This window comes from Ranitomeya variabilis, chromosome 8 (assembly GCF_051348905.1).
Source record: "Ranitomeya variabilis isolate aRanVar5 chromosome 8, aRanVar5.hap1, whole genome shotgun sequence".
NCBI lineage: Eukaryota > Metazoa > Chordata > Amphibia > Anura > Dendrobatidae > Ranitomeya > Ranitomeya variabilis.
In genome coordinates, this window is record NC_135239.1 from 171735225 (window position 1) to 172019135 (window position 283911).

Genomic DNA, 283911 nt, shown 5'->3' on the forward strand with positions numbered 1-283911 from the left:
AGGTTCTGGCGATCCTTTTGTAGTAGGATGGGCATTGATTTGTCGTTTTCGTCTGCTTTCCATCCTCAGACTAATGGTCAGACGGAGCGAACCAATCAGACCTTGGAGGCTTATTTGAGGTGTTTTGTCTCTGCTGATCAGGACGATTGGGTGACATTCTTGCCGTTGGCTGAGTTTGCCCTTAATAATCGGGCTAGTTCCGCCACCTTGGTTTCGCCTTTTTTCTGCAACTCTGGTTTCCATCCTCGCTTTTCTTCGGGTCATGTGGAGCCTTCTGACTGTCCTGGGGGGGATTCTGTGGTGGATAGGTTGCAGCAGATCTGGAATCATGTGGTGGACAACTTGAAGTTGTCACAGGAGAAGGCTCAGCGCTTTGCCAACCGCCGCCGCGGTGTGGGTCCCCGACTACGCGTTGGGGATTTGGTATGGCTTTCTTCTCGCTTTGTTCCTATGAAGGTCTCCTCTCCCAAATTTAAACCTCGTTTTATTGGGCCTTACAAGATATTGGAAATCCTTAATCCTGTATCTTTTCGTCTGGATCTTCCTGTGTCGTTTGCTATTCACAATGTATTTCATAGGTCCTTGTTGCGGCGGTACATTGTGCCTGTAGTTCCTTCTGCTGAGCCTCCTGCTCCGGTGTTGGTTGAGGGCGAGTTGGAGTACGTGGTGGAGAAGATCTTGGATTCTCGCCTCTCCAGGCGGAGGCTTCAGTACCTGGTCAAGTGGAAGGGCTATGGTCAGGAGGATAATTCCTGGGTGGTCGCCTCTGATGTTCATGCGGCCGATTTAGTTCGTGCCTTTCATGCCGCTCATCCTGATCGCCCTGGTGGTCGTGGTGAGGGTTCGGTGACCCCTCACTAAGGGGGGGGTACTGTTGTGAATTTGCTTTTTGCTCCCTCTAGTGGTTACTAGTTTTTTGACTCTGGTTTTTCTGTCATTCCTTTTATCCGCACCTGGGTCGTTAGTTAGGGGTGTTGCTATATAAGCTCCCTGGACCTTCAGTTCAATGCCTGGCAACGTAGTTATCAGAGCTAGTCTGCTGTGCTCTTGTCTACTGATCCTGGTTCCAGTTATATCAGCTAAGTCTGCCTTTTGCTTTTTGCTATTTGTTTTGGTTTTGTATTTTTGTCCAGCTTGTTCCAAATCTATATCCTGACCTTTGCTGGAAGCTCTAGGGGACTGGTGTTCTCCCCCCGGACCGTTAGACGGTTCGGGGGTTCTTGAATTTCCAGTGTGGATTTTGATAGGGTTTTTGTTGACCATATAAGTTACCTTTCTTTATTCTGCTATCAGTAAGCGGGCCTCTCTGTGCTAAACCTGGTCCATTTCTGTGTTTGTCATTTCCTCTTACCTCACCGTCATTATTTGTGGGGGGCTTCTATCCAGCTTTGGGGTCCCCTTCTCTGGAGGCAAGAAAGGTCTTTGTTTTCCTCTACTAGGGGTAGCTAGATTCTCCGGCTGGCGCGTGTCATCTAGAATCAACGTAGGAATGATCCCCGGCTACTTCTAGTGTTGGCGTTAGGAGTAGATATATGGTCAACCCAGTTACCACTGCCCTATGAGCTGGATTTTTGTATTCTGCAGACTTCCACGTTCCTCTGAGACCCTCGCCATTGGGGTCATAACACATGCCCAGGCATTGTAGGGAGGTCATACAGGAACGTGGAGGCCACACACACACAACAGGACATCATTTCCTTGTCTTGAGGCATTTCCACTGAAGTTGGATGAGCCTGTAATTTTGGTTTTCCACTTTCATTTTGAGTATCATTCCAACTCCAGACCGCCATGGGATATTAATTTTGATTTATAATGATCATTTTTATGTTTTACTGTTCTCAACACATTCCACTATGTAATGAATAAAGATTTTCAACTGAAATATTTAATTCATTGATATCTAGGATGTGGTATTTTAGTGTTCCCTTTATTTTTTTGAGCAGTGTATATTAATAAATTAATAACAAAGGTGTTGTTTCATCACAGATATTTAGGACATATCCACAGAATAAGTAAAAGACTCAGGTTCCACCTCTGGAACATGTACCTCTCCTCAAAACTGTAATCCCTCGTGGGTTCCCGGCAATAAGGGGTGAGGCATCCACAGCTCGCTACATTCAATTCAAGAGTTCTAATAAGAGTAGAACTAGTGCTCTTGGCTCCCATTCCGGAGATAGGAGCTGGTCACAGAGACCCTATTAGACATTTATGCAGGGCCAGACTGGCCATCGGGCACTTCTGGCAAATGCCAGAAAGGCCGGTGCCAGTCGTGGGCCGCTCGATCTGCCTTCCCCCGCCCCCGCCGACTCCCCCCCTCGCTGTCGCATTCAACTATACCGGCGTATAGACGCCGGTAGAGTGGAATGCAATGATGGAGGAGAGAGCGTCTACAGACGCTCCCTCTCCCATCATTCCCCGCTCTGCCTCTGACACTGCGGGTGCTCGATGACATCATATCATCGCGCACCTGCTGTGTCCCGGGCAGACTGCAGCTGCTGAGACAGGAGCAGGAACCAGGAAGCAACGCGGGGCACGAGGAGAGGTGAGGAGAGTGTTTTTTGTTTTTTTTTACTGGACAGTGGGCCATTCTCGGGTGGGGGGGAGGAGGAGAGATGCGGGCTGTGCTCTGTGCTGTATACTACTGTGTGGGCTGTGCTATATATAGTACTCTGTGGGCTGTGCTGTATATAGTGCTCTATGGGCTGTGCTGTATATAGTACTCTGTGGGCTGTGCTGTATATAGTGCTCTGTGGGCTGTGCTGTATATAGTACTCTGTGGGCTGTGCTGTATATAGTACTCTGGGCTGTGCTATATATATTACTCTGTGGGCTGTGCTGTATATAGTACTCTGTGGGCTGTGCTGTATATAGTACTCTGTGGGCTGTGCTGTATATAGTGCTCTGTGGGCTGTGCTGTATATAGTACTCTGTGGGCTGTGCTGTATATAGTACTCTGGGCTGTGCTATATATAGTACTCTGTGGGCTGTGCTGTATATATTGCTCTGTGGGCTGTGCTGTATATAGTACTCTGTGGGCTGTGCTGTATATAGTACTCTGGGCTGTGCTTTATATATTACTCTGTGGGCTGTGCTGTATATAGTACTCTGGGCTGTGCTGTATATATTACTCTGTGGGCTGTGCTGTATATATTGCTCTGTGGGCTGTGCTGTATATAGTACTCTGGGCTGTGCTGTATATAGTACTCTGTGGGCTGTGCTGTATATATTGCTCTGTGGGCTGTGCTGTATATAGTACTCTGGGCTGTGCTGTATATAGTACTCTGTGGGCTGTGCTGTATATAGTACTCTGGGCTGTGCTGTATATATTGCTCTGTGGGCTGTGCTGTATATATTACTCTGTGGGCTGTGCTGTATATATTACTCTGTGGGCTGTGCTTTATATATTGCTCTGTGGGCTGTGCTGTATATATTGCTCTGTGGGCTGTGCTGTATTTAGTGCTCTGTGGGCTGTGCTGTATTTAGTGCTCTGTGGGCTGTGCTGTATATAGTACTCTGTGGGCTGTGCTGTATATAGTACTCTGGGCTGTGCTGTATATATTACTCTGTGGGCTGTGCTGTGTATATTGCTCTGTGGGCTGTGCTATATATAGTGCTCTGTGGGCTGTGCTGTATTTAGTGCCCTGTGGGCTGTGCTATATATATTACTCTGTGGGCTGTGCTGTATATAGTACTCTGTGGGCTGTGCTGTATATATTGCTCTGTGGGCTGTGCTGTATATAGTGCTCTGTCGGCTGTGCTGTATTTAGTGCTCTGTGGGCTGTGCTGTATATAGTACTCTGTGGGCTGTGCTGTATATATTGCTCTGTGGGCTGTGCTATATATAGTACTCTGTGGGCTGTGCTGTATATAGTACTCTGTGGGCTGTGCTATATATAGTACTCTGTGGGCTGTGCTGTATATAGTGCTCTGTGGGCTGTGCTGTATATATTGCTCTGTGGGCTGTGCTGTATATAGTACTCTGTGGGCTGTGCTGTATATAGTACTCTGTGGGCTGTGCTATATATAGTACTCTGTGGGCTGTGCTGTATATAGTGCTCTGTGGGCTGTGCTGTATATAGTACTCTGTGGGCTGTGCTATATATATTGCTCTGTGGGCTGTGCTGTATATAGTACTCTGTGGGCTGTGCTGTATATAGTACTCTGTGGGCTGTGCTATATATAGTACTCTGTGGGCTGTGCTATATATAGTACTCTGTGGGCTGTGGTGTATATATTGCTCTGTGGGCTGTGCTGTATATAGTACTCTGGGCTGTGCTATATATAGTACTCTGTGGGCTGTGCTATATATAGTACTCTGTGGGCAGTGCTGTATATATTGCTCTGTGGGCTGTGCTGTATATAGTACTCTGGGCTGTGCTATATATAGTACTCTGTGGGCTGTGCTGTGTATATTGCTCTGTGGGCTGTGCTGTATATAGTACTCTGTGGGCTGTGCTGTATATATTGCTCTGTGGCTCTGTGGGCTGTGCTGTATATAGTACTCTGGGCTGTGCTATACATAGTACTCTGTGGGCTGTGCTGTATATATTGCTCTGTGGGCTGTGCTGTATATAGTGCTCTGTGGGCTGTGCTGTATATAGTACTCTGTGGGCTGTGCTGTATATAGTACTCTGTGGGCTGTGCTGTATACTACTGTTTGGTCTGTGCTCTATACTTCTACGTGGGCTGTGCTGTATACTACTGCGTGGTCTGTGCTGTATACTACTGCGTGGGTTGTGCTGTATACTGCTGTGTGGGCTGTGTTATCTACTACACATGTTGTGCTATATTATGCAGGCTGTGCTATATACTATACGGTTTGTGCTATATACTATGCGGGCTTTGCTATATACTATGGGGAGTATATTATATTCTATGGGGGAGGCCATGTTATGTACTATGTGGCTGTGTTATATACTATTGTGGGGTATATTATATTCTATGGGGGGGCTGTGTTATATACTATGGGGGAGGCTGTGTTATATACTATGGGGACTGCATTATATTCTATGGGGGCTACATTATATATTATGGGGAGGTGGGCTATATTATATTCTATGGGGGGTTACATTATACTCTGTGGGGTGGCTGCATTATACTCTGGGGTGGCTGCATTATACTATATGTGGGCTGCATTATACTGTATCGAGGACTATGAGGAATACGTTATACTATATGAAGAACTATGGGGTGCATTATACTATGGGAAGTGAATTGTAGTACATGGATGACTTATGGCGGTGCATTATACTATATGGAGCACTATGAGGAATGTATTATACTATGTGGAGGACTGAGCAGTGTATTTTAATATGGAGGACTATAGGAAGTGTATTATACTATATGGAGGACTGTGGAGCACATTATAATATATGGAGGACTATGGGGTGTATTTTACTAAACAAGTAAAATGCTGCATATTCAGATTGTTTTTGCTGGAACAAAAATCATTGTTCTCAGCAGCACATCGCGGGTGTAAACTGTAGATGTGCTGCTTATAACATGATACTGTATGGTGATCTGTTAGTGATCTATTAGTGATCGTTCTGTCCCATCATTATTCCTCAGTTGGTGGAAAGAGGCCGGGAAACAAGCGTTGAACAACTTCCGTATTGTCGATCAAACTCATTTAGCGGCCTGAACTCAGCACACGTAAATACAACAGAAATGCTTTTGTGTGATGTGCAATATGTTAGCATTTGGGGCCCCATTTTAAACTTTACCTAGGGCCCCACTTTGCCTAAAACCGGCCCTGCCTACAAGTGTACAAAGAGATATTATACAGTCACCATGTGACAAGTGAGCCTGTGTGACTTCAAATGCCAGGGCTGAATTTTAGTCCCAGTCCGGCCCTGCATTTATGGTACAATTTCCTTGCAATTAGCCATAGTTTAAGATGTTTCCAATATAAAAAACTGACTGTCACTTCCAAACAGAAAACGTGTGAATAGGTGCATACTAAGAGTAGCCATAACTGTATATAACTTTGGCCGCTGGGTACACATGGATTGGCCAATTAATGTGGCTAGAATCTTCGTTTTTTTCTATTTTCCTGAGCAGTAATGCAATTGCAATTTCATAAACAGTATTTCATGTTTGCGTGCTAGAGCGTTACAGAGTGCATTTTTGTTAGTTACTAATTAAAGAGATTGTCCACTACTAGGACAACCCATTCTCAATCTGAGTGTTTTACCCCAATAAAATAAAAACACTTACCGGTATATTCACCTTCTATTCCGGTGCTGTTCTAGCTGTGTCGGCACTCCTGGGGATCACGTGAGGTTGTTATGTCAACCATGGGGAATGAGAAGAGGTTTTCCTAGTAGTGGACAACTCCTTTAACCAGACAGCCAGCAAGTGTCAAATTCCCCTGCTGAACCACCACAGGGGACATACAGCATAACATGGTACACACTGAAATAAACTGAACAAAGCTGCAACATTTGAAAGAAAAGCATACATGGCTGGGATCATTGTTGTGAACTCTATTTTTAGGCTCCCTCTAGTGGTCATAAGCGGTACTGTGTAGTGTTGTCTTTCTGCAGGTTGGCAGCATCAGCTGGTTCGTTATCCTTGGTTGGTTTCCTATTTAGCTCACCTGGATACTCAGTTCCTTGCCTGCTATCAATGTAATCAGTGCTCTTCAGATTCCTTGTGACTACCTTGCTCCCAGTCTCTCCAAGACAAGCTAAGTTTTTGTTTGTTTATTTTTTAATCATCAGCATTCACCATGTTTCTTGTCCAGCTTGCTAAAATGTGATTTCCTCGCTTGCTGGTTGCTCTAGGGGACTGAGTTTCTCCCCCCGCACCGTTAGTTGGTGCGGGGGTTCTTGAAATCTCAGTGTGGATATTTTGTAAGGGTTTTTTACTGACCGCACAGACCCCTTTACTATTTTCTGCTATCTAGTATTAGTGGGCCTCATTTGCTGAATCTGCTTTCACCCCTGTGTATGTGCCTTCCTCTTACCTCACCGTTATTATTCGTTGGGGGCTTCTATATCTTTGGGGATTATTTCTCTGGAGGCAAGAGAGGTCTTTCTTTCTCTCTAGGGGTAGTTAGTTCCTCAGGCTGGCTCGAGACGTCTAGGATTTTTAGGCACGTTCACCGGCTACTTCTAGTGTGTTTGGATAGGTTCAGATTTGCGGTCAGTCCAGTTTGCCACCTCCCTAGAGCTTGTCCTATGTTTGTTACTTAGCTGGAGTAATTTGTGATCCTCAACCACTAAGGATCATAACAGTATAGCAGGCCCGAAAGTGTTTAATGCATCGCAGAAGTGGGATAAAAAGAAGACCTGAGTACATTTTTTTTTCCCCTCCCGCTTTTCCTTTGCTGCAGTCTGTTTAGCTTCTTTCATCCCCTTGAACTCTGGGTGGTTTTGAGCTCAGCTGCAGACATGAATGTTCAGACTCTGATTTCCAGTGTGGATCATCTTACTGCACGGGTGCAAAGTATTCAGGATTTTGTTATTCATAGCCCTATGTCAGAACCAAAGATACCCATTCCTGAGTTGTTTTCTGGAGATAGATCTAGGTTTCTAAATTTTAAGAATAATTGTAAGTTATTTCTATCTCTGAGACCTCGTTCCTCTGGTGATTCTGCCCAGCAAGTTAAAATTGTTATCTCCTTGTTGCGTGGCGACCCTCAAGATTGGGCTTTCTCTCTGGCACCAGGAGATCCTGCATTGCTTAATGTAGATGCATTTTTTCTGGCTCTTGGACTGCTTTATGAGGAGCCTAATCTTGAGAATCAGGCAGAAAAAGCATTGCTGGCTATCTCTCAAGGTCAGGATGAAGCAGAAGTGTATTGTCAAAAATTTCGGAAATGGTCGGTGCTTACTCAATGGAATGAGTGTGCCCTGGCTGCAAATTTCAGAGAAGGTCTTTCTGAGGCCGTTAAGAATGTTATGGTGGGGTTTCCCACCCCTACAAGTCTGAGTGATTCTATGGCTTTAGCCATTCAGGTTGATCGGCGTTTGCGGGAGCGCAAATCTGCTCATCCTTTGGCGGTATTTTCTGGACAGAGACCTGAGTCTATGCAATGTGACCGAACTCTGACCAGAATTGAGCGACAAAGTCATAGACGTCAAAATGGGTTGTGCTTTTACTGTGGTAATTCTACTCATGTTATCTCAGCATGCTCTAAACGCTTAAGAAAAATCGCTAAACCTGTCACCATTGGTACTATACAGCCTAAATTTATTTTGTCTTTTACTTTGATTTGTTCTTTGTCGTCCTACCCGGTTATGGCTTTTGTGGATTCAGGTGCTGCCCTGAATCTGATGGATTTGTCGTTTGCCAGGCGCTGTGGTTTTGTCCTGGAGCCTTTGGAATTTCCTATTCCTCTGAGGGGAATTGATGCTACGCCATTGGCTGAGAATAAGCCTCAGTATTGGACGCAAATGACCATGTGCATGACTCCCGTACATCAGGAGGTGATTCGCTTTCTTGTTCTGCATAATTTACATGATGTTGTCGTTTTGGGTCTGCCATGGCTGCAAGCTCATATTCCAGTTTTAGATTGGAAAGCTATGTCTGTGTCAAGTTGGGGTTGTCAGGGAATTCATGGCGATAATCCGTTGGTGTCTATTGCTTCTTCCACTCCTTCTGAGGTCCCTGAGTTTTTGTCTGACTACCAGGATGTATTTGATGAGCCCAGGTCCAGTGCCCTGCCCCCTCATAGGGATTGTGACTGTGCTATAAATTTAATTCCTGGTAGTAAATTCCCTAAGGGACGACTTTTTAATTTGTCTGTACCAGAGCATGCCGCGATGCGGAGTTATATAAAGGAGTCTTTGGAGAAGGGACATATTCACCCATCCTCTTCCCCTCTTGGTGCAGGATTTTTTTTTGTGGCCAAGAAGGACGGTTCTTTGAGACCTTGTATAGATTATCGTCTTCTGAATAAAATCACAGTCAAATTTCAGTATCCTTTGCCACTATTGTCTGATTTGTTTGCTCGGATTAAGGGTGCCAGTTGGTTCACCAAGATAGATCTCCGTGGTGCGTATAACCTTGTGCGCATTAAGCAGGGAGATGAATGGAAAACAGCATTTAATACGCCCGAAGGCCATTTTGAGTACTTGGTGATGCCTTTTGGACTCTCTAATGCTTCTTCTGTGTTTCAGTCCTTCATGCATGACATCTTCCGAGAATATCTGGATAAATTTATGATTGTTTATCTGGATGACATTTTGGTCTTTCCTGATGATTGGGAGTCCCATGTGAAGCAGGTCAGGATGGTGTTTCAGGTCCTGCGTGCTAATGCTTTATTTGTGAAGGGCTCAAAATGCCTCTTTGGAGTACAGAAGGTCTCCTTTTTGGGTTTTATTTTTTCTCCTTCTACTGTGGAGATGGACCCAGTCAAGGTCCAGGCTATTCATGACTGGACTCAGCCCACGTCTGTTAAGAGTCTTCAGAAGTTCTTGGGTTTTGCTAATTTTTACCGTCGTTTCATCGCTAATTTTTCTAGCGTGGTTAGGCCTTTGACGGATTTGACCAAGAAGGGTTCTGATGTGACTAATTGGTCTCCTGCGGCCGTGGAGGCCTTTCGGGAGCTGAAGCACCGGTTTTCTTCATCTCCAGTCTTATGTCAGCCAGATGTCTCTCTCCCCTTCCAGGTCGAGGTTGATGCTTCTGAGATTGGAGCAGGGGCTGTTTTGTCGCAGAGAAGCTCTGATGGCTCTGTGATGAAGCCATGTGCTTTCTTTTCAAGAAAGTTTTCGCCTGCCGAGCGGAATTATGATGTTGGTAATCGGGAGCTGTTGGCTATGAAGTGGGCATTTGAGGAGTGGCGACATTGGCTCGAAGGAGCTAAACATCGTGTGGTGGTCTTGACTGATCACAAAAATCTGATTTACCTTGAATCTGCCAAGCGCCTGAATCCTAGACAGGCTCGTTGGTCGTTGTTTTTCTCCCATTTCAACTTCGTGGTCTCATACCTGCCTGGTTCGAAGAACGAGAAAGCTGATGCACTTTCTAGGAGTTTTGTGCCTGACTCTCCGGGAGTTTCTGAGCCGGCTGGTATTCTCAGAGAGGGAGTGATTTTGTCTGCCATTTCCCCAGATTTGCGACGAGTGCTGCAGAAATTTCAGGCGGATAGACCTGACCGTTGTCCACCAGAGAGACTGTTTGTCCCGGATAGATGGACCAGCAGAGTTATTTCCGAGGTTCATTCTTCGGTGTTGGCGGGTCATCCTGGGATTTTTGGTACCAGAGATTTGGTGGCTAGGTCCTTCTGGTGGCCTTCCTTGTCGCGGGATGTGCGTTCCTTTGTGCAGTCTTGTGGGATTTGTGCTCGGGCTAAGCCTTGCTGTTCTCGTGCCAGCGGTTTGCTTTTGCCTTTGCCTGTCCCGAAAAGGCCTTGGACGCACATTTCCATGGATTTTATTTCGGATCTTCCAATATCTCAGAAAATGTCTGTCATCTGGGTGGTGTGTGATCGTTTTTCCAAGATGGTCCATTTGGTGCCCTTGCCTAAGTTGCCTTCCTCCTCCGATTTGGTTCCTCTATTTTTTCAGAATGTGGTTTGCTTGCACGGCATTCCTGAAAATATTGTGTCTGATAGAGGATCCCAGTTTGTGTCCAGGTTTTGGCGGACTTTTTGTGCTAAGATGGGCATTGATTTATCTTTTTCGTCGGCCTTCCATCCTCAGACTAATGGCCAAACCGAGCGAACTAATCAGACGTTGGAAACTTATTTGAGATATTTTGTTTCTGCTGATCAGGATGATTGGGTGACTTTTTTGCCATTGGCCGAGTTTGCCCTTAATAATCGGGCTAGTTCTGCTACTTTGGTTTCGCCTTTTTTCTGCAATTCTGGTTTCCATCCTCGTTTTTCCTCGGGTCAGGTTGAGTCTTCTGACTGTCCTGGGGTGGATTCTGTGGTGGATAGTTTGCAGCAGATTTGGAACCATTTGGTGGACAATTTGAGGTAGTCACAGGAGAAGGCTCAGCGCTTTGCCAACCGCCGCCGCGGTGTGGGTCCCCGACTTCGTGTTGGGGATTTGGTGTGGCTGCCTTCTCGGTATGTTCCTATGAAGGTCTCCTCTCCTAAATTCAAGCCTCGCTTCATCGGTCCTTATAAGATCTTGGAAATCCTTAACCCGGTGTCTTTTCGTTTGGATCTCCCAGCATCGTTTGCCATTCATAATGTGTTCCATAGGTCTTTGTTGCGGAGGTATGTGGTACCTGTGGTTCCTTCTGTTGAGCCTCCTGCTCCGGTGCTGGTCGAGGGAGAATTGGAGTACGTGGTGGAGAAGATTTTGGATTCTCGTATCTCTAGACGGAGGCTTCAGTATTTGGTTAAGTGGAAGGGCTATGGTCAGGAGGATAATTCCTGGGTTGTCGCCTCTGATGTTCATGCGACTGATTTGGTTCGTGCCTTCCACGCGGCTCATCCTGATCACCCTGGGGGTCTTGATGAGGGTTCGGTGACCCCTCCTCAAGGGGGGGGGTACTGTTGTGAACTCTATTTTTAGGCTCCCTCTAGTGGTCACAAGCGGTACTGTGTAGTGTTGTCTTTCTGCAGGTTGGCAGCATCAGCTGGTTCGTTATCCTTGGTTGGTTTCCTATTTAGCTCACCTGGATACTCAGTTCCTTGCCTGCTATCAATGTAATCAGTGCTCTTCAGATTCCTTGTGACTACCTTTCTCCCAGTCTCTCCAAGACAAGCTAAGTTTTTGTTTGTTTATTTTTTGATCATCAGCATTCATCATGTTTCTTGTCCAGCTTGCTAAAATGTGATTTCCTCGCTTGCTGGTTGCTCTAGGGGACTGAGTTTCTCCCCCCGCACCGTTAGTTGGTGCGGGGATTCTTGAAATCTCAGTGTGGATATTTTGTAAGGGTTTTTTACTGACCACACAGACCCCTTTACTATTTTCTGCTATCTAGTATTAGTGGGCCTCATTTGCTGAATCTGCTTTCACCCCTGTGTATGTGCCTTCCTCTTACCTCACCGTTATTATTCGTTGGGGGCTTCTATATCTTTGGGGATTATTTCTCTGGAGGCAAGAGAGGTCTTTCTTTCTCTCTAGGGGTAGTTAGTTCCTCAGGCTGGCTCGAGACGTCTAGGATTTTTAGGCACGTTCACCGGCTACTTCTAGTGTGTTTGGATAGGTTCAGATTTGCGGTCAGTCCAGTTTGCCACCTCCCTAGAGCTTGTCCTATGTTTGTTACTTAGCTGGAGTAATTTGTGATCCTCAACCACTAAGGATCATAACAGATCATACAGTCAGTACAGTCAGTGGCTGATACATTCTGCCCACGGTCCGGGCAGCATATGTCAGCTGACAGATTCCCATTAACGAACCTTCTCATGATGTTCCAAGTCCGTGCATCCTGCTAGCAGATCAATACAAAGGATTGACACAAAACAACACTTTCTGTGCCTCGCCTAGGTGAACATGTTTCTGAGTTACGATTCAATGTTAAGGTATGTGAACACAACATCTTTTCTGACGTCTCTTCTGTTGTTTTTTTGCGGCTTTTTATTTTAGGCCGGCGTCACACTAGCGAGTTTTACGGACGTATGAGAGGCGCAGAAAATACGGATTGCATACGGTACAATGATTCTCTATGGCCCAGCTCCTATCTGCTGTATTTTATGGATCCATATTATACGATCTTGTACGGCTGTAGAAAATCGCAGCATGCTGCGTTTGTCAGCGTATTGCGCAAAACTACGCCAATGAAAGTCTATGGGGGCGAGAAAATTACGGATTACACACGGACCATCAGTATGACTTGCGAGAGATACGCAGCGGTGTTCTCTAGAAAAGTCGGCAATTCAGTGCGGTGTACAGTAAAATCACACTGACAGAATAGAATAGGTAGAATAAATGTGTACACATAGAATGGGTATATATATATATATATGTCAGTGAGACACAAATATATATATATATATATATTTATTTATATTTAATTCAGCGCTAGATAGCAGAAAAGCCGGTAATTCAATTGCCGGCTTTTCCTCTCTCCTTCACAAACCCGACAGGATATGAGACATGGTTTACATACAGTAAACCATCTCATATCCCTTTTTTTATTACATGTTCCTCTTTACTTAGCCTCTCTCTTCCCACTCCCCTGTAGCGGTGGGATATGGGGTAATAAAGGGTTAATGTCACCTTGCTATTGTAAGGTGACATTAAGCCAGGTTAATAATGGAGAGGCGTCAATTATGACACCTATCCAATATTAATCCAATAGTACTAAATGGTTAATAAAACACACACACATTATTAAAAAGTTTTTTAATGAAATAAAGACACATTGTGTTTTAATATTTTATTATACTCTTAATCCACCTGAAGACCCTTGTCACGTGAAATTAAGTTAAACAAAACAAACAACAATATCCCATACCTTCCGTCGTTCAGTCTTGTCCCACGCTGTAAATCCATCTGAAGGGGTTAAATCATTTTACACCCAGGAGCTTTGCTAATGCACCTGTGCTCCTGTCTGTAAAACTTGGTGAATGAATGGAGTGCAGGGGAATGTGCTGTAGTTACCTCAAGTCGCGGTGATGCACCCTCTGCTGGATGAACTCATATGAACTCGAGCCTGGGAACTTTTCAGAATATTTTCATTGGAGGTCGGGGGTCACATGCTCAGATACTGCAGCAACTCCCATTGGTCCTCTAGGAAGGTCCTGAAGTTGCTCAGGTACTGTAGCAGCTCCCATTGGTTCTCTAGGAAGGTCCTGAAGTTGCTCCAGCTATAAAAGGAGCATGGCCGTGCGGCCATGCGCTAGTATCAAACCAATGTCTATGAGCTCAGCGCCAGTGTGGTCATGTCTGGCGGTTAGGGTTTGGCTGAAATAAGCCCCTAGAATACCGGCACCTCCGGTGAGGAGTTTGTATGAGTGTATTCAGGGCATTGGTTGAAATAAGCCGCTAGAATACCAGCACCTCCGGTGAGGAGTTGTTTGTCTGATTTCTCTGACTGCATGACCACTGTTTGCTCTGGTTGGTAGCTGTGTACCTCTGTGAGGTTAACAGGGCACAGCATCTTGTTCCTAGCGACTCTGCGGAGTTAACAGAGTTCGCTTATACCGCCATATAGCGCCCCCTTTTGCCAGCAGCAGGTTCCTCTCCTGCACAGTGGACCCCGGGTTGCGAACACACCTAATAATACATATATTTTTATACTCGGCGCATTCCTCCAACCCTAAGGGTACTGTCACACAGTGCAATTTTGATCGCTACGACGGTACGATTCGTGACGTTCTAGCGATATCGTTACGATATCGCAGTGTCTGACACGCTACTGCGATCAGACATCACGCTGAGAATCGTACGTCGTAGCAGATCGTTTGGAACTTTCTTTAGTCGCTTGATCACCCACTGACATCGCTGGATCGTTGTGTGTGACAGCGATCCAGCGATGTGTTTGCTTGTAACCAGGGTAAACATCGGGTAACTAAGCGCAGGGCCGCGCTTAGTAACCCGATGTTTACCCTGGTTACCAGCGTAAACGTTAAAAAAACAAACAGTACATACTTACATTCTGGTGTCTGTCCTCCGGCGTCTCAGCTTCTCTGCACTGTGTGAGCGCCTGCCGGCCGGAAAGCAAGCACAGCGGTGACGCGGTGACGTCACCGCTCTGCTTTCCGGCTATGGTGCTTACACAGTGGAGAGAAGCTGAGACGCCGGGGACAGACACCGGAATGTAAGTATGTACTGTTTGTTTTTTTAACGTTTACGATGGTAACCAGGGTAAACATCGGGTTACTAAGCGCGGCCCTGCGCTTAGTTACCCGATGTTTACCCTGGTTACCCGGGGACTTCGGCATCGCTCCAGCGCCGTGATTGCAAAGTGTGACCGCAGTCTACGACGCTGGAGCGATAATCATACGACGCTGCGACGTCACGGATCGTGCCGTCGTAGCGACGAAAATTGCACTGTGTGACAGTACCCTTACACTAGGTTACAGAAGCAGTTGCAGTATGCTTTTTTTTTCTTTTCTAAACAAATGACTTCTAAGAGTTTTTTTGTATTGAAAACTACAGCTGCCCTACTCAATGTATACTAGGGTGTGACCTATCCTTTGCAATATTTAATTATTTTAAAAACTGTATTTGGAAGACCGTTCTCAGAAAAATCTTTTATTCTTGCTCTGATGTCACTACAAAAGTTTGCATCTAAAGTTTCACTAAGAAGTCTGTTTTTGCGTATTAGTGCTATCTGGAAATCACATGTCCAATTTTGATCTGAGGGCCAGATCAAAATTGAGAACGCAAGTCAATGGGTCCCTAAAAGAATCAGACTGCACTCAAATGACATCCAAATGCGGTCCAATTTTCCTATTTTCTCAGACTGCCAGAATGGAGAACATTGAGAATTTTTTTTTTTTTAAAGTTTCTACACATACGAAAAAAATCAGATGACATTCTGTCCACACTGATTAAACTCCGATTAGAGTCTGATCAGAATAATTGGTCCGTTTTTCTCATACATGGAAAAATCACATGTCTGAATGAGCCCTAACACATAAAGCACATAATGGAAAAGATTGAATATCTTCCCTTTCTTGACTCCACTCCTGAAAACCAAAAATTATTTAATAAAAGACAGTTTTTGAGAGAGTGATCATGAACCTGTGAGTGACTGTCACTTGCTGTTGTGAGCAATGTAGAATGGTGCGCACTCTGTGTGTAGAGTTCCGAGATGCCGGTGAAGTGGGATGAGGATCCCCATAGACAAGTAGTGTATATAATCACCGCACATTCAGATGAATTTATTGCAGCAACTTTATTTCACATACAGTGAACGAGAAAGTAGTAATATATGGTGAAGGTACATGAACTACTTACACTTGGCAAGCGACAAGATAATGTTTCGACCCTGACAGGGTCTTATTCATATAGTCATTTGTGGTGCATATGAAATTCGGCACTTCCGCGCCTTCACTCTGTGCTGCAACAGGTGTTGGAGTTGGGCACAGGTAGGGGATGAGGCTAACAGAGTGAAAACAACAACAATGGCCATTTATCTGCCATTTCAACAACCTAAAGTACTTCAGCAAACAGAGCTTCACTGGCTGGTCAGGTTCAGTCATATCTAGACTGTGTCCTTTCATCACATTGGACCCGTAGGAAGACATGACCCAGTTTGCTATCGATGTACTATCATATCCAGCCTCCAGTGTAATGTGAAAAAAGATATTTTGCATGGCGGCTGCCTTTGCCATAATCAAATAAACTAGGTTATCTTCCACAAGAGTGCGAAACCTTTTATTTTGTTAAAATGAATCACTCATGGACCAATTCTGACTTTTATTCATCTGCCTGCCCGACTGTCCATTGTCTGTCTTTTACACCATTCTTCCAATGGACCACGCTCAGCCAGGCATCTAATCCCACTCCATCTTAGGCTATGTGCACACTTTGCGGATTTTGCTGCGGATCCGCAGCGGATTTGACCGCTGCGGATCCGCAGCAGTTTTCCATGAGTTTACAGTACAATGTAAACCTATGGGAAACAAAAAACGCTGTGCACATGCTGTGGAAAAAAACACGCGGAAACGCAGCGGATTACATTCCGCAGCATGTCACTTCTTTACTGCGGATTTTCACCTGCTCCAATAGGAAAATGCAGATGAAAAACCGCAGAAGAATCCGCAGTAAAAACCGCGATAAATCCGCAGTAAAAACCGCGACGGGTTTTCACTGCGGATTTTGGAATTCCGCTGCGGAAAAATCCGCAGTGGAATCCGCAAAGTGTGCACATAGCCTTAGGATAAAACCAAAATGAGTAAATACCCTGAAGCAAATAAATACGCTGACGATAAAGGGCAACAATGTTTTGAACTTTGACTTTCAAGCTCTATATCTCACCATTCACATTCAGGTTCTAATGTGAGACTACCATCATTTTATAGACAATCATCTTGGCTATGTATTACATAAATTTGACTTGCAACTATTTAGCATATGATATTTATGCAGATTCTATTTGTCAGTGTATTGTTGCTGTTTTTGTCCTAAAAATCTAAAATAGAATTTTTATTATTATTTTTTTTTATTATTTTGTTAGTATTTTGTAAATCCACCTACGATATCACCGCGTTTATTCTTAATTATGCTAGACATATTATTTCGCTAGGCCTTGGGACATGAGCTATTGTTCGTAGGAGCCTGAACCTTGATTCTTGTTGTAGGTTGAATTGATATTGCTGATTTGTTGAATGTCTGCTGATTACCTATTGTATGAGCCCCTACAGCTTATTCTTCTGCTGTCCTTTTGGGGAAAAGGCACAGCTTAATTAAACAATAAATGATTGTGAATTTGCTGAATGCCGGCTGAATACCTATTGTATCAGTCCATGAAGCTTGTTCTTCTGCAAACATTGAAGGACAAACTATGCAGGTTAATTGAACACAGGAACAATGAGAGATGACTTCTTCCTACCTTCCCCCAAGCCTGTCGATAATGTCCTGAAGGACAGTTGTGGGCATAAAAGTGGGGATCTGCCTCTGTTTTTGGAGATTCTAGAGGACATCAGCCCAGGCACCATGGCTCCAACCGTAGAAATACAGATTTGATCTACTGCCCATCACTGAACCTATAGAAACTTTTGGAGGAAGAAGGCACACAAGCTGAAACGCGCGTAGGGGCTGTGGCACCGCAGGTCTGATGTAATTAACTTTCATCATTTTGGTCCTTTTGCCAATAGATCTCTTCACTACCTTTTGGTGAGTCACACTGGTGGCTTTACTCTTTTGTATTGAACTGGCATTTACCTGTTATCTATATGAACATGTTATTAAAAATAGGCATCTTGAACTTACTGCTGTTCCTCGGACCTGCGGTTCTACTTGCTTGGTAGCAGTCATTGCCTGATCATCTCATTTGAATTCTTGTTATATACTCTTTTTAATACAATGTTTTGAATAAAAGTATTATATTTTAACCCCTTCATGACCCGGGGTATTTTCATTTTTTCGGTTTCGTTTTTCGCTCCCCTCTTTCTCAGAGCCATAACTTTTTTTATTTTTCCGTCAATATGGCCATGTGAGGGCTTATTTTTTGTGGGACGAGTTGTACTTTTGAACAGCATCATTGGTTTTAGCATGTCATGTACTAGAAAACGGTAAAAAAATTCCAAGTGCAGTGAAATAGCAAAAAAAGTGCAATCCCACACTTGTTTTTTGCTTGGCTTTTTTGCTAGGTTCACTAAATGCTAAAACTGACCTGCCATGTTGATTCTCCAGGTCATTAAGAGTTCATAGACACCTAACATGTCTGGGTTATTTTTTTATCTAAGTGGTGAAAAAAAAATTCCAAACTTTGCTTAAAAAAATTGCACCATTTTCCAATACATGTAGCGTCTCCATTTTTTGTGATCTGGGGTCGGGTGAGGGCTTATTTTTTGTGTGCCAAGGTGACGTTTCTAATGATAGCATTTTGGTGCAGATACATTCTTTTGATCACCCGTTATTGCATTTTAATGCCATGTCGCAGCAACCAAAGAAACGTAATTCTGGCATTTTGAATTTTTTTCTCGCTACGCCATTTAGCGATCAGGTTAATCCTTTTTTTATTGATAGATCGGGCGATTCTGAATGCGGTGATACCAAATATGTGTATATTTGATTTTTTTATTGTTTTATTTTGAATGGGGCGAAGGGGGGTGATTTAAACTTTTATATATTTTTTTATTTTTTTATATTTTTTTTTTTATTTTTTTTTACTTTTGCCATGCTTCAATAGCCTCCATGGGAGGCTAGAAGCTGGCACAACTCAATCGCCCTTGCTACATAGGAGTGAAGCTCAGATCGCTCCTATGTAGCTGAATTGCAGACTTGCTATGAGCACCGACCACAGGGTGGCGCTCATAGCAATCCGGCATTAACAACCATAGAGGTCTCAAGGAGATCTCTGGTTGTCATGCCGATGCATCGCTGACCCCTGATCATGTGACGGGGGTCAGCAATGCGCTCATTTCCAGATGGATGGCCAGAAGCGCTAGTTAAATGCCGCTGTCAGCGTTTGACAGCGGCATTTAACTAGTTAATAGTGGCGGGTGAATTGCGATTCCGCCCTTCGCTATTGCGGGCACATGTCAGCTGTTCAAAACAACTGACATGTCACGGCTTTGAAGCGGGCTCACCGCCGGAGCCCGCATCAAAGCAGGGGATCTGACCTCGGAAGTACTATCCTGTCCGAGGTCAGAAAGGGGTTAATAAATTTTCATTCATTCATGTGCAATGTTTCTCCATATGTTCTATACATTCCAATGCACAGAATCCTGCTCTATTCAATCTCCCCAAGTGGGAACAGGTGTTTATAGTTTATCCAACACTGTGTATTGTTGTCTATATCTGATTTAAATTAGTTTGTCTTGCAGGATACTCACATATTGCTCAGCATTGAGACCACCCTCAATTCTGGTCAAATATCCAACGTCTTTGGCTGTGAAACAACCCCATATCATCAAGTTTCTTCCACCAAACTTAACAGTTCCTTCAGTTTCTCAATCAGTTTGCCCGTTTTCCCTATTTCTTCCAGACCTATTTGTGCCCATCAGAGCCTAGTCTATTGACTTTTGACTAATCGCTTCAAATCATCCGTTTACAATATTCTACTGTCCACTTTTCAGACTTTTTTGCAAACTCGAGCCAACACTTATTATGATGATATTGAAGTTCAGGCTTCTTCGCCTTTTTTCGGACCACCATTGCAGACTTGTGCAACGTGTGTCACACAGTGCTTGCATGGACATCTGTGATTTCACTATTACTAAGCATATGAGCCACCTTCACTGATGTATTTGTTGCGCCAGAACTGATAGACCTTGTATTAGCCAGCTTGTTGACTCCTATATTTTGCCTGAACGTCCACCTCTTGTCTTTTGAAAGGATGGCCGGACTTCATTTCATATTCTTCCAATTGTCATGGCGCTCACATGATGCAATTTGACAATTTCCTTGGCCGAGAGGTCAATATCGATGAGCTGGATGAAGCTGTTTATTTTTTCTAGGGAAATCTTCTTCATGGCTGCTCCTCGATTCAAACAAGTGACCTTTCATTTGGGAATCAACCTAATAACAGACTGAGCTGTTAGGGAATGTGATTAAGGTTATAATTTGTAGCATACAGAAAGAAAAAGATTTTTTCCATCACAGGAGCAAAACAGGAACAATGACATGAATCTGCATAACTAATCATTTATCTAAATAGTTGCAAGTCAAATTTATGTATAAGATCGCCAAGATGATTGTCTATAAAATAATAGTAGTCTCACGTTAGTGGTGAGATATGGAGCCTGAACGACAAAAGTTCAAAACATTGTTACCGTTTTGCTCCCCAGTATAATTAATAGGAGTACATGTAGATAACATAGCGTACTTAGTTGACACTATTTTGATCAAAAGAACATAAAAGCCTTCCCACTGCTACTATAAGGAGGTGGAGGAGAACCCCATTGCTTCCACTCTCTCCTATGTGTTCTTCACTGTATTCTGTGTGGTACCCAGATTGAATACCTATGAACATAATACATGTACTGCTGTATTACACTGTGTTATGTACTAGTATGCTCTGTTTGCAATGTCATGTGCAATGTTCTTGTATTCCCCCATTGTATGTACTGTTGTAGAGTTAGGGATATCAGGGGTTAACTTTGTGGGCTGAGCCAGCAGCCTCTAGGCAGCAAAAAGCTCCTGCTTCCTGTTCAGAGCATGGGCACGTTTTGTCCAGGACAGAATAGAATCTGTTGCCCCAGACTTAAGGACAGCAACATGGGCCCAGGACTACGTAAGAGCCCCGCAGAAGGGACTTCAAGCGTCCAGATTCCAGCATAAGGACTACCGCCTCTTTTGGCTGCCATGGCCGTTGTGGGTATGGCCGTGAACTAAGCTAGAAAAAGAGCAGGATGCCAGTTTTTGTGCTTTATTCATTTCTTTTTATTAAATCGTTTTCCTGTTGGACTGCAGCTGTGTCTGGAATGCGCTTGACCTGCCTATTTCTGTACAAGATATCGAGGTGTATACTGATTTTAGCTGAGTTGACTTGGCTGGGACTACCACCCCAGGCCACCTTGTTACACTTGTCATATACGGCAGGATGGACCTCCGCAGCCTCAAAATTGCAGGATCGCAAGCAAGGACTTTTGGAACTTATGGATCAGAGACTATGGTAAAGGGAACAAAGATGGTGCTGACCGCTACCGAGAAGATGGTGGCCATTGGCGTGAAAATGAGAGATGTTGCCGCCTCTTGTGGGCATCATGGAGAAGATTTGGTGCTAAAAGGCATAAGGTTGCACCTCCCTGTGCAAAAAGCTCATCCTAAATGGGTGTGGGCGAAGAAGACGTCTCCACCCATGCAGCCAAACCCAAGGAAATGGGTGGAACAGACAAGTGTGACCCTGTCCATGAATGGGTGGAACCGAGCAGTGCAAGCCGGCATATCCGGAAGAGAGATGCCATTGTCGAGTGAGTTACCTGTCCATGTGCAGCAGCTGGTGAGGAAGATCATCGGGAGCTGGAACGCCGTGGATGTGGAGGACCCTGAGCCAGAAGAAGCAGTCGAGAAAGCAGAAGCGGTGGAAAGAGGGACTATCGCAGCCAGATGCAGTCACAGTGAGTGTGATGCTTACCCTCACCTGTTTTTGCCCCGAGGACGATAAGTGCTCTCTAGCATCAAGGAGAGACAGGCGCGGGAGGTGCGTGAAGCGTGGTATTATGTGCGGCCGCCTGCATTGGTCGCTACCCCCGCAGTAAGCCAGAGGGAAGAGGCACCCTCAAAGAAATTGGTAGCACAGTCGGGTTATGGGAGCAGGAGGCTCCAAGTTTGCAGAGCCGGCCGCTGCTGGAGGAAAGAAGCCAGAAGCTCTGGAGACCCTGGACTCACCGGTGAGGAGTGTGAAAAACAGAAGGAACAGCAGGGAATCCTGTTCCAGTGAATCTTCGGGCCACATGTACATAGTGGTGCAGGGTCTGAATGCAACACATTATGCTGCTCAGATGTCTGGTATCAAAGGATGTGGTCCTGTTCAAAAAGGAAAATTTTTGTGTTGAGCCACTTGCACAAGAGGAAAAGTACCTGGGACTGTTCTGCTTTCCTGAGAGGGCAGGGAGCCCTGTATGGTGCCAAAGGACTGAGGCGTCAGTGGTGGCCGATGCATTCACAATGGACAAAAAAAGTCTTCTCCCAGTTTTCAGTTGTGCCTGTTGCGCCTTTCCTGTGGGACCACAGGGCTGTAACACTATGAGGGTTGACTATGGTGAACTGTGTGGGTGGCTGCTAAAAAGAAAAAAAACTGAACTGTGTTGCCCTTGGACTTTGCCTCATTTCTGCTCTTGGACTGGCCCCCTGTTGTATGCAGCCTACCACCATGTAAAAAGCCCGTGGTCCACTCAAAGAAGGGAGGGGGAAAGCTGCCGGGCCTGGATTGGACATACTGGTGTTAAAGGGCCATCGGGCCACTTTAAGAGACTGCAATACGCTCTTATGTTTTTTAAACTGTATGTTTTTAAAGGGCTAGGTTGCGTTTTTTTAGGCCCTGACGGTCGAGGACAACCGTGGTTTTAGAAGGGAGGGGTGTAAGGAGGTGGCAGAGAACCCCATTGCTTCCCCTCTCTCCTATATGCACTTCACTGTATTCTGTGTGGTACCCAGATGGAGTACCTATAAACATAATACATGTACTGTTGTATTGCATTACTTTGTGGGCTGAGCCAGCAGCCTATAGGGAGCAGGAAGCTCCTGCTTCTTGTTCAGAGCCTGGGCATGTATTGCCCAGGGCAGAATCTCAGCAACAGCCGGGGCATTGCCAGACCCCAGGATGGGATAGAATCTGTTTCACCAGACTTAAGGACAGCAACATGGGCCCCAGGACTACGTAGGGGCCCTGCCAAAGGTACTTCGTCCAAATTCCGGCGTAAGGACTACTGCCTCTTTTGGCCGCCGTGGCTGTTGTGGGTACGGCCGTGGACAAACTTAAGGAGAGAGCAGGAAGCCAGTGTTTGTACTTTATTCATTTCCTTTTATTAAATTGTTTCCGTGTTGGACTGCAGCTGTGTCTGGAATGCGTTTGTCCTGCCTATTTCTGTTCAAGGTACTGTGGCTTAGTTCAGTCGGCTGGGACTACCACCTCGGCCACCTTGTTACATTACAAAAGGTACGCAATCAAGATGGATATTAACTTTTGTAGTTCACTCTATTTGTCAGCAGACCCCAAAATAGAAAGGGCAAAGTAGGACCCAGATCTGACTTTTTTGCACCTGCCTGTGGAAAGCTACAAAAACAAGATGCACTGCCCAAAAAGGGGGAGCCACTTATTTACTTCAGGTTATTTGCTCATTTTGTCAAAAGGATAATTTTTTTCACGACTAGTTGAGAAGCTACCACTTCTTCATTTTGAAAAGTGCATAGCATACCTGTTTTTGCTCCATGAATGAAGGGATAACTTTTGAATGCCTTGTAAGAATGCTTTTATGTTTTCATTTAGCAAATACAAAAGCTATTGAAATTCCCCAAAGAGGGATAATTTTTGAACCATCCTATGTTAAACAGCCATTCATACTTCTGGCTAAAAAAAGAAATACAATTTTTGGGCCGCTTCTACAACTAAGGCCAGTCTCACACGTCCAGATAATTCCGGTACCGGAAAAATCGGTACCGGAGTTATCCGTGTGTGTGTGTCCGTGTGCTCATGTGGCACATCAGTGTGGCACACGTGCGGCAGCCATGTGCCGCCTGTGTGCCGACTGGGTACCACACGGACCGTGCAGGAGACAGCGCTAGAGATAAGCGCTGTCCCCTGCATCTGGTGCTGAAGCTGCCATTCATTTCTTCTCTCCAGCAGCGTTCGCTGGAAAGAAGATATGAAAAATCTTTTTTTTTTTTTCCATGTTTCAAATAAAGATCCCTGTCACCACCCCCCTCCCACCCCCTGTGCGCCTGCCCGCTGGAAATAAAATACTCACCCGGCTCCCTCGCTGCTTCCTCTCAGCGCCGCAGCTTCTTCCTGTATGAGCGGTCACGTGGTACCGCACATTACAGTGATGAATATGCGGCTCCACCCCTATGGGAGGTGGAACCGCATATTCATCACTGTAATGAGCGGCACCACGTGACCGCTCATACAGGACAAGCTGCGGCGCTGAGAGGAAGCAGCGAGGGAGCACTGATCACAGCTTCCTACAATAAACATGCACAAATCATAGCTATCAATACAGCTTTCTATGAAGTGGACAATTGGAGATTATGGCACTGAGACATACATTTTCCTTTTTGAACAGAGATAGCTTTTACGATGACTTTCACTATAAATATTGTGTATTATCATCGTTCCACATAAACAAGCTTTTTAATGAACACATATTAAACAAGAATACCAGTGGAGTGAGAAGCCCACTGGGAATGTCAGTTGAAGGTCATTACGCAACTGGAGCTTGCGAAGAATCCACTGGAATTAGAAATAACCTTTTGCTGACATGACCTTAATATATTGAACACTCATTGCACTGTATGATCAACATGATACAACCTGATTAAAAAATCTATGCCAGCAACTTACAAGTCTCTTTCTGCAAGAATCTAGGAAATAAAGGATGTGTACTGGAGCCTCTGTATTTTTTAATTGATTTTTTTACAGGAAAGACTGTATATGGTTTCCATTGACAAATCAATGTTGAACCAAACCTCATAACATCTTATATGATGGATTACATGTAGTTGGCTTTAACCCTGTTTACTATGCTAATATTAACCTATGTAAACATTATGCCCCGATTATAGATGTATAAGCTGTGTACTATAAAGTGTTGACTGTTGTTCTATCAGGATTAGAAAATTGTAATTGAAGGGAATCTGTCAGTTGGGTTTTGCTATGTAATCTGAAGACAGCAGGAGATAGGGGCTGAAACAGATGATGCCAAGAGAGATAAGAAACCAGTCTATTGAATTTCAGTGGTTGTACTTTTTGTCTACTCTGGAAATAAGCCACTGGTAGTGACTAGAGATGGGCGGATAGCTGGATGTTTGGGTCTGACAGATTCGCCAGAACAGATACAAAAATTTTAGGTTTGAGTACCAGAAGAGTACCACTATTCACTTGAATGGGGAGCCCGGACATCCAATGTTTGCCATGTTGTCATGTGCATGACAGCACGGCAAACAATGCTTCTCATTGGCGGTAGACAGCCGTGGTTCCCGAGCATGCAGATATTAACGGAGGTATAAAGTTTATCTCCGGTTACTGGTGTCAGGTGGTGGGACTACTCCTGCTCTGTAAATAAATAATTTAAAAAAATGGCATGGGTTCCCATAAGCAGCCAGAAAAAACCCACAACTGGGGGCTGCAACCCTCAGCTGTTAGCTTCAGCAAGGCTGGTTATCAAGAATAGAGGGGTACCCACACCATAATTTTCAATTATTTAAATAATTTAAAAAACGGTGTGGGGTTGCCATCATTTTTGACAACCAGCCTTGCTAAAGCAGTCAGATGGGGACTGGTATTCTCAGGCTGGTAAGGGGCCATGGATATTGCCCCCAAGCCTAAAAATAGCAACCCGCAGCCACCCATTAAAGTCTCATGGTGCAGAGGCGAGTTGTTAAATATTAATTATTAATTGAATTATTCTTATTCTCAATTCTGTACTGAACACATTGCCTCTCGCTGACATTACAAAAGCTATTTATGTATATACTAGATGGTGGCCCGATTCTAACGCATCGGGTATTCTAGAACATGCATGTCCACGTAGTATATTGCACAGCCCACGTAGTATATTGCCCAGCCACGCAGTATGTTGCCCAACCACGCAGTATATTGCCCAGCCACGTAGTATATTGCCCAGCCATGTAGTATATTGCCCAGCCACGTAGTATATTGCCCAGCCACGTAGTATATTGCCCAGCAACATAGTATATTGCCCAGCAACATAGCATATTGTCCAGCCACATAGTATATTGCCCAGCCACGCAGTATATTGCCCAACCACGTAGTATATTGCCCAGCCACGTAGTATAATGCCCAGTCACATAGTATACAGCACAGAGCCACGTAGTATACAGCAGACACGTAGTATACTGCTCAGTCACGTAGTATATTGCCCAACTATGTAGTATATTGCTCAGCCATGTAGTATATTGCCTAGTCACGTAGTATATTGCCCAGCCACATAGTATATTGCCCAGCCACATAGTATATTGCCCAGCCACATAGTATTTTGCCCAGCCACATAGTATATTGCCCAGCCACATAGTATATTGCCCAGCCACATAGTATATTGCCCAGCCACATAGTATATTGCCCAGGGACGTAGTATATAGCACAGAGCCACGTAGTATACAGCACAGAGCCATGTAGTATACAGCACAGACACGTAGTATACAGCACAGAGCCATGTAGTATACAGCACAGACACATAGTATACTGCCCAGTCACATAGTATATTGGCCAGTCACGTAGTATGCACCATATCCCTGTTAAAAAAAGAATTACAATAAAAAATAGCTACATACTCACCCTCCGTTGGCCCCCGGGTCGAAGCGTCCGGCTACTGATGCTCCTTGTGCGCTCCGATCTGAAGAGTGCATTGCGGTCTCGCGAGATGACTGCATGACATCATCTCGCGAGACCGCAATGCATGGAGCGGTCAGCAGGGCGTCGCGAGGAGCATCGGTAACCGGCCGCTTCGATCCAGGGGCCAACGGAGGGTGAGTATGTAACTATTTTTTATTTTTTAATTATTTTTAACATTAGATCTTTTTACTATTCATGCTGCATAGGCAGCATGAATAGTAAAAATTTGGTCACACAGGGTTAATAGCAGCGTTAACCAAGTGCGTTACACCGCGGTCAACGCTGCCATTAACCCTGTGTGAGCGCTGACTGGAGGGGAGTACGGAGCGGGCACTGACTGCGGGGAGGAAGGAGCGGCCATTTTTCCGCCGGACTTTGCCCGTCGCTGATTGGTCGTGGCTGTTTTGCCACGACCAATCAGCGACTTGGATTTCCATGACAGACAGAGGCCGCGACCAATGAATATCCGTGACAGACAGACAGAAAGACAGACAGACAAACAGACGGAAGTGACCCTTAGACAATTATATAGTAGACTAGACTGTGGCCCGATTCTAATGCATCGGGTATTCTAGAATATGCATGTCCCCGTAGTATATGGACAATGATGATTCCAGAATTCGCGGCAGACTGTGCCCGTCGCTGATTGGTCGAGGCAACCTTTATGACATCATCGTCGCCATGGCAACCATTATGACATCTACGTCGATACTGTGCCCGTCGCTGATTGGTCGAGGCGAATTCGCGGCAGATTGTGCCCGTCGCTGATTGGTCGAGGCAACCTTTATGACATCATCGTCGCCATGCTGTGCCCGTCGCTGATTGGTCGAGGCCTGGCGGCCTTCGACCTATCAGAGACGCGGGATTTCCAGGACAGACAGACAGACAGAAAAACCCTTAGACAATTATATATATACTAGACTGTGGCCCGATTCTAATGCATCGGGTATTCTAGAATATGCATGTCCCCGTAGTATGTGATTCGCGGCAGACTGTGCCCGTCGCTGATTGGTCGAGGCAACCTTTATGACATCATCGTCGCCATGGCAACCATTATGACATCTACGTCGATACTGTGCCCGTCGCTGATTGGTCGATTGATTTCCATTATGACATCATCGTCGCCATGCTGTGCCCGTCTCTGATTGGTCGAGGCCTGGCGGCCTCGACCAATCAGAGACGCGGGATTTCCAGGACAGACAGACAGACAGACAGACAGACAGACAGACAGAAAGACAGACAGACAGACAGACAGACAGACAGACAGACAGACGGAAAAACCCTTAGACAATTATATATATAGATAGCTCAGAGTATAAGTTAACACCATATAGAGGGGACACGTGGTCTGTGGGATATATGTATTACGTCTCTTAGGAGGGAGGGAGCTGTGCCCGCCTGATCGCCGGCGGGATCTCGGCTCGACTGTTTAAACCCCTAAATGCCACAATCAATAGCGATTGCTGCATTTAAAAGGCTGAGAAAGGGAGTGGGCTTGCTCTTCCTTCTGATCAGCACTAGTGATGGTCTCTGAGTATTTGTTAGTGCTCGGAGATCTAGTTTTCGTTGCCGCAGCTGCATGATTTACAGCTGCTAGACACGCTGAATACATGTGAGGAATGCCTGTTTGTTAGGGAATTCCCACATGTATTCAGGATGTCCAGCAGCCATAAATCATGCAGCTGATGCAAAGAAAAGTAAATCTCCGAGCACTGACAAATACTCGAAGATCACTCGAGCGTGCTCGGAAAAACCCGAGCAACGAGTATACTCGCTCATTACTAATCAGCGCCCATGCAACGTCATTGCGAGGGTCCGATGGTATTCATGGCCACTCAAGGTCGTCATGATGACTTCTGGGAATGCTAGCTACAGTAAACTGTTTAGATGATGCCATGAGCACCTTCTATGGGGCGATCTGTCAGTGTAATACTAACATGTATAATGCGTTGTAATGCTGGTACATTGCAGTGCATTATACCAGTGATCAGAATAATAAAAGAAAGTCCCATAAAGGGACTAAGTAAAGGTTAAAAAAAAGTAATTTTTATTTAAATATAAAATAAATATCAAATTAACTAAAAAAAGGAAAAAAATACACCAATAAATACACATACAGTACAGACCAAAAGTTTGGACACACCATCTCATTTAAAGATTTTTCTGTATTTTCATGACTATGAAAATTGTACATCCGCACTGAAGGCATCAAAACTATGAATTAACATATGTGGAATTATATACTTAACAAAAAAGTGTGAAACAACTGAAATTATGTCATATTCTAGGTTCTTCAAAGTAGCCACCTTTTGCTTTGATGACTGCTTTGCACACTCTTGGCATTCTCTTGATGAGCTTCAAGAGGTAGTCACCAAGAATGGTTTTCACTTCACAGGTGTGCCCTGTCAGGTTTAATAAGTGGGATTTCTTGCCTTATAAATGGGTTTGGGACCATCAGTTGTGTTGTGCAGAATTCTGGTGGATGCACAGCTGATAGTCCTACTGAATAGACTGTTAGAATTTGTATTATGGCAAGAAAAAAGCAGCTAAGTAAAGAAAAATGAGTGGCCATCATTACTTTAAGAAATGAAGGTCAGTCTGAAAAATTGGGAAAACTTTGAAAGTGTCCCCAAGTGCATTGGCAAAAACCATCAAGCGCTACAAAGAAACTCTCATGAGGACCACCCCAGGAAAGGAAGACCAAGAGTCACCTCTGCTTCTGAGGATAAGTTTATCCGAGTCACCAGCCTCAGAAATTGCAGGTGAACAGCAGCTCAGATTTGAGACCAGGTCAATGCCACACAGAGTTCTAGCAGCAGACACATCTCTACAACAACTGTTAAGAGGAGACTTTGTGCAGCAGGCCTTCATGGTAAAATAGCTGCTAAGAAACCACTGCTAAGGGCAGGCAACAAGCAGAAGAGACTTGTTTGGGCTAAAGAACACAAGGAATCTACATTAGACCAGTGGAAATCTGTGCTTTGATCTGATGAGTCCAAATTTGAGATCTTTGGTGACAACCACCGTGTCTTTGTGCGACGCAGAAAAGGTGAACGGATGGACTCCCACCGTGAAGCATGGAGGGGGAGGTGTGATGGCATGGGGGTGCTTTGCTGGTGACACTGTTGGGGATTTATTCAAGATTGAAGGCATATTGAATCAGCATGGCTACCACAGCATCTTGCAGTGGCATGCTATTCCATCCGGATTGCGTTTAGTTGGACCATCATTTATTTTTCAACAGGACAATGACCCCAAACACACCTCCAGGCTGTGTAAGGGCTATTTGACCAAGAAGGAGAGTGATGGATTGCTACGCCAGATGAGCGTGCCTCCACAGTCACAAGACCTGAACCCAATCGAGATGGTTTGGGGTGAGCTGGACCGCAGAGTGAAGGCAAAAGGGCCAACAAGTGCTAAGCATCTCTGGGAACTCCTTCAAGATTGTTGGAAGACCATTTCCGGTGACTACCTCTTGAAGCTCATCAAGAGAATGCCAAGAGTGTGCAAAACAGTCATCAAAGCAAAAGGTGGCTACTTTGAAGAACCTAGAATATAAGACATAATTTCAGTTGTTTCACACTTTTTTGTTAAGTATATAATTCCACATATGTTAATTCATAGTTTTGATGCCTTTCAGTGTGAATGTACAATTTTCATAGTCATGAAAATACAGAAAAATCTTTAAATGAGAAGGTGTGTCCAAAATTTTGGTCTGTACTGTATTTATGTAAAAACAAAAATAAACAAAAGAAGTGCATATATTTTATATAACTGAGCCCAGAATGAACTGATAAATGAACCATAAATCTGGAATCACTGTGATTGCACCAACTCAAAGAAGAAAGTCATCTAATCACTTATACCACTTATGATAATGGCTTACCACCAAGGAAAACCCAAAAGTCATTATCTCAGTAAATCAGAACACTTTATAACATCAGCTTGAAAATGTATTTTAATTCCGAAATGTTGGCTGACTGAAATATATTTTCAGTAAATGCACTCAATACTTGGTCGGGGCTCCTTTTGCATCAATTACTGCATCAATGCGGCGTGGCATGGAGGCAATCAGCCTGTGGCACTTTTGAAGTGTTATGGAAGCCCAGGTTGCTTTGATAGCAGCCTTCAGCTCGTCTGCATTGTTGGGTCTGGTGTCTCTCATCCTCCTCTTGACAATACCCCATTATGAGGTTAAGATTAGGCGAGTTTGCTGGGCAATCAAACAACATCAGTGATACTGTTGTTGTTAAACCAGGTATTGGTACTATTGGCAGTGTGGACAGTTGCCAAGTCCTGCTGAAGAATTAAATTTCCATCTCCAAAAAGCTTGTCGGCAGAGGGAAGCATGTAGGGCTTTAAAATTACCTGGTAGATGGCTGTGCTGACTTTGGTCTTGATAAAACACAATGGACCTACACCAGCAGATGACATGGCTCCCCAAACCATCACTGATTGTGGAAACTTCACAGTAGACCTCAAGCAGCTTGGACTGTGTGCCTGGCGCCTTGTGCCTTGTGTGGATTTGAGTTCCAAATAAAATGCTAAATTTACTTTCATCTGAAAACACCTTGGACCACTGAACAACAGTCCAATTCTTTTTCTTCTTGGCCCAGGTAAGACGCTTCTGGCGTCGCCTATTGGTCATGGGTGGCTTGACACAAGGAATGCGACACTTGTAGCCCATGTCCAGGATATGTCTGTGTGTGGTGGCTTTTGAAGCAATGACTCCAGCAGCAGTCCACTCCTTGTAAATCCCCCCCAATTTTTAAATGGCCTTTTTTAACAATTCTATCAAGGCTGCGGTTATCCCGGTTCTTGTGCACCTTTTGCTACCACACTTTTTCCTTCCACTCAACTTTCCAGTAATATGCTTGGATACAGTACTCTGTGAACAGCCAGCTTCACTACCAATGACCTTTTGTGGCTTTCCTTCCTTGTGGAGTGTGTCAATGACACCTTCTGGACATCTCTCAAGTCAGCAGTCTTCCCCATGATTGTGAAGCCTACTGAAACAGACTAAGGGACCCTTTTTAAGGGTTAGGAAGCCTTTGCAGTTGTTTTTTGTTAGTTATTCTAATTTACTGACATAATGACTTTTGGGTTTTTATTGGCTGTAAGCCATAATCATCAAAATTAACAGAAATAAACACTTGAAATAGATCACTCTGTCTGTAATGACTCTATATAATATGAGTTTCACTTTTTGTATTGAAAAACTGAAATAAATTAACTTTTTGGTGATATTCTAATTTTGTGAGCAGCACCTGGATCCTTAAATTTATGTATCGAGTCTCTGTGAAATATCAAACAACTGTCTTAATGACAATCCTTTTTTTTTGCTAATTTTTTCCACATATTTGCGAAGAATTCCAATTGTTTAAGTCTACGTTCACATTAGCGTTCGGCGCCGCAGCGTCGACGCATGCGTCATGCGCCCCTATATTTAACATGGGGGCGCATGGACATGCGTTGTGCTGCGTTTTGCGACGCATGCGTTTTTTTGGCCGCAAGCGTTGGGCGCAGAGAACACAGCAAGTTGCATTTTTTTTGCGTCCAACTTTCGGCGAAAAAGGACGCATGCGTCGCAAAATGCAGCGTTTTAGCGTGCGTTTTGTTGCGTTTTTGTTTGCGTTGTGCATTGCGTCGCCGACGCAGCGGCTCACAACGCAAATGTGAACGTAGCATTAACGATATCCAGTTGAGTCATAGTTGTTATGTACAGAAGTGACCCCACTGCCTGTCTATATTTCTCATTGTTAGGTAACAGATATTCTCCTTCCAACTTTAAGTAGAATGGTTCCATTGGGGTTGATACACTTTTGGCTTCTGACATTCCAAACTGATTCAGAATTGAATTGATTTTTGCACCTTGGTTCAGAAGAAAATTTATATTTTTTCTTTTCACTCGAATTCCTAGATAATATGTCACACTTCCAAGGACTTTATTTTCAATATGCTGGATCAGAATTTTAGTCGTCTTTGCAATTTCTGTTTCCTCTTGATAAACCATAATCACGTCGTCCTCATAAAAGAGAATATACATCCACTTTCCATCGGTACATTTTATGTATAAACGCGGATCTGCTTGACTTCTTTTAAATCCTTCTTCCAATAAGACTTTGTTCATTTTGATGTTCCACGCTCTTGCTGATTGCATAGTAGCATAGAGACATTTTTGCAGTTTTGATGCCCAAAATCCTGAATGTGGTCTGCTTAGCAACTGGAGAAAATGTGTCATTATAATCTTTATCATATTTCTGAAAATATCCTTTTACGACTTATCTTTCTTTAAGTATGTGAACCTTGCCTTTAGAGTCATACTTGGTCTTAAAAACCCATTTACATCTGATTGCTTTCTTACCTTGTGGTAGTTTGGTGAGTTTCCAAGTCTGGAGTTGATGAAGGGACTTAATTTCCTCAGCAGCAGCATTAATCCACTTTACTTTTTCGTGGACAGGTATTTGTTGCATCTCATCACATGACTGTGGCTCTGACTCAGGTAGTGTTTTGTTAAAATAGCATAGACGCTTAGCTGGTATACTCTTGTTTGATCTCAACGATATCCTGCCTTCAGGTTCACCTGATTTGTCTGTTGCTTCTTCAAAGGTTGAAGAACCTAATCAAACTTCTATATCCTTTTATGTTGTTATTTTGAAATTGTGACTGAGATTTTTGTTGCTTTAGGTGGACTACTGGCATGAAACTTGAGGAAAACAAAGTTCTCATCAAGCATTACATCTCTGCTTATAGTGAATTTGTTCTTTTCTGTGTGCAAGATTCTGTACCCTTTCTGGGTTTCACTGTAGCCAACCAGGATACCCTCTTTTTCATGAGATTCCCACTTGGTACATTTTTCTTTGGGAATATGTACAAATACTTTCCTTCCGATTATTCTTATGTGTTGTAGTTCAGGATTCTTGCTGTTCCATTGCTCAATAAAAGCTGATAAAATGATGAAAGCTGCATATTTCTTGCTCAACCCTGCATTGCCTGAAAAGACTGTGACTTTTCAGAGCTTTTACATCAATATTTTGGAATAAAAGCTTTGATGAATTGCCTCCATGGTGCTAAGGGGAAAACACTGTATAATTGTGAATCTGGCTTTACTTTTGTTACGCTAAAACAAAAGCTGCCTTGGCCACATTTTTTAATGAAACCCTTTAATGATAATTTTCCCCTTTCTGCCCTTCTCTTGTCTCTTCTTCTCCTCTCATTGTGCCAGGGAAGTAGCACTTGGGCAACTAATGTGTATCTTTTCTGTTACAGCCTTCAGGCCACAACTCTGCAGTGAAAATCTTTTTCAAGATTGTCCTGGATTATTCACACTGCCCTGATGTCCCTTTGTCCCATCCAGTAGGAATGGACTTTTCTAAAATGTCTCTGGGGCTGGGATGTTCTTCATTAAAATTTAATCTAAATAATTAAAAAAAAAGACTCTTGACCGTAGTTTTACTGCAAATAAACTGAAAATGTGTCGCATTGCATAGTGCAGCTACGTGACTTCCATGTTATCTCTTTCCTTGTTTGTGTCACATTATAGTATAAATATAATGTGACGGTCACTGTCTCGAAACGATGTAATCTTTTCATGCAATGCCTCTAACAATCACCAGGGGTCCTACAAGACAAGCAAATATTGTGTTTTTGCTTGCCTGAGCATCAGAGATGCAGTTTTGCATTTATCTCTCACATATAGCGTTTGCTAGGGAATATCTGTCTGCCAGCTGCAAATCACACCCAGCAGACGTGTATGTGTACAGGAATTAACTGATGTAATTTGCATAAAAGGAATTTAATATCATGTGTCCTTACTGCAGCATCCCTGGAGACTATGTGCATCTCATTCTATATGTGTCCCCAAGGATGGAACAGGACAAGAAAATGCTGCAGCATGGATATTTTATTAGAAAAAAAAAAATCTACTGCAGATCAGTTTCTATTGAAGAAAAAAAAAATTGATCTGCAATTTCTTTTTCCAGAAAGTTTTGTGTGCCCTGATATCCAGTGTGTGGAGGGGTGGGGAATGGGCATGGGTGGATGGATAGTGGTCTACGAAAGATGGTACGGCAAAAGCCGAATATTTTCTATGGTGGGCAAAGTTGTCGTCAAGCAATAATTTTCTGGATCGCAATCAGTGAAAATTACACATTATGGTATAGTTTACATCTGGCTGAAAATATAAGAATATGTTCTGTTTTTGACCATCCACCATGTTGTTGTGGTTTTCTGGCTGCTGGTCTTTTTCCCCTGGTGCTGGGTTGTCTTTGGTCAGGTGATTGATTGTATCACCCTTTATTACCCAGCACCTGCCTCCCAGTCCTTGCTGGACAACAGTGTTAATCCGCTAGAGTCCTGGCTAGGTGCTTTGATGGCTTTCTGTGTTGGATTTTATGCAGTTCTGGGACCTCTGGTTCTGCTATCCTTAGTTTCTGTTTTCAGTTGGTATCTGCAGCCTTCTCTGTGTTTCTCTTCTCTGCGTTCTCTGTCGACAGCAGGGAACCGATGCAACTTGGGGCGATGTCCTCTCGTTCCCAGGAGAGGGAGAAGAGGTTTTCTGAAGGGCTATGCTTCTATTGTGGTAAGGTTGACCATTTTATTAAGCAATGTGAAGTTCGCATAAGGAAAGAAAAAAAAAAGGTCAGTAGGAGTAACACTCCAGTTCGTATTGCGTTTTTACGGTCCGCAGGAGTTTTTTTTTTTGGTAATACCACATATCATGGTCATTCCATTGATTTTCAGGTAATGGTGGATTGTGGTTCTGCACCTAATTTGATTGATCAACAATTCCTAGACAAATATAAGTTTGATTCTGAACCATTGTCATCTCCTATTCCTGTTGTGGCTATTAATAACACTCCTGTGGAACATGGGTGTATTTCTCGAAAGATTACCGCGTTCCCACTTATTGTGAATATGGAACATCAGGAGTGTATAGACTTGTTTGTCCTTGCTAAATTACCTTGCCCAGTCTTCCTGGGTTTACCCTGGTTAAAAATGCACAATCCTTTGCTGGACTGGTCTTCTAGTACTATAAGGTCCTGGGGTCAGGGGTGTTAGGGCTCATTTCCACATGCGAGGCACTCGTCCGTATCTCGCATGTGGAAACCAAGCTGTGGAGCCGGCACTTCAGAGCGGAGCGTGCGGCTGCATAGAAACACATGGAGCTGCACAGCTCCGCTCCAAAGTGCCGGCGCCAGAGCTTGGTTTCCACATGCGAGATACGGACGTGTGCCTTGCATGTGGAAATGAGCCCTTATGGTAATTGTTGTAATGTTCACATTGCTGCTGTTGTGGCGAAGGAGCTACCTGAAGCCATTCAGGATTTCTGGAGGGTATTTTCGGAGGTTGAGTCACAAGCTCAACCACCCCATAGAGATTACGACTTGACTATTGAGTTCATCCCAGGTGCCACACTTCCTAAAGGCTGAGTCACACATAACGATATCGTTGCAACGTCACGCTTTTGGTGACGTAAGCAACGATCCCGCTAACGATCTCGTTATGTGTGACAGTGACCAACGATCAGGCCCCTGCTGGGAGATCGTTGTTAGATGGGAATGATCAGGACCTTCTTTTGGTCGCTGATCACCCGCTGTCATCGCTGGATCGGCGTGTGTGACGCCGATCCAGCGATGTGTTCACTTGTAACCAGGGTAAATATCGGGTTACTAAGTGCAGGGCCGCGCTTAGTAACCCGATATTTACCCTGGTTACCATTGTAAAAGTTAAAAAAAAAAAAACACTACATACTCACATTCTGATGTCTGTCACGTCCCCCGGCGTCCACAGGGTTGACTGTCAGTGCCGGCCGTAAAGCAGAGCACAGCGGTGACGTCACCGCTGTTACTGCCGGCGCTGACACATTCAGTGCAGGGAAGCTCTCGGCAGCAGCGCGTGTATATTAGCAGCGCTCCTGCCAAAAGCAGTTTTAACCCTGTGGACGCCGGGGGACGTGACAGACATCAGAATGTGAGTATGTAGTGTTTTTTTTTTTTTAACTTTTACAATGGTAACTAGGGTAAATATCGGGTTACTAAGTGCGGCCCTGCACTTAGTAACCCGATGTTTACCCTGGTTACCCGGGTGCTGCAGGGGGACTTCGGCATCGTTGAAGACAGTTTCAACGATGCCGAAGTCGTTCCCCTGATCGTTGGTCGCTGGAGAGAGCTGTCTGTGTGACAGCTCCCCAGCGACCACACAACGACTTACCAACGATCACGGCCAGGTCGTATCACTGGTCGTGATCGTTGGTAAGTCGTTTAGTGTAACGGTACCTTAAGAGTCGTTTATTTAATCTGATGATTCCCGAGAGGGAGGCCTTAAAGGAATACCTACAGACTAGTTTAGCTGCAGGTCATATAAGACCCTCTAAGTCCCTTGTGGCTGTAGGATTCTTTTTTGTCAAAAAGAAGGATGTGGGCCTTAGGCCGTGTCTGGATTTTCGGGAGATCAATAAGATCACTTTGCGCAATCCTTACCCATTGCAGCTAATTTCGAATTTGTTTAACCAACTAACCGGAGCGAAGTGGTTCTCGAAGATTGACCTTCGTGGGGCATATAATTTGCTGCGGATGAAGGAGGACGATGAATGGAAGACAGCCTTTAATACCCCGGAAGGTCATTTGGAGTGTCTGGTGATGCCTATTGGCCTTACTAATGCGCCTGCGTTTTTTCAAAATTTCTTTAATGACATTCTGAGGTCATTGATCGGTAGAAGTGTTATTGTTTATTTGGATGATATTTTGATCTATTCACCTGATCTGGGGTCGCATTGGCAGAGAGTCTGCGAAGTTCTACAGATTTTGAGTGAAAACTCACTGTTTGCTAAATTGGAGAAGTGCGAGTTTGCAGTACAGAAAATGAGTTTTTTGGGGTACCTTGTCTCCAGTGATGGGTTTGAGTTGGACCTGGTGACGGTTCAGGCAGTACTGGAGTGGTCTAGGCCTGAATGTTTGAATTCAGTTCAAAGATTTTTAGGGTTTGCTAATTATTACAGAAAATTCATAGTTAATTTTTCTGTGATCGCTAAACCTATAACTGTTCTCACCAAGAAGGGTTCTAATACTGTCCAATGATCCTCTGAGGCTGTTAAGGCTGTAGAGCATCTCAAGGAGAGGTTTAGCTCTATTCCTGTTTTGATCCAGACAGATGAGACCAAGCCATTTCTGGTAGAGGTTGATGCCTCCTCAGTAGGGGTGGGGTCAGTTCTGTCCCAGGAGGGAGAGGATGGGGTGCATCCCTGTGCTTTCTTTTCTAAAAGATTTTCGGAGACTGAGCTCAACTATGATGTTGGGAACAGAGAGTTGCTGGCTATTAAACTTACGTTTGAGCATTGGCAACATTTTTTGGAGGGGGCTAGACATCCGATATAGGTTTTTACTGATCATAAGAATCTGGTATATCTGGATGCTGCTAAACGTTTGAATGCCCGTCAAGCTAGGTGGGCACTGTTTTTTGCCCGGTTTCATTTCTCCATAACATATATCCTTGGGACAAAGAATGTTAAAGTGCATGCTTTGTCTCGTAGGTTCTCTCCAGCAGTTATTGATTTCATAAAAATAGTAAATCTCTAGTCTATAAAACTGTACCACTTTTGGTTAAAGTTTATCTATACTTTTCCAAGTTTTTTATAAGCTGTTGGGACTTAAACATACAGCAGAACGGTACCGATCTGGGTCTAAGAACCTCGATTGATTGTTCTTGTAACTGTTCGGAAGCGTTCACTTCACCAAGTAGAAGCACTAAGTTCAGGACATGGATGTGCTGAATTCAGACCCATAGATGTTCTATTGAGCCCTTAAACAACTTTGTGCAATCACTCATTCCGGAGCACCGCTCCTCCGCCTTTTGAGTTTAGCAACTTTTCTTGCTGAGGTGAACACTTCTAAACAGTCATTTGAGCAATCGGTTCGGGTTTCAATACCCCCATCTGCAGAAAGCTTAAAGGGAATCTGTCATTAGGTTATTGCTATGTTATTTGAGAGCAGCATGATGTAGGAGTGAGTCGCCCACCAGGACCGTGGGGTACTCGGTACCGGGTCTGATGTTCACAGGGGGATGTCACGGTGGCTGCGACCCGGTCCGTGGCCCTGGGCGCCCATGTAAAAGGGAAAGGTCTTTAAAGGGAATAAAGTTTGTGTTCGTGACGCCACCTGTGGTGTTCGGTCAGTGGGGACCGAAGCTGCTTTAAGGGGTCTGCTGGGGTGATGTTATGGCAGCTAGATGGTATAACTTCCCACAGGTGAAGTATGTCCCCAGGGCTTCCCAGTGTGTAGATGATAGGATGGTGAGAGGTGCAGTAAGGAACGAGGACACAGGTTTGCAGTCTCTTTACCTCGTTTACTGAAGACTTCAGCGGCCACAGTCCAGGGCACTGGATCACGGGGCAGGTAGGGTCCGGCCGGTTTGGAGGCAAGTCCAGAGTCCCCTTATCTAGGTGGAGAATAGAAGCATTCCTTTGCACTGTAGTGGTGTAGTCCCTTACTGCTAGAAGCTTCACATAAGGTCCTCACAGATCTTATCTCTTTCTCTCTGTCCCCCGGATAGGATAGAACAAAACCAGTATGACTGGTGACTTGAGCCTGTTTATAGGGTCTCTTAGATGACCCGGCTTTGAAGGGTGTCACCGTGCCTCCTGGGTGTTGGGTCGGACAAGGAACTTGCAGTTCAGGTGTCCTGCTGGTCTCTGATGTAAGGTGTGGAGGTCCTTACAACCTCGGTGTTCTGGCTACCGGATTTCTGCGCCTCAGAAGGAGGCAGCCTGCTCGGGGCTGGTCCCCTTCTGGTATCCTCTCCTGTGCTTTCTCTCCTGCACACTCACTGCAATCAATTCTGCTTTCTAAATGTCTCTTTTCAGGAGCTGCAGCTGTTGTGAATTCCGCTCTTGGGCTCCCTCCGGTGGTTGTTGGTGGTAGTGCAGTTGTCTTGGGGTTGTAATCCGGGCAGGTGTTTCTGCTGATTGCAGCTCTATTAGGTATTTAGGTGTGCAGGATCCATGAGTCTGTGCCAGTTGTCCATTGTACTTGGAGGGATTGCATCTCTCTCTGGCTCCTCATGCCTTGCTGCCAAATTCAGCTAAGATAAGTGTCTGGTTTTTGTCTCTGTGCACACATGCAGTGTGCTTTGCAATTCAGTACAATTTATTGTGTTTTTGTCCAGCTTAGACTTTGTTTGGATTTTTCAGTCATGCTGGATTCTCAGGAGATGCAGATATACTTTCTATGTCTTTAGTTAGATGTGGAATATTTGTATTATCTGCTGTGGATATTTTTAGGATTTTAATACTGACCGCTTAGAATTCTGTCCTATACTTTCCTATTTAGCTAGAAGTGCCTCTTTTGCTAAATCCTGTTTTTCTGCCTCCGTGTGTCTTTCCTCGTATACTCACAGTCAATATTTGTGGGGGGCTGCCTATCCTTTGGGGTTCTGCTCTGAGGCAAGATAGAATTCCCAATTCCATCTATAGGGGTATTTAGTCCTCCGGCTGTGTCGAGATGTCTAGGACGTGTTAGGTACATCCCACGGCTACTTCTAGTTGCGGTGTTAGTTTAGGGTTTGCGGTCAGTACAGGTACCACCTCTCCTGAGAAAGTGTCTCATGCGGCTCCAAGGTTACCAGATCATAACATGCAGCTCAGTGGCATGCACAGCCCCGTAAACCCTCTATCCTCCTCAGACTGATGTCTGGAACTGACCAACTTTCCCTACAGACTACCAGTTATTTATATATTGGGAGTCACCTAGTAAATAGGATCATTTACTGGGCTGCTTGCTGAAGTTTTGATAAAATCACAGTTTTCTCTGCTGCAGTTCTACCAGTTTTCTGCTTTTTGTGTACACTGTGCATAGGCAGAAAACTGCCAATCAGTGTTGGGGGCATGGTTGGACCACATAACAAAAGTGTTTACTAGTCCTCTAGTGATAGTCTCCTTCTGATAATGCAGTAATTTTATGAAGACTACAGAAAGCAGCCCAGTAAGTGACACATCGGTGTATTCGGGGTCTCATCCTACATTACCCTGCTCTCACAGGTTGTAAAATCTTAGTGACTGATTTAAGCTTTCACAACATATAAAAACTTGTGAAAGTATATGTACGTTTTAAAGTGTACGTATGTTGATGGCCAGACAGGTCACGCAGAGTCCAGGAGGACACTCCAGTGGATTTAAAATATAAAGGCCTCTATCCACCTATATTTAAGTAGTCTGAACCTGATGATTTTGGTAGGACCAGTCGACCATCAAATATGTTTGAAAACCATCCAACTTCCTTTCAACAAAATGCCTGATTCTTCTCTCCCCTGATATCATCTGTCATGTAAGGGAAGAATTCGGTCAGTTTGAATTCAGATACCACTTGGTGAATCTGTCAGCAGCTTACTGAACGCACTCATGAACAAGCTGAGAATTTTTATAAATGGAGGGAGTAGGGAAATGTAGCTGTTTGGCAGATAACTGTCTATGGTGTTTGTCCACACAATACTAGAGAAAAAAGCAGAGATGTTTACCTGCTGAAGCCTCCAACCAAATGTAATAGCAGGGTGCATCAGACACGATTAATGATGGCAAACACACAGGTGCAAAAAATACTGATGAAACAACCATTTTCAATCCAGTGTTGGCTGTTTGGTATGAGCGCACAAAAAGATAAGAGATAATATTCTGCAGGGACGGAACTACCGCGGTCGCAGGGGACGCAGCTGCGACTGGGCCCAGAGTGCTTAGGGGCCCGCCCAGTCCAGCAAAGACTGGGTGGGCCCATAAGGACTGAGCTACAAAATTGTCCGCCGGCCCTTTAAATCAGGGGGTGGCTTTTCATGCGGCCCGCAGGCAGGCCGCAATGCTCCGGCGGCAGCCTGCTGTATCGTGCCAGCTGCCGACCCGTTAACTCCCGAGTGCAGGGTAAGCAGCATTCATTACAGAACGTTGCCTGTCCTGCACAGGAATTATGTCATCGGGATGGGTGGGGGTTACCGGGTGGGCGGAGTTACCACCCAATGCTCTCCTGTCCCAAAATAGGAGCTGCTGCCCGACACAGAGACTCCAGAGCGATCTCTGTGCTGGCAGCTTTGTGCCTCTCTGCAGGTGATCTGTGCCCCTCAGCTCTGTGCCCCCCTCCACTGTTAGCCCCAATATGATCTCTGCCACCGCTGTGTGCCTCAATATGATCTCTGTGCCCCCAATATGATCTCTGCCCCCCGCTGTGTGCCCCAATATGATCTCTGCCCCCACGCTGTGTGCCCCAATATGATCTCTGCCCCCTATGCTTTGTGCCCCAATATGATCTCTGCCCCCCACGCTGTGTGCCCCAATATTATCTCTGCCCCCTATGCTGTGTGCCCCAATATGATCTCTGCCCCTACGCTTTGTGCCCCAATATGATCTCTGTGCCCCAATATGATCTCTGTGCCCCCCGCTGTGTGCCCCAGTATGATCTCTGTGCCCCAATATGATCTCTGTGCCTCCGGCTGTGTGCCCCAATATGATCTCTGTGCCCCATGTGATCTCCTTGCCCCCCAACTATAAGCCCCCTGTGATCTCTGTACCTCTCAGCTATGTGATCTCTGTGCCCCCCAGCTATGTGCCTCCTGTGATCTCTGTTCCCCCATGATCTCTGTACCTCTCAGCTATGTGATCTCTGTGCCCTTTGTGAGCGCGGCCCTCATTCGTGCTTGCGTGCGTCTGCAGCCCTGGTCAGTGCGGGCAAACAGGAGAGCGTGTGCACACCAGGGCCTGTGCAGAAGTGAGAAAAGGCCACACAGACGCCTGAGCCTCATCTGAACAGCGCTCTCCTCACCAATCTCCGGCCGGCATCCGCTCCAAGTCCTCAACACCTCCGACGCTGGCTGGACAGTGGATCCTCCTCATCCTCCTCCATCTCAGGTGAGTACCAGGATGAAAGCTTTTTACGTATATGCAGCATTTGCAGCCTGACCTGTATACTGTGTATAGACTGCTGTATGTACAATATATAGGTGACACTGCTGTATATAATCACCGTATCACCTATATAATGTATGTTCAGCAGTCTATATTCATTATATAGGTGACACTGTGACTAATGTGTATATACGTGATACTGCTGGGTATATATACAGTATATACTGTGACTATACACTGCAATCACAGTATCACCTATATAATGTATGTACAGCAGTCTAAATACATTGTATAGGTGAAACTGCGACATGTCCGTTATATAGGTTATACCACTGTGTGTAATATACTGTGCCCGCTGTGTATAGCTCATATAGGCCAGCCGCAGTGTGTATATGTGTGTATATAACACACACACTGCACTGGCCTATATGAGCTATACACAGCGGGCACAGTATATTACACACAGTGGTATAACCTATAAAACGGACATACCGCAGTCGCAGTTTCACCTATATAATGTATGTGTGTGTGTGTGTGTCTGTCTATATATATATATATATATATATATATATATATATATATATATATATATATATATATATATATATATATATATATATATATATATATTTACACACACTCAGCACTCTGATTGATTGTGATAAAAGTGTCGGACTCTTTATTGGCCCATGTGGCAACGTTTCAGATCAATAACTGAACAATTCTCTGATATGAAACTGAAATGTTGCCACATGGGCTAATAAAGAGTCCACTGTTTAAAGGGATTGTCTCCCACTAGGACAACCTCTTCTTAAACTGAATGTTCGGTCCCAATAAATTAATAAAGCCTATACTCACCTCCTGTGCCTGTGCTTTTCCCACAGTGGCTGTTATGACCCCCTCGGGGCTGTGATGTGCTGTTGTGATGCCCGGCACCAATCAGCGCTGGTGTCACTGTCTCCATCTTCGGACAAACTGAACGTGAAGAGGAAGTCCAGGACGAGGGTGTGAGTTTGGATCAGGATACCCTCCACGAGGCTGGAGGTTGTGGTCTGTATACAGACTGTGAGCTTCCCTCTTGTGAACACAGCCTACAACTAATTCTGTAATGGTGCATGTATACTAGCAGATCGTGTTCGTTCGTGTCGCCATTTCTAATTCACCTATATATTTTGGCATGGGTGGGAGCCCCATTTGAAAGTTCGCACCGGGGCCCATAACTTTGTAGTTACGCCACTGATATTCTGTATGTGGCATTGTTCACACAGGTAATGCAGAGCATCTGGTTTACAGCCTATTAATAACCCACATACTGGCGGGCTGCCCAGTGCTACAAAATGCATGCTGTGTGAATAGAGGCCAACAGTTTACAGAGCCATCTTGGTCCGACTGCACCCTGCAAGATAAAGTGCAAAAAAAACACATATCAATGTATGTAAGGTATTAGTTTATATTGGGGCCTCAATACGTAAGCTGGCAACCCGCGTCAAGGGTCCTTACATTTTGCCAGTCCTAACGCTAAACATAGAATAAAAGCTCACCGACACAAAAAGAGGACTTAGAAATCGTCCAAAAAATTGAAAAAAGTCACAGAGAAAAATGCAGAGATGTTTACCTGCTGAAGCATCCAACCAAATGCACTAGCAGGGCGCATCGGACCCGATTAATGATGGCAAAAACACAGGTGCAAAAAATACAGATGAAACAATCACTTTCAATCCAGTGTTGGCTGTTTGGCATTAGTGCACAAAAAGATAAGAGATAATATTCTGTATGTGGCATTATTCACACAGGCAATGCAGAGCATCTGGTTTACGGCCTATTGCTAATGCACATGCAGGCGGGCCGCCCAGTGCTACAAAATGCTCTGCATTACCTGTGTGAACAATGCCACATACAGACTATTATCGCTTATCTTTTTGTGCACTAATACCAAACAGCCAACACTGGATTGAAAGTGGTTGTTTCATCAGTATTTTTTGCACCTGTGTTGTTGCCATCATTAATCTGGTCCGCTGCACCCTGCTAGTGCATTTGGTTGGAGGCTTCAGCAGGTAAACATCTCTGCTTTTTTCTCTGTGACTTATTTCAATTTTTTGGAGGATTTCTAAGTCCTCTTTTTGTGTCAGTGATCTTTTTTACCACACAATAATAGGCCCTAATAGGTACTAAAAGGTTCCAGGCAAGATACGCATATTTGGAAAAAACATTGGAGCCAAACACTTCAACATTTTTTTTTATTATACCTTATTGATAAAACTAGCTATCTAAGACCATGAGGTGCAGTTCGAAGTGGAGGAAGATGTTGATGTAGCGGTATGGTTGGAAGAGGCAAAGGAGGAGTAATCCAACACTGTTTCTTTTTTTCTTTTTTAGGGAACTTACCTTAAAGAGCATAGAATGAACCCAAAATAAACTAACAAGCTACAACCAGGGGGAGGAAGTCCAACTGGAGGAGGAGGTGGAGGGAGTGGACGTGGTGGTGTAGGTGGAAGAAGTGGAGGAGATAGCAACACAGTTTTTTGTGTTTTTAATTTTGGGGCCGAGGCACCCAGATTAAACCAATGGCAAAAAGAGTTGAGCACTGGCTGGGTGCGGCTGTTATAGTTGTGCAGTCATCCAAAGGCATGGTCAAGTCCTGTGTGATCCACTCCTGGTTCATTTTAAGGAATGTTAGGTTCCCCATGTTGGATGTGGGCAGGTGGATGCGCCTGTCTGTGATCACATCCCTTGCAGACCTACACACACGTTCTGACAGTACACTTGCCGCAGGGCAGGCCAGCACCACCAAGACATAAAGCGCAAGCTTAGGCCATTCGTCCAATTTGGAGACCCAGAAGTTAAATGCAGCAGACCCATCTATTAGTACATGGAGACGTGTGGACACATACTCTTCCACCATGTTGTTGTAACATTAGCTCCTTCTAATTTAGACCCTATGACATGGTGGTGCTGTATGCTGTGGCATGCTCAAAGTTTTGCCACATTTTGGCCATGCTAACCCTGCCTACTGAGGTGCTGGTGGTGCCCCAGCTAATTTAGCTACATCCTCCTCCGCCTCTGCCTTGTTGTTCCACTGAGCCCTCGTTGTTAGGTGGGAAAGCCAATAGTAGTTTTTCTTCCAGCGTGTGCTTGTATTCAGGCATTTTGCGATCCCTCTCCAGGGATAGAAGAAAGTATGGTACATTGTCCTTGTAGCGGGGGATCCAACAGAGTGGCCACCTAGTAATCTGCACTGGTAACAATACGGGCAACTCGGCGGTCGTTGTGCAGGCATTGCAGCATGAATTGGCTTATGTGTGCCAAGCTGCCCAGAAGCAATGACAAGCTGTCTTCAGTGGGAGGTACAGTATATAGTCTGGATACTCTGTATTCCTCTAGCCACATTCCCGTGATGCCCATGAGTTGATCTGAGTGCCACACTGATGTGGCTGTACAGTTGTGTACCTGGACGACGTTCGAGCAGTAACGCACCCTCTGAGCTATGTATGGACAGCAGGCTTAATAACTGTGTGAATTGGGTCTGCTCCTCCTCCTGTTCCTCTTTTTCCTGTGCCACTGTAACATCCCTGCCGGCATCACTGCATGGCTTCCCATCTCCCCTCTTACTCACCACTCCAAGCCATGCTGTGAGTTCTGTCCTCTGCCAGCTCCATGCTCTGGGCCTTATGTCCTTCCTTGCTGCATACTTTCTGGCTGTATGCTTAGGGCGGCGGCCCCAGCACTTCCTGTTTCTTATAGAGACTGTGTGTACCTTCCTAAGGTGTCCCCTGCCAATTGCCAAGAGGCATCGGGTACTTAAGGCATTCCCACCCCTAGGGGAAGGCCACAGCGACTTCCTTCCTCAGTTAGTGTCTTGCTGCTGAGGTGCTAGGTCTTGTCTTGCTTTTTCTCTTGTGTCAGCCACCCAGAGGGGCTTCGTACCCTGGCCTGTACCTGTGTCCTGTATCTCTCTTGTTTCCGCCACCCAGAGGGGCTATGTACCTTGAGTCCTTGTTTCTGTGCCTTGCCCCGTTCCTGACCCTGTCTGAACCCAGTCCTATACCTGTGTCCGTTTGTATCCCTGTCTGTAGCGTTTCCTATTCCGCTGTGTATTTCCTTGTGTTCACTCCTTCTGCTTTTTGCTCTGCCTCCTTTGGCTCTGCTCTTTGCTCTGCCTCATGCAGGTCTGCTCTTTGCTCTGCCTCCTGTGGTTCTGCTCTTTGCTCCGCCAGCTGCGGATCTGCTATTTGCTCTGCCTCCAGCGGCTCTGCGCTTTGCTCTGCCTCCTACGGTTCTGCTTTTTGCTCTGCCTCCTGCGGTTCTGCTCTTTGCTCCGCCTCCTGCAGTTCTGCTCTTTGCTCCGCCTCCTGTGGTACTGCTCTTTGCTCTGCCTCCTTTGGCTCTGCTCTTTACGCCACCTTCTGCTGTTCTGTTCTTTGCTCCACCTCCTGTGGTTCTGCTATTTGCTCCACCTCATGCGGTTCTGCTCTGCTCCGCATCCTGCAGTTCTTCTCTGTTGCGCCTCCTGCGGTTCTGCTTTGCTCTGCCTCCTGCGGTTCTGCTCCACTCCCGTCTCGCCTCCTGAGGCTTTGTCTTGCCCTCCGCATCGTGTGGCTTTGCTCTGCTCCCATTCTGCACCCTGTGTGTCCTTGACTCTCCTGTCTAGGCCTTCCCTGTTCCTTTATGCCTCTAGTCTGAACTGGTCCTTACCTGTTCCCTTATCCCACACATACCTGCCTATGTTCCTGTCCTTCTCGAACCAGTTCCAGTCCTGCTAGCCTTGACTGCCTGCCTAGAGTGCCAGCCGTGCCTGCCTGCCTAGAGTGCCAGCCGTGCCTGCCTGCCTAGAGTGCCAGCCGTGCCTGCCTGCCAGAGTGCCAGCCATGCCTGTCTGCCAGAGTGCCAGTTGTGCCCACCAGAGTACCAGTCGTGCTCAACCATACCTGCTCCCACCTGTTAATAGTGTTCAGTCCCTCAGTGGGATCAGCTGACACAGCCAAACACCACCCTGGAGTGGTACCTGGCAGCGATCTGCCGCACAAGTCTGACCTCGCCATCAGAGGCTCCAGCGAACACCAAAAAGTAGCTGCTCAGTCACGCCGCTTCCAGGGTAGTCTGGTTTGTGGCGCATTGGGGCCACATCCCCCTCGCTCACGCCACCCAGCATGGGTGTAACAGCCACCACCTCATTTATCTTAGCCTGAATTGTTTTTTATCAGCAGACATATAAGTGGTATAATAACGCTGATGATGGCATTATCAGCACTGGCCATATTGGTGGAATATTCAAAGCAGCGCAACACGGCACACATGTACCACATAGAGATCCACTCATTGGTGATAAAGTGATGTTGTTATGCAGAGAAGCTTGTGCAGCAGAAACTCCACTATTGCCTGGGGTAGCTCCTGTTTCTATAGAAAATTTGAGGGATGGAAAGCTGGACACTTCCATGGGATAGTATGGAGATGTTCGCTGACACTGGTGGGGGTGATGCTGTCACATCCTCTCTTTGCGGAATGGCAGGTGGCCCTGTTGATCATGAGCTAGAGGAAGAGATCGAGACTGCAGCAGAAGAGAGAGCAGGAGGAGGCTTAGATCTGTCATACTTTTTAACGTGTGTACTCCACTGCACCTCAGGCTTCGAATTCAGATGTCTTGCCATACAGGTGGTGCTCAGGTTGAGAACATTTATGCCTCAATTCAGGGTCTGATGGCACAGAGTGCAAACCATCCATCGCTTGTCGGCAGCACATTGCTTGAAGAAATGCACCACCAGGGAGATCTTTTGAGATGTCTTTGGTGTACTAATTTCAGTAGTGCAGTGAGCAGTAGCAGCCAATGTACTGGCTAGGGGCCGCCCACTGTGCCTTTGCACCCTGCTGCTGGATGACCATGGTCCTCAGGTGCCATCTGTGCACTTTCTGTAGTGGACCAGGTAGAATGTAATGAGAAAGAACTGGACCCACTATTAGCCATCCAATCTAAAACCTTTTCAACATCTTGTAGCCTCACCATTCGTGCAGCTATGAAACGATGCATAACGTCCTGTCACCTACTGTGGCTGTTTAGTTCTGACCCAAAGTTAGATACAGTATGTCGGATATGTGTGTACTCTGCATCCCGCGCCAGTGGGAGTACTGTCCTTTAATCCGCTGTGTTTTCTAGTACTCTGAGAAATAAATATTTGAACTATTTCGTTGCCATTTAATATAAAATCCTTGAATCAGAGACTATAAGGCTATGACAATGTAAAAACAAATTCTAGCAAAAGAAGGTAAAACGTTAACCCTTCTATATCACACCTATGTGCACCAGAAGAAGGTGTTGTAGATGGGCACATAGCAGCTGCAAAATGACCACGTCCTCTACCTGTATCAGTTACACCACCGCCATCAACAACTACACCAGCGCCACCACAGCCACATCCCCTATTGGATGTGGTCTTCATTTTTGGAAGTGGTTTTTGTAAACACTACTCTCAAAGAGATGGCCGAAGAGTAGATTTATTTGAAACAGAACTAGGAAACACACAGAACTCATTAAAAAAAAAATTGTCTAGAATTGGCAATGAGACGGTTAATGTCAATTATTTATTTCCCAGACTACTACAAAGCACACACTAGTCCTGAAAAATTATTTTTGGAGCCTAGACATGGCAACTAGACAGCTGATGCGAATTATTTAATTCTCAGACTACTTAAAAACACACACTAGTCCAGAAAAGTAATTTTTGGGACCTAGAAATGGCAACGAAATGATGGATGTCAAATACTTATTTCTCAGAGTACTAGAAAACACAACGGCTCAAAGGACAGTACTCCAACAGACGGGGGTGAAGAGTACACACAGTGGCTATTAGCAAAGTAGCAGCTCAGTACTACCACAGACATGGGTTGCATAGCACACACAGCATTCTTTTGCAGAGTGCGCAATCAGAATCTGTCCCTCACTGCCCCCCAGCTGCATCGTATCCTTGCACTAATGATAGCATATACAGGCCGGGTCACGTGCTACGTCTGCCTATCACAGCCTTGCCAACTCCTATCATGGCTGTGATGGCTCCAGAAGTGCCCACAGTCTAAAAGGATGTTGATTGGCTGCGCTCCAACCTTTCAACAAGCTTTTTTAGACTGGTGAACCCAAACAGGAAACCAGAAATATAGTAAAAAGCCCGTTTGAGTTTGCTCATCTTTATGAATTAGATCAAATATAATGCACAGTATGTGCACTGTACGCTGAGACTTCATTAAGATATGTTGTTAGTCATTACATGAGAAGTAAGAGAAGGAAGGAGCTCACTAGGTAGACAGGCAGAGAAGGCAGGCTTTGAGGATGTAATTAGAAAATGTGTGTTTAGCTAATGCATAATGAGTCACCAGCATAAATATAATCTGTGGTGCAGCAAGCACGTGATCACCAGATCAGTCTATCTCCTGAGAGCACAGCCTGTTGTAGCATAACTGAGGCTTAAATAGAAACTGTACTTTCAACAAACCTTTCATATAAAAATAGTGCAGGTGAATCTAAGAAACCTTCTAATATATCTTATCAGAGCAATCTGCTTCCTTCCCCACTTACGAGACACTTCTTCCCCTCCACCCTCACACTCCACACCCGCACCCCTGACTCCTGAACTTGTCATCCACTCTGTAAAAACATCAAAAATCCGTCTTGCTCAGACAAGACAGTCTGCCAGCATTATGTGTGGTCATATGATTATACTACACTCTATTGAGAGAGGAGGGAGTGGAGGAAGGAAAAGTGAAGAAATAAGTAGAGGGTGATGCAGATAGATGGTGCTGAGATTTCTAAAAAGTCTTTTACCTCACTCCAGTGCAGGATTTACATCAACACTGATCAGTATTGCTCTATAATGTCCTCCATGCTGCTGCTGCTTCCTTAGGTGTGCTAAAAAGGAAAGGACCAGAAATCCCTCTCTGTGTCCTGTGTTGTGTATGGGAGATGTCACGGCATCTAGTCTCATATAACTAGCTCACAGTGAATTGAAAAGTAGAGAGAGATGCAGGTAGATGGTGCTGACTTTTCTGACAAGTCTTTTACCTCACTCCAGTGCAGAATTCACATCTGCTATGATCATTATTGTTCTATAATTTCCTTCATGCTGCTGCTGCTTTTCTACATGTGCAAAAAAAGAAAAAAAACAGATATCTCTCTTAGAGTGCTGTGTTGTGTACGGAAGACGTCACAGCAACTAGGTGTTTTGCGTCTGGGTTTGAACCCTTGAGCCTGTGCTTTGTTGTCCATTTCTCTGTCCACCGAGCCATTTAAAATGCACCTTTTTTCCTTCCTGGAGTTTAGTTTATGTTATCCTTGCTTCTGTCTTTTTAGGGTAACAGGTGTTTTCATTTATTCATTTGTCTGCCCTATCACCTTTCGGGTGTGGCTTTATATACTTTCCCCCTGCTGGTATTTCCTGCTGGTGATAGTCTCCATTGGAGGTCCAGCCATACTGCTGTAGTTTAAGCCAGTTAGTGAAAAACCATCTAGGGTTTATCTCTCTGCTGTTTATGTTCTTCGCCCTGCACCTATCTTCTGTAGGCGACATATTTTGTAACACTACGTACTTAATCCCTTATTTTGTATTTTGTGGTTTGTTTTACTCACAAAAATTCTGAAATTCATAAAAAAAAGTTCTCGTGTCGCCATTTTCCGAGGCCTGTTACGATATGCACCAATTCCTCTGGCAGCAAAGCAGACCTAATAGAGTCACCCCGGTGCTTCATGATTGGGATGATGTTCTTTGGCATGCAAGTCTCCCCTTTCTTCCTCCATACATCATGGTGGCTATGTTGAAGTAACTTGCCATTTTTCTGCTCATTTTGGAGCAGTGGCTTTTTCCATGCTCATTGTATTTTCAGGTCATGTGTTTATATTGATTCTTTTGTACGTTTGCCTCTTCGCAAGAACCTTGGATTGTTTTGTATTTTTCGCACCAATGTACATACAATTTTAGGAGATAGACTCTGTTGTTCTTAAGCAGTCCGCACTTTTGGCTTTGCCACGTCTATTGCTTCCTGCCTTTATTTTTCCACCTGTCATCCTGCTTTTCCAGCTGTATTGGTTCTCGCCGTTCAACATTCTGTTAGACAACTTCTGATCTGCTGTATCATCACATCCGGTCTGTGATGCTCACACGGACCTACAGCTTAGAGAAACCATCTCACCAGTAGAGCCTATAGCAAAATGTTAATGAATACCCATATGCATCATGTTCAAGGATCATTAAAATAAACCATTTGGCTGAAGGTTTTATTGTAAATCACCTGTATCAAAGTCTGGAATAGTAATAAAATACTGTGTGAACTATAGGTTCTCTATAATAAGGTAATCAGAGAAAGACTTCTGCCATAATGGCTCTACAGACATGATATTGACCTGGGAATAAAGCAAGTATCTTTGGGTTGAAGATCTGTAATATACAGGAGTGAGACCAGAGGTTCATGCTCCTATTTATTAGGTTATATTACAAAAATTCCATAATGATGCAAAGATTTCCTAAACAGTAAAGGAATTTATAGATTTTCACTGTTATAAAGATTTGATGTTTTAAAGGGAATCTCCTGTCACATTGGATATCACTATTAACCTGGCGATATAGGGACAATCTGCTGGTTATTAGAGTTAGAAAGGTGCCTGGCTGGTGTACTGACAGTGCAACACCTGGGAGAAAATAAACTTTATTCTTCCCAGGAGCTGCTGGCTTTCAGTCATAAAAGCATGCTACTGACTGACAGCCGGCTCTGCGGTGCATCAGTGCCAGATTTGGCTGGATCTTTAAAATACATTTTCTCTGAAATGCCTCAATGTTTTTATCATCTCCAAAAAAAAAGTTGTGCAGCCAACCAAAAAGTAGTTAGAGGGTATTGCACACCTTGGTGATTTTCCATCTGTATTTGCAAGTAGAAGATTTGCAGCAGCAAAATGTTTGAGATGTTATAAAATGCTTTCCACGAGCTGCGAGAAAAAAAAATAGCTGCAGGGTATGGCCGGGTTCTATGTGCGCAGCGTACGATCCGCATCGATCCGCATGCGTCATGCGTACATATCTTTAACATTGTGTGCGCAGTGACATGTTTTTGCATGCGCTCTCTTGCGGATGCGTATGCATGCGTCGTTTTGAGGTGTACGGAGGGGTCCAGCAAACGCAGCATGTTGCATTTTTTGAGGCGTCAAATATTGCGCAATCGTCCACATGTGGACGATTGCGTCAAAAAATGAATTAGTGTCTATGGGAATGCAATGGTACGCAATGACATGTGTACGAATGCGTTCGATACGCATGCGTACTTTAGACTGCGCATGTGCAGAAAATTATGTCACCATGCGCATAAAAAAATGCAAACGCATGCTAAAACACATTTAAACGCAGGCACAAGCAGCGTTTTTGTTTGCGTCCTGAGCAAGATGATGCGCAGGGTAAGCATGCTTTTGTATGTGTTTTTGCATGCGTTTGCGCATGCAGACGATACGTTGAGGACACATACGCAAATGTGAACTTAGCCTAAATTAACATGGGGCGCAGATTTTGACTCCACATCATATCAATGTATACAAATGTATTACAATTTTTTACTGTATTTTTTATTACAAAGGGTAAAATCTGAGGCCAATTTTCATCATTACCCAATGAAATGGGCACAAGTACTGATTTGTTTTAGAATTTACCCCTGTGGATTTCTCTGCAAATCCAAAAAATATCAGTCTCTTGTCACTGTTCCCATGCAGAATGACATTATGTGACTCTGAATACAATTTTTTGACAGACTATATTTTGTTGAAGCAGATAAATATTTTGTGGCGCATACGAAAAATGACAAATTGTATTTCATTTTTCTTTTATTTTTCTTTTATTTTTATCTTAGAGATGATAAGAAAATATTTATTTCTTTTTTTAACAACCCCAAATTAAATAGCATAAATCTGGGTGTCATTGCTTCCTTAAAAAATAATTTGTTTCTCCATAGGTATAGTAATGGTTCACACTTTTCTTGTCTTCTACCATCTTATCAAGTCAAAAAAATGAGTAACATGCCAAAAGATCCTGCTTGAAACATTGTGAGAATAGAAGAACATCTGCTTTTAGAGAACTTGTGGTTTGCAGAAAAAAGGAACTTGTAGGGTGGGTGGGGTTGAAACAGATATATAGAGATGAGAGGGTTTAAAAGAAGAGTAGGCAGATTTGGGTATTAAAACATTACCTTTATAGAACTTCAAAAAAGGAATAAACAGGAAGCAGCAACCGGACCAGAGCACTACTTTCCTGGATCACAACTGAATGATTTGTGTGTAGCTTAGGTGATGGCGAGGCAGGGTTAGGAAGTGTGACATCAACAAGCCGAGCGATAACCACAATCTCTGTCCTCTTCCTGTTAGTAGGATCCTATTCTGTCACCATCTCGTGTGTACACAGACTCTGTGACGGGACCAGACTCAAAGTCACTGCAGTATGTTATGGTGGAGGACGTAGGACATAGGGTGGCTTGGCTTTTATATTGTGCAAGCAGACAGCAGAAGGAGAATAAAGTCAGAAGTGATCTTAGACAATTTGACGGATCGCTCATTACTATGCGAAAAATTAGAGAAGATATTTAATGATGAAAAGCAAAAACACAGACATAACAGGTCAAAAGATCAAAAGAGATAGAACTGGAATTAAGGCAAGACTGGATGGAGAATCAGTAATAACCAGATAGTAGTAATTAGGAGTCTTGGTGCAAAGCGTAAAAAATAGTGTATTAAATGGGGAGCAGAGACACAGCAAGATACCTAATGCCATCATCAGGGTCACCTACAAAAGAAAGAGGGGTCCAGCTTTTAATGGAAGACCATGAAAATGGTGAGTACCCTTTTCTTTTACTACTACAGGAAAGGACTTGTCATTTTTATGTTTGTTATGCTTTGGTTTCTCGGCATCTACATTATCACGTGAATTACTAAGATTACTGGAGGCACAGTAAACACTAGATGGACAGAAGAATTGGGACATTTACACTTTACACCTACAAGAGCTGTTGTCACGTCCCATCCTAAATTCATAGGAATTAATACAGAGTGGTTTCCCCCTTTGCAGCTATAACAGCTGTCACAGTTCTTGGAAAACTTTCTACAAGATTTTGGAGGTGTCTGTGGGAATTTTTGACCATTAATCCAGTAGAGTTTATGGGGTCTTATGTTGGAGGGGAGAGTCTGGTTTGCAATCTCTGTTCTAGTTCATCTCAAAGGCGTAGGATGGGGTTGAGGTGAGGGATTGAGGTGGATTGCCAGATCGTGAAGTGTGATCCGTCACTCCACAGAACACTTTTCTACCTCTTCAGATTCCAGCGCTAGCTGCTTTACACCACTCCATCCGACACTCGTATAGTGCTTGGTGATGTAAGGCTTGTATGCAGCTGTGATGGAAATACATGCCATAAAGCTCCTGGTGCACAGTTGTTGTGATAATGATAAGACCAGAGGAGGTTTGGACTCTGCAGCTATGGTGTCAGTAGAGTGTTGGTGACTTTTATGCTTTCTGCTCCTCAGCACTTAACGACCCTGCCCTGTAACTTACATGGTCTGATACATTGTGGATGACCTGCTGCTTTTCCTTCTACTTTTCAGTACCAGCACTCACAGGTGATGGTAGAATAGATAGGCAGGAATACATTTAGCAAACTGACTTGTTACAATTGTGGCCTCCAATAACAGGACCAGTGAGCTCTCTACCATGAGCCATTCTTTCATAGGTGTTATTAAATGCAGACTGCATGGTGAAGGGCCAGATGTTATACTCCTGTGGCAATCAAACTGGATGAAAAAATATAATTCAATTATTAAGATATTAGTCCTGATACTGTTGTCCATATAGTGCATCTTAAAACTGCATAATTCCTTATGAGTAGCTACAGATGGGGACATATATGAAAACAGGATGCAAATGTTAGGCTACCAATCATCTACGCCCAGGGGTTGGATTCAAATTTTTAACAACAGGTCCTCTAAGTCGCGGCGGCCGGATTTTTGGCCACGCCCATTTTCAATAACCCCGCCCATACTAATAAGCCACGCCCAGTGGCACGATTCATATTTTTGGAAGCATGCGAGCAGGTCTGAGAGTGCTGGAGCGCATACCTGCGCTCCTGTTACAGAGCCCGCCCCGACCGCAGGTGTCCTAAACGGGACTCAGAGAGGCAGCGCGATGCTGCCTCTTTGAGTCCCGTTCAGGACACTTACGGTCGACTCCGGGCTTTGAACAGGAGCGCAGGTATGCGCTCCCTCCAGCACTCTCAGACCCGCTCGCAGGGCAGGTTTGACAGCCGCTTTGCTGCGATTATACGCACCGTATAATCGCAGCAAAATCGTCCGTGTGCGCCTGCCCTTAGGTAAACCTGCATTCGCAGGGGGTTGGACCCGATGGCCCTTGAGGTCCCTTCCAACTCTACAATTTTATAATTCTAAGAATGCTAGCACCAAAGAACAGGGCGCTGATACTGTATATGGGAGAGGGGTGTTATACGGGTTGTGTACTACAGCTCTGCATTTCTCTATACATTATTCAAGGACCAAACAAACCTTGAGGAGTCTTCCATGATGTCAACGTGGCATCCACTGTGTTTCTAGCCAGCAGCTTCAGCTGGTAGCTAAAAATAAGAGAGAAAGTGTTAGGGGCACTGTGATGTCTATATGAACACGATCGTGTCATATACACATCAGCTTCTCCCTCCTATATAGTCCATGACTGGCTGCCACATCCAACAGGGCCCAGGGAAGGCTAGAGGGCTGCAGGGCAAAGGAGGAGGCTAGTGGGGACTGGGTGCTGCAGGGCCCAGGAGGGAGGCTACAGAGTCCAGCGGGAGGCTAGTGGGACTGGGGGCTGCAGGGCCCAGGGGGGAGGCTACAGAGTCCAGCGGGAGGCTAGTGGGACTGGGGGCTGCAGGGCCCAGGGGGAGGCTAGTGGGGACTTGGGGCTGCAGGGCCCAGGGGGAGGCTAGAGGGCTGCAGGGCCCAGGGGGAGGCTGGTGGGGACTTGGGGCTGCAGGGCCCAGAGGGAGGCTACAGGGCTGCAGGGCCCAGGGGGAGGCTAGTGGGGACTTGGGGCTGCAGGGCCCAGGGGGAGGCTAGAGGGCTGCAGGGCCCAGGGGGAGGCTGGTGGGGACTTGGGGCTGCAGGGCCCAGGGGGAGGCTACAGGGCTGCAGGGCCCAGGGGGAGGCTAGTGGGGACTTGGGGCTGCAGGGCCCAGGGGGAGGCTAGAGGGCTGCAGGGCCCAGGGGGAGGCTGGTGGGGACTTGGGGCTGCAGGGCCCAGGGGGAGGCTACAGGGCGCCCCCCCCCTCTATAATACTATCTACAAGGCACAAATACCGCCACACCATGACCAGATGACATATTACCACCACAGTGATCGAATAATATCAAATACAAGGAACAAATACGAAAACATCATGACCAGACCACATATTACCACCACATAGTGACTGAATACTATAGTACTGATCAATAATAAAAAAAAACCCACAATACTATCACCATAAGTGCCATTATACACAGGAGATCTGTACTTAGTATGCAGTGTCAGTGTACAGGTAATCCAGTGATCACCAGTGACATTATACACAGGAGCTCTGTATATAGTGTATGGGTAATACAGTGATCACCAGTGACATTATACACAGGACCTCTGTATATAGTATACAGTGTATAGTGTCAGTGTATAGGTAACACACTGACTCACCAGTGACGTCTCTAGGTGAAGTCCTTCATCTTTCATCCCGCACAGACCGCCATCACTTCATCCAGCCAGGACTCGTCTCTGCAGGAAATAACACAGTTATCTCGAGTTCCACTTGCAGAACACATTACTTAATTTTCCCAACTTTTACATTACACCACACGAAGAAGGCGACATAGTGTCACTGTACACAGTAATAGGACCGCCCCTCCATTTAAAACAGTGTACTCAAAAAATAAAATAAATACATCACTGCAGTAATAATATCCCTTAATTAGCCCCCTATGGTAATAATATTCGCCATCCTAGCCCCTGTGTGTCTCATTCCTGGCGTCAGCCATATGTTCTCCCATCCTGCCCTAATGAGTATCCATCCTGCCCCATATGATCTTCCCATCCTGCCCCATCTGTCTCCATCGTATCCATCCTGCCCCATGATCCTGCCCCATCTGTCTCCAATCCTGCCTCCAGTGTCTCCAGTCATGCCGCCATGTCTGTCATCCTGCCCCCTGTGTCTCCAATCATGCCCCGTTTCTCCATTCTGCCCCAGCGTCCATCGTTCTGCCCCAGCGTCCAGCTTTCTGACCCCCTGTGTCCAGCTTTCTGACCCCCTGTTTCCAGCTTTCTGCCCCCGTGTCCAGCTTTCTGCCCCAGCGTCCAGCTTTCAGCCCCAGCGTCCAGCGTTCTGCCCCAGCGTCCAGCGTTCTGCCCCAGCGTCCAGCTTTCTGACCCCCTGTGTCCAGCTTTCTGACCCCCTGTGTCCAGCTTTCTGCCCCCCTGTGTCCAGCTTTCTGCCCCAGTGTCCAGCTTTCTGCCCCCGTGTCCAGCTTTCTGCCCCAGCGTCCAGCTTTCAGCCCCAGCGTCCAGCGTTCTGCCCCAGCGTCCATCGTTCTGCCCCAGCGTCCAGCTTTCTGACCCCCTGTGTCCAGCTTTCTGACCCCCTGTTTCCAGCTTTCTGCCCCCCTGTGTCCAGCTTTCTGCCCCAGTGTCCAGCTTTCTGCCCCCGTGTCCAGCTTTCTGCCCCTGTGTCCAGCTTTCTGCCCCCCTGTATCCAGCTTTCTGCCCCAGTGTCCAGCTTTCTGCCCCCGTGTCCAGCTTTCTGCCCCTGTGTCCAGCTTTCTGCCCCCCTGTATCCAGCTTTCTGCCCCAGTGTCCAGCTTTCTGCCCCTGTGTCCAGCTTTCTGCCCCCCTGTATCCAGCTTTCTGCCCCAGTGTCCAGCTTTCTGCCCCCGTGTCCAGCTTTCTGCCCCAGCATCCAGCTTTCAGCCCCAGCGTCCAGCGTTCTGCCCCAGCGTCCATCGTTCTGCCCCAGCATCCAGCTTTCTGACCCCAGTGTCCAGCTTTCTGCCCCCGTGTCCAGCTTTCTGCCCCAGCGTCCAGCTTTCAGCCCCAGCGTCCAGCGTTCTGCCCCAGCGTCCATCGTTCTGCCCCAGCGTCCAGCTTTCTGACCCCCTGTGTCCAGCTTTCTGACCCCCTGTTTCCAGCTTTCTGCCCCAGTGTCCAGCTTTCTGCCCCAGTGTCCAGCTTTCTGCCCCAGTGTCCAGCTTTCTGCCCCCGTGTCCAGCTTTCTGCCCCAGCGTCCAGCTTTCAGCCCCAGTGTCCATCGTTCTGCCCCAGCGTCCAGCGTTCTGCCCCAGCGTCCATCGTTCTGCCCCAGCGTCCATCGTTCTGCCCCAGCGTCCAGCTTTCTGACCCCAGTGTCCAGCTTTCTGCCCGTGTCCAGCTTTCTGCCCCCCTGTGTCCAGCTTTCTGCCCCAGTGTCCAGCTTTCTGCCCCCGTGTCCAGCTTTCTGCCCCAGCGTCCAGCTTTCAGCCCCAGCATCCAGCGTTCTGCCCCAGCGTCCATCGTTCTGCCCCAGCGTCCAGCTTTCTGACCCCCTGTGTCCAGCTTTCTGACCCCGTTTCCAGCTTTCTGCCCCCCTGTGTCCAGCTTTCTGCCCCAGTGTCCAGCTTTCTGCCCGTGTCCAGCTTTCTGCCCCAGCGTCCAGCTTTCAGCCCCAGCGTCCAGCGTTCTGCCCCAGCGTCCAGCGTTCTGCCCCAGCGTCCATCGTTCTGCCCCAGCGTCCAGCTTTCTGACCCTGTGTCCAGCTTTCTGCCCCCGTGTCCAGCTTTCTGCCCCAGTGTCCAGCTTTCTGCCCCCGTGTCCAGCTTTCTGCCCCAGCGTCCAGCTTTCAGCCCCAGCGTCCATCGTTCTGCCCCAGCGTCCAGCGTTCTGCCCCAGCGTCCATCGTTCTGCCCCAGCGTCCAGCTTTCTGACCCCAGTGTCCAGCTTTCTGCCCGTGTCCAGCTTTCTGCCCCCCTGTGTCCAGCTTTCTGCCCCAGTGTCCAGCTTTCTGCCCCCGCGTCCAGCTTTCTGCCCCAGCGTCCAGCTTTCAGCCCCAGCATCCAGCGTTCTGCCCCAGCGTCCATCGTTCTGCCCCAGCGTCCAGCTTTCTGACCCCCTGTGTCCAGCTTTCTGACCCCGTTTCCAGCTTTCTGCCCCCCTGTGTCCAGCTTTCTGCCCCAGTGTCCAGCTTTCTGCCCGTGTCCAGCTTTCTGCCCCAGCGTCCAGCTTTCAGCCCCAGCGTCCAGCGTTCTGCCCCAGCGTCCAGCGTTCTGCCCCAGCGTCCAGCTTTCTGACCCCAGTGTCCAGCTTTCTGCCCCTGTGTCCAGCTTTCTGCCCCCGTGTCCAGCTTTCTGCCCCAGTGTCCAGCTTTCTGCCCCCGTGTCCAGCTTTCTGCCCCCGTGTCCAGCTTTCTGCCCCAGTGTCCAGCTTTCAGCCCCAGCGTCCAGCGTTCTGCCCCAGCGTCCATCGTTCTGCCCCAGCGTCCAGCTTTCTGACCCCCTGTGTCCAGCTTTCTGACCCCCTGTTTCCAGCTTTCTGCCCCCCTGTGTCCAGCTTTCTGCCCTGGGCCCCCCCGATCGCCGCTCTCAATTAAAAAAAAAAAAAAAAAGTTCTGCTTACCTGACCGCGATCCTGCTCTCTCTGGTTATCGGTGTGGGCGGCCATCTTCCTGAGGCCGCGCGTGCGCAGGTGGAGTGCTCTGCTGACCGGGGCTTCAGGAAAATGGCCGCGGGATGCCGCGCATGCGCAGATGGAGATCGCGGCGGCCATTTTTCTGAAGCCGAGATGCGAGCAGGTAAATTCTGCGCCGCCGGCGACCCGCCCCCCGTATTGTGCCGCCCCCCGCATTGTGCCGCCCGGGGCGGCCCGCCCCCCCCCGCTTCCTACGCCACTGCCAGTGGTAACCATTTTGAAAATTTCTATCTGCCAGCGTTCCGGTAATTGAAAATGGCATTTTCAATTACCGGAACGCTGGCAGATAGAAATTTTAGTAAACGGCTGCCCCGTACCGGGTCGTACCGGCTGAATCCCACCCCTGTCTACGCCCTGCCCAGTGCCTGCAGGGAGCCAAGAAGGTATGAGACATTGTGTTTGATCACAGGTATGTACATTTGAGTTGACTAGAATCCTATTAGGGGATTGTTTTTTAAGCAATTTTCATATACACTGGGGAAAAAAGTATATAGTCAGCCACCAATTGTGTAAGTTCTCCCACTTAAAAAGATGAGAGAGGCCTGTAATTTACATCATAGGTAGACCACGACTATGAGAGTCAAAATGAGAAAATAAATACAGAAAATCACCTTGTCTGATTTGGTAAGATTTATTTTGCAAATTATGGTGGAAAATAAGTATTTGGTGATTAACAAAAGTTAATCTCAATATTTTGTTATATATCCTTTGTTGGCAATGACAGAGGTCAAACGTTTTCTGTAAGTCTTCACAAGGTTGCCACACACTGTTGTTGGTATGTTGGCCCATTCCTCCATGCAGATCTCCTCTAGAGCAGTGATGTTTTGGGCCTGTCGCTGGGCAACACGGACTTTCAACTCCCTCCAAAGGTTTTCTATGGGGTTGAGATCTGGAGACTGGCTAGGCCACTCCAGGACCTTCATATGCTTCTTATGAAGCCACTCCTTTGTTGCCCTTGCGGTATGCTTGGGGTCATTATCATGCTGAAAGACCCATCCACATTTCATCTTCAATGCCCTTGCCGATGGAGGGAGGTTTGCACTCAAAATCTCACGATACATGGCCCCATTCATTATTTCATGTACACGGGTCAGTCATCCTGGTACCTTTGCAGTGAAACAGCCCCAAAGCATGATGTTGCCACCCCCATGCTTCACAGTAGGTTTAGTGTTCTTTTTATGCAAATCAGCAGTCTGTCTCCTCCAAACATGACGAGTTTTGTTTCTACCAAACAGTTCTACTTTGGTTTCATCAGACCATATGACATTCTCCCAATACTCTTCTGGATAATCCAAATGCTCTCTAGAAAACTTCAGACAGGCCAAGACATGTACTGGCTTAAGCAGGGGGACACGTCTGGCATTGCATGATCTGAGTCCCTGGTGGTGTAGTGTGTTACTGATGGTAGCCTTTGTTACAGTGATCCCAGGTCTATGCAGATCATTCACTAGGTCCCCCCGTGTGGTTCTGGAATTTTTGCTCACCATTCTTATGATCATTTTGACCCCACGGGGTGAGATCTTGCGTGGAGCCCCAGATCGAGGGAGAGTATCAGTGGTCTTCTATGTCTTCCATTTTCTTTTTATTGCTCCCACAGTTGATTTCATCACACCAAGCTGCTTGCCTATTGCAGACTTAGTCTTCCCAGCCTGGTGCATGGCTACAATATTGTTTCTGGTGTCCTTCAACAACTGTTTGGTCTTCATCATAGTGGAGTTTGGAGTGTGACTGTTTGAGGGTGTGCCCAGGTGTCTTGTATACTGATAGCAGGTTCAAACAGGTGCCATTACTACAGGTAATGAGTGGAGGACAGAGGAGCCTCATAAAGAAGAAGTTACAGGTCTGTGAGAGCCAGAAACCTTGCATGTTTTTAGGTGACCAAATTCTTATTTTCCACCATAATTTGCTAAATAAATCTTGCCAAATCAGACAAGGTGATTTTTTGGATTTGTTTTCTCATTTTGACTGTCATAGTTGGGGTCTACCTATGATGTAAATGACAGGCCTCTCTCATCTTTTTAAGTGGGAGAACTTGCACAATTGGTGGCTGACTAAATTCTATTTTTCCCCACTGTATACTGAATAGTGGCTCCAGCGCGGATTCTTGCCCACACTGCCAACCATAAAATGTTGCAAGTTCCTTGCTTTGAGATTTATTACATTTTCTGCTTTGTGGTTATATGCACATTACACAATATTCCATGATTTTTATTTTATATGATCCCTTACCAGGGTTTGGAAGCAGGTAATGTTAAAAGTTCCTGGGACTCAGGGTTGATAGATGCATTGACAATTAGTTAGGATACGGCTCCACAGTGATTCTCACATTATATCCTAGTTTAAAATTGCATATGATGTTTGCATAATATTACATACAAATTTGCGGTCTACTCATTGCAAAAAAAAGATCAATGGGATAGTAAAAGAACCACTGATTGGCTGCAGGGTTTGCTTGACATAACTATGTCACGCAAGCCTTGGAAGAGAATAGTTGGAACGACGCTGGCACTGGAGGTGAGTATAAGTTGTTTTTATTTTATTAAGGGGTATTGTTGTGAATTCTGTTGTGGGTTCTGCTCTTGGGCTCCCTCCGGTGGTTGTAAGTGGTAGTGCTGCTGTTTGTCCACAGCAGTCATCAGCTGCTTCCACTTTGGACGGGGCTATTTAGTCTGGCTCCTTCCTTTAGTGAGTGCCAGTTGTCCATTGTTTTCTAGGGATCCACATCTCTGCTTGGTTTCTCCTGCTGGATAAGTCCTGGCTTTGTTTTTGCAGTCCACATGCGGTGGACTTATAGTTCAGTGAATTGCTATGTTTTTTCATGTCCAGCTTTGTCTGTGTAAGGATTTATTCAGCCAAGTTGGAAGCTCTGGAGTCAGAGAGTTACCCTCCATGCCTTTAGTTAGGTGTGGAGATTTTGTATCCTCTGTGGTGGATTTTTGTAGAATTTTAATACTGACCGCACAGTACTCTGTCCTGTCTTTTCTTTCTAGGTAGCGTGGCCTCCTTTGCTAAATTCTGTTTTTCAGTCTGCGTTTGTAATTTCCCTCTCCTCTCACAGTCAATATTTGTGGGGGGCTGTCTTTTCTTTGGGGATTTTCTCTAAGGCAAGATAGTATTCCTGTTTCTTTCTTAAGGTGTAATTAGTTCTCCGGCCGTGACGAGGTGTCTAGGGAGTGACAGGAACATCCCACGGCTACTTCTAGTTGCGGTGTTAAGTTCAGGGTCTGCGGTCAGTATAGAGGCCACCTACTCCAGAGCTCGTCCATGCTGCTCCTAGGCCACCAGTTCATAACAGTACAACTGGCCAACAATGAGTTAACCGCATCTCAAAAGAAGGGAAAGAAAGTGCTGAGCCATTTTTTTTTCTGTACTCTGTTGTGTTTTTTTTTCCCTCTTCACTTCTGGGTGGCTCAGGAGTTAGGCGTTGACATGGATGTTCAGGGACTTGCTTCTCGGGTGGATCAACTTGCTGCTAGAGTACAGGGTATTTCTGATTATATCGTGCAGATTCCTGTTTTGGAGCCTAGAATTCCTATCCCCGATCTGTTTTTTGGGGACAGGTCAAAATTTCTGAGCTTTAAAAATAACTGTAAACTGTTTTTTGCTCTGAAGCCCTGTTCCTCTGGTGATCCCATCCAGCAGGTTAAAATTGTTATATCTCTGCTGCGTGGTGACCCCCAGGACTGGGCATTTGTCCTGGAATCTGGGAATCCGGCGTTGTTTAATGTAGACACCTTTTCTCAGGAGCTTGGGTTATTGTATGATGAACCTAACTCTGTAGAGCATGCTGAGAAAACACATTTGGACCTGTGTCAGGGTCAAGAAGCGGCAGAATCATATTGCCAGAAATTCAGAAAATGGTCTGTGCTTACTAAGTGGAATGAGGATGCTTTGGCGGCAATTTTCAGAAAGGGTCTTTCTGAATCTGTTAAAGATGTTATGGTGGGGTTCCCCACGCCTGCAGGTCTGAGTGATTCTATGTCTCTGGCCATTCAAATTGATCGGCGCCTGCGTGAGCGCAGAGTTGTGCACACTATGGCATTGTCTTCCGAGCGGAGTCCTGAGCCTATGCAGTGTGATAGGATTGTGTCTAGAGCGGAACGCCAAGGATTCAGACGTCAGAATAGGTTGTGCTTTTACTGCGGCGATTCTGCTCATGTTATTTCTGATTGCCCTAAGCGTGCCAAGGGAATCGCTAACTCCGTTACCATCAGTACTGTACAACCTAAATTTCTGTTATCTGTGACCCTGATCTGCTCATTATCGTCATTCTCTGTCATGGCATTTGTGGATTCAGGCGCCGCTTTAAATTTAATGGACTTAGAATTTGCCAGACGTTGTGGTTTTCCCTTACAGCCTTTGCGGAGTCCTATCCCTTTGAGGGGTATTGATGCTACACCATTGGCTAAAAATAAACCTCAGTTTTGGACACAGATAACCATGTGCATGGCGCCAGCCCATCAGGAAGATTGTCGCTTCCTGGTGTTACATAATTTGCATGATGCTATTGTGCTGGGGTTTCCATGGTTACAGGTACATAATCCGGTGCTGGATTGGAAATCTATGTCTGTGACTAGTTGGGGTTGTCAGGGGGTTCATGATGACGTTCCTCTGATGTCAATTTCCTCCTCCCCCTCTTCTGAAATTCCTGAGTTTCTGTCAGATTTCCAGGATGTTTTCGATGAGCCCAAGTCCAGTTCCCTTCCACCGCATAGGGACTGCGATTGTGCTATTGACTTGATTCCAGGCTGTAAGTTTCCTAAGGGCCGACTTTTCAATCTGTCTGTGCCTGAACATGCCGCCATGCGGAGCTATGTAAAGGAGTCTTTGGAGAAGGGGCATATTCGGCCATCTTCTTCTCCATTAGGAGCAGGTTTTTTTTTGTTGCCAAGAAGGATGGCTCCTTGAGACCCTGTATTGATTATCGCCTCCTGAATAAGATCACGGTCAAATTCCAATACCCTTTGCCTTTGCTTTCTGATTTGTTTGCCAGAATTAAGGGGGCTAGTTGGTTTACTAAGATTGACCTTCGAGGGGCATATAATCTGGTTCGTATTAAGCAGGGTGACGAATGGAAAACTGCGTTTAATACGCCCGAGGGCCATTTTGAATATCTTGTGATGCCATTCGGACTCTCTAATGCCCCATCTGTGTTTCAGTCCTTCATGCATGATATTTTTCGGAATTATCTTGATAAATTCATGATTGTATATTTGGATGATATTTTGATTTTTTCAGATGATTGGGAGTCTCATGTGAAACAAGTCAGGATGGTATTTCAGGTCCTTCGTGATAATGCCTTGTTTGTGAAGGGGTCTAAGTGCCTCTTTGGAGTACAGAAGGTTTCTTTTTTGGGCTTCATTTTTTCTCCATCATCTATAGAAATGGATCCGGCTAAGGTTTAGGCCATTCATGATTGGATCCAGCCCACATCCGTGAAGAGCCTTCAGAAATTTTTGGGCTTTGCTAATTTGTATCGCCGGTTCATTGCCAACATCTCCAATGTGGTTAAACCCCTGACCGATTTGACGAGGAAGGGCGCTGATGTAGCTAATTGGTCCTCTGAGGCTGTTTCTGCCTTTCAGGAGCTTAAGCGCCGATTTACTTCTGCCCCTGTGTTGCATCAGCCGGATGTTTCTCTTCCTTTTCAGGTTGAGGTTGACGCTTCTGAGATTGGGGCAGGGGCCGTTTTGTCTCAGAGGAATTCTGATGGTTCCTTGATGAAACCGTGTGCCTTCTTTTCTCGAAAGTTTTCGCCTGCGGAACGCAATTATGATTTCGGCAATTGTGAGTTGTTGGCTATGAAGTGGGCATTTGAGGAGTGGTGACATTGGCTTGAGGGGGCCAAGCACCGTATTGTGGTCTTGACCGATCATAAGAATCTGATTTACCTTGAGTCTGCCAAACGGCTGAATCCTAGACAGGCCCGATGGTCCCTGTTTTTCTCCCGTTTTGATTTTGTGGTCTCGTATCTTCCGGGTTCTAAGAATGTTAAGGCTGATGCCCTCTCTAGGAGTTTTTTGCCTGATTCCCCTGGGGTTCTTGAGCCGGTTGGTATTCGTAAGGAGGGGGTGATTCTTTCTGCCATCTCCCCTGATTTGCGATGGGTTCTTCAGGAGTTTCAGGCTGATAAACCTGATCGCTGTCCAGCGGGGAAACTGTTTGTTCCTGACAGATGGACTAGTAAAGTTATTTCTGAGGTTCACTGTTCTGTGTTGGCTGGCCATCCTGGGATTTTTGGTACCAGAGATTTGGTTAGTAGGTCCTTTTGGTGGCCTTCTTTGTCTTTGGATGTGCGTTCTTTTGTGCAGTCCTGTGGGACTTTTGCGCGGGCCAAACCTTGCTGCTCCCATGCCAATGGGTTGCTTTTGCCTTTGCCGGTCCCTGAGAGGCCTTGGACGCATATTTCTATGGATTTTATTTCGGATCTTCCTGTTTCCCAGAGGATGTCTGTTATCTGGGTGGTCTGTGACCGGTTTTCTAAGATGGTTCATTTGGTACCTTTGCCTAAGTTGCCTTCCTCTTCTGAGTTGGTTCCTTTGTTTTTTCAGCATGTGGTTCATTTGCATGGTATTCCGGAGAATATTGTGTCCGATAGAGGTTCCCAGTTTGTTTCTAGGTTTTGGCGGTCCTTTTGTGCTAAGCTGGGCATTGATTTGTCTTTTTCTTCCGCATTTCATCCTCAGACAAACGGCCAAACCGAGCGAACTAACCAGACTTTGGAAACTTATTTGAGATGCTTTGTGTCTGCCGATCAGGATGATTGGGTGGCTTTCTTGCCATTGGCCGAGTTTGCCCTTAATAATCGGGCTAGTTCTGCTACCATGGTTTCACCATTCTTTTGTAATTCTGGGTTTCATCCTTGTTTTTCTTCAGGGCAGGTTGAGTCTTCTGATTGTCCTGGGGTGGACTCTGTGGTTGACAGGTTGCAGCAGATTTGGGCTCATGTTGTGGACAATTTGGTGTTGTCTCAGGAGGAGGCTCAGCGTTTTGCCAACCGTCGTCGGTGTGTGGGTTCCCGGCTTCGGGTTGGGGATTTGGTCTGGTTGTCTTCTCGTCATGTTCCTAAGAAGGTTTCTTCCCCGAAGTTCAAGCCTCGGTTTATTGGTCCTTATAGGATTTCTGACATTATCAATCCAGTGTCTTTTCGTTTGGCCCTTCCAGCCTCTTTTTCCATCCATAATGTTTTCCATAGATCTTTGTTGCGGAAATATGTGGTGCCCGTGGTTCCCTCTGTTGATCCTCCTGCCCCGGTGTTGATTGATGGGGAGTTGGAGTATGTTGTGGAGAAGATCTTGGATTCTCGTTTTTCTAGACGGAGGCTTCAGTATCTTGTCAAGTGGAAGGGTTATGGCCAGGAGGATAATTCTTGGGTTGTTGCCTCCGATGTTCATGCTGACGATTTGGTTTGTGCCTTCCATTTGGCTCGTCCGAATCGGCCTGGGGGCTCTGGTGAGGGTTTGGTGACCCCTCCTCAAGGGGGGGGGGGTACTGTTGTGAATTCTGTTGTGGGTTCTGCTCTTGGGCTCCCTCCGGTGGTTGTAAGTGGTAGTGCTGCTGTTTGTCCTTCACAGCAGTCATCAGCTGCTTCCACTTTGGACGGGGCTATTTAGTCTGGCTCCTTCCTTTAGTGAGTGCCAGTTGTCCATTGTTTTCTAGGGATCCACATCTCTGCTTGGTTTCTCCTGCTGGATTGTCCAAATCATCAAAGATAAGTCCTGGCTCTGTTTTTGCAGTCCACATGCGGTGGACTTATAGTTCAGTGAATTGCTATGTTTTTCTTGTCCAGCTTTGTCTGTGTAAGGATTTATTCAGCCAAGTTGGAAGCTCTGGAGTCACAGAGTTACCCTCCATGCCTTTAGTTAGGTGTGGAGATTTTGTATCCTCTGTGGTGGATTTTTGTAGAATTTTAATACTGACCGCACAGTACTCTGTCCTGTCTTTTCTTTCTAGGTAGCGTGGCCTCCTTTGCTAAATTCTGTTTTTCAGTCTGCGTTTGTAATTTCCCTCTCCTCTCACAGTCAATATTTGTGGGGGGCTGTCTTTTCTTTGGGAATTTTCTCTGAGGCAAGATAGTATTCCTGTTTCTTTCTTTAGGGGTAATTAGTCCTCCGGCCGTGACGAGGTGTCTAGGGAGTGACAGGAACATCCCATGGCTACTTCTAGTTGCGGTGTTAAGTTCAGGGTCTGCGGTCAGTATAGAGGCCACCTACTCCAGAGCTCGTCCATGCTGCTCCTAGGCCACCAGTTCATAACAGGGTATATAGTGAGTAGTATATAAACCCTTTAAAGAGTATGTAGACCTTTGCTTTTTTGTATTGTGTCAGTGCATCTAAAAAAGCAATGGAGATATTTTAAAACTAGTTTAAAAAAAAAAAAATTGTCCTATAATTTTGCTGATGCAAATCCAATGGACACCTATGTGTTTTTCAAGTTTACTTGTTCAAACGTACCATAGTAAATAGTAGAGGTTGTTTCAAAGATGTTCCAAAAATGGGCGATAAGGGTACAATCCCAAGGGGCATTTCCATATCTGACCTCCTGCATCTGAAATGAGGCAGAAAAATCTACAGCAGTAAATGCTATTGTGGATATTATTGCAAAAAATAGTGTGGTTAAGCCTCACATCACCCTTTTCAGCACCATCTTCACTATAAATTGATAATTTGAGGACTTTAAATTCACAATCCCCGTCAATTGATGCTCAACAGCATGTATATGAAATGTTGTAAAATCTTATACACATCGCTTAGTTTCCAGACATAAAATCTCTTGTTTTGGAACAAATTGAGAGAGTACCCTTGAAGACATCACCTACTGTAGACATCCCAATAGAGATTCCAGTGTCTTCACTTCCATTTCTTTCACATATTTGTGTTCTTGGAACTGTTTCCTTTATTAGCATCAGTGCCAGGAAAGGACCCAATTCCCTGCACTTTTGAACAGATGCGGTGATAGAAACTTACAATGTAAAATGTGGCAAAATTAAGATTAGATTTATCAAGTTTAGAGACTTTTTGCAACAAATTTTGACTTTATATGAAAAACATGTGCCCCATAAACTTAACTTCCCCAATGTAGAAAAATACACAGACACATATAAAACTTCTTCATGGATGGAGTCGGCCGCAGCTTTATTAAGATACATTTACCCAAATTGCTATCATTATTTTATTTTTTTAACTATCGTAGAGCCGAAACTGCATGCAGCAGCGGACTCCTGATGGGCAAGTCCATCGTCAGTCCGTGTAAAGCTCAAAAAAATATAATTTTATCACCAGCTGTGACTTGATACAATAGAAACAGTATTAAATATCATTAAAAAACATATATATATATACAGTATATATATAAATATATATTTTGTCCATAGATGTAGGCTGGTGGCCCAAAAGTGGCATCTACAGTAGAGTAGGACCCATCAGAGGGAGGTCACCTTGCCGTGGTTGATTGACATACATGAATTGGCCAATTTATGTGCTAAGAACCTTCATTTTCATCTATTACTGTAAGTTTTATGAAAAACATTTTTTGGAAAAAAATTGTGAAAAAATATTTTTGAGAAGTATAATCTATATTGGCTGTTTGTTTGTGTTTTCACATGGCCTAAATTCATGTACATGTGCTGCTGTGTTCTTTTTTGTCTATATATACTGTGTATATATATATATATATATATATATATATATATATATATATATATATATATATATATATATATATATATATATATATATATATATCAACTAAAGGGAGGGAGACTCTCTTAAAGCAGGTACCGGAAGAGAGTGAGAAAAGACCGGGAAAGGGGTATTATTGTTGCAGAGCACGTTTACTAACACAAAAACTGGGGGGAAAAGGGGCAGTGCGATAAGAGAAGAGGTAGTAAGCTACAAATGAAGACAGACCCTGACACAAAAAAAAAAGAGATCACCTAAAAGACACGGCCGGGATTGACCCGGAACGGGTCAAACATGACTAACTGGCAAATCGTAAAGAAAAGAAGGGGGTGGGAAAAGAAGCCAAACTGGGAAAAGGACCAGTCCAGATCCCCTACCCTATAAGGATTGTGGTCCTCTATTTTTGCCATTTGGTTTCATTTAGATACAAAATATTGGTATAAAGTAAGTAAGAAGTGGAGCAAGTTAGATAAAAATGTCAAGCAAGCAAATGGTGCGTTGATCCAGGGAGCTAGTCTGATTGCCGAATGTGGAGTTGGGAAGGAATTCTTCCTCTGGATCAATATGTTAGGTTATAGGTCGAATGTGATGGGCTTAGGTCTACCTTCAATGTTCAAAACTATGATACTCTGAATCAACAACGCAATTCAAGTGAAACTGCCCAAAACAAATGTGGGGAGAGTCACTCTATTCATAAGAAAAAAAACCTGGCTTCCATAAACTTCTATAAAGTTTTGTTCTCGTCTGTGTCTGCTAATTAATGCCAAAGTTGGATAATATGTGAGTACGATGAACACTAGTGGCGCACAGTGGACCCCCAATAACTATAATGGTGCATGTCAGATTTTTATTAATTATGGTTTCCAACAGTTTAGGGATCAAAATAAATGTTGCTGATATCTTGTTTGGTATTTTTGGCCAGATTCGCAACGTATTTCCTTGCACGGTAGTAGAAGTGACGGCAACATATGGTAGAATTGTTGCTCACTGTTGATCAGTATTGTCCTAAGCATTGTTCTCTGAATAGTTCCAAGTCACTTGGGACAAATAAAAATTGTTGAATTCTTTTTATAGCAAAAAGGACCAAACGCTTCCTTCTTTTGCAATGAACATGTCAGTGGATCATGCAGGCAAGTGAATTTTTACTTTAGATATCGTTTGTAATATTCCATTGGTTGGAACTAATCAAGGTTCTGAAATCTGCTGTCAACAGCAGTAATATGCGGAAGTGAAAATGTCCTCTTGCAGGGAAGTCTGCAGTTTTAGGATAGTGTAAATTAAATTGAATCTATTCAGAGAACAGGTTTTTTGCTCATAGGGAACTTTAGGGCAAGTAAAGATCTTGTCTGTTGAGGATAAAACTGCTTATTACAGATAGAGATGTGTTAACGGCACATTTAGACGGCCGTATAAATCAGATGGAGATCGAAACGCAGTGCATGGACTGGCTGGCGGCACTCCAAACCCAAGCATGACAGCTTCAGATATTTTTATGCAGCTGTCATGCTCAGGTCAGGAGTAGGGATGAGCAGACCAGTGGATGATAAGATTCGGTGGGTTCAACGAAGCTACAGTTAAAAGTCAATGAGGACCTTTGGTGCTGTAAAATGGTTCTAAAATGGTCGTAGTAGGGGCTAGGGAGCTGGAAAAGAATGCAAAATAGGGGTAAGGGCTGGACAATTGCCCGTCAAACAAATGTGGATAGAAAAATGAGTTAAATCCCTTTACATTAGTCACTAAACATTGAGTTAATCAGTTTACCCAACAGGCTGGATAGAATAGATAGAATGGTGTGATGCTAGACAATAAACAGTTAGAAAACAATGTAAGTCAATGTAGACCATTCTTATCAATGTCATGTGTGAATTTTATTCTAGGAAGGGGACAACATCCATAAAGGTTCCCAGCTTATTAATACCAGCTCACAGCTGTCTGCATAACCTTTACTGTTTATTAAAAAAGGGGAACACAAAAAGTACTGTTTGGTTCCCCCTATTTTTTAATAACCAGCTCAGGGAAAGCAGACAGCTGGGAGCTGGTGTTATTACTCTGAGAAGGGACCAATATCCATAAAGGTTCACAGCTTATTAATATCAGCTCACAGCTGTCTGTTTAGCTATCACTGAGTATAAAAAAGAGAGACCCCCCAAAAAATTAAGTGTGGTCCCCTGTTGTGAATTCCGCTCTTGGGCTCCCTCCGGTGATTGTAAGTAGCACTTTTGTGAATTCTGCTCTTGGGCTCCCTCCTGTGGTTTTGAGTGGTATGGCTGCTTTTTGGATTTAGCATCAGCAGCTGCTTCCACTGACCGTCTTTCTGGCTCGGCTATTTTAGTCTGGCCTTATCCCTCAATCAATGCCAGTTGTCAATTGTTCCTGCTTGGAGTCACTGCTCTTTTGGATTTCCCTGACACTCTGACCCGTTCAGCAAAGATAAGTCCTCACTTGTCCTTTGGCAGTCCACTTGTTGTGGACTTTATTGTTCAGCACATTCTATGTTTTGCTCATTTGTCCAGCTTATCAGTATGGATCTATTCAGCTAAGCTGGAAGCTCTAGGCAGCAGATTTTGCCCTCCACACCTTTAGTCAGGTGTGGAGATTTTTGCATTTCTCTGCGGTGGACTTTTTCTAGTTTTTATTACTGACCGCAGTGTTCTATCCTGTACTATCTATCTAGCTAGAAGTGGCCTCCTTTGCTAAATCTTGTTTCATACTACGTATGTCATTTCCTTCTCCTCTCACAGTCATTATTTGTGGGGGGCTGTCCTATCCTTTGGGGATTTTCTCTGAGGCAAGATAGCTTTCCTGTTTCTACCTTTAGGGGTAGTTAGTTCTCCGGCTGTGATGAGGTGTCCAGGGAGTGACAGGAACATCCCACGGCTACTGCTAGTGTTGTGTTAAGATCAGGAACTGCGGTCTGTATAGTTACCACCTGCTCAGAGCTAGTCGCATGTCACTCCTAAATCACCAGTCCATAACAGTACAACTGGCAAGAAATGAGTTGAATGCATCTCAAAAGAAGGAAAAGAAAAAGAGTTCTGAGCCATTTTTTTTCTTTAGTCTGTTTTGTCTTTTTCCTTCCTCTTAATCTCTGGGTGGTTCAGGATTTGGCCGCGGACATGGATGTTCAGGGGTTGTTTTCTCGTGTGGATCAGCTTGCTGCAAGAGTACAGAGTATTCAAGATTATGTTGTTCAGACTCCGGCCTTAGAGCCTAGAATTCCTACTCTGGATTTGTTTTACAGGGATAGATCTAAGTTTTTGAACTTTAAAAATAACTGCAAATTATTTTTTGCTCTGAAACCCCGTTCCTCTGGTGACCCCATTCAGCAAGTTAAAATAGTTATTTCTCTGCTGCGTGGTGACCCTCGGGACTGGGCATTCTCCCTTGAGTTAGGGGATCCGGCATTGCTTAATGTAGATGCATTTTTTCAATCGCTCGGATTATTGTATGACGAACCTAACTCTGTGGATCATGCGGAAAAAACCTTGTTGGCCCTGTGTCAGGGTCAGGAAGCGGCAGAATTGTACTGCCAGAAATTTAGAAAATGGTCTGTGCTCACTAAATGGAATGAGGACGCTCTGGCAGCAATTTTCAGAAAGGGTCTTTCGGAAGCCCTTAAAGATGTTATGGTGGGGTTCCCCACACCTGTTGGTTTGAGCGAATCTATGTCTCTAGCCATTCAGATTGATCGGCGCCTGCGCGAGTGCAAAGTGGTGCACCATATGGCAGTGTCCTCTGAGCAGAGTCCTGAGCCTATGCAATGTGATAGGATTTTGACTAGAGCGGAACAGAGGGGATACAGACATCAGAATGGGCTGTGTTTTTACTGTGGTGATTCTGCTCATGCTATTTCTGATTGCCCTAAGCGTATTAAGAGGGTCGTTAGATCTGTTACCATTAGTACTGTACAGCCTAAGTTTCTCCTGTCTGTGACCCTGATTTGCTCATTGTCATCTTTTTCTGTCATGGCATTTGTGGATTCAGGCGCTGCTCTGAACTTAATGGACTTAGAATTCGCCAGGGCTGTGGTTTTTCTTTGCAGCCTTTGCAGAGCCCTATTCCTTTGAGGGGTATTGATGCTACACCGTTGGCCAAGAATAAACCTCAGTATTGGACTCAGCTGACTATGTGCATGGCTCCAGGACATCAGGAAGATTGCCGTTTTCTGGTGTTGCATAATTTACATGATGTTGTTGTATTGGGTTTTCCATGGTTACAAGTACACAATCCAGTGCTGGATTGGAAATTGATGTCTGTGACTAGTTGGGGTTGTCAAGGGGTACATAGTGACGTTCCTTTGATGTCAATTTCCTCTTCCCCCTCTTCTGATGTTCCTGAATTTTTGTCAGATTTCCAGGATGTATTTGATGAGCCCAAGTCCAGTTCCCTTCCTCCACATAGGGACTGTGATTGTGCTATTGACTTGATTCCTGGCTGTAAGTTCCCTAAGGGCCGACTTTTCAATCTGTCTGTGCCAGAGCATGCTGCTATGCGGAGCTATGTTAAGGAGTCTCTAGAGAAGGGGCATATTCGGCCGTCTTCGTCACCATTGGGAGCGGGATTCTTTTTTGTTGCCAAGAAGGATGGCTCCTTGAGACCCTGTATTGATTATCGCCTTCTTAATAAGATCACGGTCAAATTCCAATACCCTTTACCTTTGCTCTCTGATTTGTTTGCTCGGATTAAAGGGGCTAGTTGGTTTACCAAGATTGACCTTCGAGGGGCATATAATCTTGTTTGTATTAAACAGGGTGACGAATGGAAAACTGCATTTAATACGCCCGAAGGCCATTTTGAATACCTGGTGATGCCTTTCGGGCTTTCTAATGCTCCTTCTGTATTTCAGTCCTTCATGCATGATATTTTCCGCAATTATCTTGATAAATTCTTGATTGTGTATTTGGATGATATTTTGATTTTTTCCAATGATTGGGAGTCTCATGTGAAGCAGGTCAGGATGGTATTCCAGATTCTTCGTGATAATGCTCTATTTGTGAAGGGGTCTAAGTGCCTATTTGGAGTTCAGAAGGTCTCTTTTTTGGGGTTTATTTTTTCTCCTTCGTCTATAGAAATGGATCCTGTTAAGGTCCAAGCCATTCATGACTGGATTCAACCCACATCTGTGAAGAGCCTTCAGAAATTTTTGGGCTTTGCTAATTTTTATCGCCGTTTCATTGCCAACTTCTCTAGTGTGGTTAAACCCCTGACCGATTTGACGAAGAAAGGCGCTGATGTGACAAATTGGTCCTCTGAGGCTGTCTCTGCCTTTCAGGAGCTTAAACGCCGATTTACTTCTGCCCCTGTCTTGCGTCAGCCGGATGTTTCTCTTCCTTTTCAGGTTGAGGTTGATGCTTCTGAGATTGGGGCAGGGGCCATTTTGTCACAGAGGAATTCTGATGGTTCCTTGATGAAACCGTGTGCCTTCTTTTCCCGAAAGTTTTCACCTGCGGAATGCAATTATGATGTCGGCAATCGGGAGTTGTTGGCTATGAAGTGGGCATTTGAGGAGTGGCGTCATTGGCTTGAGGGAGCCAAGCACCACGTTGTGGTCTTGACCGATCATAAGAATCTGATTTACCTTGAGTCGGCCAAGCGGTTGAACCCTAGACAGGCTCGGTGGTCCCTGTTTTTCTCCCGTTTCGATTTTGTGGTCTCATATCTTCCGGGATCTAAGAATGTTAAAGCGGATGCCCTCTCTAGGAGTTTTTTGCCTGATTCTCCTGGAGTTCTTGAGCCGGTTAGCATTCTGAGGGAAGGGGTGATTCTTTCTGCCATCTCCCCTGATTTACGGCGGGTGCTTCAAGAATTTCAGGCTGATAAACCTGACCGCTGTCCTGTGGGGAAGCTGTTTGTTCCTGATAGATGGACAAGTAAGGTAATTTCTGAGGTCCATTGTTCGGTGTTGGCCGGTCATCCTGGGATTTTTGGTACCAGAGATTTGGTTGCTAGGTCCTTTTGGTGGCCTTCCTTGTTGCGGGATGTGCGTTCTTTTGTGCAGTCCTGTGGGACTTGTGCCCGGGCTAAGCCTTGCTGTTCCCGCGCTAGTGGGTTGCTTTTGCCTTTGCCTGTCCCTGAGAGGCCCTGGATGCATAATTCTATGGATTTTATTTCATTTGGTTCCATTGTTTTTTCAGCATGTGGTTCGTTTGCATGGCATTCCGGAGAATATTGTGTCTGACAGAGGTTCCCAGTTTGTTTCCAGGTTTTGGCGGGCCTTTTGTGCTAGGATGGGCATTAATTTGTCTTTTTCTTCGGCGTTCCATCCTCAAACAAATGGCCAAACTGAGCGAACTAATCAAACCTTGGAAACCTATTTGAGATGCTTTGTGTCTGCTGATCAGGATGATTGGGTGGCTTTCTTGCCGTTGGCCGAGTTTGCCCTTAATAATCGGGCCAGTTCGGCTACTTTGGTTTCGCCTTTCTTTTGTAATTTTGGTTTCCATCCTCGTTTTTCTTCAGGGCAGGTTGAGCCTTCTGATTGTCCTGGTGTAGATTCTGTGATGGACAGGTTACAGCAGATTTGGACTCATGTGGTAGACAATTTGACGTTGTCTCAGGAAAAGGCTCAGCGTTTTGCTAACTGCCGTCGGTGTGTTGGTCCTCGGCTTCGTGTGGGGGATTTAGTCTGGTTATCTTCTCATCATGTTCCTATGAAGGTTTCTTCCCCTAAGTTCAAGCCTCAGTTTATTGGTCCTTATCAGATTTCTGAGATTATCAATCCAGTTTCTTTTCGTTTGGCCCTTCCAGCCTCTTTTGCCATCCACAATGTTTTCCATAGATCCTTGGTGTGGAGATATGTGGTACCTGTTGTTCCCTCTGTTGATCCTCCTGCCCCGGTGTTGATTGAGGGGGAGCTGGAATATGTGGCTGAGAAAATTTTGGATTCTCGTTTTTCGAGGCGGAGGCTTCAGTATCTTGTCAAGTGGAAGGGTTATGGCCAGGATAATTCTTGGGTGGTTGCCTCCGATGTCCATGCCGCCGATTTGGTTTGTGCTTTTCACTTGGCTCGTCCTGATCGGCCTGGGGGCTCTGGTGAGGGTTCGGTGACCCCTCCTCAAGGGGGGGGGTACTGTTGTGAATTCCGCTCTTGGGCTCCCTCCGGTGATTGTAAGTAGCACTTTTGTGAATTCTGCTCTTGGGCTCCCTCCTGTGGTTTTGAGTGGTATGGCTGCTTTTTGGATTTAGCATCAGCAGCTGCTTCCACTGATCGTCTTTCTGGCTCGGCTATTTTAGTCTGGCCTTATCCCTCAATCAATGCCAGTTGTCAATTGTTCCTGCTTGGAGTCACTGCTCTTTTGGATTTCCCTGACACTCTGACCCGTTCAGCAAAGATAAGTCCTTGCTTGTCCTTTGGCAGTCCACTTGTTGTGGACTTTATTGTTCAGCACATTCTATGTTTTGCTCATTTGTCCAGCTTATCAGTATGGATCTATTCAGCTAAGCTGGAAGCTCTGGGCAGCAGATTTTGCCCTCCACACCTTTAGTCAGGTGTGGAGATTTTTGAATTTCTCTGCGGTGGACTTTTTCTAGTTTTTATTACTGACCGCACAGTGTTCTATCCTGTACTATCTATCTAGCTAGAAGTGGCCTCCTTTGCTAAATCTTGTTTCATACTACATATGTAATTTCCTTCTCCTCTCACATTCATTATTTGTGGGGGGCTGTCCTATCCTTTGGGGATTTTCTCTGAGGCAAGATAGCTTTCCTGTTTCTACCTTTAGGGGTAGTTAGTTCTCCGGCTGTGACGAGGTGTCCAGGGAGTGACAGGAACATCCCACGGCTACTGCTAGTGTTGTGTTAAGATCAGGAACTGCGGTCTGTATAGTTACCACCTGCTCAGAGCTAGTCGCATGTCGCTCCTAAATCACCAGTCCATAACAGTCCCCCTTATTTTTAATAACCGGCAAAGTCTAAACAGACAGCTGCAAGCTGATCTTCATAGATTGGGAAGGGGCAATGGCTATTGACCCTTCCAAGACTAATAACACCAGCCCTCAGCCGCCCCAGAAATGGCGCATCCTTTAAATGCATCAGTTCTGGCACTTAGCCTCAGCTCTTCCTGATTACCCTGGTGCGTTGGCAAGCGGGGTAATAGTTTATGGGTTGATGTCAGCTTTGTAATGTCAGCTGACATCAAGCCTAGAGGTTAGTAATGTCTATCTGACACCCCCATTACTAACCCAGTTAAAAGAAAAAAATACACACAGTGAGGAAAAAAACATTTTATTTGAATAAAGACTCCCCCACACATTCCCTGGTTTACACATTCTCTGGTTTTCACATTCCAACAATGTTCAATTAGGTCTCTTGTCGTCCACCGATTTTCTAACTATGCCTGGGAGATATTACCCCTTCTAACTTTTGCAGTCTCGCTCTTGCGATCCTGGATCTCAGTTGTGATGCAATGTTTTTTCCTGTGTGTGTGTATTTTTGTCTTTCAATTTACTGGGTTATTAATGGGGGTGTCTGATAGACACAATTGATGAGCGAGTATGCTCGTTACTCGAGTTTCTCCGAGCATGCACGGGTGGTCTCCGAGTATTTCAGCGTGCTCGGAGATTTAGTTTGTCGACGCAGCTGCATGATTTGCGCCTGCTAGACAGCTTGAATACATGTGGGGATTACCTAACAAACAGGCAATCCCCACATGTATTCAATCTGCGTCGACATTATTATTATTATTATTATTATTCATTTTTATAGCGCCATTTATTCCATGGCGCTTTACATGTGAAGTACGGGGCAAATATAGACAAACACATTAAGAGGGTACAGCTGGTTGTGCGGCGGTTCAGTAGGTTCAGGATTACTGCAGGCTGTAGGCTTGTCGGAAGAGGTGAGTCTTCAGGCTCTTTTTGAAAGTTTCTATGGTAGGCGAGAGTCTGATGTGCTGGGGTAGAGAGTTCCAGAGTATGGGGGAAGCACGGGAGAAGTCTTGGATGCGGTTGTGGGAAGAAGAGATGAGGGGGGAGTAGAGAAGGAGGTCTTGAGAGGATCGGAGGTTGCGTGTTGGTAGGTACCGGGAGATCATGTCACAGATGTATGGAGGAGATAGGTTGTGGATGGCTTTGTAGGTCATTGTGAGGGTTTTGAACTGGAGTCTCTGGGCGATAGGAAGCCAGTGAAGGGCTTGGCATAGGGGAGAGGCTGGGGAATAGCGGGGAGACAGGTAGATTAGTCGAGCAGCAGAGTGTAGGATGGATTGGAGTGGTGCCAGAGTGCTAGAGGGGAGTCCAGAGAGTAGGAGGTTGCAGTAGTCGAGGCGGGAGATGATAAGTGTTGTGAATTTGCTTTTTGCTCCCTCTAGTGGTTACTAGTTTTTTGACTCTGGTTTTTCTGTCATTCCTTTTATCCGCACCTGGGTCGTTAGTTAGGGGTGTTGCTATATAAGCTCCCTGGACCTTCAGTTCTATGCCTGGCAACGTAGTTATCAGAGCTAGTCTGCTGTGCTCTTGTCTACTGATCCTGGTTCCAGTTATTTCAGCTAAGTCTGCCTTTTGCTTTTTGCTATTTGTTTTGGTTTTGTATTTTTGTCCAGCTTGTTCCAAATCTATTTCCTGACCTTTGCTGGAAGCTCTAGGGGGCTGGTGTTCTCCCCCCGGACCGTTAGACGGTTCGGGGGTTCTTGAATTTCCAGTGTGGATTTTGATAGGGTTTTTGTTGACCATATAAGTTACCTTTCTTTATTCTGCTATCAGTAAGCGGGCCTCTCTGTGCTAAACCTGGTTCATTTCTGTGTTTGTCATTTCCTCTTACCTCACCGTCATTATTTGTGGGGGGCTTCTATCCAGCTTTGGGGTCCCCTTCTCTGGAGGCAAGAAAGGTCTTTGTTTTCCTCTACTAGGGGTAGCTAGATTCTCCGGCTGGCGCGTGTCATCTAGAATCAAAGTAGGAATGATCCCCGGCTACTTCTAGTGTTGGCGTTAGGAGTAGATATATGGTCAACCCAGTTACCACTGCCCTATGAGCTGGATTTTTGTATTCTGCAGACTTCCACGTTCCTCTGAGACCCTCGCCATTGGGGTCATAACAGTTTGCCAGGCCAGTATTAAATGTTTAATGCATTGCAGAAGAGGGATTATAAGAAAGAAGATTCTGAGTTTTTTTTTTCTTTTTCCCCTTTACCTCAGAGTGGCTATGCTTGCTGCAGACATGAATGTCCAGACCTTGATTTCAAGTGTGGACCAGCTGGCTACTCGTGTGCAGGGCATACAAGACTATGTTATCAGAAATCCTAGGTCAGAACCTAAAATACCGATTCCTGAACTGTTTTCCGGAGACAGGTTTAAGTTTAGGAATTTCGTGAATAATTGTAAATTGTTTTTGTCCCTGAGACCCTGTTCATCTGGAGATTCTGCTCAGCAAGTAAAAATTGTTATTTCGTTCTTACGGGGCGACCCTCAGGATTGGGCTTTTTCGCTGGCGCCAGGAGATCCGGCATTGGCTGATCTTGATGCGTTTTTTCTGGCGCTCGGTTTACTTTATGAGGAACCCAATCTTGAGATTCAGGCAGAAAAGGCCTTGCTGGCTATGTCTCAGGGGCAGGACGAGGCTGAAGTGTATTGCCAAAAATTTCGGAAATGGTCCGTGCTGACACATTGGAACGAGTGTGCACTGGCCGCTAATTTTAGAAATGGCCTTTCTGAAGCCATTAAGAATGTTATGGTGGGTTTTCCCATTCCCACAGGTCTGAATGATACTATGGCACTGGCTATTCAAATTGACCGGCGGTTGCGGGAGCGCAAAACCGCAAATTCCCTCATGGTGTTGTCTGAACAGACACCTAATTCGGTGCAATGTGATAGAAAAACCGCAAATTCCCTCATGGTGTTGTCTGAACAGACACCTGATTTAATGCAATGTGATAGAATCCTGACTAGAAATGAGCGGAAAATTCATAGACGCCGGAATGGCTTATGCTACTACTGTGGTGATTCTACACATGTTATCTCAGCATGCTCTAAACGTATAGCTAAGGTTGTTAGTCCTGTCACCGTTGGTAATTTGCAACCTAAATTTATTCTGTCTGTAACCTTGATTTGCTCACTGTCATCTTATCCTGTCATGGCGTTTGTAGATTCAGGTGCTGCCCTGAGTCTCATGGATCTCTCATTTGCTAAGCGCTGTGGTTTTACTCTTGAACCATTAGAAAATCCTATTCCTCTTAGGGGTATTGATGCTACACCATTGGCAGCAAATAAACCGCAGTATTGGACACAGGTTATCATGTGCATGACTCCTGAACACCGCGAGGTGATACGTTTCCTGGTTTTACATAAAATGCATGATTTGGTTGTTTTGGGGCTGCCATGGTTACAGACCCATAATCCAGTCCTGGACTGGAAGGCTATGTCAGTCTCAAGTTGGGGCTGTCGTGGTATTCATGGGGATTCCCTGCCTGTGTCTATTGCTTCTTCTACGCCTTCGGAAGTTCCGGAGTATTTGTCTGATTATCAGGATGTCTTCAGTGAGTCTGAGTCCAGTGCACTGCCTCCTCATAGGGACTGTGACTGTGCTATAGATTTGATCCCAGGCAGTAAATTTCCTAAGGGAAGACTGTTTAATCTGTCGGTACCTGAACATACCGCTATGCGTTCATATATCAAGGAGTCTCTGGAGAAAGGACATATTCGTCCGTCTTCTTCACCTCTTGGTGCGGGATTCTTTTTTGTGGCAAAAAAGGACGGATCTTTGAGACCTTGTATTGATTATCGGCTTTTAAATAAGATCACTGTCAAGTTTCAGTATCCTTTACCGCTGTTGTCTGACTTGTTTGCCCGGATTAAGGGTGCCAAGTGGTTCACCAAGATAGACCTTCGTGGTGCGTACAACCTTGTGCGCATTAAGCAAGGTGATGAATGGAAAACCGCATTCAATACGCCCGAAGGTCATTTTGAGTACTTGGTGATGCCTTTTGGGCTCTCCAATGCGCCTTCAGTTTTTCAGTCCTTTATGCATGACATTTTCCGGAAGTATCTGGATAAATTTTTGATTGTTTACCTGGATGATATTTTGGTTTTTTCTGATAATTGGGATTCGCATGTGGAGCAGGTCAGGTTGGTCTTTAAAATTTTGCGTGAAAATTCTTTGTTTGTCAAGGGCTCAAAGTGTCTCTTTGGTGTACAGAAGGTTCCCTTTTTGGGGTTCATTTTTTCCCCTTCTGCTGTGGAGATGGACCCAGTCAAGGTCCGAGCTATTCTTGATTGGACTCAGCCCTCGTCAGTTAAGAGTCTTCAGAAGTTCTTGGGCTTCGCTAACTTCTACCGTCGTTTTATCGCTAATTTTTCTAGCATTGTGAAACCTTTGACGGATATGACCAAGAAGGGCTCCGATGTAGCTAACTGGGCTCCTGCTGCCGTGGAGGCTTTCCAGGAGTTGAAACGCCGGTTTACTTCGGCGCCTGTTTTGTGCCAGCCTGACGTCTCACTTCCCTTTCAGGTTGAGGTGGATGCTTCGGAGATTGGGGCAGGGGCCGTTTTGTCGCAGAGAGGCCCTGGTTGCTCTGTTATGAAACCTTGTGCCTTTTTCTCTAGGAAGTTTTCGCCTGCCGAGCGAAATTATGATGTGGGCAATCGGGAGTTGTTGGCCATGAAATGGGCATTTGAGGAGTGGCGTCATTGGCTCGAGGGTGCTAAGCATCGTGTGGTGGTCTTGACTGATCACAAAAATCTGATGTATCTCGAGTCTGCTAAACGCCTTAATCCGAGACAGGCCCGCTGGTCATTGTTTTTCTCCCGCTTTGATTTTGTTGTCTCGTATTTACCAGGTTCAAAGAATGTGAAGGCCGATGCTCTTTCTAGGAGCTTTGTGCCTGATGCTCCTGGAGTCGCTGATCCTGTTGGTATTCTTAAAGATGGAGTTATCTTGTCAGCTATTTCTCCGGACCTGCGACGTGTGTTGCAGAGATTTCAGGCTGATAGGCCTGAGTCTTGTCCACCTGACAGACTGTTTGTCCCGGATAAGTGGACCAGCAGAGTCATTTCCGAGGTTCATTCCTCGGTGTTGGCAGGTCACCCGGGAATTTTTGGCACCAGAGATCTGGTGGCCAGGTCCTTTTGGTGGCCTTCCTTGTCAAGGGATGTGCGGTCATTTGTGCAGTCCTGTGGGACTTGTGCTCGAGCTAAGCCTTGCTGTTCTCGTGCCAGCGGTTTGCTCTTGCCCTTGCCTGTCCCGAAGAGACCTTGGACACATATCTCCATGGATTTCATTTCTGATCTTCCGCTATCTCAGGGCATGTCCGTTATCTGGGTGATATGTGATCGCTTTTCCAAGATGGTCCATTTGGTTCCTTTGCCTAAGCTGCCTTCCTCTTCCGATCTGGTTCCTGTGTTTTTCCAGAACGTGGTTCGTTTGCACAGCATCCCTGAGAATATTGTGTCAGACAGAGGATCCCAGTTCGTTTCCAGGTTCTGGCGATCCTTTTGTAGTAGGATGGGCATTGATTTGTCGTTTTCGTCTGCTTTCCATCCTCAGACTAATGGACAGACGGAGCGAACTAATCAGACTTTGGAGGCTTATTTGAGGTGTTTTGTCTCTGCTGATCAGGACGATTGGGTGACATTCTTGCCGTTGGCTGAGTTTGCCCTTAATAATCGGGCTAGTTCCGCCACCTTGGTTTCGCCTTTTTTCTGCAACTCTGGTTTCCATCCTCGTTTTTCTTCGGGTCATGTGGAGCCTTCTGACTGTCCTGGGGTGGATTCTGTGGTGGATAGGTTGCAGCAGATCTGGAATCATGTGGTGGACAACTTGAAGTTGTCACAGGAGAAGGCTCAGCGCTTTGCCAACCGCCGCCGCGGTGTGGGTCCCCGACTACGCGTTGGGGATTTGGTATGGCTTTCTTCCCGCTTTGTTCCTATGAACGTCTCCTCTCCCAAATTTAAACCTCGTTTTATTGGGCCTTACAAGATATTGGAAATCCTTAATCCTGTATCTTTTCGTCTGGATCTTCCTGTGTCGTTTGCTATTCACAATGTATTTCATAGGTCCTTGTTGCGGCGGTACATTGTGCCTGTAGTTCCTTCTGCTGAGCCTCCTGCTCCGGTGTTGGTTGAGGGCGAGTTGGAGTACGTGGTGGAGAAGATCTTGGATTCTCGCCTCTCCAGGCGGAGGCTTCAGTACCTGGTCAAGTGGAAGGGCTATGGTCAGGAGGATAATTCCTGGGTGGTCGCCTCTGATGTTCATGCGGCCGATTTAGTTCGTGCCTTTCATGCCGCTCATCCTGATCGCCCTGGTGGTCATGGTGAGGGTTCGGTGACCCCTCTCTAAGGGGGGGGTACTGTTGTGAATTTGCTTTTTGCTCCCTCTAGTGGTTACTAGTTTTTTGACTCTGGTTTTTCTGTCATTCCTTTTATCCGCACCTGGGTCGTTAGTTAGGGGTGTTGCTATATAAGCTCCCTGGACCTTCAGTTCTATGCCTGGCAACGTAGTTATCAGAGCTAGTCTGCTGTGCTCTTGTCTACTGATCCTGGTTCCAGTTATTTCAGCTAAGTCTGCCTTTTGCTTTTTGCTATTTGTTTTGGTTTTGTATTTTTGTCCAGCTTGTTCCAAATCTATTTCCTGACCTTTGCTGGAAGCTCTAGGGGGCTGGTGTTCTCCCCCCGGACCGTTAGACGGTTCGGGGGTTCTTGAATTTCCAGTGTGGATTTTGATAGGGTTTTTGTTGACCATATAAGTTACCTTTCTTTATTCTGCTATCAGTAAGCGGGCCTCTCTGTGCTAAACCTGGTTCATTTCTGTGTTTGTCATTTCCTCTTACCTCACCGTCATTATTTGTGGGGGGCTTCTATCCAGCTTTGGGGTCCCCTTCTCTGGAGGCAAGAAAGGTCTTTGTTTTCCTCTACTAGGGGTAGCTAGATTCTCCGGCTGGCGCGTGTCATCTAGAATCAACGTAGGAATGATCCCCGGCTACTTCTAGTGTTGGCGTTAGGAGTAGATATATGGTCAACCCAGTTACCACTGCCCTATGAGCTGGATTTTTGTATTCTGCAGACTTCCACGTTCCTCTGAGACCCTCGCCATTGGGGTCATAACAGATAAGGGCATGCACTAGTGTTTTTGCGGTGTCGCGGTCAAGGAATGCGCGGATCCGAGAAATGTTTTTTTTTTAATCTCCGAGCAAGCTGAAATACTCGAAGACAGCCCGAGCATACTCAGATAAACTCAAGCAACGAGCGTACTAGCTCATCACTAATAGACACCTTTCGATTACTAACCTATGGGCTTGATGTCAGGTGACATTACAAAGCTGACATCAACCCTATAAACTATTAGCCCATTTGCCAACACACCACGGTGAGCGGGAAGAGCAGGGGCTAAGCTGCAGAATTGGTGCATCTAATGAATGTGCCAATTCTGGGGCTGCTAAGGGTTATGGTACCGTCACACTCAGCAGCGCTGCAGCGATATAGACAACAAGCCGATCGCTGCAGCGTCGCTGTTTAGGTCGCTGTAGAGACGTCAAACACAGCAGCTCCAGAACGATGCAGGAGCGATCCTGTGACGTAACGGCGACTCACTCTCGCATCGTTCTCGCAGGTCGTTAGCTCCATGAAAAACATTGCTGGCATTGTTACTTTTGCTGTCAAACACGATGATACACACCTGTTGTGAATTTGGATTCTGGGCTCCCCCGGTGGCTACTGGTGGAATTGAACTGGTGTCTTCATCTTCTCTGTTCACCTGTTCCCATCAAGATGTGGGAGTCGCTATATAACCTTGCTGCTCTGTTAGTTGCTTGCCGGTCAACAATGTTATCAGAAGCCTCTCTGTGCTTGTTCCTGCTCCTAGACAACTACTAGATAAGTTGGACTCTTGTCCATGTTTGTTTTTGCATTTTTGTTCCAGTTCACAGCTGTAGTTTCGTTACTGTGTCTGGAAAGCTCTTGTGAACAGGAATTGCCACTCTGGTGTTATGAGTTAATGCCAGAGTTTTAAAGTAATTTCTGGATGGTGTTTTGATAGGGTTTTTAGCTGACCATGAAAGTGTCCTTCCTGTCTTCTGCTATGTAGTAAGTGGACCTCAAATTTGCTAAACCTATTTTCATACTACGTTTGTTATTTCATCTTGATTCACCGCCAATACATGTGGGGGGCCTCTGTCTCCTTTCGGGGTATTTCTCTAGAGGTGAGCTAGGACTAATATTTTCCTCTGCTAGTTTTATTTAGTCCTCCGGCTGGTGCTGGGCATCTAGAATCAACGTAGGCATGCTACCCGGCCACTGCTAGTTGTGCGTTAGGTTTAGTTCATGGTCAGCTCAGTTTCCATCTTCCAAGAGCTAGTTCCTATATATGCTGATGCTATGATCTCTTGCCATTGTGATCATGACAGTTAGTTCCTATATATGCTGATGCTATGATCTCTTGCCATTGAGATCATGACAGTTTGACCGGCCCACTAAAGGGTTAAAATCCTTGGCTGAGAAAGGAGAGAAATAAGTAGTCTGCTGAAATTTTATTTTTTTTTTTTTTTTTTTTTTTTTTTCTCCTTTGAATGACTCTGTGTTCACCTGTTTGCAATGGATCTTCAGAGTGTAACTGCAGGTTTGAAATATCTCGCCACGAAGGTACAAAATTTGCAAGATTTTGTTTGTCATGCACCTGTATCTGAGCCGAGAATTCCTTTGCCGGAATTTTTCTCGGGGAATAGATCTGGGTTTCAGAATTTTCGAAATAATTGCAAATTATTTTTGTCCCTGAAATCTCGCTCTGCCGGAGATCCTGCACAGCAGGTCAGGATTGTGATTTCCTTGCTCCGGGGCGACCCTCAAGACTGGGCTTTTTCATTGACACCAGGGGATCCTGCGTTGCTCAATGTGGATGCGTTTTTTCTGGCCTTGGGGTTGCTTTATGATGAACCTCATTTGGAGCTTCAGGCAGAAAAAACTTTGATGTCCCTATCTCAGGGGCAAGATGAAGCGGAAATTTACTGCCAAAGATTCCGTAAATGGTCTGTGCTTACTCAGTGGAATGAGTGCGCCCTGGCGGCGACTTTCAGAGAGGGTCTCTCTGATGCCATTAAGGATGTTATGGTGGGGTTCCCTGTGCCTGCGGGTCTGAATGAGTCCATGACAATGGCTATTCAGATCGATAGGCGTTTGCGGGAGCGCAAACCAGTGCACCATCTGGCGGTGTCCACTGAGAAATCGCCAGAGAGTATGCAGTGTGATAGAATTCTGTCCCGAAGCGAGCGGCAGAATTTTAGACGGAAAAATGGGTTGTGTTTCTATTGTGGTGATTCTACTCATGTTATATCAGCATGCTCTAAGCGCACTAAAAAGCTTGGTAAATCTGTTTCCATTTGCACCTTACCGTCTAAGTTTATTCTATCTGTGACCCTGATTTGCTCTTTGTCATCTATTACCACGGACGCCTATGTCGACTCTGGCGCCGCTTTGAGTCTTATGGATTGGTCCTTTGCCAAACGCTGTGGGTATGATTTAGAGCCTTTGGAGACTCCTATTCCTCTGAAGGGGATTGACTCCACCCCATTGGCTAATAATAAACCACAATACTGGACACAAGTAACTATGCGTATTAATCCGGATCACCAGGAGATTATTCGCTTTCTGGTACTGTATAATCTACATGATGATTTGGTGCTAGGATTGCCTTGGCTGCAATCTCACAACCCAGTCCTCGACTGGAAAGCTATGTCTGTGTTGAGCTGGGGATGTAAGGGGGCTCATGGGGATGTACCTGTGGTTTCCATTTCATCATCTATTCCCTCTGAAATTCCTGAGTTCCTGTCTGACTATCGTGACGTCTTTGAAGAATCCAAGCTTGGTTCGTTACCTCCGCACCGAGAGTGCGATTGTGCCATAGATTTAATCCCGGGTAGTAAATACCCAAAGGGTCGTTTATTTAATCTGTCTGTGCCTGAACATGCTGCTATGCGTGAATATATAAAGGAGTCCTTGGAAAAGGGACATATTCGTCCATCGTCATCTCCCTTAGGAGCCGGTTTTTTCTTTGTGTCAAAAAAAAGACGGCTCTTTGAGACCATGTATTGATTATCGGCTTTTGAATAAAATCACTGTTAAATATCAATACCCATTGCCGTTGCTGACTGATTTGTTTGCTCGCATAAAGGGGGCCAAGTGGTTCTCTAAGATTGACCTTCGTGGGGCGTATAATTTGGTGCGAATCAGGCAGGGGGATGAGTGGAAAACCGCATTTAATACGCCCGAGGGCCACTTTGAGTATTTAGTGATGCCTTTTGGTCTTTCAAATGCTCCGTCAGTTTTCCAGTCCTTTATGCATGATATTTTTCGCGATTATTTGGATAAATTTATGATTGTGTATCTGGATGATATTCTGATTTTTTCGGATGACTGGGACTCTCATGTCCAGCAAGTCAGGAGGGTTTTTCAGGTTTTGCGGTCTAATTCTTTGTGTGTGAAGGGTTCTAAGTGTGTTTTTGGGGTACAGAGGATTTCCTTTTTGGGATATATTTTTTCCCCCTCTTCCATTGAAATGGATCCTGTCAAGGTTCAAGCTATTTGTGATTGGACGCAGCCCTCTTCTCTTAAGAGTCTTCAGAAATTTTTGGGCTTTGCTAACTTTTATCGTCGATTTATTGCTGGTTTTTCTGATATTGCTAAGCCATTGACCGATTTGACTAAGAAGGGTGCTGATGTTGCTGATTGGTCCCCTGATGCTGTGGAGGCCTTTCGGGAGCTTAAGCGCCGTTTTTCCTCTGCCCCTGTGTTGCGTCAGCCTGATGTTGCTCTACCTTTTCAGGTTGAGGTCGACGCTTCTGAGATCGGAGCTGGGGCAGTGTTGTCGCAGAAAAGTTCTGACTGCTCCGTGATGAGGCCTTGTGCCTTCTTTTCCCGTAAATTTTCGCCCGCTGAGCGGAATTATGATGTTGGGAATCGGGAGCTTTTGGCCATGAAGTGGGCTTTTGAGGAGTGGCGCCATTGGCTTGAGGGGGCCAGACATCAGGTGGTGGTATTGACTGACCACAAAAATTTGGTTTATCTTGAGACCGCCAGGCGCCTGAATCCTAGACAGGCGCGCTGGTCATTATTTTTCTCTCGGTTTAATTTTGTGGTGTCATACCTACCGGGTTCTAAGAATGTTAAGGCGGATGCCCTTTCTAGGAGTTTTGAGCCTGACTCGCCTGGTAACTCTGAGCCCACAGGTATCCTTAAGGATGGAGTGGTATTGTCAGCCGTTTCTCCAGACCTGCGGCGGGCCTTGCAGGAGTTTCAGGCGGATAGACCTGATCGTTGCCCACCTGATAAACTGTTTGTTCCTGATTATTGGACCAGTAGAGTCATCTCTGAGGTTCATTCTTCTGCGTTGGCAGGTCATCCTGGCATTTTTGGTACCAGGGATTTGGTGGCAAGGTCCTTCTGGTGGCCTTCCCTGTCACGAGATGTGCGAGGCTTTGTGCAGTCTTGTGACGTTTGTGCTCGGGCCAAGCCTTGTTGTTCTCGGGCTAGTGGATTGTTGTTGCCCTTGCCTATTCCTAGGAGGCCTTGGACGCACATCTCGATGGATTTTGTTTCAGATCTGCCTGTTTCTCAGAAGATGTCTGTCATCTGGGTGGTGTGTGACCGTTTCTCTAAGATGGTCCATTTGGTTCCTCTGCCCAAGTTGCCTTCTTCTTCCGAGTTGGTTCCTCTGTTTTTTCAAAATGTTGTTCGTTTGCATGGTATTCCTGAGAATATCGTTTCTGACAGAGGGACCCAATTCGTGTCTAGATTTTGGCGGGCATTCTGTGCTAGGATGGGCATAGATTTATCTTTTTCGTCCGCTTTCCATCCTCAGACGAATGGCCAGACTGAGCGGATTAATCAGACCCTGGAGACATATCTGAGGTGTTTTGTGTCTGCTGACCAGGATGATTGGGTTGCTTTTTTGCCATTGGCGGAGTTCGCTCTCAATAATCGGGCCAGCTCTGCCACTTTGGTGTCCCCGTTTTTCTGTAATTCAGGGTTTCATCCTCGATTTTCCTCTGGTCAGGTGGAATCTTCGGATTGTCCTGGAGTGGATGCTGTGGTGGAGAGATTGCATCAGATCTGGGGGCAGGTGGTGGACAATTTGAGGTTGTCCCAGGAGAAGACTCAGCTTTTTGCTAACCGCCGTCGTCGTGTTGGTCCTCGTCTTCGTGTTGGGGACTTGGTGTGGTTGTCTTCTCGTTTTGTCCCTATGAGGGTCTCTTCTCCTAAGTTTAAGCCTCGGTTCATCGGCCCATATAAGATATTGGAGATTCTTAACCCTGTTTCCTTCCGTTTGGACCTCCCTGCATCCTTTTCTATTCATAACGTTTTTCATCGGTCATTATTGCGCAGGTATGAGGTACCGGTTGTGCCTTCCGTTGAGCCTCCTGCTCCGGTGTTGGTTGAGGGTGAGTTGGAGTACGTTGTGGAGAAAATCTTAGACTCTCGTGTTTCCAGACGGAGACTCCAGTATCTGGTCAAGTGGAAGGGATACGGCCAGGAGGATAATTCTTGGGTGAATGCATCTGATGTTCATGCCTCTGATCTGGTTCGTGCCTTTCATAGGGCCCATCCTGATCGCCCTGGTGGTTCTGGTGAGGGTTCGGTGCCCCCTCCTTGAGGGGGGGGTACTGTTGTGAATTTGGATTCTGGGCTCCCCCGGTGGCTACTGGTGGAATTGAACTGGTGTCTTCATCTTCTCTGTTCACCTGTTCCCATCAAGATGTGGGAGTCGCTATATAACCTTGCTGCTCTGTTAGTTGCTTGCCGGTCAACAATGTTATCAGAAGCCTCTCTGTGCTTGTTCCTGCTCCTAGACAACTACTAGATAAGTTGGACTCTTGTCCATGTTTGTTTTTGCATTTTTGTTCCAGTTCACAGCTGTAGTTTCGTTACTGTGTCTGGAAAGCTCTTGTGAACAGGAATTGCCACTCTGGTGTTATGAGTTAATGCCAGAGTTTTAAAGTAATTTCTGGATGGTGTTTTGATAGGGTTTTTAGCTGACCATGAAAGTGTCCTTCCTGTCTTCTGCTATGTAGTAAGTGGACCTCAAATTTGCTAAACCTATTTTCATACTACGTTTGTTATTTCATCTTGATTCACCGCCAATACATGTGGGGGGCCTCTGTCTCCTTTCGGGGTATTTCTCTAGAGGTGAGCTAGGACTAATATTTTCCTCTGCTAGTTTTATTTAGTCCTCCGGCTGGTGCTGGGCATCTAGAATCAACGTAGGCATGCTACCCGGCCACTGCTAGTTGTGCGTTAGGTTTAGTTCATGGTCAGCTCAGTTTCCATCTTCCAAGAGCTAGTTCCTATATATGCTGATGCTATGATCTCTTGCCATTGTGATCATGACAGTTAGTTCCTATATATGCTGATGCTATGATCTCTTGCCATTGAGATCATGACACACACCGATCTGACGACCAAATAAAGTTCTGGACTTCTAGCTCCGACCAGCGATATCACAGCGGGATCCAGATCGCACACACAATGAGATCGCTATCTAGGACGCTGCAACGTCACGGATCATTGTCGTTCTTGTTGTAAAGTTGCTGAGTGTGAAGGTACCTTAAGTGTTATTAGTCTTGGAGGAGGTCAATGTCCATGACCCCTTCCCAGCCTATTAAGATCAGCTCACAGCTGTCTGTTTAGCTTTTGCTAAACAAGTAAACAAAGTAAGTTTAGTTCACAGCCTCCATGTGTTCCAGCAGCTAGAAAATCTAGTAACCTTAAAGTGTTCCTCAAAGGTTCCCATGCGATTTCTGGGCCTCTCAGCTGCTGGGTGACCTGGTGGATGTGAACTCACCAGCCATGTAAGTGCAGCGCGCAAGAGTCCTGGTCATTGCAGTACTGATGCTCCGCCGCTAAGGGGGGATATGGTACGTCTGATGGCACTGAAGGAGTTCACCTGACCAGGTATCACAGACACCAATACACTTCACAGTCTGGCCTCCAGGGGGAGCTAAGGGTGCTATGTATTAGGCCACTCCTCACAATCTGGTAAAACTGGGGGTTAGATAGGAAGTTAGTCAGAAGCTGACTGGGTTGCAACCAGGCAACATCCTGTGGCAGAGGGTGTTGCAGGGGAATATTCAGGGGGGTCCCTGTCAGGGGTGGGATCCTGACAGAGGCCTAGCGAACAGGAAAGAACGTTACGGGACTGCGCCTGCACTTCATCGCGGCGGTACCCCAAGAAAGGACAAGAAGCGAGGTTTATTGTGCTGAGTGAGAAACGAGATCAACGCAACAAGGAGAAACACCAGTAGGAGTCGTGCTGTAAGATTCACAATTGTGAATTGTGATTTGTACAATTAAAGGACTTTTCTCTCTGTGAGTATTTATTACTTTTGACTACAGGGTTAGTAATGGGGATTTCTGATAGACGCCTCTCCATTACAAACCTCTGGGCCTCATGACGGCAGACATTACACAGCTGACATCAACCAGATAAACCATTACCCCGCTTCCGAACACACCAGGGCAAATAGGAAGAGCAAAGGCTAAGCACCAAAATTGGCATATCTAATGGAATGCGCCATTTTTGGGGTGACTGGGGATTGGTGTTATTAGGCTTGGAGGGGGACAATTTACATGGCCCCTTAACATCCTATTAATATCAACCTGTAGCTGTCTGCTTTTCCTTAGCTGATTATTAAAAATAGGGGGGCCTCACATCATTTTTTAGAGTCACCCCTATTTTTAATAACCAGCTAAGGCAAATTAAACAGCCACGGGCTGATATCAATAGGCTGGGCAGCTCCATGGATATTGGGCTTTTCCCAGTCTAAAAATACCAGCTCACAGCTGTCTGTTTTCTCTTGGCTGGTTTTAAAAAGGAATGGGACTGTACATCTTTATTATTATTATTATTATTTATTTATTTTAACTGTCTGGCCAATCATGACTTTGATGGAGCTGGAAGTTCCCACAGCATTAAAGCTTGTTGATTGGCTGTGCTTCAGCCTTTCAACAAGCTTTATTAAATTAACATACCTGAACAGGAAATCAGACATACAATAAGAAGTCTATGTACAGTGTGTAGTACTGGACTCAAGGAGTCTGGTGCAAACCCCGAACTTTCCAGTTAGAGTACGCTCATCCCTAGTCAGGAGAGCCGCCGGCTAGTCCATGCATTCCATTCCGTTCTCCGTCCAATTTATATGGCAATCTGGCTATGTCCTTAAGAAGGACAATAATGGGGAATGGCTTACTTTGGTAAGAGCTTTACTCACACTAACATAAAGAAATAATACGCATGATAATCCGTAGGTGTCATGGCAGCTGGAATTTCAAAGGTTTTCATTTTTTGTTGCTGCCAGAAACGGTTGATAAGTGACAGAAGAATTGTCTTTGATAAGCAAACCAGTCTCCAAGTAGTGATAGGAAGTTACAATTGTCTACGCAGCTGATTCCTGAAATTAACTTTTTTGTAAGTGCAGCGCCCCGGAGTCCTGGTCGTTGCAGTATTGTCGCTCTCCCCCAGGGGGAGTGATGGTACATCTGATGGTACTAAAGGAGTTCACCTGACCAGGTATCACAGTCACACACTACACTTCACACTCCGGCCACCAGGGGGAGCAAAAGGTTCTATCTATTAGGCCACTCCTCACACTCGGGTAAAACTGGGGGTTGGATAGGAAGTTAGTGAGAAAGCTGCCTGGGTTAGACCCAGAGAAGACCTGTCAGGCAGACAGAGGGAGAAGGAGGAACATCTGAGCTGCAGACAGAGGTCCCTGTCAGTGGTGGGATCCTGACAGAGACATAGCAAGAGATAGAACGTTACGGAGCTGCGCCTGCACCTCATTGCGGCAGCATCTTAAGAAAGGACAAGAAGCTAAGTATATTGTGGAGAAGTGAGAAACAAGATCACAGCACAAGGAGATAATACCGGGAGGAGTCCTGCCTTAAGATCGGCAACATCCTTCTGTGGCGCGTAGCCGGTGGCCGGAACACCGAGGGAGTAATAGGCTCAATGCATTACTTCAAACAACGGCAGGACAGTTATTTCCAAGTTGGCTGCCCAACCTTTAACCTAATGAAGACAACGGAGGCAAATTGTGGGAGAGGGGCGTCTCTACGGTCCCTATAAAATAGCTCCAGGCCTACCCCGTCATACGGGTCGTCCTATCCATACCATCTGGGGGACGTAGAGAGAGAATATCAGAAACATACACGACAGTTGTGAGGACTATCCCGTGGTGCTCAGCAGGGAGGTACTACAACACACAGGCGCTAGTAGGAAGGCTACTGATTTACACCTGCAAAGGGAACTCTGGATGTGCCTTCGGACCGGCCGGATTCAGCCAGCCCTGTTAGCAGTGCTCTGGATTGTGGACGCTGAAGTCTACAGTAAAAGGTAAAGAGACTGCAACCCTGTGTACTCGTTATTTACTGCGACCTACACCATCATCATCTACCTTACTGGGAAGCCCTGGGGACATACTTCACCTGTGGGAAGGTATTCCATCTAGCTGCCATAACATCTCCCCAGCGGACCCCTAAGCAGCATCGGTCACCCTGACCGAACACCACAGGTGGCGTCATGAACACTTGACAAACTACATCCTTTAATTGGGCGCCCCTTAGCAGGGCCACGGACCGGGTCGGGCCGCCGTGATATCCCCAGAACCGAGACAGAGGGACCCGGTACCGAGTACCCCACTGCCCTGCACCTGGGGGCGATCCATAAGCTGCCACACAATTTAGTGAAAATGTTCAGGACTGTATTTGTTTTTTTTTATTTACTTTAGGTTTACTTTATTTACCTTAGGTTATTTATTTTTATTATATGTTGTATTATTCATATCATCGTGGAACTACTATTTTTACTATGGTCATGTGACTGTAGATCCCCTCTTCCAATCACGGGCAGAACATCTTTTACCTGCTTGGGCCTTTTCCAATTTACATTTTGTCATAAATTATATACATGAGGGGGCAACCTGAGGAGAAGTTGCTTACAGTCCATGCAAGTTTCAAACAGTAAGTGAAGGTTGCAGGTATTGGAGCAGATATTGCTCCGCACCCCAGATGGTCAGTAGGAATAAGCGCGTCAGCCTGCCCATGTATGTGAAGCAACCTTATGATGGATGACACATACATTGAAGGAAGACTCAAGCAGGGTAGAAGCAGGTACATGACTTAGAACAGGGCACGTTGCTGGAAGAGGGGACTGGAGTATCATGGATAGAATAGAAAGTAATTGAATAAAGATAGATAGATAGATAGATAGATAGATAGATAGATAGATAGATAGTCCTGAGCAACTCTTAAAGGGAACCTGTCACCTGAATTTGGCGGGACCAGTTTTGGGTCATCTGGGCGGAGTTTTTGGGTGTTTGATTCACCCTTACCTTACCCGCTGGCTGCATGCTGGCCCCAATATTGGATTGAAGTTCATTTTCTGTCCTCCGGAGTACACGCCAGCGCAAGGCAATATTGCCTTGCGCAGGCGTGTACTCCCGAGGACAGAGAATGAACTTCAATCCAATATTGCGGCCAGCATGCAGCCAGCGGGTAAGGAAAGGGTGAATCAAACACCCGAAAACCCCGCCCAGATGACCCAAAACTGGTCCCGCCAAATTCAGGTGACAGAGTCCCTTTAAGATCAAGTATTACAGGCTTATACTTAAGCTACAGAAGCAAGGACTGGGGGAAACTACAGGGTGGGCTATTAATATGGATACACCTAAATAAAATGGGAAAGTTTGGTGATATCAACTTCCTGTTTGTGGCACATTTGTATATGGGAGGGGGAACCTTTTCAACATGGGTGACCATAGCGGCCATTTTGAAGTTGGCCATTTTGGATCCAACTTTATTTTTTCCAATGGGAAGAGGGTCATGTGACATATCAAACTTATTTAGAATTTCACAAGAAAAACAATGGTGTGCTTGGTTTTAATGTAACTTTATTCTCTCACGAGTTATTTACAAGTGTTATGACCTCTTATAAAATCATGATGATGATGGATATTGTTCATTTGGATATTGTTCATTTGGTGTTTATTTTTTCTTTAATGTTATAGACTTCCTTGAGAAAGGCAGATTTTGCCGAAACGTTGGGATACTATGATGTCTGTTGTTCTATAATGTTGGCTGATTGTTAATAAAACCACTTTTTCAAAGAATATATATCGTGGACTACTTGAGTGCCAAAGGTTATCTTTCTTGATATATCGCTTTTTCCTTTGAGCACCATTTATTTGTTGAGTGTGCCACTTCTGACCTTATGATTCACTTATAAAACGTGTTCAAAGTGCTGCCCATTGTGTTGGATTGTCAATGCAACCCTCTTCTCTCACTTTTGACACACTGATAGCAACACCGCAGAAGAAATGCTAGCACAGGCTTCCAGTATCCTTTGTTTCAGATGCTGCACATCTCATATCTTCACAGCATAGACAATTGCCTTCAGATGACCCAAAAGATAAAAGTCTAAGGGGGTCAGATCGGAAGACCTTGGCGGCCATTTAACTGGCCCACGACAACCAATCCACTTTCCAGGAAACTGTTCATGTAGGAATGCTCGGACCTGACACTCATAATGTGGTGCAACATCTTGCTGGAAAAACTCAGGAAATCTGCCATCTACAGTGCATCTTCAGCCACTGATGTTTCTTCATTAGTGACAGTTTTCTTGCGTCCACATTTTGGCAAATCCCACACTGAACCTGTTTCACCAAATTTGTTCTTTGGTGTATTGTGTTCACCAGAGAACATTTTTTATTATTATTATACATTTTTATAGCACCATTTATTCCATGGCACTTTACATGTGAATACGGGGCAAATATAGACAAATACATTAAACATGAGCAAAAAACAAGGCACACAGGTACATAAGGAGGGAAGATCCTGCCCGTGAGTGCTCACAGTCTGCAGGGGAGGGGTGAGGATACACCAGGAGAGGGTAGAGCTGGTTGTGCGGTGGTTCAGTAGGTTGAGAATCACTGCAGGCTGTAGGCTTGTCCGAAGAGGTGGGTCTTCAGGTTCTTTTTGAAGGTTTTTCTGGTAGTCGAGAGTCTGATGTGTTGGGGTAGAGAGTTCCAGAGTATGGGGAAGCACGGGAGAAGTCTTGGATGCGGTTGTGGGAAGAAGAGATGAGAGGGGAGTAGAGAAGGAGATCTTGAGAGGATCGAAGGTTGCGTGTAGGTAAGTACCGGGAGACCATGTCACAGATGTATGGAGGAGACAGGTTGTGGATGGCTTTGTATGTCATTGTGAGGGTTTTGAACTGGAGTCTCTGGGCAATAGGAAGCCAGTGATGGGCTTGGCAGAGGGGAGAGGCTGGGGAATAGTGGGGGGACAGGTAGATTAGTCGGGCGGCATCCATCAACACATTTTCCGCTCCTCACGTGTTAACCTTTGCGACATGTCAATGGCTGTAAACAAAGAGAAACTTGTAAATAACTTATGAAAGAATAAAGTTACCTTAAAACCAAGCACATCATTGTTTTTCTTGTGAAATTCGCAATAAGTTTGATATGTCACATGACCCTTTTCCCATCGAAAAAAATAAAGTTGGATCCAATATGGCTGATTTCAAAATAGCTGCCATGGTCACCACCCATATTGAAAAGTTTTCCCCCTCCAATATACTAATGTGCCACAAACAGGAAGTTGATATCACCAACAATTCCCATTTTATTTAGGTGTATCCATATAAATGGCCCACCCTGTATATATAGATGGGTAAGGAATTGGCTACATGACCGGAAACAAAGAGTTGTCATAAATGGTACATTCTCTATATAGGATATAGTCAGCACTACAAGGATCTGTGCTAGGACCGATTCTTTTTAACCTCTTTATTAATGATGTTGTGGATGGAATTGAGAGTAAAGTGTCAGTCTTTGCTGACGACACTAAACTATATAGGATATTAAAATCTGACCTTGACATTACAATATTGCAAAACGATCTGAATAAAAAGACTGAATGGACAAACACTTGGCAAATGAGATTTAATATAGATAAATGTAAAGTAAAGCACCTAGGACGGAGTAATCCTATTACTGCACATACATTAAATGGGAGTATACTCGGGACTACAGAACAGGAGAAGGACTTGGGTATTCTCTTTACAAGTAAGCTGAGCAGCAGTACTCCATGTCAAGCAGCAGCTGCAAAAGCAAACAAGATTTTAGGATGTATAAAAAGAGATATAAAGCACACAATCCCAACGTATTATTATCCCTTTATAAATAACTGATGAGGCGACATCTAGAATATAGGATCCAGTTTTGGCTCCACATTTTAAAAAGGATATTTAGAAGTTAGAATTAGTTCAACGACTGGCAACTAGATTATTACAAGGGATGGAAGGCCTCTCACAGGATGAGGAGTCGGAAAAGTTGGACTTGATTAGCTTAGAAAAAAAATGCCTCAGAGGGGATCTCATTTACATGTATAAATATATGTGTGGCCAGTACAAAACACTGTCACATGACTTGTTTCTACCAAGGAACGTCCTCAGTACCAGGGAGCACTTATTACGGGTGGAAGGAAGGCGATTCAGACAACTAAACAGGAAAGGATTCTTTACAGTTAGAGCAGTCAGACTGTGGAATGCCAACCACAAGAGGTAGTAATGGCCGACACTATAACAGCTTTTAAAAAAGGTCTGGACGATTTCCTTGATACTCATAACATTGTGGGTTATAGCTAGGTTAGTGACAAAATGAACAGTTGGTGGAGAAAGGTTGAACTTGATGGACCTAGGTCTTTATTCAACCTACGTAACTATGTGACATGGGTTGAAGCTTTTTGGCTACGCATTGCGGGGGCTTTAGGTCCCTGATTGAACACTAACGAGGCGCAACTCCTTGGCTGTACACTGCCAGGACTATAGCTCTGTGTTTGCACACTGCCAGCACTGTAGCTCCCTGGCTGCACACTGCCAAAACTGTAGATCCCTGGTTGCACACTGCTAGGACTGTAGATCCCTTTTTGTACACTGTCAGGACTGTAAATCCATGATTGCAGTTGTAGCGCCCCCACTGCCGCAGGGCCGAGGGGTACCCGGTACCGGGCCTCTGAGTCTCTGCTCTGGGGTTGTCACGGTGGCTAGACCCGGTCCGTGACCCTGCTGAGGGGCGTACAATGAAGGTGGAGGCAATAGTGATGATGTTATGGTGGCGGCAGTGCGGTGTTGCGGTGCAGGTCACAGCGAATAACAAGGACACCAGTTTGCAGTCTCTTTACCTCTTTACTGAAGGTTTCAAGGTGGTCAATCCGGAGCACTGTTAACTGGGCTGCCTGAGACCGGCCGGTCTGAGAGCACATCCGGAGTTTCCTTAACAGGTGGGAATCAGTGTCTTCCTGCTAGCGCTATGTGTTGTAGTCCTTCCCTGCTGAGCTCCCGGGATAGTCCTCACAACTGGTTCTGTCTGTCTCTGATGTTCTGGTTCTCTCCGTCCCCCAGATGATATGGTAGGACGCACCCGTATGACGGGGTAGGCCTGGAGTTCTTCCGGGACCCTAGAGTCGCCCCTCTCCCACAACTGCCTCCGTTGTCTGCTTAGGTGATATATGTGAGACAGCCCGCCTATGACTGACTGTCCTGCCGTTGGTTTGAAGTATTGCTTAAAGTCTCTTACTTGCTCGGCGTTTCGGCCACCGACTGCTGCGCCTCAGAAGGATGTTGCCTCGGTCTAACAGCACGACTCCTTCTGGTCCTAATGCCTCTTAACTGTATTCCCGTTGCTCACTGGTTTGTTCTGCTCTAAGGAGTCTGCCAGGATCCCATCCCTGACAGGTCCTCTCTCCAGCTCTCCCCAGTTACTTCTCACCCTCTTCCTGTCCAACCCCCAGTTTTACCAGAGTGTGAGGAGTGGCCTACTAGATAGAACCACCCCCCCTGGTGGCCGGAGTGTGAAGTGTAGTGTGTGTTACCTGATCAGGTGAACTCCTTTAGTGCAATCAGACGTAACATCACTCCCCTTAGTGGCAGAGCGACGTTACTGCAACGACCAGGACTCTGGGGCGCTGCACTCCCCCCCGGTTAAATCCAGTACTCCCGGACTGGGAAAAACAAAAACAACAACACATATTAACAGAAAACACACCACATTTTGAAATATTATAAACAATCTAACATAACAGAGCTTCCCTTATGGGAGGTGAGGACTCTTGAACGTTGCAAAAGTTAGGTCATGCACAGTTTATGACTCTCAGTTCAGTGATTGAAATGGCGGGGACCCCGGGTAAACAAAGGGGTCCCGCCTTTTGAAAGTTTTTGAGCAATTCACCGTCCATTACTCTATTGTCCATTTTACAACCTGTAACAAAAGATATGTACACAAACATTTTCAACTAAATAGCAGCCCTTATTAATACCTCCAAGTTTTGTAGCGGAGGGGAGTTTGATTCTGAGTGCTGCGCCTGGACCTTTGCAGCGCAGGGGTTGCTATTGACCTAACAGGGCCCGCTATACTTGCTACCGCTGGTGTAGTGCACTGTCTTCTGGCTACACTTCTAGTGAGTCTGGGTAGCACTGGCAGGCTAGAGCTCTCAGGGCTGCTGCTAGCAACAGTGGGTACGGCAGGCTCACCGATAGCAGAGGGAGGATCTGCCAGTTCAGCGGTCGGCACAGCTTCTTCAGGTAGGGCTTGTTGAGGTTGCGGGACCGGATGGTCTGGTACTACCATTGTTTCTGGCGGGTCCGGCTGTGGGAACGTTAGAACAGGTACCACAATGGCGTGATTTATCTGAGTCCAGGACTGGGGAAAGTCTCCAAGGACGGTGTGGATCATCTTCTCCTTTTCCACCGGTGGGGAGATTTCTGGGGCCACGTCTGTTGTGAATTTGGATTCTGGGCTCCCCCGGTGGCCGCTTGTGGAATTGGACTTGTCATCCTCTTTCCTGTTTCACCTGGTTCCATCAGTAGTGGGTGTCGCTATTTAAGCTCATTTCTCTGGTGGTTTCTTGCCGGTCAACAATGTTATCTGATGCCTCTCAGTGCTTGTTCCTGCTTCTAGACTACTACTAGATAAGTTGGACTTTTGTCCATGTTTTGTTTTGCCTATTTGTTCCAGTTCACAGTTGAAGTTTTGTTACTGTGTCTGGAAAGCTCTCGTTGATCAGGGATTGCTACTCTGGCGTTATGAGTTAATGCCAGAGTTTAAGGTAATCTCTGGATGGTGTTTTGTTAGTGTTTTTCTGCTGACCATGAAAGTATACTATCTGTCTTCTGCTATCTAGTAAGCGGACCTCAAATTTGCTAAGACTATTTTCCTGCTGCGTTTGTTGTTTCATCTGAACTCACCGTCATTATATGTGGGGGGCTACTGTCTTCTTTGGAATATTTCTCTAGAGGTGAGCCAGGTCTTATATTTCCCTCTGCTAGCTATTTAGGTCTTAGGCCAGAGCTGGGCATCTAGCGATATATAGGAAATGCTACCTGGCTATTTCTAGTTGCGCGGCAGGCTTAGTTCATGGTCAGTATAGTTCCATCTTCTTCTCCCTTGGGAGCTGGGTTTTTCTTTGTCTCAAAAAAAGACGGCTCTTTGAGACCATGTATTGATTATCGGCTTCTGAATAAGATCACTGTTAAGTATCAATACCCATTGCCATTGCTTACTGATTTGTTTGCTCGTATAGAGGGTGCTAAGTGGTTCTCTAAAATTGATCTTCGTGGGGCGTATAATTTGGTGCGGATCAGGCAGGGGGATGAGTGGAAGACCGCATTTAATACGCCCGAGGGCCACTTTGAGTATTTGGTCATGCCTTTTGGTCTTTCTAATGCCCCTTCAGTTTTCCAGTCTTTTATGCATGATATTTTCCGCGATTTTCTGGATAAATTTATGATAATATATCTGGATGATATTCTGATTTTTTCTGATGACTGGGACTCTCATGTCCAGCAGGTCAGGAGAGTTTTTCAGGTTCTGCGGTCTAATTCTTTATGTGTGAAGGGGTCTAAGTGCGTTTTTGGGGTCCAGAAAATTTCTTTTTTGGGGTATATTTTTTCTCCCTCTTCCATTGAGATGGATCCCGTCAAGGTGCAAGCTATTTGTGACTGGACTCAGCCCTCCTCTCTTAAGGGTCTTCAGAGATTTTTGGGCTTTGCCAACTTTTACCGCCGATTTATTGCTGGTTTTTCGGATGTCGTTAAACCACTGACTGATTTGACCAGACAAGGCGCTGATGTTGCTAATTGGTCCCCTCATGCTGTAGAGGCCTTTCAGGAGCTTAAGCGCCGTTTTGCCTCTGCCCCTGTGTTGCGTCAGCCTGATGTGAATCTGCCTTTTCAGGTTGAGGTTGACGCTTCGGAGATCGGAGCTGGGGCAGTGTTGTCGCAGAAAGGTTCCGACTGCTCCGTCATTAGGCCTTGTGCCTTCTTTTCTCGCAAATTTTCGCCCGCAGAGCGGAATTATGATGTTGGGAATCGGGAGCTTTTGGCCATGAAGTGGGCGTTTGAGGAGTGGCGCCATTGGCTCGAGGGGGCTAGGCATCAGGTGGTGGTATTGACTGACCACAAAAATTTGATTTATCTTGAGACTGCCAGACGCCTGAATCCTAGACAGGCGCGCTGGTCTTTATTTTTTTCTCGCTTTAATTTTGTGGTGTCATACCTACCGGGTTCTAAGAATGTTAAGGCAGATGCCCTTTCTAGGAGTTTTGACCCGGACTCTCCTGGTAATTCTGAACCCACAGGTATCCTTAGGGAGGGAGTAATTTTGTCGGCCGTTTCTCCTGATCTGCGGCGGTCCTTGCAAGAGTTTCAGGCGGATAGACCGGATCGTTGTCCGCCTGATAGACTGTTTGTTCCGGATGATTGGACCAGCAGAGTCATCTCTGAGGTACATTCTTCTGCATTGGCAGGTCATCCCGGAATTTTTGGTACTAGGGATTTGGTGGCAAGATCCTTCTGGTGGCCTTCCCTGTCACGAGATGTGCGAGTCTTTGTGCAGTCATGTGACGTTTGTGCTCGGGCCAAGTCTTGTAGTTCTCGGGCTAGCGGACTGCTGTTGCCCTTGCCTATTCCTAAGAGGCCTTGGACACACATCTCGATGGATTTTATTTCAGATCTGCCTGTTTCCCAGAAGATGTCTGTCATCTGGGTGGTCTGTGACCGTTTCTCTAAAATGGTCCATTTGGTTCCTCTGCCCAAGTTGCCTTCTTCTTCTGAGTTGGTTCCTCTGTTTTTTCAGAATGTTGTCCGATTGCACGGTATTCCTGAGAATATTGTTTCTGACAGAGGTACCCAATTTGTGTCTAGATTTTGGCGGGCATTCTGTGCTAGGATGGGCATAGATTTGTCTTTTTCATCTGCTTTTCACCCTCAGACTAATGGCCAGACCGAGCGGACTAATCAGACCCTGGAGACATATCTGAGGTGTTTTGTCTCTGCTGACCAGGATGATTGGGTTGCTTTTTTGCCATTGGCAGAGTTCGCCCTCAATAATCGGGCCAGCTCTTCCACCTTAGTGTCCCCGTTTTTCTGTAATTCGGGGTTTCACCCTCGATTTTCCTCCGGTCAGGTGGAATCCTCGGATTGTCCTGGAGTGGATGCGGTGGTGGAGAGATTGCATCACATCTGGGGGCAGGTTATGGACAATTTGAAGTTGTCCCAGGAGAAGACTCAGCGTTTTGCCAACCGTCATCGTCGTGTTGGTTCTCGGCTTTGTGTTGGAGATTTGGTGTGGTTGTCTTCTCGTTTTGTCCCTATGAGGGTCTCTTCTCCTAAGTTTAAACCTCGGTTCATCGGCCCTTATAGAATATTGGAGATTCTTAATCCTGTTTCTTTCCGTTTGGACCTCCCTGCGTCCTTTTCCATTCATAACGTTTTTCATCGGTCGTTATTGCGCAGGTATGAGGTACCTGTGGTACCTTCAGTTGAGCCCCCTGCTCCGGTGTTGGTTGAGGGTGAGTTGGAGTACGTTGTGGAGAAAATTTTGGACTCTCGTGTTTCCAGACGGAGACTCCAGTATCTGGTCAACTGGAAGGGTTACGGCCAGGAGGATAATTCGTGGGTCAATGCATCTGATGTTCATGCTTCTGATCTTGTTCGTGCCTTCCATAGGGCTCATCCTGGTCGCCCTGGTGGATCTGGTGAGGGTTCGGTGCCCCCTCCTTGAGGGGGGGGTACTGTTGTGAATTTGGATTCTGGGCTCCCCCGGTGGCCGCTTGTGGAATTGGACTTGTCATCCTCTTTCCTGTTTCACCTGGTTCCATCAGTAGTGGGTGTCGCTATTTAAGCTCATTTCTCTGGTGGTTTCTTGCCGGTCAACAATGTTATCTGATGCCTCTCAGTGCTTGTTCCTGCTTCTAGACTACTACTAGATAAGTTGGACTTTTGTCCATGTTTTGTTTTGCCTATTTGTTCCAGTTCACAGTTGAAGTTTTGTTACTGTGTCTGGAAAGCTCTCGTTGATCAGGGATTGCTACTCTGGCGTTATGAGTTAATGCCAGAGTTTAAGGTAATCTCTGGATGGTGTTTTGTTAGTGTTTTTCTGCTGACCATGAAAGTATACTATCTGTCTTCTGCTATCTAGTAAGCGGACCTCAAATTTGCTAAGACTATTTTCCTGCTGCGTTTGTTGTTTCATCTGAACTCACCGTCATTATATGTGGGGGGCTACTGTCTTCTTTGGAATATTTCTCTAGAGGTGAGCCAGGTCTTATATTTCCCTCTGCTAGCTATTTAGGTCTTAGGCCAGAGCTGGGCATCTAGCGATATATAGGAAATGCTACCTGGCTATTTCTAGTTGCGCGGCAGGCTTAGTTCATGGTCAGTATAGTTCCATCTTCCGAGAGCTTGTCCCTCTATAGGCTTGCTATGATCTCTGCCTGCAGAGATCATGACACACGTCCCTCTCTCTCAACTTATCGGGGCAGACCTTAAGGTGATCCCTGGATATCGCTGTCGAGGTCTCCCCTCCGTCCTTGCTGATGAGACAGACCTTCGTGTTGTCGAAATCGGATGGCAGGATGGTATACGGTTCCGCTTCCCATTGGTCATCGAGCTTGTGTAGCCTCCTCTTTCGCTTGAGTACTTGCTCACCAGGTGACAGGGGAATCGCAGGAGCATGCTGGTTGTAGTCCCTTTCTTGTTTCTGCCTAGCCTGGGCAAGACTTCTTTCCACGCACTCCTGTACTTGGCGGTACCTTCGCTGCCTTTCTGCATCCCAATCTGCATCCGACGAGGTATCTTCGGGGACTAGGACCCCCATGTCCAGATCAACAGGTAACTGGCTAGACCTTCCTCGCATCAGGTACGCTGGAGTGCAGTTGGTGGAATTTACTGGGATGTGGTTGTACATATCCACCAAGTCAGGCAACTTGGTCGGCCACATGTTCCGTTCCTCCACAGGTAAGGTCTTCAATAAGTCGATCACCACTTGGTTCATCTTTTCGCACATCCCATTGGTTTGAGGATGGTATGGGGTGGTTCTGATCTTCTTACACCCGTACAGTTGGCAGAACTCTTGGAACACTTCTGCTTCGAATGCTGGTCCCTGATCGGTCAGTACCTTCTCCGGGTAGCCGTGGGGCCGACAAAAGTACTGCTGGAAGGTTTTGGCGGCAGTCCTAGCCGTTAGATCCTTAACAGGTACGACCACCAAAAATCTGGAGTAGTGATCTACGATGGTAAGGGCGTAGATATTGCCTGACCGGCTAGGTGTCAGTTTCACATGATCCAGTGCGACCAGTTCGAGCGGCCGTTTGGTGATGATAGGCCGCAGGGGAGCCCGTTGACTACCATGGTCCTTCCTGCGTAGACTACATGGACCACACTCCCGACACCACTTCTCAATGGCTCTCTTCATGCCAATCCAATAGAACCTCCCTCGGAGTAGCCTCTCTAGCTTCCTCCATCCGAAGTGTCCGGCTCCATCGTGGTAGGCTCCCAGAACCATGGGCGCATCTCGCCTTGGCACCACTATCTGCCACACCAATTCATGAGTACGTGGGTCGATGCTCCTCCGGCACAGCTTGCCATCATGGATAAACAATTTGCTTCTCCCCTTCCACAGCTGTTGGGTCTCCTGTGGATCATCTGGGCCAGGGTGCAACCCTGCCTGCGTCAAGAGCTCTTTCACCCGACGGACCGCGGGGTCACCATCCTGGGTTTCCGCCCATCCGTGATGGGGCAGGGGATTCAGCGTGGCATCCGGTTGGTTCTTGTGCCTGTTCTTCACATGATGAGAGTTCTGAGTGGCTTTGGGGTGATGGAATGCAGGCAGCTCCACCTCTTCAAGTGCCTCCGGGTCTTCTCCCGTTTCTGGCAAATTGGGCATTCGGGACAAGGCATCGGCATTAGCATTCTTGTGTCCTGCCCGGTACTTGATGGTGAAATCATAGTTGGACAGCCGGGCCATCCACCGCTGTTCCAAGGCCCCGAGTTTGGCAGTGTCCAGATGCGTTAGCGGATTGTTGTCCGTGAAGACGGTGAATTTCGCGGAGGCCAGGTAGTGTTTAAACCTCTCTGTCACTGCCCAGACGATGGCAAGGAATTCCAGCTTAAAGGAACTGTAGTTGTCAGGGTTTCTTTCCGTGGGACGGAGTTTCCTGCTGGCGTAAGCGATCACCCTCTCTTTGCCTTTCTGGACCTGGGACAGCACGGCTCCCAATCCTACATTGCTGGCATCCGTGTACAGCACAAACGGTTGGTCATATTCGGGGTAGGCCAGTACCTCTTCACCCGTCAGCGCCGACTTCAAACAAGTAAAGGATCCCTCCAGCTCCTCATTCCAGTCAAACGGGGTGTTCCTCCCCTTAGTCTTTTTTGGTTGTCCCACCAACAGGTTTTGCAAGGGCGCGGCCTTCTTGGTGAAGTCCTTAATGAACCTCCGGTAATAGCCTACCAGCCCGAGGAACTGCCGGACTTCGTGGAGGTCACTGGGCTTTGGCCAGTCCTTGATCACCTTGACCTTGTCTGGGTCTGGGGCCACTCCTTCAGCGCTCACCACATGGCCCAGGTACTGCACTTTAGGTTTCAGCAGATGACACTTGGACGGTTTCACCTTTAAGCCAAAGTTGGACAGAGCTTCAAACACCTCGGCCAGGTGCTTCAGATGGTCTTCGTAGGTCTTAGAGAAAACAATAACATCATCCAAATACAGCAGCACGGTTTCAAAGTTCATGTGACCCAGGCAGCACTCCATCATCCTCTGGAACGTCCCTGGAGCATTGCACAATCCGAAGGGCATGTAATTGAATTCGCAGAGACCCATTGGTGTCGTGAAGGCCGTCTTCTCTTTGTCCGCCTCCGCCACAGGAACCTGCCAGTACCCACTGGTGAGATCTAAGGTAGAGAAATAGTTAGCAGATTTTAAAGCAGCCAGAGACTCCTCTATCCTGGGAAGTGGGTATGCGTCCTTATGTGTAATGCGATTCAACTGCCTGTAATCAACACACATCCTCATTGTTCCATCTTTCTTTTTAACGAGGACTAACGGAGCTGCCCAGGGACTACAGCTGTCTCTCACCACCCCAGCCTCCTTCATTTCCCGCAACATGTCTTTAGCACACTGGTAATGAGCTGGGGGTACAGGACGATATCTCTCTTTTATGAGTCGGTGATCTCCCGTGGGGATATGATGTTGGATCCCTTTCACCTGCCCGAAATCTAAGGGGTGTTTGCTGAATACCTGCTCATACTCGTGTACCACCCTGTAGGCCCCCTGTTTTTGATGGAATGGGGTAGAATCAGTGCCCACATGCAATTCCCGACACCAGTCTTTCGAGTGCTCTGCAGAAGCGTTGTCCCCTGCCACGTTTGACGGGACCAAGGGTTCAGGTGTCTGTATCACACTATTATTAACAGTGAACAATTTAGCGAGTGTGGCATACTTGGTGAGGTGAACTTCTTCCTCCCCACAATTGAGGACACGTACAGGCACCCTCCCCTGGCGAACGTCAACCACCCCCCTGGCGGTTAGAATAGTAGGCCTATTGTCTGAATATACGGGTTCTACCAAGGCCTGGTAGTCCTTTCCCCTGAGGCCCATGGCTGCCCGACACCATATTAACATTTCACTCCTGGGGGGTATCGCGATGGGGTTTGAATCACTCACAGTGACACGACCAATCTCACCACCAGTCAGCTCTACCTGCTGTCTCTGCATCAGAGCTCTGATTTCCTTCTGCAGGGCACGTTGCTCACTGTGACCAGCGGTTTCTGCCACCTGTTGCAACAAAATAATAACTTCTGCAAGACAATTTTCTATAACATTAGTACCAAGAGTCATCATGGGATTACATTCTTGACGATCAATATCAACAATCACAATCCCTTGGGCTTTCAATTCCACCCGCCCCACTTTGATGGTGACCTCCTTATACCCCACTTGTGGTAACGGCTGACCATTACTGGCTATTATGGTGAAATCATCGTCAGGGCCACGAGTAATATCGGTGTCCTCCCAATACCGTTTATAAAGCACGTAAGGTATAGTCGTCACCTGAGAACCGGTGTCCAGCAAAGCGTTCAAGGGGATTTCATCAACCACTACAGGGAGAACTGGTCGTCCTCCAATGTATTTGGTTCTCCAATGCTGCGGGCCTGACCGTCCTACTCCTGGGGGTTGGCCCTTTGCCCCAGGGGTTGCTCGTTTAAAGGACAGTACCTTGCAAGGTGGCCCACCTGATGACAGCGGCGGCAGATGGGTCGTCCATCCTGATGGAAGCGATCGTCGGCCCGGCCTCTGGTCGGCGGAGTCCTCCTCGGTCGCATCCAAGGAACATCCTCCGGTCTGGAGGCCAGCTGGATCTTCTCCTTGGGGGCCTCCTGTAGGGACTGCACCGTCCGGGCCAGGGCAGCAACGCTCTTGGTCAGCTCCTGCATCTGGAGGCGGAGTCCTGCAGGGGAGTCGTCTTCTAGGCTCTGGGCATCGGCCTCGGCGGCGACTGGAACATCCGATGCCACCTCCTGGTGGTATGTGAGAGCGGGACGCCTGAGAGGTGCTGCACGGCTAGGCTGTCGCTCCTGCAATGCCTGGATAGCTTTATCCTTGAATTGTGCAAAAGTCAAGTCTGGATTTTGCATGGCCAAGAAGTACAATTGGCCCCGTTGGTGACTGCACAGGAGCCCCTCAATGAACCGCTCCTTCAGGAGTTTATCCTCATCCCGCATGCTGTCGGGGTCACTCTGCTTAATGGCCCACATCGCCTCCTGGAGATTAAGGGCATAGTCCCGTAAGCTATCCTGCGGTCTCTGTTTGCATCCATAGAAAGTCAATTTAATTTCTGTAGCTGTACGGGTATCGAAGGTGGCTTTAAGCTTTGCAAAAACCTGCTGTGCCGTTCCCTTATCCGCGGCGGGCCAGGACTTCACTTCTCTCAGAGCTGCTCCAAAGAGTTGGCCGATTATCATATGGACCTTCTGAGGCTCTGTCAGGGGATAGAACTCGAGCAGGCTGCAGAGCCCTTCTTTAAAGTCAGTGAATCGCGGGAGCCAGGCCGCTCCGGGCAGGTACGGCATAGAGAAGGGCATTATGGCCTTTGTGGTAGCGGCGGTGTCCGACTGGCTGATGGGGGGAGCGGGCTCCGGGGCCGCCAGTGGTGGTATTAGGGCCGCGGCTTCGCCCGCTGCGGGGACCGGAGCTGCCCCTGCGTCCGCGGCTGCGGCCGCCATCTCCTCTCCTCCCGACTCGGACATGGCTGTCCCTTCCTCCCACTAACCTGCTGGGGGTCAGAGTTCCTCTTCCGGGATTGGCGCTTTACCGCGCTTTCCGTTCCGCGCTTCTTTTGGCCGGTTCCGCCCACGAAGCTAAGGCTCCTCCCTCCGTGCGCGGCAATGGCGAATTTTGGCGGTAAATGGCAATACACAGTTCAAGCACAATAAATCACAGTTCCAAGGCACACATGACCTGATTCTTCAGGCTTAAGTAGATCCTGTTTGTGACGCCAAGTTGTAGCGCCCCCACTGCCGCAGGGCCGAGGGGTACCCGGTACCGGGCCTCTGAGTCTCTGCTCTGGGGTTGTCACGGTGGCTAGACCCGGTCCGTGACACTGCTGAGGGGCGTACAATGAAGGTGGAGGCAATAGTGATGATGTTATGGTGGCGGTAGTGCGGTGTTGCGGTGCAGGTCACAGCGAATAACAAGGACACCAGTTTGCAGTCTCTTTACCTCTTTACTGAAGGTTTCAAGGTGGTCAATCCGGAGCACTGTTAACTGGGCTGCCTGAGACCGGCCGGTCTGAGAGCACATCCGGAGTTTCCTTAACAAGTGGGAATCAGTGTCTTCCTGCTAGCGCTATGTGTTGTAGTCCTTCCCTGCTGAGCTCCCGGGATAGTCCTCACAACTGGTTCTGTCTGTCTCTGATGTTCTGGTTCTCTCCGTCCCCCAGATGATATGGTAGGACGCACCCGTATGACGGGGTAGGCCTGGAGTTCTTCCGGGACCCTAGAGTCGCCCCTCTCCCACAACTGCCTCCGTTGTCTGCTTAGGTGATATATGTGAGACAGCCCGCCTATGACTGACTGTCCTGCCGTTGGTTTGAAGTATTGCTTAAAGTCTCTTACTTGCTCGGCGTTTCGGCCACCGACTGCTGCGCCTCAGAAGGATGTTGCCTCGGTCTAACAGCACGACTCCTTCTGGTCCTAATGCCTCTTAACTGTATTCCCGTTGCTCACTGGTTTGTTCTGCTCTAAGGAGTCTGCCAGGATCCCATCCCTGACAGGTCCTCTCTCCAGCTCTCCCCAGTTACTTCTCACCCTCTTCCTGTCCAACCCCCAGTTTTACCAGAGTGTGAGGAGTGGCCTACTAGATAGAACCACCCCCCCTGGTGGCCGGAGTGTGAAGTGTAGTGTGTGTTACCTGATCAGGTGAACTCCTTTAGTGCAATCAGACGTAACATCACTCCCCTTAGTGGCAGAGCGACGTTACTGCAACGACCAGGACTCTGGGGCGCTGCACTCCCCCCCGGTTAAATCCAGTACTCCCGGACTGGGAAAAACAAAAACAACAACACATATTAACAGAAAACACACCACATTTTGAAATATTATAAACAATCTAACATAACAGAGCTTCCCTTATGGGAGGTGAGGACTCTTGAACGTTGCAAAAGTTAGGTCATGCACAGTTTATGACTCTCAGTTCAGTGATTGAAATGGCGGGGACCCCGGGTAAACAAAGGGGTCCCGCCTTTTGAAAGTTTTTGAGCAATTCACCGTCCATTACTCTATTGTCCATTTTACAACCTGTAACAAAAGATATGTACACAAACATTTTCAACTAAATAGCAGCCCTTATTAATACCTCCAAGTTTTGTAGCGGAGGGGAGTTTGATTCTGAGTGCTGCGCCTGGACCTTTGCAGCGCAGGGGTTGCTATTGACCTAACAGGGCCCGCTATACTTGCTACCGCTGGTGTAGTGCACTGTCTTCTGGCTACACTTCTAGTGAGTCTGGGTAGCACTGGCAGGCTAGAGCTCTCAGGGCTGCTGCTAGCAACAGTGGGTACGGCAGGCTCACCGATAGCAGAGGGAGGATCTGCCAGTTCAGCGGTCGGCACAGCTTCTTCAGGTAGGGCTTGTTGAGGTTGCGGGACCGGATGGTCTGGTACTACCATTGTTTCTGGCGGGTCCGGCTGTGGGAACGTTAGAACAGGTACCACAATGGCGTGATTTATCTGAGTCCAGGACTGGGGAAAGTCTCCAAGGACGGTGTGGATCATCTTCTCCTTTTCCACCGGTGGGGAGATTTCTGGGGCCACGTCCCTCTCTCTCAACTTATCGGGGCAGACCTTAAGGTGATCCCTGGATATCGCTGTCGAGGTCTCCCCTCCGTCCTTGCTGATGAGACAGACCTTCGTGTTGTCGAAATCGGATGGCAGGATGGTATACGGTTCCGCTTCCCATTGGTCATCGAGCTTGTGTAGCCTCCTCTTTCGCTTGAGTACTTGCTCACCAGGTGACAGGGGAATCGCAGGAGCATGCTGGTTGTAGTCCCTTTCTTGTTTCTGCCTAGCCTGGGCAAGACTTCTTTCCACGCACTCCTGTACTTGGCGGTACCTTCGCTGCCTTTCTGCATCCCAATCTGCATCCGACGAGGTATCTTCGGGGACTAGGACCCCCATGTCCAGATCAACAGGTAACTGGCTAGACCTTCCTCGCATCAGGTACGCTGGAGTGCAGTTGGTGGAATTTACTGGGATGTGGTTGTACATATCCACCAAGTCAGGCAACTTGGTCGGCCACATGTTCCGTTCCTCCACAGGTAAGGTCTTCAATAAGTCGATCACCACTTGGTTCATCTTTTCGCACATCCCATTGGTTTGAGGATGGTATGGGGTGGTTCTGATCTTCTTACACCCGTACAGTTGGCAGAACTCTTGGAACACTTCTGCTTCGAATGCTGGTCCCTGATCGGTCAGTACCTTCTCCGGGTAGCCGTGGGGCCGACAAAAGTACTGCTGGAAGGTTTTGGCGGCAGTCCTAGCCGTTAGATCCTTAACAGGTACGACCACCAAAAATCTGGAGTAGTGATCTACGATGGTAAGGGCGTAGATATTGCCTGACCGGCTAGGTGTCAGTTTCACATGATCCAGTGCGACCAGTTCGAGCGGCCATTTGGTGATGATAGGCCGCAGGGGAGCCCGTTGACTACCATGGTCCTTCCTGCGTAGACTACATGGACCACACTCCCGACACCACTTCTCAATGGCTCTCTTCATGCCAATCCAATAGAACCTCCCTCTGAGTAGCCTCTCTAGCTTCCTCCATCCGAAGTGTCCGGCTCCATCGTGGTAGGCTCCCAGAACCATGGGCGCATCTCGCCTTGGCACCACTATCTGCCACACCAATTCATGAGTACGTGGGTCGATGCTCCTCCGGCACAGCTTGCCATCATGGATAAACAATTTGCTTCTCCCCTTCCACAGCTGTTGGGTCTCCTGTGGATCATCTGGGCCAGGGTGCAACCCTGCCTGCGTCAAGAGCTCTTTCACCCGACGGACCGCGGGGTCACCATCCTGGGTTTCCGCCCATCCGTGATGGGGCAGGGGATTCAGCGTGGCATCCGGTTGGTTCTTGTGCCTGTTCTTCACATGATGAGAGTTCTGAGTGGCTTTGGGGTGATGGAATGCAGGCAGCTCCACCTCTTCAAGTGCCTCCGGGTCTTCTCCCGTTTCTGGCAAATTGGGCATTCGGAACAAGGCATCGGCATTAGCATTCTTGTGTCCTGCCCGGTACTTGATGGTGAAATCATAGTTGGACAGCCGGGCCATCCACCGCTGTTCCAAGGCCCCGAGTTTGGCAGTGTCCAGATGCGTTAGCGGATTGTTGTCCGTGAAGACGGTGAATTTCGCGGAGGCCAGGTAGTGTTTAAACCTCTCTGTCACTGCCCAGACGATGGCAAGGAATTCCAGCTTAAAGGAACTGTAGTTGTCAGGGTTTCTTTCCGTGGGACGGAGTTTCCTGCTGGCGTAAGCGATCACCCTCTCTTTGCCTTTCTGGACCTGGGACAGCACGGCTCCCAATCCTACATTGCTGGCATCCGTGTACAGCACAAACGGTTGGTCATATTCGGGGTAGGCCAGTACCTCTTCACCCGTCAGCGCCGACTTCAAACAAGTAAAGGATCCCTCCAGCTCCTCATTCCAGTCAAACGGGGTGTTCCTCCCCTTAGTCTTTTTTGGTTGTCCCACCAACAGGTTTTGCAAGGGCGCGGCCTTCTTGGTGAAGTCCTTAATGAACCTCCGGTAATAGCCTACCAGCCCGAGGAACTGCCGGACTTCGTGGAGGTCACTGGGCTTTGGCCAGTCCTTGATCACCTTGACCTTGTCTGGGTCTGGGGCCACTCCTTCAGCGCTCACCACATGGCCCAGGTACTGCACTTTAGGTTTCAGCAGATGACACTTGGACGGTTTCACCTTTAAGCCAAAGTTGGACAGAGCTTCAAACACCTCGGCCAGGTGCTTCAGATGGTCTTCGTAGGTCTTAGAGAAAACAATAACATCATCCAAATACAGCAGCACGGTTTCAAAGTTCATGTGACCCAGGCAGCACTCCATCATCCTCTGGAACGTCCCTGGAGCATTGCACAATCCGAAGGGCATGTAATTGAATTCGCAGAGACCCATTGGTGTCGTGAAGGCCGTCTTCTCTTTGTCCGCCTCCGCCACAGGAACCTGCCAGTACCCACTGGTGAGATCTAAGGTAGAGAAATAGTTAGCAGATTTTAAAGCAGCCAGAGACTCCTCTATCCTGGGAAGTGGGTATGCGTCCTTATGTGTAATGCGATTCAACTGCCTGTAATCAACACACATCCTCATTGTTCCATCTTTCTTTTTAACGAGGACTAACGGAGCTGCCCAGGGACTACAGCTGTCTCTCACCACCCCAGCCTCCTTCATTTCCCGCAACATGTCTTTAGCACACTGGTAATGAGCTGGGGGTACAGGACGATATCTCTCTTTTATGAGTCGGTGATCTCCCGTGGGGATATGATGTTGGATCCCTTTCACCTGCCCGAAATCTAAGGGGTGTTTGCTGAATACCTGCTCATACTCGTGTACCACCCTGTAGGCCCCCTGTTTTTGATGGAATGGGGTAGAATCAGTGCCCACATGCAATTCCCGACACCAGTCTTTCGAGTGCTCTGCAGAAGCGTTGTCCCCTGCCACGTTTGACGGGACCAAGGGTTCAGGTGTCTGTATCACACTATTATTAACAGTGAACAATTTAGCGAGTGTGGCATACTTGGTGAGGTGAACTTCTTCCTCCCCACAATTGAGGACACGTACAGGCACCCTCCCCTGGCGAACGTCAACCACCCCCCTGGCGGTTAGAATAGTAGGCCTATTGTCTGAATATACGGGTTCTACCAAGGCCTGGTAGTCCTTTCCCCTGAGGCCCATGGCTGCCCGACACCATATTAACATTTCACTCCTGGGGGGTATCGCGATGGGGTTTGAATCACTCACAGTGACACGACCAATCTCACCACCAGTCAGCTCTACCTGCTGTCTCTGCATCAGAGCTCTGATTTCCTTCTGCAGGGCACGTTGCTCACTGTGACCAGCGGTTTCTGCCACCTGTTGCAACAAAATAATAACTTCTGCAAGACAATTTTCTATAACATTAGTACCAAGAGTCATCATGGGATTACATTCTTGACGATCAATATCAACAATCACAATCCCTTGGGCTTTCAATTCCACCCGCCCCACTTTGATGGTGACCTCCTTATACCCCACTTGTGGTAACGGCTGACCATTACTGGCTATTATGGTGAAATCATCGTCAGGGCCACGAGTAATATCGGTGTCCTCCCAATACCGTTTATAAAGCACGTAAGGTATAGTCGTCACCTGAGAACCGGTGTCCAGCAAAGCGTTCAAGGGGATTTCATCAACCACTACAGGGAGAACTGGTCGTCCTCCAATGTATTTGGTTCTCCAATGCTGCGGGCCTGACCGTCCTACTCCTGGGGGTTGGCCCTTTGCCCCAGGGGTTGCTCGTTTAAAGGACAGTACCTTGCAAGGTGGCCCACCTGATGACAGCGGCGGCAGATGGGTCGTCCATCCTGATGGAAGCGATCGTCGGCCCGGCCTCTGGTCGGCGGAGTCCTCCTCGGTCGCATCCAAGGAACATCCTCCGGTCTGGAGGCCAGCTGGATCTTCTCCTTGGGGGCCTCCTGTAGGGACTGCACCGTCCGGGCCAGGGCAGCAACGCTCTTGGTCAGCTCCTGCATCTGGAGGCGGAGTCCTGCAGGGGAGTCGTCTTCTAGGCTCTGGGCATCGGCCTCGGCGGCGACTGGAACATCCGATGCCACCTCCTGGTGGTATGTGAGAGCGGGACGCCTGAGAGGTGCTGCACGGCTAGGCTGTCGCTCCTGCAATGCCTGGATAGCTTTATCCTTGAATTGTGCAAAAGTCAAGTCTGGATTTTGCATGGCCAAGAAGTACAATTGGCCCCGTTGGTGACTGCACAGGAGCCCCTCAATGAACCGCTCCTTCAGGAGTTTATCCTCATCCCGCATGCTGTCGGGGTCACTCTGCTTAATGGCCCACATCGCCTCCTGGAGATTAAGGGCATAGTCCCGTAAGCTATCCTGCGGTCTCTGTTTGCATCCATAGAAAGTCAATTTAATTTCTGTAGCTGTACGGGTATCGAAGGTGGCTTTAAGCTTTGCAAAAACCTGCTGTGCCGTTCCCTTATCCGCGGCGGGCCAGGACTTCACTTCTCTCAGAGCTGCTCCAAAGAGTTGGCCGATTATCATATGGACCTTCTGAGGCTCTGTCAGGGGATAGAACTCGAGCAGGCTGCAGAGCCCTTCTTTAAAGTCAGTGAATGTATGTGACTCCCCAGAGTATCGCGGGAGCCAGGCCGCTCCGGGCAGGTACGGCATAGAGAAGGGCATTATGGCCTTTGTGGTAGCGGCGGTGTCCGACTGGCTGATGGGGGGAGCGGGCTCCGGGGCCGCCAGTGGTGGTATTAGGGCCGCGGCTTCGCCCGCTGCGGGGACCGGAGCTGCCCCTGCGTCCGCGGCTGCGGCCGCCATCTCCTCTCCTCCCGACTCGGACATGGCTGTCCCTTCCTCCCACTAACCTGCTGGGGGTCAGAGTTCCTCTTCCGGGATTGGCGCTTTACCGCGCTTTCCGTTCCGCGCTTCTTTTGGCCGGTTCCGCCCACGAAGCTAAGGCTCCTCCCTCCGTGCGCGGCAATGGCGAATTTTGGCGGTAAATGGCAATACACAGTTCAAGCACAATAAATCACAGTTCCAAGGCACACATGACCTGATTCTTCAGGCTTAAGTAGATTCTGTTTGTGACGCCAAGTTGTAGCGCCCCCACTGCCGCAGGGCCGAGGGGTACCCGGTACCGGGCCTCTGAGTCTCTGCTCTGGGGTTGTCACGGTGGCTAGACCCGGTCCGTGACACTGCTGAGGGGCGTACAATGAAGGTGGAGGCAATAGTGATGATGTTATGGTGGCGGTAGTGCGGTGTTGCGGTGCAGGTCACAGCGAATAACAAGGACACCAGTTTGCAGTCTCTTTACCTCTTTACTGAAGGTTTCAAGGTGGTCAATCCGGAGCACTGTTAACTGGGCTGCCTGAGACCGGCCGGTCTGAGAGCACATCCGGAGTTTCCTTAACAAGTGGGAATCAGTGTCTTCCTGCTAGCGCTATGTGTTGTAGTCCTTCCCTGCTGAGCTCCCGGGATAGTCCTCACAACTGGTTCTGTCTGTCTCTGATGTTCTGGTTCTCTCCGTCCCCCAGATGATATGGTAGGACGCACCCGTATGACGGGGTAGGCCTGGAGTTCTTCCGGGACCCTAGAGTCGCCCCTCTCCCACAACTGCCTCCGTTGTCTGCTTAGGTGATATATGTGAGACAGCCCGCCTATGACTGACTGTCCTGCCGTTGGTTTGAAGTATTGCTTAAAGTCTCTTACTTGCTCGGCGTTTCGGCCACCGACTGCTGCGCCTCAGAAGGATGTTGCCTCGGTCTAACAGCACGACTCCTTCTGGTCCTAATGCCTCTTAACTGTATTCCCGTTGCTCACTGGTTTGTTCTGCTCTAAGGAGTCTGCCAGGATCCCATCCCTGACAGGTCCTCTCTCCAGCTCTCCCCAGTTACTTCTCACCCTCTTCCTGTCCAACCCCCAGTTTTACCAGAGTGTGAGGAGTGGCCTACTAGATAGAACCACCCCCCCTGGTGGCCGGAGTGTGAAGTGTAGTGTGTGTTACCTGATCAGGTGAACTCCTTTAGTGCAATCAGACGTAACATCACTCCCCTTAGTGGCAGAGCGACGTTACTGCAACGACCAGGACTCTGGGGCGCTGCACTCACTGTCGGGACTGTAGATCCCTGTTTGCACAGTGCTGGGATCACATATCCCTGGTTGCACACTGCCAAGACTGTAGTTCCCTGGTTGCAAACTTCCAGGCTGTAGATTCCTGGTTATACACAGCCAGGACAGAAGCTCTGTGGTTGCACAGTGCCGTGACTGTAGATCCCTGGTTGCACAGTGCCGTGACTGTAGATCCCTGGTTGCACATTGCCAGGACTGTAGATCCCTAGTTGCACATTGCCAGGACTGTAGATCCCTGGTTGCACATTGCCAGGACTGTAGCTCCCTGCCTGCACAGTGCCAGGACTGTAGCTCCCTGCCTGCACAGTGCCAGGACTGTAGCTCCCTGGTTGCTCAGTGCTAGGACTGTAGCTCCCTGGTTGCACAGTGCCAGTACTGTAGCTTCCTGGTTGCACAGTGCTAGGACTGTAGCTCCCTGGTTGCACAGTGCCAGTACTGTAGCTTCCTGGATGCACAGTGCCAGTAATGTAGCTTCCTGGTTGCACAGTGCTAGGACTGTAGATCCCTGGTTGCACATTGCCAGGACTGTAGCTTCCTGGTTGCACATTGCCAGGACTGTAGCTTCCTGGTTGCACAGTGCCAGGACTGTTGTGAAATTGGATTTTGGGCTCCCCCGGTGGCCACTGGTGGAATTGAACTTGTGTGCATCATCCCCTCTGTTTACCTGTTCCCATCAGGATGTGGGAGTCGCTATTTAACCTTGCTCCTCTGTCACTTCCATGCCGGTCAACATTGTAATCAGAAGCCTTTCTGTGCATGTTCCTGCTACCAGACAACTTCCAGCTAAGTCGGACTTTTGTCCTTGTTTGTTTTTTGCATTTTGTTCCAGTTCACAGCTGCAGTTTCGTTTCTGTGTCTGGAAAGCTCTTGTGATCTGAAATTGCCACTCTGATGTTATGAGTTAATACTAGAGTCTTAAAGTAATTTCAGGATGGTGTATTGATAGGGTTTTCAGCTGACCATGAAAGTACCCTTTCTGTCTTCCTGCTATCTAGTAAGCGGACCTCGATTTTGCTAAACCTATTTTCATACTACGTTTGTCATTTTCATCTTAAATCACCGCCAATATATGTGGGGGCCTCTGTCTGCCTTTCGGGGAAATTTCTCTAGAGGTGAGCCAGGACTATATTTTCCTCTGCCAGGATTAGTTAGTCCTCCGGCCGGCGCTGGGCGTCTAGGGATAAAACGCAGGCTACGCTACCCGGCTACTGTTAGTTGTGCGGCAGGTTTAGTTCATGGTCAGTTTAAGTTTCCATCCTTCCAAGAGCTAGTTCCTATGTATGCTGGGCTATGTTCTCTTGCCATTGAGAACCATAACAGTTTGACCGGCCCACAAAGGGTTAAATTAATTGGCAGAGAAAGGAGAGAAAAAAGAAGTCTGCTGAAAATTTTTTTTTTTTTTTTTTTTTTTTCCTTCAGTTCTGAGTGTGCTTTCAATTGAATCACTTGCAAGTCTGCCTATATTGCAGCCTTCCTCTCTCTCTCTCCTTCTAATCCTGGAATGGCTCTGTGTTCACCTGTTTAAAATGGATATTCAGAGTTTAGCTGCAGGTTTGAATAATCTCACCACGAAAGTTCAAAATTTACAAGATTTTGTTGTTCATGTTCCTATATCTGAACCTAGAATTCCTTTGCCTGAATTTTTCTCGGGGAATAGATCTTGCTTTCAAAATTTCAAAAATAATTGCAAGTTGTTTTTGTCCCTGAAATCTCGCTCTGCTGGAGATCCTGCTCAGCAGGTCAGGATTGTGATTTCCTTGCTCCGGGGCGACCCTCAAGATTGGGCTTTTGCATTGGCTCCAGGGGATCCTGCGTTGCTCAATGTGGATGCGTTTTTTCTGGCCTTGGGGTTGCTTTATGAGGAACCTCATTTAGAGCTTCAGGCGGAAAAAGCCTTGATGTCCCTATCTCAGGGGCAAGATGAAGTTGAAATATACTGCCAAAAATTCCGTAAATGGTCTGTGCTTACTCAGTGGAATGAGTGCGCCCTGGCGGCGAATTTCAGAGAGGGTCTCTCTGATGCCGTTAAGGATGTTATGGTGGGGTTCCCTGTGCCTGCGGGTCTGAATGAGTCCATGACAATGGCTATCAAGATCGATAGACGTCTGCGGGAGCGCAAACCTGTGCACCATTTGGCGGTGTCTACTGAGAAGACGCCAGAGAATATGCAATGTGATAGAATTCTGTCCAGAAGCGAACGGCAGAATTTTAGACGAAAAAATGGGTTGTGCTTTTATTGTGGTGATTCAACTCATGTTATATCAGCATGCTCTAAGCGTACTAAGAAGCTTGATAAGTCAGTTTCAATTGGCACTTTTCAGTCTAAGTTTATTCTATCTGTGACCCTGATTTGTTCTTTATCATCTATTACCGCGGATGCCTATGTCGACTCTGGCGCCGCTTTGAGTCTTATGGATTGGTCCTTTGCCAAACGCTGTGGGTATGATTTAGAGCCTCTTGAAACTCCTATACCTCTGAAGGGGATTGACTCCACCCCATTGGCTAGTAATAAACCACAATACTGGACACAAGTAACTATGCGAATTAATCCGGATCATCAGGAGATTATTCGCTTTCTTGTGCTGTATAATCTACATGATGTGTTGGTGCTTGGATTGCCATGGCTGCAATCTCATAACCCAGTCCTCGACTGGAACGCTATGTCTGTGTTAAGCTGGGGATGTAAGGGGATGCATGGGGACGTACCTTTGGTTTCCATTTCGTCATCTATTCCCTCTGAGATTCCTGAATTCTTGTCTGACTATCGTGACGTTTTTGAAGAACCTAAGCTTGGTTCATTACCTCCGCACCGGGAGTGCGATTGTGCCATAGATTTGATTCCGGGTAGTAAATACCCTAAGGGTCGTTTATTTAATCTGTCTGTGCCTGAACATGCTGCTATGCGAGAATATATAAAGGAGTCCTTGGAAAAGGGACATATTCGTCCTTCGTCATCTCCCTTAGGAGCCGGTTTTTTCTTTGTGTCTAAGAAAGATGGCTCTTTGAGGCCGTGTATTGATTATCGGCTTTTGAATAAAATCACGGTTAAATATCAATATCCGTTGCCACTGCTGACTGATTTGTTTGCTCGCATAAAGGGGGCCAAGTGGTTCTCTAAGATAGATCTCCGTGGGGCGTATAATTTGGTGCGAATTAAGCAGGGGGATGAGTGGAAAACCGCATTTAATACGCCCGAGGGCCACTTTGAGTATTTGGTGATGCCTTTTGGCCTTTCAAATGCCCCTTCAGTCTTTCAGTCCTTTATGCATGACATTTTCCGTGATTATTTGGATAAATTTATGATCGTGTATCTGGATGATATTCTGATTTTTTCGGATGACTGGGACTCTCATGTCCAGCAGGTCAGGAGGGTTTTTCAGGTTTTGCGGTCTAATTCCTTGTGTGTGAAGGGTTCTAAGTGCGTTTTTGGGGTTCAAAAGATTTCCTTCTTGGGATACATTTTTTCCCCCTCTTCCATCGAGATGGATCCTGTCAAGGTTCGGGCTATTAGTGATTGGACGCAACCCTCTTCTCTTAAGAGTCTTCAGAAATTTTTGGGCTTTGCTAACTTTTATCGTCGATTTATTGCTGGTTTTTCTGATGTTGTTAAACCATTGACTGATTTGACTAAGAAGGGTGCTGATGTTGCTGATTGGTCCCCTGCTGCTGTGGAGGCCTTTCGGGAGCTTAAGCGCCGCTTTTCTTCCGCCCCTGTGTTGCGTCAGCCTGATGTTGCTCTTCCTTTTCAGGTTGAGGTCGACTCTTCTGAAATCGGAGCTGGGGCGGTTTTGTCGCAAAGAAGTTCCGACTGCTCCGTGATGAAACCTTGTGCTTTTTTTTCTCGTAAATTTTCGCCCGCCGAGCGGAATTATGATATTGGGAATCGAGAGCTTTTGGCCATGAAGTGGGCTTTTGAGGAGTGGCGTCATTGGCTTGAGGGGGCTAGACATCAGGTGGTGGTATTGACCGACCACAAAAATTTAATTTATCTTGAGTCCGCCAGACGCCTGAATCCTAGACAGGCGCGCTGGTCGTTGTTTTTCTCTCGGTTTAATTTTGTGGTGTCATACCTACCGGGTTCTAAGAATGTTAAGGCGGATGCCCTTTCTAGGAGTTTTGAGCCTGACTCCCCTGGTAATTCTGAACCTACAGGTATCCTTAAGGATGGAGTGATATTGTCTGCCGTTTCTCCAGACCTGCGGCGGGCCTTGCAGGATTTTCAGGCGGATAGACCTGATCGTTGCCCACCTGGTAGACTGTTTGTTCCTGATGATTGGACCAGTAAAGTCATTTCTGAGGTTCATTCTTCTGCGTTGGCAGGTCATCCTGGAATCTTTGGTACCAGGGATTTGGTGGCAAGGTCCTTCTGGTGGCCTTCCCTGTCACGAGATGTACGAGGCTTTGTGCAGTCTTGTGACGTTTGTGCTCGGGCCAAGCCTTGTTGTTCTCGGGCTAGTGGATTGTTGTTGCCCTTGCCTATCCCGAAGAGGCCTTGGACGCACATCTCGATGGATTTTATTTCGGATCTTCCTGTTTCTCAGAAGATGTCTGTCATCTGGGTGGTGTGTGACCGTTTCTCTAAGATGGTCCATTTGGTTCCCCTGCCTAAGTTGCCTTCTTCTTCCGAGTTGGTTCCTCTGTTTTTTCAAAATGTGGTTCGTTTGCATGGTATTCCGGAGAATATCGTTTCTGACAGAGGAACCCAATTCGTGTCTAGATTTTGGCGGGCATTCTGTGCTAGGATGGGCATAGATTTGTCTTTCTCGTCTGCTTTCCATCCTCAGACTAATGGCCAGACCGAGCGGACGAATCAGACTTTGGAGACATATTTGAGGTGTTTTGTGTCTGCAGATCAGGATGATTGGGTTGCTTTTTTGCCTTTAGCGGAGTTTGCCCTCAATAATCGGGCCAGCTCTGCCACCTTGGTGTCTCCTTTTTTCTGTAATTCGGGGTTTCATCCTCGATTTTCCTCCGGTCAGGTGGAATCTTCGGATTGTCCTGGAGTGGATGCTGTGGTGGAGAGGTTGCATCAGATTTGGGGGCAGGTGGTGGACAATTTGAAGTTGTCCCAGGAGAAGACTCAGCTTTTTGCCAACCGCCGGCGTCGGGTTGGTCCTCGGCTTTGTGTCGGGGACTTGGTGTGGTTGTCTTCTCGTTTTGTCCCTATGAGGGTTTCTTCTCCTAAGTTTAAGCCTCGGTTCATCGGCCCGTACAAGATATTGGAGATTCTTAACCCTGTGTCCTTCTGTTTGGACCTCCCTGCATCTTTTTCTATTCATAATGTTTTTCATCGGTCATTGTTGCGCAGGTATGAGGTACCGGTTGTGCCTTCCGTTGAGCCTCCTGCTCCGGTGTTGGTTGAGGGCGAGTTGGAGTACGTTGTGGAAAAAATCTTGGACTCCCGTGTTTCCAGACGGAAACTCCAGTATCTGGTCAAATGGAAGGGATACGGTCAGGAGGATAATTCTTGGGTGACTGCCTCTGATGTTCATGCCTCCGATCTGGTCCGTGCCTTTCATAGGGCTCATCCTGATCGCCCTGGTGGTTCTGGTGAGGGTTCGGTGCCCCCTCCTTGAGGGGGGGGTACTGTTGTGAAATTGGATTTTGGGCTCCCCCGGTGGCCACTGGTGGAATTGAACTTGTGTGCATCATCCCCTCTGTTCACCTGTTCCCATCAGGATGTGGGAGTCGCTATTTAACCTTGCTCCTCTGTCACTTCCATGCCGGTCAACATTGTAATCAGAAGCCTTTCTGTGCATGTTCCTGCTACCAGACAACTTCCAGCTAAGTCGGACTTTTGTCCTTGTTTGTTTTTTGCATTTTGTTCCAGTTCACAGCTGCAGTTTCGTTTCTGTGTCTGGAAAGCTCTTGTGATCTGAAATTGCCACTCTGATGTTATGAGTTAATACTAGAGTCTTAAAGTAATTTCAGGATGGTGTATTGATAGGGTTTTCAGCTGACCATGAAAGTACCCTTTCTGTCTTCCTGCTATCTAGTAAGCGGACCTCGATTTTGCTAAACCTATTTTCATACTACGTTTGTCATTTTCATCTTAAATCACCGCCAATATATGTGGGGGCCTCTGTCTGCCTTTCGGGGAAATTTCTCTAGAGGTGAGCCAGGACTATATTTTCCTCTGCCAGGATTAGTTAGTCCTCCGGCCGGCGCTGGGCGTCTAGGGATAAAACGCAGGCTACGCTACCCGGCTACTGTTAGTTGTGCGGCAGGTTTAGTTCATGGTCAGTTTAAGTTTCCATCCTTCCAAGAGCTAGTTCCTATGTATGCTGGGCTATGTTCTCTTGCCATTGAGAACCATAACACAGGACTGTAGCTTCCTGGTTGCACAGTGCCAGTAATGTAGCTTCCTGGTTGCACAGTGCCAGTAATGAAGCTTCTTGGTTGAACAGGGCCTGGACTGTAGCTTTCTGGTTGCACAGTGCTAGGACGGTAGCTCCCTGGTTGCACAGTGCCAGGACTGTAGATTCCTGATTGCACAGTGCCAGGACTGTAGCTCCCTGGTTGCACAGTGCCAGGACTGTAGATTCCTGGTTGCACATTGCCAGGACTGTAGCTCCCTGGTTGCACAGTGCCAGGACTGTAGCTCCCTGGTTGCACAGTGCCAGTACTGTAGCTTCCTGGTTGCACAGTGCCAGTAATGTAGCTTCCTGGTTGCACAGTGCTAGGACTGTAGCTCCCTGGTTGCACAGTGCCAGGACTGTAGCTTCCTGGTTGCACAGTGCCAGGACTGTAGCTCCCTGGTTGCACAGTGCCAGGACTGTAGCTCCCTGGTTGCACAGTGCCAGGACTGTAGCTTCCTGGTTGCACAGTGCCAGGACTGTAGGTCCCTGGTGGCACAGTGCCAGTAATGTAGCTTCCTGGTTGCACAGTGCCAGGACTGTAGCTCCCTGGTTGCACAGTGCCAGGACTGTAGATTCCTGGTTTGCAGCTCCCTGGTTGCACAGTGCCAGGACTGTAGCTCCCTGGCTGCACAGTGCCAGGACTGTAGCTTCCTGGTTGCACAGTGCCAGGACTGTAGCTCCCTGGTTGCACAGTGCCAGTAATGTAGCTTCCTGGTTGCACAGTGCCAGTAATGTAGCTTCCTGGTTGCACAATGCCAGTAATGAAGCTTCTTGGTTGAACAGTGCCTGGACTGTAGATTCCTGATTGCACAGTGCCAGGACTGTAGCTCCCTGGTTGCACAGTGCCAGGACTGTAGATTCCTGATTGCACAGTGCCAGGACTGTAGCTCCCTGGTTGCACATTGTCAGGACTGTAGCTCCCTGGTTCCACAGTGCCAGGACTGTAGCTTCCTGGTTGCACACTTCCTGGACTGTAGCTTCCTGGTTGCACAGTGCCAGGACGGTAGCTCCCTGGTTGCACATTGCCAGGACTGTAGCTCCCTGGTTGCACAGTGCCAGGACTGTAGATTCCTGATTGCACAGTGCCAGGACTGTAGCTCCCTGGTTGCACAGTGCCAGGACTGTAGATTCCTGATTGCACAGTGCCAGGACTGTAGCTTTCTGGTTGCACAGTGCCAGGACTGTAGCTTCCTGGTTGCACACTTCCTGGACTGTAGATTCCTGATTGCACAGTGCCAGGACTGTAGCTCCCTGGTTGCACAGTGCCAGGACTGTAGATTCCTGATTGCACAGTGCCAGGACTGTAGCTCCCTGGTTGCACATTGTCAGGACTGTAGCTCCCTGGTTGCACAGTGCCAGGACTGTAGATTCCTGATTGCACAGTGCCAGGACTGTAGCTTTCTGGTTCCACAGTTCCAGGACTGTAGCTTCCTGGTTGCACACTTCCTGGACTGTAGCTTCCTGGTTGCACAGTGCCAGGACGGTAGCTCCCTGGTTGCACATTGCCAGGACTGTAGCTCCCTGGTTGCACAGTGCCAGGACTGTAGATTCCTGATTGCACAGTGCCAGGACTGTAGCTCCCTGGTTGCACAGTGCCAGGACTGTAGATTCCTGATTGCACAGTGCCAGGAATGTAGCTTTCTGGTTGCACAGTGCCAGGACTGTAGCTTCCTGGTTGCACTCTTCCAGGACTGTAGCTTCCTTGTTGCTCACTGCCAGTAATGTAGCTCCTTGGTTGTTCACTGCCAGGCTGAAGTTGACTTTGGAAGAAACTCCTACTCAATGACACTTAAAAACTAAAAAATTGGAGTGCTAACTTCATATGTATAATCAATTAACATCACTTTATTTGACATAAAAATATTCATTACAGAAATCAAAAATAATTAAGACGAGGTGAACATGAAGAAGATACAGTATCATCCTGGGAATAAGAAAACATGGGCAAAAGGATCATCAGTTAAAGTTTACTGACCAAGGTTTAGGGCAAATCATGAGAAGGGAAAAGTAGCTCAGTCTGCCTAATAGCCTAACTCACCACTCACATGAGTCCCATAGATGTATATGCTAGTCAAAAAAAATCAGTAAAGTGCATGTGGATACAGCATGATTCACCAATCATGTGAGTCCCATAATATTTATCAACTAATAATAATAACAGTATGCCAACAAAATACATGTGCAAATGGAAAGCCCCCAGTGTAGGGCAATGGGGTACTCGGCACCGGGTCCTGCGGTTCGGGGGATGTCACGGTGGCTGACCCGGTCCGTGGCCCTCAGGGGTGTCCAGTAAAAGAGTTTATATATGGGCAAAGTGCAATAAAGAATGAGGAGACAGGTTTGCAGCCTTTTACCTTGTTTACTGAAGACTTCAGATGGTATCCTCAGCCCGGAGCGCCAGACGACAGGGTAGGCAGGGTCCGGTCGGCCTGAAGGCAATTCCAGAGTCGCCCAATCCAGGTGGAAATCAGTAGCCTTCCTACTAGCGCCTGTGTGTTGTAGTACCTCCCTGCTGAGCTACCTCTCCACAGTTAAGGACATGTATTGGCACCCTCCATTTGCGGATTTCAACCACCCCTCTGGCTGTCAGGAGGGTGGGCCTACTATCTGAATACACAGGTTCTACCAGGGCTTGATAGTCTCTACCCCTGAGGCCTATTGCTGCCTGACAGCATATTAACATTTCGCTCCTGGGGGGTATTACAATGGGGATTGAATCACTCACGGTGACACGGCCAATTTCTCCACCAGTCAGTTCTACCTGCTGTCTCTGCATCAGAGCTTGGATTTCTTTCTGCAAGGCACGCTGTTCACTGTAACCAGCTGTTTCTGCCACCTGCTGTAACAAGACAATAACCTCTGCAAGACAATTTTCTATGACATTAGTACCAATGGTCATCATGGGGTTACATTCACGTCGGTCAATATCAACAATCATAATTCCTTGGGCTTTCAGTTCTACCCGTTCCACTTTAATGGTGACCTCTTTGTACCCCATTTGTGGCAATGGCTGACCGTTACTGGCTACTATGGTGAAATCATCATCAGGGCCACGAGTAATGTCTGTGTCCTCCCAAAAACATTTATAAAGGATGTAAGGCATAGCTGTCACCTGAGAGCCGGTGTCTAACAGAGCGTTCATTGTTGTGAATTCTGTTTTTGGGCTCCCTCTGGTGGCTACTGGTGGTACTGGTTGACTTTTGTCTTGTGTTTCCAGTGCACCTGTTTTCATCAGGAAATTGGGAGTTTCCTATTTAGTCTGGCTTCTCAGTCACTCTAGCGCCGGCAATCAATGTTACCAGAGCACCTCTGTTGCTTGCTACCTGCTCCAAGTCTGCAATTCAGCTAAGTTGAATTTTTTGGCATTTTTTGTGTTTGTTTTGTCCAGCATGCATTTGTATTTCTCGTGCTGCTGGAAGCTCTAGTGATCTGAAATTACTACTCCGGTGTCATGAGTTGATAACGGAGTCAAGGTAGTTTCAGGATGGCTGCTTAGGGTTTTGAGGTAACCGCGAAGTCCTCTTTTGTATTTTCATCTATCTAGTCAGAGGGCCTCACTTTGCTGAATCTATATTCATACTGCGTTTGTGTTTTCCTCTTACCTAACCGTTATTATATGTGGGGGGCTACTATAACTTTTGGGGTTTCCCTGGAGGCAAGCCAGGTCTGTGTATTCCTCTTCTAGGGGCAGCTAGATCTCCGGCTGGCGCGAGGTGTCTAGGGATAAAACATAGGCACACCCCCTGGCTACTTTTATTTGCGTGTTAGGTTCAGCATCGCGGTTACCTGAGATACCATCTTCCTAGAGCTAGTCCGTTTTTGCCCGTGTCCCTGCCATTGGGAATCATGACAGTATTGCCGGCCAAAATGTATTAAAGGTATTGGCTAAAGAAGGAGAGAAAAAAGAAATTTCTGACACTTTTTTTTTTTTTTTTTTTTTACTCAGAAGTTCTGTCTAGCCATAATTGCCATCTGCTGTTTTTTTTTTTTTTTTCCTCTTAACCCCTGAATGGCTCAGATCTCTGCTGTTGAGAAATGGATATCCAGAGTTTAGCTTCAAATCTTAATACTCTTGCCTCTAAGGTTCAAAATATCCAAGACTATGTTATACATGCTCCTATGTCTGAACCCAAGATCCCTATACCTGAGTTCTTTTCTGGAGATAGATCTCGTTTTCTGAATTTTAAGCACAATTGTAAATTGTATCTTTCTCTGAGATCTCGCTCCGCTGGAGACCCCGCTCAGCAGGTTAGAATTGTTATTGCCTTGTTGCGGGGTGACCCCCAGAATTGGGCATTTGCATTGGCACCAGGGGATCCTGCGCTGCTCAATGTGGATGCGTTTTTTCTGGCACTGGGGTTGCTCTATGAGGAACCTAATTTGGAGATTCAGGCTGAAAAGGCCTTGATAGCCCTCTCTCAAGGGCATGATGAAGCTGAAATATATTGTCAAAAATTTCGAAAATGGTCGGTGCTTACTCAGTGGAATGAGTGCGCCCTGCGGCGAATTTCAGAGAAGGTCTCTCTGACGCCGTTAAAGATGTCATGGTGGGGTTTCCTACGCCCACAGGTCTGAATGAATCCATGACTATGGCTATTCAGATTGATCGGCGTTTACGGGAGCGCAAACCTGTGCACCATTTGGCGGTGTCTTCTGAGCAGGCACCGGAGATTATGCAATGTGATAGAATTCTGTCCAGAAGTGAACGGCAGAATTATAGGCGTAAAAATGGGTTGTGCTTCTACTGTGGTGATTCTGCTCATGTTATATCAGCATGCTCTAAACGCACAAAAAAGGTTGATAAGTCTTTTGCAATTGGCACCTTACAGTCTAAGTTTATTTTGTCTGTAACTTTGATCTGTTCATTATCAACTATTACTGTGGATGCCTATGTGGATTCTGGCGCTTCCTTGAGTCTTATGGATTGGTCCTTTGCCAGACGTTGTGGGTTTAGCCTAGAGCCTTTGGAAGTTCCTATTCCTCTGAAGGGTATCGACTCCACACCTTTGGCTAGGAATAAACCACAATTCTGGACACAAGTGACTATGTGTATGACTCCTGACCATCGGGAGGTGATTCGCTTCCTTGTGTTGCATAACTTGCATGATGTCTTAGTGCTTGGATTGCCATGGTTGCAAACTCATAATCCAGTCCTTGACTGGAAAACAATGTCTGTGTTAAGTTGGGGATGTCAGGGGGCTCATGGGGAAGTACCTTTGGTTTCCATTGCTTCATCTACTCCCTCTGAAATTCCGGCATTTTTGTCTGATTATTGTGATGTGTTGGAGGAGCCTAAACTTAGTTCTCTCCCCCCTCCCAGGGATTGCGATTGTGCTATAGACTTGATTCCGGGCAGCAAGTTTCCCAAGGGTCGTTTGTTCAATCTGTCTGTGCCTGAGCATGCTGCTATGCGAGAGTATATTAAGGAGTCCTTGGAAAAGGGACATATCCGTCCATCCTCATCCCCTTTAGGAGCAGGTTTTTTTTTCGTGGGTAAAAAAGATGGCTCCCTGAGGCCCGGTATTGATTATCGCCTGTTGAATAAGATTACAGTCAAATACCAGTATCCATTGCCACTATTGACTGATTTATTTGCTCGTATTAAAGGGGCAAAGTGGTTCTCTAAGGTTGATCTTCGGGGCGCGTATAATTTGGTGCGGATTAAGCAGGGAGATGAGTGGAAAACTGCATTTAATACGCCCGAGGGCCATTTTGAGTATTTGGTAATGCCTTTTGGTCTTTCTAATGCTCCTTCAGTCTTTCAGTCCTTTATGCACGATATTTTCCGTAAATACCTGGATAAATTTATGATTGTGTATTTGGATGATATTTTGATTTTTTCGGATGACTGGGAGTCGCATGTTCAACAGGTTAGGAAGGTTTTTCAGGTTTTGCGGTCCAATTCTCTGTTTGTAAAGGGTTCAAAGTGTATCTTTGGGGTTCAGAAGATCTCCTTTTTGGGGTATATTTTTTCCCCTTCTTCTGTTGAGATGGATCCTGTCAAGGTTCGGGCTATTTGTGATTGGACGCAGCCTACTTCCCTGAAGAGTCTTCAGAAGTTCTTGGGCTTTGCTAATTTCTATCGTCGATTTATAACTGGGTTTTCAAGTGTTGCTAAACCTCTGACTGATTTGACTAAGAAGGGTGCTGATGTTGCCAATTGGTCCTCTGCAGCTGTGGAGGCCTTTCGGGAGCTTAAGCGCCGCTTTTCTTCTGCCCCTGTGTTGCGCCAGCCTGATGTTTCGCTCCCTTTTCAGGTTGAGGTTGATGCTTCCGAGATTGGAGCGGGGGCGGTTTTGTCGCAGAAAAGTCCCGATTGCTCAGTGATGAGACCATGTGCATTCTTCTCTCGAAAATTTTCGCCCGTCGAGCGAAATTATGATGTCGGTAATCGGGAGCTCTTGGCTATGAAGTGGGCATTTGAGGAGTGGCTTCATTGGCTTGAGGGTGCTAGACATCAGGTGGTGGTCTTGACTGATCACAAGAATCTGATTTACCTTGAGTCTGCCAGGCGTCTGAATCCTCGACAGGCGCGCTGGTCATTGTTTTTCTCTCGGTTTAATTTTGTGGTTTCATACTTGCCGGGCTCGAAAAATGTGAAGGCAGATGCTCTTTCTAGGAGTTTTGAGCCTGACTCCTCTGGTGATTCGGAGCCTACGGGTATCCTTAAGGATGGAGTGATTGTGTCTGCTGTCTCCCCAGACTTGCGACGTGCTTTACAGGAGTTTCAGACTGATAGGCCTGATCGTTGTCCGTCTGGGAGATTGTTTGTTCCAGATGAGTGGACCAGTAGAGTCATCTCAGAGGTTCATTCTTCTGTGTTGGCGGGCCACCCTGGAATTTTTGGTACCAGAGATTTGGTGGCCAGGTCCTTCTGGTGGCCTTCCCTGTCTCGGGATGTGCGTACCTTTGTACAGTCTTGTGATGTTTGCGCTCAGGCCAAGCCTTGCTGTTCTCGGGCTAGTGGATTGTTGTTGTCCCTGCCTATTCCGAAGAGGCCGTGGACGCACATCTCTATGGACTTTATCTCGGATCTCCCGGTTTCTCAGAAAATGTCCGTCATTTGGGTGGTGTGTGACCGTTTTTCTAAGATGGTTCATTTGGTACCCTTGCCCAAATTGCCTTCTTCATCGGAGTTGGTTCCTTTATTTTTTCAGAATGTGGTTCGCTTACATGGTATCCCGGAAAACATCGTGTCTGATAGAGGATCTCAATTTGTGTCTAGGTTCTGGCGAGCGTTCTGTGCCAGGATGGGCATTGATTTGTCTTTTTCATCTGCGTTCCATCCTCAGACTAATGGCCAGACGGAGCGAACTAATCAGACTTTGGAGACTTATTTGAGGTGTTTTGTGTCTGCTGATCAGGATGATTGGGTCACCTTTTTGCCGTTGGCAGAGTTTGCCCTCAATAAAAATCGGGCCAGTTCTGCTACTCTGGTTTCTCCTTTCTTTTGCAATTCTGGGTTTCACCCTCGTTTTTCATCTGGTCAGGTGGAATCTTCGGATTGTCCTGGAGTGGATTCTGTGGTGGATAGACTGCACCGGATTTGGAGTCTTGTGGTGGACAATTTGAAGTTGTCTCAGGAGAAGACTCAGCAGTTTGCTAATCGTCATCGTCGTGTGGGTCATCGTCTCCGTGTTGGAGACTTGGTGTGGTTGTCTTCTCGTTTTGTCCCTATGAGGGTCTCTTCTCCTAAGTTCAAACCTCGGTTCATAGGTCCTTATAAGATTTTGGAGATTCTTAATCCTGTATCTTTTCGTTTGGACCTTCCAGCATCTTTCACCATTCATAATGTCTTCCATAGGTCGTTGTTGCGGAGGTACGAGGTGCCGGTTGTTCCTTCTGTTGAGCCTCCTGCTCCTGTGCTGGTGGAGGGTGAATTGGAGTATGTTGTGGAGAAGATTTTGGACTCTCGCATTTCCAGACGGAGACTTCAGTATCTGGTTAAATGGAAGGGATACGGTCAGGAGGATAATTCTTGGGTGACTGCCTCTGATGTTCATGCCTCTGATTTGGTTCACGCCTTTCATAGGGCGCATCCAGATCGCCCTGGTGGTTCTCATGAGGGTTCGGTGCCCCCTCCTTAAGGGGGGGGTACTGTTGTGAATTCTGTTTTTGGTCTCCCTCTGGTGGCTACTGGTGGTACTGGTTGACTTTTGTCTTGTGTTTCCAGTGCACCTGTTTTCATCAGGAAATTGGGAGTTTCCTATTTAGTCTGGCTTCTCAGTCACTCTAGCGCCGGCAATCAATGTTACCAGAGCACCTCTGTTGCTTGCTACCTGCTCCAAGTCTGCAATTCAGCTAAGTTGAATTTTTTGGCATTTTTTGTGTTTGTTTTGTCCAGCATGCATTTGTATTTCTCGTGCTGCTGGAAGCTCTAGTGATCTGAAATTACTACTCCGGTGTCATGAGTTGATAACGGAGTCAAGGTAGTTTCAGGATGGCTGCTTAGGGTTTTGAGGTAACCGCGAAGTCCTCTTTTGTATTTTCATCTATCTAGTCAGAGGGCCTCACTTTGCTGAATCTATATTCATACTGCGTTTGTGTTTTCCTCTTACCTAACCGTTATTATATGTGGGGGGCTACTATAACTTTTGGGGTTTCCCTGGAGGCAAGCCAGGTCTGTGTATTCCTCTTCTAGGGGCAGCTAGATCTCCGGCTGGCGCGAGGTGTCTAGGGATAAAACATAGGCACACCCCCTGGCTACTTTTATTTGCGTGTTAGGTTCAGCATCGCGGTTACCTGAGATACCATCTTCCTAGAGCTAGTCCGTTTTTGCCCGTGTCCCTGCCATTGGGAATCATGACAGTTCATGGGAATACCATCGATCACAATGGGGAGAACAGGGCGTCCTCCAATGTACTTGGCTCTCCAGTTTTGCGGGCCTAGTCATCCTACTCCTGGGGGTTGGCCCTCTGCTCCAGGGGTTTCTCATTTAAATGACAGTACCTTGCAATGTGGCCCACCTGGTTGCAGCAGCGGCAGATGGGTCGTCCGTCCTGATGAAAGCGATCGTCGTCTCTGCCTCTGGTCAGCGGGATCCTCTTCTGTCGTCGCCAGGGAACATCCTCCGGTCTGGAAGCCAGCTTGATCTTCTCCTTGGGGGCCTCCTGTAGGGACTGCACGGTCCGAGCTAAGGCAGCAACGCTCTTGGTCAGCTCCTGCATCTGGAGGCGTAGTCCTGCAGGGGAATCGTCTTCCAGGATCTGGGCATCGGCCTCGGCAGAAACTTGAGCATCTGGCGCCACCTCCTGGTGGTACATGAGGGCTTGATGCCTGGGAAGTACTGCACGGCTGGGCTGTCGCTCCTGTAACACTTGGATGGCCTTGTCCTTGAATTGCGCCAAGGTCAGGATTCTGCATGGCCAGGAGGTGCAGTTGGGCCCTTTGGTGACTGCACAGGAGCCCCTTGATGAACCGCTCCTTTAAGAGTTTATCCTCATCTTGCATGCTGTTTGGATCATCCTGCTTGATTGCCCGCAGTGCCTCCAGGAGATTAAGGGCATAGTCCCGTAAGCTATCCTGCGGCCTCTGCTTGCACCCATACAACGTCAATTTAATTTCTGTAGTAGTGCGGGTGTCAAAGGTGGTTTTAAGCTTTGCAAAGACCTGCTGCGCAGTTCTCTTATCCGCAGCGGGCCAGGACTTCACTTCTCTCAGAGCCGCTCCAAACAGTTGGCCCGTTATCATGTGAACTTTCTGAGGCTCTGTCAGGGGATAAAACTCAAGCAGGCTGCAGATCCCTTCCTTAAAGTCAGTTAATGTATGCGATTCGCCAGAGTATCGTGGGAGCCAGGCTGCTCCAGGTATGTATGGCATGGAGAAGGGCATTATGGCTGCTGTAGCCGTGGTGGTGCCTGGCTGGCTGCGGAACCCGGCGGTGGTACAAGGCCTGCGGCTGCGCCTATTTTGGGGCCTGGAGGCGCTTCCAGGTCTGCGGCTGCGACTGCCGCTACTTCCCTTCCCGGATCGGACATGGCCATTCCTCCCCTCTGCTAACCTGGTGGGAGTCGGGGCTCCTCTCTGGAATCGGCACTTTGCAGCGTCTCTTCTGGCGGCTCTGCTGCACAGCGTCTCCACTTCCGGCTTTCCCAGGCAGCAGCACGGCACCGGTCTTCTTGCTTCACGCTCTTTCCGGCTGGCGCCGCCCAAGAAGCTATGGCTCCTCCCCTCGCGCTCCACACGGCGCGTCAATGGCGGATTTTGGCAGCAATTTGCAACACACAGTCTATAAGCAAATCGTAGTTCACATACAGTTCTGGCACAGTTCTTAGGCGCACATGACCCAATTTTTCCAGGCTTAAGTAGATCCTGTTCGTGACTCCAAAATGGAACATCCACAGTGTAGGGCAATGGGGTACTCGGCAACGGGTCCTGCAGTTCAGGGGATGTCACGTGGCTGACCCGGTCCGTGGCCCTCAGGGGTGTCCAGTAAAAGATTTTATATATGGGCAAGGTGCAATAAAGAATGAGGAGACAGGTTTGCAGTCTTTTACCTTGTTTACTGAAGACTTCAGATGGTATCCTCAGCCCGGAGCGCCAGACGACAGGGCAGGCAGGGTCCGGTCGGTCTGAAGGCAATTCCAGAGTCTCCCAATCCAGGTGGAAATCAGTAGCCTTCCTACTAGCGCCTGTGTGTTGTAGTACCTCCCTGCTGAGCACCACGGGATAGTCCTCACAACTGTCGTGTATGTTTCTGATGTTCTCTCTCTCCGTCCCCCAGATGGTATGGATAGGACGACCCGTATGACAGGGTAGGCCTGGAGCTATTTTATAGGGACCCTAGAGACGCCCCTCTCCCACAATTTGCCTCCGTTGTCTTCATTAGGTTAAAGGTTGGGTAGCCAACTTGGAATTGACTGTCCTGCCGGTCTCTGGAGCAAGGCTTGGAGACAGTTACTCCCTCGGTGTATCTGGCTACTGGCTTCTGCAACTCAGAATGGAGCAGCTTGTTCCTGGCTGTTCTCCCTCTGGTATTTCTCTCCTATGCTCCGCTTTCCTGCACACTCTCTGGAGTATATTCACCTTTTAGTGTCTTTTCCCAGGAGTTGCAGCACTTCATGCCAGCAGAGCTCCTCTCCTTCTCTCTGCCTGACAGGAACTGAACTCTTTTCCTCCAAATCAGGATGTAAATAGGGGAGTTCACCCTAAATAGGCTTAGAGCTCCCCCTTCTGGTCTGGAGTGTGAACATGTTGCATGTGTGTAATACCTGAATGTGGTTATCTTTCATTGCCTTCAGACATGACATCACTTCACCCCTGAAAGGATAATGACATCACTGCGACGACCAGGACACTGGGGCGCCGCACATATATAAATCACAATTGATAAAGCTTACCCATGATAAAGTGCAAGTGCAAGATCCCAGGAGACAGCCCGGACACATGTTTCACTTTAGCTTTTTCACAGGGGTATGAACTACTTTACCCCTTATAATTTGCCCTAAACCTTGGTCTGTTCACTTTCATTGATGATTAGTGTTGAGCATTCCGATACCGCAAGTATCGGGTATCGGCCGATATTTGCGGTATCGGAATTCCGATACCGAGTTCCGATATTTTTGCGATATCGGGAATCGGGATCGGAATGCATATTCATGTGTAAAATAAAGAATAAAAATAAAAAATAGGGATATACTCACCCTCTGATGCGCCCTGGTTGCAACCGCTGCAACCGGCAGCCTCCGTTCCTAAGAATGAGCGAGTGAAGGACCTGCGATGACGTCGCGGTCTTGTGATTGGTCACGTGAGCGGTCACGCGACGAATCACAAGCCGCCACGTCATCAAAGGTCCTTCACTCGCTCATTCTTAGGAACGGAGGCTGCCGGTTAACACCGCTAGGTCCAGGGTCCGCCGGAGGGGTGAGTATATCCATATTTTTTATTTTTATTCTTTATTTTTTACATGAGTATGGATCCCAGGGCCTGATGGAGAGTTTCCTCTCCTTCAGACCCTGGGAACCATCCAGGATAGCTTCCGATACTTGTGTCCCATTGACTTGTATTGGTATCAGGTATCGATATCGGCGATATCCGATATTTTTCGGATATCGGCCGATACTATCCGATACCGATACTTTCAAGTATCGGAAGGTATCGCTCAACACTATTGATGATCCTTTTTGCTAATGGGTTCTCATTTCCAGGGTGGTACTGTATCTTCTTTATGTTTTCCTTATCCTGGTAATTTTTTTATTTTTGTAATGAAAATTTTTGTGTCAAATAAAGTGATGTTAATTGATTATTCATATGAAGTCAGCACTCCATTTTTTATTTTTTAAAAATCATCGATCTTGGCAACATATCACTTTATGCAAACAAAGCATGTGCTGTTGAGAACAATGATAGTCTATGAAATAGAATGATCTATTACTGATCATTTTGGGGAACTTATCAGATGTGATAAGTCTGTCTAAACAGCCTATTAAATTATAGCCGATAAGCAAACATGTTGCCAATCGCTGGTTGTTTAACATTTCAAGTTTGATGCCTTACTTCACCTACTAGTGCTGGCCTCTGATACGCTGGTGGAATACAAAGGTTTTATATGTCAAGAAGCCAATACTTATAACTTCCTTTTTACGCACTGCTGGGCTACAGCTCCCTGGTTGCTCCCTGTTGAGGCTGAAATCCCTGGTTGCACAATTCTGGGATTATAGCTCCCTTGTTGCATACCTCCAGGTCTATAGCTTTCTAATTGACCTGCTGTTGTTCTCTAGTTACACACTGATGGGGCTTTAGCTTATTGGCTGCGCACTGCTGGGGTTGTAGCTCTCAGGCTGAACACTGGCAAAGATTAAACGCTCTGGTTGCGAATTGCTGGGACTGATTCTCCCTGGTTGCACACTACTGGAACTGTAGCTCCATTGTCACTCTGTTATTATTATTATTATACATTTTTATAGCGCCACTTATTCCATGGCGCTTTACATTTGAACGGGGCAAATATAGACAAGTACAATAAACATGAGTAAAACAAGGCACACACAAGTACAGGAGTAGAGAGGACCCTGCCCGGGAGGGCTCACAGTCTACAGGGGATGGGTGAGGATACACTAGGAGAGGGTAGAGCTGGTCATGCGGCGGTTCAGTAGACTGAGGATCACTGCAGGTTGTAGTCTTGTCGGAAGAGGTGGGTCTTCAGGTTCCTTTTGAAGGTTTCCGTGGTAGGCGAGAGCCTGATGTGTTGGGGTAGAGATTTCTAGAGTATAGGGGAAGCACGGGAGAAGTCTTGGATGCGGTTGTAGGAGGAAGAGATGAGAGAGGAGTAGAGAAGGAGATCATGAGACGATCGAAGGTTGCATGTAGGTAGGTACCGGGAGACCATGTCACAGATGTATAGAGGAGACACGTTGTGAATGGCTTTTTATGTCATTGGTAGTGTTTTGAACTGTGGCCTCTGGGCAATAGGAAGCCAATGAAGGGCCTGGCAGAGAGGAGAGGCTGGGGAATAGCAGGAAGACTGGTGGATTAGTCGGCGCTGTCCTTTTCTTCAGTTTGGATTTGGTGGATTAGTCGGGCAGCAGAGTTTAGGATGGATTGCAGTGGTGCCAGAGTGCTAGAGGGGAGGTCAGAGAGTAGGAGGTTGCAGTAGTCGAGGCGGGAGATGATAAGGGCATGTACTAGTGTTTTTGTGGTTTCATGGTCAAGGAATGCACGGATCCGGGAAATGTTTTTGAGTTGGAATAGGCAGGAGAAGGCAAGGGCTTGGATATGTGGCTTGAAAGAGAGGGTAGAGTCAAGGATCACCCCGAGGCACCGAGCGTGCGGGACCAGGGAAAGTGAGCAGACATTGACATTGATGGATAGGTCTGGTGGAGGGGTAGAGTGAGATGGGGGAAAGATAATGAATTCTGTTTTTTTCATGTTCAGCTTTAGAAAGCGAGCAGAAAAGAAAGGTGAAATAGCAGACAGACAATGTGGGATTTTGGTCAGTAAAGAAGTGAGGTCAGGTCCAGATAGGTAGATCTGCATGTCATCAGCGTAGAGATGATATTGTAAACCATGGGATTCTTTGAGCTGTCCCAGGCCAAAGGTATAGATGGAGAAGAGTAGGGGTCCTAGAACTGAGCCTTGGGGAATACCGACAGACAGGGGGCGAGATGAGTAGGTAGTATGGGAGAGGGAAACCCTGAATGTCCGGTCTGTTAGATATGATGAGATCCAAGATAGGGCCAAGTCTGTGATGCCAAAAGATGAGTGAATCTGTAACAGGAGGGAGTGGTCCAAAGTGTCAAAGGCAGAAGACAGGTCCAGGAGAAGGAGGACAGAGTAGTGTCGCTTGCTCTTGGAGGTTAGTCGGTCGTTGGTCATTTTAGCTAGGGCAATTTCAGTTGAGTGATGAGATGGAGAGCCAGATTGTAACAGGTCAAAAAGGGAGCAGGAGGAGAGGTGGGAGAACAGTTCAAGATGGACATGCTGTTCCAGTAGTTTTGAGGCATAAGGGAGAAGGGATATCGGGCGACAGCTGGACACAGAGGATGGGTCGAGGGAGGGTTTTTGAGGATAGGTGTGATTGATGCATGTTTGAAAGATGAGGGGAAGACACCGTTTGTAAGAAAGAGGCTGAAGAGTTGTGTTAGGATGAAGACTTTTGCAAGGTTAGGGATGAGGTGGGACGGGAGTCAAGCGTGCAAGTGGTGAGATGTGATCTTGACAGAAGTGTGGAGAGCTGATCGTCTGTCTGTTGGGACTGATTCTCCCTGGTGAAGCTGAATCTTCCTGGTTACACACTGCTGGGACTGTAACTCCATTGTTGCACATTGATGAGACTGTAGCTCCATGGTTGCTCTCTGTTGATGCTGTATCTCTTTGGTTGCACACTGCTGGGGCTGAATCTCCCTGGTTACACACTGCTGGGACTGTAGCTCCATTTTTGCACACTGATGGGACTGTAGCTCCATGGTCGCTTATTGTTGGGGCTAAATCTCCCTGATTACACACTGTTGGGGCTGTAGCTCCATTGTTGCACACTGATGGGACTGTAGCTCCATGATCACTCCCTGTTGAGACTGAATCTCCCTGATTACGATTACACACTGTAGGGGCTGAAGCTATATGGTGGCTCCCTGTTGGGGCTGTATCTCACTGCTTGCCCAGTGCTGGGGCTTTAGCTCCATTGTTGCACACTGTTGGGACTGTGGTTCCGTTTGTGCACATTTCTGAGGCTGTAGCTCTATTGTTGCACACTGATGGGACTGTAGCTTCATGATTATTCCCTGTTGGGGCTGTAGTTTTATAATTGAACACTTCTGGTGCTGTGGTTCCATAATTGCACACTGCTGAGGCTGTTGTTCCATAATTGCACACTGCTGGGGCTGTTGTTCCATAATTGCACACTGCTGGGGCTGTTGTTCCATAATTGCACACTGCTGAGGCTGTTGTTCCATAATTGCACACTGCTGGGGCTGTGGTTCCATAATTGCACACTGCTGGGGCTGTTGTTCCATAATTGCACACTGCTGGGGCTGTTGTTCCATAATGCACACTGCTGGGGCTGTTGTTCCATAATTACACACTACGTAGGCTGTTGTTCCATAATTGCACACTGCTGGGGCTGTTGTTCCATAATTGCACACTGCTGGGGCTGTGGTTCCATAATTGCACACTGCTGGGGCTGTTGTTCCATAATTGCACACTGCTGGGGCTGTTGTTCCATAATTGCACACTGCTGGGGCTGTTGTTCCATAATTGCACACTGCTGGGACTGTGGTTCCATAATTGCACACTGCTCGGGCTGTGGTTCCATAATTGCACACTGCTGGGGCTGTTGTTCCATAATTGCACACTGCTGGGGCTGTGGTTCCATAATTGCACACTGCTGGGGCTGTTGTTCCATAATTACACACTACGTAGGCTGTTGTTCCATAATTGCACACTGCTGGGGCTGTTGTTCCATAATTACACACTACCTAGGCTGTTGTTCCATAATTGCACACTTCTGGGGCTGTGGTTTCATAATTGCACACTACCGGGGCTGTTGTTCCATAGTTGCACACTACTGGGGCTGTTGTTCCATAATTACACACTACTGGGGCTCTGGTTCCATAATTGCACACTACCGGGGCTGTGGTTCCATAATTGCACTCTACCGAGGCTGTAGTTCCATAATTACACACTACCTGGGCTGTTGTTCCATAATTGCACTCTACCGAGGCTGTTGTTCCATAATTACACACTGCTGGGCTGTTGTTCCATAATTACACACTACCTGGGCTGTTGTTCCATAATTGCACACTACAGGGGCTGTGGTTCCATAATTGCACTCTACCGAGGCTGTGGTTCCATAATTGCACACTACCGGGGCTGTTGTTCCATAATTGCACACTGCTGGGGCTGTTGTTCCATAATTACACACTACCTGAGCTGTTGTTCCATAATTGCACACTGCTGGGGCTGTTGTTCCAAAATTGCACACTGCTGGGGCTGTAGGCTTTTTGTTGCACAATTTTTGGGTTGTAACTTTCAGCTGCAGACAACTCAGGCTTTAGATAGTTGCAATGCTCGTTGTCATACCGTGTAAGGCTGGTTTCACACTTGCGTTTTGATCTGCAGCGTTTTAGCGCTAAAAAAAGCATGCGTTTTTTTCCTATACTTAACATTAAAAAACGCATGCGTTTTTTAGCATGCGTTTTGACGCGTTTTCGGCATCGCATGCGTTTTTTGACGTGACGTGTGCGTTCATTTGCAGAAATGCAACATGTAGTAATTTCTAGCGGCGTTTTTTTGCCGCAAAAAAAACGCATGCGTTTATTTGCGGCAAAAAAATGCATTGCTGTCTATGTAAACGCATGCGTTTTTAAGCACATGCGTTTGCTTGCGTTAAAAACGCATGCGTTTTTACCGAAAAACACAAGAAAACACAAGAAAAAACAAGAAAACCCTAACCCTAACCCTAAACACAAGAAAAAACAAGAAAACCCTAACCCTAACCCTAGGGTTACTAGGGATCCTAACCCTAAACCTAACCCTAACCCTAACCCTAAGGTTAGGATCCCTAGTAACCCTAGGGATCCTAACCCTAACCCTAGGGATCCTAACCCTAACCCTTAGGGTTAGGGTTAGGATCCTAACCCTTAAGGTTAGGGTTAGGGTTAGGATCCCTAGGGTTAGGGTTAGGGTTAGGGTTACAGTTAGGGTTAGGGTTTGGATCCCTATGGTTAGGGTTAGGGGTAGGGTTAGGGTTAGGATCCCTTTATCGCCTTGATGGTGGGGGGTGGCTTATCAGTGACCTGGTGACCAGGACATTCTAATAAAAAGCTACCCCTAACCCTAACCCTAGGGATCCTAACCCTAACCCTAACCCTAGCTAATTCTATAACTAGTGTGTTTTCTAGTTGATTTTGATGATTGGCAGCTGTCACACACTTCTCAGCATGCGTTTCAAAAATGCAAACGCGGGAAAAAACGCATGTAAACGCGGGAAAACGCCGCGTTTTGCCGCATTTTTGGGGGGCGCAAAAACGCATGCGTCTAAAAAACGCAGCGTTTGCATGCGTTTACATGCGTTTTTTCACCACATGCGTTTTTTTAAAAAACACTGCAGATCAAAACGCAAGTGTGAAACCAGCCTAAGTCAGACTCCTCTCCAGGTAAACTTTACAGCTTATTTGTGCCCATATACTGATATTGATTCCTGCCATAAGTAGTCATCAGTAAAGATTAGGCAGTGTAGGCACAATAAAAAGAGCAGGGTAGGGGAACACCACCATATTCTGAACATGAAACTCAGTTACTCAGTGAGACTGTGAGCGGAAACAGATGAAGTTCACGGCTTCAGCAAATCTGGAGTTTAACAGGTCACTTCCTATCTCCTTGTAGTAATTTAGCTTTATTCTAATACATACAGTATATGAATGAGGTTGGACTGAGGGTGATCTGGGCCCCCATCCATTGAAGGTCATAGGACTCTTACTGACCATGAAAATGTTGTGAAATAACTAGTCATCAGTTGTGGCAATAAATGTATTTGGTGGAAACATTTCCTAAGGACCATTTTAAAATCCGGAAAGAACCTTCTTAGATACCCTCATTCCCAATAATTAGTCTATCTAAGGAGGTCGGTCAGAAGACACCCAAAGAATGAGCCAAATATTTGTTTCTCAGTGAGATGGGTTGTAATAAGTAGGCATGAAAAACATTATTGTAAAAAATAAGACATTCTGCGCAGAGCATTCAAACTGAAGATCGTTCTGTGCACATGGATGTGTTTAACAGCCGCAATCGGACAGCGTAAAGGGGCCGTTAAAGTGTATCAGGCATTATACTTTACTGCTTCTAGCACGTGATTGATAGTTACTGTGTATACAAAAAACACAATTGAGCAGCATCTTCCAACACAATAGCATAGATGTGAATGGGCAGCACAGTGGCTCAGTGGATAGGACTGTATGGTGGCTCAGTGGCTAGCAGCACTGTTGCTTTGTCATGCTGAGGTCCTGGGTTCAAATCCCACCAAGCACAACATCTGCAAGGAGTTTGTATGTTCTGCCCGTGTTTGCGTGGGTTTCCTCTGGGTTCTCCGGTTTCCTCCCACAATCCAAAAGACATATTGACAGGGAATCTAGATTGAGACCCAATGGAGACAGTGATGACATTAACTATAAAACACTGCAGAATACGAATGTGCTATTTAACTGAGCATAATAAATTGCAGTGACTGTATTTCAGTGCTTGCATATATCTTGGTGCACAGTGTGTTGCGACATTTTTTGCATGTACATACATACAAAAAATACCGCAACACACAATGCGCCAAGATATATGCAAACTCTTAATACATACATTTTGAACTTTATTTCTTCTATATAGACTGATATAGAAGAATTAATATATCCAATATTTGCATTTATCTTGGCGCCCATAGTATGCTGCTGAAATGTTTTGCATGAATATTATGCTGCTTTGTATATATGAAGGTACAAAGCTAGTGTAAGTTACTGGTAAAAAGGATGTATGGTAAGGGAAAGGTTCGCTCAATAATAACCAATGGCTCACAAGCATAAGTCCGCTGTATACCTTATTAGACACAATTGCCCAAATAATACATTATTTTTTGTGCTGCATCCTGAGACAAATATATGTGATCATTGCAGCTTCTGAACCCCACAGCAGCCCCTTTAAGGGAAAAATCATTAGGATTCTTTTGTATTTTCCTTGCTACAGATATTTGAAAATCTATATATACAAGAGGCATCATGATTACTCGCTAATCCCGCCCCCTGCACAGTAGCTCCACCCCCCACCACATCACCACACATAATCCTGCCCCTCACCACATTACCACACATAATCCCGCAACCCAACCACATTACCACACATAATCCTGCCCCCCACCACATTACTACAGATAATCCCACCCCCCACCACATTACCACACATAATCCTGCCACCCACCACATCACCACACATAATACCGCCCCCCACCCCATCACCACACATAATCCAGTCCCCCCACCACAGTACCACACATAATCCCGCCCCCCACCACATCAACACACATAATCCCGCCCCCACCACATTACTACACATAATCCAGCCCCCCACCACATTACCACACATAAAGACCGCCCCCCCACCCCATCATCACACGTAATCCCGCCCCCCACCCCATCACCACATGAAATCCCGCCCCCCCACTATATTACCACATGTAATCCCGCCCCCCACCACATTACTACAGATAATCTTGCCCCCACACCACATTACCACACATAATCCAGCCCCCCACCACATTACCACACATAATCCTGCCCCCCACTACATCACCACATATAATCCAGGCCCCTCACCACATCACCACACATAATCCCGCCCCCCCACCACATCACCACACATAATCCCACCCCTCCACCCCATTACCACACATAATCCCACCCCCCCACCCCATTACCACACATAATCCCCCCCACCACATTAACACACATAATCCCGCCCCCCCACCACATTACTACAGATAATCCCGCCCCCACCACATTACCACACATAATCCTACCCCCACCACATTACTACAGATAATCTTGCCCCCACACCACATTACCACACATAATCCCGCCCCCCACCCCATCACCACACATAATCCCGCCCCCCACCCCATTATCACACATAATCCCGCCCCTCACCACATTACCACACATAATCCCGCAACCCAACCACATTACCACACATAATCCTGCCCCCCACCACATTACTACAGATAATCCCCCCCCACCACATTACCACACATAATCCCGCCCCCACCACATCACCACACATAATCCTGCCCCCCCACCACATCACCACACATAATCCCACCCCCCACTTCATTACCACACATAATCCCGCACCCCCACCACATTACCACACATAATCCCCCACCACATTAACACACATAATCCCGCCCACCCACCACATTACTACAGATAATCCTGCCCCCACACCACATTACCACACATAATCCAGCCCCCCACCACATTACTACACATAATCCTGCCCCCCACTACATAACCACATATAATCCAGGCCCCCCACCACATCACCACACATAATCCCGCCCCCCCACCACATCACCACACATAATCCCACCCCTCCACCCCATTACCACACATAATCCCACCCCCCCACCCCATTACCACACATAATCCCCCCCACCACATTAACACACATAATCCCGCCCCCCCACCACATTACTACAGATAATCCCGCCCCCACCACATTACCACACATAATCCTACCCCCACCACATTACTACAGATAATCTTACCCCCACACCACATTACCACACATAATCCAGCCCCCCACCACATTACCACACATAATCCTGCCCCCCACTACATCACCACATATAATCCAGGCCCCCCACCACATCACCACACATAATCCCGCCCCCCCACCACATCACCACACATAATCCCACCCCTCCACCCCATTACCACACATAATCCCACCCCCCCACCCCATTACCACACATAATTCCACCCCCCCCACCCCATTACCACACATAATCCCCCCCACCACATTAACACACATAATCCCGCCCCCCACCACATTACTACAGATAATCCCGCCCCCACCACATTACCACACATAATCCTACCCCCACCACATTACTACAGATAATCTTGCCCCCACACCACATTACCACACATAATCCCGCCCCCCACCCCATCACCACACATAATCCCGCCCCCCACCCCATTATCACACATAATCCTGCCCCTCACCACATTACCACACATAATCCTGCCCCCCACCACATTACTACAGATAATCCCTCCCAACACATTACCACACATAATCCCGCCCCCACCACATCACCACACATAATCCTGCCCCCCCAACACATCACCACACATAATCCCACCCCCCACTTCATTACCACACATAATCCCGCACCCACACCACATTACCACACATAATCCCCCCACCACATTAACACACATAATCCCACCCACCCACCACATTACTACAGATAATCCTGCCCCCACCACATTACCACACATAATCCCGCCCCCACATTACTACAGATAATCTTGCCCCCCCACCACATTTCCACACATAATCCCGCCCCCCACCACATCACCACACACAATCCGCACCACATCACCACACACAATCCTGCCCCCCACAAATCCCGCCTCCCCACCACATCACCACACATAATCCCGCCCACCACCACATTACCACACATAATCCCGCCCCCACCACATTGCTACAGATAATCCCACCCCCCCACCACATCACCACACATAATTACTCCCCCCACCACATTACCACACATAATCCCGCCCCCCACATTACCACACATAATCCCGCCCCCCACCACCTTACCACACATAATCCCGCCCCCCCACCACATTACCACATGTAATCCCACCCCCCACCACATTACTACAGATAATCCCGCCCCCCACCACATCACCACACATAATCCAGGCTCCCACCACATCACCACACATAATCCCGCTCCCCCACCACATCACCACACAAAATCCCACCCCCCACCCCATTACCACACATAATCCCGCCCCCCCACCACATTACCACATATAATCCCCCCCACCACATTAACACACATAATCCCACCCCCCACCACATTACTACAGATAATCTTGCCCCCCACCACATTACTACAGATAATCTTGCCCCCCACCACATTACCACACATAATCCAGCCCCTCACCACATTACCACACATACTACCGCCCCCCACCAAATCAACACACATAATCCCGCCCCCACCACATTACTACATATAATCCCGCCCCCCACCACATTACCACACATAAAGACCGCCCCCCACCCCATCACCACACCTAATCCCGACTCCAACCCCATCACCACACATAATCCCGCCCCCCACCCCATTACCACACATAATCCCGCCCCCTCACCGCATTACCACACATAATCCCGCAACCCAACCACATTACCACACATAATCCTGCCCCCCACCACATTACTCCAGATAATCCCGCCCCCCACCACATTACCACACATAATCCTGCCACCCACCACATCACCACACATAATACCGCCCCCCACCCCATCACCACACATAATCCAGTCCCCCCACCACAGTACCACACATAATCCCGCCCCCACCACATCAACACACATAATCCCGCCCCCACCACATTACTACACATAATCCAGCCCCCCACAACATTACCACACATAAAGACCGCCCCCCACCCCATCATCACACGTAATCCCGCCCCCCACCCCATCACCACATGTAATCCCGCCCCCCCACTACATTACCACATGTAATCCCGCCCCCCACCACATGACTACAGATAATGCCGCCCCCACACCACATTACCACACATAATTCAGCCCCCCACCACATTACCACACATAATCCTGCCCCCCACTACATCACCACATATAATCCAGGCCCCCCACCACATCACCACACATAATCCCGCCCCCCACCACATCACCACACATAATCCCACCCCTCCACCCCATTACCACACATAATCCCACCCCCCCACCCCACTACCACACATAATCCCACCCCCCCACCCCATTACCACACATAATCCCCCCCACCACATTAACACACATAATCCCGCCCCCCCACCACATTACTACAGATAATCCCGCCCCACCACAATACCACACATAATCCTACCCCCACCACATTACTACAGATAATCTTGCCCCCACACCACATTACCACACATAAAGACCACCCCCACCCCATCACCACACATAATCCCGCCCCTCACCACATTACCACACATAATCCCGCAACCCAACCACATTACCACACATAATCCTGCCCCCCACCACATTACTACAGATAATCCAACCCCCACCACATTACCACACATAATCCCGCCCCCACCACATCACCACACATAATGCTGCCCCCCCACCACATCACCACACATAATCCCACCCCCCACTTCATTACCACACATAATCCCGCACCCCCACCACATTACCACACATATTCCCCCCACCACATTAACACACATAATCCCGCCCCCCCACCACATTACTACAGATAATCCTGCCCCCACCACATTACCACACATAAACCCCCCACCACATTAACACACATAATCCCGCCCCTCCACCACATTACTAGAGACAATCCTGCCCCCACCACATTACCACACATAATCCCGCCCCCACCACATTACTACAGATAATCTTGCCCCCCCACCACATTTCCACACATAATCCTGCCCCCCACCACATCACCACACATAATTCAGGCCCCCACCACATTACCACACATAATTCCGTCCCCCACCACATCACCACACATAATTCTGGCCCCCCACCACATTACCACACATAATCCCACCCCCCACCACATCACCACACATAATCCCGCCTGCCTACCACATCGCCACACATAATAATCGCCACACATAATCCCACCCCATCACCACACATAATCCCGCCCCCCAACACATCACCACACATAATCCCACCCCATCACCACACATAATCCCGCCCCCCACCCCATCACCACACATAATCCTGCCCCCCCACCCCATCACCACACAGAATCCCGCCCCCCACCACATCACCACACATAATCCCGCCCCCCACCACCACACATAATCCCGCCCCCCACCACATTACTACACATAATTTCGCCCCCACCACATTGCCACACATAATCCCACCCCCCACTTCATTACCACACATAATCCCGCACCCCCACCACATTACCACACATAATCCCCCCACCACATTAACACACATAATCCCGCCCCCCCACCACATTACTACAGATAATCCTGCCCCCACCACATTACCACACATAATCCCGCCCCCACCACATTACTACAGATAATCTTGCCCCCCCACCACATTTCCACACATAATCCCGCCCCCCACCACATCACCACACATAATCCCGCCCCCCACCACCTTACCACACATAATCCCGCCCCCCAACCACATTACCACACATAATCCCGCCCCCACCACATTACCACACATAAAACCTCCCCACCCCATCATCACACACAATCCCGCCCCCCCACCCCATCACCACACGTAATCCCGCCCCCCCACCACATTACTACAGATAATTCCGCCCCCACACCACATTACACACCATAATCCAGCCCCCCACCACATTACCACACATAATCCCGCCCCCCACCACATCACCACACATAATCCAGGCTCCCACCACATCACCACACATAATCCCGCTCCCCCACCACATCACCACACATAATCCCACCCCCCACCCCATTACCACACATAATCCCGCCCCCCCACCACATTACCACATATAATCCCCCCCACCACATTAACACACATAATCCCACCCCCCACCACATTACTACAGATAATCTTGCCCCCCCCACATTACTACAGATAATCTTGCCCCCCACCACATTACCACACATAATCCAGGCCCTCACCACATTACCACACATAATACCGCCCCCCACCAAATCAACACACATAATCCCGCCCCCACCACATTACTACATATAATCCCGCCCCCCACCACATTACCACACATAAAGACCGCCCCCCACCCAATCACCACACCTAATCCCGACTCCAACCCCATCACCACACATAATCCCGCCCCCCACCCCATTACCACACATAATCCCGCCCCCTCACCACATTACCACACATAATCCCGCAACCCAACCACATTATCACACATAATCCTGCCCACCACCACATTACCACACATAATCCTGCCCCCCACTACATCACCACACATAATCCAGGCCCCCCACCACATCACCACACATAATTCCACCCCCCCACCACATCACCACACATAATCCCACCCCTCCACCCCATTACCACACATAATCCCACCCCCCCACCCCATTACCACACAATCCCACCCCCCCACCCCATTACCACACATAATCCCCCCCACCCCATTACCACACATAATCCCCCCCCACCCCATTACCACACATAATCCCCCCCACCACATTAACACACATAATCCCGCCCCCCCACCACATTACTACAGATAATCCCGCCCCCACCACATTACCACACATAATCCTACCCCCACCACATTACTACAGATAATCTTGCCCCCACACCACATTACCACACATAAAGACCACCCCAACCCCATCACCACACACAATCCCGCCCCCCACCCCATCACCACACGTAATCCCGCCCCCCACCCCATTATCACACATAATCCCGCCCTCACCACATTACCACACATAATCCCGCAACCCAACCACATTACCACACATAATCCTGCCCCCCACCACATTACTACAGATAATCCCACCCCCCACCACATTACCACACATAATCCCGCCCCCACCACATCACCACACATAATCCTGCCCCCCCACCACATCACCACACATAATCCCACCCCCCACTTCATTACCACACATAATCCCGCACCCCCACCACATTACCACACATAATCCCCCACCACATTAACACACATAATCCCGCCCCCCCACCACATTACTACAGATAATCCTGCCCCCACCACATTACTACAGATAATCCTGCCCCCACCACATTACCACACATAATCCCGCCCCCACCACATTACTACAGATAATCTTGCCCCTCCACCACATTTCCACACATAATCCCGCCCCCCACCACATCACCACACATAATTCAGGCCCCCAACACATTACCACACATAATTCCGTCCCCCATCACATCACCACACATAATTCTGGCCCCCCACCACATTACCACACATAATCCCACCCCTTACCACATCACCACACATAATCCCGCCTGCCTACCACATCGCCACACATAATAATTGCCACACATAATCCCACCCCATCACCACACATAATCCCGCCCCCCACCCCATCACCACACATAATCCCGCCCCCCAACACATCACCACACATAATCCCACCCCATCACCACACATAATCCTGCCCCCCACCCCATCACCACACATAATCCTGCCCCCCCACCCCATCACCACACAGAATCCCGCCCCCCACCACATCACCACACATAATCCCGCCCCCCACCACCACACATAATCCCGCCCCCACCACATTACTACACATAATTTCGCCCCCACCACATTGCCACACATAATCCCGCCCTCCACCACATTACCACACATAATCCCACCCCCCACTTCATTACCACACATAATCCCGCACCCCCACCACATTACCACACATAATCCCCCCACCACATTAACACACATAATCCCAACCCCCCACCACATTACTACAGATAATCCTGCCCCCACCACATTACCACACATAATCCCGCCTCCACCACATTACTACAGATAATCTTGCCCCCCCACCACATTTCCACACATAATCCCGCCCCCCACCACATCACCACACATAATCCCGCCCCCCACCATCTTACCACACATAATCCCGCCCCCCAACCACATTACCACACATAATCCCGCCCCCACCACATTACCACACATAAAACCTCCCCACCCCATCATCACACATAATCCCGCCCCCCCACCCCATCACCACACGTAATTCCGCCCCCACACCACATTACCACACATAATCCAGCCCCCCACCACATTACCACACATAATCCCGCCCCCCACCACATCACCACACATAATCCAGGCTCCCACCACATCACCACACATAATCCCGCTCCCCCACCACATCACCACACATAATCCCACCCCCCACCCCATTACCACACATAATCCCGCCCCCCCACCACATTACCACATATAATCCCCCCCACCACATTAACACACATAATCCCACCCCCCACCACATTACTACAGATAATCTTGCCCCCCCCACATTACTACAGATAATCTTGCCCCCCACCACATTACCACACATAATCCAGGCCCTCACCACATTACCACACATAATACCGCCCCCCACCAAATCAACACACATAATCCCGCCCCCACCACATTACTACATATAATCCCGCCCCCCACCACATTACCACACATAAAGACCGCCCCCCACCCAATCACCACACCTAATCCCGACTCCAACCCCATCACCACACATAATCCCGCCCCCCACCCCATTACCACACATAATCCCGCCCCCTCACCGCATTACCACACATAATCCCGCAACCCAACCACATTATCACACATAATCCTGCCCACCACCACATTACCACACATAATCCTGCCCCCCACTACATCACCACACATAATCCAGGCCCCCCACCACATCACCACACATAATTCCACCCCCCCACCACATCACCACACATAATCCCACCCCTCCACCCCATTACCACACATAATCCCACCCCCCCACCCCATTACCACACAATCCCACCCCCCCACCCCATTACCACACAATCCCACCCCCCCACCCCATTACCACACAATCCCACCCCCCCACCCCATTACCACACATAATCCCCCCCACCCCATTACCACACATAATCCCCCCCCACCCCATTACCACACATAATCCCCCCCACCACATTAACACACATAATCCCGCCCCCCCACCACATTACTACAGATAATCCCGCCCCCACCACATTACCACACATAATCCTACCCCCACCACATTACTACAGATAATCTTGCCCCCACACCACATTACCACACATAAAGACCACCCCAACCCCATCACCACACACAATCCCGCCCCCACCCCATCACCACACGTAATCCCGGCCCCACCCCATTATCACACATAATCCCGCCCTCACCACATTACCACACATAATCCCGCAACCCAACCACATTACCACACATAATCCTGCCCCCCACCACATTACTACAGATAATCCCACCCCCCACCACATTACCACACATAATCCCGCCCCCACCACATCACCACACATAATCCTGCCCCCCCACCACATCACCACACATAATCCCACCCCCCACTTCATTACCACACATAATCCCGCACCCCCACCACATTACCACACATAATCCCCCCACCACATTAACACACATAATCCCGCCCCCCCACCACATTACTACAGATAATCCTGCCCCCACCACATTACTACAGATAATCCTGCCCCCACCACATTACCACACATAATCCCGCCCCCACCACATTACTACAGATAATCTTGCCCCCCCACCACATTTCCACACATAATCCCGCCCCCCACCACATCACCACACATAATTCTGGCCCCCACCACATTACCACACATAATTCCGTCCCCCACCACATCACCACACATAATTCTGGCCCCCCACCACATTACCACACATAATCCCACCCCCTACCACATCACCACACATAATCCCGCCTGCCTACCACATCGCCACACATAATAATCGCCACACATAATCCCACCCCATCACCACACATAATCCCGCCCCCCACCCCATCACCACACATAATCCCGCCCCCCAACACATCACCACACATAATCCCACCACATCACCACACATAATCCTGCCCCCCACCCCATCACCACACATAATCCTGCCCCCCCACCCCATCACCACACAGAATCCCGCCCCCCACCACATCACCAAACATAATCCCGCCCCCCACCACCACACATAATCCCGCCCCCCACCACATTACTACACATAATTTCGCCCCCACCACATTGCCACACATAATCCCGCCCTCCACCACATTACCACACATAATCCCACCCCCCACTTCATTACCACACATAATCCCGCACCCCCACCACATTACCACACATAATCCCCCCACCACATTAACACACATAATCCCGCCCCCCCACCACATTACTACAGATAATCCTGCCCCCACCACATTACCACACATAATCCCGCCCCCACCACATTACTACAGATAATCTTGCCCCCCCACCACATTTCCACACATAATCCCGCCCCCCACCACATCACCACACATAATCCCGCCCCCCACCATCTTACCACACATAATCCCGCCCCCCAACCACATTACCACACATAATCCCGCCCCCACCACATTACCACACATAAAACCTCCCCACCCCATCATCACACATAATCCCGCCCCCCCACCCCATCACCACACGTAATTCCGCCCCCACACCACATTACCACACATAATCCAGCCCCCCACCACATTACCACACATAATCCCGCCCCCCACCACATCACCACACATAATCCAGGCTCCCACCACATCACCACACATAATCCCGCTCCCCCACCACATCACCACACATAATCCCACCCCCACCCCATTACCACACATAATCCCGCCCCCCCACCACATTACCACATATAATCCCCCCCACCACATTAACACACATAATCCCACCCCCCACCACATTACTACAGATAATCTTGCCCCCCCCACATTACTACAGATAATCTTGCCCCCCACCACATTACCACACATAATCCAGCCCCTCACCACATTACCACACATAATACCGCCCCCCACCAAATCAACACACATAATCCCGCCCCCACCACATTACTACATATAATCCCGCCCCCCACCACATTACCACACATAAAGACCGCCCCCCACCCCATCACCACACCTAATCCCGACTCCAACCCCATCACCACACATAATCCCGCCCCCCACCCCATTACCACACATAATCCCGCCCCCTCACCGCATTACCACACATAATCCCGCAACCCAACCATATTACCACACATAATCCTGCCCCCCACCACATTACTACAGATAATCCCGCCCCCCACCACATTACCACACATAATCCTGCCACCCACCACATCACCACACATAATACCGCCCCCCACCCCATCACCACACATAATCCAGTCCCCCCACCACAGTACCACACATAATCCCGCCCCCCACCACATCAACACACATAATCCCGCCCCCACCACATTACTACACATAATCCAGCCCCCCACCACATTACCACACATAAAGACCGCCCCCCCACCCCATCATCACACGTAATCCCGCCCCCCACCCCATCACCACATGTAATCCCGCCCCCCCACTACATTACCACATGTAATCCCGCCCCCCACCACATTACTACAGATAATGCCGCCCCCACACCACATTACCACACATAATCCCGCCCCCCACCACATTACCACACATAATCCTGCCCCCCACTACATCACCACACATAATCCAGGCCCCCCACCACATCACCACACATAATTCCGCCCTCCCACCACATCACCACACATAATCCCACCCCTCCACCCCATTACCACACATAATCCCACCCCCCCACCCCATTACCACACATAATCCCCCCCACCACATTAACACACATAATCCCGCCCCCCCACCACATTACTACAGATAATCCCGCCCCCACCACATTACCACACATAATCCTACCCCCACCACATTACTACAGATAATCTTGCCCCCACACCACATTACCACACATAAAGACCACCCCCACCCCATCACCACACATAATCCCGCCCCTCACCACATTACCACACATAATCCCGCAACCCAACCACATTACCACACATAATCCTGCCCCCCACCACATTACTACAGATAATCCAACCCCCACCACATTACCACACATAATCCCGCCCCCACCACATCACCACACATAATGCTGCCCCCCCACCACATCACCACACATAATCCCACCCCCCACTTCATTACCACACATAATCCCGCACCCCCACCACATTACCACACATAATCCCCCCACCACATTAACACACATAATCCCACCCCCCCACCACATTACTACAGATAATCCTGCCCCCACCACATTACCACACATAAACCCCCCACCACATTAACACACATAATCCCGCCCCTCCACCACATTACTAGAGATAATCCTGCCCCCACCACATTACCACACATAATCCCGCCCCCACCACATTACTACAGATAATCTTGCCCCCCCACCACATTTCCACACATAATCCTGCCCCCCACCACATCACCACACATAATTCAGGCCCCCACCACATTACCACACATAATTCCGTCCCCCACCACATCACCACACATAATTCTGGCCCCCCACCACATTACCACACATAATCCCACCCCCCACCACATCACCACACATAATCCCGCCTGCCTACCACATCGCCACACATAATAATCGCCACACATAATCCCACCCCATCACCACACATAATCCCGCCCCCCAACACATCACCACACATAATCCCACCCCATCACCACACATAATCCCGCCCCCCACCCCATCACCACACATAATCCTGCCCCCCCACCCCATCACCACACAGAATCCCGCCCCCCACCACATCACCACACATAATCCCGCCCCCCACCACCACACATAATCCCGCCCCCCACCACATTACTACACATAATTTTGCCCCCACCACATTGCCACACATAATCCCGTCCTCCACCACATTACCACACATAATCCCACCCCCCACTTCATTATCACACATAATCCCGCACCCCCACCACATTACCACACATAATCCCCCCACCACATTAACACACATAATCCCGCCCCCCCACCACATTACTACAGATAATCCTGCCCCCACCACATTACCACACATAATCCCGCCCCCACCACATTACTACAGATAATCTTGCCCCCCCACCACATTTCCACACATAATCCCGCCCCCCACCACATCACCACACATAATCCCGCCCCCCACCACCTTACCACACATAATCCCGCCCCCCAACCACATTACCACACATAATCCCGCCCCCACCACATTACCACACATAAAACCTCCCCACCCCATCATCACACACAATCCCGCCCCCCCACCCCATCACCACACGTAATCCCGCCCCCCCACCACATTACTACAGATAATTCCGCCCCCACACCACATTACACACCATAATCCAGCCCCCCACCACATTACCACACATAATCCCACCCCCCACCACATCACCACACATAATCCAGGCTCCCACCACATCACCACACATAATCCCGCTCCCCCACCACATCACCACACATAATCCCACCCCCCACCCCATTACCACACATAATCCCGCCCCCCCACCACATTACCACATATAATCCCCCCCACCACATTAACACACATAATCCCACCCCCCACCACATTACTACAGATAATCTTGCCCCCCCCACATTACTACAGATAATCTTGCCCCCCACCACATTACCACACATAATCCAGGCCCTCACCACATTACCACACATAATACCGCCCCCCACCAAATCAACACACATAATCCCGCCCCCACCACATTACTACATATAATCCCGCCCCCCACCACATTACCACACATAAAGACCGCCCCCCACCCAATCACCACACCTAATCCCGACTCCAACCCCATCACCACACATAATCCCGCCCCCCACCCCATTACCACACATAATCCCGCCCCCTCACCGCATTACCACACATAATCCCGCAACCCAACCACATTACCACACATAATCCTGCCCACCACTACATTACCACATATAATCCTGCCCCCCACTACATCACCACACATAATCCAGGCCCCCCACCACATCATCACACATAATTCCACCCCCCCACCACATCACCACACATAATCCCACCCCTCCACCCCATTACCACACATAATCCCACCCCCCCACCCCATTACCACACAATCCCACCCCCACACCCCATTACCACACATAATCCCCCCCACCCCATTACCACACATAATCCCCCCCACCCCATTACCACACATAATCCCCCCCACCACATTAACACACATAATCCCGCCCCCCCACCACATTACTACAGATAATCCCGCCCCCACCACATTACCACACATAATCCTACCCCCACCACATTACTACAGATAATCTTGCCCCCACACCACATTACCACACATAAAGACCACCCCAACCCCATCACCACACACAATCCCGCCCCCCACCCCATCACCACACGTAATCCCGCCCCCCACCCCATTATCACACATAATCCCGCCCTCACCACATTACCACACATAATCCCGCAACCCAACCACATTACCACACATAATCCTGCCCCCCACCACATTACTACAGATAATCCCACCCCCCACCACATTACCACACATAATCCCGCCCCCACCACATCACCACACATAATCCTGCCCCCCCCACCACATCACCACACATAATCCCACCCCCCACTTCATTACCACACATAATCCCGCACCCCCACCACATTACCACACATAATCCCCCCACCACATTAACACACATAATCCCGCCCCCCCACCACATTACTACAGATAATCCTGCCCCCACCACATTACTACAGATAATCCTGCCCCCACCACATTACCACACATAATCCCGCCCCCACCACATTACTACAGATAATCTTGCCCCCCCACCACATTTCCACACATAATCCCGCCCCCCACCACATCACCACACATAATTCAGGCCCCCACCACATTACCACACATAATTCCGTCCCCCACCACATCACCACACATAATTCTGGCCCCCCACCACATTACCACACATAATCCCACCCCCTACCACATCACCACACATAATCCCGCCTGCCTACCACATCGCCACACATAATAATCGCCACACATAATCCCACCCCATCACCACACATAATCCCGCCCCCACCCCATCACCACACATAATCCCGCCCCCCAACACATCACCACACATAATCCCACCCCATCACCACACATAATCCCGCCCCCCACCCCATCACCACACATAATCCTGCCCCCCCACCCCATCACCACACAGAATCCCGCCCCCCACCACATCACCACACATAATCCCGCCCCCCACCACCACACATAATCCCGCCCCCCACCACATTACTACACATAATTTCGCCCCCACCACATTGCCACACATAATCCTGCCCTCCACCACATTACCACACATAATCCCACCCCCCACTTCATTACCACACACAATCCCGCACCCCCACCACATTACCACACATAATCCCCCCACCACATTAACACACATAATCCCGCCCCCCCACCACATTACTACAGATAATCCTGCCCCCACCACATTACCACACATAATCCCGCCCCCACCACATTACTACAGATAATCTTGCCCCCCCACCACATTTCCACACATAATCCCGCCCCCCACCACATCACCACACATAATCCCGCCCCCCACCATCTTACCACACATAATCCCGCCCCCCAACCACATTACCACACATAATCCCGCCCCCACCACATTACCACACATAAAACCTCCCCACCCCATCATCACACATAATCCCGCCCCCCCACCCCATCACCACACGTAATTCCGCCCCCACACCACATTACCACACATAATCCAGCCCCCCACCACATTACCACACATAATCCCGCCCCCCACCACATCACCACACATAATCCAGGCTCCCACCACATCACCACACATAATCCCGCTCCCCCACCACATCACCACACATAATCCCACCCCCACCCCATTACCACACATAATCGCGCCCCCCCACCACATTACCACATATAATCCCCCCCACCACATTAACACACATAATCCCACCCCCCACCACATTACTATTGATAATCTTGCCCCCCCCCACATTACTACAGATAATCTTGCCCCCCACCACATTACCACACATAATCCAGCCCCTCACCACATTACCACACATAATACCGCCCCCCACCAAATCAACACACATAATCCCGCCCCCACCACATTACTACATATAATCCCGCCCCCCACCACATTACCACACATAAAGACCGCCCCCCACCCCATCACCACACCTAATCCCGACTCCAACCCCATCACCACACATAATCCCGCCCCCCACCCCATTACCACACATAATCCCGCCCCCCACCCCATTACCACACATAATCCCGCCCCCTCACCGCATTACCACACATAATCCTGCAACCCAACCACATTACCATACATAATCCTGCCCCCCACCACATTACTACAGATAATCCCGCCCCCCACCACATTACCACACATAATCCTGCCACCCACCACATCACCACACATAATACCGCCCCCCACCCCATCACCACACATAATCCAGTCCCCCCACCACAGTACCACACATAATCCCACCCCCCACCACATCAACACACATAATCCCGCCCCCACCACATTACTACACATAATCCAGCCCCCCACCACATTACCACACATAAAGACCGCCCCCCCACCCCATCATCACACGTAATCCCGCCCCCCACCCCATCACCACATGTAATCCCGCCCCCCCACTACATTACCACATGTAATCCCGCCCCCCACCACATTACTACAGATAATGCCGCCCCCACACCACATTACCACACATAATTCCACCCCTCCACCCCATTACCACACATAATCCCACCCCCCCACCCCATTACCACACATAATCCCCCCCACCACATTAACACACATAATCCCGCCCCCCCACCACATTACTACAGATAATCCCGCCCCCACCACATTACCACACATAATCCTACCCCCACCACATTACTACAGATAATCTTGCCCCCACACCACATTACCACACATAAAGACCACCCCCACCCCATCACCACACATAATCCCACCCCCCACTTCATTACCACACATAATCCCGCACCCCCACCACATTACCACACATAATCCCCCCACCACATTAACACACATAATCCCGCCCCCCCCACCACATTACTACAGATAATCCTGCCCCCACCACATTACCACACATAATCCCGCCCCCACCACATTACTACAGATAATCTTGCCCCCCCACCACATTTCCACACATAATCCCGCCCCCCACCACATCACCACACATAATTCAGGCCCCCACCACATTACCACACATAATTCCGTCCCCCACCACATCACCACACATAATTCTGGCCCCCCACCACATTACCACACATAATCCCACCCCCCACCACATCACCACACATAATCCCGCCTGCCTACCACATCGCCACACATAATAATCGCCACACATAATCCCACCCCATCACCACACATAATCCCGCCCCCCACCCCATCACCACACATAATCCCGCCCCCCCAACACATCACCACACATAATCCCACCCCATCACCACACATAATCCCGCCCCCCACCCCATCACCACACATAATCCTGCCCCCCCACCCCATCACCACACAGAATCCCGCCCCCCACCACATCACCACACATAATCCCGCCCCCCACCACCACACATAATCCCGCCCCCCACCACATTACTACACATAATTTCGCCCCCACCACATTGCCACACATAATCCCGCCCTCCACCACATTACCACACATAATCCTGCCCCCCCACCCCATCACCACACATATTCTCTCCCCCCAACCCATCACCACACATAATCCCGCCCCCCACTGTTGTGAATTGGATTTTTTGGCTCCCTCTTGTGGTCACTAGAGACATGACACTTTGAGTTTCTTTCCTCAGCTTGGTACTCACCTGGCTCGTTAGTCCAGGGGTGTTGCTATTTAAGCTTCCTGGATTTTCAGTCTGGTGCCTGGCATCGTTGTAATCAGTTCCTTTCTGTTTGCTCCTGTCTGCTGGTCCTGGTTCTTTCAAATTCAGCTAAGTCCTGCTTCCTTATTTTTTGGTTATTTGCATTGCTCTTATTTTTGTCCAGCTTGTACTAAATGTGATTCCTGATTTTGCTGGAAGCTCTAGGAGGCTGATATTCTCCCCCCGGGCCGTTAGACGGTTCGGGGGTTCTTGAATATTCAGCGTGGAAATTTTGATAGGGTTTTTGCTGACCGTATAAGTCATCTTCCTTTATTCTGCTATTAGTCAGTGGGCCTCTCTTTGCTAAAAACCTAGTTAATTCTTACGTTTGTCTTTTCTTCTTACCTCACCGTTATTATTTGTTGGGGGCTTGTATCCAACTTTTGGGGTCTTTTCTCTGGAGGCAAGAAAGGTCTATCTTTTCCCTTCTAGGGTTAGTTAGTTCTCCGGCTGGCACGAGACGTCTAGAACCAACGTAGGTACGTTCCCCGGCTGCTGCTATTTGTGGTGCTAGGATCAGGTATACGGTCAGCCTAGTTACCACTGCCCTATGAGCTGGTTTTTGTGTTTGCAGACTTGCTAATAACTTCTGAGACCCTCTGCCATTGGGGTCATAACACCCCACCACATCACCACACATAATCCCGCCCCCCACCACCACACATAATCCTGCCCCCCACCACATTACTACACATAATTTCGCCCCCACCACATTGCCACACATAATCCCGCCCTCCACCACATTACCACACATAATCCCGCCCCCCCACCACATCACCACACATAATCCTGCCCCCCCACCCCATCACCACACATATTCTCTCCCCCCAACCCATCACCACACATAATCCCGCCCCCCCACCACATTACCACATGTAATCCCGCCCCCACCCCATCACCACACATAATCCCACGCCCCCAACACATCACCACACATAATCCCGCCCCCAACACATCACCACACATAATCCCCCCCACCCCATCACCACACATAATCCCGCCCCCCACCCCATCACCACACATAATCCCGCCTCCCACCCCATCACCACACATAATCCCGCCCCCACCTCATCACTACACATAATCCCACCCCCCACCACCACACATAATCCTGCCCCCCACCACATTACTACACATAATTTTGCCCCCACCACATTACCACACATAATCCCACCCCCCACCACATCACCACACATAATCCCGCCCCCACCACCACACATAATCCCGCCCCCCACCACATTACTACACATAATTTCGCCCCCACCACATTGCCACACATAATCCCGCCCTCCACCACATTACCACACATAATCCCGCCCCCCCACCCCATCACCACACATAATCCCGCCCCCCCACCCCATCACCACACATAATCCCGCCCCCCACCACATTACCACATGTAATCCCGCCCCCACCCCATCACCACACATAATCCCACGCCCCCAACACATCACCACACATAATCCCGCCCGCAACACATCACCACAAATAATCCCCCCCACCCCATCACCACACATAATCCCGCACCCCACCCCATCACCACACATAATCCCGCCTCCCACCCCATCACCACACATAATCCCGCCTCCCACCCCATCACCACACATAATCCCGCCACCCACCACATCACCACACATAATCCCACCCCCCACCACCACACATAATCCTGCCCCCCACCACATTACTACACATAATTTTGCCCCACATTACCACACATAATCCCGCCCCCCCACCACTTCACCACTCATAAACCCGCCCCCCCACCACATCACCACACATAATCCCGCCCCCATCACATCACCACACATAATCCCGCCCCCCATCCCATTACCACACATTATCCCGCCCCCCCACCACATCACCACACATAATCCCGCCCCAACACATCACCACACTATTGTTATTAACTTCATTTTAAGTTAATTTACCACCTGCATAAGCGCTATTTAATGTTGTCATTATTTACTTTAGTTTAATCACCAGCAGCGTTAATTAGATAGCAATGAGTGTGCCGAGCGTTAGCTGGCTGGAAAAATCTAGTTGTACAAATAATTGTATGTCTTCCTGTAGAAAGTACATAATATTTCTAAATGAACTGTTTGTTTTCTTTCAAAAGGAAACACAATGGTTCAAACAAAGGAGGCAAAGATCACATCGCCAACCAAAGATGATCTACTGGAGCAAATTAAAGTGTGTTGGTACCTTGCTAAATCCATCCTGTGCTATCTCACCCCATTCCTGTTTTCATTATCTTAACCTTTTTATTGTGTGTTTTTATTTTTCTGTATGCAGTGCTCTTCCATAAAAACTCACATTTCATAATTGTCTTTTTACCGTTGGTGTAACTAGAGTCTGATGGGTCACGGTGCAAAATTTGGACAAGGGCTCACCCCCCACCCCCCCTTCCGCATGTTGGTCAAATGTATGGTCCCTTGTAGCACTCTATATCCTATAAGGACACACTTGTTGCCTCCTCCCCAGAATCCTGGGCCCATTCTGGTATATATGTCCCACTTATTGGTTTATATCTCCCCCATCCTGGTATACAGTTAGGTCCATATATATTTGGACAGAGGCAACATTTTTCTAATTTTGGTTATAGACATTACCACAATGAATTTTATACAAAACAATTCAGATGCAGTTGAAGTTCAGACTTTCAGCTTTCATTTGAGGGTATCCATATTAAAATTGGATGAAGGGTTTAAGAGTTTCAGCTCCTTAACATGTGCGACCCTGTTTTTAAAGGGACCAAAAGTAATTGGACAATTGACTCCAAGGCTATTTCATGGACAGGTGTGGGCAATCCCTTCGTTATATCATTCTCAATTAAGCAGATACAAGGCCTGGAGATGATTTGAGGTGTGGTGCTTGCATTTGGAAGGTTTTGCTGTGAAGTAAACATGCGGTCAAAGGAGCTCTCCATGCAGGTGAAACAAGCCATCCTTAAGCTGCGAAAACAGAAAAAATCCATCCGAGAAATTGCTACAATATTAGGAGTGGCAAAATCTACAGTTTGGTACATCCTGAGAAAGAAAGAAAGCACTGGTGAACTCATCAATGCAAAAAGACCTGGGCGTTCACGGAAGACAACAGTGGTGGAGGATAGAAGAATAATCTCCATGGTGAAGAGAAACCCCTTCACAACAGCCAACCAAGTGACCAACACTCTCCAGGAGGTAGGCGTATCAATATCCAAATCTACCATAAAGAGAAGACTGCATGAAAGTAAATACAGAGGGTTCACTGCACGGTGCAAGCCACTCATAAGCATCAAGAATAAAAAGGCTAGACTGGACTTTGCTATAAAACATCTAAAAAAGCCAGAACAGTTCAGGAAGAACATTCTTTGGACAGATGAAACCAAGATCAACCTCTACCAGAATGATGGAAAGAGAAATGTATGGCGAAGGCGTGGTACAGCTCATGATCCAAAGCATACCACATCATCTGTAAAACACGGCGGAGGCAGTGTGATGGCTTGGGCATGCATGGCTGCCAGTGGCACTGGGTCACTAGTGTTTATTGATGATGTGACACAGGACAGAAGCAGCCGAATGAATTCTGAGGTATTCAGAGCCATACTGTGTGCTCAGATCCAGCCAAATGCAGCCAAACTGATTGGTCGTCGTTTCATACTACAGATGGACAATGACCCAAAACATAAAGCCAAAGCAACCCAGGAGTTAATTAAATCAAAGAAGTGGAATATTCTTGAATGGCCAAGTCAGTCACCTGATCTCAACCCAATTGAGCATGCATTTCACTTGTTAAAGACTAAACTTCAGACAGAAAGGCCCACAAACAAACAGCAACTGAAAACCACCTCAGTGAAGGCCTGGCAGAGCATCAAAAAGGAGGAAACACAGCGTCTGGTGATGTCCATGAGTTCAAGACTTCAGGCAGTCATTGCCAGCCAAGGGTTTTCAACCAAGTACTAAAAATGAACATTTTATTTAAAATTATTGAATCTGTCCAATTACTTTTGGTCCTTTTAAAAACAGGGTGGCACATGTTAAGGAGCTGAAACTCTTAAACCCTTCATCCGATTTTAATGTGGATACCCTCAAATGAAAGCTGAAAGTCTGAACTTCAACTGCATCTGAATTGTTTTGTTTAAAATTCATTGTGGTAATGTCTATAACCAAAACTAGAAAAATGTTGTCTCTGTCCAAATATATATGGACCTAACTGTATATGTCCCCCATCTTGGTATGTATGTTCAGCATCCAGGTATATATGTCACCTATCTTGGTATATATGTCAACCATCCTGGTACGCATGTCCCCATCCTGGTATATATGTGCATGCTTTCCACCAGTCTTTCACACTGTTTCTGGCGCAAAAATGCAAGCAGTTCTTCTTTGTTTGGTGGCTTGTGACTATCCATCATCCTCTTGATTACATTGCAGAGAATTTCAATGGGGTTCAGGTCTGGAGATTGGGCTGCCCATGACAGGGTTTTGATGTGGTGGTCTCTTAATTTTTGCCAGAGCTGTATGTTCCCCATCCTGGTATACATGTCCCCCATCCTGGTATATATGTCCTCCATCCTGGCCTGGTATATATGTTCACCATCCTGGTATATATGTTCCACGTTCTGGCCCCATGGTAGTAGACGGGTGCCCCATCCTGGTCCCATTCTGGTATATATGTCACCGATCCTGGTATACATGTTCCCCTTCCTGGTCCCATCCTGGGATATATCTCTCCAGTCCAAGCCCCATCCTGGTATATATGTCCCCAATCTGGGTATATGTGTCCCCCATTCTGGTAAAGGTGTCCCCCTTCCTGGGTCCATCCTGGTACATATGTCCCCCATCCTAGGCCCATCCTGATATATATGTTCCACATCCTGGGCCCATGGTGTTGTATTGATCCAATGCTGAGCCCATCTTGGAATATACAGGTGCATTCACAATGCAGATGAGCTGAAGGCTGCTATCAAAGCAACCTGGGCTTCCATAACACCTCAGCAGAGACACAGGCTGATCGCCTCTATGCCACGCCACATTGATGCAGTAATTGATGCAAAAGGAGCCCCGACCAAGTACTGAGTGCATTTACTGAACATACATTTCAGTAGGCCAACATTTTGGATTTTAAAATCATTGTTTCAAGCTGGTGATATAAAGTATTCTAATTTACTGAGATAATGACTTTTCGGTTTTCATAGGCTGTAAGCCAAAATCATCAACATAAACAGAAACAAACACTTGACATACATCACTCTATTTGTAATGACTCTATATAATATATGAGTTTCACTTTTTGTATTGAAGAAGTGAAATAAATTAACTTTTTGATGGTATTCTAATTTTGTGAGATGCACCTGTGTGTCCCCCATCCTGGTATATATGTTTTCCAACATAAGGCTCATCCTGCTATACATATCTCCAATCCGGTGCTCATTCTAGTATGATTGACTCTGATTTTTCTGTAAGCCCTTCAGGCATAAAAACTAAAATAGAAAATCTGTCACAACTCTGTTATCAGGTCTCCTGGGACTATGGGCTCCTTCCCTGTCCTTAACACTAGGGTGTGCCCTAGCTCGCCCTGTTCGCCAGGTTATTTCTGAAGGTGAAGATGCCGGGGCCACGTGCCTTGCTTTAGCTCCTGAATCTGCCCTCAGTCTGTACCCTTCCCCCACCCAGGGAAAAGGAGACTAACAAGCTAATATGAACAGGGGGTAACATAAAATACCAAACATACAAAAATACACTCACATATAACAGAGGTATGCTCCGGGGGAGTGAAGGATGGTGTTAAACCAAAGTAGGACAAGAAAGGGAATTATCACACTCACAAAACCAAGAAACTGTCACAGATAAATCCACCAACCAACTACTCAAATAACCACCAACACCTATCCTCCTCGCCATGCAGTAATAAGGTAATTCTGACAATGAGTGCTAGTCAGGACCCAAATTATATTGGGGAGCGGAGTGGCTAAGAGTGTACAGCTCAGAGCCTTAGCTCCAACAGCTCTCAACACAGCACCACCTGCACTGCCCAAAGAAATTTACACCATTTAATAAAAAGGTGAAGTGCTTCTATTCAGCGCCGGAGTAGAAGAGCTCAGACGCTGCGGTCTTCTGGCTCCTCTGTTTCGTGGTAAGCCAGTGACAAAATCGCTTTACGCAACACAGTTCATAAAACCAAAATATGTTGGGAACACATCAGAAAATCACAGTGCGTATGTCCTACAAGTACAAGGCATGTCTCACATAAGTACTGCACATACCACATAACTAGATCACACACTTCACTTAAGTACAGAGCACACATCAGATACATGTGCACACATTGTACATGACATAAAAGCACTGCACACCCATCAGACATGTCACATTAGCACATTGCATCCATTGTAAAAGGAAAGTGCTCACGTCAGACGTCACACAAGCACAACGCATACATCAGACATGTCACATAAGCACAGTGCACAAATCAGACATGTCGCGCAAGCGCAGAGCACACGTCAGACATGTCACATAAGCACAGTACACAAATCAGACATGTCACGCAAGTGCAGAGCACACGTCAGATATGTCACATAAGCACAGTGCACAAATCAGACATGCACGCAAGTGCAGAGCACACGTCAGACATGTGACATAAGCACAGTACACAAATCAGACATGTCGCGCAAGCGCAGAGCACATGTCAGATATGTCACATAAGCACAGTACAGTAAATCAGACATGTCATGCAAGCGCAGAGCACACGTCAGACATGTCACATAAGCACAGTACACAAATCAGACATGTCACGCAAGTGCAGAGCACATGTCAGACATGTCACATAAGCACAGTGCACAAATCAGACATGTCGTGCAAGCGCAGAGCACACGTCAGACATGTCACATAAGCACAGTACACAAATTAGACATGTCGCGCAAGCGCAGAGCACATGTCAGACATGTCACATAAGCACAGTACACGCATTGTACATGACATACAAGAACAGTGCACTTATCAGATGTCACGCAAACACAGAACATGTATCACACAAGCACAGCACACACATCAGACATCACACACACGCCACATAAGCACAGCACACACATTATACATGACATGTAATCACAGCACACAAATCAGATACATCGCAAAATGACAATGTACACATCAAACACTGAACACAAGCACAGATTCAATCCAAAAGTTACAAAGCTCCACCCACTAGCAGCAGTAAGCCCTGCCCACTTGTCTAGGTAAGCCCCGCCTCCATACATCCCACACCAAAACCTTCTGGTCTCATTCCAATGCCATATACATTATGCTGTACACAGTTCAGGATCCAGTTATAGTTGTGATGGCCCCCTTCCATCTGGACTGAAGCTGCACCGGTTGGGTAGGCTATTAGCTTGCCATTGACCCTGGCAGTTGGAGAGTTGGCTGCCTATTCATGGCTGTCTTCATCCATTTCTATAGGTAATGAATCTACTGGAGATTTACACTCACCGGCCACTTTATTAGGTACACCATGCTAGTAACGGGTTGGACCCCTTTTGCCTTCAGAACTGCCTCAATTCTTCGTGGCATAGATTCAACAAGGTGCTGGAAGCATTCCTCAGAGATTTTGGTCCATATTGACATGATGGCATCACACAGTTGCCGCAGATTTGTCGGCTGCACATCCCAAAGATGCTCCATACAAGGCAGGATGGATCCATGCTTTCATGTTGTTTACGCCAAATTCTGACCCTACCATCCGAATGTCGCAGCAGAAATCGAGACTCATCAGACCAAGCAACGTTTTTCCAATCTTCTACTGTCCAATTTCGATGAGCTTGTACAAATTGTAGCCTCAGTTTCCTGTTCTTAGCTGAAAGGAGTGGTACCCGGTGTGGTCTTCTGCTGCTGTAGCCCATCTGCCTCAAAGTTCGATGCACTGTGCGTTCAGAGATGCTCTTAGGCCTACCTTGGTTGTAACGGGTGGCGATTTGAGTCACTGTTGCCTTTCTATCAGCTCGAACCAGTCTGCCCATTCTCCTCTGACCTCTGGCATCAACAAGGCATTTCCGCCCACAGAACTGCCGCTCACTGGATTTTTTTTCTTTTTCGGACCATTCTCTGTAAACCCTAGAGATGGTTGTGCGTGAAAATCCCAGTAGATCAGCAGTTTCTGAAATACTCAGACCAGCCCTTCTGGCACCAACAACCATGCCACGTTCAAAGGCACTCAAATCACCTTTCTTCCCCATACTGATGCTCGGTTTGAACTGCAGGAGATTGTCTTGACCATGTCTACATGCCTAAATGCACTGAGTTGCCGCCATGTGATTGGCTGATTAGAAATTAAGTGTTAACAAGAAGTTGGACAGGTGTACCTAATAAAGTGGCCAGTGAGTGTATGTCACATCTTTATGGTATATATGTCACTTGCCTCTTTAGAGTCCTCATTGTTTCTTTATTTTTTCCCTTGTCGTTTACTATACACTTTACCACATCAAGAATTCATGTCAGCGATCATTTTGAAACCTTCTGCTTTGTCTTCCTTTTTTTTAATTATCGAGAGCAGAATTTGCAAAATGAGATAACAGAAATTGTGGCCGAAATTGATGATTTCGAGCGCCTGCAGCTAAGGTGAGCAGCATTTACCACTCAGGTTGTGCATAAACGCGTTGCGCTGATGATCAGAGATTAAAGCCAAAGTTTAATCTGTTTTCTCATAGTCGAAAAGAACAGAGGGACAATGAATTGCTCAGTGCAAGCAGGAAATTTAACATGGATCCGGAGAAGGTGAGCTTAGAAGTACAGAAAACATATTAATAATTCTATGGTATGTGAATGGTACATACTTTAAAGTAACATGCTGGATAGGGGCAGTAGGGCGTAGTTACTGGGGGTGCAGAAGCCGCAGGTAGGCTACAAGCAGGGGGAGGTCATTGTAATTTACAAGCAATGCGAAGCTGGTAACACTAAGGAAGGATGTGGTGACCCACCATAAACGTCTGGGCATGGTGATTATTGTATTTATGTATCTAGGTGTCAGACTCTTAAAATGAAAATTAGATTTGAATAAATGTTAACCCATTACTTGCCAAATTAAAATTTTTACAAGTGCGGATTTTTCAGAAAAGGGCGTCCCAATATTCAATTAAAAATGACAGTGACATGATTTCCTATTTTGAAAACATTCATTTTACAAACACAACACAAAAAATTAGACCTAATTATAAAAATTATAAAATCTTAGTTGCTAGAAGCTAAAGATTAGGCGTCCCAAAAAAGGGCATTGGTAGATAATGGGTTAATTCGGAAAAAGTAACAGAGATAATTCATTGTTCATCATAACGCACAGCTCTCGTGCTCATTAAAGTATGAACAAAGCCTTGTACTCTATGTAACTTAAAGCTAGTTACTAGCTACTTAAGATAGATAGATAGATAGATAGATAGATAGATAGATAGATAGATAGATAGATAGATAGATAGATAGATAGATAGATAGATAGATAGATAAAGCTCTGGCAAAAATTAAGAGACCACTGCAAAATGTTCAGTTTGTCTGATTTTTCTCTTTATAGGTATATTTTTGAGTAAATGTAAATTGCTCATTTATTCTATAAACTTCTGACAACATGTTTCCGAATTTCCAAGTGATAAATTTTGTATTTTTTTTCTAAAAAGGAGAAATGGTCAAAATGAAAAAAAAAATCCCAGTGCTTTCAGACCTCAAATAATGCAAAGAAAACAAGTTCATAATCATTTAGAAATAACAATACTAATGCTTTAACTCAGGAAGAGTTCAGGAATCAATATTTGGGGGAATAACCATGATTTTTAATCACAGCTTTCATGCGTCTTGGCATGCTTTCCACCAGTCTTTCACACTGCTTCTGGGTCAAAAATGTTAGCAGTTCTTCTTTGTTTGATGGCTTGTGACTATCCATCATCCTATTGATTACATTCCAGAGGTTTTCAATGGGGGTTTGATGTGGTGGTCTCTTAATTTTTGCCAGAGCTGTATATATAGAAAGAATAGATATATAGATAATGATATATGATAGAAGGAATGATAGGTAGATAGATAGATAGATAGATAGATAGATAGATAGATAGATAATGATAGATTATAGATAAAAAGAATGATAGATGATAGATAGATAGATAGATAGATAGATTATAGATAGATAGATAATAGATAGAGATAGATAGATGATAGATAGATAGATAATAAATAGAGAGATAGATAATAGATAATAAATAGAGAGATAGATAGATGATAGATAGATAGATACGACGCTGTGTCATGTGTCATAATGTTTTCTACAGATGTCTGTTTTTGACACAAGTGGATCAAACTTGTTCATTCAGACCAATGGATCCATAAAAAAATGGACAGGAGATGGGTTTCATCCTTGTGTCTTCCAAGGACAATGAGTTTTTCTTCCAGTTTTTGAGCTCATTCAGACTCAGAGTCGGATCAAAATTGGAAATGTAAGTCCATGGGTCTGTGAAAAATCAGACTGCACCCTTTTTTATTTCTCCAAGTACGAGAAAAAACGATAACATTCGGACCACACAAAAAAATTGGACGTCTGAATGAGGCTTTATGGGTAATGACAGCATAGAATTGAATAAAAAAACAGAAGCCACACTAATTGGCACATCACAAAAAACTGGATAACGACAGGATCAAGAGCACTGATGAAAAAACATCTTTTTTTTCCTCATATGCAAAACTAGGATGAATGAATGATGCCTCAATCTGCAATTTCCACTTTACAAGTTACTAGTTGCCCTATAAAACGCATCTCTCATTAAATTTTTTGTTATATTTTTCATCTATGGTGGCCAGGGAATTCAGTTGCTTATTACAAAGAAGTTTGTGGAAAAAGAGCCAGAGCAAATAGCAAGCTTCCTATATAATGGGGCAGGACTCAGCAAGGCTGCCATAGGGGAATACCTTGGACAAAGGTCAGTATATGATAAATCCTAAAAGCATGAACTCCGAATTTACCAGTCACCTTCCCCTGTGTCTGTCTCACAAGCAGCAGTCTGTTATCTGTATAGCTTCCCCACACCGCACAATCGGATAAATCATATTTTAATCAGCATTATATTGCAGTAACAAAACATTCCTTGGGAACATTTCCCTAATGACGACGCTGCTAATTATCTCTTAATTGCCATTAGATTTGATAATGAATTACAAGAGTAAAAGCAACCAGAAGCGACAGCACACGTGACGATTAGCATAAAGGCCACTAGTGATCGACGCTCCTGCTTTGATTCCCCAATTAAAAACATACCTGTTCGTTACATGTACTTTCTTCAGGCCCCCCATAGAAGCCAATAGGTTAAAAAAAAGTCCCCCAAAAAATGGACAGTTCAGTAAACACACAGGTATGAGTTTTCTACCATTTTCGGATGAGCATATCAAGAATCGTCTGATTTTCATCCAGTAAACTATGATGATTTTCATCCCTTTTGTCATCTGCTTTCCACGTGTCCGTTTTTAATATCACTGTGCAATTCCTGTGGCATCCATATTTATGCAACCAGTTTCCTATGTTAATAATGGCAATGTATCTGTAAAGATCAGATGATCCATACAGGATCTGATTTTGTCGCGCACCCATAGACTTGAATGGGTGAGTCTCTCCAAAATATGTAATAGAATAGTGCATGCTGCGGGTGTCCATGTGAAAAAACATCCGATTAGTCCTATTCAATAACATTTGTCAATGTGCTGTCTGTGTGCTGATTGCAACTCGGACAGCACACGTTGGTATAAACAAGGACAGTATGAGGACATAGTAACATAGTAACATAGTTAGCAAGGCCGAAAAAAGACATTTCTCCATCCAGTTGAGCCTATATTCCATCAGAATAAATCCCCAGATCTACGTCCTTCTAAAGAGCCTAATCACTGTCAGATACAATATTGTTACGCTCCAGGAATACATCCAGACCTCTCTTGAACCCCTCGACTGAGTTCGCCATCACGACCTCCTCAGGCAAGGAATTCCAGATTCTCACTGCCCTAACAGTAAAGAATCCTCTTCTATGTTGGTGGAAAAACCTTCTCTCCTCCAGACGCAGAGAATGCCTCCTTGTGACCGTCACCTTCCTTGGTATAAACAGATACTCGGAGAGATATTTGTATTGTCCCCTTATATGCATGGTTATTAGATCGCCCCTCAGTCGTTTTTTTTTCTAGACTAAATGATCCTAATTTTGCTAATCTCTCTAGGTATTGTAGTTCCCCCATCCCCTTTATTAATTTTGTTGCCCTCCTTTGTACTTGCTCTAGTTCCATTATATCATTTCTGAGCATCGGTGCCCAAAACTGTACACAGTACTCCATGTGCGGTCTAACCAGGGATTTGCACAGAGGCAGTATAATGTTCTCATCATGTGTATCCAGACCTCTTTTAATGCATCCCATGATCCTGTTTGCCTTGTTTGCCACTGCCTGGCACTGGCTGCTCCAGGTAAGTTTATCATTAATTAGGATCCCCAAGTCCTTCTCCATGTCAGAATTACCCAGTGGTTTCCCAAACTGTGCTGTTTGTGTGCACCATAGACAGTACACGGAGCGCACACGCACCAATGTGTCAGTTCAAAGAGTCAATTTTCCACATGGACGGACCAATGATCACATGGAAAAAAAATTGTGGCACGCGCTATTTTGATTCACGAGTGCGTGTAAATGGCAGACAGCACCTGCACGTGTCTGCTATGCGGAAGCGCACACCGGCTCACAGAGCCTGTCGTATCGGCAATCATGTCCGTGATTGACGCAAGTGTTATTATGGCTGTCTGAACCCAGCCCGTTACATTAGTCTAAGTGCTAAATAAAGTCACATTCACTTTGAACTTTTGGGCTATGTTCACACAAACGTATTTTTGGTCCGAGTGTTGTCCTTGGAAAAAAACTGACAGCACTTGGACAAATGTCAGTCAGTAGGGCTGTTCAGGCGACCATTTTTTACATAAACCAAATGTCCACTAAAAAAAAATCAAAGCGTGCACTATGCTCTTCCATTTGTGGGATGATACTCGCCTATTCAAGTCTATGGATGCGCCCAAAAAATTGGATTCCATATTGATTAACCATATAGAATCCGATTTTTACAGACACATTGCAAATCTGTAACATAGGAAACTATTTAGTCTTGTAAACTACTGTATATTCTCTGCTGGGGTATAAAAATGGAATACGTACGGATGACAATACAGATGAAGAAAAGGCTGTTTTTTCTGGATGAAAATTTGACACTTATTTTATACCCGTGGTCTCTGTCGTTATGAAAAGCAAAACCAATAGACTTCCAATAGATTGCATAATCGTACGTCACAAGATCACCCTGGGGCTAAAAGAAGCTGCTAAATGATAAATTCAGCTGGGGTGAATGTGTACTAGTAAAATATGAATGGGTCATCAACTTATTTTGTTTTTCCATTGTGTCTTCCCTGTGCTGTTATTTTCCTCTCTTGGCCCAATCCCATTTCCTTCCTTTTCCTTTCCTTTCTGTTTTGTTCTTTCTCTCCAGGGAGTCGCTGAATATTCAGGTTCTGAAGGCTTTCGTAAAATGCCACAACTTCAACCAACTCAATCTAGTAGATGCTCTGAGGTAGGAACGTTATTGTATAGCATCAATAACCACGGGTTGGCTTCTTTCTACATAGTACATTGAATTAAAGGGGTAGAGCGATTCAAGTCAATTGCATGTTCCAGACAATAATATCCAGTAAGTTTTTACAATAGGTTCCTATGGTTACAGATGCCAAAGTGTCTGAATTAGTTTGTTTAACTTCTTAACTTATGAAATGCGTTAAATGCATTGCCAAAACATGAAAGGTACAATGCCTAACATAATCCAATAGGAATATATTCACTGCGTCAATGATTTCATAAAGGTTTTGCTCTCTTTAGGAGCGCACTGCTGCTTTTGGGTTCCTGCTTGAAGGGTGACGGTGCACTCCTAAATAATTGTAATCTCCTATCATTTTTGCACCACTGGCCTGAACTATGTGCTCTCTGATGTTGCTTGAGGAGCACATGGACCCAGTGATCTGTCCAACTTCAGAGCTTACAAGCTCTATAGCAAAAAGTTTGGAAGTGTGTGTGAAACCAGCCACTTCTTTGTAGATTTGTAGTTGGTAGTGGTGGCCGGTAAGCTAGTCAATGAGTACTAAACTACAGAATTAAAAATCCTTTTGTTCTTGAGAACATAACTGATTTTTAATAACAGATAAATTGCAAAGTTGTTTGTTTTTACTACTGATGAGCAGACGTGCTCATATAAGGTGTTATCCGAGCATGATCGTTTGCTAGCCAAGTGTCTTCGGCATGCTCGAATAATATGCTTGAGTCCCCCGCGGCTGCATGTCTTGCGGCTGTTCGACAACCGCAACACATGTAGGGATAGCCTAACAAACAGATAATCCCTGGATGTGTAGCGGCTGTCGAAGTTACTCATTTGATAGAGAATTTCGATATGAGACATTTATGGCATAAATCAGGCACATCCAGGTCTCCGCCTCTTTTGGGTGCTAAATAAGGGAGCAGGGGGATTCTCAGACTGCATGTCTCAAATGGGAATATTCTTTAAAAAAAATCTAAACTTTTTTAATTATCCTCCAAGCATTGCAAATTCTGTATTTTAGTAGTAAACTTCCTTATTTTCCTTCCTTCTCCCCCAAACACTATGCGGCAGTGCCGTTTTGATCTTCAGTCTCTTTAGAAACTGATTTCAAGTGCTGCTCAGCAATATCATACACTATATTTATTCAGTCAGAGTATAGAAAGTTTCCCTTTTTGAGTACAGGTGTAGGGAGCAGAGAGGGGCAGATGTATAATTGATGCCACCTGTGCAGCTGCACAGGGGCCCAAGCGGTAAGGGGGCCTATTTCTGCCTCTGTTCACCATTGAGTGAAGTATATTACAAAAATTAATAACTTTAATTTGTTTGGAGGACAACGAAAAAATAAGGGTTTTGGAACTTTGTAAGTGGTGCAATCTGCTAACGTAACCCTCGGGCCTGAGAGTGTTGTGCACCACTACCACAACCAAAAATAGCAACTAAATCTTCATGATCTGTGTTCTTCCAGACATTTTCTTGGTACTTTTCGATTACCAGGAGAAGCACAAAAGATTGACCGAATAATGGAGTCCTTCTCAGCTCATTACTGCCAGTGTAACCCAATCACCTTCAAATCCACAGGTAACCATGGCCAGTGTAACTGATTATTGTAATTGTTATCAATAATTACTAATTTCACACCGCTGTCTTGTTCTAGGAAATGTTGAATTTTTTTAATATAGCCATTGACACCCTGAGACATTATGACCACAACTAATCAAAGCTTTTTCCAAAACATTACAGCGTTAAAGCTTTGAAAAGTCCAAAATTTAGGAGCCAAAATATTGAGACTCTCCATGCATGTGTTGTGACTGTAATACAGGCGACACATGCAGCTGCGGCGCCGATCAGCTGATCAGCCGGTGCGATCCAGGAAGCCGAGTTCCCTCTGCAGCTTATTCGGTAAGCGTTATAGCTTGCCGAGTAAGAGGGAACCGGAACAAATTCACTCAACCGTACTCCCTACACCAGACATCTCACTTCAGTCTGTGACCGGAGTGATATTTCTGTCATGGTGCATGGAGGCGCTCTCCGCTCAACAGATGCTCCAGATTCATGAACAGGCATGCACCCCATCATGAATCAGATGCATCTGACTCCATAACGCCCCGGGATCAACGGTGTTCTTGATGAAACGGCCTAAAAATGTTTAAGATTTTTTTTTTGGCAACAAGCAGTTTAACTGATCAATGTCAAGTATGGGTTACCAACCCAAGCAACTCATGGTAAACATAGTTACCATGATTTGTGTTGTCACCCCAACACAGAACCATCTACTTTTGAGAAGGTTGCTCATCTGGCCTGGGTTGCTACGAATTTGCTGGGATTACTTCCGAAAAATCTGAACAATTAGCAGATATGGGTATACAGTTGCATACATTGGGGGTTTACATTTAGAATGTGTGTACAGAAATTTTCCCAGTTTATAAATCAAGACTGTGTGAACAGAGCCCTATTGCTGAAAAAGTTAAAACCCTTTGAAAGGGAACTTAATCTGCTGCCCTAACCATGGACAACCTGGAGTAGCAACAGGCTCCCTCATTACAGTGAAAAACCTGTTGATCAAGCTGTGTCGCCCAACGGAGACTTTTCCTTGTACCCGGCTCTTCTTACCGTATGTTTTTTCTGATTGTTGCTGCATTTTAGAGTTAAACATAGCTAGCAGTAATAAGGTAGCCTGTCGGGATTTCTTGCCGCCTGTGGTTACGGCAACGTGAATCTGCTAACAGATTGCTGTTAACTACAAAATTCCAGGTCAATGTATTTGGGGTGGCTTATCTCATAATGCATATTACTTGAATCTTTATCATCAATATCAGAGTCAGTCTCACAGTCGGACTCGCTCTGGTTTTATACCGTTACGTGCGCTTCTAGCTAATTACAGAATCTCAAATACTGATTCATCGTGGAAACTTTAGACTGGAGCTGGAAATGGGATATTTGCTCTACCACCCACTGATATTCCCTTTCATTTAACCACCGGTTTCCGTGCTTGCAGAGAAGCCCACTGAGTATAAGCCATCAATACTTCATCTAGCGCTGCCGATGGGTTTTCGACTTCTGTTTTACCATATTTTTATGTAGTGATGTAATGGAATATTTTATTCTACAGTTTACGATTTAAGATGTCATTTCTCTATGTCTTGTCCTGATGGACATTTGGTGGTCTTGCCGGTTTTGTTTTTATATATATACTAGCTGTACTACCCGGCTTCGCCCGGGTTAATGACTGCTGTTAGCAAAATAGAATGTGTTAACAAAAATTTATTCTGCACACAAAAACCACAAAACAAATAGATAGAAATGTAATTATTAAAAGGCAAAAACTAAGCAAATAGAAGCATTTCACAACATATATTAGCTTTGTTATACTGAGAATGTCTTTGTTGCCTATATTAACCAATCAGAGCTCAGGTTAATTAACTGTAGCAAAATAGAAGCTGAGCTGTGATTGGTTGCTATTGGCAGCCTGATAAATCCCCAGCCAACAGGAAGCCCTCCCCCCTGGCAGTATATATTAGCTCACACATACACATAATAGACAGGTCATGTGACTGACAGCTGCCGTATTTCCTATATGGTACATTTGTTGCTCTTGTAGTTTGCTTATTAATCAGATTTTTATTTTTGAAGGACAATACCAGACTTGTGTGTGTTTTAGGGCGAGTTTTATGTGTCAAGTTGTGTGTGTTGAGTTGCGTGTGGCGACATGCATGTAGCGACTTTTGTGAGATGAGTTTTGTGTGGCGACATGCGTGTAGCAACATTTTGTGTGTTGAGTTGCATGTGACAGGTTAGTGTAGCAAGTTGTGTGCAGCAAGATTTGTGCATGGCGAGTTTTGCGCGTGGCGAGTTTTATGTGTGGTGCATTTTGAGTATGTGCAAGTTTTGTGTGAGGCAACTTTTGCATGTGGTGCAACTTTTGTACATGTGGCAATTTTTCTGTGTGTGCAAGTTTTGCATGAGGTGAGTTTTCCATGAGGTGAGTTTTGCACGTGTGGCGAGTTTTGCGTGAGCCTAGTTTTGCATATGGCGAGTTTTGCATGTAGCGAGTTTTGAGTGGTGACTTTTGTGTTTCGACTTTTATGTGGCGAGGTTGGTGTGTGTGTGTGGTGAAATGTGTGCTGAGGGTGGTATATGTGTTCAAGCACGTGGTAGTGTGTGGCGCATTTTGTGTTTGTGTTCATATCCCCGTGTGTGGTGAGTATCCCATGTCGGGGCCCCACCTTAGCAACTGTACGGTATATACTCTTTGTCGCCATCGCTCTCATTCTTTAAGTCCTCATTGTTCACATCTGGCAGCTGTCAATTTTCCTCCAACACTTTTCCCTTCACTTTTTCCCCATTATGTAGATAGGAGCAAAATTGTTTGGTGAATTGGAACGCGCGGGGTTAAAATTTCACCTCACAACATAGCCTATGACGCTCTCGGGGTCCAGACGTGTGACTGTGCAAAATTTTGTGGCTGTAGCTGCGACGGTACAGATGCCAATCCCGGACATACACACATACATACATACACACATTCAGCTTTATATATTAGATATACCTGTATGTAATCTCCTGTATATAGTATATACCTGTGTGTCATCTCACCTATATATAGTATATATCTGTGTGTCATCTCCTGTATATAGTATATACCTGTATGTCATCTCCTCCTATACATAGCATATACCTGTGTCATCTCCTCCTGTATATACTATATACCTGTAGGTAATCTGCTCCTGTATATAGTATATACCTGTGTGTCATCTCCTCCTGTATATAGTATATACCTGTATGTCATCTCCTCCTGTATGTAGTATGTACCTGTATGTCATCTCCTCCTCTATATAGTATATACCTGTGTGTCATCTCTCCTGTATATAGTATATATCTGTGTGTCATCTCCTCCTGTATATAGTATATACCTGTGTGTCATCTCCCCTGTAAATAGTATATACCTGTGTGTCATCTCCTGTATATAGTATATAGCTGTATGCCATCTCCTCCTGTATTAGCCCTCGTTCACACGTTATTTGGTCAGTATTTTTACCTCAGTATTTGTAAGCTAAAATGGCAGCCTGATAAATCCCCAGCCAACAGTAAGCCCACCCCCTGGCAGTATATATTAGCTCACACATACACATAATAGACTGGTCATGTGACTGACAGCTGCCGGATTCCTATATGGTACATTTGTTGCTCTTGTAGTTTGTCTGCTTATTAATCAGATTTTTATTTTTGAAGGATACCAGACTTGTGTGTGTTTTAGGGCGAGTTTCGTGTGTCAAGTTGTGTGTGTTGAGTTGCGTGTGGCGACATGCATGTAGGGACTTTTGTGAGATGAGTTTTGTGTGGCGACATGCGTGTAGCAACTTTTTGTGTGTCGAGTTGCATGTGACAGGTTAGTGTAGCAAGTTGTGTGCAGCAAGTTTTGCGCATGGCGAGTTTTGCGCATGGCGAGTTTTATGTGTGGTGCCTTTTGAGTATGTGCAAGTTTTGTGTGAGGCAACTTTTGCATGTGTTGCAACTTTTGTGCATGTGGCAATTTTTCTGCGTGTGGCAATTTTTCTGCGTGTGCAAGTTTTGCGTGTGGCGAGTTTTGCACGTGTGGCGAGTTTTGCATGTGGAGAGTTTTGCGCGTGGCGAGTTTTGAGCGGCGACTTTTGTGTTTCTACTTTTATGTGGCGAGGTTGGTGTATGTGTGGTGAAATGTGCACTGAGGGTGGTATATGTGTTCGAGCACGTGGTAGTGTGTGGCGCATTTTGTGTGTGTGTTCATATCCCCGTGGTGGTGTGATTATCCCATGTTGGGGCCCCACCTTAGCAACTGTACAGTATATACTCTTTGGTGCCATCGCTGTCATTCTTTAAGTCCCCCTTGTTCACATCTGGCAGCTGTTAATTTGCCTCCAACACTTTTCCTTTCATTTTTTCCCCATTATGTAGATAGGGGCAAAATTGTTTGGTGACTTGGAAAGCGCGGGGTTAAAATTTCACCTCACAATATAGCTTTGACGCTCTCAGGGTCCAGACGTGTGACTGTGCAAAATTTTGTGCCTGTAGCTGCGACGCCTCCAACACTTTTCCTTTCACTTTTTCCCCATTATGTAGATAGGGGCAAAATTGTTTGGTGAATTGGAAAGCGCGGGGTTAAAATTTCACCTCACAACATAGCCTATGACGCTCTCGGGGTCCAGACGTGTGACTGTGCAAAATTTTGTGGCTGTAGCTGCTACGGTTCAGATGCCAATCCCGGACATACATACATACATACATACATACACACACACACACATTCAGCTTTATATATTAGATTTGCATACACAGCATATATTGTGTACACCACTATATCATAGGACTTCTTGAGTTTGTGGTCTGCTGGGTTGATGTTCTCAACTTCCTGTTTGAGTGAGATGAAGTGGTCTCTGTGGAAACAGTAATAAAAATGCAAAATGTTTCATGTCTTTTGGTCCCCTTAGACCTTAAATACTGTAACATGCAAAATGTGTTGTCTGTGATCACACAATCGCTGGAATGATATTTATTGTAGCAGCGAAGGTTTAGACTTTTTATGCACCAGTATATTTAGTAAAATTTCCGATATTAAAAAGTCCTCTTAATTTCTTCCATCTTTTTTTATGTTTTCATTCATTCAGACAGCTGCTATATCGTCTCCTTCTCACTGATCATCTTAAACACATCTTTACACAACCCAAGTGTAAAGGAGAAGCCTGATCTGCAGCATTTCATTTCCTTACATCGGGGTGTACACCCAGGTGGAGATCTGCCCACAGAACTGCTGACCGTGAGTAATCCTAAATATCATGCTGAATATATTGAAAAGAAGTTGTCCATTACTTAGAATGAGCTGCCATCTTCAAAATTCCATGCAATCTGATATCAGAACATGGTTCCTCTGGCCCACTAGGCCAAATTGTTTGGAGAGTCCACCCTCCATTTACTGTGCACAGACACTGTTAATTGTAATATACATTATTTTTATCATTATACAGCTAAGATTCTTTATCAATAATCTTTTTCTGATACATTAATCATAGTGTTTCTAGGTTGTCTTCTGCTGGAGATTTGGCCTCCAGATTCTTCCATAACAGTTGCTGTCGGGAAAGAGAAGGGTCATGCATGTTGAGTTGCACTGCCTGATCCTTTTGTTTTCCTAGGAGATAAGAGGTGTCTAGCAGTGTTTTACTTCACTTTCCTTATTCAGAACACAGCTTGGATTTGTGATGAAAAACAGTTATTAGCTGATGGGCACCCATTAAGACTCACGGCCACCAAAAGGACTTCTGGTTCTCTCATGGGTTGATGTGAAGCTGGTGCTTCCAGTAAGTTATTTTATTGGGCTACTGGAATAAATCAATAACTATTTTTTTCTCACTAAGGTATACAGTACGTCAGTAGTACTAGGGCCTAAATATGATTTGAATATGGCTTAGTAAAGAAGAAGGGGGTAGCCAACGGCAAAAAATATATATAGTATAACATCTGAGAAAATAGTAACAACTCATATATTACCTAGATCCGATTTCCCAGTAATAATTAATTTTTGCACTAATGTTGGATTAAAGACAGTTATCATAAGAAGCACAAGAACAAAAAACGAGGAAATAAATCCAAAAAAAGATAACTATATGTCTTTTAGAGTAAAAAATTGCTTTATTGAAGTGCAAATATCAGAAGGCAATGGTGACAACATAGTCGCCCAACAAATATCATAAAAACAAGTAGCACACAGAGACACTAGGACAAAGCAGCAAGTGACCCAAAAAATATATATAATATTTGGGAACTATAAGTATAGCTATCAACATAAGGGTAAAACATTTCTAAACCAATGGGGTTAAGAGGCCAAATGTAGCAGTGGCATCCGACAGGACTTTTGGTAGTCATTTTACTCTAAAAGACATATAGTTATCTTTTTTTGGATTTATTTCCTCGTTTTTTGTTATATGGCTTAGTAAGCATAAAGCCAGCACCCAACATTTTAGTTAATATCAGCTATTTTTACACGATCCCAGAAAGGTTTTAGGAAACTCTACAGAAAATGATTGACTGCACTTTGCCATCAGTTTCATTAGGCCGGGGTCACACTTGCGAGTGTGATGCAAGAAACTCATACGAGTCTCTCGCATCAATATTCGGCACAGCCGCCGGCACTCGGGACCGGAGTGTGCGGCTGCATAGAAATACATCTCTCCCAAGTTTCCCCTACATGGGAATCGATTTCAGCGCTCTATAAGCCAAAGAATTGACCATTGAAATTTACCAGGACGGATCCTTCTCTCTCCCAACTTTATCTCTCAATTTTCAATTTACCGTACTCTTTTACATCCTGCGAGGCTAGGCAATAATACACCTTCTATGGTTCCTCTGTTAAATAAAGCGCTAGAACCTCCACCCACTGTTCAGGAGGAGAATTTCTCCTGTTCTGCCACCCTTTCAAAAACAGTCAGGAACATGTCAACGTCATCACCTGGGGTCATCTTTTGTAAAGCTCTCCTTACCGTCTTCCTCACATGTGAGTCTTCACCTGGATTTGTGAGGGAGGCGTTTACCCTGCCACAGATCGCCTCAGCTAGAAGTTCCATCTGTTGCTGTTGCTGCTGCTGTCATAGCTGTTGCTGCTGGAGATTAGCCTGCACCAGTAGCTTTATCCACTCCTCCATGCTGTTGGCTTTCGCTCCTGAAGTCTCTTTCACCCGTCACATGCTGTATCTCTGCGGCAGTCACACTGCCCCTCGGTACTTGTGCACGGATTCTCCACCAATTGTAGGGTTTCTACTTGCTTAGTTGCAGTTGAGGTAGGCACAGAAAGCGGTTTCATTAAAATGTCCAGGCTGGTTTATTAAGACTATGCAAAACGCTCAGAAAACCAAACAAAAAAAACAGCCGCACAAAGTAGTTCTTTACAGGATTGTGGGTTCGCCCGCTCCGGTTAGTGTTCAGTTCTTAAGGCCTGAGCACCAACCCAACACACAGGAGATAGACACATCTCCAGACCCAGACACTTATTGAGAAAACTGGTCTCCATTTTATGTGCCATACCACACCCCTGGGGTGGGATATGTGAGCATTCAGTCCCAAACATCTCTTTGACTGCTTGTAAAACCTGGCCCTGATATGCCCTATTAACTGTCTCAGCACTGTACATGATGGAGTTTGCTTTACTGAGCTTACATCACAGAAGCTACCAACTTCGATGATCTCCCCTCAAGGACTTATCGGGCGGCCATCTTAAACACCTTATGAGTAAACTTTAGTTAAGTTCAAGTTGGCGTCATCAGAAAGTTTTCACTTGGGCTAGGTTTACAGTTATATTCTATCATCCGATAGAGAATCTGTCTGATTATTCAAATCACAGTCTGATCAGAGTTTGATCAGAGTGTAATCATAGTGTGAACTGATTCTCTTTGATGAGGAGAAGATGGAAAGAAAATGTCTCCATCTTCTCCATTCTTTCTGTCTGCAAAAATCGGATTGTACTCAGATGTCAATCAAGTGCAGTCCAATGTTTTAATTGGAATCTTTGACTTGCTTGGACGAGTGCGATCCGAATAATGGACAAACGCAAGTAACTTTGGTCAAGTGCGACCCGTTGTTTTTGTCGGATCGCATTCAGACTAAAAATACGGTAATCTGCACAAGCTCTTGAAGAGTGCACTTCTATCTGTGTGAGTTGCTATCTAATAACACCCACTTGGACTTAAAGGGGTTGTCCACTACTAGGACAACCCCTTCTTGATCTAAATGTTTGGCCCAATAAAATAAAAAAGCTTACACTCTCCTCCCGTGGCAGCACCATTCCAGCGGTGTCAGCACTCGCCATCCGGGGGCTCTCATGCGGTTGTTATAACACGTGAGCCCAGCACCCAAGCAGTCCTGGCGTCACTGTCCCTGCCTTCTGTTGAATTAAACATGAAGAGAAAGTGAGTCTTGCAGATGATTGGCAACAGTGGGAGGTGAGTATAAGCTTTGTATTTTATCGGGGCAAGCATGGTGTATGACAAAGAGTTATCCAAGTAAAAGACAACTTCTTTAACTAAAGTTAACATATTAGGTGCCAAGTGCTTTCATTGCTAATATCTCCACAGTGGAAAAATGAAAAAAATGAAAAAAAAAATGCTTTACTACACCTTGCAGCCACTATTTAATTCTTTATGCAGTTCAAAATGAAACATTTGGTGAAAAGTCCTTTTTAAGGCTTAGTTCAAATCATAGGGCCCAATGATTTCATGCATTTTGGTTCATACACTGAAAGTATACCATAAACGCAATGTGAACTGAGCTTTACAAACAGAGTGGCTTCAGCCCAAAGTCCTGTATCATGTACCCAGCATCTGCAAATGTTGGCATATGGAAGTTTTTGCAGTTATTGTTGCACACATATTTTGTGTTTCACATCCATGCTCGCTCGTTCCTGGCAGGACATGTACGAGAGTCTGAAAAAGGAGCCATTTCAGCTTCCAGAGGATGAAGATGCCTGGGAACTCACACTTGCCTTCCAAAAACCACAAAGAGAAGGATGGCTTCTCAAAATGGGTATGTATTTTTTTCAACAAAAGTTGAGCCTTCTTGGTGCATCCAACTGGTGTAAACAGGTCTTCTATGTTTGTAAAGACAAAGTTTGATCCATGAGCAACTTTGCAAAATATTTTGTGGTTGGATGGTAAACCTCTTGTTTAAATCTGGAGGGTAAAACCATACATACAAAAATTTACGTAGGCAGGGGTGTAACTATTGTAAGTGCAGGGGTTGCAAGGGGCATTTAAAAGGTCCCTTTGTCCCATACGACAAGACTATTGCTATTAATGATCCATGTTAATTCGGACCATCTTGAAGATTTTTCATTGGGGTCCACAAGCTTTGAGTTTCGTCTCTGCACAGAGATCAACTAGATTTCACAACGGAGAGTTTGATACAATTATAACCAGTCTAGACAGCAGAATAAATCTTTTTCTTGACTACATTTATTAGTTAGCCAAAGAAGCGTACAGATATATCTCATGAACGAAAAGAAGAAAGTGGCAGCACTCACCGATCTTCTTAAAACAGGTAAATCTTTATTCCATTAAAATCTTCACGACTCAGGGGTGTGCATATAACAGAGTGTTAGGTCCAAACGATGCCCGTTTCGCGCCGATCTGGCACTTCTACCCGTTTTAAGAAGATCGGTGAGTGCTGCCACTTTCTTCTTTTCGTTCATGAAATAAATATGTGTGTACAAGTAAATCATACTGTGAGATGAAAGTAGATATAAAACCCATGCTGCCAAGTATCCAATATACGATAGAGAAACAGATGCGGCATGGTTGCGGTTTTATTTGTCAACGTGTTTCGAGGTGATCATACCTCTGCATCAGGACAAATCACAATGATCATATCCACTTTCATCCCCAAGTTTGCTTACTATCTGTATATACAAACCATGGATATATCAAAAACATGTGCAGACATATAGAGGTAGGGGTATAGTAAGATAACAGATCATGTAATCAAAGAATAATGAATCCCTCAAGAGGACATTGTAATATAAAGCATAATGGAAAATTAGATCTGTTTTGATTAAAGTGCATATACATTAGTATATATCGAAACATGAATATATATAAGGTTGAGACATGATCTGTGATGTAATAGATACTTATCCAAACCAACACTAAAAATGTGTTTCGCACATAGCTTTCTCAAGGGGATAAATTTATTAGTTGAAAATATATTTTGTTTCACTCTCTGGGGACAATTAGAAGAGTAGGACATTATCTGCTTCGCATAGATGTCAGTAAACGCTTTTTGTACAGCAGCTATTTTTGAAGCTATGGACCGAGACTTGTGAAGAAGTAACTATGTCAAGCTGTATGTGACTTAGTTCCCCTGTTGGTACGTAATTCTGCATTCCAGCAATACATATTGTCTCACTTCCCATTTCTTCATAAGAACGTAAATGTCCCCTTTTTCTAAAATTGCACACTGTTTTTACATCTCTGAATGTAGAATGTGTGTCACATCCCTATATTACTAACTTTTACATTAGCTGTATTCACTATTTTGTGCTTGTTGGTCAAATGCCTCCGAGAACAACGTAAAGGATCCCATTTTTGGGGGAAAAACAAAATTAGGAAATTTGCTTCAAAACCGAAACAAGGCACCGAAAAATCATGGGAAAATAAAAGAAATTACATAAAGGATGTGAACACCGAAACAGTCCATTTTTAAGGGATTATCCAACTTGTAGAATTTTGTAAAAATGGCTGTCGAAATTGTAAAATAAGAAAATCATCACTACGTCCTCTACATTCACACCCCCAAGCACTGACCCTTTTTTTTAAATAAGGGACGAATGGTATTATTTTTTACCACTGCTTTGTGACATATGTACATTACTGGTTAATTTATGTACTAGTTTTTTGTTTTGCAATGCAAATATAGAAACAAGTGATTTTTTAATATATTTTTTTACTGTTCCTATTTTATATTAAATAGCCTAACCTAGTGATGGGGAGTCTGGGACTTTTTGCTTTTCATTATTTTGCTATTTTTGTTGCTAATTTTTTATGTGTATTTTTTATACAATTTGTTCTCCAAGATAATATCAAAGATTTCTGGCAAAACATTTTTTTTTTTACTTTATTGATCAATTTTTTCCACTGTAACTTGGGAAGCATAGGAGCCCCAATAACAGGGGAAACAGCACACAATGGTAATATAAGTCAATGGCAGACATAATCTGGATCTGCTGAGAGACCCATCAGCTCTGCTCTGCTAGCAGAGACCTGGTGGTCATGGCATCGCCAGGACCTAGAGAGGCATCCGCACTGCTGATTCTTCTGTATACTGCATGATGCTCATTGAAAACTATGTAGCCGGCAAAATAGAAAACAGAAACCGTTTTAAACCACTTCTGTCTTCCCCCTAGTGTGCCCAGCTATGTCTGCCAGCCAGAGACCTGACCTACTCCTGCTAGATTGCAGGATTAAGGGCTTTAAGCCAGCCTTGCAAATTTGCAATAGCACAGGGTCAAAACCAAGGAATATGTTCCATAAATTTACATTACTTGGTCCTTTTCAGGTTAAAGATGACAATACAACATTTATCAAAAATTCACAGATGCTCAGAGAGGCATAAATGTTAATTTTTCACCAACCAATAGTTTGAAAACTTCACTTTGATAAGTTGGAATCTAATAAAAGTGAAGATTTAAAACTAATGGATGGTGAATTATTGTCATATCGGCCCCTCTGAGCATCTGCAATTTTTTTTTCATTCTTTAACAAGTGCTGAATTTTCCTGCAGCTCCTCCACAGGAGAACGGAAATATTACATGAAGCCTACTAAAATTAATTCACAAACCTGGTCCTCCAAGGATAGAGAGATCCTTTTTATGTAACCTACTTCTTTGCTCTAGCTTATCTATGGACTTTTTGTATACTTCAGTTTAGCTGAATTGAATCACTAAAAAAGCTAGAACTTTAGGGGTTCGGAAACATTTTTCTGACACATTCCATCATTTTAGACTTTTCAGTTTGCTTAACCAAGTGTAGTAGATCCGGGCATAATGCAATGTATGTGATAAAGACAAGCAACGAGGAAGTCTGTTTTACACAAGGAGAAGTGACGACCAAACATGATCTCACACATACTGTAAATGGAGGAAGTGAAATGTTGTTGCTTCATCCATGGGAAAGTAACAATAATCTTTCAAATGTACTCTCCACAATTATGTAAAAAAGTGCATTCATTGCAAAAAAAAGTTTTACGTATGCTAAAAAAAACAAATCCAGTACATGTCCAATGACCACAGATGGAAATCAAGGGAAAATTCACTAAAAGAGTTCACTACCAGATCAGAGATGTTACAAATATTAATAAAACTGTTTAATTGAGGCTTTTTCTACTTGTAGGTCAAGAAGACACATTTTTCAATACATGTTTCAATAAATGTCATACAAAAAGAAAATCCTACTGTAGAGGAGCCAGTCACCTCCCATAGAAAAGTTTTGCATGAGAGCCTCTTCCCACATGTGACATCCCATCCTGATGCTGATTAGTGCAGTGCAGATCGACTTGGAAAATATTGTATACCATATTTTTTGGACTATAGTATAATGCACCTTACTGTAAGACACAACAGGTTTAGATATAAAAACAATAGGTAAAATGTGTTTCCTACTAGTGATGATGAGCGAGTGTGCTCGTTACTCGAGATTTCCGAGCATGCTTGGGTGATCTCCGAGTATCTTGGGCGTGCTCGTAGATTATGTTTGTGTCCCCGCAGCTGCATGATTTGCGGCTGCTAGACAGCCTGAATACATGTGGGAATTCCCTAACAAACAGACAATCCCTGCATGTATTCAGATTGTCTAACAGCCGCAAATCATGCAGCTGCAGGAACACAGACATAATCTATGAGCATGTCCAAAATACTCGGAGAACACCCAAGCATGATCGGAAAACCCGAGTAACGAGCACACTCGCTCATCACTATTTCCTACTAGCTGAATTTTTTTTGTTGGAGTAAATATGTTTAGAGGTCAATATAAATATTTTTCATATTCTAAGTTATCACAGGGAGGTATCACTATAATTACGGCATCTCCTTTTAGTTTTTCTATCCCTCATGTACATACATACCCATCACTTCTGCACACACAGCAGATGCACACACAGCTCTTTCTGTTATCTAGTCGAAACCTGTCGGTCTTGCACCTCCTGGGATATCTATTGGTCTACCCAACATGTCTTCCTGTTAACAAATAAAGAATAAACGTGAAGTTTTACCTTTTCTTCTTCGCTGGAGATTTTTCTTCTTCTATTTCATCCTGCTTAGTAAGTCCCCTTTAAAGATTGCGCTATATAATGTTTTTTCAATATGACCACCATATGGGCTCAAATCAATTCATTTGCATTTAAAAAGGCAATTTTATGAGCGACCAGTAAGCATCTGAGAAGTAAATGTCCAATTTCCTCCTTATCATTGCTATGATCAGTTTGATAGCAGATCATATTGCTTGTTACAGGAGGCCGCGTGAAGACCTGGAAGAAAAGATGGTTCATTCTCAAGGACAACTGTCTATATTACTTTGAATATACAACGGTAAGTAAGAATGGCACACGGATGAAAGGCCAACAAGAGGCGTAAGTCGAAATAGAAACATTAACTTCCTCCTATGTTTGTGTCTTCCAGGATAAAGACCCGCTTGGAATAATTCCTCTGGAAAACCTATCTGTGGAATTAGCAGAAGACCCTAAGAAGCCGGTAACTATAATCAGTAAAGTCAGCAGAGACAATCTTTATTCTATTTCTCAGTAGCTTTCATGGAAAGGTGGAGGTGCCATTCCAAAAGTCAAAGTGACCTTGCCATTATGTTGCCCAAATTTGCTACCCAGAACAGATGTAATTAATGTTTCTTTCTTCTTCACCTTTTCTACCCATCGACCAAATTTTTCATCCCCTTGTTTGCTAAAATGTAATCCCAATGAAGGAGTCCTCAATGGGTTTTTTTCTACCACTAACTAAACAATTCTTGGCCCCCTCAAATAGTGGCCACATGATATATCTTTATGCTATATCCAGCTATTTCTCCCAAATTCCTCACAGACACGCACACATAAGGCTCAATTCATCAAGACCGGCCGGCGTTATTTATGAATCTGGAGCATCTGTTGATTGATAGCCACCCCCGTGTGCTACGCCAGATACTCAGGTACTGGAGTGAGATTCCATAGGGAACACCACAGCTCATCATGAATTAGAAGAGCTGTGGTATCACATCATGCCCCCACCCATCTTCAGTTATGCCCATTTTAACAGAGTTGGGAGAAACTGGAGTAAAAAATGTCGAAAGTTGAAAAATGAATGCTCAACTCCAAGTTGTACCTACATTTTGAGACTTTTCAAACCTTTTACTCTAGAATTCTGATTTGAAAGCTTTGATGAATTGAACTCATAGTTCTTGTGGTGGCTTATCTTGCATGGATTGGATGTTGTTATGCTAAATACTTCATTCTTCTCTCCCCGAGAATTCTTCTGCCTGGTGAAAGTTGGGAAGCTCCCATATATCTAAGTCACCCACTACTACCGTAACCCAATCGGTACAGGTCCCGGTTCTCAGCAAGTTATCACTTATCGTATGGATAGGTAATAACTGGTGTAACTGGACAACCTCTTTAAGTCTGTACAAGCTCACTCTTCATCTCATATGTAAAAGGCTCTGCAAAGAGTCCCCTATGGTGGTGGCTACAATAGCTCTGTTGCCTTCATCATATTTATGGTTAAGAAAGGGTGATTCATGGGACAAGGAAGGAACAGGCTCAATGATCCTGTATTTTTACTAATATGCATCATGTTTAGTTATTCTCCTGGCTATGTAATCCTGAAAAAAAAAACTTTAATGATCCGTGTGAGACATTTTACAAAATTTCATACAATCTTCTAACTGCTGTAAACCTAGTTCGAAATGTTAGAATATTGAGCAGTGTATGATGCCCCAAGTGGCCGGCTCAAAAATTACAAGGAAATGTAAAGAGTGATGTCAAGTTACTATATTATTAGATATTGCATTAAGATTTGTCCAATTTATGTCTTTAACTTAACTTAGCACTGCTTCGACCTTCACGCAAGAGGGCAAACTGTTAAGGCATGCAAGACCCAAGCAGACGGGAAAAAAGTGCAGGGAAATCACCAATCTTATCGATTGTCTGCAACAAGTCATGAAGAAAGGGAAAGTTGGGTGCAAAGTCTGAGGTCAGTCTTTACAGAATATGCAAAAAGAAATTAATTTGTTGTATGTCATGCATTATTAAGAGTCAGGGCTTTATGTACTAAGGTGGAATTGTACTATGTCATCTAGATATTCTTTAAGCATCCTTGATTACCGACACCCGTCACATTGCCGTCTGGTTAATTATGCCACGTTAGACCAAAATATCTACTTTCTTGCATATACATTATGTAATAGTTGAGCTATCATGGGCCATCTCACATGCCAAGTTATTCCCTTCAGTGTCAATTCATTTTAACTCTTCTTCGTTCTTGACCCACAGCCCTTTTCAAAAATGGACCGAAAACAGTCACTCAAAATGTAAAATTATGCATATATGCACTCTCTCAAAGCCTTTCTAGGTTTAAGTAGAGGCTAAAAGTGGAGATTAATTCAAAATGGGAATTCGGGGCTAAGATATTGATGACCTATTCTAAGGGCTCGTGCACAAGACTGCATTTTTGGTCACAAACTAAAACATTGGATCTTAATCGGACCAGTGTAATTCTATGGCGCTGTGCACATGTCTGATTCATTCCTCGGACCAAGTTGGTCAGAAGAAAAGAACTCGCAACATGCCAGAGGTGGATCGAATTATTGGATCATGCTCGGCCATGCAAGTCTGACTGCAATCCGATTTTCACCGACTGACAGAATAGAGAAAATGAAGACATTTTTTTCCATCTTCTCATCATCCGAGAAAATCAATCACACTATGATCACACTCCGATTCATCTCTGATCAGAGTCTGATTAGCATAGTTCCACCTGATTCTCTCTGATGAGAAAATATGGTGGTGTTACCCTAGTATTAATGTAAGTCAACAATATCAGATCGGTGGGGGTCCAACACTCCTAATAATCAGCTGACATTAGGTTCATAGTGCATAAAACTGGAACAGCACAGCTCAGAACACTATGAAATGGTACTGTAGCTCAGCTCTTACTAAAGTTAATGGAAGCTGAGCTACATTGTGACCCCCTACGGGAACAGTGATGATGATGTCTGTAAAGCACTGTGGAAATTAATTATGCTATATAAGCAAGTGAAATGAATAAATAAGGATAGGTTTTCTCCTTTAATGATGTGCCAGGTATTCAGGAACAGATGGCTCTTGGTATTGCGGATGGGGCTTGAGCCTTTACATTCATATTATTACAGGCCATCTGCACTTACAAGCTTCATCAATGTGATCTTCTGATTTGGATATATCATGAATTTTCACTACTTATAAATGGGTACAATCTTATCTTCTTTTAGATCCAGTATTTCTTGGGATCCTTTCTATGACACAGTCACCATCAAGAAAAAGATCTCAACAATCAAAAATGGTCACTGATGAAGACGAAACCAAACGTTGTACATAAACAAATATTATGTGATCCCACCAGACATTTCTCTCAAAGTACTGGATATATATTTGGACCTGCTCACCAACAATTTGAGGTCAATATTCCAGCTTTGTTTGACCATGTCATATCTAAACGTTGACATTTTGAATTGAAAACATCAGCATTCGGAGCTGAAAAGTACATTATTGTAAATTTTCTCTTGAAAGCTGAAACTCAAGGAAGACTATATGGAAGGTGATAATCCAGCATGGCTCTCTGGTCTCCAGAATCCCTTACGGCTTCCATAAACTCTGCTGTATGTTGTCAAGTTCTCTCACAAGTGTATACTTAAGCCATAATTAACATGGACAAAGTGATATGGACTGAAACAAGAGAACAGAAACATTAACAAGGCTGGACTATTAGTGGTGGAGGCGAGAGATGAGCGAAATGTAATAGAAATTGACTTCACTACGAATTTCTCAACATTTTGATTCTCACGAAAGCAGAAATAATTGGGATATGATTCACATGGATCCAGTCCCTGTTTTTTGGGATACCTGTGGGCTAAGATTTAAAATGAAAAAAAAAATTATACTCACTTTTCCTCATCTGTTTAACTTTCATGGCCGCACCTCTGTCCACTTCTGTGATCATTCACGCAGTCCTCTGATCTTCTGACCTTCTGTTCTTCTTTCTTTCCTTTGCATGATGAACTGAGGCTTGTGCTTTTTGACCTCATTGTGGTCATGAGGGCCAGCGATGTACATCATGACTTGTGTTACTCGTTTACGTGACGAAATTAGGACAATCTGATGTATGTGATTAACCTTGTGCAGTCACTTGTGGAGGTGACGCATATGATGTTGTGTATCACCCATCCAAGCGACTAAGTCAGGTTGGTCTGATGCCTGTGACTGACCTTTTGTGGTCACTTGGGGAGGTGACACATATCATGACTAGAGTTCAGCGAGTTTTTAAAAATTTGGTTACGATCACGATATTGTTTTTGCAATATTCGCCGAACACAACCAAATGTCATTGGAATCAATGGGAGTAGAAATGAACAAATATGTTCGGAACCGATCATCAAACATAAATTCGGCTCAAATAGTGTTGCAATATGGCACGAAAATGGCAACTTCATATTCAGCGACCGAATCCGAACATATTTGCTCAACTGTAATCATGACGTGCATCATCCATCCAAGTGACCAAGTCAGGACAATTTGACGCCTGTGATTGACCTTTTGTGGGCTCTATATTAACCCCCCATGTGACAGCTTGAGGCTAATCACAGGCCACTAATTGACCTCACGCACTGGAATGGAAGAAGAACAGAAGGCCTCATCCTGAGCTGGTGACAAGGGCAAGGTGAAAAGAGGTAAGGAAAGGTGTATTTAATTTTTTTAATGGCAATTGGGAAAGTTTTGTTTCTGACTAAATTTATTCAGGCTGAGTCTGCAGGCCAAATTCAAGCAAATCTTCCAAAGTTGAATTTTAGGACATTCATTCTTCTCTAGTAAAGGTCTATCAAAGGGGTTTCGATATCCTTTTATGCCTCATTCCAATTATTTAGAAAATGTATAAACGTGTAATAAATTACAAAAGAGTTGTTTGCGTTAAAAGGGGGATAGAGGAGCAGCTTTCATAGGGGTCATCCTTGAAATGTTCAGACAAGTAAAGACAGATTGCACTTGTCTGAGTACACAGGAAATGATGCTCGTGTACAGGAAATGTATGGAGGAACTTGCTCTACCTGTCCTGTGTGTAATACTTGACTGTACATGTACTAACACGATAAATTGCCCTGGGGATTGTTTTTGTAATTATGACTGTTTTCTTGTCATTTTGATCTAAGATGTTAAATATTTGATGCTAAAACATAAAAATAAAAAAACTTTTTTTGGGGGGGGAATTCCTTGATCAGCTATACCCTATGTGGCCAGAAGAGGTCGTCCAACACCACGATACTAAGCGGAAACATAATTACCGTGACTATCCTGCACTGCAATTATATCAGCATTGCTCATAAACTCTCCTGGCATATTTCACAGCTTAAAAAAAAAAATAAAGACAATTTAGCGGGATTACATGTCGGTGTCACTTCGATTTGCAAGGAACTGGAAACATGAGATTGTTGATGATATATAGGTTACCCATTAAAACGTGAATATTATGCTGAATATTACACTTTCATCATATTCCCTGGGTGAAAAATGATAGACCACCCCGAGAGCTGATGCACGGTTGCATGTGCTCCTCTCGGAGTGTTGCAGCTGGAGATGAGTGTTGTCCCCTCCGGCAATGATCCACTTTGAAAATATGATACATGTCTCTAACACGGAGTGTGCATACATTCAATGTCGGCTACAGATCTGTCCTCATTAAAACTGATGTATGCAAATGAGGCACCAAATATTTCTTCTTTGAAGTCCCCGCTAACAAGCAAGATAAAAGGGATGCAGTTTAACCCTTTCCCTACGAGGAGCTATTACTCGTATATGATTCCTGATGGCTGCATTTCCATCTCAGAAGCCCCAAGCTCCCATACAGAATCTGGGAAAGAGGGAGGATAGTGAAGGACCTTTCATCTAAATCCCTGGTCGCTCCAGTCCCTATCATGTCAGTTTCTACCTCCAGAGGAACATTACTGTCGGAATATAATTTGCAGAGGGGGATCTTTAAATATGGCTGCCCGCTGGGAATTTTCAAAGCAAATGCCTTATAATTAAGTCTAGGCTATTGGTTGGTATATTTAACCCACTTGTTCCAGAGTTGAGTGCAATGAAGTGGGGGGGGCATTTAACATCGGTAAGTGCAAGTGTGGGTGCACATATTGTGTCTTTATGTAAATGCATTTTCTTACAAAAGTATTTAATGGATGTCGGTGAGATGACGGAGCTGCGGTGCACGGTGTGATGTGTGTGGTCTATGGATCACTGGACGTGCAGCATCGAAGCATCAGGTTTAATTGGTGCTGAGGAGAGGAGGTTTCCATGGTAACAACACATCCCATCTCTGCAGTGCGCTACTATGGGGTAGGACACACCCCGGAGAGAGGGATGGGGAGAAGGAGAGAGGGGAGAAAAGGAGGAGAACATTGAAGGAGTGGTGGAGATCTCGAAAGTCCAAGACTGGCTGAAGGAAGGAAATGACTTAGATGGGCAATGCATTTCATAGATGTCGAAATGAGCAAAGTGGTGGCAGAGGTGGGGGATGATGATGAGAAATGTTTAATATGTGATAGAGAAACAAACAGCAGAGGAGAAAAAAAAGGGAGGGATACCAAGAAAAACTGATGGAGCGAAGGAGAACTTCACTCCCCCTGCCAGACCTTATTGGCTATGAGGGAGATACGATAGTCCAAGTTGTCTAAGAGGAGCTCCCGGTTGTGTGCAGCTCGGATGACTCATTTCAATAGTTGCTCTCTCTTGTGAATCTCTTATAAAAGATGAATATGTAGAAGAAGAGTTCTAGAACACATATTACACCACCAATGCTCTCTTGGAAGTGTCATTAACTCCTTTCCCTCCACATACCACAAATGGTTGTGCATGTGCAGGTGACAAAGACCGTGCAGATAAATCTATCAATGGAGGCTGTAAGTGTTGCCGTCTGTCACTGATCTGGATACATGAAGATGGATTCAGCCTCAATGTCTACAAGAGGGGGGACGGGAGAAACCTGCCACCATGATAGATAAAGGGGAGGTAAGAGGTGAGAGAGGAGATTGTAAATCACATGCTGAATAAGCCGGTTCCTGCTGTCTCTCTTCACTGACCATGTCTGGAGAAAAGTCCAAGGAGAAGGAAAAGCGGATCCAAGAAAATTAGAAACAACCTCCAGAAGCAGTATTAATATGGAACTTGAAGGTAAAGCATCCGCTTTGTAGCCTATGTAAGGAATGTATCAGAGAAATGTTTTCGAGCTGGTTTATGTTATATATAATAAACTCAACTCCATGAGAGGTCCACGTATTGATTTGATGCACTTTTTAAAATCTTCTGGCCACTTTTAACATTTTTAGAGATGCCACCACGCTTCTGCCTTGGGGCAATTTTGACACTCAGTTTTGCAGCACCCCATCTATACTGTATATGAAGCATCAGATATGATTTCCAGTTCTGGTAAGATGCATTCCATCCAGTCTACAAAGAGCAACAATTCTTAAACATCAGATGCCTCAAAAATTCATTGTGATCCACAAATTAAAGGAGCACTCCCATCAAAATTGTATCCTCTTTAATATTTTGCAATCATCATATTGTATAGCACTGTCTACTTACAATTGCTCATTTTGCCTTTCTACCCAGCTAATTCTTCTCTTTTCCTTTAGGTCTATTACATTAAAACTGACTAGCTGAAACTGTCTAAGTTCTATGTAGAAACAGTTAGTCTCTTTACCATGCATAAGTCATCACTGCAAAAGTCCCTGGCAGGGGGAGGAGTAGAGCAGCTGGGTTAGGAATTGAAGAGGAGGATGACTCAGGCAGGGAGAACAGACTTCATGTTTCTATATAGAGCAAAGAGAACAATTAACTGGGTAGAATGGAAAAATGAGCAATTGTAAGTACACAGAGCTGTATAATATGATGTTTGCAATATATTTAGAGGATACAAGTTTTGATGGGAGAGATACTTTAATTTACAAATTCATAAACCTTCACTCTAATCAGTTCCATTAGAAACTTTCACTCTTTCCATTGTAAATTGTGGAACTATGTCTGGCCAGGCCAACAGGAAATTAGGAAATAAAGTCCATCATTGTAAGCAGCAACATCTCAACATGGGCTTCCCCTCCTCAACTTGTAATAACCTGGTTGTCAGGATGCAAGTATAATGTGAGCTAGGGGCAAAGCAAGCTCTAAAGCTGCTCACAGGCTTACAATAGACATCAGCCAAACACTTGTGTGATCATCAACTGCTCCTCTCAACTTTCTCATACACATGTACGCTTTGCTTAACCGAGCATGCATGGGCTTTCAATGTGGAGGGAAATATAGTACGCCGCTTCACTTCTGAACAAATCACTGACTGCACATATGTATATTATAGCCACAATGAACATGAATAAAACCAAATTACTGTATCAAAATGGGCATTCAAAATACATCTGAAATAGTAATCACTAACCAAAGTGGTCAATAAATCATTATTCAGGTATGGTTACCAGCAAGCATACAGCAATATGTTAAATACAGGGGTACTGAGGAATGAAATTGTCATACAGAGGGTACCCAGTTTAGTAAGCTAGGTTTATTCAGTGAATACATATCCTACCATGAAGCAAAAATCAGCGGACGTGGATATCTGTACATTCCTAGGATTTGTTGATTATATAAAAAGTGAAGTAGTTCACCTTATATACGGACACAACACTAATTTCTTACAGAGGCAAATGTCTAGTACAAACATCATTTGTACAGCAATTTTATTGGTATCATTAATGGAAAATGGGCAGAGGATTCACTAAAACAGATGTGGCACTTCCACAAACATTTTATTGCGCTGAATATTTGAGATATTCTCAAGAAGAGATGCTTCAGTCGGGAAAATACTGTTGCAGACTTCAGCTTTCAGCAGAATCATCAACACTCAGACACAGTGGGAGAATGAGATGTTTTACTTGGGACAAACATCAACCATCATTATCTGCATCATCGACAACAAGGAAAACACAGGAACGAAGTGACACAAACCACAAAACACACCAAAGAGATCATACAGAACAGTATTAACAAACGTTAACCATTACTCCAGTGCCATCTGCAGACTTCTCAATAATGGCCTCCTCAGGCATAAGTCTGGAATTGTTGGATGCTACAATAAATACCATCTCTGTTTAGCTTTCACTGGGGCATGGCACACCTTATTTTCGGCTATGAATCTGGCAGAGAATAACCGTCTGATGTATTTTATGAACTCCAATCAAAGATATGGCAAGAGGTTACCAGTCAGAATGTATTGCCAATTTCAGCCAAGAGACACCATTTAATAAAATTCAGAAGGATCCGATCTTCATTCTTCTTCACCATGGCGCTTCTCCCCTTGGCTGACATTACAATCTCTCTACAGCAGGGATGAACAACAGGTAGCCTGGGGCTGTATGCAGTCCGTGACGGTATGCTTTGTGGCTTCCAACCATCTGCTCACAGAGATATGTCCATGATAGTTGAAGAGGAGAAGCACTGGAGCAGATAAGGGTAAGAACTAATGGTGGACTGTGTGACCAATACTGGCATCTCCACATATAATTATATATGTACCAGTGTGTCACTGTAAACCTGTTTACTGTAAATGATATCTATAACCCTCTATGTAACCCCTTTCTCTTGTACAGCACCATGGAATTAATGGTGCTATATAAATAAATAATAATAATAATAATAATAATATTGTGGTCTCCTAAGCCCTGTGAAAAACTTCTGCATGAATTCCATTAGTGCCATTTTACTATGAGGGACTAGTGAAATACTCAGCCACATATACACAATGCCCTCAAGGTTGCTTTCCTTCTGAATCGTGAAGAGTGGGGAGAAATGGTCCTCTGCTTTCCCCAAAGTCCTAGAACTGGAACCAGAACCTCTCATACTTTAGATATGCCATGCATTTGCCATGAGATTGCTTCAATCTAATAATGTGGCCCTCAGATCAGATACAGTTTTGACCCCCCCCTCCATGCTCTTCAAAATTTCGACAATGAAATTTGCAGAAGCAAATCTTCAAGAGATCATTCAGTTGTGGATGTATCCTTCACAAAAGATCAACCAGAAAACAGATATAGAATTACTAACTAGGGTTGAGCGAAACGGATCGTACATTTTCAAAAATCGCCGACTTTCGGCAAAGTCGGGTTTCATGAAACCCGACCTGATCCCACTGTGGGATCGGCCATGCGGTCGGCGATCTTCGCGCCAAAGTCGCGTTTCATGTGACGCTTTCCCCGCCATTTTTCAGCCAATGAAGTAGTGTGGGCAGCGTGATGACATAGGTTCCGGCTTGCTTTCTGGGAGGAGGAGGAGGAGGTTTTTTGCCCCATTGACTTACATGGGGTTTCATGTTTCGGTCGATCCCCGACTTTGCGTGATAATCGGACGATTTGACTCGACTCGGCTTTTGACAAAGTCGGGTTTCGCAAAACCCGACTCGATCCTAAAAAAGTTAAAGTCGCTCAACCCTATTACTAACTATTAAACCACCTAACGGCGTCTACATGTTAAGCCCATTGGGTGAACCTTATGATTTTAGCAAAACGAGACGACCATCATACGTTTCGTGATCTTATATATTTGAAAAAAGGATCCGAAAGGTTGGACTTCAATATTCACTTTTCATATTTACCACATGCACCGATCAACGTGAAACATATCAAGATATGGATATTTTCACATCTGAGGCTTTTACAAAGGGTTACAATCTTCTTTGACTTGAATGAGATTCACTTTAGGTCATAAAGCAATAAAATCCATTTATCTTATATCATCAACACAAGAAGGTTGAATGAAATGTCTGAAGGGCTATAAGCAGTAATTATTGTGCTCAAAATCAGCCCCCTTTTAAAGAATTGATTATCTGTGAACTAGCTTTCTCCCCTCGCTATGCCTTTCGGCTGTATCTAAGACTGAGGTTATTTTGAACTCATTTAATGCTGCTGGCAGGAAATCTTCAGTACATAAATGTTAGTATCGAAGATCATACAGATTCCAGGACATCCAACAGTTATAATATAACAGGTCGAAAAAGTTTTTGTTGAAATAATATAAGGATGAACAAATTACTTTTTTCCAGAGAGGCCACCTGAGAGACCATGACTGTTGTGGGGGGTTGAATCAATAAGTTGAAATTAATTCTGCTCAATATCAATATTAACTTTTTATTAGTTTTATTATTAATTGTACTGCTTAATATTAAGTAACTAAGTATGTTGACTCGCTGCTACTGTAAGCAGGTCAAGTATATGCAACAGCAGAGACACAGAAGGGAAAAATCTACTTTTATTTGCTTAATAGAAATATATGAATAGGGGATTGTTATTAGAGGTAGATGATACAGACACAGTAATCACAGAATCAATGGCAAAACAATTATATAAACTGGAATATATGGGTTAATGTACAATGGGGAACACTAGGATAAACTCTGGGTCTACAGTCCAACCTAATCCTAGTTGGGAGGGGGCAAACACTGTACTAGGCTGCAACTGTCTCTAAGAACTTCTACGGCTTTCTGTGCCCTTGCAAGGGCCGCTGCTCCATCTCACTAGCCAAACGTTCCCCTGACAAAGTCTATCAGCTCTATCTGAGCTGCTCTAGCATCAGCTGGTCTCTGTCTGGCTCGCAGCCCTCCCTCTGCCCGGTACTGTAAGTCTCTGCTGAAAGTGACAGCCCGTCTCAAATGTCTCCACTCTCCTCCAATCACCAGCCCAAAATCAGGTCTCTGGTCAGATATCCTCAGGGTTTTTTTCGTACTTGACCACCGACCAGTGTCTCCTTGGTCCTTATTGATGGGAGCTGATCCTCAGCTGTGGACCGGCATCGCCTGGGTTGGGAACCTTGACCGGCGTTGTTCAGGTGTTAGGTGCTTGATCCAGGACGGGTGAAGTCAGGATCTTGACTGGCATATCTCTGGTTTTTGGTGCTTGACCGTTGTCATCCTCGGCTGAGCTTTGCTGGTACACAAGGCCACAGCCAACTGTCTTGGCTGCTGGAGCTGCCACAGGAGCAACTGGGACTTCATTTCTTTTGGCACGCTGGCCTTTTGTATCCAAGGCTGGCTTTATCACCATCACCTGACTCGGAGCACTGGCTAATTCCATCTCTCCTGCAACTTCTCTCCTTTTGATCAGTTCCGCAGGGTTTTGTTCATGCCTGCAAGCTGCACAGAATTGCAGTGTTTTATCCCCTGTGTACAGTTCTCCTTCACTACTTCTAACACGATATGCTAGAGCTTGTTGGAATAATTATTCCTATTTGTAGCAGCTAATCAAAACCATATAATTTACTGGTTTTTTTTTATAAAGCTTACAAATCATACTGTTCCTGTTATTCAGCCCTTGTACCTTGATCAATAACATCCCCCACATAGTATGATTCCCCACAACTCCCCACACAGTATGATGTCCCCATATTCCCTAAAACAGTATGATGGATTCTACAGACCACGACACATTTTATGATTCCCATTTTCACAATATGATGCTCCCACAGTCCCCCAACACAGTGTGATGGCACCCACAGCCCAACACAGTGTAATTCCCTACAGTTCCTAACACAGAATATTGCCACCCCACCACAGTATGATTCCCCACGGCCTCAACCCAGTATGATTAAATAAATAAGGCAGCACACTGCGGCGCCAAAACATGCAAACATGAAAAATGAAAATTGAACTGTACTACTGCATTAGAAATATGAAAAAATGAGAGCGTTTAGCGCATAAATTGGCCAATTCATGTGTACCTGGTAGCCACATTAAGGCATCTCTCGTATACCAGGACCTAGACTTTCCTTTCCTCGCTGAGAATAAACGTCTTCATCTGAATGGGAACCTACTGTGAATCCTCTTCTGAGACTAAAATCTCTCTCTCTCTGTGGAGGGGTATTGGTCCTGCTGCGATTAAAACACCTGTGGCTAAGCGGTGGAGTGCTCAGTCAGAAGGCTAATGACGCAGTGTGCTGCCTTATTTATTTAACTGTATACGAGTTGGTGACTCTAGGTTCAGCACCTGTCCACACTTAGTCTATGTTTGGATGTGACGGTCAGTTTTTTAAAATTTGTTTTCAACCCAGTATGATGGCCCCCAAACAGCATTATGTCATTACAACTCATCCAAACAGAGTTTCATGCCTCCACATTTTCCCACACAGTTTGATCCACAACAACCCCAACACAGTATGATATCCCTACAACACACAGTATGATCTGCTCACAACTCTCTCTCTCTCATATATGGTATGCAGGGCGCTGCAAAGCATGATTCTCCATAGTTTCCCAACACAGTATGATGCCCCCCATAGCCCACTAAACAGTATGATGTCCGCACAACCTTCTGACACACACAGTATGATTCTCCTACAGTCCCCCACACAATATGATGCCCTTCAACCCCACAGACAGTATGATCTCTCACAACCCCACAACACAGTATGATGGCTTCAACAGTCTCCAATACACAATACAGTCTCCATATCCTCCCACAAGGGTATGATGGCTTCAACTGTCCCTAGACACAGTATGGCCATCATTATACCATATAATGGGCCCCACCCAATATCATCCCCATAGCCCTCCATTCAGTATGATAACCCCACAGTCCATCACACATATGATGCCCCTTCAACTCCCACACAGTATTATCTCCCAAAGATCCCCAATACACTATGTTGGCCCTCACATAGGTTGATTCCCCCCAGTCACCCACACAGCAAATGCCCTCAGAGTCCCCTATATAAAGTGATTGCCCCCATACCTCTACACACACAACCACCTTACAATATGATGCGCCCACATAGTATGAAGTCGCCACATATTCCCTACAGTTTGAAATGTATAAAAATACACCTAATTCTCCTGTACATGGTGAACATTGGGGCATTCTATGTGAAAATAAACAGGTTGGTTGAATGTGCTTATTACTAAGCAACACAAATCTGCAAACTCGTTTTTGCAAGGATTACTTCTATTGAAAACATATGTTCAAGGCGTAAATATGAGTGGTTGCCTTCTTTTGCTTGAGACCACAGAACACTTGCAGTGTGCTCATTTTTATTCATGGTCTCAATGATTTTTTTTTTTTTTCAAAATGTGTGCTCGTGTTCAAAAGAATCTTTTGGCACATGGTCTTGCATAGCAGAGAGCAATATAATAAAAGGTTTGAAATTGAGAAACATGAAACATTTAAAAAGAAAATGTTTTGCTTGGTTGTTTAATAATAGGATGAATATTGAACACATATTAATAGAGACATCCTTAGGTACCAGAATGGGCTTTTTTATGATAGCTCCATGGTAAAGCTTATACTGTAGAAGGCTGGTATAGAGTACCGTTTTAGATAATAATAATAATAATAATAATAATAATAATAACAATAAAACAAAAGTAGTAATAATACTTGTTATTATTTATGTTATTTATGACCTCTTTAAATTTTTCACTCTTTGTTTCATTGCAGCCATTTGGTAAATTCAAAAAAGTTCATTTTTTCCACATTAATGTACACTCTGCACCCCATATTGACTGAAAAAAAGCAGAAATGTAAACATTTTTGCAAATTTATTAAAAAAGAAAAACTGAAATATCACGTGGTCATAAGTATTCAGACCATTTGCTCAGACACTCATATTTAAGTCACATGCTGTCCATTTCCTTGTGATCCTCCTTGAGATGGTTCTTCTACTCCTTCACTGGAGTCCAGCTGTGTTTAATTAAACTGATAGGACTTGATTTTGAAAGGCGCACACCTGTCTATATAAGACTTCACAGCTCACAGTGCATGTCAGACCAAATGAGAATCATGAGGTCAAAGGAACTTGCCAAGGAGCTCAGAGAAAGAATTGTGGCAAGACACAGATCTGGCCAAGGTTACAAAAGAATTTCTGCAGTACTCAAGGTTCCTAATAGCACAGTGGCCTCCATGATCCTTAAATGGAAGAAGTTTGGGATCACCAGAAGTCTTCCTAGACCTGTCCGTCCAGACAAACTGAGCAATTGTGGGAGAAGAACCTTGATGAGAGAGGTAAAAAAGAACCCCAAGATCACTGTGGCTGAGCTCCCGAGATGCAGTAGGGAGATGGGAGAAAGTTCCACAAAGTCAACTGTCACTGCAGCCCTCCACCAGTCGGGCCTTTATGGCAGAGTGGCCCGACGGAAGCCTCTTCTCAGTGCAAGACATATGAAAGCCCACAAAGAGTTTGCTAAAAAACACATGAAGGACTCCCAGATTATGAGAAATAAGTCTGGTCTGATGAGACAAAGATAGACCTTTTTGGTGATAATTCAAAGCGGTATGTGTGGAGAAAACCAGGCACTTCTCAACACCTGCCCAATACAATCCCAACAGTGAAACATGGTGGTGGCAGCATCATGCTATGGGGTGTTTTTCAGCTGCAGGGACAGGACGACTGGTTGCCATTGAAGGAAACATGAATGTGGCCAAGTACAAAGATATCCTGGATGAAAACCTCTTCTTGCTCTGGACCTCAGACTTAAGGCCCCGTCTCACATAGCGATTTACCAACGATCACGACCAGCGATACGACCTGGCCGTGATCGTTGGTAAGTCGTTGTGTGATCGCTGGGGAGTTGTCACACAGACAGCTCTCTCCAGCGACCAACGATCAGGGGAACGACTTTGGCATCGTTGAAACTGTCTTCAACGATGCCGAAGTCCCCCTGCAGCACCCGGGTAACCAGGGTAAACATCGGGTTACTAAGCGCAGGGCCGCGCTTAGTAACCCAATGTTTACCCTGGTTACCAAAAAAAAAAAACAGTACATACTCGCCTTTCGGTGTCCGTCAGGTCCCTTGCCGTCTGCTTCCTGCTCCGACTGAGCCACCGTACAGTGAGAGCAGAGCGCAGCGGTTACGTCACTGCTGTGCTGCGCTCTCACTGTACGGCGGCACTCAGAGCAGGAAGCAGACGGCAAGGGACCTGACGGACATCAGATGGTGAGTATGTACTGTTTGTTTTTTTTTACATTTACGCTGGTAACCAGGGTGTAAACATCGGGTTACTAAGCGCGGCCCTGCGCTTAGTAACCCGGGCCGCGCTTAGTAACCTGATGTTTACCCTGGTTACCAGTGAAGACATCGCTGGATCGGTGTCACACACACCGATTCAGCGATGTCAGCGGGACCTCAACGACCAAAAAACGGTCCAGGCCATTCCGACACGACCAGCGATCTCACAGCAGGGGCCTGATCGCTGGTACGTGTCACACATAGCGAGATCGCTACTGAGGTCGCTGTTGCGTCACAAAACTAGTGACTCAGCAGCGATCTCGCTAGCGATCTCGCTATGTGAGACGGGGCCTTTAGCCAAAGGTTCACCTTCCAATGAGACAATGACCCTAAGCACGCAGCTAAAATAACAAAGGAGTGGCTTCAGAACAACTATGTGCCAATTCTTTACTGGCCCAGCCAGAGGCCTGACCTAAACCCAATTGAGCATCTCTGGAGAGACCTGAAAATGGCTGTCCACCAACATTCACCATCCAACCTGAGGGAACTGGAGAGGATCTGCAAGGAAGAATGGCAGAGAATCCTAAATCTAGGTGTGAAAAATGTGTTGCATCATTCTCAAGAAGACTCATGGCTGTACTAGCTCAAAAGGTGCTTCTACTCAATACTGAGCAAAGGGTCTGAATACTTATGAATAGGGTTGAGCGAAACGGGTCGGCAATTTTCAGAAGTCGCCGACTTTTGGCAAAGTCGGGTTTCATGAAACCCGACCCGACCCCTGTGTGGGGTCGGCCATGAAGTCGGCAATCTTCTGAATCTGGAATCGGAATTCCGATACCGATTCCCGATATGTTTAAGATATCGGGAATTGGTATCGGAATTCAGATTTAAGTGTAAAATAAAGAATTAAAATAAAAAATATCGCTATACTTACCGTCTGATGCGCCCTGGTACTAAGCGGGAACCTTCCTTCCTTAGAATCAGCCTTCCAGGACCTTGCGGTGACGTCGCGGTGACGTCGCGGCTTGTGATTGGTCGCGCGAGCGGTCACATGGGCGGCCGCGCGACCAATCACAAGCCGCGATGTCACCGCGACGTCACCGCAAGGTCCTGGAAGGCTGATTCTAAGGAAGGAAGGTTCCCGCTTAGTACCAGGGTGCATCAGATGGTAAGTATGGCAATATTTTTTATTTTAATTCTTTATTTTACACTTAAATATGGATCCCAGGGCCTGAAGGAGAGTTTCCGCTCCTTCAGACCCTGGGAACCATTGGAAACCCAATGCACTGCATTGGGTTTCGAATTTCGGCCGACCCCGACCCCGACTTTTTTATAGGATCGGCCGATTTCACTCGACCCGACTTTTGAAAAAGTCGCGTTTCGTGAAACCCGACCCGATCCTATAAAGGTAAAGGTCGCTCAACCCTACTTATGAACATGTGATATTTCAGTTTTGCTTTTATAAGAAATTTGCAAAAGTTTCTACATTTCTGTTTTTTTCAGTCAAGATGGGGTGCAGAGTGTATATTAATCAGAAAAAAATGAACTTTTTTGAACTTACCAAATGGCTGCAAAGAAACAAAGAGTGAAAAATTTAAAGGGGTCTGAATACTTTCCGTACCCACTGTATATATTATATTAATGCTGTTGTTATTATTACGTTTGTACTGTTTTAGATAATAATAATAATGAAAATAATAATAACAAAACAATAGTAGTAATAATACTTGTTATTATTTATGTTGTTATATTATATTATATATATTATATTTATGTTATTATTATGTTTGTACCATTTTAGAAAATAATAATAATAATAATAGCAATAATAATAGCAAAACACACTTGCACTCGGGACCGGAGCGCGCGGCTGCATAGAGCATGTAGCCGCACGCTTCGGTCCTGAATGCCAGCGGCAGTGCCGGGTATTGATGCGAGAAACTCATGCGAGTTTCTCGCATTGCACATGCAAGTGTATTATATTTATGTTGTTGTTATTATTATGTTTGTACCATTTTAGATAATAATAATAATAATAATAATGATAATAATAACAATAAAACAATAGTAGTAATAATACTTCATATTATTTTTTATGGTTGCTATTATTGTAAGTATTACATTGAACTCTCTCAGATATTGTCACCACATATGTGAATACAGCCTCTATTCCAGTGGGTTCCATACCTCGCTCCCCCTATATCCAACCCTGGCTCATATCCTCCATTCTGTTTTTGAGATCTCACCGGTATACTTGTTTAAGTCTACTCTTTCTTGTGTGTCATCTAATATGGGATATTTATGATGTTCATGTGTTTTTCGACTACCTGCGGCAGAATGTACTCCTCTTCATTATCGCCTCTATTGGGCGTTACCATTTGTATTTAGATACCTGTCGCCAATAACTGCGTCTTCATACTTTTTGCATTCTAGAGCCGTGTTTGGTTTATGCATGGAATTATATTACCTAGATTATTTATTGTGTAGCTGGCACCTGCTTGGGTGAGGTTCCTCTGTTCCACACTTCCAGTTTTATCTCTTTTTACTTAATTATGTCAGATTTGCATCAATAGAGACTATTACTATGAGTTGGGTATTTCTCTGTCCCAATGTGTTTACCATGGCCTTGGGAGTAGTCCCGACCTTATTTTTAACTATATAGGGTAAGTGTACCTCCAGTGATCCTCAAAGTATAAAAAATGTAAGTATCAACAAAATAAATAAAAAATAGTATGTGTAGCTTAGTTCACATGCAAACTAACAGTCTAATTTATTTTGACTGCTAAACATGGAATTATAAACAGTTTGAGATGTTTGGAAAGGGAAATTGCGAGTTAATAAAGTCCTGGGATTACAGCAGCACTGGCACTGATTCAAGCAGATGGTAACAGGCGTCAGGGCATGGGAAGCACAAGTAATGTCAGCTAGCAGGTTCGTAAATATGGTGACCGTGTCTAACCTTGTAGCTATCTCTAACATGGCAGACAATGGTCACTTCCCACCACATTGTGATCACAATTATTAGGCCAGTAAGTATTTTGATCATATCATCATTTTTATGCAGATTTTCCAACTCCAAGCTGAATAAAGGTTAATGCTTATTGGATGAAGCAGATCAGATTATGTGTTTTTGAGAATATTTGTGTAATGAAGGAGGTTGAGAATAAGGATAGCAACACCCTTTAACAAGGTTTACAGAATTATTAGGCAGATTGTTATCCAAAATGAGCCAAAAAAGAGATTTAACAGACTCTGAAAAGACCCATTAACTCCATTTCAACTCATCTGTCTTGTTCAATGGTAATTGGGATTCAACCTTCCTTATTTTGGCCATGTCAAAAAGTGTACAAAACCTACAAGAAGCAAAATGAACATAAACCCTGCTGTAACTAAAAAGGTAAAAAGCAAAAGTGTATTTAAATGACATAGGGTTCTTAGTAGCACTGTTTTTGATTAAAAAAAAAAAATTATCTTAAAAGCCATTCCACTGTTGGGAAGGTGACCCAGCAGGGTTTATGTTCATTTTGTTTCTTGTAGGTTTTGTATGATTAATGGCCAATGTGAACATGCGTTTATGTGCTACATGTTTACAAACTTAAACCGAGCTCAATTTTTGTGTTTTTTCTTTGTATTTTTACATTTTGTTCAAGCCGGGGCGTGGCCTTCTTTCCTTGAGCTGGAAATTGGTGACCACAGTTCGGGACCTGGTTCTTTGTCTGCCCTTATTCACGCACTGAGGTCATCTCTGACACATGGTAAGGTTTTTAATATTAGACAGCGTAGGACCATCCTGAACAAGGTCACCTTGCTGATGGTGGGATGGCTTTTATGCTATTTTTGATCAAAAACAGTATTACTAAGAACCCTGTATTATTTAGATGCACTTTTGCTTTTTACTTATTTATAGTGTTGAGCGATACCGTCCGATACTTGAAAGTATCGGTATCGGAAAGTATCGGCCGATACCGGCAAAGTATCGGATCTGATCCGATACCGATACCCGATACCAATACAAGTCAATGGGACTCAAGTATCGGAAGGTATCCCTGATGGTTCCCACGGTCTGAAGGAGAGGAAACTCTCCTTCAGGCCCTGGGATCCATATTAATGTGTAAAATAAAGAATTAAAATAAAAAATATTGATATACTCACCTCTCCGACGCAGCCTGGACCTTACCGCTGGTAACCGGCAGCCTTCTTTGCTTAAAATGAGCACGTTCAGGGCCTTCCAGTTCCATGACGTCACGGCTTCTGATTGGTCGCGGCCGCCCATGTGACCGCCACGCGACCAATCACAAGCCGTGATGTAATTCTCAGGTCCTAAATTCCTAATTCTAGGAATTTAGGACCTGAGAATTACGTCACGGCTTGTGATTGGTCGCGTGGCGGTCACATGGGCGGCCGCGACCAATCACAAGCCGTGACGTCATCTAAGGCCCTGAACGCGCTCATTCTTAGGAAGGAAGGCTGCCGGAAAGAAGCCGAGGGTGAGTATATTCCTATTAGGTATATACTCACCCTCGGACGCGCCCTGCTTCTTTCCGGCAGCCTTCCTTCTTAAGAATGAGCGCGTGCAGGGCCTTAGATGACGTCATGGCTTGTGATTGGTCGCGGCCGCCCATGTGACCGCTCACGCAACCAATCACAAGCCGTGACGTCATCCCTCAGGTCCTAAATTCCTAGAAGGGAATTTAGGACCTGAGGGATGACGTCGCGGCTTGTGATTGGTCGCGTGGCGGTCACATGAGCGGCACGCGACCAATCAGAAGCCGTGACATCATGGAAGCTGCTGAACGCGCTCATTTTAAACAAAGAAGGCTGCCGGTTACCAGCGGTGATGTCCAGGGGCCTCCGGACAGGTGAGTATATCAATATTTTTTATTTTAATTCTTTATTTTACACATTCATATGGATCCCAGGATCTGAAGGAGAGTTTCCTCTCCTTCAGACCCTGGGAACCATACACTGGAAACTTCCGATTCCGATTCCCGATACCACAAAAGTATCGGATCTCGGTATCGGAATTCCGATACCGCAAGTATCGCCCGATACCCGATACTTGCGGTATCGGAATGCTCAACACTACTTATTTAGTCACAGCAGGGTTTTTGCTCATTTTGTTTCTTGTAGGTTTTGTATGCTTTATGGCCAATGTGAACATGCGTTTATGTGCTCCATGTATACCAATATAAACCAAGCTCAATTTTTGTGTTTTTTCATGTCAACAAGTGTTAAACGTCTTACAGAAGGGTGCAGTACTTTTTAAATTGCTAATATATCACAGACCTATTGTTAGAAATAGTCAACAGGGTCTCAAAAAATGTGTTGAGAAATAAAGACACACATTAACTATCAAAGATTTGCGAAGAATCAAGCGTAGAGCAACCAGGAACCCCTTATCCTCCAGCGCTGTCATATTCCAGAACTGCAACCTCCTTAGGAACCCAAAAGTACAAGGTGTTCCATGCTCAGATAAATGGCCCAGGTAACGAAATCTGAAACCTGACCACCACTGAAGAAGACATGGAAAGTAAAACATCAAGACTGGGCCAAGAAATATCTGGACAGATTTTTCAAAGGTTTTAGGGATTGATGAAATGAGAGTGACTCTTGACAGACCAGAAAGATGGTCCCAAGGCTGGATCAGTAACGAGTACAAACTTCCACTTCTGCATCTTTTGAAAAAAGCATGATTTTTATGCAGGACTATGCTCAATCACAGCATCGAAGTCTCCAGTTCTCGGCTGCCAGTAAAAGCTTTAAGGATAAAAGAATAGTGACACAGCCCCTTCCTCACCTTATTTAAACCCAATTGAGAACTTGTGGGCCCTTCTCACATGGTAGATATGAAGCTAAGTTTCCATGGATGGAAAGTTTATGACTGTCATGTAAAGAAGGCAGCTATATTGGTCATTGATATTTTTTCAAGTGTCTGAAATGTATTTTAACCCCTTAAACCCCGGAGTTTTTTTGGTTTTACGTTTTCATTTTTCGCTCCCCCCTTTCCCAGAGCCATAACTTTTTTATTTTCCTGTCAATATGGTCATGTGAGGGCTTATTCTTTGCCGGACAAATTGTACTTTTGAATAACACCATTGGTTTTACCATGTCGTGTACTAGAAAACGGGAACAAAAAATTCCCAGTGTGGTGAAATTGCAAAAAAAGTGCAATCCCACACTTGTTTTTTGCTTGGCTTTTTTGCTAGGTTCACTAAATGCTAAAACAGACCTGTCATTGTGATTCTCCAGGTCATTATGAGTTCATAGACACCAAACATGTCTAGGTTATTTTTTATTTAAGTGGTGAAAAAAAATTCCAAACATTGCTAAAAGTGCAATTTTCCCGAGACCCGTAGCGCCTCCATTTTTCAGGATCTCTGGTCGGGTGAGGGCTTATTTTTTGCATGCCAAGTAGTGATGAGCAAGTATACTCGTTGCTCGGGTGATCTCCGAGTATTTGTGACTTCTCGGAGATTTAGTTTTCCTTGCTGCAGCTGCATGATTAGCGACTTTTAGACAGCTTGATTACATGTGGGGATTCCCTAGCAACCAGGCAACCCCTACATGTACTCAGGCTGGCTAGCAGCCGTAAATCATCCAGCTGGGGCAAGGAAAACTAAATCTCCAAGCACTAACAAATACTCGGAGACCACCCGAGCGTGCTCAGGAAAACCCGAGCAACGAGTATACTCGATCATCACTAGTACCGAGCTGATGTTTTTAATGATACCATTTTTGGTGCAGATACAATCTTTTGATCGCCCGTTATTGCATTTTAATGCAAGGTGACCAAAAAAACGTAATTCTGGCGTTTTGAATTTTCTTCTCGCTACGTTGTTTAGTGATCAGGTTAATCTTTTTTTTTATTGCTAGATTGGGCGATTCTGAATGCGGCGATACCAAATATGTCAATGTTTGATTTTTTTTTATTGTTTTATTTTGAATTGGGGGTGATTTAAACTTTTATATTTTTTTATTTCTTCATATTTTTGAAAACATTTTTTTTACTTTTGCCATGCTTCAATAGCCTCCATGGAAGGCTAGAAGCTGGCATAGCCTGATCGGCTCTGCTACATAGGAGCGATCATCAGATCGCTCCTATGTAGCAGAATTACTGCATTGCTATGAGCGCTGACCACAGGAGACCTCTCGTTGTTATGCCAACGCACCAACGACCCTTGATCATGTGACGGGGGTCAGCGGTGCGCGCATTTCCGGCTGAACGGCCGGAAGCTCTTGTTAAATGCCACCGGCAGAGTTTGACAGCGGCATTTAACTAGTTAATAGGTGCGGGTGGATCGCGATTCCAACTGCGCCTATTGCGGGCACATGTCAGCTGTTCAAAACAGCTGACATGTCCCAGCTTTGATGCGGGCTCACCGCCGAGCCCTCATGAAAGCGGGGGTACTGCCACTGGGTGTACTATCCTGTCCAATGGCAGTACGGGGTTAATATGCTTTGAGTTGTTTGGTTATTATTCTCATTTTAACAGATGGCAAAAAACAATTGTGACTGGAAAGTGTACTTTTCTCATATAGTTGGATAATAAATCTGCACACATACACATTCTCCTAAGAGAGATTAAACTTCATTGTTACTTTCTTAAATATTCATGTTTCAGGTTTATTAACCTTTTGGTTTGATCACCAGTGCTGTAGTTGTTCAGTAATAAAAGTAATCATCATCAATAATACAAAGTGCTTAATAATTGTACACACAGTGTAGTAAATTAGGAGGACACTGTGGTCTGCCTAACAAACAACTTTAAATGAAAGGCTGGCAAAAAAGTACTAGACATCAGAAGCTATAAAAAACATAGGAGAAAAATAAAGTTATATTAACCCCTTAATGACCGAGCCAATTTTCACCTTAACCCCTTAAGCCCCGAGGGTGGTTTGCACGTTAATGACCGGGCCAATTTTTACAATTCTGACCACTGTCCCTTTATGAGGTTATAACTCTGGAACGCTTCAACGGATCTTGGCGATTCTGACATTGTTTTCTCGTGAGATATTGTACTTCATGTTAGTGGTAAAATTTATTCGATATAACTTGTGTTTATTTGTGAAAAAAAACGGAAATTTGGCCACAATTTTGAAAATTTCACAATTTTCCAACTTTGAATTTTTATGCCCTTAAATCACAGAGATACATCACGCAAAATACTTAATAAGTAACATTTCCCACATGTCTACTTTACATCAGCACAATTTTGGAACCAACATTTTTTTTTCTTAGGGAGTTATAAGGGTTAAAAGTTGACCAGCAATTTCTCATTTTTACAACACCATTTTTTTTTAGGGACCACATCTCATTTGAAGTAATTTTGAGGGGTCTATATGATAGAAAATACCCAAGTGTGACACCATTCTAAAAACTGCACCCCTCAAGGTGCTCAAAACCACATTCAAGAAGTTTATCAACCCTTCAGGTGTTTCACAGGAATTTTTGGAATGTTTAAATAAAAATGAACATTTAACTTTTTTTCACACAAAGTTTACTTCAGCTCCAATTTGTTTTATTTTACCAAGGATAACAGGAGAAAATGGACCCCAAAAGATATTGTACAATTTGTCCTGAGTACGCCGATACCCCATATGTGGGGGTAAACCACTTTTTGGGCACATGACAGAGCTCGGAAGCGAAGGAGCGCCATTTGACTTTTCAATGCAAAATTGACTGGAATTGAGATGGGACGCCATGTTGCGTTTGGAGAGCCCCTGATGTGCCTAAACATTGAAACCCCCCACAAGTGACACCATTTTGGAAAGTAGACCCCTTAAGGAACTTATCTAGATGTGTGGTGAGCACTTTGACCCAACAAATGCTTCACAGAAGTTTATAATGCAGAGCCGTAAAAATACAAAATCATATTTTTTCACAAAAATGATTTTTCGCCCCCAATTTTTTATTTTCCCAAGGGTAAGAGAAGAAATTAGACCACAAAAGTTGTTGTGCAATTTGTCCTGAGTACAACGATACCCCATATGTGGGGGTAAACCACTGTTTGGGCGCATAGCAGAGCTCGGAAGGGAAGGAGCGCCATTTGACTTTTCAATGCAAAATTGACTGGAATTGAGATGGGACACCATGTCGCATTTGGAGAGCCCCTGATGTGCCTAAACATTAAAACCCCCCACAAGTGACACCATTTTGGAAAGTAGACCCCCTAAGGAACTTATCTTGATGTGTTTTGAGAGCTTTGAACCCCCAAGTGTTTCACTACAGTTTATAACGCAGAGCCGTGAAAATAAAAATTCTTTTTTTTTTCAGAAAAATGATTTTTTAGCCCCCAGTTTTGTATTTTCACAAGGGTAACAGTATAAATTGGACTCCAAAAGTTGTTGTCCAATTTGTCCTGAGTACGCTGATACCCCATATGTGGGGGGGAACCACTGTTTGGGCGCATGGCAGAGCTCGGAAGGGAAGGAGCGCCATTTGGAATGCAGACTTAGATGGATTGGTCTGCAGGCGTCACGTTGCATTTGCAGAGCCCCTGATGTACCCAAACAGTATAAACCCCCCATAAGTGACCCCATATTGGAAACTAGACCTCCCAAGGAACTTATCTAGATGTGTTGTGAGAACTTTGAACCCCCAAGTGTTTCACTACAGTTTACAACGCAGTGCCATGAAAATAAAAAATCCTTTTTTTCCCACAAAAATGATTTTTAGCCCCCCAAATTTTTATTTTCCCAGAGATAACAAGAGAACTTGGACCCCAAAAGTTGTTGTCCAATTTGTCCCGAGTACGCTGATGCCCCATATGTTGGGGTAAACCCCTGTTTGGGCGCACGGGAGAGCTCGGAAGGGAAGGAGCACTGTTTTACTTTTTCAACGCAGAATTGTCTGGAATTGAGATCGGATGCCATGTCGCATTTGGAGAGCCCCTGATGTGCCTGAACAGTGGAAACTCCCCAATTCTACCTGAAACTAATCCAAACACACCCCTAACCCTAATCCCAACTGTAACCCTAACCACACCCCTAACCCTGACACACCCCTAATTCTAATCCCAACCCTAATCCCAACCGTAAATGTAATCCAAACCCTAACCCTAACTTTAGCCCCAACCCTAACCCTAACTTTATCCCCAACCCTTACTTTAGCCCCAACCCTATCCCTAACTTTAGCCCCAACCCTAACTTTAGCTCCAACCCTAGCCCCAACCCTAACCCTAACCCTAGCCCTAGCCCTAACCCTAACCCTAGCCCTAGCCCTAACCCTAGCCCTAACCCTAGCCCTAACCCTAGCCCTAACCCTAACCCTAGCCCTAACCCTAGCCCTAACCCTAGCCCTAGCCCTAACCCTAGCCCTAACCCTAGCCCTAACCCTAACCCTAACCCTAGCCCTAATGGGAAAATGGAAATAAATACATTTTTTTAATTTTATTATTTTCCCTAACTAAGGGGGTGATGAAGGGGGGCTTGATTTACTTTTATAGCATTTTTGATATCAGATTTTTATGATTGGCAGCTGTCACACACTAAAAGACGCTTTTTATAGCAAAAAAGTTTTTGCATCTCCACATTTTGAGACCTATAATTTTTCCGTATTTTGATCAACAGAGTCATGTGAGGTCTTGTTTTTTGCAGGACGAGTTGACGTTTTTATTGGTAACATTTTCGGACATATGACAGTTTTTGATCACTTTTTATTCCGATTTTTGTGAGTCAGAATGACCAAAAACCAGCTATTCATGAATTTCTTTTGGGGGAGGCGTTTATACCGTTCCACGTTTGGTAAAATTGATGAAGCAGTTTTATTCGTCTGGTCAGTACGATTACAACAATATCTCGTTTATATTTTTTTATGTTTTGGCGCTTTTATACAGTCATGGCCAAAAGTTTTGAGAATGACACCAAAATTATATTTTCGCATGATCTGCTGCCCTCTGGTTTTTATTAGTGTTTGTCTGATGTTTATATCACATACAGAAATATAATTGCAATCATATTATGACTACCAATAGGTTATATTGACAGTTAGAATGAGTTAATGCAGCAAGTCAATATTTGCAGTGTTGACCCTTCTTCTTCAAGACCTCTGCAATTCTCCCTGGCATGCTCTCAATCAACTTCTGGACCAAATCCTGACTGATAGCAGTCCATTCTTGCATAATCAATGCTTGCATTTTGCCAGAATTTGTTGGTTTTTGTTTGTCCACCCGTCTCTTGATGATTGACCACAAGTTCTCAATGGGATTAAGATCTGGGGAGTTTCCAGGCCATGGACCCAAAATCTCTATGTTTTGTTCCATGAGCCATTTAGTTATCACCTTTGCTTTATGGCAAGGTGCTCCATCATGCTGGAAAAGGCATTGTTGGGCGCCAAACTGCTCTTGGACGGTTGGGAGAAGTTGCTCTTGGAGGACATTCTGGTACCATTCTTTATTCATGGCTTTGTTTTTAGGCAAGACTGTGAGTGAGCCGATTCCCTTGGCTGAGAAGCAACCCCACACATGAATGGTTTCAGGATGCTTTACAGTTGGCATGAGACAAGGCTGGTGGTAGCGCTCACCTCTTCTTCTCCGAATAAGCTGTTTTCCAGATGTCCCAAACAATCGAAAAGGGGATTCATCAGAGAAAATGACTTTGCCCCAGTCCTCAGCAGTCCACTCCCTGTACCTTTTGCAGAATATCAGTCGGTCCCTGATGATTTTTCTGGAGAGAAGTGGCTTCTTTGCTGCCCTCCTTGAAACCAGGCCTTGCTCAAAGTGTCTCCGCCTCACAGTGCGTGCAGAAGCACTCACACCAGCCTGCTGCCATTCCTGAGCAAGCTCGGCACTGCTGGTAGTCCGATCCCGCAGCTGAAACAGTTTTAAGATACGGTCCTGGCGCTTGCTGGTCTTTCTTGGGTGCCCTTGAGCCTTTTTGACAACAATGGAAGTGCTCTCCTTGAAGTTCTTGATGATGCGATAGATTGTTGACTGAGGTGCAATCTTTGTAGCTGCGATACTCTTCCCTGTTAGGCCATTTTTGTGCAGTGCAAGGATGGCTGCAAGTGTTTCTTTAGAGATAACCATGGTTAACTGAAGAGAAACAATGATACCAAGCACCAGCCTCCTTTTAAAGTGTCCAGTGATGTCATTCTTACTTAATCATGACTGATTGATCGCCAGCCCTGTCCTCATCAACACCCACACCTGTGTTAATGGATCAATCACTAAAACGATGTTAGCTGCTCCTTTTAAGGCAGGACTGCAATGATGTTGAAATGTGTTTTGGGGGTTAAAGTTCATTTTCTGGACAAATATTGACTTTGCAAGTACAGTAATTGCTGTTAAGCTGATCACTCTGACATTCAGGAGTATATGCACATTGCCATTAGAAAAAATGAAGCAGTAGACTTTGGAAAAATTAATATTTGTCTCATTCTCAAAATTTTTGTCCATGACTGTACGATAAAAGCTATTTTATAGAAAAAAAAATTATTTTGGCATCGCTTTATTCTGAGGACTATAACTTTTTTATCTTTTTGGTTATGATGCTATATGGTGGCTTGTTTTTTGTGGGACAAGATGACGTTTTCAGCGGTACCATGGTTATTTATATCTGTCTTTTTGATTGCGTGTTATTTCACTTTTTGTTCGGCAGTATGATAATAAAGCGTTGTTTTTTGGCTCGTTTTTCTTTTTTTTTTCTTACGGTGTTCACTGAAGGGGTTAACTAGAGGGACAGTTTTATAGGTTGGGTCGTTACGGACGTGGCGATACTAAATATGTGTTCTTTTTTTTTGTTTTTAGATAAAGAAATGTATTTATGGGAATAATATATTTTTTTTTTCTTCTTTATTAAGGAATGTTTTTTTTATTTCTTTTACACACGTGGACATTTTTTTTAAAACTTTTTCACTTTGTCCCAGGGGGGGACATCACAGATCGCCGATCTGATAGTTTGCATAGCACTCTATCAGATCGGTGATCTCACTCACATCGCCGCAGGCTTACCAGCGCCTGCACGGCACCCGGAAGTAATCCCTGCAGGACCCGGATGCAGCCCCGCGGCCATTTTGGATCCGGGGCCTGCAGGGAGGAGACGCTCGGTACAAGGTGAGTACATTCCCTTGTACCGATCGTCTCAGGGAAGCCCGCAGGGAGCCCCCTCCGATGCATCCCTGTACCGCCGGGTCACCGGATCAAACATGATCGCGGTGTGCCGGGAGTTAATGTGCCGGGGGCGGTCCGTGACCGCTCCTGGCACATAGTGCCGGATGTCAGCTGCTATAGGCAGTGAGCGCGGCCGATCGCTATGATGTACTATCCCGTCACTGGGAATTAAGTCCCAGGTCACCTTGACGGGATAGTACGTCATATGGGATTAAGGGGTTAATGACCAAACAAAATTTTACAATTCTGACCACTGTCACTTTCTGAAGTTATAACTCTGGAACACTTCAGCAGATCCCACTGATTCTGAGGCTGTTTTTTCATGACATATTATACCTCATGACAGTTGTAAAATTTATTCGATATGACTTGCGTTTATTTGTGAAAAAAATGTAAATTTGGCAACAATTTCACAATTTTCAAAATTTTAATTTTTATGTCCCTAAATCAGAGAGTGATCTCACACAAAATAGTTAATAAATAACATTTTCCACATGTCAACATGACATCAGTACAATTTTGGAAACATTTTTTTTTGTTAGGAAGTTATAAGAGTTAAAAGTTGGCCAGCGATTTCTCATTTTTCCAAATTAAAATTTACAAAATCATTTTTTTAGGGACCACATCAAACTTGAAGTGACTTTCAGGGGCTTATATGACAAAAAATACCCAAAAGTGACACCATTCTAAAAGCTTCACCCCTCAATGTGATCAAAACCCCATTCAAGAAGTTAATTAACTCTTCTGGTGCTTCAAATAAACTGAAGCAATGTGGAAGGAAAAAATGAAAATTTAATTTTTTTCACCAAAAATTTACTTTAGACCTAAACTTTTTTATTTTCACAAGTGTAACAGGTGAAAATGGACCAATTGTTGTGCAATTTCTACTGAAAATGCCAAAACCTTATTTGTGGGTGAAATCTACTGTTAGGGCGCACGGCAAGGCTTGGAAAGGGATGAAGCACCTGGACCTGGACAAAAGTGAAGTGGGAGAGGGTAAGGTCGCCCATGTATATCCATGATCTGGACCAGCAAAACTTCCACACTCAGATTCCAGCTTAACAAACATATCTTTACTGTTATACATTTTCCTTAACACAGCGGAACACAATAATAGACAATACAAAAATATGCCTATTCACAGAGATAACGTGTAATAACAAACTATCCCTCACTGTCCCTATCCACACGTTACCAGTTCCTTTGCTCCAGGAGGTTATCTTCCCACGTTGCAGGCCTGTCTGTCACTGCAGGGGGACGCTCCAGCCGAAGAGGAAACAACAGGGATTAAACAAAACTCTGTCTCTCAGGTCCAGACTGTAGTCCTTGGGGTTCAGCCGGTAAGGTTGGAATGTTCGGCCTCTCAACAGAGGACCCGCTTACAGTTCATGGGCTCCAGGATCTGTGAAGATGTCACCGCTGAGTGCTCCGCAGTGTGGGAGCTGGGAACAATCTGGATGTCAGCTTCCGAGAGAGAGAGGTCATCCAGGCAATCTTCTATATCACATCTACGGGAGGACGCCAGCACACACCGACCTCTCTCTGCACACACCAGTTTCCCGGGCTCACTTTTTCCCTCCCCTTCCTGTTCACATGACACAACAGGGGGAAGTTTAGCCAATACAGTTTGTTTCTCTGTAATCACATTCGGCATAGGTATAACCTCTGGCCACACGGGGGCAGTGTCTGTCACAGATTCTATGTCAATGATAATAGAACAGTCACAGCCGGCCAGCTCACTACAAAAGCATCCCCCAACTCCTGGACAGTCTGTGGTGCAAAGTGACGTTGGTGGATGGAGCGAGACATGATGTCCCTGATGTGCTCATGAGGTCTGGGGAACGGGCGGGCCAGTCCATAGCTTCTATGCCTTCATCTTGCAGGAACTGCTGACACACTCCAGCCACATGAGGTCTGGCATTGTCCTGCTTTAGGAGGAACTCAGGGCCAACTGCACCAGCATATGGTCTCACAAGGGGTCTGAGGATCTCATCTCGGTACCTAATGGCAGTCAGGCTACCTCTGGCGAGCACATGGAGGGCTGTGCGGCTCTCCAAAGAAATGCCACCCCACACCATTACTGACCCACTGCCAAACTGGTCATGCTGAAAGATGTTGCAGGCAGCAGCTCGCTCTCCACTGCATCTCCAGACTCTGTCACATCTGTCACATGTGCTCAGTGTGAACCTGTTTTCATCTGTGAAGAGCACAGGATGCCAGTGGCGAATTTGCCAATCCTGGTGTTCTGTGGCAAATGCCAAGCGTCCTGCACGGTGTTGGGCTGTGAGCACAACCCCAATCTGTGGACGTCGGGCACTCGGACCATCCTCATGGAGTCACTTTCTAACCGTTTGTGCAGACACATACACAATTGTGGCCTGCTGGGGGTCATTTTGCAGGGCTCTGGCAGTGCTCCTCCTTGCACAAAAGAGGAGGTATCAGTCCTGCTGCTGGGTTGTTGCCCTCCTACAGCCCCCTCCTCAAGTCCTGGTGCACTGGCCTGTCTCCTGGTAGCGCCTCCAGCCTTTGGACACTATGATGACAGACACAGCAAACCTTCTTGCCACAGCTCGCAATGATGTGTCATCCTGGATGAGCTGCACTACCTGAGCCGATTGGTTTGGTTGTAGAGTCCGTCTCATGCTACCACAAGTGTGAAAGCACAACCAACATTCAAAAGTGACCTAAACATCAGCCAGAAAGCATTGGCACTGATATGTGGTCTGTGGTCCTCACCTGCAGAACCACTGCTTTATTGAGGGTGTCATGATAATTGCCAACAATTTCCATCTGTTGTCTATTCCATTTGCACAACAACATGTGAAATTGATTGTCAATCAGGGTTGCTTCCTAAGTGGACAGTTTGATTTCACAGAAGTTTGATTTACTTGGGGATAGGCTCTGTTTTTAACCCCTTCCCGACATTTGACGTACTATCCCGTCGAGGTGGGGTGGGCCCGTATGACCGCCGACGGGATAGTACGTCATCACCGATCAGCGGCGCTCACGGGGGGAGCGCGGCCGATCGCGGCCGGGTGTCAGCTGCATATCGCAGCTGACATCCGGCACTATGTGCCAGGAGCGGTCACGGACCGCCCCCGGCACATTAACCCCCGGCACACCGCGATCAAACATGATCGCAGTGTACCGGCGGTATAGGGAAGCATCGCGCAGGGAGGGGGCTCCCTGCGGGCTTCCCTGAGACCCCCGGAGCAACGCGATGTGATCGCGTTGCTCCGAGGGTCTCCTACCTCCCTCCTCGCCGCAGGTCCCGGATCCAAGATGGCCGCGGCATCCGGGTCCTGCAGGGAAGGAGGTGGCTTACCGAGTGTCTGCTCAGAGCAGACACTTCGTAAGCCTGCAGCCCTGCACAGCAGATCGTCGATCTGGCAGAGTGCTGTGCACACTGCCAGATCAATGATCTGTGATGTCCCCCCCTGGGACAAAGTAAAAAAGTAAAAAAAAAATTTTTCCACATGTGTAAAAAAAAAAAAAAAAAAATTCCTAAATAAATAATAAAAAAAAAAAATATATTATTCCCATAAATACATTTCTTTATCTAAATAAAAAAAACAAAACAATAAAAGTACACATATTTAGTATTGCCGCGTCCGTAACGACCCAACCTATAAAACTGCCCCACTAGTTAACCCCTTCAGTAAACACCGTAAGAAAAAAAAAAAAAAAACGAGGCAAAAAACAACGCTTTATTACCATACCGCCGAACAAAAAGTGGAATAACACGCGATCAAAAAGACTGATATAAATATCCATGGTACCGCTGAAAACGTCATCTTGTCCCGCAAAAAACAAGCCACCATACAGCATCATCAGCAAAAAAATAAAAAAGTTATAGTCCTGAGAATAAAGCGATACCAAAATAATTATTTTTTCTATATTTTAGTTTTTATCGTATAAAAGCGCCAAAACATAAAAAAATGATATAAATGAGATATCGCTGTAATCGTACTGACCCGAAGAATAAAACTGCTTTATCAATTTTACCAAACGCGGAACGGTATAAACGCCTCCCCCAAAAGAAATTCATGAATAGCTGGTTTTTGGTCATTCTGCCTCACAAAAATCGGAATAAAAAGCGATCAAAAACGGTCACGTGTCCGAAAATGTTACCAATAAAAACGTCAACTCGTCCCGCAAAAAACAAGACCTCACATGACTCTGTGGAGCAAAATGTGGAAAAATTATAGGTCTCAAAATGTGGAGACGCAAAAACTTTTTTGCTATAAAAAGCGTCGCTGGTTTCACACTTGCGTTTTTGTCTGCAGCGTTTTTTGCACAAAAAAACGCATGCGTTTTTTCCCTATATTTAACATTGAAAACGCATGCGGTTTTTTTGTACGCGTTTGGTCGCGTTTTCAAACCCATGCGTTTTTTTTCTGCATGCGTTCATTTTCAGAAATACAACCTGCAGTATTTTCTTGCGTTTTTAAGCACATGCGTTTGTTTGCGTTAAAAACGCATGCATTTTTTCGAAAAAAAACCAGAAAACACACTGAAAAGCCACCCACCACCATCAAGGTGATAAAGAGATCCAAACCCTAACCCTAACTCTACCCCTAACCTCACCCCTAACCGTTTAATGAACATTTTCTGACAGTCATAGTGCCACGTATTTCAGTGCCACGTATTTCAGTGCCACGTATTTCAGTGCCACGTATTTCAGTGCCACGTGTTTCAGTGCCACGTATTTCAGTGCCACGTATCACATATTTCAGTGCCACGTATCACGTATTTCAGTGCCACGTATCACGTATTTCAGTGCCACATATTTTAGTACCACGTATTTCAGTTGCACGTATTTCAGTGCCACGTATTTCAGTGCCACGTATTTCAGTGCCACGTATTTCAGTGCCACGTATTTCAGTGCCACGTATCACGTATTTCAGTGCCACGTATTTCAGTGCCACGTATTTCAGTGCCACGTATTTCAGTGCCACGTATTTCAGTGCCACGTATCACATATTTCAGTGCCACGTATTTCAGTGCCACGTATTTCAGTGCCACGTATTTCAGTGCCACATATCACGTATTTCAGTGCCACGTGTTTCAGTGCCACGTATTTAAGTGCCACGTATCACGTATTTCAGTGCCACGTATTTCAGTGCCACGTATTTCAGTGCCACGTATTTCAGTGCCACGTATTTCAGTGCCACGTATCACGTATTTCAGTGCCACGTATTTCAGTGCCACGTATTTCAGTGCCACGTATTTCAGTGCCACGTATTTCAGTGCCACGTATTTCAGTGCCACGTATCACATATTTCAGTGCCACGTATTTCAGTGCCACGTATTTCAGTGCCACGTATTTCAGTGCCACGTATCACGTATTTCAGTGCCACGTGTTTCAGTGCCACGTATTTAAGTGCCACGTATCACGTATTTCAGTGCCACGTATTTCAGTGCCACGTATTTCAGTGCCACGTATTTCAGTGCCACGTATTTCAGTGCCACGTATTTCAGTGCCACGTATTTCAGTCACGTTTAGGGTTAGGGTTAGGGGTAGGGTTAGGGTTAGGGCTAGGGTTGGAGGTAAAGTTAGGGTTGGGGCTAAAGTTAGGGTTGGGGCTAAAGTTAGGGTTAGGGTTTGGATTACATTTACGTTTGGATTAGGGTTGGGATTAGAATTATGGGTGTGTCAGGGCTAGGGGTGTGGTTAGGGTTACCGTTGGGATTAGGGTTAGGGGTGTGTTTGGGTTAGGGTTTCAGGTAGAATTGGGGAGTTTCCACTGTCCAGGCACATCAGGGGCTCTCCAAGCGCGACATGGCGTCCAATCTCAATTCCAGCCAATTCTGCGTTGAAAAAGTAAAACAGTGCTCCTTCCCTTCCGAGCTCTCCCGTGCGCCCAAAAAGGGGTTTACCCCAACATATGTGTTATCAGCGTACTCGGGACAAATTGAACAACAACTTCTGGGGTCCAAGTTCTCTTGTTATCCTTAGGAAAATAAAAATTTGGGGGGCTAAAAATCATTTTTGTGGGAAAAAAAAGATGTTTTATTTTCACGGCTCTGCGTTATAAACTGTAGTGAAACACTTGGGGGTTCAAAGTTCTCACAACACATCTAGATAAGTTCCTTGGGAGGTCTAGTTTCCAATATGGGGTCACTTGTGGGGGGTTTGTACTGTTTGGGTACATCAGGGGCTCTGCAAATGCAACGTGACGCCTGCAGACCAATCCATTTAAGGCTGCATTCCAAATGGCGCTCCTTCCCTTCCGAGCTCTGTCATGCACCCAAACAGAGGTTCCCCCCCACATATGGGGTATCAGCGTACTCAGGACAAATTGGACAACAACTTTTGGGGTCTAATTTATCCTGTTACCCTTGTGAAAATACAAAACTGGGGGCTAAAAAATCATTTTTGTGAAAAAAAAAAAGAATTTTTATTTTCACGGCTTTGCGCTATAAACTTTAGTGAAACACTTGGGGGTTCAAAGTTCTCAAAACACATCTAGATAACTTCCTTGGGAGGTCTAGTTTCCAATATGGGGTCACTTGTGGGGGGTTTGTACTGTTTGGGTACATTAGGGGCTCTGCAAATGCAACGTGGCGGCTGCTGACCAATCCATTTAAGTCTGCATTCCAAATGGCGCTCCTTCCCTTCCGAGCTCTGTCATGCGCCCAAACAGTGGTTCCCCCCCACATATGGGGTATCAGCGTACTCAGGACAAATTGGAAAACAAATTTTGGGGTCCAATTTATTCTGTTACCCTTGTAAAAATACAAAGCTGGGTGCTAAAAAATCATTTTTGAGAAAAAAAATAAAAATTATTTTCACGGCTCTGCGTTATAATCTGTAGTGAAACACTTGGGGGTTCAAAGCTCTCAAAACACATCTAGATAAGTTCCTTAGGGGGTCTACTTTCCAAAATAGTGTCACTTGTAGGGAGTTTCAATGTTTAGGCACATCAGGGGCTCTCCAAACGCAACATGGCGTCCCATCTCAATTCCAGTCAATTTTGCATTGAAAAGTCAAATGGCGCTCCTTCCCTTCCAAGCTCTGCCATGCGCCCAAACAATGGTTTACACCCACATATGGGGTATCATCGTACTCAGGACAAATTGCACAACATTTTTTGGGGTCCAATTTCTTCTTTTACCCTTGGGAAAATAAAAAATTGGGGGCAAAAAGATCATTTTTGTGAAAAAATATGATTTTTTATTTTTACGGCTCTGCATCATAAACTTCTGTGAAGCACTTGGTGGGTCAAAGTGCTCACCACACATCTAGATAAGTTCCTTAGGGGGTCTACTTTCCAAAATGGTGTCACTTGTAGGGAGTTTCAATGTTTAGGCACATCAGGGGCTCTCCAAACGCAACATGGCGTCCCATCTCAATTCCAGTCAATTTTGCATTGAAAAGTCAAATGGCGCTCCTTCCCTTCCAAGCTCTGCCATGCGCCCAAACAATGGTTTACACCCACATATGGGGTATCATCGTACTCAGGACAAATTGCACAACATTTTTTGGGGTCCAATTTCTTCTCTTACCCTTGGGAAAATAAAAAATTGGGGGCAAAAAGATCATTTTTGTGAAAAAATATGATTTTTTATTTTTACGGCTCTGCATTATAAACTTCTGTGAAGCACTTGGTGGGTCAAAGTGCTCACCACACATCTAGATAAGTTCCTTAGGGGGTCTACTTTCCAAAATGGTGTCACTTGTAGGGAGTTTCAATGTTTAGGCACATCAGGGGCTCTCCAAACGCAACATGGCGTCCCATCTCAATTCCAGTCAATTTTGCATTGAAAAGTCAAATGGCGCTCCTTCCCTTCCAAGCTCTGCCATGCGCCCAAACAATGGTTTACACCCACATATGGGGTATCAGCGTACTCAGGACAAATTGCACAACATTTTTTGGGGTCCAATTTCTTCTCTTACCCTTGGGAAAATAAAAAATTGGGGGCAAAAAGATCATTTTTGTGAAAAAATATGATTTTTTATTTTTACGGCTCTGCATTATAAACTTCTGTGAAGCACTTGGTGGGTCAAAGTGCTCACCACACATCTAGATAAGTTCCTTAGGGGGTCTACTTTCCAAAATGGTGTCACTTGTAGGGAGTTTCAATGTTTAGGCACATCAGGGGCTCTCCAAACGCAACATGGCGTCCCATCTCAATTCCAGTCAATTTTGCATTGAAAAGTCAAATGGCGCTCCTTCCCTTCCAAGCTCTGCCATGCGCCCAAACAATGGTTTACACCCACATATGGGGTATCAGCGTACTCAGGACAAATTGCACAACATTTTTTGGGGTCCAATTTCTTCTCTTACCCTTGGGAAAATAAAAAATTGGGGGCGAAAAGATCATTTTTGTGAAAAAATATGATTTTTTATTTTTACGGCTCTGCATTATAAACTTCTGTGAAGCACTTGGTGGGTCAAAGTGCTCACCACACATCAAGATAAGTTCCTTAGGGGGTCTACTTTCCAAAATGGTGTCACTTGTAGGGGGTTTCAGTGTTTAGGCACATCAGGGGCTCTCCAAACGCAACATGGCGTCCCATCTCAATTCCAGTCAATTTTGCATTGAAAAGTCAAATGGCGCTCCTTTCCTTCCGAGCTCTGCCATACGCCCAAACAGTGGTTTACCCTCACATATGGGGTATCAGCGTACTCAGGACAAATTGTACAACAACTTTGGGGGTCCATTTTCTCCTGTTACCCTTGGTAAAATAAAACAAATTGGAGCTGAAATAAATTGTGTGTGAAAAAAAGTTAAATGCTCATTTTTATTTAAACATTCAAAAAATTCCTGTGAAACACCTGAAGGGTTAATAAACTTCTTGAATGTGGTTTTGAGCACCTTGAGGGGTGCAGTTTTTAGAATGGTGTCACACTTGAGTATTTTCTATCATATAGACCCCTCAAAATGACTTCAAATGAGATGTGGTCCCTAAAAAAAAATGGTGTTGTAAAAATGAGAAATTGCTGGTCAACTTTTAACCCTTATAACTCCGTCACAAAAAAAAATTTTGGTTCCAAAATTGTACTGATGTAAAGTAGACATGTGGGAAATGTTACTTATTAAGTATTTTGCGTGACATATGTCTGTGATTTAAGGGCATAAAAATTCAAAGTTGGAAAATTGCGAAATTTTCAAAATTTTCGCCAAATATTCGTTTTTTTCACAAATAAATGCAAGTTATATCGAATAAATTTTACCACTAACATGAAGTACAATATGTCACGAGAAAACAATGTCAGAATCGCCAAGATCCGTCAAAGCGTTCCAGAGTTATAGCCTCATAAAGGGACAGTGGTCAGAATTGTAAAAATTGGCCCGGTCATTAACGTGCAAACCACCCTTGGGGGTGAAGGGGTTAAGTGTTCCCTTTATTTTTTTGAGCAGTGTATATATATATATATATATATATATATATATATATACATATATATATGCACAGTATATATATATAACAGCACATATATACTGTATATACAGCTCTGGCAAAAATTAAGAGATCACTGCAAAATGTTCAGTTTGTCTGATTTTTCTCTATATACTGTAGGTATATTTTTGAGTAAAATGTAAATTGTTCTTTTATTCTATAAACTTTAGACAACATGTCCCTGAATTTCCAAGCAATAAATTTTGTATTTTTTTCTGAAAAGGAGAAATGGTCAAAAATCTAAAAAAAACAGTGCTTTCAGACCTCAAATAATGCAAAGAAAACAAGTTCATAATCATTTGGAAACAACAATACTAATATTTTAAATCGGGAAGAGTTCAGAAATCAATATTTTGTGGAATAGCAATGATAATCACAGCTTTCATGCGTCTTGGCATGCTTTCCACCAGTCTTTCACACTGCTTCTGGCGCAAAAAATGTAAGCAGTCCTTATTTGCTTGACAGCTTGTGACTATCCATCATCCTCTTGAATACACTCCAAAGGTTTTCAATGGAGTTGAGGTCTGGAGATTGGGCTGGCTATGACAGGGTTTTGATGTGGTGGTTGCTAAATTTTTGCCTGAGTTGTATATATATATATATATATATATATATATATATATATATATATATATATATATATATACATATATATAGTAGTAGAGACCAAAAGTTTGGACACATCTTCTCATTTAAAGATTTTTCTGTATTTTCATGACTATAAAACCTGTAAATTCACACTGAAGGCATCAAAACTATGAATTAACACATGTGGAATTATATACTTAACAAAAAAGTGTGAAACAACTGAAAATATGTCTTATATTCTATGTGCTTCAAAGTAGCCACCTTTTGCTTGATGACTGCTTTGCACACTCTTGGCATTCTCTTGATGAGCTTCAAGAGCTAGTCACCGAAAATGGTTTTCACTTCACAGGTGTGCCCTGTCAGGTTTAATAAGTGGGATTTCTTGCCTTATAAATATGGTTGGGACCATCAGTTGTGTTGAGCAGAAGTCTGGTGGATACACAGCTGATAGTCCTACTGAATAGACTGTTAGAATTTGTATTATGGCAAGAAAAAAACAGCTAAGTAAAGAAAAACGAGTGGTCATCATTACTTTAAGAAATGAAGATCAGTCAGTCTGAAAAATTGGGAAAACTTGGAAAGTGTCCCCAAGTGCAGTTGCAAAATCCATCAAGCGCTACAAAGAAACTGGCTCACATGAGGACCACCCAAGGAAAGGAAGACCAAGAGTCACCTCTGCTTCTGAGGATAAGTTTATCCAAGTCACCAGCCTCAGAAATCTCAGGTTAACAGCAGCTCAGATTAGAGACCAGGTCAATGCCACACAGAATTCTAGCAGCAGACACATCTCTACAACAACTGTTAAGAGGAGACTTTGTGCAGCAGGCCTTCATGGTAAAATAGCTGCTAGGAAACCACTGCTAAGGACAGGCAACAAACAGAAGAGACTTGTTTGGGCTAAAGAACACAAGGAATGGACATTAGACCAGTGGAAATCTGTGCTTTGGTCTGATGAGTCCAAATTTGAGATCTTTGGTTCCAACCACCATGTCTTTGTGCAATGCAGAAAAGGTGAACGGATGGACGCTACATGCCTGGTTCCCACCATTCCCACCGTGAAGCATGGAGGAGGAGGTGTGATGGTGTGGGGGTGCTTTGCTGGTGACACTGTTGGAGATTTATTCAAAACTGAAGGCATACTGAACCAGCATGGCTACCACAGCATCTTGCAGCGGCATGCTATTCCATCCGCTTTGCATTTAGGTGGCCCTCATTTATTTTTCAACAGGACAATGACCCCAAACACACCTCCAGGCTGTGTAAGGGCTATTTGACCAAGAAGGAGAGTGATGGGGTACTACGCCAGATGACCTGGCCTCCACAGTCACCAGACCTGAACCCAATCGAGATGGTTTGGGGTGAGCTGGACTGCAGCGTGAAGGCAAAAGGGCCAACAAGTGCTAAGCATCTCTGGGAACTCCTTCAAGATTGTTGGAAGACCATTTCCGGTGACTACCTCTTGAAGCTCATCAAGAGAATGCCAAGAATGTGCAAAGCAGTCATCAAAGGAAAAGGTGGCTACTGTGAAGAACCTAGAATATAAGACATATTTTCAGTTGTTTCACACTTTTATGTTAAGTATATAATTCCACTTGTGCTAAGTCATAGTTTTGATGCCTTCAGTATGAATTTACAATTTTCATAGTCATGAAAATACAGAAAAATCTTTAAATGAGAAGGTGTGTCCAGACTTTTGGTCTGTACTGTATGTATATATATATATATATATATATATATATATATATATATATCTGTTAGTGTGTAAGATGTAGCTTATAGAGGAGTCCAGATAAACTTCTAGGTCCGGAGCATTGCCCCCCTGTGACTATGCCTATGTGCCTTGACTGTGCCTACTCCACCATTTTCTCCCAGGGAGATTTAATTAGGAGTTTTACTATGGGGACCCATCATTTCTACTTATGCCTCTGGTTTGTGTCCCTAAGGGGATGAAGGTTTGCATATCACATCTGCACGTATGCGAAAAAAAAGGGTATAGCCAGCATTTTTATTGTTCTTGAAATAATTGGAGTAGTATGTTTAGTGTAGAAAATGTCATTATTTTAACCTGCTCATTAGCCAAATAGATTTGCTGTTCTGAAATGGTGAAACCAATGAAATACACGTGCACACATGGCTTAATATAGATGTCAATATACCTGTGTGAGAGATGAGCAGAGGCAGGAACTACACAAGGAAACGCATTGATCTGTGGGCCTTTAATTAAATGCCTTTTAGGCAGACATCAAACGAGATGGCATGAGGGAGAGAGAAAGCAAGATGGAGAGAAGGTACTTAGAGAAATAGAATAGTAGAATCATATAGTAAATGCATAAAGGGGAATAGTAAGTGTAGGCAATGACAAACGTAAACATAGAAGATTTGGCTCAGAGGGAACGATTCCTTCTCTAATAGGATTTAACCATTTTTATGATCCATTTGCAACAACAAATTTCAACTCATTTTGTCAGATGCAAGTGACAAGAGAAAGCAAATCTTTACTTATTTCAGAGAGCTATTAATGGGGTTGTCCACTGTTGGGCAACCCTTCATTAATGTGCTTCCGGAAAATAAAAATGATACTCACATCCTTGGCTGGCGCCACTCCTCCATACTAATCACTGGGTCCTCTGACATGATGCTAATAACACCCGACGGGGGTATCACGTGAGCCAAGCTACAGATCAGCTGCAACGTTCACATTTTTTCCAAGCAGAAGATAGAGTGCTTGTTCCAAATCATTCTTTCAAAGAGTTGTCCCAGGAGCAACATCCACAGAACAGTGATAAATGTATGAATGGTGGAGGTTCTACCATTGGGACCACTCTGATCTTGATATTTCTATGTCCCCATGTGAATGGAGAGGTAGTGCACATGAGTTATTACTAGTCCATTCATTGTGAAAGCAGTGGTCACGCAATAGCACTACTGCTCCAATGGGACTATAGAACTGAATGGAGCAGTGGTTATGTATGCACACTAGGGCTCCATAGGGGACAAAGGACCTGCTGGTCTCTACTGGTCATACATTGATCACCTATCTTGTGGATTTATGGTAAATACTATTTATGGGACAATCTCCTTAGAGAGGGATTACGGAGGTTAGAGAGCTTTCACTAATTTGGAAAGGCTTCCTGCAAAAGTTTGGAGCATATAGGTTGAAACTTTTGCCCCTTCATCTAAAAGAGCATTTGTGAGATCATACTCTGATGCCGAAGAGGGCCTTGTTCACATTTTCTGTTTTAGTTCATCCAAAAGGTGTTCAATGGGGTTGAGGTCAAGACTCTGTGCGGCCAATTATGTTCTGCCGCCCTAAGTCACCCAACCATGGCTTTATGGACCTTGTTTTCTACTCTGCGCACAGTCATACTGGATCAGAAAAGGGCCTTTCACAAAATGTTCCCATAAAGTTGGAAACAAATAATTGTCCATAATATTTTGCATGCCTTCTTTCGCTTCACTGGAACCAAGGGTCGTAGGTTGACCTATAATCACCGCTCTCCACCCCACTCCATAGCATTGTCTTAGGCAGGGAAATGTTTTGCCTCACAGAAAGAATGAAATTTGATCCAATGCTGTCCTGCCTGTATCCTCTCTTTTGCTTGCTCCCCTGCCCAGGAGCTGTGGTATGATCAGACCATGTTCCTGTACTGCCAGACACAGCCATTACACAGTACACAGCAGGGGAACATTTATAAGATGATCTCAGCAGTGGTCACCCAGCACAGTATCAATACCTTGGGGCAGTTATCAAAGTAGAGGCTTTTATAAAAGGAGAGCCAGACAAAGACGTAGAAGGGTATCAACCCAGGGCTATGAATGAGAACTCTTCAATTCAGAATGTTTTGTAACAGTTTCCAGGAATATTTTCTTCTACCTTGTTTTTAATCCCTTCACGCCGCAGCCCATTTTCATTTTTGCATTTCTGTTTTTTGCTCCCCTGCTTCCCAGAGCCATAACTTTTCTATTTTTGTGTCAGTATAGCCATGAGAGAGTTTGTTTTGTGCGAGACGAGTTGTACTTTTGATTGACACCATTTGTTTTATTGTGTACTGGAAAACGGAAAAAAATTCCAAGTGCGATGAAATTGCAAAAAAAGTGCAATTCCACAACTGTTTTTTGGTTGTTTTTTACCATGTTCACTAAATCCTAAAACTGACCATTATGATTCTCCAGGTCATTATGAGTTTGTAGATACCAAACATGAATAGGTTATTTTTTATTTAAGTGGTGAAAAAAAATTCCACAGTTTGAAAAAAAAAAAAAGTTGCCATTTTCCCGGACCCATAGCGTCTCCATTTTTCAGGATCTGAGGCCGAGTGAGGGCTTCGTTTTGCATGCCGAGCTGACGTTTTTAATAATACTATGTTGGTGCAGATACGCTCTTTTAATCGCCCGTTATTGCATTTTAATGCAATGTTGTGGTGACCAAAAAAACGTAATTCTGGTGTTTTTATTTTTTTCGCTACATCGATCGCAAACCAATTGGATTGATTCTTTTTTTATCTTGATAAATGGTGTGGGCGGGGTTATACAGAGCTCAGCATTCAGAGCTCTGCTAGATCTGCAGCAGAGAAAACAGTGATTCTATCATAACTGCTGCACCATGTAAACAAGATGACACATCGCTGGAATCAGGGTCTCTGTCCCTAGCTCATGCTGCTCTCAGATTATATAGCAACAGCCTGCTGACAGACTGCTTTTAAGGTTTAAAGAGCATTTTAAATCAATTTCTACACAAAGAGTCTCTTCTTGTTTAATAGAATATGTTAAGGAATTAACGGATATATCATTTGGGCAACCTGTGCAGCCGTAGGTAAGGGAGCCCATTTGCACCTCCAAAGTAGGTAAAATTGGGTATTATGATGAGCTATTGGACCTCAAAGGGCTCATATACTGTTCTTGCACAAGGGCTCTCCTCTGTCTGTATCCACCAGTGTGTTAAAGGGACTCTGTCACCTGAATTTGGAGGGAACAATTTTCAGCCATAGGGGCGGGGTTTTCGGGTGTTTTATTCACCCTTTCCTTACCCACTGGCTGCATGCTGGCTGCAATATTGGATTGAAGTTCATTCTCTGTCCTCCATAGTACATGCCTGCACAAGGCAATCTTGCCTTACGCAGGCGTGTACTATGGAGGACAGAGAATGAACTTCAATCCAATATTGCAGCCAGCATGCAGCCAGCGGGTAAGGAAAGGGTGAATCAAACACCCGAAAACCCCGCCCCTATGGCTGAAAATTGTTCCCTCCAAATTCAGGTGACAGAGTCCCTTTTAGGTACACCATAATGCAATGCTGAGGCATTACCTATTCTCCGGAGTAGAAATAATTCAACCACTAACGCAAAAGGGCGAAAGACACAGACTGTTATTACAAAAGGAGACTAAATGGACGCTTTGTAAACATTAGGTCTGAATGAGAAAATATATATATGTATTTTTTTTAGAATTCACTTCTTGCCTTTGCAGCGCCCCAGAGTCCTGGTCATGCAGTATTGTCGCTCTGCCACTAAGGGGAGTGATGGTACATCTGATTGTACTAATGGAGTTCACCTGACCAGCTATCACAGTCACACATTACACTTCACACTCCGGCCACCAGGGGGAGCAAAAGGTTTTATGTATTAGGCCACTCGTCACACTCTGGTAAAACTGGGAGTCGGATAGGAAGTTAGGGAGAAGCTGACTGGGTTTTGCCCAGGGAACATCTAGTGAGAGAGAGAGTTGCTTGGGAAGACCCAGGGGGGTCCCTGTCAGGGGTGGGATCCTGACAGTGGCCTAGCACGAGACAGATCGTTACAGAGCCGCTCATGCACCTCATTGCGGCGGCATCCTAAGAAAGGACACGAAGCGAAGTATATTGTGAAGAAGTGAGAAACGAGATCACAGCAACAAAGGAGATAATACCAGGAGGAGTCGTGCCCTAAGATCATGGCAACATCCTTCTGAGGCGCGTAGCCGGTGGCCAGAACACCGAGGGAGCACTGCCTCTATGCACTACTCCGAATCGTGGCACGGCAGATAACTTTAGGTTGGCTGTCTCACCTTTTCACCTATGCAGACAATGGAGGCAATTGTGGGAGAGGGGCATCTCTAGGGTCCCTATAAAATAACTCCAGGCCTACCCCGTCATACGGGTGCGTCCTAGCCATATCATCTGGGGGACGGTGTTATGACCTGGTGGTTAAGGAGCAACATGGGATGAGCTCTGAGGAGGTGGTATCTGTACTGACCGCAGTTCCTAATCCTAACACCAACACTAGAAGTAGCCGTGGGATGTTCCTGTCACTCCCTAGACACCTCGTCACAGCCTAAGAACTAACTACCCCTAAAGATGGAAACAGAAAGCTATCTCGCCTCAGAGAAAACCCCAAAGGAAAGATAGCCCCCCACAAATATTGACTGTGAGTGGAGAGGGAAATGACATACACAGAATGAAAACAAGATTTAGGAAAGGAGGCCAATTCTAAACTAGATAGACAGGATGGAAAAGGATACTGTGCGGTCAGTATTAAAAGCTAAAAATCCACACAGAGTTTACAAAAAATCTCCACACCGACTAACGGTGTGGAGGGGCAAATCTGCTTCCCCAGAGCTTCCAGCTAAGCTGAATATATGATACTGACAAGCTGGACAAGAAAAAACATAACATGAGCTGAACGATTAAGTCCACAGCAAGTGGACAACCAAAAGAAAAGCAATGACTTATCTTTTGCTGAAATGGACAGGCCACCAGAGAAATCCAAGGAGAGATCTGAATCCAACCAAGAAACATTGACAGCTGGCACTGGTTGAAGACCAGAGCCAGGCTAAATAGCAGAACCAGGAGAGACGATCAGTGGAAGCAGCTGCTAAAGCTAAACCCAAGAAGCAGCAGTTCCACTCAAAACCACTGGAGGGAGCCCAAGGGCAGAATTCACAAAAGTGCCATTTACAACCACCGGAGGGAGCCCAAGAACGGAATTCACAACAGTACCCCCCCTTGAGGAGGGGTCACCGAACCCTCACCAGAGCCCCCAGGCCGATCAGGACGAGCCAAGTGAAAAGCACGAACCAAATCGGCAGCATGGACATCGGAGGCAACAACCCAAGAATTATCCTCCTGGCCATAACCCTTCCACTTGACCAGATACTGAAGCTTCCGCCTCGAAAAACGAGAATCCAAAATCTTCTCCACCACATATTCCAACTGCCCCTCAACCAACACCGGAGCAGGAAGATCAACAGAGGGAACCACGGGCACCACATATCTCCGCAACAAAGATCTATGGAAAACATTATGGATGGAAAAAGAAGCTGGAAGGGCCAAACGAAAAGATACCGGATTGATAATTTCAGAAATCTTATAAGGACCAATAAAGCGAGGCTTGAACTTCGGGGAAGAAACATTCATAGGAACATGACGAGAAGATAACCAGACTAAATCCCCAACACGAAGCCGGGGACCAACACACCGACGACGGTTAGCAAAACATTGAGCCTTTTCCTGAGACAACGTCAAATTGTCCACCACATGAGTCCAAATCTGCTGTATCCTGTCCGCCACAGAATCCACACCAGGACAGTCAGAAGGCTCAACCTGCCCTGAAGAAAAACAAGGATGAAAACCAAAATTACAAAAAAAGGCGAAACCAAGGTAGCCGAACTAGCCCGATTATTAAGGGCAAACTCGGCCAACGGCAAGAAGGTCACCCAATCATCCTGATCAGCAGACACAAAGCATCTCAAATAGGTTTCCAAGGTCTGATTGGTTCGCTCAGTTTGGCCATTTGTCTGAGGATGAAATGCTGAAGAAAAAGACAAATCAATGCCCATTCTAGCACAAAAGGACCGCCAAAACCTAGAAACAAACTGGGAACCTCTGTCAGACACAATATTCTCCGGAATGCCATGCAAACAAACCACATGCTGAAAAAATAATGGAACCAAATCAGAGGAGGAAGGCAACTTAGGCAAAGGTACCAAATGGACCATCTTAGAAAACCGGTCACAAACAACCCAGATAACAGACATCTTCTGGGAAACAGGAAGATCCAAAATAAAATCCATGGAAATATGCGTCCAGGGCCTCTCAGGGACCGGCAAAGGTAAAAGCAACCCACTAGCACGGGAACAGCAAGGCTTGGCCCAGGCACAGGTCCCACAGGACTGCACAAAAGAATGCACATCCCGCGACAAGGAAGGCCACCAAAAGGACCTAGCAACCAAATCTCTGGTACCAAAAATCCCAGGATGACCAGCCAACACTGAACAATGGACCTCAGAAATTACCTTACTAGTCCATCTATCAGGAACAAACAGTTTCCCCACTGGACAGCAGTCAGGTTTATCAGCCTGAAACTCCCGAAGCACCCGCCGCAAATCAGGGGAGATGGCAGAAAGAATCACCCCCTCCTTGAGAATACCAACCGGCTCAAGGACTCCTGGAGAATCAGGCAGAAAACTCCTAGAAAGGGCATCAGCCTTCACATTCTTAGATCCCGGAAGATACAAGACCACAAAATCAAAACGGGAGAAAAACAGGGACCATCGAGCTTGTCTAGGATTCAACCGCTTGGCAGACTCAAGGTAAATCAGATTCTTATGATCGGTCAAGACCACAACGCGATGCTTGGCTCCCTCAAGCCAATGTCGCCACTCCTCGAATGCCCACTTCATAGCCAACAACTCCCGATTGCTGACATCATAATTACGCTCAGCAGGCGAAAACTTTCTGGAGAAGAAGGCACACGGCTTCATCAAAGAACCATCAGAACTTCTCTGAGACAAAACGGCCCCTGCCTCAATCTCAGAAGCGTCAACCTCAACCTGAAAAGGAAGAGAAACATCTGGCTGACGCAACACAGGGGCAGAAGTAAAACGACGTTTAAGCTCATGAAAGGCCTCAACAGCTGCAGAGGACCAATTCATCACATCATCGCCTTTCTTCGTCAAATCAGTCAGGGGCTTAACCACACTGGAAAAGTTAGCAATGAAACGGCGATAAAAATTAGCAAAGCCCAAAAATTTCTGAAGGCTCTTCACAGATGTGGGTTGAATCCAATCATGAATGGCCTGGACCTTAACAGGATCCAGTTCAATAGCCGAGGGAGAAAAAATGAAACCCAAAAAAGAAACCTTCTGAACTCCAAAAAGGCACTTAGACCCCTTCACAAACAAAGCATTAGCACGAAGGATCTGAAATACCATCCTGACCTGTTTCACATGAGACTCCCAATCATCGGAAAAAAACAAAATATCATCCAAATATACAATCATGAATTTATCAAGATAATTCCGGAAGATATCATGCATAAAGGACTGAAACACAGATGGAGCATTAGAGAGCCCGAATGGCATCAAGAGGTATTCAAAATGGCCTTCGGGCGTATTAAATGCTGTTTTCCATTCGTCACCCTGTTTAATACGAACAAGATTATACGCCCCTCGAAGGTCAATCTTAGTAAACCAACTAGCCCCCTTAATCCGAGCAAACAAATCAGAAAGCAAAGGTAAAGGGTATTGGAATTTGACCGTGATCTTATTGAGAAGGCGATAATCTATACAGGGTCTCAAGGAGCCATCCTTCTTGGCAACAAAAAAGAATCCCGCTCCCAACGGTGATGAAGACGGGCGAATATGCCCCTTCTCCAAAGACTCCTTAACATAGCTCCGCATAGCGGCATGTGTTGTGAATTCTGTTCTTGGGCTCCCTCTGGTGGTTTCGAGTGGAACTGCTGCTCCTGGAGTTTGGCCTGGCAGCTGACTTTACTAATCGGCTCCTTTGGCCTTGCTATTTAACAGGGCTATGGTCTGTAATTCATGCCAGCTGTCAATGTTTTTCTAGGTTAGACTCAGTCCTCTCCTTGGATTTCCCTGATGGCCTGTCCATGTCAGCATAAGATAAGTTCTTGCTAGTTCTTGTACTTACTGTTCAGTTTAAAGTTATGTCTCTTTTTGTCCAGCTTGTCATTATGAAATATTCAGGCTAGCTGGAAGCTCTGGGGAAGCAGAATTGCCCCACCACACCGTGAGTCGGTGTGGAGGTTATTTTTGTAATCTCTGCGTGGATTTTTTAGGTTTTATATACTGACCGCACAGTGCCCTTTCCTATTTCTGCCTATCTAGTCAGTGTTGGCCTCCTTTGCTAAAATCTGTTTTCATCCCTGCGTTTGTCATTTCCCTCTCCACTCACAGTCAATATATGTGGGGGGCTATCTTTCCTTTTGGGAATTTCTCTGAGGCGAGATAGTTTTCTATTTCCATCTTAGGGGTAGTTAGTTCTTAGGCTGTGAAGAGGCGTCTAGGGAGTGACAGGAACGTCCCACGGCTATTTCTAGTGTTTGTGTTAGGATTAGGGATTGCGGTCAGTAAAGCTACCAACTCCTCAGAGCTTGCCCATGATCTATTTTACCCACCAGGTCATATCAGTGCTGCTCCATACCCACCAGGTCATATCAGTGCTGTTCCGTTCCCACCAGGTCATATCAGTGCTGCTCCGTTACCACCAGGTCATAACAGTACAGCTGGCCAACAATGTGTTAAATACATCTCTAAAGAGGGAAAAGAATGCTCTGAGTCTTTTTTTTTTTTTTTGTAGCTTGTTTTGCCTTTTTTTTTTCCCCTTAATCTTTGGGTGGTTCAGGATTTGGGTACTGATATGGAGGTTCAGGGTCTGTCCTTGCGTGTTGATCATCTCGCTGCAAGGGTACAGAGTATCCAAGATTATGTTGTCCAGACTCCGGTTTCTGAGCCTAGAATTCCTATTCCTGATTTGTTTTCTGGGGATAGATCTAAATTTTTGAACTTCAAAAATAATTGCAGATTGTTTTTTGCTCTGAGACCCCGTTCCTCTGGTGACTCCGATCAGCAGGTGAAGATTCTTATTTCTCTGCTCCGTGGAGACCCGCAAGACTGGGCATTCTCCCTTGAGCCAGGGAATCCTGCATTGCTCAATGTAGATGCATTTTTTCAAGCACTCGGACTGCTTTATGATTAACCTAATTCTGTGGATCAGGCAGAAAAATTTTTGCTGGCTCTGTGTCAGGGTCAGGAAGCAGTAGAAATTTACTGCCAGAAATTTAGAAAGTGGTCTGTGCTTACAAAATGGAATGAGGATGCCCTGGCGGCTATTTTCAGAAAGGGTCTTTCTGAAGCCCTTAAGGATGTTATGGTGGGGTTCCCCACACCTGCTGGTTTGAACGAATCAATGTCTCTGGCCATTCAGATTGATCGGCGCCTGCGTGAGCGTAAGGTAGTGCACCATATGGCGGTGTCCTCTGGGCAGAGTCCTGAGCCTATGCAATGTGATGGGACTTTGACTGGAGCAGAACGGCAGGAATTCAGACGTCAGAATGGGCTGTGTTTTTACTGTGGTGATTCTGCTCATGCTATTTCTGATTGTCCTAAGCGTACTAAGAGGGTCGCTAGGTCTGTTGCCATTAGTACTATACAGCCTAAATTTCTCTTGTCTGTTACTCTGATTTGCTCATTCTCGTCCTTTTCTGTAATGGCATTTGTGGATTCTGGCGCTGCCCTGAACTTAATGGACTTAGACTTTGCCAGGCGCTGTGGTTTGTCCTTGGAGCCTTTGCAGAGCCCTATTCCCTTGAGGGGGATTGATGCTACGCCATTGGCCAAGAATAAACCTCAGTACTGGACACATTTGACCATGTACATGGCTCCAGCACATCAGGAAAATATTCGCTTTTTGGTGTTGCATAATTTGCATGATGTTGTTGTGCTGGGTTTTCCATGGTTACAGGTACATAATCTGGTACTGGATTGGAAATCTATGTCTGTGACTAGTTGGGGTTGCCAAGGGATACATAGTGATATTCCTGTGATGTCCATTTCCTCTTCCCCTTCTTCTGAAGTTCCTGAGTTTTTGTCGGATTTCCAAGATATATTTGATGAGCCTAAGTCTAGTTCCCTGCCTCCTCATAAGGACTGTGATTGTGCTATTAATTTGATTCCTGGCTGTAAGTTCCCTAAGGGTCGACTTTTCAATTTGTCTGTGCCAGAGCATGCCGCTATGCGGAGTTATGTAAAGGAGTCCTTAGAGAAGGGGCATATTCGCCCGTCGTCGTCACCGTTGGGAGCAGGGTTCTTTTTTGTGGCCAAGAAGGATGGTTCTCTGAGACCTTGTATAGATTACCGCCTTCTCAATAAAATCACGGTCAAATTTCAGTACCCTTTGCCTCTACTGTCTGATTTGTTTGCTCGGATTAAGGGGGCTAGTTGGTTCACCAAGATAGATCTTTGAGGGGCCTATAATCTTGTGCGTATTAAACAGGGCGACGAATGGAAAACAGCATTTAATACGCCCGAAGGCCATTTTGAATATCTGGTGATGCCTTTCGGGCTCTCTAATGCTCCATCTGTGTTTCAGTCCTTTATGCATGATATTTTCCGGGAGTATCTGGATAAATTTATGATTGTATATTTGGATGATATCTTGGTTTTCTCCGATGATTGGGAGTCTCATGTGAAGCAGGTCAGGATGGTATTTCAGATCCTTCGTGCTAATGCACTGTTTGTGAAGGAGTCTAAGTGCCTTTTTGGAGTTCAGAAGGTTTCTTTTTTGGGTTTCATTTTTTCACCCTCGGCTATTGAAATGGACCCTGTTAAGGTCCAGGCCATTCATGATTGGACTCAACCTACATCTGTGAAGAGCCTTCAGAAATTTTTGGGCTTTGCTAATTTTTATCGCCGCTTCATTGCTAATTTTTCTACTGTGGTTAAACCTCTGACCGATTTGACCAAGAAAGGTGCTGATGTGGTGAATTGGTCCTCTGCGGCTGTGGAGGCCTTTCAGGAGCTTAAGCGTCGTTTTACTTCTGCCCCTGTGTTGCGTCAGCCAGATGTTTCTCTCCCTTTTCAGGTTGAGGTTGACGCTTCTGAGATTGGGGCAGGAGCCGTTTTGTCTCAGAGAAGTTCTGATGGCTCATTGATCAAACCGTGTGCTTTCTTCTCCAGAAAGTTTTCGCCTGCTGAGCGTAATTATGATGTCGGCAATCGAGAGTTGTTGGCTATGAAGTGGGCATTTGAGGAGTGGCGTCATTGGCTTGAGGGAGCCAAGCATCGCATTGTGGTCTTGACCGATCATAAGAATCTGATTTACCTCGAGTCTGCCAAGCGGTTGAATCCTAGACAGGCTCGATGGTCTTTGTTTTTCTCCCATTTTGATTTTGTGGTCTCGTATCTTCCGGGATCTAAGAATGTGAAGGCGGATGCCCTTTCTAGGAGTTTTCTGCCTGATTCTCCGGGAGTTCTTGAGCCGGCTGGTATTCTCAAGGAGGGGGTGATTCTTTCTGCCATCTCCCCTGATTTGCGGCGGGTGCTTCAGGAGTTTCAGGCTGATAGACCTGACCGCTGTCCTGTGGGAAAACTGTTTGTTCCTGATAGATGGACTAGTAAGGTAATTTCTGAGATTCATTGTTCTGTATTGGCTGGACATCCGGGGATTTTTGGTACCAGAGATTTGGTTGCCAGGTCCTTTTGGTGGCCTTCCTTGTCGCGGGACGTGCGTTCTTTTGTGCAGTCCTGTGGGACCTGTGCCCAGGCTAAGCCCTGCTGTTCTCGTGCTATTGGGTTGCTTTTGCCTTTGCCGGTTCCTGAGAGGCCCTGGACGCATATTTCCATGGATTTTATTTCGGATCTTCCTGTCTCTCAGAAGATGTCTGTCATCTGGGTGGTTTGTGACCGGTTTTCTAAAATGGTCCATTTGGTACCTTTGCCTAAGTTGCCTTCCTCCTCTGATTTGTTTCCATTATTTTTTCAGCATGTGGTTCATTTGCATGGCATTCCGGAGAATATTGTGTCTGATAGAGGTTCCCAGTTTGTGTCTAGGTTTTGGCGGTCCTTTTGTGCTAGAATGGGCATTGAGTTGTCTTTTTCTTCGGCATTTCATCAGACAAATGGCCAAACTGAGCGAACCAATCAGACCTTGGAAACCTATTTGAGATGCTTTGTGTCTGCGGATCAGGATGATTGGGTGGCCTTCTTGCCGTTGGCCGAGTTTGCCCTTAATAATCGGGCCAGTTCGGCTACCTTGGTTTCGCCTTTTTTTTGTAACTTCGGTTTTCATCCTCGTTTTTCTTCAGGGCAGGTTGAGCCTTCTGACTGTCCTGGTGTGGATTCTGTGGTGGACAGGTTGCAGCGGATTTGGACTCAAGTGGTGGACAATTTAACGTTGTCTCAGGAAAAGGCTCAACGTTTTGCTAACCGCCGTCGGTGCGTTGGTCCCCGGCTTCGTGTTGGGGATTTGGTCTGGTTGTCTTCTCGTCATGTTCCTATGAAGGTTTCTTCCCCTAAGTTTAAGCCTCGTTTTATTGGTCCTTATAAGATTTCTGAAATTATTAATCCAGTGTCTTTTCGTTTGGCCCTTCCTGCTTCTTTTTCCATTCATAATGTGTTCCATAGATCTTTGTTGCGGAGATATGTGGTGCCCATGGTTCCCTCCGTTGACCCTCCTTCTCCGGTGTTGGTTGACGGGGAGTTGGAATATGTGGTGGAGAAGATTTTGGATTCTCGTCTTTCGAGGCGGAAACTTCAGTATCTGGTCAAGTGGAAGGGTTATGGCCAGGAGGATAATTCTTGGGTTTTTGCCTCCGATGTCCATGCGGCCGATTTGGTTCGTGCTTTTCATCTGGATCGTCCTGATCGGCCTGGGGGCTCTGGTGAGGGTTCGGTGACCCCTCCTCAAGGGGGGGGTACTGTTGTGAATTCCGGTCTTGGGCTCCCTCTGGTGGTTTCGAGTGGAACTGCTGCTCCTGGAGTTTGGCCTGGCAGCTGACTTTACTAATCGGCTCCTTTGGCCTTGCTATTTAACAGGGCTATGGTCTGTAATTCATGCCAGCTGTCAATGTTTTTCTAGGTTAGACTCAGTCCTCTCCTTGGATTTCCCTGATGGCCTGTCCATGTCAGCATAAGATAAGTTCTTGCTAGTTCTTGTACTTACTGTTCAGTTTAAAGTTATGTCTCTTTTTGTCCAGCTTGTCATTATGAAATATTCAGGCTAGCTGGAAGCTCTGGGGAAGCAGAATTGCCCCACCACACCGTGAGTCGATGTGGAGGTTATTTTTGTAATCTCTGCGTGGATTTTTTAGGTTTTATATACTGACCGCACAGTGCCCTTTCCTATTTCTGCCTATCTAGTCAGTGATGGCCTCCTTTGCTAAAATCTGTTTTCATTTGTCATTTCCCACTCCACTCACAGTCAATGTATGTGGGGCGCTATCTTTCCTTTTGGGAATTTCTCTGAGGCGAGATAGTTTTCTATTTCCATCTTAGGGGTAGTTAGTTCTTAGGCTGTGAAGAGGCGTCTAGGGAGTGACAGGAACGTCCCACGGCTATTTCTAGTGTTTGTGTTAGGATTAGGGATTGCGGTCAGTAAAGCTACCACCTCCTCAGAGCTTGTCCATGATCTATTTTACCCACCAGGTCATATCAGTGCTGCTCCGTACCCACCAGGTCCTATCAGTGCTGTTCCGTTCCCACCAGGTCATATCAGTGCTGCTCCGTTACCACCAGGTCATAACAGGCATGCTCTGGCACAGACAGATTGAAAAGTCGTCCCTTAGGGAACTTACAGCCAGGAATCAAGTTAATAGCACAATCGCAGTCCCTATGAGGAGGAAGGGAGCTGGACTTGGGCTCATCAAATACATCCTGGAAATCCGACAAAAACTCAGGAACTTCAGAAGAGGGGGAAGAGGAAATTGACATCAAAGGAACATCACTATGTATCCCTTGACAACCCCAACTTGTCACAGACATAGATTTCCAATCCAGCACTGGATTATGTACCTGTAACCATGGAAAACCCAGCACAACAACATCATGCAAATTATGCAATACCAGAAAACGACAATCTTCCTGATGTGCTGGAGCCATGTACATGGTCACCTGTGTCCTGTACTGAGGTTTATTCTTGGCCAATGGTGTAGCATCAATCCCCCTTAAGGGAATAGGGCTCTGCAAAGGCTGCAAGGAAAAACCACAGCGTCTGGCGAACTCTAAGTCCATTAAGTTCAGGGCAGCGCCTGAATCCACAAATGCCATAACAGAAAAGGACGATAATGAGCAAATCAGGGTAACAGACAAGAGAAATTTAGGCTGTACAGTACTAATGGTAACAGACCTAGCGACCCTCTTAGTATGTTTAGGGCAATCAGAAATAGCATGAGCAGAATCACCACAGTAAAAACACAGCCCATTCTGACGTCTGAATTCCTGCCGCTCTGCTTTAGTCAAAATCCTATCACATTGCATAGGCTCAGGACTCTGCTCAGAGGACACTGCCATATGGTGCACCACCTTGCGCTCGCGCAGGCGCCGATCAATCTGATTGGCCAGAGACATTGATTCGTTCAAACCAGCAGGCGTGGGGAACCCCACCATAACATCTTTAAGGGCTTCAGAAAGACCCTTTCTGAAAATTGCTGCCAGGGCATACTCATTCCATTTTGTGAGCACAGACCACTTTCTAAATTTCTGGCAGTATACTTCTGCCGCTTCCTGACCCTGACACAGAGCCAGCAAGGTTTTTTCTGCCTGATCCACAGAATTAGGTTCATCGTACAGCAATCCGAGCGCTTGAAAAAATGCATCTACATTGAGCAATGCAGGATCCCCTGACTCAAGGGAGAATGCCCAGTACTGAGGGTCTCCACGCAGCAGAGAAATGACAATCTTCACCTGCTGAATGGGGTCACCAGAGGAACGGGGTCTCAAAGCAAAAAACAATCTGCAGTTATTTTTAAAGTTCAAAAATTTGGATCTATCCCCAAAAAACAAATCAGGAGAAGGAATTCTAGGCTCTAAAACCGGAGTCTGAACAACATAATCTTGGATACTCTGTACCCTTGCAGCGAGTTGATCCACATGAGAAAACAAACCCTGAACATCCATGTCAGCGCCAGAATCCTGAACCACCCAGAGATTAAGGGGGAAAAAAAAAGACAAAACAGACTGCAAAGAAAAAAAAAAATGGCTCAGAACTTTTTTTTCCCCTCTTTTGAGATGCATTCAACACATTGCGGGCCAGCTGTACTGTTATGACCTGGTGGTTAAGGAGCAACATGGGACGAGCTCTGAGGAGGTGGTATCTGTACTGACTGCAGTTCCTAATCCTAACAGCAACACTAGAAGTAGCCATGGGATGTTCCTGTCACTCCCTAGACACCTCGTCACAGCCTAAGAACTAACTACCCCTAAAGATGGAAACAGAAAGCTATCTCGCCTCAGAGAAAACCCGAAAGGAAAGATAGCCCCCCACAAATATTGACTGTGAGTGGAGAGGGAAATGACATACACAGAATGAAAACAAGATTTAGCAAAAGAGGCCAGTTCTAAACTAGATAGACAGGATAGAAAAGGATACTGTGCGGTCAGTATTAAAAGCTAAAAATCCACACAGAGTTTACAAAAAATCTCCACACCGACTAACGGTGTGGAGGGGCAAATCTGCTTCCCCAGAGCTTCCAGCTAAGCTGAATATATGATACTGACAAGCTGGACAAGAAAAAACATAACATGAGCTGAACGATTAAGTCCACAGCAAGTGGACAACCAAAAGAAAAGCAATGACTTATCTTTTGCTGAAATGGACAGGCCACCAGAGAAATCCAAGGAGAGATCTGAATCCAACCAAGAAACATTGACAGCTGGCACTGGTTGAAGACCAGAGCCAGGCTAAATAGCAGAACCAGGAGAGACAATCAGTGGAAGCAGCTGCTAAAGCTAAACCCAAGAAGCAGCAGTTCCACTCAAAACCACCGGAGGGAGCCCAAGGGCAGAATTCACAAAAGTGCCATTTACAACCACCGGAGGGAGCCCAAGAATGGAATTCACAACAGACGGAGAGAGAACAGAAACAGAACAGAATCATACACGACAGTTGTGAGGACTATCCCGTGGTGCTCAGCAGGGAGGTACTACAACACCCAGGCGCTAGTAGGAAGGCTACTGATTTCCACCTGCAAAGGGAACTCTGGATGTGCCTTCGGACCGGCCGGTCTCAGCCAGCCCTGTTAGCAGTGCTCTGGATTGTGGATGCTGAAGTCTACAGTAAAAGGTAAAGAGACTGCAACCCTGTGTCCTCATCATTTACTGCGACCTGCACCATCACCATCTACCTTACTGGGAAGCCCTGGGGACATACTTCACCTGTGGGAAGGTATACCATCTTGCTGCCATAACATCACCCCAGCGGACCCCTAGCAGCGTCGGTCACCCTGACCGAACATGACAGGTGGCGTCACGAACACTTGACAAACTACACCTTTAATTGGGCGCCCCTTAGCAGGGTCGGGCCACCGTGACATCCCCAGAACCGAGACAGAAGGGACCCGGTACCGAGTACCCCATTGCCCTGCGTCTGGGGGCCGCTCCACCTTTGTGTTGGACTGCACTTAATCTGTAAAGGTGCTATTAACAAGCTTGTGGTTTAATGTAGACAGTCCTTCATTGTGTATTTTATTTTTAGCATTACACCATGACCATGGCAAATTGGTACAGGATGTATAAAGACAGACACACTGATGTCTGATGTCATTTGTTGATCCCACTCGCTCTGGCACTGTACAGACAATACGTGTCTCCATCCCAGTGTGCTGCTGTGTGTGAGGTGCATCACACTTACATCTGGCCTGCAGGCGTCCATTAGCTCCAGACTTTCCTTTTCTGAAATCTTGGCAGCAATCAATCCAGGGGACACAGGTTTTGTAAAAACAATCAATCTTTTACTTAGTAGTCTTTACAATCAGGTATAGAGGATAAGACCCAATGGGTTGTCGTCTTTCCCACAGGTACCAGACACAACTTCAGCCCTGGTTCTCAGTATAGGTAGAGTGTCCCTCTTGCTATCTTCACTAGCACTGGGAAGTCGTCTCCCCCACTAGCAGTGCACTCGGATTGCAACATCTCCCACTTCATAGAGTCCATCTTTCTTGTATCCTTACAGACTGAGTGCGCCCAAGTGCCCTGACGTCCATCTCGAGGTTCCCCAGTCTATCATGAAAAATCATACAGAAGGGTATTTTTGCCAATCCGCTGCCCCAAGTATTAGGCCCACTTTGTCCCTAGCAGCCTATTATGTGACACTGCTGCTGACACTTCACACTACTGTCCGGCACTGAACTGCCACTTCCTGAACTTGACACTAAAGCCCCCGTCTCACTAAGCGAGATCGCTAGCGAGATCGCTGCTGAGTCACAAGTTTTGTGACGCAACAGCGACCTCAGTAACGATCTCGCTATGTGTGACACGTAGCAGCGACCAGGCCCCTGCTGTGAGATCGCTGGTCGTGTCGGAATGGCCTGGACCGTTTTTTGATCGTTGAGGTCCCGCTGGGTAGCACACATTGCTGTGTTTGACACCTTACCAACGACCTCGTTGACGACTCAGACACTGAATCGTCATAATAGCTCCCATGTGACATCGTTGTACAGGTCGCTACAGGTCGCTGGTGAGATGTCAAACAGTGAGATCGCAGCAGCGATCGTTGGGAAGATCTCACTGTTTGACATCTCACCAGCGACCACAAAGCGACGCAGCAACGATCCCTGACAGGTCGTATCGTTGTCGGGATCGCTTTAGCGTCGCTAAGTGAGACGGGGCCTTAACTCTCAATTCCCCCTCCCCAAACTGGGCCGGCCATTACAGTTAACCCTGCTTAGACTAGACTGCAGCCCCATACAACATGCATGAATATAAAATACATTTAACCCCTTAGAGTCTCAGGGAACAGACCATCAGCCCCACCAGTCCTACATCATGAGATTGTTCAGGCCAGACGAAACATACCGCTAACACAAAATGGACATCACATGTCTTACATTGTATGGACTAACACATCTTTTTTAACAGACTCCTTTGGTGTGATACACCTTTATTCTGTCATATTGTGCATAGATTGCATGATGTTATGTAAAGTTGTTAAGTGTGGTAGTCATGACCGAGCAGCTGTCCAGTGTTGCTTTGGCACTTAGTAGGAAAATAGTGTTCCAGTACCAGCGTGCTGTTAGGTGTGTGGTGCGTTACACTCACTTGTAGGCCACAGACTACCTTGTCTCAAGGTCTCCATCCTCAGGGGACGCCAAGTTCATTGCAACAAGCAAACTTTTACTGATCAGTTCAAGTTCCTCAGGGCACAACAATTAATATCTCTTACTTCACTAATACAAGGCATCTTCAGCTCTACCACTTGGTTGTCCTGGACTAGCTCTAAGTCTACTGACTCCATCAGCCTCAGGAATTTCCTGTCCACTTCAGCTATGCACCCGGGATCCATCACCTTACGTCTACATGGGTCCATGCCCATCTTCCACTGTATGCTAGAGGACACGATGTGCCCGGCAGCCCCTATGTCAGACATTTTTTTTTTAATATGACAGGGGCATCTCGCTGCTTTTAGTGACTGGTACATGCTGGCCCTAGCAGCCCACTGTGCTTGAACTTGACCTTGTCACAGTGCTTCCCTACATCTGACTCATTATCAGTAAGTGCCCACTTTTCACTAACACTAGTCCGCACTCATTGAGCAAGTTCTATCCATTAACTATATTCCATCCTTTGGCCTAAATCTATTTTTCTTTTCTTATGTTCTTTACAGTTGCTAAGCCACTTAACTATATGAACAGTACTCATACTATCCCAAGTCGATCACAAGTCTAGCCCTGCATTTATCCTACACTATGCGCTACTCATATTGTACATTAACACTTTACATTACTTATGCGATGTATATTGCCATCACACGACATATAAGAAACACTTCACTGTTCACATTAGGCCTATTTTCAATTTAGTTATTAACTCGGCGAGTGCAATGAGATAAAAATTGTGTTTCACTCGCACTAATGTTATTCAATGAGTCAGTGTTCATCTGTGATTAATTCACAGCATACTGCGATTGACTGTGTATATCGGTATCGGTCGAGACTCGTCAATGCAAGTAAATGGATGCAAGAAAAAAAAACAGACGGCACATGGACTATCTATAAGCCTTCAGATTTTTACAGATACAGATATCTGCATCATATTCTTCATTCTTCCTCTTTCAAACATACCACTTCCCAAAAAAATTCCAGTTTTAATTTATTACTCCACAGAATTTAATTTTCAAAACTTCTGTATCCTATTATATGGTTTTGAGCATATTTTAGCCAACTTGTTCTTTTGGGTCACTAGATCTGTATATCTCTGTGTTCAGGCACTTTACTGCGTAAATTTAAACCTTAATGGCTACTATTAGCAGATCTTGGTGAAGGTCTTTTGTAGTCACTCGAGGGGTTTTGACTACCTGCTTCCTCAGGAATTAGGTGGCAGCTAGTGGTAGTTTCCTCTTTCGGCCACATTCAGGTAGTGTGGGCAGGGTTCCTTTAACTTTGAACTTGAGAACTCTGTTTCCAACATCTTTAGGAATATTCTATGCCTTTTTCTATTTCTTTCTATCCTTTTCCTTGTTTGTGCAAGGCAATAATCTCTTCTCTTAACTTTTTGGACCACTCTCTTAACAAGTTAAGAATATTAGTGAACTAGAGGCCATTGCCCATGGAGAATGGTCTGAGTTTCCTCAGGAACGTTACCAGAAGTTGATATCTATGCATCAAGTCAATTCATAACAGCCAGACGAGCTCTAATAAGTACTTAAGAAGCTCGTCATGAAGATGTTGAATAATTCTGAGACTGCCATAGTCAATAAACGTCATTTTGTGATGAAACCCCTTATTATATTAGTTGCCTTTAGGTTTTACATTTTCCTAGGTTTATTGGCTTAATGGAAATACCAAAAAGCTTCTACATTTTGATTATAAATCCAATTTACATTGGTGGTTGAATCATTTTTTTAATTGCAAATGCAGCTTAATAGAAGGTCACAAATGAGGGCGTCAATAGGGTGCTGGCACTGTGTAAGATATATTCCTAGAATCCTATTCGAGGACATGATTTACTTTTTCAGACTTCTGAGATGTAAATGCAATTCTGGGGCAGGTGATTGCACTGGTTGACTTTTCTATTTTGTCCTGATTTTTAGATGAACCCATACACTAAAACCACCATCACGGGCACTCTCCTCCATACACTGCGCTCTCTCCTCTACCTGCTCTCCTTGTCTCCACTGTTCTATGAACACATTTCCTCTCTCACCGCTTCCTTTCTCTTGCCTCTCTCACAGTTTTCTTCTCATCCACAGGGAAACTGGATTTTCCACCTAATCCTATTACCCCCTGTGATTCCACAGAGTATCATTAAAAGCGCTCAGCACATCAGGGGAGCACAGGGGCAAATCTGTCAGTGGGAACATAAGAAGTCAGGAAAGAGGAAGGAGTAGGGGGGTGCTAAACAACCTGTAGAGGTGTTTACCGCTAATAAAAGCCTGAAAAGAAGAATGGAAATGCGTGGGGATTGATTAGAGACATAAGAAGCACAGATGATCAGATAATGTTTGCAAACCATGATACAGATAGACAAATTTGCTTCTCATTACAGTCCTTTTCACAATTCTGACATTAGACTGGCTATTGCAGAGAGAGAGAGATACTTGCCCTTGGGGGGGCTATTAATGGTGCAATCTGATCCTTGCCACAGAGAATGGTAGCAGCACTCATCATTAATGCCTTCCAGTCAGAAGCAACCACACAGCTGCATGTCAGCTGCAAACTGCGAAGAAAAGAAAATATATGCACGCAATAGAGAGAAATGACACATTAGGTAGCGACAGATCTAGGCGGCTGGGCATGGGCGAAACGGGTGACACAGCAGAAATAAATACAAAGACATGTTTCAAGCTTTTTCTTATATATCTAACGATAATCTGTAAGTCTCATTGTGCCACCCATTTTCCAAAATTTGCATCTGTGAACTTGACCGCCTTTATTGGACCACAGACTGTGAAATTTGCCTTTCCGCCATGGGGTGGCACAGAGGCGAGAGGACAGATGGCACTAAGGTTATATAATGTCACTTGTTTGTCCCTTCCCAAAGAATTTGTACACATATTCAGAATGGGACTCTCAAGCCCTGTGTGACAAAGGTCTCTTTTTTCTGCAGAGAAAATCTGGAAGATTGTGTATTATTACGCCATGGCACAGCTGTTCGGTAAAGATGTGTTATGACCTCTAATGATTCGCTTAGCAAAGAGACCACACGGCGTATGAAACTAGTTATGAAAGGACATGCAGGGAGCAAGGGACATTATATGAAGACAGATGGCAGTGGCCAATTTTGTTGTGTAAATTACTGACTTTATACACAGAAAAAAATGCCGGTAGTCAGCAGTTCTGGAGATAACATGTGCAGATGACAAACTGCGAAAAGCTCAGTGCTGCCGTTCGGAAATATAATGACCTTTCGTGACCTATTTAGGATTTTGATATTTGAAGCCCAGACTGGGAACTGAGGATGGAGCTATCCTTGTGGTTGCCAACCAGAAATTCCTGGACAGTCTGTAAAAATATAGGACTTTTGAACACATTAGTAAAAATATTACTTATTTTAGGCCGTTGGTAGTTGAGCAGATCCTTGTTCTACAGCTCATATTAAAAGGAACCTGTCAGCAGATTTAACCGCTATAAGATGCGGCCACTGCCTTTCAGGGCTTATCTACAGTATTCTATAATACTGTAGATAAGCCCCTGGTCCGACCTGCAAGTGAAGAAAAATAAGTTATATTATACTCCCCCAGGAAGGCGGTCCGGTCCGATGGGTGTCACAGGTGCTGGATGGGTGCCTCCCATCTTCTTGTGATGCCGCCCTCCTGCCTCTTTATCGCTCCCCGGCATCAGCGCTCCTGAGCAGCCATACTTCTCTGTCCTGCCCTGACCTGGACCTGGAGTGCCCCCACGTTAAGGGCAATGGGGTACTCGGCACCGGGTCTACCTCTCTCGGTTCTGGGGATGTCACGGTGGCCCGACCCGGTCCGTAGCCCTTCTGAGGGGCATCCAATTAAAGGTGAAGTTGTCTGGTGTTCGTGACGCCACCTGTGGTATTCGGTCAGGGTGACCGACGCTGCTTAGGGGTCCGCTGGGGTGATGGAATGGTAGCTAGATGTTATACCTTCCCACAGGTGAAGTATATCCCCAGGGCTTCCCAGATGTGTAGGTGGTGATGGTGGACGTTGTAAGGCGCAATGAATAATGAGGACACAAAGGTTGCAGTCTCTTTACCTTTTACTGAAGACTTCAGCGTCCACAGTCCGGAGTACCGTTCACCGGGCAGGCAGAGTCCGGCTGGTCCGAAGGCACATCCAGAGTTCTCTTAACCAGGTGGAAATCAGTAGCCTTCCTACTAGCGCCTGTGTGTTGTAGTACCTCCCTGCTGAGCACCACAGGATAGTCCTCACAACTTTCATAGATGTTTCTGATGTTCTCTCTCTCTCTGTCCCCCAGATGGTAAGGATAGGACAACCCGTATGACTGGGATAGCCTGGGGCTTGTTTGTAGGGACCCTAGAGACGCCCCGACCCCCACAATTTGCCTCCGTGTCTTCTTAGGTATTAAGGTCAGGCAGCCAACTTGGAATTGACTGACCTGCCGGTCTCTGAAGTAATGCGTAGAGTCAATTACTCCCTCAGTGTTCCGGCCACCGGCTACGCGGCTCAGAAGGAGGCTGCCGATCTTGGGGCAGGACTCCTCCCGGTATTATCTCCTTGTTCTGTGACTTCGTTCCTCACTCTCCACAATACACTTCGCTTCGTGTCCTTTCTTAGGATGCTGCTGCACGTGGTGCAGGCGCAGCTCCATGGCTATCTATCTCGTGCTAGGCCTCTGTCAGGATCCCACCCCTGACAGGGACCCACTGTCTGCAGCTCAGATGTTCCTCCTTCTCCCCCTGTCTGCCTGACAGGTCCTCTCTGGGTCAAACCCAGGTAGCCTCTGACTGACTTCCTATCCAACCCACCAGTTTTACCCGTGTGTGAGGAGTGCCCTAACAGATAGAAGCAAGGCTCCCCCTGGTGGACTGGAGTGTGAAGTGTGGTGTGTGACTTGTGATACCTGGCAAGGTGAACTCCTTTAGTACCATCAGACATAATATCACTCCCCCTGGTGGAAGAGCGACATTACTGCAGCAACCAGGACTCTGGGGCGCTGCAGACCTGCAACACCCATCGGACCGGACTGCCCCCTCGAGTGAGTATAATATAACTTATTTTTCTTCACTTGCAGGTTGGACCGGTGGCAGATATACAGCATTATAGAATGCTGTAGATAAGCCCTGAAAGGCAGTGGCCCCATCTTATAGTGGCAAAATCTGCTGACAGGTTCCCTTTAAACACTGGTGATAAGTTCATATTGATTTATTGAACTGTAGATACATAGCTTATAATCTTTATCATTAATTAATTGATTGTTCATGGGCAGCACGGTGGCTTAGTGGTTAGCACTGCTTTTTTTTCAGTGTGGGGATCCTGGGTTCAAATTACACCAAGGACAACATCTACAAGGAGTTTGTATGTTCTCCCCATGTTTGTGTGGGTGTTCTCTCGTTTCCTCCCACACTTCAAAAAAAACTGATAGGGAATTTAGATTGAGAGACCCAATGAGGACATTGATGATAACATCTGTAAAGTGCTGTGGAATATAATAACGCTATATAAGCAAAGCATAATATTTATCCGTAGGCCACATTTTTTGGATAAGATGTCCAGTAAACATAAAGTTCATGTTTTCTCTGTAGCCACTGAGATTTATAGCCCCTACTGGCTTCGGTAGTGTGAATAAAAGTGTTGCCAACTATAATGTTGACCCATCTTTGGAATAGGTCCTCAATTTCATATAAGTAAGTTCGACACCACCACCTTCTGCAATCAGATGCTAACTGCTCAGACAGTGGTTGGAAGTGATCATTGTACGTAGCCAAACAATACAGCTTCCCGAACAGTGTTAGCCACGGCTTCTGGGTACTTTAGACCAGCTACCATTGTAGAGAATAGTAGCTGATCTGTATTAGCCATTCATGGCCAATAAACAATGTATAAAACTGCGGTGTTCCACTCTGATAATTTACAGCTGTTTAAACTAGTAACCCTGATTGGTGGTGGTGCCGGGTGTCAAACTCATTGATCTGACATCAATGACCAATTCTTATTGTCAATATCATAAAAGAAGAAAACTCCCTTAAAAGGGTAGTATTGCGCGAGTGTCTGAACCTTTTCGTATGACCTCTGCCACGAGGCAACACTGCTCTTGCACTGCAGACAGCGCTGAGAGATGCAGGCGAGGTCCCGTTTGACATTAGTGTGGCTGGCACGTGTGATTTTGCATAGCCAGGGAATTTATGCCTTACGGCTGAGCACAGATTTCTAGTGGTAATCAGTTGTAATCACCTCACTCTATTTAAACCCCCAGCAGCTTCCTGAAACATGCCAGTCATAGGTTTATTCTGACTCTGGTTTGCTGTTTAGTGAATCCCTATAACTTTCTATTTGTTGCTACTAGATATTGACTTTTTTTTACACCCTGTTTGCCTGATGAAAGTGTCTCAGATTCGGTCCTTTTGGTATTGACCTTGACATCCTTCTGATCATGTACTTGACTTCAGATACTCCATAATCCAGCCTGCCCTGATTTAGATCCAGCATGTCAACTTCCCTTTGCCAGCTTGCTAAACTGGTCAGTAGCTACTCCGTGGATGCAACCCAAGGGACTCTATGTAAGTCTAGTGACTGCATAGGGGTTAAAGGGTGAAAGCCAGAGTTCCCCTAAAACCTGCTATTCAAAGTGGCTTGCCTGCCTATGAAAAATGTATTAAGAGCTGCTTGGCTGTCACATGTAAATTACCTTACAGGTAGTCTCATATAGATAACCTCTGGTTTTATCCTGTTGTCTTATGTTGTGGGGGTTGCAACCCCAACTGGGACTCTACAAGTCGGAGCGGAGAACCATTAAAAAGCAGTGGTCTTTCTAGAGATCTAAAGTTATCTCTGATCGGGAAATAACTGCCTGACAATCAGAAAATTACCAATGGGTGTCAAGAGGTAGATACAGTAGCTTCAACCAAGAAGAGACTGTTTGCAATGAGACATCTTCTTGAAGGATAAGGTTCCGAAATACGTGACTGTTCCCTGGCAGATCTAGCAATACATCTGTAAATGCTCAACATTCAAATCTAGAATAAAGTCAATGCTAAAGCTGAGAGACACTATTGGCTGTCTTTGACTACGAGGTTTCCATTACATTGGCAATGACAACATGTGATGAACATGACAATAGTTTGGATACTTGTTTCTTTGCCCCAGCAAGCAAATTCTCATGTATAACCCATGCACCTACTGTTGTCACGCAATAGATATTCTGAAGAGGTAAAAAAATATTCACGTAGATGTAGAACAGGTATTGGCAAAGTGACAACGGTGATACTGTCTCCAGCATATGTGCCTCTTTCCTGTCTGTACACACAGAATGAAACACATTCCATATTTGCGAGAAAAGACTACATATGGTTTAGAGTAGAATTCATTGCATTGAGTTCAGTGCTCAAGTAGCAGTACACTACAATTTAGAAAGCGTTTAACTAGTTGTATAAACACACTTCTCTCGAGTGTTCTCCAACCCATTGCTGGTCGCTAGATGCATTGCATATGGCTCCATTGCAATTGTAACCTTTTCTGAGTGTCATAGTGGCTCAGTGGTTAGCACTGCAGCCTTGCATCATTGGGGTCCTGGGTCAAATCCGACCAAGGACAACATCTGCAAGTAGTTAGTATGTTCTGCATCATTACCCTGTGAGCCCCAACTCCTTGATAAAGACCATAAAAAAGAGCAATAAAAAAATATATCGTGGAGAGTATGGTGGATTAAAAAAAATACCAACAGATTACTCATTGGAGCAGCAAGAATAAAATGAGAGCAAATTCTGGAACCCTTTATTGGATGACAGGTTTTCTTTAACTAAGATAGACTATCTGCAACCTGTAAGACCACTACTACGTTCTCGTATTGCAACCGCTACGATCCTGTGTCTTTAAGTGTAACTATACAGCTTTTTTCTTCTTCAGTGTAAAGTTATGTTCCTTCATCCACATGTGTGTCTCTCTGTGTTGCTATCCAAGAAGAATTGTTTCTCCTTGCGGAGATTGACATGCTAAGCATGCTGAGATGAGGAGACTTAAAGCTGCAGTGCTCCTCTGGGAAATATGCTAATTATGCAAATTGTCTCTTCAGAGAGGAAGAGAACTAGAACTCTAGTGCCACCTATTGGAAGGTAGCAATCCTACAAGTCAATGTCAAACCTTTAACGAGCCTTGTCACATGACTTAGGATAAAAGCCAAACCAGAATCCCAATTTGCCTGTGTTGCTGTGACGCCAACATCAATTAACACCCCTGCCATTACACAAATACTACTGTGCACAAATTACATAAGGCAACTTGTAGTAGTTCTGAAATTTGCCAAAACCATATAACTAGTAGCAGACAACAGCATAAAAAGTGTATCAGGGTCGCTGGATTTTGGAATTGTTTAGCTCCTTATCGCCTACAAATTCTAACACATCATAAGGATCGCCATTAATTGCTAGAATGAAGGGTACAAGGTCTCTGCTGACTGCTGTGACCTTTCACCTGCTGTCTAAAGGCTGATTTTTTTTTTTAGCTTTTCCTTGAGGCTCTGCATAGATTGTTGCATTCTATATTACTCTCTATAACCCACACAAAATCTTGACAATAAACACATTTGCAAACAAATTTATTACACTGCCGTAGCAATTTTAGTTTATTAGCAAAATATTCAAACTTACTGCTGTTAGCAAAAAAACAGTCATACGCCAAAAATGTAAATAGCTCAACACAAGTAATACAACAAGTGGTTTCTCCAAAGTCATCACAAAAATCCACGTTTAATGTCTACTACAGCCTCAAAATTATACAATCTCTTCACATCAAGGACCTTTAGCATTTAGGAAAGCCCCTTTGGCATTTATGATCTGCTGCACACAGGATGCATACCGAGACACCAGCTTCTGGCAGCAGTCCGGAGGAATCTTAGCTTGATCCTCATTGACAATGTCTTCCAGTTCATTAGTATTCATAGGTTTGTGTGCTGCAACTACAATTTCTTCAAATCCCATAAAAGATTTCCTATGGAATTCAAGTCAGACAACTGTGATGGTCATTCCAGAATCTTCCAGAGCTTCCAAAACCAAATACCAGAACGGTACATGAAACCGAACCCATTCAGAGGACTTGGAGGTCTGAGCATCCATTGTTTGCCATGCTTTCATCTGCAAGACAGCACAGCAAACACAGTCTCTGATCTAATGATCTTACCGCCAGTCAGAGAGCTGCAGTTCCAACACTCTCAGATGACAGTGTGAGCCCACTGCTGTGACCAGAGGTGAAAAGGTTACTGCCAGTCACAGGCATCGGCTGATGAGTACTACTCTCATGAGCCTACGCCTGCTGTCACTGATAACAGTTCGAGCAGGCGCCACTGTTGGTAGTATTCATCAGCCGGCGCCTGTGCTATGAATAAATAGATTTAAAAGAAATTTGACGTGGGGTCTCTTCTATTTTTGATAACCAGCACCGGAAAAACTGACAGTGGTGGGTTGCAACCCTCAGGTTTCAGTTTTTTTATGGCTGGATATCAAAAATAGAAGGGTACCCACACTGTTTTTTTAAATTATTTAAATAAATAATTTAAAAAAAATGACCTGGGGTCACCTCCATTTTTGGACAAACAGCCAATCTAAAGCCAGGGCTTTTATTCAAGGGCAAGGGCTGGTATTCTCAGACTGGTAAGGGGCCAATATCCAAAATAAAAATAGCAGCACGCAGCCACCCCACAAAAAGTGCATGTTTAAGATTCGCCAATTCTGGCACTTTGCCCAGCTCTTCCCACATGCCCTGGTAGGTGGCAAGTGGAGTAATGGTTGTGGGGTTGATGTCAGCTGTTTTATGATGGCTAACATCAAGCCTACAGGTTAGTAAAGGAGAGCCATCTATGAGACGCCCCTGTAACTAACTTCATAGATTGTAAAAAAAGACACAGCCAGAATAAAATCCGTTAATTGAAATAATGACATAGACTATTAAATAAAAAATGTAAAAAAAACGGCGTGGGGTCCACTGCAATTTTCATAAGCAGGATAGGGAAAGCCAATGGCTGAGGGCTGTTGTTAATATTCTGGGAAGGATCCAATAGCAATAAAGGTTCCTAGCTATTAATATCAGTTCACAGCTTTGTTTAGCCTTTACTGGTTATTATAAGGGAGACCCCCCCAGAAGAAATTATGTGGAGTCCCCCTTATACTCAATAACCAGTAAAGGCTATGCAGACAGCTATGAGCTGATATTAATAGCCTAGGAAAGGGCCATGCATATTGGCACCCTCCTAAAAAAATCAGCTCTTTGCAGCCCCAGAAATGGCGGATCAATATGTTGTGCCAAAACTGGCACTTAGCCTTGCTCTTTCCACTTGCTCTAGTGTGGTGGCAAGTGGGCAGTGGCGTAACTACAAAGTTATGGGCCCCGGTGCGAACTTCCAAATGGGGCCCCCCCCTACCCCCCCACCTTCCCCCGCCCCCGCAACCCCCCCACCTTCCCCCGCCCCGCTTCCCCTAGATACGCCTCGGACTGTTGCAGGAATCTCCTGCACTGCAACATGGTGTTGGGTGCCAGCACAGCCCGCACAGTGGTATATCCAGCACAGCCCGCACAGTGGTATATCCAGCACAGCCCGCACAGTGGTATATCCAGCACAGACCGCACAGTGGTATATCCAGCACAGCCCGCACAGTGGTATATCCAGCACAGCCCACACAGTGGTATATCCAGCACAGCCCGCACAGTGGTATATCCAGCACAGACCGCACAGTGGTATATCCAGCACAGACCGCACAGTGGTATATCCAGCACAGCCCTCACAGTGGTATATCCAGCACAGACCGCACAGTGGTATATCCAGCACAGACCGCACAGTGGTATATCCAGCACAGACCGCACAGTGGTATATCCAGCACAGCCCGCACAGTGGTATATCCAGCACAGCCCTCACAGTGGTATATCCAGCACAGACCGCACAGTGGTATATCCAGCACAGACCGCACAGTGGTATATCCAGCACAGACCGCACAGTGGTATATACAGCACAGCCCGCACAGTGTTATATACAGCAGAGCCCGCACAGTGGTATATAGAGCACAGCCCGCACAGTGTTATATACAGCAGAGCCCGCACAGTGGTATATACAGCAGAGCCCGCACAGTGGTATATCCAGCACAGACCGCACAGTGGTATATCCAGCACAGCCCTCACAGTGGTATATCCAGCACAGCCCGCACAGGGGTATATACAGCACAGCCCGCACAGGGGTATATACAGCACAGCCAGCACAGGGGGTATATAGAGCACAGCCCTCACAGTGGTATATCCAGCACAGACCGCACAGTGGTATATCCAGCACAGCCCGCACAGTGGTATATCCAGCACAGCCCGCACAGTGGTATATCCAGCACAGCCCGCACAGTGGTATATCCAGCACAGACCGCACAGTGGTATATCCAGCACAGACCGCACAGTGGTATATCCAGCACAGCCCTCACAGTGGTATATCCAGCACAGACCGCACAGTGGTATATCCAGCACAGACCGCACAGTGGTATATCCAGCACAGACCGCACAGTGGTATATCCAGCAGAGACCGCACAGTGGTATATACAGCACAGCCCGCACAGTGTTATATACAGCAGAGCCCGCACAGTGGTATATAGAGCACAGCCCGCACAGTGTTATATACAGCAGAGCCCGCACAGTGGTATATACAGCAGAGCCCGCACAGTGGTATATACAGCAGAGCCCGCACAGTGGTATATACAGCAGAGCCCGCACAGGGATATATACAGCAGAGCCCGCACAGGGATATATACAGCACAGCCCCCACAGGGGTATATACAGCAGAGCCCGCACAGGGATATATACAGCACAGCCCCCACAGGGGTATATAAAGCACAGCCCGCACAGGGGTATATAGAGCACAGCCCACATCTCATCTCATCCCCCCCCCCCCCCCCGATAATGGCCGCACAGTCCGGTTAAAAAGAAAAAAAAAAAAATACTCTCCTCACCTTTCCTTTTGCCCGCGCTGCTCCTGGCGGCTGCAGTCTGCCCAGGACACTGCAGGTGCGCGATGATATGACGTCATCGCGCACCCGCAGTGTACTGTCAGAGGCAGAGCGGGGAATGATGGGAGAGGAAGCGTCAGGTGACGCTCTCTCCTCCCATCATTTCATTGAACTATACCGGTGTCATAGACGCCGGTATAGTTAAATGCGGCGGCGGCGGCGGCACTGGGGGGGTTCCGGGGGAGGAACAGTGCAGCGGCCCACTACTGGCATCGGCTCTTCTGGCATTTGCCAGAAGTGCCCGATGGCCAGCCTGGCCCTGCTCAGACCTGCCGGCCCGGGGCCCCTGACCTGCGGGGCCCGGTCGCAATGGCGACCGCTGCGACCGCGGTAGTTACGCCCCTGCAAGTGGGGTATTCATTGTGAGGTTGATGTCAGCTTTGTATTTGTAGCTGACATCAAGCCCAGGAGTTAGTAGTGGAGAGGCATCTCTGAGACACCCCCATTACTAACCCTATAGTTAGATTATAAAAAAAGACACAGCCAGAATAAAATCTTTTAATTGAAAGAAGGACCCTGACACCTTTATCTGAAATAAAAATAAAAAGGCACAGTTACGGTATACTATTTCTCCCCTTAGTCTCCCATACTATTTCTCCCTTTAGTTTCCCATATGGTTTGTCCCTTTAATCTCCCATATTGTACATCTCCTTAGTCTACCACACTGTATGCCCCTTTGTCTTCCATAGTGTATGTCCCCTTTGTCTCCATACTGTATGCCCCCTAAGTCTCCCATAGTATATGTCCCCTTAGTATCCATAGCGTATGTCCCCTTAGTCTCCCATACTGTATTTTCCTTTAGTCTCCCATACTGTGTGCCCCCTTAGTCTCCCGTAGTACATGTTCCATTAGTATCCCATAGTGTATGTTCCCTTGGTATCCCATACTCTATACCCCTTAATACACATAGTGTATATTCCCCTAGTCTCCCGTACTGAATGTCATCTTAGTCTTCCATATGGTATGTCCCCTTAGTCTCCCCTAATGTATGCCCCCTTAATCTCCTGTACTGTATGTCTCCTTAGTCTCCCATTGTGTATGTTCACTTAGTCTTCTATACTGTATGTCTCCTTAGTCTCCCATGTCGCCTGTAAAAAAAAGAAAGTAATAAGCAACCATAATACTCATCTTTACACTTAATCCACTGATGCCCATGTCCCCTGGAAAAGAAGAAAAATAATAAACAACTATATGTCTCACCTGTCCTATGTGAAGATGGGTTCGCCCATCTCTACACACTACAGGTCTCTAATGCCAGAGTAAGCAGGGGTAAAGCAAAGATGCCCCAGAATATAGCAAAGCCACCACCATAGCACTGTCAGAAGCTGATATTTGCTTCACTGTAGGCAGAGTGTACTTTCCTGTATATGCTTCATTGTTCCTCCTCCAGACATAAAGCAGATTCATAGGCCTGAAAAGTTCCAGCTATATTTCATTGAATAGAATCTAAAACTCCTGCGGTCTATTTATATATGTAGTTTTGAGCATATTGTATCAGACATTTCTTGTGCTTTTGGTTAGGTAGAGGTGCATGTCTTAGAGTTCGTCCATAGAGACCTTGACAGTTTAGTCTGCACCTTACTGTGCAAGCTGAAACTACATTTTTCTAATATTCCATATGTACATAATAGAACGTCTATCTATTTTTCAATAGCAGTAACACAATTCCAATTTTCTAAATCTAACATTCTTACTATTTCAGAGTGCAGCTATATTTTACCTTTGGAGACTGAGGGGACATACAGTATGAGAGACTAAGGGGGCAAACAGTATCGGAGACTAAGGGAGGTCTTTCATGTCTTCGGGTGACAAATTGTCATTTAGGCCACAAATAATTCATGTTAAATATTGGGCTCCAAAGAACTACATTGAGTGCCTGTGGCTGTAGTGGACAAATGGGAAAAAGATTATACACTGCTCAAAAAAATTAAGGGAACACTAAAATCCCACATCCTAGATATCACTGAATGAAGTATTCCAGTTGTAAATCTTTATTCATTACATAGTGCAATGTGTTGAGAACAATAAAACCTAAAAATGATCAACGTAAATCACAACTAATATCCCACGGACATCTGGAGTTGGAATGATGCTCAAAATCAAAGGGGAAAATGAAGTTACAGGCTGATCCAACTTCAGTGGCAATGCCTCAAGACAAGGAAATCATCCTCAGTAGTGTGTGTGGCCTCAACGTGCCTGTATGACCTCCCTACAATGCCTGGGCATGCTCCTGATGAGGCGGCGGATGGTCTCCTGAGGGAGCTCCTCCCAGACCTGGACTAAAGCATCCGCCAACTCCTGGACAGTCTGTGGTGCAACGTGACGTTGGTGGATGGTGCGAGACATGATGTCCCAGATGTGTTCAATCAGATTCACGTCTAGGGAATGGGCGGGCCAGTCCATAGCTTCAATGCCTTCATCTTGCAGGAACTGCTGACACACACACTCCAGCCACATGAGGTCTGGCATTGTCCTGCATTAGGAGGAACCCAGGGCCAACTGCACCAGTATATGGTCTCACAAGGGGTCTGAGGATCTCATCTCGGTACCTAATGGCAGTCAGGCTACCTCTGGCGAGCACATGGAGGGCTGTGTGGCCCTCCAAAGAAATGCTACCCCACACCATTACTGACCCACTGCCAAACTGGTCATGCAGAAGGATGATGCAGGCAGCAGATCGCTCTCCACGGCGTCTCCAGACTCTGTCACATCTGTCACATGTGCTCAGTGTGAACCTGCTTTCATCTGTGAAGAGCACAGGGCGCCAGTGGCAAATTTGCCAATCCTGGTGTTCTGTGGCAAATGCCAAGCGTCCTGCATGGTGTTGGGCTGTGAGCACAACCCCCATCTGTGGATGTCGGGCACTTAGACCATCCTCATGGAATCGGTTTCTAACCGTTTGTGCAGACACATGCACATTTGTGGCCTGCTGGAGGTCATTTTGCAGGGCTCTGGCAGTGAGTGCTCCTGTTCTTCCTTGCACAAAGGCTGAGGTAGCAGTCCTGCTGCTGAGTTGTTGCCCACCTACGGCCTCCTCCACATCTCCTGGTGCACTGGCCTGTCTCCAGCCTCTGGACACTATTCTGACAGACACAGCAAACCTTCTTGCCACAGCTTGTATTGATGTGCCATCCTGGATGAACTGCACTACCTGAGCCACTTGTGTGGGTTGTAGAGTCTGTCTTATGCTACCACGAGTGTGAAAGCACAACCAACATTCAAAAGTGACCTAAGAATCAGCCAGAAAGCATTGATACTGAGATGTGGTCTGTGGTCCCCACCTGCAGAACCACTCCTTTATTGAGTGTGTCTTGATAATTGCCAATAATTTCCATCTGTTGTCTATTCCATTTGCACAACAGCATGTGAAATTGATTGTCAAACAGTGTTGCTTCCTAAGTGGACAGTTTGATTTCACAGAAGTTTGATTTACTTGGAGCTATATTCTGTTGTTTAAGTGTTCCCTTTATTTTTTTGAGCAGGGTATTTTTACATACATCCCATCCATACAGTCATGTGTTCCTAGTCGCCTCTATGTTTGTGTTTAGGCTTTCTGCTTCCCTGAACGTATTTGGATCTTATCACTATAACTTGTAGGCCCCCTTCAAGTGGATTTTTTTGCTGCAGCTAAACCCTTCAAGACATTGTCCCATACTAATGTCCATCAGTGCTCTGTTGCTTATCCCTGGATTCTTATAAGAAGCACTCCATATCCCCTTCCCCCACCATTCATCATTTAGACTTGGTAATTTTGATGATGCTGGTTGCAATAACACATCCATGATACTTATTTTACAGCTGCTCAGCACTTTCCCCTGGTGATGCTTCTGAACCATCCATCTCTAAAGTGCTTCATGGGGGCCTGAACCAGAGTCGTGACATCGGCACCAGGCAGGATTCTCTAGGTTTTACTGATATTCAACAGGGCATTCATTCAGGGCAGCCAAGATGAATAAATAAAAGTTATGGTAATAAAAGAGTACACTGTTATTCCCTGTTTGAGGGAAAGAGACACTGAACAGCCTAAAGCAATCACAAGAAGAGCAAACAATGGTGGACAACATATCTGCTGTGAGCTACCAACGTCAAGTCTGTAGAGTGGTGCTAGCATCAGCACTTTTAATCACAGCATATGCTGACTGATAACTCCCGGCCTAACCGACATCTGATATAACGCAGCATGGGTCAATTCAAATATGATAATGTAGATTATTAATGTAGAGGTTCTTGTGTTGACTCTTTGTATACTTGTCTTCGGTAATGTGCCATTTATTGGATTTTCTGACTTTTCCCCTTCTTTTCGTTCTTCCTTCTTGATATGCTCCACTTCTAATACAGGCAATATTTGCCATGCTGCATGTGGCTCTACAGAGTCTCAGTCTCACGTTAAGAAGCCCAATAAGTATATATATATATATATATATATATATATATACATATTTAGATTTTAGCAATGAGATACTATGAATGATGAATGCGACTGTATGGTATTTTTGTAATGTTTTCATCCAAGAACATATATGTTAAGTAGAGACAGTGTTGGACTGAGGTACCAAGGGCCCACCAGTAACCAACGTCAGGGGCCCACTTTTTAGCTACATGCAAATGTGACATTATCTCAATTACAAATTTCTATAGCAAAGAACTGGGTAGATTGTTACATTAATAAGATGCCGCCTTTGTCTGAACATAGTGATTGCAGTATATTGTGCCAAGTACTGCTCATATCAGAGTGTGGTGGCTCATTACTGCACAGGGGCCCACCGGAGGATTCTCCTGTTCTCCGGTGGGCCAGTCCAAGCCTGAGTATAGACCGTAAATGTGATGTGACCGAGGCCTCAGATACGTTTTCTCTATGTCAGCTCAGGCTCACAAGCAGCACAGAATATAGGATGTCAATAAGATACAAAGGTATCTTAGTCTGTTTATTGTAGGGGTCAAGATCAAGGAACTAAATAAAAGGCTTGGTTCTTTTTCGTTTGTTGCTTTAACAAAACCTCATTTAGCATAGTTATGCTCTGTCTTTGTGGAGCTTTGATCTTTATATAGGCCCTTGTTGAGTTTTTTCTTATTTATAATCAAGTTCTTCCTTCCTCTTCAATAACAGCGTCCTGTAACCTTGTAAACCTTAATTTTCCTGTTGGATCTAAAATGGTCCTTGTTGATTGGCCTATTCCTCACATTCTTCTCCCCTATAATAAACATGTTTGCGCTTCTCATTACTTGATATTATTGTCCTGTGTTCAACCCATGTTGCTGCACCACATTTGTGTTGCTGTAAGTGGCTACACTTCAAAAAAAATCACAGAAAATAGTTATGACCTTACTAACTCTAGGGTTAGATCACCAATGCACTAGCGCAATACAGCAGACCCCATGATAAAGGCCGGAGCACCACAGGCGCAAAATGCTGATGCAAACAGCCACTCACAAACCTAACAAATCATGGAGTGGGTGGCTGTGTAGTATTAAACATGCACCCAGATGGAGCTTATGCAACACCCCAGGTAACCGATTGTTGCAGTGATGTTGCCTTCCTTTCAGGGAGGGTGATATCACGCTTGGAGGCAAGGGAGTCTCTCTATCAGGTAAGGCACTCACATTCAACACATCTGAATCTAGGCCAGGAGGGGGAGCTCAGGACCCGGATTCAGGGGAGCTTCCTTACGCTTTATGTATCCTGGTCTGGAGGAGGAGCTAGTCAGTCTGAGGTAGACAGTGGAGGGAGACAGTTGGTCTCCAGCAAGGAGAGCAGAAAGAAGTCTGGAGCAGACGTAGGGGCCGAGCAGTCACGAGGGAGCTGCTACTCCTGGGAAGAGTGAGAAGCAGAAAGAGTTGAATTGTGGAGGAGCTTAGAGGGAAGAAGCACAGAGGAGGAAGAGGCTCTGCAGGGGAACAGCAGAAGGACACCCTGGAGCCAGAGCACAGAACTGGGTACCGGGAGCCCGAGGCTACAGTGGGACTCTAGGACACTTATCAGAACCGGAGGGCATAGGACTGTATGTCAATTGCTTGCATCAAGTCTGAGGTGAAGCAGTAAATTTAGAGCCTGGGGCATGATAGAGTCCCTATAAACAGGCTCAAACTGCCTATCGTACAGACATCTGTCTTAGGACAGGAGAGAGGGGACTTGCACAGAGCTTCAAGCGGCAGGGACCTAAAAAGCGCAAGTAGGAAAGGCTTACGGACCTCACCTGGGAGAGGGATCTCCTATTGCCTCCAAGCCGGCCAGACCACAGCTACCCTGCACTTTGTACCCTGGACTGAGGACTGCTACCATCAATAAAGACTGCAAACCTGTGTCCTTGTTCTTTCCTATACCATCCACCACATCATCGGTGCCATACACTTGGGAAACCCTGGGGGCCCCGCTTCACCTGTGGGAAGCTTCACCATCTAGCTGCCCTACCATCACCCAAGAGGACCTCTTTAAGCGGCTTTTTTCCTTACTGACCGAGAACCACAGGTGGCGTCACGAACAATAGACTTTATTCACAATACCCTTTAAAAGACATTTCCCCTTTAATTGGGAGCCCAGGGCCACAGACCGGGTTGCTGCCACCGTGACATCCTTTTTAAGACCGGACTCGGTACTGAGTACCCCGCTGCCCTGGTAGGGTGTTCCACATACATAGGACACCAGTCACACAGATACGTGTGATGCACAGTTTCTGGCTTACAGTCTATTGATGATGCCCATACTATTAGATCGGGTGGGCTGTCCAAGTGTATCCCACAATGACAGACATCCCAGTACACCCAACCAACACTAAAGGGCCTGGTGTCATCCTGCATAAAAATGCATGTACTATTACTATTTATTTACTTACTTCAGGGTATTTGCTCATTTTGTTTGTCTCTTTGGTTCTCATCTTTACTAACTGGTGCAACACCATGAGGGGTAGAACAGCAGGGCAGGCTGTGGCAGAGAAGAATTTCATAGAGACACCAACTATAGTGTTTTACACTTTTAGTTTGTGGAACCTAAAGATATGTTCAATCACATGTAATTTCATTTTTCAACGGTAAATCTCAAACCATCTATCATTTGGGATTCTCCAATGGCTTGTATTGCTTTCTGTTGGTGTTGTGAATTCTGTTCTTGGGTTCCCTCCGGTGGTTGTTGGTGGTATTGCAGCTGTCCCTGGCTTGCAATCATGGTCAGGTGTCCATGCTGATTGCAGGCCTAACTGGGGTATTTAGGGCTGCTGGATTCATTAGTCAGTGCCAGTTGACCATTGTTCTTGGAGGGATTGCTTCTCTCTCTGGTTCCTCATGCTCTGCTGCCAATTCGGCTAAGATAAGTGTCTGTTTTTTTGTCTCTGTGCACACATGCAGTGTGCTTGTAATTCAGTGTAATTCATTTGTGTTTTTGGCCAGCTTAGACTTTGTTTGGATTTTTCAGTCATGCTGGATTCTCAGGAGTTGCAGATATACTTGCTATGTCTTTAGTTAGATGTAGTATATTTGTATTTTCTGCTGTGGATATTTTTAGGATTTTAATACTGACTGCTTAGAATTCTGTCCTATCCTTTTCTATTTAGCTAGAAGTGCCTCTTTTGCTAAACTCTGTTTTTCTGCCTGCGTGTGTCTTTCCTCTTATACTCACAGTCAATATTTGTGGGGGGCTGCCTATCCTTTGGGGCTCTGCTCTGAGGCAAGATAGAATTCCCATTTCCAGCTATAGGGGTATTTAGTCCTCCGGCTGTGTCGAGGTGTCTAGGACGGGTTAGGCACACCCCACGGCTACTTCTAGTTGCGGTGTCAGTTTAGGGTTTGCGGTCAGTATAGATACCACTTACTCCTGAGAAAGTCTCTCATGCAGCTCCTAGGTCACCGGATCATAACAGTTGGTTTCTGTTGTGGTGTCCATTGTTAAGACAGGATTCAAATCTGATGGGAATTTAATGGAGTCCCTAAAGTCCACTAACTACAGTATATGAAGGTTTATCACCGGGGACAAGCTGAAAGCTGGAAATAGATACAGATTGAAGAGCTTACGGCTAAGATGAAATGCGAAATTGCTCTAAGTGTAATGGTCTGCTCTTTTATACCTAACTATGCATGTTCCATTAGATGACCATCGTCTTTTGTAATGCTCAATTAATTTCCAAGTTAGCCATGAAAATCATTTTTTGCCACTTCTAACTAAAAGACCTACCACTGAGGTTCATACTTTAGTAGAACAGTAGATACATTCCATGTGGCACAGCTTGTTACCACATTATGACGTTTTGGTATGACTTGGAGAGATCATTGGGACCTTCGAAAGAAAATCTATCATTAGGATTTTACAGATCCAATCTAATCGCATGTATGTAAAGGTAAATTTATGGCGATGAAATCCTTACCTTTCTTGAAAAAAAAAACAGTTTTGCTGTTTTAGAGAAATCTCTAGTTGAAATTGTATACTAATGAGCCGCGAGTGCAACGGGCGGGTACTGCACTTACAGCTCTCCTGCCCTTTCTCCCCATGCGCCACCCACTGACTGCCTCCTGTTTCTGACTCACAGAGCATTGAAACGTGAGAAATCAGTCAGTCATAGATAGGAGGCAGGCAGCAGGCAGGGAATAGGTAGAGGCAGGAGAGCTGCAAGTGCAGGGCCCACCCACTGCACTTGCAGCTCAATAGTATATCATTTCAACTATAGATTTCTCTAAATCCGCTAAACTGATTTCTGTATGAAAGGTAAGGATTTAATCAGCAAAAAAGCACCTTTTTATACATGGCATAAGTTTGTGGTATAACATCCTGATGACACGTTCTCTTTAATTAACTTTACAGTGAATCAACACAGAGATGTAAATGAGAGAAGCTAAATTTTTGTCACGAGGCAAAGTTAATATTTGTAAGGAATGTGGTACAAGCATTCAAAATGTCACATTTTCCTTTGGAATAATTGCTTACTTGTCAGAGCCAATAAGCCGCCTCACCCATAATACCTTTTAGTTTATACCTCACATTTATAAAAGACTAAAACAACTTGCAAGTTGTTCTTTAATTTGTAATGCATTTTCGTTAAAATTTAGGAAGTAGATACCAAGATAGATTATTATATCACAGATGATGCAGAGTAATGGACATTGTAATAGTATTAGTAGGTACTAGATGTCCATGGCTATAAAAAACAGACCTAAGGCAAATTCATTATACTTATTGTGGTTACTACAGATGATCAAAGCTGAGAAAACTGCGATTTTTGCCAATGGGAGAATCTCATATTACAAAGTTGTTATTTCTTATAGGACAATGGAGAATGAAGTAGAGATTAAGGTGGAAAAAAGTTCCATAGTAGTAACAGTCCCTGCAGCTGGGTCAATACTGGATATGTCTTGGTGTATATAATTTATCAGTCATCATGAGGTTAAAGAAATAACCAAACATTTTAATTTCCTGGCAGGTCTTATGCCCCTTCCAATAGATTGCTACGTTATACCTACAGTCATGGCCGAAAGTGTTGATGCCCTTGAAATTGTTCCAGAAAATGAAGTATTCTCCCAGAAAATTAATGCAATTACTCATGTTTTGTTATACACATGTTTACTTCCATTGTGTGTATTTGAACAGCACAAAAAAAAAACTGTGAAAAAAGAGAGAAATTGGACATAATTTCACACAAAACCCCCAAAATGGCCAGGACAAAGTTATTGGCACCCTCAACTTAATATTTGGGTGCCCACCATTTGGAATAAATAACTGCACTCAAATCGCTTCGTTTAACCACTCAACTGGAATTTTAGACCATTCTTGTTTTCTAAATTGCTCCTGGTCTCTCATATTTGAACGGTGCCTTTCCTCAACAGCAGGTGGTCAATGAAATTTAGATCCGAACAGATTGCTGGCCACTTCTGAACTCTCCAATGCTGTGCTTCCTTCCATTTTTGGGTGCTTCCTAAATTATGTTTGTGGTCATTGTCCTGCTTGAAAACCCATGATCTATGACACAAAGCCAACTTTCTGACACTGGGTAGATCATTGCAACCCAAAATCCTTTGGTAATCTTCAGATTTCATGATGCCTTACACACAGTGAAGGCACCCAAGGCAAGAGGCACTAAAATAAACCCAAAAACATCTTTGTACCTCCACCATATTTGACTGTAGGTACTGTGCTCTTTTCTTGTAGGCCTCATTCCGTTTTTGGTAAACAGTTGAATGATGTGTTTTACCATAAAGATTAGTAATGAGCGAATATACTCGGTACTCGAGATTTCCCTAGCACGCTTGGGTGTCCTCCGAGTATTTGTAAGTGTTCGGAGATTTCCCGGGGGTAGTACAGCCACAAGCAATGCTTTAGCACAGCTCCTGGCTGTAAAACGATTTAACCCCTTCAGATGGATTTACTTCGTGGGACTTGACCTGAGCGTCGGAAGGTATGAGATATTGTTGTTTTTTTATTTTTCCTTTGTTACAGAACGAGGGTCTTCAGGTGGATTACCAGTATAATAAAATATTACAACAACCTGTTTCTTTATTTCATTAAAATACTTTTAAATAATGTGTGTGTGTTTTATTAACCATTTCGTACTACTGGATTAATAATGGATAGGTGTCATAATTGACGCCTCTCCATTATTAATCTGGCTTAATGTCACCTTACAATAGCAAGGTGACATTAACCCTTCATTACCCCATATCCCACCGCTACACGGGAGTGGGAAGAGAGTGGCCAAGTGCCAGAATAGGCGCATCTTCCAGATGTGCCTTTTTCTGGGGTGGCTGGAGGCAGATGTTTGTAGCCAGGGGGGGGGGGCAATAACCATGGACCCTCTCTAGGCTATTAATATCTGCCCTCAGTCACTGGCTTTACCACTCTGGCGGAGAAAATTGCGCGGGAGCCCACGCCATTTTTTTCCGCCATTTAACCCTTTATTTTACAAGCTAGAGTGCCCACATTTTGCACATACACACTACTAACATTAGTAGTGTGGAATATGCAAAAAAAAAAGGGATATGAGATGGTTTACAGTATGTAAACCATGTCTCATATCATGTCGGGTTTGGGAAGGAGAAAGAAAAAGCCGGCAATTGAATTACCGGCTTTTCACATATCTCGCGCGGAATTAAATATAAATACAGAATATATATATATATGTGTCTCAATGACATATATATATATATATATATATATATATATATATATATATATATATATACTGTATATATGTTTTACCGAACATTTGAGCACATAAATCCATTAGATGTCGGTTTTGCAAGCCTGCGAGAAAATATCGCAGTACGGATGCCATACGGATTACATACGGAGGATGCCATGCGCAAAATACGCTGACACACCCTGCCTACGGATGACATACGGATCACTATTTTGGGAACATTTCTGCATATTACGGCCGTAAAAACGGACCGTATTTACATACGCTGAGTGTGACGCCGGCCTAACAGTTGAATAGAACTCTGAACATTGTCTCCTGCTAGCGCTGATTGTAGCGCAAGCAGGGAAAGTGAAGTGAGCTGTCTTCACTACAGAACCCAGCGCCAGGGAACATCACAAACAGTACTGCTGATTCCCAGCTGCCGGTGCTTATAACACTAAGGACACAGGGGTGTCATCTGTGTGCACGTGTGTGGGACGTTTTGCGGCCTGTGCAGCTATCGGAAACACTGATCTGAAAAAGCCCTTAGTGAACTCGGTAATTTAACAAATTTTGGCTGACTCTTGCCGATTTTTAGGAAAAAAGCTTGGGAATCTGAACACGAATCCAAATGTGCAATGTTCTTGCCAAATTTGAGATTGGCGAACGTTTTCTGAACAAGTTCGCTTATCTCTACTTGTAACCTTGAGTAACTTTGTTTCTCAACTCCTCAGACAGTTCTCTTCTCCTCTTTCTGTTTCCCATGCTTAGTATGGCTTATACAAACACACAATGCAAAGATTGTGTCAACTTCTCCCCTTTTCTATCTGGTTTCAGGTGTAATTTTCATATTGCCCACACCTGTTACTTGCCACAGGTGAGTTTGAACGATCATCACATTCTTGAAACAAAGTTGTTTACCCACAATTTTGGGAAGATGCCAACAATTTTGTCTGGACCATTTGGGGTTTTTTATATGAAATGATGTACAATTTGCTTTTTTTTCTCAGTTTTTTTTGTTTCGTTCCAATAGCAGGTCCCAGGAAAAATCTTGAATCCTTTTACAGGCTATACGTGGATCAGGAATTACAAGGGCCCCAGGGTTGTGTTCACACAATAGCGAGAGTGAAGCAGTAGTAGTCTAACTAGCCTGGTGAGCAATTGGAGGACAGAACCAGGTACAGAATCAGGAGATAAATTTTTAGTCAGAGAAAAAGTCAAGGTCAAATAGCAGGTGGTCAGTCAAAGTGATGTCAGGCTAGCTGTGATCCAAATCAGAAGAGATTACAGAAAAAACAAGTTCAAGGTAACAAGCTGGGTCAGAATCAGTATAAGAGTATCAGGGGTAGCATCATCATTCATGAACCATGAGAAAGCCAAACAACTTCCAGCAGTTGACTCAGAGTTTAAGCAGGGTGTGGTATTGCCCTACTGTCCAAAGCAGGGAGTGGATGATTATTCCAGCTGAGCTTATAGACAGCATTCTGCTCAACTGGGTAGCACCATAGATACCTACCACACTTTTAAACCTGGCTTAACAGAGCCTGCGCCGCCCAGCGATGTTGATCATACCGTCTTCTCTGCCACCAGCATCTTTTACAGGATGAATCTGGCGGTGCCTGGTGAAAGAGGCAGATGTCACTGAAGATTGTTTGGGTAGACATGTTTACCATTAACTTGAAATATCTACCCATAGAGGATATTTAATATGTAGAAATCAAGTGCTTCCTAAAAAAGGAACAACAATTGTACTAGACTAACATGTAACCTCCCTGTAGTTATGTTTCTGAGACCTACTGTATGGAAAGGAATTTTGTCTGGTAGTCTAGATGTGGACATAAATAGAGTTGCAATATTTGCTATATCTGTATATTTTCTTATACTTTCCAGCGACCCCCCATTTTCCTTAGGAGGTTATCAAAAAGATTTGGTCCAAAATTCATATTTATTTTGCTGAGCATTTTAATTGCAAAAAGTTTTTCATACAGGTGGACAACTAGTCATAATTCAGTAGCTGTATAGTGTAAATGTAATTCTTGTTTCATCTAAACATCATCAGTCTGTGACTATTTTATACCTTGAAAAGTGATTTGCAACGCATGGAATACCATGTTTTTGTTATTGACTTTGAGGCCCTTTCTAAAAGTTTATATATGCAGCGGGATGTAATCCAAAAGAATTAAATGTATTGAGCAATTGGACTAAAACTTAACTTTTAATAAATAATCCTAAAAAAGACAAACTATCGTGATGCCTTCACCAAGTGATATACAAACAAGGGGAAAATAAAAACAAAGAGGGGCTTGCGCCCACTCTTGTGGACACAAAAGGGTACGTAGGGAATAACTAATACGCCTGTGCTGGTCTGTTATCTCAGAGCAGACCCAGCGCGCATAATAGTTCTTGCTTCAAGGATGGTACGTCAGTATTCAAAAGAAATAGCAGAAAAAAAGGGGTATCTATACTATATCAGCTAGAGAATGCATTTAGGTTATCTATGCCAAATTAACCTTAGTTGCATAAATGAATGTCAAGATACCACATACAAAATGTGTAATGTCACCTTCCACTATTCAAACTGGATACGTATCCAAACCAAATTGAATCAGCATATAAATTTAGGAGCATAAAGGCCGAGAAAACACAGTCATGATGAAACCCATCCAATCATACACACATCTTCTGGGATATTCAAATGCCCTTCCCATATGGAGGGGCTCCCACGTGTATTTCAATAATATTCTGTTTCAGTCATTTAGGACATATGTAATCTATCATAATTGTTCAAGCTCCAGAACGCCTGATATCGCAATAGCATGGTATGATCTCACCCATTTCCCTTTATGTGAGAAGGGTTCCCGGCCTCCCAGTGTCAGATAGAGTCTCCCGACGCATTTCATCCTATCAAGGACTCATCAGGGGAGTGACAGGGGTACCTGCGAGGCTGCGTTACCTGACGCCCGCTTGTGTCTCCTTTATATATAGAAAAGTTGGACCGCGATGTATCGCTCACCATTCTCGGCATGCGCCACACTTCCGGTCCTTGTGACCTCAGTTCCGGTCTGCCCGATGGTAAAATTGCGCATGCGCAAGGCATGGAACGCAAGAAGCCCGTGCGATGGAGCGCAGTATTTTATATAGGCATAATCATTACAGGCCCTCCGGAACAACGCAATAATGTGAGGACATACCTAATATAGGCGCACCTTACCAGAAATGTGGTCTGGGGGGGGAAATTGCCTAAAAGGCTGCTTAAAAAGTGCAATGTTGCATATATAAGAGCTTCAAGCAACCATACTAAAACAGAGCCAACCTAAATTGTAATTGCACAGTATTGCTCCGTTTATCCCTAAGTTATGGTCCGGATTTACTCCGGTATCACGCTTATACCAACATCATTAAAGGAATAAAAAGAAGCCAGAGAGGGGGAAGGCAAAAATTATCAAGTAAATGCAGATATGTTGGATTAATGGTATGTCAGTCATAATTTAACATAGGGGACACCACAGACCTTCAGAAGCCTGCATACCCTATAAGGAAACCTGTACTATTGGGACCCTACCTACGTGGAGGTTGGCACCCTAAGACACTGCGCAGATGGCGCCCCCACTCAACGAAGACTATCCCTAGCTAACTATCCCTATAGATCCCTACATTAGAAAGATAGAGGGGATATATACAAGGCAGAGGGATATAAAGACTATATTTGAAATATAGACGACCAAACTTAGTTATTTTGTGTGGATTACACTTGTAAAAAGTATTCGTAAGGGGGTACGAGACAGAGGAGAGCATTTGTGTGGCTAAATATGAAGGTGCCTATTGACTACGCTGTCATCCTACATTGCTGGTGTCCTACCTATCGCGGGGGTTGGCACCCTAAGGACCCTGCGCATTGTGGTGCCCCACTCCTCGGCGGCTGTCCATATACTGTCCCTATTACACCCTAAAATTGCAGAGGGGGGAGGGTGGCTGATGGAACCGCGTCACAGATTGTTGAGCAAAAGTGTACGTGTAGGTGCCCCTAGATATGTTATAAAAAACAGCCATATGATAATTGCTCATTCAATCCATGTGGTTGTGTAGTTCTCAGATAGAAAATCCATCTACACTCTTTTTGCAATATTTGTTTGTCCCAGTCACCTCCCCTTGGTGGTGGGGTAATTTTGTCGATCCCGACAAATTAGATTTTTTTATGATCTCCACTGTGATGTATATTCATGTGGTTAGCCACTGGGGTGTATCTTTTATTCAAAATGTCACGGACATGTTCGCATATCCTTCTGCGGAATTCCCTTTTAGTTTTTCCAACGTACTCCATCCCGCACTCACAGGTGGCCTTATAGAACACCCCCTTGGTGCGGCAGTTTATAAAGTGTCGAATGGTGAACGTGGTGCCGTTTACATTGCTGCAGAAGGACCTGCTAGGGAGGATAGAGTCACAAGCCTTACACTTCCCACATCTGAAGCAGCCCTTGGTCTGATTGGTCAAGAAGTTAGTCCCTGGGTTTGACTGGAAATGACTGTGAACCAGTCGATCGACCAGGGATCTCCCCCTCCTGTATGTAATCTGGGGTGATTCCGGGAGAAACTCTTTGATATCCTTGTCCATACCTAATACCGACCAATGTCGCTGGAGAATGGTTCTGATATCATTTGCTCCATTGGAGTACTTTGTGATGAAGCGGACCTTAGCATCAGCCTCATCCTTCGTTTTTGGGATCAGAAGATCTCTCCTATCCTTTTCCATTGATTCTTTATAGGCTCTGTTCAAAATTTCTTGTGGATATCTCCTTTCCAAGAACCTTATTTGTAAATCATCTGCTTGTTCTTGGAAGGTCTCAATTTGTGAGCAATTTCTATGCATTCTAAGGTATTGTCCTTTCGGAATGCCTCACCTGAGTGGGACTGGATGGTTGCTTTCCCATCTCAAGAGAGAATTTGTTGATGTGCTCTTCCTATGTGTTCTGGTGGATAGTGGATATTGCCCCATTGTGAGTTTTCTCAATACATATATCCAAGAAGGACAATTTTGTGGGATTTACTTCATATGTGAAATTGAGGCCTATGCTGTTAGAATTTAGGATATCAACAAACGAGCCAAAATCTATGGAGTTCCCCTCCAAATGACCAGAATGTCATCGATGTATCATAGCCACAATACTACTTTATCATCGAGACGTAGTGTGGAGTCACCGAAGACCATTGTTTCTTCCCACCAGCCCAGGAGCAAATTTGCCTACGAGGGCGCACAGGGACTGCCCATCGCAGTGCCCCTGAGCTGGTGGTAGAGCCTCTGGTCAAAAAGAAAAACATTTTTTGTGAGGCAAAATTCTAGACTTTTCAATATGAATTTGTTATGTTTATCAAATTGTGTGCCCCTGGTATTCAAAAAATATTTCACAGCCGTTAGGCCCTTCTCATGTGGGATGGAGGAGTATAAAGCTTCGACGTCTATGCTCCCTATTACCATATCAGGGTCCAGAAAAACACCATCCAGTTTACTTAAAAGGTCTGTGGTGTCCCGTACAAATGAATTCAAAGAGCTCACAAAAGGTTTGAGAACCCTGTCGATGTACACCCCCAATTTTTCAGTCAGACTATTGTTCCCCGACACTATTGGTCTCCCCTTTAAGGGGTTTGTGCCCTTGTGAATTTTGGGGAGACAATAGAAAGTAGGTAAAACAGCATGTTTTGGAAGCACAAAATCTCTCTCCTCCTTTCCAAGAATTCCATCTGCAAAACCTTGTTCAACAATTGCCTTCAATTCCTTTGAGAATTTAGTCAGGGGATTTACGTCCAGAAGCTGATACTCATCTCCTCTTTCCAGAAGACTGAGACACAGGAGTCTATAATCTGTTGAATTCATGACAACCACATTTCCCCCTTTGTCAGAAAGTTTTATTATGATATTAGGGTCGTTTTCCAGATTTTGAAGACAAGTGACCTCATTCTTTGTGAGATTATAGCGACTCCTGTGTTTCGACCCTGATAGTTTAATTATGTCTTCAGTAACCAGATTCAAGAAAATGTCCAAAGAGCCAATATCCCCCATCGGTGGGGGCATTTTTGAACTTTTGTTTTTTAACCCCACTGCATTAGTGCCAGCCGCAGTACTAGTACGGTGCATCGATCACCGCGGTCTCGCGCTGAGCGACGCGGTGATCGGGTGCGGGTGTCAGCTGTATATAACAGCTGACACCCCGCAGCAATGCCCACGATCGGTGCTATCGCCGATAGCGGGCATTTAACCCTTCTGATGCCGCTGTCAATAGTGACAGCGGCATAGAGGGGGATCGCGCAGGGACGGGGGCTCCCTGCGCTCTCCCACCGGAGCAGCGCGATGAGATCGCGCTGCTCCGGTGACCTGGAAGGAGTCCCCGGATCCAAGATGGCCGCAGGACTCCTTCCGGGTCATGAGATGACCCTGCTTGCCGGCGCCTGCTGAGAGCTGCTGAGTGCAGGCGCCGGCAAGCCTCTGCAAAGTGCCTGTCAGATCGGTGATCTGACAGAGTGCTGTGCACACTATCAGATCACCGATCTGTGATGTCCCCCCCTGGGACAAAGTAAAAAAGTAAAAAAAATAAATGTCCACATGTGTAAAAAAAAAAAAGAAAAAAAAAATTCCTAAATAAAGAAAAAAGAAAATATTCCCATAAATACATTTCTTTATCTAAATAAAAAAAAAAATCACACAATAAAAGTACACATATTTAGTATCGCCGCGTCCGTAACGACCCCACCTATAAAACTATATCACTAGTTAACCCCTTCAGTGAACACCGTAAAAAAAAAAAAAAAAACCGGGGCAAAAAACAACGCTTTATTCTCATACCGCCAAACAAAAAGTGGAATAACACGCGATCAAAAAGACGGATATAAATAACCATGGTACCGCTGAAAACGTCATCTTGTCCCGCAAAAAAAACGCCACCATACAGCATCATCAGCAGAAAAATAAAAAAGTTATAGCTCTCAGAATAAAGCGATGCAAAAACAATTATTTTTTATATAAAATAGTTTTTATTGTGTAAAAGCGGCAAAACATAAAAAAATTACATAAATGAGGTATCGCTGTAATCGTACTGACCCGAAGAATAAAACTGCTTTATCATTTTTACCAAACGCGGAACGGTATAAACGCCCCCCCTAAAAGAATTTCAGGAATTGCTGGTTTTTGTTCATTCCGCCTCCCAAAAATCGGAATAAAAAGCGATCAAAAAATGTCATGTGCCCGAAAATGGTACTAATAAAAACATCAACTCGTCCCGCAAAAAACAAGATCTCACATGACTCTGTGGACCAAAATATGGAAAAATTATAGCTCTCAAAATGTGGTGATGCAAAAACTATTTTTTGCAATAAAAAGCGTCTTTTAGTGTGTGATGGCTGCCAATCATAAAAATCCGCCCAAAAAACGCTATAAAAGTAAATCAAATCCCCCTTCATCACCCCCTTAGTTAGGGAAAAATAATAAAATTTAAAAAAATATATTTATTTCCATTTTCCCGTTAGGCTACTCTTACACTAGCGTCGGTACGGGGCCGTCGCGCTGCGTCGGCCCGACATACCGACGCATACTGTGCAAGCGCCGAACAACGGGGGCAGCGGATGCTGTTTTTCCACGCATCCGCTGCCCCATTGCGAGGTGCGGGGAGGTGGGGGCGGAATTCCAGCCGCGCATGCGTGGTCGGAAATGGTGGACCGTCGGCACAAAAAAAGTTACACGTTTTTTGCTGCCGGCGGTCCGCCACAACACGACGCAACTGTCGCACGACGGTTGCGACGTGTGTCAATACGTTGCTAATGTTAGTCTATGGGGAAAAAACGCATCCTGCAGATGACTTTGCAGGATGCGTTTTTTCGCCAAAACGACGCATTGCGACGTATGCAAAAAAACGCTAGTGTGAAAGTAGCGCTAGGGTTAGGACTAGGGTTAGGGCTAGGGTTAGGGTTGGGGTTAGGGCTAGGGTTAGGGCTGGGGTTAGGGCTAGGGTTAGGGCTGGGGTTAGGGTTGGGGTTAGGGTTTCAGTTAGAATTGGGGAGTTTCCACTGTTTAGGCACATCAGGGGCTCTCCAAACACGACATGGCGTCCGATCTCAATTCCAGCCAATTCTGCTTTGAAAAACTAAAACAGTGCTCCTTCCCTTCCGAGTTCTCCTGTGCGCCCAAACAGTGGTTCCCCCCAACATATGGGGTATCAGCGTTCTCAGGACAAATTGGACAACAACTTTTGTTGTCCAATTTCTCCTGTTACCCTTGGGAAAATAAAAACGTGGGGGCTAAAATATAATTTTTGTGAAAAAAAATTTTTTTTTTTATTTTCACGGCTCTGCGTGATAAACTGTAGTGAAACACTTGTTGGTTCAAAGTTCTCAAAATACATATAGATAAGTTCCGTGGGGGGTCTAGTTTCCAATATGGGGTCACTTGTGGGGGGTTTCTACTGTTTAGGTACATCAGGGGCTCTGCAAATGCAACGTGACACCTGCAGACCAATCCATCTAAGTCTGCATTTCAAACTGCGCTCCTTCCCTTCCGAGCTCTGCCGTGCGCCCAAACAGTGGTTCCCCCCAATGTATGGGGTATCAGCGTACTCAGGACAAATTGGACAATAACTTTTGTGGTCCAATTTCTCCTGTTACCCTTGGGAAAAAAAAATTGTGGGCTAAAACATCATTTTGTGGAAAGAAAAAATGATTTTTTAATTTTCACAGCGCTACATTCTAAACTTTAGTGAAACAATTGGGGGTTAAAAGTGCTCACCACACATCTAGATAAGTTCCTTAGGGGGTCTTCTTTCCAAAATGGTGTCACTTGTGGGGGTTTCCACTGTTTAGGCACGTCAGGGGCTCTCCAAACATGACATGGGTTCCAGTCTCAATTCCAGCCAATTTTGCATTGAAAAGTCAAATGGCGCTGCTTCCCTTCCGAGCTCTGCCATGCGCCCAAACAGTGGTTTATCCCCATATATGAAGTATCAGCGTACTCAGGACAAATTGCACAACAACTGTTGGGGTCCAATTTATCCTGTTACCCTTGGGAAAATAAAAAATTTGGGGCAAAAAGATCATTTTTTGTGAAAATTAATATTAATTTTTTTTACGGCTCTACATTATAAACTTCTGTGAAGCACTTGGAGGTTCAAAGTGCTCACCACACATCTAGATTAGTTCCTTAGAGGGTCTACTTAACAAAATGGTGTCACTTGTGGGGGTTTCCACTGTTTTAGGCACATCAGGGGCTCTCCAATCGCGACATGGGTTCCGATCTCAATTCCAGCAAATCTTGCATTGAAAAGTCAAATGGTGCTCCTTCCCTTCCGAGCTCTGCCATGTGCCCAATCAATGGTTTACCCCAACATGTGGGGTATCGGCGTACTCAGGACAAATTGTACAACAACTTTTTTTGGTCCAATTTCTCCTGTTACCCTTGGTAAAATAAAACAAATTGGATCTGAAGTAAAAATTTTGTGAAAAAAAAGTTAAATGTTCAATTTTTTTTTAACATTCCAAAAATTCCTGTGAAGCACCTGAAGGGTTAATAAACTTTTTGAATGTGGTTTTGAGTACCTTGAGGGGTGCAGTTTTTGGAATGGTGTCACTTTTGGGCATTTTCTGTCATATAGACCCCTCAAAGTCACTTCAAGTGTGAGGTGGTCCGTAAAAAAAATGGTTTTGCAAATTTTGTTGCAAAAATGAGAAATCGCTGGTCAACTTTTAACCCTTATAACTCCCTAACAAAAAAAAATTATGTTTCCAAAATTGTGCTGATGTAAAGCAGACATGTTGGAAATGTTGTTTATTAACTATATTATGAGATATAACTCTCTAATTTAAGGGCATAAAAACTAAAAGTTTGAAAATTGCTAAATTTTCATAATTTTCGACAAATTTTTGTTTTTTTCACAAATAAATGCAAGTCATATCGAAGAAGTTTTGCCACTATCATGAAGTACAATATGTCACGAGAAAACAATCTCAGAATCAGTAGGATCCGTTGAAGCGTTTTAGAGTTATGACCTCATAAAGTGACAGTGGTCAGAATTGTAAAAATTGGCCCTGTCACTTAGGTGAAAACAGGCTTCGGGGTGAAGGGGTTAATTTAGTGAAAGGACCCCTACCCTCTTGGTTTGGGTCAACATCCACCAGATGGAACAGAAATTGTACATCCTCCAATAGTTCATCCGGTATTCCCAAATTCTCGCACTGTTTTCTATCCTCCCTCACAAAGAATTTCTTCCATTTAAGTTGTCTGATAAAGAGGTTTAGATCTTTAATAACCTCAAAGGAGTCCATATCGGACGTAGGCACAAATGATAGACCCCTACTAAGTAACTGCATCTCTTTTCTATTTAGGGGTTTAGGATAGATTGATGACCTGTGTATCTATGCTTGATTGTGTGCGTTGGTGCGGCTCCTGAGGGGGTAACTGAGCTCTAAAAAACTGTTTTTGGGGGAGATCTTCTATTTCCTCCATGACCCCGTCTGTTACCTCTACCTCTACCTCTGCCTCTCTGGCTGTAGGTTCTCGTATCACTATCCGAAATTTCTGCCTCTGATGATGAGATATCTGTCTCAACTTTACGTTGAAATCTAATTGTTGTGAAGGTGTACGCTTTATTTTCTTTAAATTCCTGGAGGTCTCTAATGAAGAATTTGTGCTTCTTTTCTTTCAAGTGGTATTGAAACCTCTCCAAGAAATTTTGCAATTGTGTTTCTTTTTTTGTAAAATCCGGTTCTGCTGAAATTTTTTTGTTATTTCTATCTGCTCCTTTAAAGGGAACCTGTCACCCCCAAAATCGCTGGTGAGGTAAGCTCACCAGCATCAGGGGCTTATCTACAGCATTCTGTAATGCTGTAGATAAGCCGCCGATGTTACCTGAAAGAGGAGAAAAAGACGTTAGATTATACTCACCCAGGGGCGGTCCCGCTGCAGCCGGAAAGGTCAGAGAGGCCCGGCGCCTGCGCACTGCAGTACTTTGCTCTGCCCTCAACAGGGCAGACAAAGTACGCCTGCGCCGGAGCCGCAGCGTAAAGACCCGAAGAGGACGTCATGGAACGAAGATGGGAGGCGCCGGAGCGGACCGGAGACACCCATCCGACCGGACCGCAGCGGGACCGCCCCTGGGTGAGTATAATCTAACGTCTTTTTCTCCTCTTTCAGGTAACATCGGTGGCTTATCTACAGCATTACAGAATGCTGAAGATAAGCCCCTGATGACGGTGAGCTTACCTCACCAGCGATTTTGGGGGTGACAGGTTCCCTTTAAGGACTCGTTTAAAGTGGACAAGTTTTGCTTCTCCTAACAAGAGCCTCATCAATCTTATTGAGCTGTCGGTGGCTTCCTTTTCCCACCATGCTAACAGACTTGGATTCTTGTAGTGATAACCTGGTGACAGTGTTATTCTGAGGTGTCTGATTTAATATAATTATCCAGGCTTTGTACCTCCCACCATAAGGATATTTGCTCCTTGTAAACCTTATTTAGCTCCTTGAAAGCAGCATTAAATGAGGGGACATACTTTTTTGCGTGAAAGTTCTGTCAGAAAACACCTCTCTGGCCTCAGAAGCCCATTGGTTGGTATCTAATCCGACCGTAAGAAAACCGACCATAACCGTATCAAAGTATATATATGCAGCGGGATGTAATCCAAAAGAATTCAATGTATTGAGCAATTGGACTAAAACTTAACTTTTAATAAATAATCCTAAAAAAGACAAACTATCGTGATGCCTTCACCAAGTGATATACAAACAAGGGGAAAAAGTTCTAAAAGGTCTAGCGATTACTACAGCGATTACTCAATAGAGACCAAGATAGCTAAAGAAGACCCAATGGACAATTATGGATGGAGAATGGTCAACACTGCTTGCACAATTTTTTAATCCTTGAATGTTGGCACAGCAATCGATGGTAACCTAGCAAATCATTGTATGGAGTGCCACCTTCATTGATTGTTCTAGTCCAGAACTAATGAGGAAGTTAGAGAAGAAACAGACCTCAAGTTCAGAATTGTCTTACAAAACATTTTGTTTGCTCTGTTTTACATTGTATGAAATCCATTTCAGATCTGGTCCAAAGTAGAACTCATCCATGTCATGTGAGAATAGATCGAACCAAGGATGGGTAAAACAGTCTCCAGCATGTTAATCATATAAAAAAAAAAGGGGGGATATCGGTAGCCTTGAAAGATGTTTTTTATCTGACGATAAAGGATTATTCTGCAGGTAAATAGCATTACAATGCTCCCCAACTTGCTTTACTGAATGTGTGGCTACTGGAAAAAAAATTAAGTTATTTCATCCCAGGAGCCGCCGGCTTTCAGTCATGGGGGCAGACACGGATGACCACAGTAACTGCTCACAGCACCACTCACTATACTGATTGATTGACAGCTCACTTTGCACAGATTTGCTGTAGTCTGTCCATCTAAGTGCCGGAATGTGCTTTCAACCACCACTCAACATAGGAAGCGATGCTGTAAGCCAGTGCTCCCGAACTCTGGTCCTCAAGAGCCACCAACAGGTTATGTATTCAGGATTTCCTTAGGTTTGCACAGGTGAT

General features: G+C 45.4%; 1 protein-coding gene across 5 annotated transcripts; it reads left to right on the plus strand.

Moving 5' to 3' along the window:
• Window positions 1–35041: 35041 nt before the first annotated feature.
• On the plus strand, window positions 35042–194468 carry CYTH4 (cytohesin 4). 5 transcript variants are annotated; one of them, XM_077277856.1, is made up of 13 exons: window positions 35042–35119; window positions 162781–162854; window positions 169191–169255; window positions 169345–169411; window positions 171473–171591; window positions 174174–174254; window positions 175735–175847; window positions 180911–181059; window positions 184697–184811; window positions 189287–189363; window positions 189454–189525; window positions 190868–191013; window positions 192290–194468. In XM_077277856.1, exons 1-13 carry the CDS (start codon window positions 35044–35046, stop codon window positions 192366–192368), a joined length of 1233 nt encoding a protein of 410 aa, XP_077133971.1. In that variant the 5' UTR covers window positions 35042–35043; the 3' UTR covers window positions 192369–194468. The 5 variants fall into 5 exon arrangements, with proteins under 5 accessions (XP_077133971.1, XP_077133972.1, XP_077133973.1 ...); XM_077277857.1 differs by lacking the exon at window positions 35042–35119 and adding an exon at window positions 53592–54258; XM_077277858.1 differs by lacking the exons at window positions 35042–35119; window positions 174174–174254 and adding an exon at window positions 53593–54258.
• Window positions 194469–283911: the final 89443 nt, after the last annotated feature.

Bases quoted from the DNA above. Each gene is read 5' to 3' on its own strand.
- CYTH4 (XM_077277857.1), top strand. From the start codon at position 54,162: ATGGGGAGCAGAGACACAGCAAGATACCTAATGCCATCATCAGGGTCA. The intron at 189,364-189,453 runs GTAAGTAAGAAT...TGTGTCTTCCAG, and splicing joins ATTACTTTGAATATACAACG to GATAAAGACCCGCTTGGAAT. The intron at 189,526-190,867 runs GTAACTATAATC...AACTTAACTTAG, and splicing joins CAGAAGACCCTAAGAAGCCG to CACTGCTTCGACCTTCACGC.